At 41.0% G+C, this 288,358-nt stretch overlaps 17 protein-coding genes and 1 long non-coding RNA gene across 24 annotated transcripts in view; 4 read left to right on the top strand and 14 right to left on the bottom strand.

Moving 5' to 3' along the window:
• The window catches only part of LOC306738226 (adhesion G protein-coupled receptor L1-like), a gene marked incomplete at both ends in the record, with an annotated part of 16,080 nt that extends 7,676 nt beyond the window's left edge, over positions 1-8,404 (top strand). The window contains 17 exons of the mRNA XM_079220055.1: positions 276-379; positions 531-716; positions 831-869; positions 947-1,127; positions 1,223-1,345; positions 1,553-1,770; positions 1,889-2,062; positions 2,725-2,937; positions 3,030-3,250; positions 3,531-3,597; positions 3,728-3,816; positions 4,602-4,770; positions 4,852-5,001; positions 5,101-5,197; positions 5,279-5,389; positions 6,088-6,105; positions 6,414-8,404. Coding sequence (XP_079076181.1) covers positions 276-379; positions 531-716; positions 831-869; positions 947-1,127; positions 1,223-1,345; positions 1,553-1,770; positions 1,889-2,062; positions 2,725-2,937; positions 3,030-3,250; positions 3,531-3,597; positions 3,728-3,816; positions 4,602-4,770; positions 4,852-5,001; positions 5,101-5,197; positions 5,279-5,389; positions 6,088-6,105; positions 6,414-8,404 — 4,151 coding nt within the window. The remainder of the gene's footprint in view (positions 1-275; positions 380-530; positions 717-830; positions 870-946; positions 1,128-1,222; positions 1,346-1,552; positions 1,771-1,888; positions 2,063-2,724; positions 2,938-3,029; positions 3,251-3,530; positions 3,598-3,727; positions 3,817-4,601; positions 4,771-4,851; positions 5,002-5,100; positions 5,198-5,278; positions 5,390-6,087; positions 6,106-6,413) is intronic.
• A 2,548-nt stretch (positions 8,405-10,952) lies between these two features.
• On the bottom strand, positions 10,953-17,291 carry LOC306737634 (phospholipid phosphatase 3-like; the record flags this gene model as incomplete). The annotated part of the gene is made up of 6 exons (XM_079219383.1): positions 10,953-11,808; positions 11,904-12,080; positions 14,040-14,097; positions 14,188-14,474; positions 14,590-14,747; positions 17,084-17,291. 6 exons carry the CDS (start codon positions 17,289-17,291, stop codon positions 11,710-11,712), a joined length of 987 nt encoding a protein of 328 aa, XP_079075509.1. The 3' UTR covers positions 10,953-11,709.
• A 9,235-nt stretch (positions 17,292-26,526) lies between these two features.
• Positions 26,527-28,996, bottom strand: LOC306737468 (tumor necrosis factor ligand superfamily member 14-like; the record flags this gene model as incomplete). The annotated part of the gene is made up of 6 exons (XM_079219202.1): positions 26,527-26,719; positions 26,907-27,144; positions 27,273-27,344; positions 27,518-27,551; positions 27,639-27,707; positions 28,799-28,996. The coding sequence occupies 6 exons, from the start codon at positions 28,994-28,996 to the stop codon at positions 26,527-26,529; spliced, it is 804 nt and encodes a 267-aa protein (XP_079075328.1).
• A 4,505-nt stretch (positions 28,997-33,501) lies between these two features.
• Positions 33,502-38,261, top strand: LOC306738457 (transmembrane emp24 domain-containing protein 1-like; the record flags this gene model as incomplete). The annotated part of the gene is made up of 5 exons (XM_079220307.1): positions 33,502-33,753; positions 35,528-35,625; positions 35,721-35,910; positions 37,004-37,171; positions 37,269-38,261. 5 exons carry the CDS (start codon positions 33,502-33,504, stop codon positions 37,317-37,319), a joined length of 759 nt encoding a protein of 252 aa, XP_079076433.1. The 3' UTR covers positions 37,320-38,261.
• A 1,685-nt stretch (positions 38,262-39,946) lies between these two features.
• LOC306737958 (dynamin-2-like) lies at positions 39,947-56,084 on the bottom strand (the record flags this gene model as incomplete). 4 transcript variants are annotated; one of them, XM_079219772.1, is made up of 21 exons in its annotated part: positions 39,947-40,899; positions 41,217-41,462; positions 42,047-42,273; positions 42,415-42,582; positions 43,244-43,355; positions 43,443-43,552; positions 43,813-43,923; positions 45,602-45,613; positions 45,859-45,913; positions 46,598-46,668; positions 46,754-46,840; positions 48,829-48,967; positions 50,182-50,249; positions 50,667-50,802; positions 50,895-51,037; positions 51,280-51,440; positions 51,569-51,667; positions 52,784-52,987; positions 53,174-53,323; positions 53,526-53,599; positions 55,924-56,084. In XM_079219772.1, 21 exons carry the CDS (start codon positions 56,082-56,084, stop codon positions 40,830-40,832), a joined length of 2,604 nt encoding a protein of 867 aa, XP_079075898.1. In that variant the 3' UTR covers positions 39,947-40,829. The 4 variants fall into 4 exon arrangements, with proteins under 4 accessions (XP_079075898.1, XP_079075899.1, XP_079075900.1 ...); XM_079219773.1 differs by lacking the exon at positions 45,602-45,613; XM_079219774.1 differs by lacking the exon at positions 45,602-45,613 and having other exon boundaries at positions 39,947-40,896.
• Positions 56,085-94,985: 38,901 nt separating this feature from the next.
• Positions 94,986-97,769, bottom strand: LOC306738496 (dnaJ homolog subfamily B member 1-like). The gene is made up of 3 exons (XM_079220354.1): positions 97,502-97,769; positions 95,745-96,361; positions 94,986-95,554 (listed from the first exon to the last, which is right to left on the bottom strand). Exons 1-3 carry the CDS (start codon positions 97,719-97,721, stop codon positions 95,321-95,323), a joined length of 1,071 nt encoding a protein of 356 aa, XP_079076480.1. The 5' UTR covers positions 97,722-97,769; the 3' UTR covers positions 94,986-95,320.
• A 1,563-nt stretch (positions 97,770-99,332) lies between these two features.
• tecrb (trans-2,3-enoyl-CoA reductase b) lies at positions 99,333-111,717 on the top strand. Of its 2 annotated transcripts, XM_079219093.1 has the most exons (12): positions 99,333-99,843; positions 102,852-102,902; positions 107,111-107,162; positions 107,266-107,310; positions 107,563-107,666; positions 107,976-108,091; positions 109,095-109,200; positions 109,377-109,449; positions 109,536-109,579; positions 109,757-109,814; positions 109,900-109,988; positions 110,703-111,716. In XM_079219093.1, exons 1-12 carry the CDS (start codon positions 99,829-99,831, stop codon positions 110,874-110,876), a joined length of 927 nt encoding a protein of 308 aa, XP_079075219.1. In that variant the 5' UTR covers positions 99,333-99,828; the 3' UTR covers positions 110,877-111,716. The 2 variants fall into 2 exon arrangements, with proteins under 2 accessions (XP_079075219.1, XP_079075218.1); XM_079219092.1 differs by lacking the exon at positions 99,333-99,843 and having other exon boundaries at positions 102,679-102,902; positions 110,703-111,717.
• Positions 111,718-115,922: 4,205 nt separating this feature from the next.
• Positions 115,923-120,247, bottom strand: ndufb7 (NADH:ubiquinone oxidoreductase subunit B7). 2 transcript variants are annotated; one of them, XM_079219073.1, is made up of 4 exons: positions 120,214-120,247; positions 119,990-120,122; positions 117,397-117,565; positions 115,923-116,082 (listed from the first exon to the last, which is right to left on the bottom strand). In XM_079219073.1, exons 2-4 carry the CDS (start codon positions 120,099-120,101, stop codon positions 115,995-115,997), a joined length of 369 nt encoding a protein of 122 aa, XP_079075199.1. In that variant the 5' UTR covers positions 120,102-120,122; positions 120,214-120,247; the 3' UTR covers positions 115,923-115,994. The 2 variants fall into 2 exon arrangements, with proteins under 2 accessions (XP_079075199.1, XP_079075200.1); XM_079219074.1 differs by having other exon boundaries at positions 119,990-120,125; positions 120,214-120,237.
• A 529-nt stretch (positions 120,248-120,776) lies between these two features.
• Positions 120,777-130,513, bottom strand: LOC306737909 (transitional endoplasmic reticulum ATPase-like). Its single transcript, XM_079219717.1, has 18 exons — positions 130,252-130,513; positions 129,731-129,842; positions 129,244-129,416; positions 129,010-129,152; positions 128,522-128,652; positions 125,338-125,469; positions 125,124-125,226; positions 124,853-124,986; positions 124,486-124,621; positions 124,149-124,261; positions 123,167-123,331; positions 122,856-122,978; positions 122,547-122,759; positions 122,279-122,457; positions 122,044-122,173; positions 121,626-121,784; positions 121,177-121,328; positions 120,777-121,093 (listed from the first exon to the last, which is right to left on the bottom strand). The coding sequence occupies exons 1-18, from the start codon at positions 130,272-130,274 to the stop codon at positions 121,009-121,011; spliced, it is 2,406 nt and encodes an 801-aa protein (XP_079075843.1). The 5' UTR covers positions 130,275-130,513; the 3' UTR covers positions 120,777-121,008.
• A 2,452-nt stretch (positions 130,514-132,965) lies between these two features.
• On the bottom strand, positions 132,966-139,725 carry samd1b (sterile alpha motif domain containing 1b; the record flags this gene model as incomplete). The annotated part of the gene is made up of 7 exons (XM_079220388.1): positions 132,966-133,109; positions 133,233-133,347; positions 134,447-134,555; positions 134,655-134,703; positions 136,795-136,943; positions 137,399-137,648; positions 138,577-139,725. The coding sequence occupies 7 exons, from the start codon at positions 139,723-139,725 to the stop codon at positions 132,966-132,968; spliced, it is 1,965 nt and encodes a 654-aa protein (XP_079076514.1).
• Positions 139,726-143,731: 4,006 nt separating this feature from the next.
• Positions 143,732-153,623, bottom strand: LOC306738332 (cAMP-dependent protein kinase catalytic subunit alpha; the record flags this gene model as incomplete). Its single annotated transcript, XM_079220171.1, has 11 exons — positions 143,732-143,857; positions 143,948-144,052; positions 144,143-144,202; positions 144,954-145,076; positions 146,949-147,044; positions 147,444-147,570; positions 147,801-147,883; positions 149,283-149,381; positions 150,641-150,769; positions 151,888-151,949; positions 153,578-153,623. The coding sequence occupies 11 exons, from the start codon at positions 153,621-153,623 to the stop codon at positions 143,732-143,734; spliced, it is 1,056 nt and encodes a 351-aa protein (XP_079076297.1).
• Positions 153,624-155,794: 2,171 nt separating this feature from the next.
• Positions 155,795-161,115, bottom strand: asf1bb (anti-silencing function 1Bb histone chaperone; the record flags this gene model as incomplete). The annotated part of the gene is made up of 4 exons (XM_079219317.1): positions 155,795-156,916; positions 158,205-158,381; positions 158,594-158,709; positions 161,007-161,115. 4 exons carry the CDS (start codon positions 161,113-161,115, stop codon positions 156,719-156,721), a joined length of 600 nt encoding a protein of 199 aa, XP_079075443.1. The 3' UTR covers positions 155,795-156,718.
• A 2,371-nt stretch (positions 161,116-163,486) lies between these two features.
• On the bottom strand, positions 163,487-183,972 carry LOC306737467 (complement C3-like; the record flags this gene model as incomplete). Its single annotated transcript, XM_079219201.1, has 42 exons — positions 163,487-163,491; positions 165,073-165,156; positions 165,274-165,366; positions 166,598-166,687; positions 166,826-166,928; positions 167,015-167,104; positions 167,196-167,286; positions 167,431-167,479; positions 167,598-167,679; positions 167,853-167,915; positions 168,041-168,196; positions 168,294-168,371; positions 168,722-168,807; positions 169,552-169,702; positions 170,982-171,077; positions 171,198-171,357; positions 171,489-171,564; positions 171,865-172,071; positions 172,241-172,330; positions 172,430-172,493; positions 172,977-173,189; positions 173,475-173,614; positions 173,732-173,820; positions 173,933-174,047; positions 174,141-174,341; positions 174,755-174,823; positions 175,164-175,293; positions 175,627-175,782; positions 175,935-176,126; positions 176,239-176,333; positions 176,467-176,563; positions 176,796-176,951; positions 177,835-177,950; positions 178,208-178,328; positions 178,529-178,631; positions 178,815-178,902; positions 179,011-179,093; positions 179,965-180,053; positions 180,368-180,456; positions 181,585-181,747; positions 181,915-182,110; positions 183,896-183,972. 42 exons carry the CDS (start codon positions 183,970-183,972, stop codon positions 163,487-163,489), a joined length of 4,692 nt encoding a protein of 1,563 aa, XP_079075327.1.
• A 3,620-nt stretch (positions 183,973-187,592) lies between these two features.
• On the bottom strand, positions 187,593-210,271 carry LOC306738482 (complement C3-like; the record flags this gene model as incomplete). Its single annotated transcript, XM_079220337.1, has 43 exons — positions 187,593-187,794; positions 188,003-188,147; positions 188,944-189,027; positions 189,145-189,237; positions 190,247-190,336; positions 190,475-190,577; positions 190,664-190,753; positions 190,845-190,935; positions 191,086-191,134; positions 191,246-191,327; positions 194,123-194,185; positions 194,311-194,466; positions 194,562-194,639; positions 195,360-195,445; positions 196,031-196,181; positions 197,349-197,444; positions 197,565-197,724; positions 197,856-197,931; positions 198,165-198,371; positions 198,546-198,635; positions 198,735-198,798; positions 199,000-199,212; positions 199,497-199,636; positions 199,754-199,842; positions 199,955-200,075; positions 200,174-200,374; positions 200,788-200,856; positions 202,285-202,414; positions 202,760-202,915; positions 203,069-203,260; positions 203,373-203,467; positions 203,601-203,697; positions 203,931-204,077; positions 205,194-205,309; positions 205,568-205,688; positions 206,108-206,210; positions 206,394-206,481; positions 206,590-206,672; positions 207,292-207,380; positions 207,659-207,753; positions 207,900-208,062; positions 208,230-208,425; positions 210,195-210,271. 43 exons carry the CDS (start codon positions 210,269-210,271, stop codon positions 187,653-187,655), a joined length of 4,977 nt encoding a protein of 1,658 aa, XP_079076463.1. The 3' UTR covers positions 187,593-187,652.
• Positions 210,272-213,369: 3,098 nt separating this feature from the next.
• LOC306738174 lies at positions 213,370-217,441 on the top strand. Its single transcript, XR_013771008.1, has 3 exons — positions 213,370-213,497; positions 215,023-215,122; positions 217,423-217,441. It is a non-coding gene; the product is annotated as an uncharacterized lncRNA (long non-coding RNA).
• A 984-nt stretch (positions 217,442-218,425) lies between these two features.
• dennd1c (DENN domain containing 1C) lies at positions 218,426-229,347 on the bottom strand (the record flags this gene model as incomplete). Its single annotated transcript, XM_079220187.1, has 23 exons — positions 218,426-219,861; positions 220,463-220,673; positions 220,775-220,857; positions 221,035-221,142; positions 221,312-221,359; positions 221,444-221,494; positions 221,585-221,625; positions 221,732-221,822; positions 223,354-223,455; positions 223,644-223,769; positions 224,038-224,139; positions 224,260-224,305; positions 224,394-224,494; positions 224,749-224,859; positions 224,970-225,023; positions 225,947-226,012; positions 226,101-226,181; positions 226,275-226,344; positions 226,448-226,567; positions 226,648-226,697; positions 227,824-227,867; positions 228,390-228,454; positions 229,331-229,347. 23 exons carry the CDS (start codon positions 229,345-229,347, stop codon positions 218,878-218,880), a joined length of 2,772 nt encoding a protein of 923 aa, XP_079076313.1. The 3' UTR covers positions 218,426-218,877.
• Positions 229,348-230,467: 1,120 nt separating this feature from the next.
• Positions 230,468-233,591, bottom strand: LOC306737875 (tubulin beta-4B chain-like). 2 transcript variants are annotated; one of them, XM_079219679.1, is made up of 5 exons: positions 233,428-233,591; positions 232,377-232,485; positions 232,177-232,287; positions 231,747-231,991; positions 230,468-231,647 (listed from the first exon to the last, which is right to left on the bottom strand). In XM_079219679.1, exons 1-5 carry the CDS (start codon positions 233,482-233,484, stop codon positions 230,835-230,837), a joined length of 1,335 nt encoding a protein of 444 aa, XP_079075805.1. In that variant the 5' UTR covers positions 233,485-233,591; the 3' UTR covers positions 230,468-230,834. The 2 variants fall into 2 exon arrangements, with proteins under 2 accessions (XP_079075805.1, XP_079075806.1); XM_079219680.1 differs by lacking the exon at positions 233,428-233,591 and adding an exon at positions 233,123-233,256.
• Positions 233,592-267,894: 34,303 nt separating this feature from the next.
• On the bottom strand, positions 267,895-279,977 carry gcgrb (glucagon receptor b; the record flags this gene model as incomplete). The annotated part of the gene is made up of 13 exons (XM_079220183.1): positions 267,895-268,317; positions 268,640-268,681; positions 269,303-269,447; positions 269,537-269,625; positions 271,511-271,580; positions 271,849-271,909; positions 272,937-273,096; positions 273,725-273,881; positions 277,533-277,639; positions 277,955-278,043; positions 279,463-279,570; positions 279,686-279,782; positions 279,924-279,977. 13 exons carry the CDS (start codon positions 279,975-279,977, stop codon positions 267,895-267,897), a joined length of 1,602 nt encoding a protein of 533 aa, XP_079076309.1.
• Positions 279,978-288,358: the final 8,381 nt, after the last annotated feature.

Here is a 288,358-nt window from a genome sequence, read left to right as displayed (position 1 = left end):
TGATTTATTGTTTATTTCATGAATATATACTCAGGTTTGAATGACTTTCTTGTCTTTCATTAAGCAGACAACAATTAAGTGACAACTGTTTTTATTATTTTTGCTGCACTACATTATCTGCTTCTAGAAAAATGAAAAAATGAAAACAAATGCTGCATGTAAGGGTAAAAGATGCATGGGAAAAGATTTGCAAGTGTCGAACTACCTCAGGTCTGTATAACACTAGTGGTCCTTTCTCTTTCTGACAGTCTGTGTCGCCCCGTCTGTCTCTGCAGGTATCGCTTCCTATCAGTGCATCCAGTCTCCGGTGGGCTGGAGCTCCAGAGGGCCTGACCTTTCCAACTGCACCTCTCCCTGGGTCAGCCAAATTGCACAGAAGGTTAGTCACACACCCACACACACACACACACACACACACACACACACACACACACACACACGCTGTGCAAATCCCCTAAAGCCAGTCAACAAGCAGCTCTCTCTTAAATGTCAAAATATTTGACATTACAAACACTCCCGCCTCTCTCCAGATTAAGAGCGGAGAGAACGCAGCCAACATCGCTGGGGAGTTGGTCAACTTGACCCGGGGACGAATCTATGCTGGTGATGTCAGCATGTCCGTCAAGTTAATTGAACAGCTTTTGGACATCCTGGACTCCCAGCTCCAGGCCTTGAGACCGGCCAATAAAGAGTCAGCAGCGCGCAATTACAACAAGGTAAATTGTTCCTGTTGTCAGTGCAGAGGTGTACTCAACCTTTCCTGGAAATGAGAGCAGAAATGTCAGTGATGATGATTCTAACATTAGATTTTTTTATTCTGTTTTTTTTAGCTGCAGAAGAGGGAACGCACATGCAGAGCGTATGTTCAGGTAAGAAAGACAGACAAGCAGACAGATAGATAATAAAAAGAGAAAGAATAAAACACTTATTTCTCTTTCTCTGTCAGGCGGTCGTTCAGACAGTCGACAACCTGTTGGGTCCTGAGGCTCTGGTGTCCTGGGCGGACATGAGCGGTGTCGATCAGTCCCGCTCAGCATCGCTGCTATTAGACGCAGTGGAGAAAGGAGCATTTTTATTGGCAAACAATCTTTACGAAGGCCGCTTCAGTGACAGGGCACCAAATGTTGGTATGTGGTCCCTCTCTTTTCTTTCTTTTGCTTTACATGTGTGGAAATTACCAGTTTGTTTAAGCTTTTGTGTATGTCTGTTCCTGTGTGCACAGATCTGGAGGTGTATGTACTAAATACAGAGGCAGACATACAGGATCTGACGTTCCCTCACTCCTACGACAGCGACAGCATCTTGCAGATATCAGCACTGGCTCTGCAACAGTACAGCAACAATGGTTTGTGACACACACCAACACTAATCAATATGTTATACAGCTGGGTATTATAAAGTATAATGCCTGGGTTGGTAAACCATAGGTGGGACAAGTATCGGGTTGTGGAAGTAATACTAGTTTTTGTCCACAGATCAAAATCCAAACATTATAAAATGTAAGGCGGAAGTCTCAAATTTTCTCTTCACTATGTCCCCCTGTCCTCTGCAGGCCAGGTTAAGCTGGTCCTCTCGCTCTATAAGAACCTGGGGTCCTTCCTGACTACCCAGAATTCCACACTGCGACTCGGATTGGGGCTGGGCCAGGGATCGGAGGCCAGGCGCAGGAGCCTGGTGGTCAACTCCCATGTCATCTCCGCCTCTGTGCACAGAGGATCCAACAGAGTGTATCTCTCTGAGCCGGTGATCTTCACTCTCAGACACCTACAGGTTTGTTTGGAAATATGTTGACCTCTAATGTTAGAATGAGCAAATTCCCTCATGGCCACTAAGTATCATTTATGCCGTATGCACTTAAATATGTTTTGGTGTGCGTTCGACTCCACAGCTGGAGAACCACTTTGGCCCCAACTGTTCTTTCTGGAACGGAACAGGGGTTTCTGGGAGCGGCCGGTGGTCCACACAGGGCTGCCGTCTGTTACACACTAACAACACACACACTACCTGCGCCTGCAACCACCTGTCCAGCTATGCTGTCCTCATGACATATCAGCAACCTGCTGTAAGTAACAAGCAGCACAAAAACGCTGCATTGTTTGAGTGTGTGTGTGTTTCTTCTGAACGTGCATTTCTCACACAGAACAGAAGCACAACGACAGTGCCGCAAAATGTAGCATTTAGCATTTGTGCAGATGTATGAATGGACCGTGTTACACGATAATACTGCCACTACTGCCTCATTTAAGTTGGACGGGTGCCAAACCGTAACTTCATAAATCCAGCTCCATCCTCGACCGACAAAGGCTTCCCGACTCCACCTTTGTGCACCCATTCGCTGAAGCACAGTTGGACTTCACCCCCACACTGCTGTTCAAAATGTTGTTTTAAAATCAAGCACAGAGGGGGATGATAATTGTGGGTTGTAGCTGTAAAAGAGGAAGAGAGAGAGAGTGATAAATGCTGCAGGCTATTTTGTCCTGCCATGAAATTGAATTAAGTGCTTCTCTGCAAGATGTCCTCTTTGTTGGGTGTGATTTTATTCATTTGAATAGATGTTATGTAACACACTGGGACACACAACCAGAGGCACACGAGGACGCAACGCCACTAAATACATCCGTATTCGCTCCCAATCCTGCATCTGCACCTGTTCCTGCACTCTTACAGGTACTCTTTAAGATCAGATCTTGAATCTCTCTGCGCTTTCTTCCCTGTCTGCTTCAGTTTGGGGTCGGTGTAGAAGAGCTTCTTGTCTACGTGGTTTCCTGGGTTGGCATCTCTGTAGCGCTGGTGTGTTTGGCCACCTGCCTTACTACCCTGTGCTGCCAGGGGGCGCCCTGGCACACGGACCACAGCACCATCCACTGCAACCTGTGGGCCAACCTGCTCATCACTGAGCTGCTCTTCCTTGTTGGTGCCAACAAGACGCAATATACGGTGAGTGCTCATTCGTGACTGATGTATTTTAAAGCATGTGGTTTCGCGTCGCATTTTGTGAAATATTCCATCTTCTCTTTCTGAATTTGCAGGTTGTGTGCTCCATCATTGCTGGCCTGCTGCACTTCTCGCTGCTCTCAGTGTTTTGCTGGTTGTGTCTGGAGGGGGTGGAGCTGTACTTGCTGCAGCGGGAGGTATTCGAGGGCCGTAACTCCAGGAGGAAGTACTTCTACCTGTGTGGCTACTCCATTCCTGGGCTGGTGGTGGCTGTCTCTGCAGCCATAGACTTCAGAGGCTACGGCTCAAAAACAGCGTACGTTCACAAGTGTGTGTGTGTGTGTGTGTGTGTGTGTGTGTGTGTGTGTGTGTGTGTGTGTGTGTGTGTGTGTGTGTACATTTTTAGGGGGATTAAGACTTTTTCTACATCTGTATATTCTTGTATCAGCTCCTAGACTGACTTTGCTATTTAGGAGATTATTATTGACTGTGATATGTGTGTCTGTGTGTGTGTGTGTGTGTGTGTGTGTGTGTGTGTGTGTGTGTGTGTGTGTGTGTGTGTGTGTGTGTGTGTGTGTGTGTGTGTGTGTGTGTAGATGTTGGCTGCGAACAGACAATTACTTCATCTGGAGTTTCCTCGGACCGGTTGGTGTCGTCATTACGGTGAGAACGGATAATTCATACAGACACAAACATTTTTATATATTTGTAATCATCACCGTGTAAGAACATCATGTTGAGTCATCAATAATAAATACATATTAAATAGTCTTTGTTCTTTTTTCGGCCTCAGTTGAACCTGGTTGTACTGGTGATGACTTTACATAAGATGCACAGCACTGCTGCTTTGAAGCCAGACTCCAGTCGCCATGACAACCTGAGGTAAGTACAGTGTCTCATGCTGATCTGTTGTGTTATGTGAAGATATTAGTTATGCTTCAGAGGCTCCAATCACATTAAAAAAATAAGTAAAGTGAATCATAATAACAATAATAAGAAATAACAATAAATAGTAATAGTAAAGTTGAATTTACAGTTTTTCTATCCTGTTGCATGTTTATTTGTAATATTATTGTTTATATAGTTAGTATAATATTAATTATTTAACCTGTTTAAACTAGAAGTACAAAAATTAAGAAAAACTTTGGAAATTAATGTTTCTTGAGCTGGAGCCAGTCTGTTAGTCAGTCAAACATTCACAGCTTTTACAAGATCAGAAACAGATGCACTACAGTGGTCCTGACAGCAGTATGGAAAAGTATAATTTGATTTAAGTAATTTGCTGTTCTGGATAAGTATGTAAAAAAGAGAGAATATTTGTGTTTCCAGACTATTGCCTCTCATACTTCCTCACTGCCTGGTTTGACAGTTTGAACGCAGTGATCGACTGCTGCGTAGAGACTCCTCGGCTCTGATTGATTGTTTTTCTTCGGGCGAGGTGCGAATGCCATTAGAGGCACTACGAGGAGGAACCAGATTTTTCCCACAGATTATCTGTATTACTGCAGGATAAAGTGACAGTTTGAGTAAATATGACAGAAAGTAATTTTTGTTAAAGTTTCCAACTGTAGCTTTTAAACTCGTGAACCGGAAAAATCAAATTACTAACAGATTTAGGTGAGCGAAGTCTTGTTCTTGTCAGAATGAAAATAAAATGTGATTTCCAGGGCGTGGGCGGTGGGCTCCCTGACGCTGCTCTTCCTGCAGAGCGTCACCTGGTCCTCAGGCCTGATGTTCCTGTGCGCTCCGTCTCTCCTCCTGGCGTACCTCTTCTCCTCCCTCAACACCGCCCAGGGCCTCCTCATCACCATACTGCACTGCACCCTCGCCAGGAAGGTCTGTCTCTGTGGCCATCTGTCTTCATGGAACTGTAAGACCTCATCATTTCTGACTAACGAGTTTAACTATTGCGTGTAGGGTCAGAAGGACTACGGACGATGCCTGCGCCTCTCGCAGTGTTGCGTAACTTCCTCTTCCAGCTCTCCGGACTCGGTGAAGGGTGCCGCCCTGAGGTCCAACAGCCGCTACACCAGCAGCCAGAGTCGGAGAGCCACTGCTAACAGACAGGTACATTACAATACAATGCACCTCTAAATCTCTGGCTCTTTGTCTCTCTCTCACTGTGTCTGAGTCAGTTTGACCTTGTGTGAAATATTTATATTCCAGAGTCGTATCAGGAGGATGTGGAATGACACCGTTCGCAGACAGACCGAATCGTCTTTCATCGCTGCAGACGTTAACAACACGCCTACTCTTAACCGAGGTAAAGATTTTTACTCTATTAAATGTCAGTGCTGCCTCTTCTGTTGTTCAGTTTTATTTATGTATCTCCATCTCTCCTCAGCTGCTTTGGGGAATCACTTCCTGACTAATCCGGTGTTGCAGACTCATGCTGGAGCCTCTCCTTACGACACGATGCTGGCCCAGGGGTACAACCAGCCCTTCTCCTCTACAGGTACAATTCATCACAACGTTCTGGGAGTTTATGTTTTCTACTCAGATTACTCTCTCTCTTTATGTTGGAATCCTTTACTGTCCTTTTACTTATGTGTGCTCCCAGTACCTTGCAACACTCTTATGCCAGTATTGCCCATGTAAGGCCACTCCCTCAAGTTTCTTAATTAAAAGTTGCACAGCATCAACTCTCAAATTGAATGTGTTCAATTCGGACATACCTTTTGGCAATTTTGACAATTTTGGGCGACTTATTTTTTGTGTTTTATGTGTACATAACATATTTTATGATCTATTCAATTCATGGTATTTAAGAAATAATAATAATAACTTGCAAGTGATTCCTCATAAACAAACATTGATGATGACACTATTTCTAAATTAGCGTAAACATTATGTAGCACATTCCTGTACCAGAATTATTTGTTAGCATACATTTATATCTGTGATAATATTGGCAATAATATTAGGCGACTGATTTATTGCTTTGGTTCTACTTCCTGAATTTCCCTGAGTGGTCTAAGACTTTTGCCCTCTTCAGTTTATAATTCTTCTGTTCCTGTACATTCTAAATGTTTTGAATGAAAAAAAAATTGGTTTATACCCGTGTGGTGTTCTGTTTCTAGTTTTTGACCTTGAGTTGTTTGTCTTTTAAATGTTTTTTTCCCCTCTCTGTCTCTCTGTCTAAACGTGGACCAGTAGGAACCTTCAGAAAGAGTATGAGCTCTCCTTCATTGTGCTCACTCGAATCATTGAGCGCCACTTCCTTGTTCAATTCATAGACCACCTGTGCAGCATTTGCATAGTAATTATTGACCATAAGGACATAACATACATCTCTCTCATGTGGCTGCATAACTGAACATTTCATCAAAGAATGTTTTCAATAATAACATTTTCCTGGGAAAGCCACTTCCTCACTAGGCACATGAATCCTAAACTCTCTCATCCATCCATTTACTTAAGTGTGAATCTTTTATGCTTTCCCTGTTCGCTAATTTTCATCTTCCTGTTTCTTCCAACAGAAGGGGGCGTGTCCCAGAGCCAGGAGTCCTGTGGGTTGGACAGTGTGTGTCTCAATGGAGGCTACACCCCCAACACCTTCACCCTGCACGGTCTGGGAACCACACCCGGGTCCCGAGCTGGAGTGGTGGGCAGCGCTGACCTTCTGCGGGAGGGAGGAGTTGGTATAGGAGGTGACGACATCTCCCCAGCCCTCCTCACCCCCCACGGGGCCACAGATCTGGGCAGCTGTGCTGGAATGCGTCGTAACCTGTCCGATGCAGCGGCGCTGGAGAAGATGATCATCTCCGAGTTGGTGCAGAGCAACCTGAGGCCCTCAGTCGCCATGCCAGTTCCTCCTGAGCGCTACGGAAGCCTGGCGCGGCCTCAGCACCACGACAGGGCCGCCCTCACACACACGGCCACTTTGACTCGACACGCACAGCCACCCCAAGAGGGCTGGGCTGCCACAATGCAGCCAAACGCACGCCACACTGCACAAGAGGCCTGGGCGCACACGCGGCACCACACACAAGACGCTGAGACACATTCCACGACACGTGGACAAGATCACGCCACGGCGCCGCGCCTACAAGATGGCTGGTCACACTCACGGGTTTCTGGAGACTCTGAGTCCCGTGAGCTGCTAAAAGACGGGGACAGGTCGTTGCAAGGCACTCTGAGTCGCCGCGGGCTCCAGGACCGGCAGCAGGCGCGCCCCCCTGATGTTCAGGCACGGCCCTACTCCACCCTCAGCCGCACACCCGGCACCCTGTCGCGCCACCGCGGCACAGTCGAGCCGAGCCTAGGGAGCGACAGAGACCGAGAGAGGGACAGGGATAGAGACAGGGAGCGTTACCGGGACAGGCCCCTCCCGCCTCCTCCTCCCCCTCCCCCACAGGAGCCTGACTCCCTGTACAAGGCCCTGGAGGAGCCCCTGCTGATGAAACAGAGGGAGGCAGGTGTAGAGGCATGGAGAAGTGGCCAAGACAGAGAGAAGGACGAGACATTTCTCTTAAAAAGAGATGAAATGATGGACGAATGGAGGGGAGGAAACGAGAGAGGCAGGGACGAGTCCTTTACCTCTCAGACAAGAGAAGAAGAGATGGACGAATGGAGAGCTGGAATGGAGAGAGGGAGGGAGGAATCTCATCTGCTGGAGAAGAGAGGTGGAAGGATGGAGGTGTGGCGGGGGGAGACAGACCAGGAAGAGACTTTTATAACACAGAAGAAAGATTTTGAGATTGACGGATGGAGAGGTGGGATGGACAGAGAGAAAGATGAATCCTTGTTTTTAAAGGACAGAGATGGATGGAGAGCAGGGATTGAGCGAGAAAATGAGAAACAGAAGGATAGAGCGCTGGATGTGTGGCGAGGAGGGATGGATATAGACAGGGACGAATCTTTCCTGTTCGAGAGCAAAGATGGCGGCCTCGACGGGAGGAAAAGAGGGAAAGATAGAGGGTCTCTTCGGTATCACGGCGAACGAGAGGATTCTGACAGCTTCGCTCTGCCTTTGACCCCTGATCTTGACCTTGACCCTGACTCCTCACCTATCTACGCCCGGGATTTAAACCCCTCCCCGCTCTATCCCGGAGACCGACGCTCGCCTCCGCTCGGCATCTTCCCCCGAAGCTCTCCCCCGACGAACATCTTCGCTCCTCGAGAAACTAACTCGCCTCCAAACAATCTCTACTCGCGCCACTCGCCCCAGGTGTACAGCCGAAGCAGCTCCCCTCCTCGATTCTACACCCGCACCTCCCCTCCGACCCTCTCTTACCCGGACAGCAGCCCCGAAGGTCCAGAAGAGGTCAGCAGCCCCATGGGCCAGACCCAGCGGCCCGCCCTGGAGCTGCCATACAGCCTGGGGCGACCCCCGCTCGGCCCGCGGCCCAATCATCTGCAGACCTTCTACCAGCCGCCGCCGCTGGCGTCCAACGGAGAGGCAGTGTACACAGCAGAGCCCACCTCGGAGGGAGAGGACGGACAGATGCAGCGGGTGACGAGCCTGTGACTAGGGCGGTGGTGATCGGGGCATAGAAACCAGGGACGAGGAGGAAGACGGTGGTTGTAACAAATAACGAAGATCACTCTGATGGAAAAGATGATGATTATGATGGCAAAGAGGATATTGATGATGGATAATGAAGGTAATGATGATGACAGTGATGGCTCCTCCCTGCTTCTATCTCCCGATCACCACGAGACTTCCCCCTTTTCATGTTTTGTTACTTTTCTATGACTGTGATCCATTTATAATTATTCCTCCTTCACTTCCTCTCTTTGCTCTCTCTTTCCTGAAACCCTTATGTATCTTCCCGCCTCATTGGTGCTTGTCCTTATTGGCCCATCGTCTTAAGTTTCTATTGGTTTGTCGGCTGGGTGTTGCCCTTCCCTGTAGCAAGCAAACAGTGTGTCAAAGAAGCACTTGTGTGTTGCCAAAAAATCCTTTCAAAGAACATGTGCATGACTTTATAGTGGCTTTACCAGGCTACATACTGTAGGAGGAAAGTGCTGAAGCGTGTGTGTGTGTGTGTGTGTGTGTGTGTGTGTGTGTGTGTGTGTGTGTGTGTGTGTGTGTGTGTGTGTGTGTGTGTGTGAGCGTGTGTGTGTGTATGAATAGCTTGATGAGCATGCATGTGTGTAAGGATGATTGCGAGTGTGAGTGTGTGTATATAGACATCACTCTTGTATAATTAATGTATCACAGTGAAGCATTTTATCAATATCAACTGGGGGGCCTCTTACACACATCCCCTCCTACTGGTTTTGAACTCTTGACCAATCCCATTTCACATCAAGACCCTCCCTCCACCTGCCACAAACTGTTGGTGATGGAACTCGTTGCCACGGAGCCTGTCATAGCAACAGAACTATTGACTCCAGAGCCAGAGATCATATGAAACCTCAGAACTTTTCTGCAACCCCCTGAGATCTTTGTAAATATCAACCTCCAGTGTTCTGATTGTCTTGTATTGCTATTGAAGTTCAAGTAAACATGTGAAATAAATGTTACCGTCTTTCTCATTGTGTGGATGTACAGAGAGAAAGGTGTTTCACTCAGAGGAGAAATGCAGATCTGCAGTGGAAAAGGAGGGCGAGAGATTGTTGATGGATATAATGAAGAGACAGTCTGAGTTAGACGGATGAGAATAACTGCTTTTACAAGCTGTGGTTTATGTAACTAAGTACTACTAGTACTTGTACGTTACTTCCATTATATATTCTACTCAACACACTATCTGACACAGTTAGTTACTTTGTAGATAGAGATTCTATATACAAAAAATATGATGATTTTAATATGAAGCATTGTTACAGATTAAAACAACCCATCAGTATATAAAGTGTCTTAAATTGTCTCTTACTCATCCGGCTACAATTGAAATGCTTTTTATGCCTCAGTACTAATAAACCAATAATACTGTCTATAATAATGGAACTCTGATGAGGGTCTGCTCAATTAGTACTTTTACTTTCGATACTCGTGCTTACATATTTAAGTACAATTTTGAATGCATAATATATTTAAATGGTGGTGTTGCTTGATCTGAGTACTTCTTCTACCAATGCTGACGGAGAAAAAGGGTATTTCATTTGAGATGAAGCTACTGTATAACAAAGTTATCCGCCTTAACTCAGTAGAGCATGAATCCCAATACAGACATTTACTACATTATATGGAGTGGATTTGCAGTTACTTTTGTTCACCGCACACATGTTGGATGGTGGAGACCAAAGCATAAGAGCATAAAGAGAATCAAATTAATATTAGGACTTATATTTGTCAGATGGCCAGAAACACTCAGAATAAATGCTGTGTGTACTCATTCACAAATAGGCCAACATCTTTGCTATATTCATTTAATATGTTACTGTTGTTTTAAAAGTGTCTTGCTTTGCCTAAAAATTGCTCAATTACTCAACTAAATTGACTTTAGGGTGGAGTAATCATCTTTTAAAAGATTATGCAATGATTCGTCTCGCGTAGTCAGAACTGAACAAAAGCCTTGCTCCTACACCAGTATGATAATGCTAACGCTTTGGCTTTAGTAAAATATATTTAAACCATTCACTATTGTTATTATTGTGTTAGAGCCCAGGATGCAGCGACGGCACCACGGCAAAATAGATATTGCATGATAGCGATAATAGAAAGAGAGGAGATGAAATATGCAGTCATTGGCAGTCTTACACCCACAGTCTACATCCGGGTGTCAGAGGAGGACAGCTAAGCGCCTAGCAACAGAGTCTCCTCCTCCGCCCAGGAGCAGAGCATCGCCTTGCTGCTCCGCCGGTCCTGGGAGCCAACACGTCGCACTGCTGGAGACCTGTAATCCTGGTCCTGCTGAAGGGATGGGAGGCACAGGAGAACGAGAGCCAGGACTGAGCGGGAAAGACTGCTGCAGTAAAATTACTAAATGGAAAATTTCTAAATGGACTCTGGTGCTCAAAAACATTTTGTCCAACATCAACACAAACATATGACTTCCTTGTAGTAGATTTAAAGAGACAATGATTACAAAAAAAAATCTGATTTTTATTGAATGATATGTGTGCTCTTGGAGTGGTAAGTAGTCTTGCAACATAGTCTAGCATTATAGAAAAGTCTGAGAGCTAGCTAAACATGATTATATCTATTGTGTAGACATCCTCCTAGTCATTCCTCTCATTATTGAACAATACAACACACTGAATGCAAACAGAAGGACACATCCTATACAACACATTATGAAAATGAGTTGCTTTCCTGCTATTTGTGCTTTCATCATTACATTCACTGGGTTTATGTAAAAAAAAACAAAAAAAAACAGCTATATTACAACTTATATTACATGTTTGTATAAAATATATTATATCCTACGTATTACAAAGTGTTAATTAATAATGCTAACAACCAAAAGTGCTTTTACAGTATCATTTGAAATGTACAAATCTGTATAAATATTTACAGGTAACGTATAGAGTGGTAGTGGCTGCTGCCGTCTCATCTCACCGGTAAGTATCGCAAGTGAAGCTAAGGTCGGTCACATGAACAACAGGATAGGCTCCAGCCGAGCGGCCAGTATCGTTTTCAGCACCCTCCCCTCTTCCTTTCTCCCAGTTCACACGGTTTGTCTTTTGAGCCACATACAGTATGTCACTCTCTCTACTCTCTCTCCCGCTCTCTCTCACACACACACACACACTATCCATATGAGGTATGTGGTTTGACTTCACAGGAAATGGTCTCACATTCTTCAAATCTCTTGTCTATCCAAGGTAGGCTGCAGGCAGCAGGTGGATGTTGGAACACAAAGGCGTTGGTGGAGGTGAGGTTTAGCAGACAGTGTGGTGCGGCGACAAGGGGCTGTCCAGGGTCTCGGTCGGAGACAGATCTGAACTCGAGCTTTTAAACATGGACGAGATGTGAAAGGCCTGGGGAACACACAAACGCACAAGCCACACCTTAAGTTTGAACAGACGGTGACATGTGGACATGCATAAACTCAAGCTGGCAAGGTTATACTGACCACCCAGTAAGCAGTCAGGGCTCCCTGTATGTAGCCGGTTAGCACGTCGGACGAGTGGTGCCTGTGGTCTGAGATGCGGGTCAGACCCGTGTAGACCGCCAACAGAACCAGGAAGAACTGCAGAGCCGGCCTCAGCAGCCGAGCCCCACGCCATGTCAACCGCGCCTGAAGGTAAAACTACGTGGCGAAAATCAATGTTAGTGTACAGAACAATAAGGTCAACATCTGTTAATGTAAACAATGACCAAGGATCTGCAGTTTACGTAATTCATGAGTGAGTTATTCAACATTTATGGAAACAGCTGAAATCCTAATTAGAAGGGTATCTGAATGTCATACTCTATTACCCTACAGGTATTTACTTGAAAGACTCTCATATTAAAGATTGGCCTTTACTGTATTCCTAATTATTCCCATTGTAAGTATAAATATGTATATTTTACCACAATTGACCTGTTGTGTACTTTTTTTAATTATATTTTGAGTTTCCTGTGCTGCTCAGCATGTCTACCCTTGTTTAGTGTCTAGCCTCATCAGCTCTGCCTTTGTGTTGCCAGTCCTCGTTATCTTGTTACCCGATCATCGTGTTTCCCTCCTTATTCCTGTTCCCTGCCCACTCCAGCTAGTTTTCCAGTGTTTCTACTTTGTTTCCTTGTTGGAAAATAAACATTTTATTGTTTAGTTTGTGTGTCCTGCACTTGGGTCCATCTGCCTGCTTCAAATGTGTCAGTAGATGCGCTTTGTGCCAATATTAACTCAACATGTTGACCTTGTTTGGATTTTTTTTTGGTGCCATACTCACCACTCTGTACTCTTTGAATGTGTTCATTAGTAAGTATAGGATGTATGGATGCAATTTGTGGTAACTTGATTGAATACAAAGCCTAATAACTTAATTTTAGGTTAGAGCCCCTCTCCAAGAACGAGCCTAAGACAGAATCGGGTAATGTGGCCATGATCAGATGGGGCACGTTTAAGCAGCCTGAGGCGGCTATTTAAAAATTCCTGACTCAATGCCTCACGTTTTTGCAGGAGCGCCCTTAACGCCTCGAGTTGAAGCTTTTTTCTGTCATTGTGGTGACTTTTGCTGGAGCTATGGAGGCCTGGAGGCAAATTAGTGCGATAGTTGAGATTTCGGTAAGTTGTCATCATTCATTTAAACTGGACTATTAATGCTCAGGTAGCATAAAGTTAAGAAAATGTTAGCACTCATTTGGTCCTGAAAGCCTTTATTATTTATTTATTTTAGTCGAGCATATACTATTACCAAACAAATGTGCACTTATTTAAACTGCCACCAACTTCCTTGCCACACAGAGAACATGAGGCCTGAGAGTCCAGGTTGGTGATACAGCCTTGTCATTGAGTCTCTCTCTTTATAAGATAAATACTGTCAAACACTCATTTATTGTAGTTGGTCCGGTCCTTATTTAAATACTGGCTATTATCTATAAATGGATGAGAGGCTTAATGTATTAAAATCTACAAATAGAGACAAATTCCCTCCAGATTCATGAGACGCAATGTGTCGAATACTGAACACAATTCATTGCTTCCAAGATTTAAAGTTATGGTGATCATGGTCTTGGATATGCCTTGTTTTCCATCTTCCTTCAAACCTTTTTAACAAGCAAGCCAAGACTGCCCACACACACACACACACACACACACACACAAACGCACGCACACGCACACAAGACATTATTATGCTGAATGCACACATGTACATCAGGCACATGCTCAGGGACACACTACCATAAACACATATAAATAAAGGAGACTGCGCGCGCGCGCACACACACACACACACACACACACACACACACACACACACACACACACACACACAATAGAGGAGAGCAGTGAGGCGGTGAGGCAAGGTCACACTCCTCCCACAGCAGAACAAAGCTGTCTCTGTTTGTCCCATTTCTCCTTTTAGTCCCTCGCTTTCTCGCTCTCCTCTTTCATTCCCTCGCTTTCAGCTGCTAACTGGGCGGATGATGGCTCCCTGTTTTATTCATTCTCTTTCTCCATTTTATAGCGAGATGGTAATTGGAAACTGAAGACAGTGATTTTTGTTTGCCAGTGTGTGTAGGAGAAAATGTGTGATAGATCAATAGAGAAAATAATACTCACTGCTAAATAGAGCAAAGTGTACATCGCAAAGGAAGCGTGACCAGAGAAGAAGGACTTCCTAAAAAAATGTAGAAGTATTTAGAATAACACAGAACAAATGCATACTTCACAACACTTTGTACATTAACACACACACACACTCACACACCTGGCCTCCTCTTCCAACCGGTGGTCGGGCTGGCGGCAGGTCACTGTTGTGACGTAGGTCCCAGGTGTGCAGTTAAGCGATGCATAGGTGACACCGCACACAGACAGGAAGTGCGGTCGCAGCCGCCCGACACTCAGCTTGGCCATGTTGGTCAGTGATTGGCCAACACAACAGCCGAACAGGAAGCAGCCCAGCTCCTTGTACAGAGAGGACACATACAGGTTCCTCACGAAGGCCTTGGAGCTGATGCCTCTGAAATGAACTCGGTAACACTCCCCGAGAGCGATCTGGAGGTGGAAGCATAGTCAGAACTATCATATTACATTCTCATCCTCACATTGTGTAAAATTAATAACGGACTGGACTGGCAAGACAGGGGTGATCCTTATGATGAGTACTCACAGTGAGGCCGGTGATGATGATGCCACCGGCGATGAGTAATTCATCCGGTATGGCCTCTCGATGCAGATAAGGATAGGTGATGCTGGGGTCCCCGCACATGAGGCCCCTCCTGTACGGACTCACTGCCTTCAGCTCACATGCAAAGAAAGGGATGGAAGCTGCACAGGAAGAGAAGGGAGATGATGTGATAGCCCAAGGATCACCAGTGGGAGTGTAGACATTCCTCTTTGTGATGGGAAAGTGGAGATGATGCGTGGGAGGAGAAAAGAGGAGCAAAACTAGAGGATGAAAAAATGCAATTTAATTAAGAAGAACCAAACATGATTGTCTTTCCAGCTCTTAGTCATGTGAAATTCGGTGTTATCTGAACATGCGCGCAGATGAGGTCTGGGTGTCGTTTTAAATTGATTCTAGAGGTTTGTGGTTCCGTACCAACATTTTAATTTGCCCCAAACTTTGGTGAGAGAGCCTTTAAAACTAATGCCATGCCAATCAACCTCAACTTTATGTTGTATGCTATCTACGAAATGTTAGCATGCTAACACGCTAAACTGAGATGCGACAATGGACAACTAGCATGCTAATTAACGCTGTCATTATTAGCATTGGTAGCATTTAGCTCAAAGCAGTGCTATGCCAAAGTACAGCCTCACGTAGCTGATAACATGGCTGTAGACTCTTAACAAAAGAAGTCAAACTTCTTCAAATTGCAATGTCAATTATATCAAAATCAGCAAGGCAAGAACTTTGCGGAAGTAAAATATAGCCTCAAACCAACAAAAAACATTTAAATAATCAGATTAAATTATGAAAATAATGTTTTTGAGACGACAAAGGCAGTGAAGTCGGATACCAAGCACATATGACGCCCTCAAAAGAAGGAGGTACCAGAAATGCATGGCTATAATAAAACTGGGAATATGAGATGAGGAGAGGGAAGGTCCAAAGAGGAATATAGTTTTACAGGAAAATAAGGGTGGGAACCCTGACTTATTTTCTTGAAACAATGCTTTGAATTGTGTGTGTGTGTATGTGTGTGTGTGTGTGTGTGTGTGTGTGTGTGTGTGTGTGTGTGTGTGTGTGTGTGTGTGTATTTCTGTTGATGAGAAGAGAAAGGGGGGTTGTTTGTGATAGTTCTCTTCCCTACAAAACAAAGAGCAAATGCCGCAGCAGACCAGAGCCAGAACCCGCCTCACACTGTCTCTGTTTGTCTCTTGAGTGTTTACCCCTCGATCTCTCTCTCTCTCTCTCTCTCTCTCTCTCTCTCTCTCTCTCTCTCTCTCTGTCTCTCTCTCTCTGTGTGTCTCTGTCCTGCATGCCTGCACATACAGTAGAGAAAGAGAGAGACAGACAGAAAGAGAGAGCGTCCCTCCCTTCTTTATATGTCAAATCTGTTGTTAATACAGATATCTCTCCGTCCAGCTTTTTCCAATTAGCCAACATTATATAACCTCCTCTAGTCATATATAGGGACCATGGGAGGGAGCAACACACACACACACACACACACACACACACACACACACACACACACACACACACGCACGCACAGTGGATCGTGCATGCATTTATTTATACCAAACACAATTCCCCCTGGCCCGGCTCTACCCTGAGAAGTGGAGGTTGTCATGGAAACTGCAGAATTCCCTGGGCAATGCACAAAGCAGCTGGCACGGAGAGCTCGAGAGCGCATGAGTGGAAAAAAGAGAGCAGGGATACATGCAGATGGAGACAGAACTTGAAAAACGTTCTTTCCTTGTGTTTCTCCGTATAAACTTGGTGTTAACTTGCTGCTCGCACTGCGAAGGCCCAAACGCCTGATCGTCACACCTGACTGTGGTCACTGTCTTTGTTGACTAAATAAAAAGTGACGGAAACAAAGCGGAACAGAACTCAACATGCAAAAGTTCACCCTCACCACAGATACTCTATAGGAATGAATACAAATGTTCACCAGTAGTTTCAACGTTAAAATTAAATGGTTATTATATGAACCAATATGCAGCCAATGATTACTTTAATTGTTGAATCATAACATGTATGCAAATGGTGAAAACGTCCATGAGGATCAGATTAGATGCTTGTTTTTGTCTGAGCAACACAACACAAGACTAAAGATATTCACAGTTATCACACAAGACAATGGAGAAGCAAATCCTTGCAATTGAGAGGCTGGAGCAATGAATACTCTGTAGTTTTGCTTAATACATTCCCTAAAAAGGTCCATTTACTATGCATATGGGTAAAAGAGACTTAACCACTATAAGCTGTTAACTTATACTCAGTTTATGCATGAGTGGACAAAATAACAGAAACACACTGCAATTGAATGCAAACACCAAACTCCACAGAGTCATATCACACCAAACAACTATTAACGTATGTGATGAAATTGTACAGGTGCTTTGGTCACATTGTGTTCCCTCCTGGTCCACTTCAACAAAGTAGGTTACAAGTGAAATAACAGTATGCTGATGAACATTGTGATATTTACCCAGGCAGAGGCAGAGGAGGTCTAAGCCGACCAGAAGTTTTCTTTTGGATAAAGCCGGACCCGTTATCTCAATGAGTTTCTTCCCCGTGTCGTTCTCCATCCCCATCCCAGCTGCGGCCAGGCTGCTCTTGTTGTCCGTCAGTTTGAGCTGGAGCTCCGCGCTGGAGACGGACACGCCGGCGCTCTGCATCGCAAATGTATCCAACATGACGAGTGGCTGCGGGTGGAAGCTCGGAGTAAAGAACTTGTTGGCATCAGAAACTTGGGAGCGCCCTTGAACTACTCATGTGCAGAGCTGCGGAGAGACTGGAAGTAAGTATAAGTCCACAAGTTGACACAGTATCTATGGAGCCCCCCACGCCACGTGCCGCCTCGATGTCAAAGTAAAGTGTCTTTTTTACGCATTTTGAATGTCATCACAGAGTCTGCAGGGCTCGCCCTGACTCGTTGCAGGGCACCCGTCACCTTGAAGATATGTCCCACGGTGGAGCGGAAAAAACTCCAAACTGGTTGTGCAACAGACAGACGCACTCTCTCCGTCTCTCACTCACTCTCTCTCTCTTCCGCTTTCTGTGCCCATAAGGTAGTTAATTAAGGGTGAGGAAATCCTTTCCATTACCTTAGATGAGAGGAAGTGCATTAAACGCATCAGTCACGGTGACGAAGGTTGACCCACATGCTGTAATATGGGATATATATGTCTTCATACCTTTCACCTGAACAACTAAAGTAAAACTAAACAATTGAACCGTAACTCAAGGATTAGAGAGTAGCCAGGTTAATATTTATATAGCCCACTGTTTTGATTATTTTTCCTCATATCTGTACATCTTAGTGACCATTTTAATTTCCATCCGTGTAAGCATCATGGCACATATCCAACAATGAATTCCTGTTTTCGATTTGATCATCACAGTTAAAAAATATGTGGGCAATCCATTGATAAATGCTTAATAAAAAGCAGAGGACATGAAACAGCAGATTTTCTGTTTCATTGTGTTGTTGCCATCTGACCTATAAGATGAACTTTGGCTGAGGGTCAACATGTTGTCCTACACGGGACGAAGAGAATTAACTAAGAAATATACCCAAACTCACTTTGTACTATGACCCTGTCCCAAAAATATGTATTTTCTTTTGTGAGTAACAGATCAATAAAAGGTTTTTCTTTTTTTTTTAGGCCTACAAGTTTGTGAGAAACGAAACATAATAGTTTTAAAATTGCATCACATAACTGCTAGTTCCTTTATTTACCGGAGGAGTGTAAAACATAAAGGAGTGAATGGGAATCTTTTAAATTTTAACTATCTGCTGTATGGGGCAGCAAAAACAATGCCATGGGAGATTTCAGAGAGAGAGAGAGAGAGAGAGAGAGAGAGAGAGAGAGAGAGAGAGAGAGAGAGAGAGAGAGGGAGTGTGAGAGAGTACTTGTACTTTTCTAATTGTGAAGAAGTGAAAACAGTGACAGTGACTTCCTTTTGAAAAAAAGTCCAGCAGATCACGATGGTGTTTTTTTTGTTTTAACCGAAAGGTTTTAACGTAATCCTGACCTCAGATTATCAACTATCGGTATGAAAACTGTGTATTCATGCATGTGTGTGCACAAATATATTGATTTATAATTATAGCAATTGGTTGCTTATAGGTTATGAATTCATGGTCTAATTTCTTGATATCATTTCTAATATCTTGTTGATGTTCATTTAGTAAATTATCATCCCATTTGGAGTAAAATAGACGAGAAAGCAGGGTATGCTAGGGCGGGTTTGTGATTGACAGGTTGATATCACTACCAGAGCCATATACTCAGTCTCTCCGCCACTCCTCCGCAGTCCTAATATGGTCACTTTCTTTCGCTGGTTGCGAAAAAACAAGATGGCGACGCCCAAAATGCCGAACTTCAGGCTTCAAAACCGCAGTCCATAAACGTAATTTTGGTTATTTTTAGTTTTGCAAGGGAAACAAACCGGCCTCCTGAACAAAATTCCTGCTTTATTTGACGCAGCTACCTCTTCTGCTGCCCGACCTGTGTGGTTATCTTGCTCTTTAATCTAGTTCAGTCACTCAACCCGTAATGCCGCGTGTGGTTACGTTTCATACACACGCACTGAACAAGCTTGTTACAATGACACTTTGGGTGTCGGAACAGGTTGGATCACTTCCTCTTATGACAGCTGGAAAAGCAGAGAGGACTCCATATTTCTTCATCAGCAGATGTATTACCCAACAAGACGGGTGAAATACTTCCACAAACACACAGATTTCCCCCAGCACTATATTTAGTAATATAACATGAAAGTGTGTCATGACAAACAATTGCTGCTGGTTTCGTGCGAGATTTAGCTTTGTTAAGCAAATCTGGAAACATGTGAGGACTTCATCTGTGTGTGTGTGGTTGTGCCTGGTGGTGTGCTCATGTTTGACCATGTGTGGTTAGGTTTTTAGGGAACAGAAGACATGGGTTTTTGCCCTGCAGGAGCATCTGACCTTCTGCTCACGTTACGTCATATTTGTTATGCTTAACATACCTTTCTTATTTTGTCTGTTTCAGGCTGACTTCTCCATATCATTCTGTCACTCCTCCACAGAAACATATACCCCACATGTTTTCCCACGATCTTTTGTCACTTGTCAGTCCTCACGGGGTTGTCATTACTGGAGCAGTGTGCACATCATAAGGTTATAGATCATGTTTTATGGGAAACCTAAGTGTGATGGAGGAAGTCAAATGTATGTGTATAGCATTATAACGAACAACGTCTCAGTGGGCCGACCTTCAACGTCAAAGCTTCCAGACCCAATCCAAGCTCTCTAAGAAGATGACAGGAAACTCACCAAAATAAAATGGAGGGGAAAGCATAGGCCGTAACGCGGAAGAGGAAATTTAAAGGGTGATTCTCTCCTTCTCAACTGTGGGAAAGTTAGATAACATGAATAGAAAGTTCAAGCAGAGGATGAACATGGAATCTGTAATAGTTGGAGGAGTTTTACGGAGAGTCAGGGCAGCAGAGTTGGATCAGGCTAATGTAAAATATTCTTTTAATATTATACAATATCAGCTGCAGTATACTCAAAGTACTGAATGAAATAAGTACATCTACTCAGTTACTTTCCATCTCTTTAAATTGATTGACAGAATAAATATAATAATGAACTTGTTTGCTGTTGATGTTGTATACCTGCAAGAACACAAATAATATATTCATAAAATATATTACACAACAAAATAATACTGTATATATAAATGTATGATATTATTATTATTATGAATATTGTGGTAGGGATTGTTTGACAATAAAGTCAGTATATTTCTTTGTTTACTTTTTGTAATGTCATTGTTATTCAGGCAAATTGATTTTATAGGTTAATCTTTTACTCTCTTTACTTTACTTATTTAACAATATGTTTATTCTTTTACGGATGGTTGTGATCATTGCAATAATTCCTTGAAACGATTAAAAAAATAACGCATTGACGTTGACTTTAGAAGTAATATGAAACATGTATGTACAGATAAAACTATAAAATATCATATTGACTTAATAACAGGAACAATATTTTGTAATATGTTCTGAGTATGGATACATTTCCTGTTGCACAACTGAGAACCTTACAACAGAATACAAATATTTTTTGCATTAAAACGTTTGATTTTAAAACATTGTGTGTCCACATAATCAGTGACGCACAATTATGTGAACACACATATTTGGAGCAGCTGCACACTTCAAACTTGACAACATCACAAGTTTGAGGTTTATGCTGCAATTCTTTGTACTCGTAAAAAAAACACTGACACAGTAAAGTGCAATAAAACATTGAAGTCATTAAAGTAGACTTGAGTTTGCCAACATAAACATGCCGGAATCACAACAACGTTGCTTTTGCTTTAACATCGTTGAAGCTGCCATTTTAAGTTCCATTCAGTTTACTTGTGCTTCTTTGCGAGCATGCAGTATAAGCTGTCTCCTCCTACGTTCTCACGGATTCTTATAGGAGTCCATAATTTCCCAAGCAAATGCACTGGAATGCATGTAGGTTGGAAGTCAGGAATACAGACTTGGAAGTATCAACTTCCGACTTGCAATTGATTGCAGCACTATTTCTCTGCTTTCCGGCTTTGAAAGAGAGGAGCTCATGTTCCCAGATATTGATTAAACTTCCTAGGCCACAGAAATAACATGTTGGAATTCTTCATATAGGTGGCGTTCCCCTTTTAAAAACAGACAATAACACATTGAGTTGACCTTTGGAATTTCAAGAGCCTTCGATTAAACCACAGCCGTGAATAATGCAATCTCAGCATGTTTCTCAATGAGTTCCCGCTTTACAGCATCTTTGCAGGACTGGTTCCTGAAAAATATAAATACAATTACTGTGACATCTCTTTTTATTTCTCAACCTTAAGTTACAATGCATTTTCTTCACATTTAAATGCAGTCCACATACACATAAAATGTACATTACATCATATGCTGTTTTCTGAATGTTCATATAAACCTATAACCTATAGTATACACTGATTAGTGTCTGCTTTGGCATGTTAATCTTTTATCAGCAGCACAGTGATCTCAAACATATATGTCTCTCTTGAAATAATCGTGCACTTCTCTTTTGTAACAGCCACAAACATTCCCTTCGCATTTCTCTCTTTGTAAAGTGTGCGGATCTGATCAGCTGACTGTTGTTTTGATCAGCATGGAGCATGTGATTACCATAAATCCCAGAGTAAACTCTCCTGTAGGCGGCGGGGGCTGAATGGATCCCCACCTTACGACAGAGGGAAAGCCCTCACCAGTGTAGTTACTGGTGAGGGCTAAATGACAGGTGTAAAATAGTGTCCATTGTGTGATCTCTCTCTCTCTCTCTCTCTCTCTCTCTCTCTCTCTCTCTCTCTCTCTCTCTCTCTCTCTCTCTCGATCACACACACACACACACACGCGCGCCCACACACACAGCTTTCTTTGGCCTGATGATGAAATACCTATTGAAAAATGCCCGACCCTATTCCATGTCGCAAACGCGAGCACACACATGTGCGCGCGCAGCCAACTGTTTCTTCTCTACATTGAGTTGACAGAAAGAAAGAAAAAGCTGCTATAGTATTTCCATAATAATATAATAATAATGCAACCAAGTGCAAATAAGGTTTTCATTATCTCCATTGTGCTACTTTTGCCAGCCGAGTGAGGTTCCAAGTGGAGTGAGAACTGTGTCGGAATGTAGCCTATAGTGATGCTGGAGGATGTGCTGTTTCTCTCCCTTTCGTTTTCCACCGCGCGCGCTGCCTTTGGGGCGCAATTGCGCAAGCTGAGGGAGAGCCGTGGAAAGTCTGTGCGTCTCGTTTTCGATGGAGGGGGCGTGTGTGAGACTGCGAGAGGGAAATCCATGACTTCCGCGTTTTTCCTCCGTGTCTGAAACTACAGTACAGTGGACTATAAAAAGCCATCATGGTGCTCACCGACATGACATTCACATTAGGACTTGGACTTGGCTGTGTGGTAACAAGAGGACTATCTTTGAGGAGGTTATCACCTGGAGTTGTGCAACTTAAAACCAAAGCCTTGTATTCGCTTAAGGAAAAATCCTGACTGCTTGCACAGTTTCCCTAAAAGCTCAGGCATCCTACTGCCAATCGATGGGGCACCAAGATAAAGACGTGGACGTGGAGTCTCTCCGAAAGAGCGGCCGCCGCCGTGGAAGTTGCCTGGACGTTTTTCTCGTCGTGTCAGTGATTTTTCTGTTCGTGGCGGTGACAGCTGGCGCAGCCGGAGGAGTGATGGTTGTGATGGAGCTGCGGTCCAAACTGGAGCGTCCGTCGTTTGTGTTGGAGGCGTCAAAGCTTTCAGGAGATAGACTCGACCACACATACAAGGTAAACACATGGCTCATATTATTACAATTACTACTATCACCTGTTTATTCCCCGCTTTAAAAAGACCGAGCCATGTCTTCTGCACATACATTTAATCCACTTCATCTATTCTGCTTTTTTTTCTCTCCAACAGATGCAGAACTTTGTCTATCTGGAAGCCATCTCAAGTAAGTTTATCTGAAATTTCACAATGTTTTTCGCTATGCCGAATCATTTCAGACTTATATAACTGGAACAATACTTAAATATAACTATCAAGCCTGGTCTTGAACTTTGTAAACATCATGTAAATGAGATGCATTTGTCTCCTCCTGCAGGCGAGTTGAAATCCTCCACCATGCAATGGGCTCCGGTCAAGTCTGATGCTATGAGTTCTGTGGGAAGCAACTACTTGTTTGACGCAGAGCAGCATTCGCTGAAGGCCGAGCGGGCGGGGATCTACTTCATGTACATCGGTCTGAACCTCACATGCACCTACAACTGCAGCGCGGGCCTCCTCACCGTGCGCGTGGCCGATAAACTCACCTGCGAGGTGCAACTTCCGGAAATGGCGGCTTCAACACCTGTGAGCAGAAAGTGCTGGACAGTGAGCAAGCTGGAGGGACAGAAACTGCTGACTCAGATGACTGTACCGAAGGAGGGGCTGGAGAACTGGAGACTGGAGCTGAGTAGCTCAGGATTTGGGATGTTCCTCGTAGACTGATGTGCACGCATGCAGCTGTCACGAAGATACAGATGTGCTGTCACGAAGATACAGATGCGCCTGTTGACCTTCAGGTCGTAACTTAAGAACAACACCGGTTTGTGTTTCCTTAAAGTCCAAGTAGGTGAAAATGGACAGGGGCCGATGCCGTATTCAAAGCTATGACCACATTTCATGCAAACTACGACGATGAAGCTTGGCAGGATTTTCAGGTGAAATCTGAAGAGAAATTGCATTTATGATAATGCAAACAGCATGTGGAAAAGACTAGACACTCACCTTGTTCTGTATAAATGTGCATACAGTATGTTACTCTGTATATATTTATTTGATAATATAGAACTATTTATGTACAGTATATTTATTTATGTATATATATTTATGGGCATTTATTTTGATGTAGATATCACTACATTAATGTTGATGTGCAATACACTGCAAGTTTATTCAGCCTACATTTAGTCAAATGTGATTGTATAGCTCTTTCTTTCATTTTATAAATGGCTGGGGGCATAAAGTAGAGGCTTACAAACATGTGTGATTATGATTCTGCTCCAAAACCTCAACAAGCTCCTCGGGGGCCTCATTTAGATCTTGTAGTTAAAGTCATTTAAACGCTGTATCAATGATGAGTAACGCCCTGCACTTAAAATAACTTTCACAGAAACAAGGTCCCATTAAAATGATCCTTCTGTAATCGTTACAAAGATATGTTTATGTTTTATGTGGACACAAAAACAAAGTTTTGTATTTGAAAGATATGTAAGTCCTATGGACAAACTACACATTGTTGAATGCATTTTGTCGTAATCCATATTAAACGCTGAGTTCATTTTGGTGTGAACAGTAGAAAATGACGAGTGTGAAAGTGATTGTAAAAAGGTTTCAAGTGGAATATATGAAAAGTGTATATGTAAGGGAAAGTTCCCTGCTGTTACAGCGCATAGCGGGAACTGCACGGACGTCACTTCCTGTTTATTTACCAAACAGTGTGGGTTAGGAAAAAACTCTTATGTGGGCCAGCAAACAAACATGATAACACATCGTGTGTGACATAAACCCAAGAGAAAACCCAAGTTACCTGCTGTTTCAGGATACGAGTTTCCGCTTTTATTTAGTCAGAGCACACAAGGAAGGCAGGCTCAAATATCTAAGAAGAAATGCTGGATGCGATTTAAAGAATTATGAAAATGTCTGCTCATTCCCCTCTATTTATATTATTTATGGCAAATCACTGATCATCGTTTTTTCCCAAACTCAGAAACTAAGTATAATTCATTGATTATGAAAGCTACACATCAGTGGCTCAAGGTGTTAGACCTGTGTTTTACCTGTGAAGTGGGTCTCTGTTTTGTTTATATATTACCAACAAGTAAACATGGATGTTAACAATCTTTGAAAATACCAAAAAAATCGACTTTGCAAATGCTTTATGAGGAAGCGAATGCATTCAACCCATGTGTTTGACCTCAACAATGTGTTTTAGTGAGTAATGATGAATTTAAACCGAATATTGTAACAAATCTCCACTAAAGAGGCATTTACAAGGTACAGGTGCATACAACATTTGCAAAGCCTGTCTTTTTTTAAACGTATTTTAAGTCCTGCACTGCTTTCATCTATATGTTAACTTCTGGCTTTATTCTTCTTCTCTGTCTTTGTTGGAATATTTTTGCGTTTCTTGGTGAACTACCAGCACCTGTTGATCAGTGGAGCGGAGTGTGAAACCTTTGGAGGTTAGTTATATACTCTTTAGTAGTTTATGCATCATATTTTACAAGCTGAATATGTAATGAATGCAAAATCAAGTAAATCACAAAAAAAATTGTAAAACAGTTACAGCACTTGAGCAAATACACTTGAAATCTTCCAAAGCTGCAAGAAAGAAACGCAGCAAGATGAGGTGTATGTTTCTGCAGAGCTTTCATGCTCAAGCTGCAAGAGAATCATCTTGTTGTGTGTTTGTTTCCCACAGATGTTTATCTGCATTTCAGAGCAGGAAATGACCCAAATAGTTTAGCAGCTTCTGAGGTCAGCCTCTCCACTCACATACATGGCTACCTGTCTGTCTACCTGTTTATATGGTTTCCTGTGTCTTCACGCTATTCTCATGTGTTTGTTACGCTTCACTTTCTGCGCTCCCTTTTCAAACCAATTCCCTTGTTGGTTACCGAACTCTCCTTTACTTAGCTTCTCGGTACCTACATGTGTTTTTCCTTTACATTTGACACCATGCTGCAGTGTATGCAACACTTTCCCCTGTACCGTGAGAAGAGCTGAGTCAGCCACACCAACTCTAGCGCCTCAGCAACTCTTCCCCTCCATCCTCTCCTCAGTGCATCCTTACTCAACCACATCCTGCTCTTCTCAAACCCACACAAACACAGTGAGAGAGGTGTTGGAGTATGTTACATATCTATAAATCTGCAACTGTGTTATGTGGCTAGCCTCGGTGTGCTTGATCTAAGCGCCTTCAAAACAGTCCTTTATTTATTTTGCACTGTTTATCACGTGGGACGCAAAGAAATCTGTTCCTATAATCCACAGAATATCTCTTTGATTCTTGTTACCTGTCCAAACAATGGCTTTACCAGGAGCTCAAGCCTCCTCACTCGTGTTTGATAAGAAACCGTATTTTATTCACATAACAAAATATGCAACATTGTAGGATTATATCATCTGAATATCAGATACTTTTTTTATAATATGCTTTTCCATAAGGGAGTCAAATACATTAATTTAGGACAGTATAATTTAGATTATATATCATGTATATATTAGATATACAAAATTCATCACAACAAATGGTGTAAATTACATAACACAGAGAAGTATACAATCCGATCTCAATGTGGGACAGAGGTGTTATTGCAGAATTTTGCCTGAATATATCATGAAAGCCCCCATGAGATTGTCAGTAGGTCCTGGACGCATGTTGTCTATACTCTCCAAGGTGACAAACACTTTATCTCCACTCTGCAGGTGGAAGATCCCAGCCAGAAAACTGCTCCACAGATCCCCCTTGTCTGAAGCCTTTGCACTGGTCTGGCAGCGGGAACTGGAGGTAAAATGCCCGAGATGTCAGAAAGCAAACTCACCGCAACACAATGAAGACAGCATTGATATCAGTTTGCCTTTAAAAACACAGATGACAAAAGCTACATACTGGTTGCACCCAAGTAAGCAGTTGTAAGCAAATGTGCTCCGACAGAGGAAGGAAGTAAGGAGCGGTGACACTGACTAACCTTTTTGATCTCATAAGTTCTATAGAACTGTCGTAGGCACGGGTGTCTTTCATGACCTTGTGCTGGGTAAGCAAACACGGCTTTTCAGCATTTAACGTCACTTTGGAGTAGAGGTAGTAGTAACCTTCCTTCTCCACCAACAACTGGCCGTTGTTGTAGCCCATGTTGTGGGTGACGGTTTCGCCGTCTATATTTTCCCACAGCACCACGTTGTTCTCCCCCACAGGAGTGTTGGAGCCTGAGATTACGATGAGATAGAAGAGAGAAAAGAGTTGTTGTGAGCAAAGAGAATTAGGAATAACAGTTTGGATGAATCATTGGGGTCATATTCAGTATTCTGGTTTGAGCGGTAAGAAGGTTTCAAACCTATCAGTTGAGCAAACGGCCTCTGTTGGACCTGATCCAGATGTGGTGGCACTGTGGGGATGGCATTTGATTCTGTGCAAGAAAGCAGGGTCAGACCAACCAATCAATCAATGTCAAAACTTCACATGAATTCACATGACATATTTTCCAAGTTTGCAAAAAAATATACTTTTTTGCTGATTAATTCAGACATATGTCTGTGGCTCATCATAATCAATCATGAAAAAAAGAGAGTAACTCAATACCTTTATGTCCCACTTGACTCAATATGGTGCCACCCTGAAACGGAAAATAAGAAGTGTTGAATCCGAACACGCCCAGCACACATCTGGCAGTGTAACACCTGACTCGAACGCCCACACTTACCTGCTGGCCAGATGTTTGGGGATGGGACAGGTTATGGCAGAGAGGATGATATTTACAGAGGGACAATTCCTGGAGGGAGAGGAAGTTAAAAGATAGTGTGAGACTTGCATAATGAACACACGGGTGAGTAATGCACTCGGTGTGTGTTTGAGAGCAATGAGTCAAAAGTTCAACACGTAATAACAGGAAGTGTCCAGCCTCGGGGAAAGCAATAGAAAAGTACACCAAAAGAATGACATATCGTCATTTGACACAAACAAATATTGATGGCCCTGTTAAAACAAAACAACAGAAGATACATTTTAAATTAGTTTTTTTAATAAAAGTTATTTGTTGGTTTCATTGACCACAGTTGTTTGCCTTCATGTGAGATAATGTAATAATGTATAATAATAATAATAATAATAATAATAATAATAATAATAATAATACATTTTCATTTTCATAGCACTTTAAACGGTACTTAAAGCACTAAACATGGTAAAGACAAACATTAGAAGCAACAATAAGAAAAAGAAAGATGACAATAGTGAGAAAAAGTCAAAAACTAGTATTACAGGTTAAAAGCAGATTTAAATAAATGGGTTTTACGTGCTGTTTTGAAAGTGGCGAGTGATGGAGATGAAGTGCCAACGTTCTGTCTCGGATAAGAGCCACTGAGAAATTCAGTGGTAAAGCGATGAGAGGATATTGATCAGATTTTTGTATTAAATGCTAAGTGTACACATGCAAAGTGCAACATAATAGAGACAGGTGTATAAGAAACATTATGAAACTATCTTAGAAAAGTGAAGTTATGCTGTGGGTTTTCACTTGAGAGAAAAGAAAGGGAAGTAGAACTAGAGAAAGAGTCCATTTGACACATTTGTCATTATAGACCTTTAACTAAAAGAGCAAATCCCCACCCACGCGCTCAGTTGTCCGCAGTAGTGTGTTTGTCCGGTTATGACGTAGGGAAAAGTAGGGACATTTTCGGTAATAGGAATTTCCATGTGCTCCAAACACAGGCACTTCTCCTGTCACTCAGATTATCACACAAGCACATACACATACACACACACACACACACACACACACACACACACACACACACACACACACACACACACACACACACACACACACATACACACACACAAACATGCAGGCGTCAGCCTCACCTCTGTTTTTTTGTATAGTCTGTAGATGAAACATCCCTCGACAGCAAGTCCCAACAGGGTGAGTCCCACCAGCAGCAGAAGACACTTGTGGCCTACTCTCGCCCATCTCGATCCCTTCCCACTGGATACGGAGATGTAGCTCGCTTGTGTGTCCACCACGAACACCTGGGGGCATGCACCTGCACCGCCCTCTGCCATCCCACCAGATTACACCCCAGCTAGGATGTTAGGGATAAAGGTCAAAGGGCCTGATGGGGTGAGAAAGGGAAAAAGACAGGGTTAGAGTTAGGTAAAGCAAAGGAACAGGGGACAAAAAGGCAGAGAGACGATAACAAACAAAAGAATAAAGACAAGGCATCAAGCGACTGATGCGATGCAACCTGCAACCAGCCTCTGGGAAACAAAGTGATGTCTTCATACCCTCACTACTGCAAGAAGAGACAGCTATTTGACGTGTGTCAAATAGATCCAAAAGACATTTCCTATTTTTACACTTTTTTTTTTTTTTTACAGTTCAGGAAGAGATTACCTTGGATTTAAATGTGCACTAGTTGTTCCTACACAGCTCAGTCAACCATCCAGCAGCACAGGGCGGTTGTCACACACACTTCTGAAACTCCTTAGGGACATAAAATGCCAAAAACTGTTTTTAAAATACATATTGAAATTAAAATAACATTACAAACATTCTGTTATATATCACTGTGTATCATTGCTTTATTTTAGATGTCTCACCTTCTGAGAAGAAGAAAATCCTCTGTCTGCACTGCCAGTACTGATCTCCCTCACCTCTTGTGTTTGCTCGCCTGCTGCCAACTATCACTAATAATGCTTTTGAGGCAAGCTAATGTAAGACGTGTCAGGAAGAAAGAGGAAATGAACATGACAGAGAGAGAGAGAGAAAGAAAGAGAGTGTGTGAGTGAGTGAGTGAGTGAGTGAGTGAGTGTGCGCGGGACACTCCCCACAAATATAGTTAGTTATAGTTGCCACTTCCTTTTCTCACTTTTCGTTTTTTCAGCATGTCATGTTCTCTTGAACACTTTTGGTTTGTTTGTCTGTCGCCATTTTCTGTTCGTCAGCTGTGTGATGTCTTTGAAATAGTCGAGTTGGATGTGGAGGAGGAGTTGAGTGGGGTCAAGTGGTTAAATTCACACCAGTATACTTTTGACTGCTATACCACAGCTGCACTATGTCACCCACACTGTCCTCTTCATCTGTACGTTAATGCAGCAGAGCCTCTTCCCACACTGTCAGTGTTCTCACATATCATAATATATATTCATAAGACATGTGTTATTCTTTGGTGTAAGTCGTGGGTCTCTCATTCCTGCTGAGCAACCTGCAGTGATTGAAGATGACTAATGTGTTGCAGAGGTTTAAGAACTGTGAAGCAGACAGTCCTCATGTGCAAGACCTCATGTGGCAACACTTTTTTTCTCATATTTACGGTCATTGTTTTGTTCAAAAGTTGCTTCACTTTTTATTCTTCCCTTTTCCCCTCATATCTTTTATCATGGGTGATTTATCGTTACTTGTTTTCTGTTTTGAGGTACAGCATGCTTTTGCCTGCTTTGTCCATATGTGACATCACATCAATGTAATTCCTCCTGTTGCATGCATGTGGACAGCTGAGCAGAAGTGCAGAAATGTCTGGAATCCATGTTGGTTATCGAATATTTTTCTTTCTCTTTTGTTCTTCCTCTTATTCCTTTCTTTACAATAGAACCAAGTGTTCTGATAAATACTTTCCTATCTCTCTCTTTAATGCTGTATGCGGTTAGTATTGCATGTTTTCTTCTGTTTCTCTGCTGTGCATTGAAGAGTCAATAAAGTATTTCACTTACGAAAGGAGATGATTCAGGCTTTTCTTCTTTGCTGTAGGAGGGGGCAGTTTGACATGACAGACTCCACATGTCGAAACTACGCAACATACTCTCTGACTCACTTTCTACCCACACATTATAACACATAAACACATAAACACACAAACACGGCACACACATGCACGCACACACACACACACACATGCACACTGTGTTCAGTGGAGATAAAGACTCTAGGAAGACAGACAGAAGTCTACAGACGTGGTTGGCCGCTGTGGTTGTGCAGTTACACAAAGTTGAAGAAACTTTGTGTAACTGATTACATCAATTATAAATTAAATTATAAACAAATTGGAGATTTATCGGAAAATAAAAAAACAAAACCTTTCTAATTACTTTTAGGCTACTTTTAATTTTGTCATCTCCTCACTTTTCTAGCACATGTTGCATAATGATCCATTTCCTATTTCTGCCAAACAGCATTTCCCATATGGCTCTCACCGTGCCTGGTCTGAATCTGCAGCGATGAGGCAGCTTGAGCACCTTTGGGAGGATGACGTGCTCCTCAGGAACAGCACAGGAGTAACTCACACAAATAATGATAAATTACATATAAGGGTCCCAGAAAGCCTTTAAAGTCATCACCTACATTATATGAAGCTATTACTAATGTCACACCTGTCTGGAAGTCCATTTCCAAATGTGCTACCTAAACACTCTGCTTGCTTGGTGCACTGTGTTTACCCTCTCATAGTGTTTTATAGGGGCCTCAAATATTCCAAGAATCAAACAGAAAGTGGTTACGTCACAATCAATAGATTCCAAAATTACTGTGTGACCGGCCAATGATGACACATAATAATACTACTAATATTAATGCTACAGTAAATTCATAGTGGTAAATAAAATAAATAATCATGGCTGAATTCCATTTACTTTCTACAGTCAGAAGTCAGACGGTCTTTTGAGAAAAAGGCCTAGTGAGTGTCTTTATTGAGGTTATCGCAAATGACTGAACAATGGAGAGATTTCAGACACAGCTCGGGGGAAAAATGATTGTCCAAAATGGGAACCTAAGTAATAAGAGTCTCTTTGATTTCTTTTTTTCCGCTAATTCTACAACTGACCACAACAACTGTCATAGCTGCATTGTTACTGTCACACTCCAATTAGTAAAAATTGAGATAATGCACGAGTCTACTGATTACATAAACATAAGTCAATGATCATCACGTCCATAAAAAAATCCTCAACGGACCTTTTTTACAGCAGCAGCTATGAATTAGTAATGGCTTGGATTGATTTTAAATGTGCTAATTATCAAGCATCTGCAATATTTACTGTTACTGTCAATGCTTGCCAGCTGACAAACCAAGACATCGTTAAGTTTATTACTTGCAGCTGTGTCTGCCCTGCTGTGATATGTGGAAATGATCTAATGGATCTGTAATAGATAGAGTGTGACAGTGGCTACAGCATGTGTCCGACACAGGAAACAACAATTAAAGGTATTAAATGAATGAATGTTTGCACCCATAGTGTGTGTCTAGGAAGTACATCAAGAAGCTATCAAGCTTAACAAGTATGGAAGGGAAAGGAAAGCCTGGTCACCTTGTTCCTCCCCTCAATCTCAACCTTATCTGAGATTCTAATAAACAGGACCCCTGCTTAAGGCTTGAGAGAGGTTTAGTAAACACCTATAAGGCTCTGGAGCCGACATAAAGCTGAATCACTATCACTATCGTAGACACGGCAACAGGGAGTAATTAGGGGTTAAGTGTCTTGCTCAAGGACACGACGACATAGACTGGCGGGGCCAGGGCACGAATCACCAACCCTCTGATTGAAAGACCGGCATGCTAACCACTTAGCCACAGTCGCACTTTATTCAGCCCCAGGGGGAAATATGTTTGTAGCAGCAGCAAAAGTAAACATAAAAATATGAAGTATGAAAATACTCAAATATATACAATACAATTAAATAGCAGAGCAGAACATTTTACATTTAAGAAAATTAAGTGCAAAATTAAGTGCAAAAATGCAAAGTATATACACTGTATATAAAGTGGTGCTAGGGTTATTGATGATTCAATTGAAGGAGGATCTGGCCAGAGGTGATTTATTATAAAGTCTTATAGCAGGAATGTTTTCCTGTATCTGTCCTTGGGACAGTAGGTGGTGGAGAGGGTGGTCCGGGTTATCCAATATGGACAATCATTTATTCAGTGTGCTCTTCTCCACCACCTGTTCCGGACAGTCCTATTTGCAGCTAATGATGGGGCCGGCCTTCTTCAGAGGCTGTGGAGCCGTTTGGATGGTGTTAAATGCACTGGAGAAGTCAAAGAAAGTGACTCTCACAGAGCCACCGGTTCCATCCAGGTGCGACTGAGCTCATTGCAGCAGGTAGATGACGGCGTCGTCTGCTCCCACATGAGGCTGGTAAGCAAATTGCAGAGGGTCCAGATTAAAGCTTATTTAGTATGTTTGTATTGTTTCTGAACCGCTGCTCCATAACCACAAAGGATCTGACTGCACAGTGAAATCTCCAGTCGGTTTGCCACACCAGCAAGAGAGAATGTTCCCACCCAGTCACCAAAAAGTGGTTAGTATTATCAAGACTTATATCACAAATATATACAAAATGACAAATGGATTTTTTTTAATAAACCCATTAGTTATAACCTATACATGTTTTATAAAGTGATGCCATGTTGTTTAGAGGTACAACAGGAGCAGGTCATGCAGGAGCATCAGACCTCAGCCCTGCTGTGATTGGAGGAGCTTTGCTACTCTTCCTCCTCTGATTGGTCCGCAGCATCGCCCTCGTTCTGGGGCCACCAGCCAATCACAGCGTCGAAAAGTTGTGCTGCGGAAGAGGGATGAGAAGGAGATGGCTGAGCTTAGATAGCCCTGTGTTTGGAAATATCTTCACCATGGCCTTTCTCCGGAGGAAAGAGGGGTGCGGAGGACGGTTGCTGGTCCTCGCGCTGCTGGTCGCGTGGTGTTTCGGGGCCGCGCGCTGCTTCGGACAGAACCTCGACAGCGAGTTCACGTTTCTGGTGCCAGCCGGAAGAACTGAGTGTTTCTTCCAAACAGCGATGAGGAATGGTACAATGGAGGTCGAATATCAGGTAACTGTGTGTGTGCCCAGCAGACATAACCCGTCAGCACGTCCACGTGTACGAGCCAGCTGCTACAGGCGTGCACGAGCGACCCAGGAGCACGATGTTGATGGCTACCAGCTGACGTGACTCCTTTAGCTAGCTCATTATACGCTGTGCATGTGTTTATGGAGCTGTTGGCTAATAGCAGTTCCTGTTTCCCCATTATCTTCATCACATCGTGGGAGGTAATGTCACCAATCTAACAACATGAATCACGTTCTCCAGAAACTAGGGGGGAACACATCCCCAACGTCAAATCAAACTATTCATCGCACCTTTTGTGCAAGATTGCAAGAAGAAACTGGAGACGTGCACATGTGCTTCACTGAGGAAGATCCGTGATAACAAAACACTGTTCAGGAAATGATACAATACACACATCGCTCAGAGTAAGATTGAGTCACTGTGTAAATGATAGGATGTACGAGTGTGTCTGAAAGGTTCACATCCTTGTAGCTTCCTGCATCCAGCAGGTTGTTGTTGAAGGGAGGTCCTGGTCTCTGGAACAGCTACCAGACCAGTGTTGCGTGAGAAGTGGGGCCAATGAATAATTATAAGCACCATTGCACTGTTGTCTAACCATTTACAAAGTTAATTGTGTTGTTTGTATCTAGAGATAATATCTCTATCTAAAATATATATATATATATATATATATATATATATATATATATATATATATATATATATATATATATATATATATATATACATACATACATACATACATACATACATACATACATACATACCTACCTTGTTGGCTCTGGTTTGAGCTATATTTTATTTGAGCTTTGTATTTCTGTGCATGTATGTTGAGAGCAGAAGTCAAAATGAATTGTATGTGTTCACACTTACTTGAATCTTAGAGCTGATAGAAAGAACAAGTCCCCTTATCTTTGTTCTGATGTTTAATCAGGCATTAGTTTTAGTTATTCAAATCTTAAAGTTAGTTCATAGTATTGATTTTCAGGATGCCTATTTATTTGTAAGCGTTAATTTAAGACTTTGAGTGGTTTTGAGCAGCTGGCCCCTTTGTGTGCATCGTGATATCATTAGTCTACTGGTTTAACTATACATTATTTCCTTTATTCATTAATCTGATGAGTATTGTCTTCTTTTATCATGTAAAATGTTAGAAAATATTGAATTTTTGTTATCATAGAGCCGAGGGCAATGACTTCAGATTGCTGGTATTCCAAAACCCCAAATGTAATCAGTTTACTATCATAGAAGTAAGGAAATGAGCAAATATTCACATTAGAGATGCTAGAATTAGTGAATTTCTGGCATTTTTTTATTGATTGACTAACTGTTTCAGGCCTACTTAAATCATTTAAAAGCAACACGTCGTCTAATGTAAAGTTATATTGTGAACCAGTGTGTTTGTTTAATGGGTGAGTCCTAATCTAAGAGACGACAATACACCCTCTCTTAAAAGGCACTCGTAATCTCACTTGGAAATGTTTATTTTTGGGGGGGGGGGGGGGGCGTCCGGGTGGCCGAGAGGTTAAGAGGACACAGACAATGTTACTGCGCTGTGCCTGGTACCATCCCAGCTGGGCACCTTTGCCTGCATGTCATACTCCTGTCTCTCTTCACATACAGTACTTTATGTCTGTGTGTGTGTGTGTATATATATATATATATATATACTGTCTTCAAGAAAACATTTTTGGACTTCCAAAAATCCTTATCTAGTTGCTGAGCGTGTGTTTTGTATTTGTGTGTGCACATCCAGGTGATAGCAGGTGCTGGTATGGATGTAGACTTCACCATCATCTCTCCAGAAGGCGTCCATCTCATCATAGAGTCTCGACGCTCTGACGGAGTCCACGTGTTAGTGCTACCTCACATTGGCCTGAATTTTTGTCATATTTCATATGTGTTGGATCTGTCGCTTTATATTTGACATAATCTCCTTGTTATTTCAGGGTGGAGGCTACGGTGGAGGGAGACTATCAAATCTGCTTTGACAACAGCTTCAGTCGCTTCTCAGAGAAGATGGTGTTCTTTGAGATCATCATTGAGGGTCACGGAGGAGATGTGGGTGGAGATGAGGAGTGGCCGGGGCTGGTGGAGCCTGATGGAAGCCTTCTGGAGTACAAGCTGGATGACATTCGGGTGAGATGCTTGTTTGAGTTTCTGCTTAAAGGAGATAAGTTCACTACGCAGCTAACCTCTAAATACACCCCTGTTGTTGGCATATATACTCAACTAATGACTGCACAACACCCAGGGAGTACAAGGAGAGATGGTTGTCACAGGTTTGTTGTGTAGGTGCAATCCAGATCAGATTGCAAACGTGTTTAAATTATGCATAAATAGTATGAATACAGCTTTTTTCAGGTTTAGATATGTCCCCTTCCTCCTGTCGTTCTAGCCTCTGGGCCAAATACTGTTAAATATAGCTTGGCTGTTCAAAGAATAAGGCTCACATTATTCTGTATGATTCCTATTGTCAGCAAATCCCATGAAAAGGCCAAAACCAACAATCAACTGATCCGACTAGCACATATTGTCTGTTTGGCCAACAGCCTGATTCATCTCATTCCTCTGTGCCATAAAGCTCCACTGTTGTCCAAAACCTATTAAAGGCACATCAGTGAGCCACATTGTTCCTACATGATGACGAACACACGTACTGTCGTTTATTTTGAGTCAATCCTACATCCTGTTGCTGTGAATACTCCCAAGAGTATATTCATCCACGCCCGAAAATAGTCCCCAACAAATGTCCTATTTAATCAATCAACTAAATTAACTTATTTAGCCTCAATTCTTCGTGAAACTAATACTTCAGTAGAAACAAATGGATTTTGAGGCTGAGTGCCACAGGCAGACTGGGGAAGTGGGAAAGTATTGAAAGACGCAGTTGTGGTTTTGGTCTCCTCGTGAGATCTGCTGACTATATGGAAAATGTAGAATAACGTCAGCCGTAACCTCGAACTGATACATGTGTACTAGAAGACTCCTGATCGCTAACACCAGCTGGAAACATGGGGAGGGGGTCGGACTAGCCAGACCAAACCACCGTGAGGGTTCGGCCCACGAACCAAAATGAGGATTTAACACACAATCGAAACCAGCTCAGAAAATGTCTGCTAAAGAGATTTAAAATCCTTTTGAGTTCTTGTCTCTCACTTCCACTTCTCTCTCATTACAGCCACTGCTTTTTCACCTAAAATCCCTAAAACCTTCCTCACATTTTCCTCAGGAGTCCATGGACTCTCTGCACAAACGCTTGGAGCGCAGCCGGCACATGCAGACGGCGTTGCGGGCGTTCGAGGCCCGGGACCGAAACCTTCTGGAAGACAACCTGTGGAGGGTTTCCTTCTGGTCCTGTGCCAGTGTGCTGGTGATGCTGTGCGTGGCCTTCACGCAGGTAGACGGAGCACCGGCACGACACACGCGGCACTTCTACTTTGAATCAGCCGCGCTCCAACCTCATGCTGTCTTTGTGTGTATTTCTCCGTTTCCAGGTCTACACGGTCCGTAAGCTGTTCGACGATAAGCGGAGGGTCTGCACATAGTGGGACTATTTTGCAGTGGAAATGGAGAACAATCAAGTACAAGATGTTCAGCTGGTTACCCATTCGGACTATTATTTTTAATTCAGTCGACATGTACACCAGCATTCAACATCAGTTTTAATGGATCTTATGTCGCAAATCTTGTTTTAGATCAGCTTGTGAGCAATAATTATATATTATTAGATCATGAAGGGTAACCAGATGAGGAAGTTGAAGTAGGCTATTTCATTTAATTTAGTGCCTTTTTTAATGTCAAATCTTACCACAAACCATTGAGGAAATGCATTTCAAAAAGGCACTGCTGCCTACAAAGACAGAACAGTAAATATTTTTAGCATGTTTGTGAAACTGGTGAGAGAGTTTTGGAATATTTTGTGAAAGGGGAAATTATGCTCATTAAAGGTTAAAGGTCGGTTTACAAGTAATAACAATGTGCAATAGTGTGGTTATAGCGTATTTGTTCTTCCTGAAAGTTAAAGATCTCTCCATCATATTAGTGAGGTGTCCATCTGACCGGGCGTTTCCTTGGTTACAGCCGTGTTGACGATAAGGTCTTTTGAGATGTTGCTGATTTCATTTCTCAAATCCACGCCGACCTGTTGACCAGTATGTAGAACAAGAAAGTGTGTGTGTGTTTGTGTGAGACTCAGTGTGAACATACTGATTGTTCGATGTGTGTTTTTTGTCCCTGACTTCTGTTTGGTCTTCTCGCTGATCAAATTTTCATTTTTTTTCAGATGTATGTTTGTTTCAACAGAATGGGTCTTTTTTGATTCAGCTCATTGAGTGTTTTTAAAATAAATAACAGGCTTTAATTATATATTCAGTAGAATAAGTACAAAATCAGGTTTACATGAGAATCATTGATATTAATAAATGCTTTTTTTACACAGGAAATACTTTGGTTTGATGTCTTCGACGAATAAAACATGGTGCCACAGATTCATCTTTTAAAGTGTGTTCTGTTATGACACGCATATTGTGCATGTACATCATGAAACCTTAGTGCTGTTAACACTGATTTGTTTCATGATCTAACGACAGCATTAGATCGAGAGAAACAATATGTATTTGGTATATTTTGTATCTTTTATACATGATTGTTTTATACATTATATTTTCCCCAGAGCCACTTAGAGGAAGCAATCAGGAGTGTGAGACTAAACGAGTTTAGACTTTATTCTGCTGGAGGAGCTCCCCCTAACGTCTGACCTTGAAAACCTATAAAACACGTTCAGAAACAGCTTTGACACCATCTGACATTAAGTATGGAGGTTAAATACCAGGTATATTTGATTAGATACTTAAAGAATCAGCATGAATTAACTGTACTTGTTGATGAATAGTAATATCTGAAAAAAAAAATTGATTTGATGAAGTTACTACATTGAGGCATTTCTGCTTTATATTGAAGTGTAAAGTCTGGCTGCGAGAAAGGAGCTCATGAATTAAATATAAAGGTATATTTCATAGTAATTAACAGATTTTACAGTATATAGCAATATAAAAAAAAGTGTAGGCATGTTAATTACATTATTGTAATGTACAACAATAACGAGGCTAAAGAAAAAACATTTGATACGGTTTCTTGATGTTTTAATTTGACACACATGGCTTCCACCGTTTTTTTGTTGACTCGTCCACCCTCAGATTTGGCAGAGAGGAATTATGAGACAAAGTATTTCAGTAGTACTAAAAAGAGAAAAAACAGATTATTACTGATTTACATTAAATACTAGTTGCAGTGTGAGCTTAATAACACACCTGTATGTACAGAGGCTATCAGTTACACGCCTAACACGTAGAAGGTGATTCAGCCACATGTATTGTCATAATCCTGCCCTTCCTTAAATGTCTAATTAAAAACAAAGCATCAATAGTTTCAGAACGAGGACACGGGAACAGCTCTGGACAACATAAACACTTCGATACACCTGAACTTCTGAAGCCAGACTCTTTCAGCTCGTGATGACTGAGTCCAAGTCGGAGTGCTCGACATCTGAGTTTCCTTCACCAGTTGTTGGGACGAGATGGGACGTGTGGAGGTCGCCTGTGTGAGAAAACCATGCAAAGACGTCTCTGCTCAGTTTCTGTTCTTAAGTGGACGAGCAGCAGCTGACAGACGGCACGGAGAAGGAAAAGGCCTCTCGAGCACAGGGGTGAGATTGCATCCCTTCAGTCAATCCAGCTCGGCTCTATGAACAGCCACACTGTCTTTACTGTGTGTTGCCATTGGCAACCGTGGTTACCAAGGTAACCCACAGCTCCATCATACAGGGAGGAAGGAAGGAGGGGGAGGTCATGCCAGACTGCACAGGAAAGTGAAACGTTCTCGTTCTGCTCGGCTGTCTCCATTTGGCTATCATGCAAGTCAAAAGGTCCTGGCCTGGACTCTGTTGTGTAATACTCACTAAAGTGTACGCTGACAGTCACATACAGCGACAGCAGGTCCATGTACTACGTGTACTACGTGTACTCCATGTTTACTGTTGTGTGCATGGACACAAAACAAACAAAGAAAAGCTTGGTGGTCCATGAGGATTTGAGAAAAGAAATGAAGCCAAGAATGTCAAACAGCAAGAACAAGCGGCAGCCACCACACCTTCTTTTTCTATTCCTTTATTGAGTCCATCACTTTATACACCTTCGGATGGCCCTTTTCCGAGCATGAGCCTGTTTTTTTCATGATGGCTTTTTTTAAGGTGATGAGTAATTACAAAATATGTTTTGCTCAAGGCACTTGGATACATATTTCTTTAAGAAAGAGCAGGTCGGAGGTCACTGTCGAGACTTTTACCTGAACTACTGCATAATTATCAGTCATACACTAAAAGACACCTGTGCTGTTTTCCCACACCTTTCCTCTCCCTCCGTCTCATTTTAATTGGTCCACAAGAGAAACACTAAAACCAATAACTGAAAGATCTTCTAATAAAGCAATTAGCCAAAAATATTAAAGCATACAAAATCCATTGGTCAGTCTGAATTTAATAAGCTCATTTGAAAGCTTTGAAAAATCTACCAACATGAAGAAAGAAAAGACTTTATCGAAAAGTGCTGTTTACTGAATGAGGTGCTTAGTGTGTAAGATTACTGACAAAACATTAGCAAGTATACAACTGACAAAAATATTACTAGTAAAGTAGTTTTCTTACCATTATATAAAAGTTGTGAATCGTTTTAAGACACATTTCATTTAAAATGAAACGGCAAAAGATGACGTGCTGGTTCATAATCTTAAAGTCAATAACATCATCAAATAAATCCCTTTTCATGATACTGAATGCAGAAAATCATATCCTTTGTTAAAAAAGCTAACTACACATGAAGTCAAAAGTACATGTATAATGTTTCTGATATGCAGACTGAAACAGCATCAGATTACCAGTTACAGTATGACAAAATTTGTAGTTCTAGGAATATTCATGAAAAATGTCAGGAGAAATATAAACGTGTAAACAAAGAGAAAGTTTTTTTTTATTTTTTATATGTATATATATTTGTGTGCTTCTAGTCAAGCAGGGAGGGCTCTGAAGGACGTATGACAGTGGGTCGGTTGGGAGCAGCCGGAGGTCTTCTGCTGCAAGAAGAGAGGAGGAGAGGGGGAGGAGAAGGGGAGGGGGAGAAGAAACATGCAAGGAATAATATCATCAGATAGTCATGCACCAAAGATTCCCAAAACACCAAAAGCCAGAGCTTCCAGGGCAACCTTCACCAGCAGTCCCAATAACTTCCATCAATACCAAAGACATGAAAGCCATCAGTTTGTGTGCGCGCGCGTGTGTGTGTGTGTGTGTGTGTGTGTGTGTGTGTGTGTGTGTGTGTGTGTGTGTGTGTGTGTGTGTGTGTGTGTGTGTGTGTGTGTGTGTGTGTGTGTGTGTGTGTGTGTGTGTGTACCTGGGAATCCCTGGCGGCAGTGCAGGTGGCACGCGGGCCGGCCTGGAAGGGACAAGAGGCACAATACCAGAGTTAGGATCGCCCGCGTAGGCCGTTTGGCCCGGTGGTCGCGAAGGCACGGGCGGTCCTCCGAATGCTGGCGAGGGGTTGAGAGGAGGTGGAGGGCCCGGGGTGGGCCCCCTCACCCCTGGGGGTCGGCTGGGAGGGGCCGCTGTTGCTGTGGCGGGGCGGGACGCCGGTGGGGGACTGACACAGAGAGACAGAACGCTTTTGAGTGAAAAGTCACATTTTATATTGTCTGTTGATACGCTACACATCATAGTTTTATGCATACATTTGATTGGCGGCTAATGCAAAGATGATGATTATAGTGATAGGTGATTATTAAATACAAGCAAATATCATTTGAGAGTAATTTGAGAACATTAACTGGAGGCTATTTTAATGTGCGCATGTCAATATGTAGAGAAATAACGTGATGCTGATTAATAGATATAAGTCTGCAAGCTGCTGACTGAATGCAACACAATTTTTGTGCATCGCCACAACACCTCGACTGATTCTTGATTTTTTTTAAGCCGATGGTGATTTTGTTTTTACATAAACACATAACAGCAATTTATTTTATTTTTTACCAAGATATGCAACAATCAGGACATTGGACAGTAGGAAAATCAGCAGCGGCCTCTTGTGGCCAAAGTATATAATGGTGACTCTGTTCCCACAATATCTCAAACTTAGTCTGCACTCTGGCCTGTTGACACAGATACCGATATATCTGCAGTGAGCCATTATCAGCCGATGCATTTGTGTTGAATCATGTTTGTCACCTTGGGTCCTTGGGAATCCAGTGGTCGTCTACTGGTGGAGGCACTGGGGTAGAAATAGTGGTGGTGGTGATGTCTCCTATGAGGACCAGCGCCTCTTTCAAAGCATGATACATCCTCAGCATTTCATCTCTCCTCTGAGCCTGCTCTGGCGACTCCTCCATCAAACTGCCCTGGTCCCCGGCCGAGTACAGGTAGGCCAGCAGCTCAGAGTGGATGAAGTCCTTTGCCTGCAGATGGCAGACAACAAGGGAAGTTAATACAGTGAGACAGCAAGGCACCCATGTTATTGATCAATTACCTTCCATCTCATACCTCTCTAGATATAGAGTGAGATTGGTGGTAAAAAACAACAAACACAGAACACGTACACTGTTGATCATGAGGTGCATGATGGTCTTGGGCATGAGGTCTCTGATGGACTTGTTGACGATGCCGATGTACGAGTCCACCAGGTTGCGGATGGTCTCCACCTGCCGCTCCAGCTGCGGGTCCATGGACACGGTGTCGCTGGGATTCATCGCATCTTCGTTCTCAGGCTGCAGGAGATCAAGACAAGAGAAGGAGATGTGAGGGGATGCAGACGCAGAGATGTTTGGTTGGCGGGATCCCTTCAAATGTATTTTCACCCTCAGATTGCTTTATATGATGGATTCCTCTATGAACACACTGTTGTCTGCACATGTTAGACACTATTTCGTTTTTTTCCCATGTGAGAAATCAGTTTGTCTGTGCAATTCATTCTGGTTTGAAATTAAAATCAATGCACAGTGCTGATTAAGCAGATTAGTGGAGTTAAATACTTAAGCTTTGAAGCGGTGGTCGTGGGCACAGCCCTAAGTTCTTGTCCACAGTAATGCAAACACAGTTTAAGCCACATTATGTATTTTCTTGATTTCAGCCTTTCATTCACACCACCAGTATTTTTGATTATGAACAACAACTGGTTGTGGGACAGTGTATTAGCAAAACAAATTGTGCTCCAGCAAACCTACTCCTAAGAATTGAGTTTAAAACCTTGTTCAATAACTCATTTTACCCGAGTATATGCAAACAGTTGATGGATCTCTCTGGTAAACATTAGTCACAATGCGCTGTGTATCTTTCCTTACAGCACACTTAAATAAATACTGGAATCCTTTGTAAATACAAACTGTGAACCAACCTCAGTATTTAAACTGTGAATACACTCTTGTGTACCTGGTCTTTCTCTGGGTAAACACCAGCTCTGAGGAACGAAGCCTTCCAGCTGTCAACATCCTCCTGAGTGTCACATGCCAGCTCAATCTGACGCAGGTCTTTATACACATTTCTGTAAAACACACACGCACATTAACCAAATATCAGCACAGACAAACACCTTAAACACAATTGTTTTAGACGGTCATGGCATCCACACCTCTGTTCAGTATTGAAGATGGCAAAGCCATGTTTGCTGGACATGAAGCCCTTCTCCACATCTCTCAGCTTCAGGTTGTCGAGAGGCAGCATGTACTTCTTCTCTTTCTCCTGATAAAACAAAGTGATGCAATGCCGAATATAAAAGAAGGCAGACGAGAACAAATAAACCGTCAACTCACCAGAGCAGCCTCAAGTGAGTACGACAAGATCCTGTGACACACAGACTTACTTGTAGCGTTATAGTAATAACTCTTTACTTTACTCAGAACTTTTGTCTCTGAAAACAAGCCCCCTTCTTCTCTTTCACATAAAATAAGGAGAGTGAACAATACATTTCCCTGCATTCACTGTCCCGTAAGCAGCCTTACCTCCTCGTCTTTGTACCAGGAGAGAGACTCAGCAGTCAGGACGAACCAGTAGTCCTTGGATCCCCCCTTCATGATGCTGATGTTGATCGTGAGCCAGCCTCTGCGGATCACCTGCATGTGAGAGCCCAACAGTTGAAGAGATGACACGCCCCACCAGAGGGGTAAAACATATCTACAGAAAGAAAACAGACTACCAGAAACACATGAAAGGCAGAGTATAGTGTATGTACATCAGTATACAGCACAAAAGCCATGCAGGTGCTCCAGTATTCTTCATGAAAAGAAAGAGCACAGTGCAGTCAGATCAACCCATAAATACACCACAAACATAGAGACTGGAAATACAAGATGACAGGTTTCATGAAAATCACCTTCTCTGCATCCCTCTCTGTGTCAGACTGACGGACAAGAAGACAAAGCGAACAGACACACAGGGATAATCAGAGGTGGAAGTAATTCACTTGTTTGTTTGTTTTGTTTCTGTAACTTAATATTCTTTGTGTGTGTACCTGTAGTCCTCTTTTTTTGAGTATTTAAAACATTTGGTAATTTGACTTCAATACTTTTGATCATCGCTACATTCCGAGTTGCATCAGTTTACAGTACAAACAAAAGTCCTGTTAAACTGAAAGTAGGTAAATCATCAGCTGCAGCACATAAAAAGCTGCAGGTGTGTCTGCGGCCACAAGAGGGCGGAGCTCCACGTCGTGAAAGGTGACGCTCGGGACATGATGATCCCGTCTTTAGTTCACGATCCGAGGCCACTTCAGGCACAATCAGATCAAGGATAACACATATGTGTGGTTATAATAGCATTATAAGTAGCATTGTTGTACCTTTGCATGGTTAATAAATAATGTTAAGTCTATCTGAATGAATGAACCAGCTGGTGCACACGTTAAGTGACACCCTTGATGATCATGACCTGAACAGTGAGGGCACGCGGGGTCTCGCCAACATGTCGACTCAACATGCCAACATGTCGACTCAACATGCCAACATGTCGACTCAACATGCCAACATGTCGACTCAACATGCCAACATGTCGACTCAACATGCCAACATGCTGGTGACGTCTGTGTTCAAACTTCTACCTTCAGTGAGGCATTTAAGGACTTTCTGCTGTCAGAGACTGTTAAATCCTGATGTGACGGTGGAGCCTCATTCAGTCCAAAACATTAAAACATTTGAGGAGCGCAGTGGACTGGCTATACTGGGACACAGAGAAGACCAGTGGATTAGTTATACTGGGAGAAGATGAGTGGACTGGTTATATTATGATTTGAGAATGAACGGATGGAGGAGTTGAGCCAGGCCCCACTTATGTCTATGCACATGTATTTGATAGTTAAATAAACTCAATCGTCGCACATCAATATACACCTGAGAGTCTGCAGGCTGACTCTTTGGGAATAGTTTAATGAGGTCAGTCATATCATGAATTCAAGCCCGTGGCTGTGGCTTACTTTGTGACCCACGCAAGTTATTTGTTCACATCACCTTGTAAGCATCAGAGACATAACAAGACAGGCTACAACAGTATGAAAAAAAAACATCTTTTGGCCTGTTTGCTGGGTGAGAAACTTTCAAAACTGGAAGGAATGGCTGCCATCTTGGGACATGGTCTCCAGTTCTCATGATACATCCTTGAGTGAAACATTTTCGCTTCCCCCTTCTTCATCAAGGAGTCCAAATCTTGTTTTTTCCCGACATTGCCTGAATGACCGTTGAGTCCCCACCCACCCAAAGATGAAGTGTCAAGTGGAGGTGCAGGAGGTACGGTACTTACAAGAATCTCTCCCTGGGCCAAACAAAAAAGCAGGAACAGAGGAGGAGAAAGAGGAAAGGGAAATGAAGAGAAAAGACAACAGGGGCACAGACAAGAATGTGAAAAACGTGAAGCAACAAAAGGGCAACGATGACAGGAGAGACAGGTTGAGACATCGACAGAGAGAACAAGAAACAAGAGAACAGCAGGAGAAAGCAGCTGCCATGACACTGCAGTGTGAGCGCTTCATGGTGCGTGTGTGGAAACAGGCGAGGTACCTGATTGGGCATGACTCTCTTCTTGGTGGCGTTAGCAGTCGTCCTTTGCTGAGCACTGCAAGAGAAAGATTCAATACCTTAAACTCTGGTGTAACATCCGAGGACGAAGGGGTAGCCGAACAAAAGCACATATTATTATTTGGATATTTCTGATAGCACTGTTACCGAGGGCAACAACTAATGATTATTGTTCATTAATTATTCATTTTAGTTAGTTTGGTCTATATCAGCGGTTCTCAACTTTTTTTCAGTGATGTACCGCCCAACCAGCACAAAGCATTTTTGGTTGAAAAAAAGATATAATACACACCGCTGTGCCATCAGTGTCTGATGAATATATACAATTCAGTTTATTAATTAATTAATTAAATAACTATTTTAAAATGTTTAATGGATGCTCATTTTAAATATATTTTAAAAGAATCTCACGTACCCCCATTTGAGAACCACTGGTCTATATGATGCTTATTTCAGACAGCAGTGGAAAATGTAAAGATTTTGTGTCATAAATGGCAAAGAAAATAATCAAAATCTCACATTTCAGGAGATGAAACCAACAAATCTTTACATGAAAAATAATAAATAACAGAAAATCAAAAGTTGCAGATTAATTTTCTGTCAATTGCCTACCTAATGAATCACCTACTTCTGTTTCAGCTCTAGATAATTGGAAGAGAAAAACCCATCTCTGATCCTAATGAAACTATTTAATAATAAGTATCTTGAGTAAATCTCTTACTTGGCAAATCCAATGAAGTCCTCATGATTAGTGTTGATGTAGGAGAGCTCAATGTCAATCAACAGCAGCACCTGAGACACAGATCATTAAACATGTTATGAACACAAAGGAGGTGAAATTTTACAAACGTGGGCTGCATCTTTCTCACACACACACCTGGTCTTTGGTCTTGCTGTCTCTCTCTCTGACATAGGTGGTGACGATCCTCTCTGTCTCTTCTCTCAGTCGAGGGTAGGATCCCAGCTGTAGACCCACACACAGACAACACACACACAGACAACACGCACACACACACACACACACACACACACACACACACACACACACACTGCTGCAGGTACCGTGATTACAGGACACACATCTGTATAGATTTACGCAACACCGCAAACACTAAGTATCCTAATAAGCAGCTATACCCAACCACTGACAGCAAAGATGCAGTATAAACACACCATGAGGCAGGACATTTTGACACATCAGGACTGTAGAGGCATGCACTAGTGAGCTCCATATCAGCTTGAGATTCCAATATGGATGTTGTGATCGCAATAAGGCGGTAAAAAATTAAAGAAAACAGTGAGCATGAGCACAGTATCATCTCAAGCTGATACCGAGTCTCAACAAATCAGAGAGGAAATGGGGAAAAAAGATCAGATTGAAGTCCAGAAAGAGATGAGGGTTGTGTAGGATCAGCTGGAGTTGGGCTTCAGGGGGTGGTGGGGTTACATTGTTGTGTCAGTGGGGCAGAAACAGGTGTATCGGAGGATAAATGCATTCAATTCTCCTTTGACAGGGTGGGAAACAGCCAAAGTTGTGCCATTTTAAGCAGCCAAACGTCTTACTGTGAGAGCAGGGATCTGATTTAATAAGTGAGGCAGGGTGAGGGGTTGTTACATAAATCACCAATTACAGTGCTGATTGGGTAAGTGGGCTAGTAGGGATCCAGGATCAGAATGGATTCGTCATTAGGGAGGGAGCCACAGGGTAAGGTGGGCGGGACGTGTGCCGAGTAAAGCCGTCGAGCAGCGGTGAGGGGGAACGATTAACAATAGGAGACAGTGACAAGTTAATTGATTAAGTTTTTGTGAGTCCCCTTTTCTTTCTTTGACTGCTCTCCATCACTCACATTTCTTTTTTTTCCCCTTCACACTCTCTCTCTCTCTCTCTCTCTCTCTCTCTCTCTCTTTCTCTGTATTCATCTGTCGCTCTGCTGTTCCCGTTTACCTTTTCAGTGCACTTCCTGATCAAGGTGACAAGCTCGGTGACGACGAGGTCAACACATTTCAGACAGGGGTCTTTCAGCTTAATGATCTGCTTTTTCACTATAGCCTCAAACGCCAAGTCTGGGGTGAACAGGCCTGTCCTGTGGTGAGGCATCATGGGAGTTGGAGGTTTAATGTCAGGTGAAGGAAGAGGTGGTGTAGCATGGGCCATGATGAGGGAAAGGGAACGGTGGAAGAAATAGTAGTTTGGGGAAAAAAGAAAGAGTCTCAAAAAGGAAAAGAATGATGATAGAGATTGAGGAACATGAAAAAAAAACAGGTGTTTAGTTAGTTCTACTTCATGTACAGAACAGAAACAAGCTGCAGGTGTTTATTACATTTCCATGTCAGCCTACAGCTTATGAACCATGCCAGTATCAGGATTCAATGGAACTCAATGGAACTATTGGATGGATTGCCATATCATCTTTACAGCGCCACCATCTGGTCCAAATTTGGACCCACACAATTTGATTTAACATAAGATGGGGAACATCGTGAACGTCATACCTGCTAACCATCGTCATGTCAGCGTGCTGATCTCTGCATTTAGCTCAAAGCACTGTGTCACTGTGAGTACTGTGGCACTAGTTTTGTTTGAGCTGTAGCCTAAAACTAAGCCTGCAGCTTGTTTTGTATTGAACCTGTACAGGAACATGTAACAGCCCGTCTGTTTCTAACCACACATCCTCTCAGAGGCACAACTCCAGCCAGGATATTCAAGTGCATCCACTGATGTTCATGCAAGTGAACGTCAAAGCAGGACTATAAAAACTCAACCTTTCCTTTTGAATTCATCCCCTTTTTTTCATTCCCAGATGCCAAAATGATGTCCAAAAGCACTTGGCTGTAAAGCTAGAACGGCTGCTTTCTACAACCGCTGCCTCTGGCCACTCTAAAGTTGGCTGGTCTCTGTGGTGTGTATGGAGTACGGGTGTGGCAGCCAGGCAGGAGACCATGCAGTGATACCTTTTTAGTGCACTGTCTGAATGTGTTGATGAGCTCCTGGATGACCAGGTCGATGCATTTCAGACAGGGCTCTTTCAGCTTAATGATCTGCTTTTTCACTATGGCCTCAAACGCCAAATCTGGGGTGAACAGGCCTGTCCTGAAGGACATAGAGACAAGACAGACATGGAGACGTGGAGCAGGAGACGTGAGTAGAGAGACACACGGGAAGAGAAAGAGACAGGCACACACTGACGAGGACCAAATGAGCAGTAGTGAAAGAAAAACTGGAACAAATAGAGTGGAGGACCGCTATAAGGCTAACAAGCAGCCAGGGAGACGAATGAAACAAATTAAACGGATGAAAGAGAACAAAGACAGACGGAAGAGACAACACACTTAAAGGGTAGCTTTGGTTTGTTTCAACCTAGGCCCTGTTTCCCATGTTTTTGTCTGAATGACTAATGGGGACAACCAATTATTTTATTTGATCCTGTATTGAGCGACAGCGCTGCAGACGGGAGCCGCTGAATGGGCTGCAATGCATCGCCCGGGGCAATTTCTCACCGTCATTGTACATCCACTAAGAGTGCTTGTTTTTGCCACTGAAAGGCTCCGATTGTTATTTTAAGTGTCGGACTGTTTGATATGGTGTTTTACTTTTTCTTGGCAATTGGTGTGCCATATCAACATTAAGGATAAAACTAGGTTTAATTATGACACCACATCAAAATTGGAATCTACAACAGATCTGTAATTTTATTCCACAAAGAAACATTAAAAAATACAAATTATTTGAGACCACTATACAAACAGGCTGCCAACCGTATAAAGGATAGGGCGGGTCTTCATGGAATGTGGGTGGGGGAAAACAAAATAAATGTTGGAGGACAGAACTTGTAGCGTGGTACTATCTAAAAATTTTTAATGTCATGTCAATATTTGGCTTTGATGCAACAGGAGATTTCCGAGAGAGACTTCTACAAGCGAGACACACAATAACAAACAGGCCGGATAAAGCTAAAGGTGAAGAAAAACGTTTTCCGTTTCGTGAACAGTTGCTCTGAGTTACGTTGAAGCCTGTCGAGCACCTGCTTTCTGTCGCTCAATGCCCCACCAATTTAGAAAGATCGTTGTTCCCATTAGTCACTTGAACAAAAAAACACGAGGAAATAGGGTCCAGGTTGAAATGTACTAAAGTGACCCTTTAAGGGGGGACATGAAAAACCAAGCATACACTAACACCTGAAGACAGAGAAGACTGTGCGTCTTTATAAAGCTGAATAGACACAAATAAACAGGGAAGAAGCTGGCAGACTTAAAGACAGCGAAGACAAATGTGTGCAACATGTGATGCAATGTTCTCCAGCTTGCCTGACTCCGTGAATGTTCTTGATGGCGTAACTGATCTCTCTCCTCAGCTCCTTCTCATCAAACTCCATCTAAAACACAGGGCAAAAAAAAAATGTTATTGACGAGCATACACTGACACACAGGCAAACATGAGGCCAGACAGTAGGGATGGATAGTCTGTGGTTTGTGTGGATTTATGAGCGCTTAAGCAACATAGTTACAGTATAACACCAGTGATTGTAAATATTGCCACACCAGTACTGTGAATACAAAACAGCACATTATTGTGAAAACACAACAAACAATCCTTTGACACTGTTGTTTTTTCTGTTCACAAGAAAATAAAACAAAGCAATTCCTCGCCAAATGAAAAGACAAATGTAAAAATGATGTGACCTAAAGTCAAAACCTGCCAAAATTCCTAACTATAATACACTGAAATTAAAAGCACTACCAGACTACTTAATCTATAAAAGATAATTTATAAAAAGATAGAAAAAGGTCACCTTCACAAGCTCGAAGGGAAAGCGCTCATGGAAGATGCGGTTGATCTTTGCTCCACCTGACAGGTTGGAGGTGTCCACCTGATCCCCAGATCCCTCGATGCACTTCTCAAAGTCCACGCCGAACTGCTGCACCATCCTAAACATTGCAAGAAGTAGACAAAAAATTTCATAACTTCTTTAAATAATGTATTTGCGTGCCTGTGTGTGTCAGTCCGTGCGTGCACTGACTGGAGCAAGGCCTTGGTCTTGCGTGTGGGGTCGTCGGGGCGGAAGTTCTTGTACTCCTCCACCTCCTTCTCCAGCGATAACACCTGGCTTTGCAGCTTACTGCGTAACCCTGGCAACGTGTCACGAATGTGGTTGGTAAGTTGCTGGAAAGAAAGACACAAAAGTTATACAATAAGTTAGTCTGCTTTTTTTTTTTACTATGACTTAAGGAAACATTTTAATGCAGTGTTTTTATTTTTTAATCATGGGTGCTTTTTAGGAAAGTTTTCAGGGGAAAAAATTTGACAAACAAATAAAAAATCCATCCAAGTTAAAACACGAATACTTTCGTACTCAATGGATTAGTGTATTTTCAGTTCAGTGCAGCACCGATACCCAATCCTACCTGATTGAGGGTCTTCTGCAGGTGTGGTGTGCCCATGCGTTCGGCAATGTGTCGATATGCAGGGTGGGACAGGAAGAACTTCCTCTCCGCAGCCAAAGCAGCGCGAATGTCTTTCTTTCCATCGATGTCCTTTTGACTGCGGTTCACCACCCCGATGTAGCCTCAAGAAAAATACACACACCGTTAGCTCTGTCAGAACTGTTGTTAGCACTGCTAGCAGCGTTAGCTTCTAGCTAACTGACTGTTGAGAATTTAAAGTAAGAGTGTAAGTGTGTGTGTGTTTTCTCACCTCTGCGGAGCGGCAGTAGTTTGTTCTCCAGGATGTCCCGTGCGTCCGTCCCCTCGTCCATCAGGTCCAGCTTGGTGATCACACCAATAGTCCGTAGACCTAAAGACGATATTGAATCATTGATGAGACTGACGTTCTTACATTCAAACGTCAAACAGGGATTTTAGGATTTACAGATAAATTGATGATATTATTTAGGTAGTTCAATTCTTATTAAGTATTTTGCAGTGTTTTTCCATATGCGTTTGATAGACAAGAAAACCCGCTAAAAATAGTTGATAGACTCTTTTCTCATTGCCAGTAGACGAGTATGCCTTTCTGTCTTGGTTTTCTGTTTTTTTAATGTTTGATGTCGCTGTTTCGGTGGTTACTTTGAAAGAAATCTGCTCCTGATTATTTAGTCTCTCGAACTGTAAACCAGAGTCAGTGAATGTTGGAACAGTAGAAAGCCTGAGTTATATTTTGTTGTTTGGATGAAGTGTGTTTCACGACAATCAGCAAGGTAAAATTACTGTTGTCTGACTAGAGTCGGGTGGCTTTGAGGGAGCATATACATTTTTTGTTTTGTTCGTTAATAAATTATAATTATTGTCTAAATCCCTTTTGAGTTCATGTAATTCACCTAAAATTACTTCAATGCTTGCACGCGAATCATCATGTTTGTTCACCACCTAATTTCTTTAAAATGCTCACATTAGCAATAAACACAATGCACAGCTGGTTGAGAAAAAGCATGTATTTGGTCAAAGTATTAAACAAATTGTTATTCTTCTATCTGATGATGGCATTAGATGTGAAGTTAAGGGAAAACTGCGACGCTGTAGTTATGATATATTCTACAATTACACACCTGTACTTTTAATAACATCTTCAGGATTGAATGAAAGAAGGCCAAAGGTGATTACATTTAAATACATCTCTACTAATCTTTTTCAATACATCTATGCTGCCATGAAGTCTTTTAATAATGTAACTGTTAATTATTCTGACAAGCCGGCCTCTGCACTGAGGCAAATATTAATAGAAAGAAGAGTGATAATGGCTGCAAGATACAGAGATAGATATATATATATATGGCTCTAATGTGGTACAAAACTAATTACTTTTGGCTGTATATATATATGGCTCTAATGTGGTACAAAACTAAACTCCAGAGAAAAGGTATCAAAAGACATATAGATGAACTAGAGGCCTCAAAGTCTCACGAGGTCCCACCTTGAGGGTCCACCTCCTTGGAAATCTTGAGGGCATCGGAGTTGGCCAGGTCCATGTTGGCCGGGGTGACGGCCAGGATCAGACAGCTCTCCTTGGTGATGAACTGCATCAGCATCTCCCTGATCTGGTGCTCGATGTCCACAGGCTGGTCCCCCACAGCCACTTTGGTCATCCCCGGAAGGTCGATCAGGGTCAAGTTCAGCACTGAGAGGTGTTGATGGGGTAGGCCAGAGAGGAATCAATTAGAGGTGGAAAAACTTGCATCTAGAAGAGGTGTGTGTGTGTGTGTGTGTGTGTGTGTGTGTGTGTGTGTGTGTGTGTGTGTGTGTGTGTGTGTGTGTGTGTGTGTGTGTGTCTCTCTGTGTGTGTGTGTGTGTGTCTCTGTGTTACCATTAGGAGAGTAGACACGGAGGTTGATGGGGATGGAGGAGATGCCCTTGTTGGATCCGGTGATCCGGTCCGTCTCCGCTTCAATCTCCAGGCGGACCTCATCAAAGTCCACAAATTTACGCCCCTTACAGTGCAGGAACTCTGCATACTCTACATGGAAAAATTATAGTTTAAGACAGGAGTGAGGGTGAATATAGAAACAGATACGTTACATTTGGGGACAGATCAAGATGGCACAAAGACCCGATCAGGAACTTTGTGGGAGTGAAATGACATCATTCATTTCATAAAGCATGTTGTAGTAATCTAACTGTTGGAGTGCAAACACTTTCCCAACAGTTTGACAACTTGCCTGCTTTACAGTTAACCAGCTGGAGGATGAGAGGACGACGGGTGACGATGCCAGATCCTCTGGGCAGGAAGTCCCTGAGAGAGAACATCAGAGGAAAGGTTTACTACAAACAGACTGCTTTGGGACAAGTATATCATCACAATAGGTCACATCAAATGTTAAAATAAGAACAAGAGAAATCAAGTGCACTCACACTGATCCCTGATTCATTATTCAGTAACGTAAAACTCTTTTTCAGCAAATAAATATGAAGCACTTTGTCATACTTCATGTCAAAGTTCTGAATGTGTATCAGCTTCTACCAAAATAAGAGCACAAGCCCTTACAATTGATTCCTCAGGTGCATTATTAATGCAAATAAAAGATCGACTTACGACCCTGTTCATTATAAATGGCGCAAGGAGAAAGAAACATGTCTCAGTTTCCCCTTCGTAACCACATACATGTTCATCAGAATGGAAACTCGTGTTCAACAGAGTTGTGATCATTTCCAGGTCACTGATGACACATCTCTCCAGGCTATGATGAGAATATGTCTGTCTGTCCTTCTGTCTCTGCCGGGTCAGCAGCAACGACTGAGTTGAGTTTCAGTATAAGTTAAGCAGGCCACACACACACACACACACACACACACACACACACACACACACACACACACACACACACACACACACACACACACACACACACACACACACACACACACACACACACACACACACACACACACACACACACACACACTGCTGACAGAGCAGTCAGGATGTTACACAACAGTGATACCCATCCCCTTTCCTCATCTCTTCCTGTCACTTATGAAAGCACAACATGAATAATACCCTGACCAACAAGAAGGTTAATCAATGAAATCATTGTGTCATTTAAACATCCCAACCAAACAGTCCCTGGTTACATCTCCTTAAATGTGTGTATGTGGGTTCTTTTTTTTCACGCTTTATAGTCTAAATCGTTGGTTTCCATCTAGAGCTGAAACAACTAGTTGATGAATTGATTAGAATCCAGATTCATCTACAGCAGTTTTGAGTATTGATTAATTGCTTTAGTCAAAAATGCCAAATATTTCTGGTTTCATCTTATTTTTGTAATTTTTTTAATCTCATTAATCGTCTTCTGATCCATCGGAGGAGTCCCTTCCCACGGGTTGAGAACCAAAAATATCAGCTAGTTGCAACACTGACTGACTTACTAAAACCCACTCAAGTAAAAATAAAAGAAGAAACTAGTCTCACGAGCCGCCGTCACTCGGCTAATTAACAAACACGTAGACAGCCAAGTAGCCTTCTGTGGGTATCTGGTACCCAGTGTGTCATATACACATGACAGTGCAGCTGGTGACATCACTGATGACCCCAGCACAAACGCATCAATGCCCCTACTGTCTCCTCCAGCCACTGCTTGGGACTCGCAGACAAAAGGCAACAGGAAAAAAAGGAGACATGGCGGGCTAATCAACATTCCCTATCTCTTGGACAACAAGTGAAATCATGTAGACGAGTGACAAGTGTTCCCTTTTCTGGCCACCTTCACAAGGAGATAAAAACACAAAGCTGCTCCGAATATCTTCAGTAGATTAGGCCTGTATGGCGGCGTCTTCCCCTTCCCTTTCCTACCAGATAGATGTTCCTCAAGGCTTGTTTTAACTGCCAGACAAACTGGCTCAGTGATTATGTTCTCTATTTGTATAAGCTACGCAGAGTGATCCTAACATATGGATCACTCTGCAGTTGGTTTGCCTCTATTTCTCATCACATGTGGTCCACGCAACTCATTCAAATTCCTTTATACTCATTCATCAACCTCAAGAAGAAATTCAGCAGTGCAGGCATGCAGGGAGTGCAGACTCCTGTCTATTTAATGTGTGCTGCCTCCTTCCATACTTTATCTATTTCACAGTGACCTCGTGAAACCTGCTAACAATCTTTGTGCAGCCTACCTCGCCCTTGAAAGTAAAACATTGATCTCACCTTTGTAATTTGAGGTCTATAAAGATGTATTTATAACCACCGTCTCAAGGAAACAACCGTTATCAATGTTTGACAGAATAGGCCAGATATGAATCACCCACTGAACGGATCAGTGTTAATATAAAGTTATATTTTTTATAAATCTAGGAATTAAATATAAATGTGTAATTGTGGACAGTGAATAGCTCGGCTCCGAAATGGAAAGAATCCGTAAAAAAAGAAAAAAAGAGAAAACGTGAGGAACTGGGAGGCACCGACAAACAGAGCGCGTAACCAAGTGCTTAGTTGGCGACTTTTACGCAAAAACTCGGCGGAGCTTGTCTTAAAAGAACAACAAGGGCCACAAACTACAGCCACAGAAGGGAAACAAATCACATGCACATCGACAGATGAATCCATATTAACGGTACAACCTCCCGACGAAATTCTCCAACACGGAGCTCTTCCCTGCGCTCTGGCCGCCGACGACCGCTATCTGCGGAAGGTCCAAGTTGCAACTCTGGCCGATGGAGCTGAAGGCGTCCTGGAGTTTGTTGATGAGGGGAATTAGGTCTTCCATCCCCCGGTTTCCCATCGCGGCACCTCGGTCTGCCCAGCGGGCTCTATCCTGCTCTGCTCCCCGGTCAAATAAGAGCCAAGGGGTCGCTCTTCAAACCAGACGTTACCAGATGTCACCGCAGTCTGCCGCAGCCTCGGTGGGTTTATTTCATCAAAATACGAGGAAGTTCAGAGTCAACCGTCCCGACAGCGTTCAGAGCACCAGCGAGCGTATTATGTGAGCGAGTGTATAATAAAAGTAGCAACAAATAAACCGAAAACTTCTGTCATCATCCGGTCAGGCGACACCCAGCCTCCGCCAGAGATTGTGGCTCCGCCTCCAGCGTCACTTCCCTCTCTCATTGGTCAGCTGGGACGTCAATATACATGTCATCAGTTTTACGATACAGTTTTTGGACTTGCAATACAAAGAAATTACAAAACACCTGAAGGGGTTCATTTATTTTACTATATTTTGTTATAGCCGTTTTTGAAAATGAACTCCTTACTTAAGTTTGCTTTATCAAAAATAACACATTAACATTGAAAGCGTTTTTTTTCTTGTTAGAATAATTCGTCCTGTAGATAAAGGTCCTCAAAAGGTGTCATGACTTCCATATCGTATAACCATTTTTATAATGCGTTATGAATATATCTGCATAAATAAAATGATACGCACTCACACATATTCATAATGCTTCTTAACATGGAAAACCGAAGAACGATCTGGTAAGGTTTGTCTGGGAGGCAGGAGTCTATACAGGGGCTTGATTAATGATCAGAGGCAGGTGGGTGAACAGGTGAAAGGAGTTAGACTGATGAGGAGGGAGTGACTGACAAGTGAGGAGAGTGTGGAGCTGAACTGTGACAATAATACCAATAATCATAACACATTAAAAAGCGTTATATAATAACTTATACGGTCAAGTACTTAATATACTTAATAATTGTCACTTTAGTATCATAGGTATATTATAATTGCCATACTGGTAATCATTATAATCTTTTATAATGCATTTGTATCACTGTTATAACACATTATAATTCCATAAATGAGCCTCAAAAACACCAACTAGGTGTGAATATAAAAGACAATCACTGCTTTTTCTGTCACAGGTGGAGGTCATTGTAGATATTGATCATATTTGTGACAGCTGAGGCTGGAGAGTCGTCTCACCAGCCAACCACTGGCTGATCCCCTGCTCCACCAGAGGAGGGTGCTGCAAAGCCACATAAGGTAAAGAGGACACGTGTCCTCATGCACGAGATGTACTGTATTTAATACAAATATGCTGTACACTGGCTGTTCATCACCCATGAGCTTTAATGGACCATGGTTAACTGAAAGAGATGACACTGAATGTGTTTTGTCACATAATTATGTTTGTTTACAGAAAAAGTAGAAAACAGTAGCAACCACAAGAATTGGTTTTAAAATACAAGAATTTAATTTGACAAATAATAAAGTTTTTTAATAAAGTTTAACTCTCATTGACTGACTCAAACAAAATATATATCCTCATATTCAGAGCATGTTTAAATTAATAAGTCATATTATTAGCTACACAGCAAATAATTAATGCACATATAATCATTTTCAAACTAGTAAACTCTACATTTATTCCAAATTATAGGGTTCAACACTCAAAAATGTAGCACTACATTTCTTCATTCTTGGTGTGTGTCGATCAAATAGGAAAAATACAAATCCCTCACAGCAGGTTTGCCTGTAACTACTCAGTTGACATCAACAGGTGAAAGTCGGTCTATCTCGTGACCCCCTGTGACTGTAGAATAGAGAGCCTGCTCTGCTGCTGGAGGATGGGTGACACCCTGAGACCCACTGATAGAGGAGTAGTCACAGGTCGCCGAGCGGTTTTTATCTGTGTCAGGAGATGCACTCCCCTCTGTCGAGACGGTGGCAGAGTCCTTCTGGAAACTGATGCTGGCGTACTGGAGCTGGTCCGCGGGAGCGTTGACAGTTGCATAAACAGACGTCAGTGCGTCTCCTGAACTCGCCTGCTGGTTCAGCATCTGTATCTCGTCATAGTGGTGATCTCCATGATTTTCCTGCAGAGGAAGAAGGAGAGCGGTGTGATAGATGCAATTGTTGTGCGCATATACACACTTATAAACACACACACACACACACACCTCTGTGGCGTGTCCATCGTGAATCCTCTGCTCTGATGATCCCCATGCGGCACAACACACTGGGAACAAGAACATTTGAGTAGATCGTCAAAATCATGTTCAAGTTAAGCTTTCCATGTATGTTTGCCTCTTTAATTCAGTTATTCAGTATCATTTCTTTTGGCCCTTATTTCCAACCCTCACCTTGAGTCCTGGGGAGTCTGTGTTTGCACAGTATTAATACGAGCACAAGTATCAGTAACAACGCCAGACACACGACCACAATGGTAGTCAGATCTGCAACCAAGAGACAACAGTTCAAGCTGTGAAAGAATACATGCTGTCAGCAGAGTTTCATCCTCAAGATTAATGCGTAAAGGCAGAGGTTGTGTTGGTGTTTGTTTGTTCTGAAGTGTGATGCGTATTCAGGGAGGTGTGAACAGCAGCTGTTTGTTAGTTGTTTGTTAGAGCAAGAGTTGTTGCAAGTGGCCACCGGAGGTCACAAGATCACCTGAATGGAGGACTTTACGGGTTGGAGATGATTCTGTTGTCTGCTGAACTGGAGGGTCTGATCTTCTGATTGTGACGTGTCTATCAGCTGTGTGAGGGTAAAAAGCCAGAAGGTTAGAGATGTGACAGAAGGAACGAGACACACACAGTTTTTAATGCTGGAAGCTTGTCTCAATCCATCCATTCAGTGTTTTCACCATCTCTTTGTTCCCACTGTATTATTGTACTTTCTCTCATTATGTTCATTCATAAATACTCAGTGGTGAACAAACCCTGCATTCAAACCCATTGAAAGTGTTGGAAGCAAAATATACCTAATATATCAGAAGGAAAAAATTAATTCTTATTAGTGACGAAGAATGGCCAATGTCAGTGTTATTCTATTATATAAATGATTTACATGATTTTAGCTTTATTACTGATGTGGTAACATGTAAGCAGCATTTTAAAGTTATGACCTTTATGATTTTCACAAAATACATTTTAATTGTTGATAATATTAGCTGGTAAAAGATATACCAGCTGTACTTCTATTGTATACTCTGGTAAGTAGCTGCTTAACTTTCATGTTGCAGCTGGTCAAAATTAAGCTAATTTTAACCACTACAAGTATTTATCATCTATGAAAATATGTAAAAGTGTTTCAACTGATCATTTGTTTTGGATGTTGAATCTTAGTATCTATTGACTGTAGCTCAGTAGTCAGTAGATGTTGTGAAATTAAAGTACACTAGTATACTAACTAGCAGAAACTTAATATACCCAAGTACAGTATTTACTTATTGCTAGTACTTGCTAGTGTTGTTGTACTAAGTTTCAGCTCAGTTTTTCAGCTGTGTGAGACAAAAACAATATGAACAGACCTCTTTTAACACCCTGTGTATTCTGTGTGTGTCTTCCCAGTGTTTCCCTGATTGTTTATTCCCTTCACCTGTTCTCGTTCCAGACTCCTCCCCTGTGTGATTGTAAAGCCTCGCCCTCATTGTTTCCACCTGTGCCTTGTTGCCTGTCTTCCTCTGTGTATTTAGTCTGTGTCTTTCCCTTGTCAGTTGCAGGATTATTTTCTTTGTCTCACATGTATGTACTTTGCAGTCGAGCTGTAGCTTTCTAGTGTGTTCTCGTACCAGTCTTTATCTTTGTTTGTGACTTTGTTAAGTAAAATACCTTTTTGATTTTGCCCTCCACCTGGCCTCCTGTCTGTTTTCTCTGCTCCTGAGTCTCTGCCTCTCACACCCGGTCGTGACACCTCTGAAATAGTTACTACAAAGTTACTACACAAAAATTTCAACAGCACCACAGATGTGTTTTGAGAAAATAATTGCACTGCATTTGGTTCATAGATACAAAGTGAATAAAATATTCTTGTTTGTTAAAGTATCACACAAAGGTTGTCAGTGTACTCGCCTACAGTAAGGAGGATTTTGGTGTATACCGCCCGCTCCTCCGTCCTGCTGGAGCAACACCAGTAGCACCCGGAGTCGTCTGTGCTCAGATTGGTGATGGACACATAGAAGTACTTCTTCCTTCTGTTATCCCTGATATGAAGCCTGCCATTAGCCACATCTCTCTCCTGCTCTGTCGTGGTTATCAGCTGATCACAACTGAAATAATTGCTCCCCTTGCACAGGAACTTCGTATTGTTTTCATGGTGGGGTGGATAGGTACACTGAATTTGGACAGTCTGTCCAGTACTGCGGTTTCTTGTCACTGTTGTAATGTCATCCAAGTCTGAAAACATTTATGAAATGTTCTTCAATTATTTGTTTTACCACAAACGCATAAATGTCTTATTTAAAATAACCCAAACTGTGTGTTAAAAAGTACAGCATCCCTTCACTCCTCGTGGAAATAACAATAATGACTAAATAATTCAAATGAAACAATACAATTGCTTATTTATTAAACTATTATTATATAATTATGATTAATCTAACTTTAACAATGCAGCTGGATAGTCTAATCTCTAACTATGCATCATATTTTGTAAGCTGGTTATGTACAATACAGTAATTTACTGCAGAGTATATGGTGTCAGATACATGCTGTGCAGTAAAAGTAAAATTGTCTTTGCATAGTAGTCAAGAAGAAGAAGTATAAAGTAGCAGGAAATCAAGAAAAACAATCCTAAAGCAAAGTATCTCAGTGGTCTTTGAGCTGCCAGATGTATGATTTTTTTTTTTTTGCCTTTATATTATTTTGAGATCCAACCGGATGGTATACTTCTTTATTGTACTTACAGTTTATGTCGACGCGTCCTCCTTTGTTTCCTGAGACAAATAATCTCACACCAGCTGTTATAAAAATAGTTAGAAAACAAGAAGTTATATCTTCATAACACTGTCAACAGGTTTTTTTTTGTTGCCAAAATTTGTTTTTCACTCATCAAATAAAAAAACATGAATTATAATATAATTACCTGTCAAAATTAAATAAATGTTGACTTTCAGTAATAATCTCATTGTCTCAGTCCATGTTTTGCCAGTTTGCTATAGTTTAAATATCACTTCATCAAATATATAGCACATTTTCTCTGCCTTTCTTCGTTATGGCATCATAAGTTATGTCACCCGTTCGGTCTCTCTGTGCAGATGCAGGTGTGTCAGCTTCTGCTTTCTGGAACATTATTAGAAATATTTGCCTTATAAGATGAGGATACTTCTTTTTTTCCCATGAGATGGAGAGCGAGAGTGCTGACTAATATTCAGAGTAATTATTCACCTGCTGCATCTCGTGATCTCCTCATTTGTTTAGACGTAAAGCCAAATATGGTTGTGCTTCACAGAACAACGTCCAGTGTTCCTCCTATCTTTGGAAACCTACTGTGAAAACTCATTGATTTAGCCCAGTCAAACCCAGGCTTTGTTGAAATGGAGTCTTAGCCAATTAATATGCACTGTTTTAAATGTGGACTGAGTACTAGTAACTTAGTAGACTAGTCTCTAACTAACCAATGAATGTCAAGTTATGACATAAAAGCTGTGTGGTCACCGAGTGAGACATGACACTTGGAGAGCAAGGACAGACAAAACAGGAAGTGAAGAAATAAACACTTTTTACCTTTTAAATATGAATACATTCATTTTCAGAGTTCTTCATGTCTACCACCATGAAAACCAATGAGTAACATAACCAGGTGGGTCATGACAACATTAATCTGATGCTTTATAAGTTTAGAAAATTCAATAAAATATTAAAATATATTGTTAAATAAATATAAATATTAGACGATTTCAAGTTGATTCTCTGGCCAGTTCTGGACCCGATTTCTAAGTGGTTTATGGATGTTAATTTGTGATAGACATCAGAGATTAATATATATCAGAACTGAATGTATAAATGAGTGCAACATGTCAGGCATCATGTGACTTTCACTCTTTCACAGTAACTTTGTTTCGCAGTTATCCCCGAGGAGACCTCCAGATGAAGTCACTCAACCTCTGAACCCTTCTGAGTATCGTATCACTTACACACATATTTACATTCAGAGTTATTTTTAGATGGTGAGAACAACCATCAATGGGTACTTTCTAAAGTTATAAGTGAGACTTTGAAAGCAAATTTAACACATTTTCAAGTCAATGCACTCGAAGGTTCTGCCGCTATACAGCTTTACTTTGGCCGGTATGACCTTTAGCCTTTGGTGGCTAATGTTGGCAAACTTTAGACAGACATAACTGTGGAATTGACATTACTGACTCACTTTGTGGACTTTATGCCTCTTCACTGCTTGTGCTGAGCTTCATCATTTATCCTGTAAATGCCACTTGTAGCCACAGTTGTCCCTGTTCAGCACAAGATACATAGTCCTATTTGAAACTTTTCACTCAAACATCATAAATATAGCAATCATAAATATATTTACCTAATTTTTCATGCGAGGAGGATAAGAAAACTAATGTATTTGTTGTTATATTATTAGTGGAATAAAGTTGGGAGATGAATGAGACCTGACTTTTTAAATATGATGTAAAGGTTATAGGGTTTATTGGACAAATAATGTAGCACAATGCATATAACATGGTGAAATAATTTGTATTTAAAACGCTCCAAGCTTTTATATTTCATTTTGAATGCCACACATAAAAACAAGTTATGAAATAAAGTGAATGAGCAAAATAACACACTGTGACCATAATTATCAAACCCACCTTCAAACTGCATGGATGGATGATTGAGAAGCTCACAAACACAAACAAATGAGGATATAAAAGCGGGTCGAGCAGCTGATCTGTTTCCAGGGCCGGACGGCTGCCTTTGTGTTGAAGGTCTGAACCCTAACAACCTGGTTTCTGGTCCGAAAATCATTGGTTACATAATGTTGGAAAGACTAAACTTAAATTGAGATCACTGTATCGTGTCTGTGTTTCCTCAGTCTAAAGTACAGAAACACCAACACACTGAGCAGCGCAGCAGCAACCACAACCAAGTACAGCTCCTTTCCTGCCGGTGATCAAATACCTGTCAAATGCAAACCCCATTGCAGCATGCTGCACCAAGATTCTCAAGATTTAAGATAAACAGAAAACAGACAGCATATAGTTTAAGACGTGCAGGAGCTGTCAAAAATAAAGTGCAGTAACACGTATAAGAAAAATAGATAACTATTTCACCAGTATGTTTTGGCATCATTCAGAGTCAGTTTATTAATGGTCACATGCAGGTTCTTTCTTTCGGTATCATCATGAAGATACTATTTCCCTGTTTGCGTCCTCTCTTAAAACATTTTAACATTGGTTTTAATGAGAATATTCCTTTGACCCCAATAAAGAAATGTTTAGGAGATGTTTCATTCCCGGGGTCATATATTAACTAGGTCTTCCTCCTTTGTTGATATATGTATCTTTCATTGTTGGCTTCTGGCTGCTTCAAATTTAAAAAAGGCCAGTAGATTACTTTTTGTAATAATTAAAACACGTATCTTTGTAAGCCAACATGGAAGTTATCGTCACTCTGGTTTCATCAACGGGATTTGTTCATTGGATTTTGGTTTATTTGCAAAAAGTAAGCTCTGTGGCAAACAATACGTAACACGTTTTGTTTAGCAAGATAATATTCATAAATGAACACTACGTTTTTTTTAATGGCAACCAGAAGTGCAAAAATGCCAACTAACTTCCAGGTTTTATAACTTCTTCCTGCAGCACTCTATTGCAATCTTTGCAAACATTATCTCTCAGCTTTTGTTTTTCTCGCTGTAGCCTCTTCCTTTGCTCACATCACCATCTCAGTCTCTATTTAATATGCTATGTGTGTGTGTGTGTGTGTGTGTGTGTGTGTGTGTGTGTGTGTGTGTGTGTGTGTGTGTGTGTGTGTGTGTGTGTGTGTGTGTGTGTGTGTGTGTGTGTGGTGGTAGGTGTCTCACAGAAGAAAAATATATATACAGAAGAAAATCTATCTCTATTGGTTCGACAATGTTATTTCTAAAATGTTATTGGCTAAAATCCAAAATCTACTGAACATGATGATACTTTTCATATAGTTATCTATATATGTCTTATGGATATGTCCTGCATGTTAAACAATATATACATTCTTGAATTATTTGAATAATTAATTTACAACAGTTTTACAGCAATATGTGAATGGTGGGTATTTTCAGTTTAGCATCACACAGACTTGTATAGCACTTGAGACGATCAGTACTGAGTTCAGACTTTGTTATAGACTTCACATGTATCTGTTGCTTTGTGTTTAATGGAGGAGTATGTAAGCGCTGCAGTGTCAGGTGCGTCATTGCTGCAGTCTGTGTGCTTGTTGAAGCTAACTGTGGTATAGAGGAGGCCGTCTGGTTGGATCTGAGAGACGGATGAAACAGAGATGTTGGAATAAATATTGTCCGAGTGATCTCCTCTGAACTCTCGGTGTTGACCAGTCGACGGGCTTAAGCTGCGGTCAGTCCTGCCGTCTGCTTGTTGATACTCATTGGGTGTTGAAGAAGAAGTAGTGATGGGTTGGCCAACTGTTGCATAGACCGTGTCAAAGTTCTTTCCTGAGAATTGAAAAGTAGATGTTTATGACTTTCACTCCTTGAAAAAACACTGAATTAAAAGCAGCGATTCAAAACAATTTAAAAGTACAATAAATTACTGCCCATTTTTCAAACTGCCATCATGTTCTGAAACTATTATCATACGTGTCGGTTAGTTTCATACCAGAAGGTGCGTGGATGTCTCTGTTTCGATGTCTGAAGAATATTAAAAGGACCACCGCTAGAACCAGCACAACCACCCCGAGACCTGCTCCAATGTACACCGGCCTATCTGAAAGAAGGGACACCATCATGTCTCAGTGATGAAACATCACTCATGACTTTCTCTCTCTCACACACGCATCTAGACAGTTGCTTACTAGAGGAGGAAGTTGAATTTGATTGTGGCAAGTCATTGTCTGAATCCTGTTTGTTTCCTGCAAGAAAGAAGACATACATATTGTAACTCTAATCTTTGTTTCTCAGTCCCATTTTATGTGCTGTGTTTTCCCTTCCATTTTTTTCCCTTCCCCCACAATTTATTTATTGTTTGTTGCGAAAGAAGAAGGTCAGTTTGAGACAGACTGTTGTGAAATATTGGCTAATCAAAGTGAACACGAAATGGGACAAAGGTTTTCATCTTTGACGTGACGAAGAATAACAACATCATGAAAGCTATTCATATTCAGGGCTGAAACAACTCACCCTTTATGATTGTGAGGACTATTTTATTGTATGTGTCCAAACCAAATCTCTCTATGCCACACCAGTAAGTTCCTGAATCATCCTCCGTCAGATGGAAGATGGTCACGCTGAATGTGTTTCCTTCATCTGCAATACTGTATTTCTTTGAATCCTTATTTTTTCTGCTACTGATTAGGACTTCGTTGCACTCTCCCTTGAGAAAGTATTTGACGTTGTCAAATGCGTACGAGTGAGAGCATTTTATTGTGACATCCTTTCCCAACACTCCTGTTACTGACATAGCTTCAGTCTCCCATAACCCTGCACAAAACACACAGACAACAACAAAGTCAGACCTTAATTTTATAGTTACACTGTATATCACCAACCAGAAGGGCATATCCTGTTTGTCTGGCTTCTGGCCCTTTTGCTTTCTGGCCTTGGACACAATTTGCATGTGACAAGTATGAGTTATAGGCTGTTTATTCTGTTCTGGTAGTTTCATTTGAATATCCTTAGATGTCTGAAAAGGTTAAACTATGCAGTACTTTTACAAGAAAAAAAGCAGGTAATAAAGAAGTTGTATTTTTTTTAACCCGGTCAATCATTTCAGAAGCCCCAAGAAATAGTGCTCAAAAAGTGCTCAAAAATCAAGATTAGGGAGTGCCTTAATCTTGATACAGCTCTGAACCAAACGAACCAATCTAAAAATGTCCCCCAGCTTTCTCAAAATGTTTCAAAAGTCAACAAGGTTTACGGTATAGACTCAAAAACTACAGTCAGGAATTACTGGGAGCAGCTGGGCCCTAACAAAATCAGGAAAGAAAATCAAAAAAGAAAAATCCACCTGTGAAAACTTACAACCACAAAGACACTAAACATTCAGATAGAGGATGAGAGAGAGAGAGAGAGGGAGAGAGAGAGAGAGAAACAGATTAACCTTTGTCAACGTACCTCTCAGAAGAAAGACCGAAATGAGGAAGATCATCTTCACAGAAAATTTGTATGTCTGTCTCTTTCCTTTGCCTTTTCTTATCTCACCCTGATTTCACTTCTTTGTAATTTTCTCCAAACGAATGGTAACTCTCCATTTGTCACATGTTCCTCTTTGTTGTTGCACTTCCTATGTTTAGCCAGCTTCCTCATCTATTCAACAAAACCACTTGTGAGAAGCACCAACACATCACTTCCCATTTCTTGGTCGTCTCAACGTGAATGTTTCCGATCAATTAGGCCAGTAAATAATGAACACAAGGACACACTCAGATATTACCACTTGGTTTATTTTGGTGAATTATATCAGAAAGCAAAGCGAGAGACGGAGCTTAAAGCTTCCAGTATGCTCCTCTTCCTGGATTATTTCAACTTTTGACAGCCTGAGTTGAGAGTCCTGCTGAAACTGTTGTTTCTTTTCCGTCTTTTTATACCTGTTTGCACTCTCCAAAATGATTTCTTTAAGAAATAGCTGAACACAGTAATGATTAACACTATAACTACTTGACTTACTAAGGATCCTTTATCACTAACTTTCAAATCACCTTCAACTCACAATGAAGGATCATTTTTGGTTTAATACAACCTTGATGTTGCCACTTTGGTCATTCTTATCAATAATATTAACATATAGGATCTGGGAACACAGCAACAAGAAAGCAAAGGTAAACAAAGAAGTTACTGAATCTCCGTCGGTTGTAATTAACGTGGAATTATCCTTCAACAGTATCAACAGTTGATCTGCTCTTTGACTCCCAGATGTCCATCTTTAGGACCGCTGTGTCCATTAAGGCTGTGATAGACATGCTCCTCTAGCCGGCTCAGATCCAGATCTTGGTACTGGCCGACGTGCTTTGGTACATCCACTTCCTCATAGTCACCGAGGCCGAGAGTGACAGTGGACTCCCAAGTCTTTGATGTGATGTGGGAGCAGGGGTCAGGTGGTGGTGGTGGTGGTGGTAAAGCCGAAAGATCCGCGCAGTCTGGAGCCGAAGAGCTGCAGCGCAGTTCAGCTTCAGTTCTTACACCAGGCATCATCGTCTCATAGTCGGATGATGTCTGTGGGATGAACAGAAAGCTGCTCACAGTGAACTGCTTCTTGCAGGAGATATCATAGTATTCTCTGAATGCACATGGGTTAGTGTTTCTTACAGTCGGCTAACAGAGTCTACAGACATGCTAGCATTACTGTGACTAAGGCACAATGAGCCAAATGCTAACATCAGCAGGCTATACTGTGTTCACACCGAACGCGACACGAATTGTCGCGTCGCGCTTACCGCTTCAGTTTGGTCGCGCGAGTGAAACGGCCGCTACCAGCGCTACTACAGGCAGACCAGCAGCAGTTTGATTCAGCGACGGCAAAACGGCGGTGGTGACGGGCGGAGCTTCTCAACGCTGATTCTCAACGCTGATTGGCTGACGCAACTATGACTCACGTGATTTTGTCGCCGGAGTTGGGAAATTTCAACTCTTGTCGCGTCCTTCGCTCTGTTCGCCCCGCGTCAAACGTTCTGTTCGCGCCGCCTCAAACGCGTCAGTCGCGTCGCCCAGCGGAAATGTCGCGCCTTCGCAACCTGTCGCGTCTGTACATTGCCTTTGCATGTAATCTGGTCGCGCGACAAAATCGTGTCGCATTCGGTGTGAACACAGCATAACAGTGACAATGCTAATACGCTGATGTTTAGCATGCCACATGGTCACCAGTTTGAATCAAAACTAAAGCCGCAATTTAACCCAAGTTATCAATTATAAATCAAGCTCAACATTTAGCACTATACACAAGTGCAGCTGAGTCTGATGAGAATGTCTTCAGTGTTGCAGTCTTTAGTCAATAACCAAAGTATTGGCATTTTGAACAATGTTTTGGTTAATGATGATGATGGTGTTGATAAAAAGTCAGAGAATCACCCAACTTATTGCAATTCATCGTGATGGGAACATACATATATGTACCAAATAAATTGTTTACGGTGGCGGATCGACCAACATCGCTGTAGCCTTGCGGCTAGCGCGGCTACAAGTTTAGACCAACCTCTCTATTCTGGGGTGGGCCAGGTCTGCGGTGTTTAACAGCCAGCTGTAGACAAAGCGTGAACAGGCATATGAACAGCATTGCTGCCATGCACATCGCTGCAGTCACAAACAGCGACAGGTGGAGCTCTGCAGGAGAGAACAAGTTCACCTGGCTGTGGATTCACTCACACACACATAGAACTATGAATATAATGAAAACACACACACACACACACACACACATATCACTCACTGTTCAGTGGGACGTCCACCGGAAAGATGGGTGATGCAGTAACTGGAAAGCACACACACACAAAAAAGCTTGAGAGAAATATAATAAACACACAGAGCTCCCTGATGAATTGCGTAGTTACACAGATTTTACTTACAGTAATGTGGGAGATTGTCTGAAAAAAAATTAGTTTACTCAAATGTACACAGGACATAAATATACTAGCATTTTCTTACTAATTGAAAGCTTAAAAAAGAGGAACATGTTTTTGAAAACACTACTAACACTGTAACACGTCGTTTTCATTTATCGTAAAAGAGGCCGGACTTCTTAAGCAGTAAATCACCAGGTGGACAGAAACTAAAGATTCTTATTTAGCTGTAAGGCACCAACCAGGTACCAGACTTTGTGCTTCATATAAGCAGTCAACATAGTGACATGACATACTGTACCTTGGGAAACATTCAGTTGTATGAAACTGACATGATCTGGGTGAGAGTCAAAGTTCACCCCACACCGGTACGTCCCGCTGTCCTCTGAGGTGAGGTTGTCCAACCTGACGATGAAGAAGGCCCCGGTGGTGTTGTCGTACAGAGAGAATCGTCCGTCTTTATGCCACTGGTCGTGGCTTTGTGTCCGTATCAAGGGGATGAAGCACTTTTTGTCTTCATTGTCATAGCAGAAGTACTTAGTATTGTTCTGCTGGCCGTCTTCATATTTACATCTGAAGTTAAATCTCTGGCCTTCCACAACGGAAACAACTGTGGTTTTGACACTGATCAGAGCTGTCATTCAGAAAAAAAAGATGTATTAGTCGCGTAATCATTTAATCGTGTGTTTATAAATAGTTTAACTCAAGTGAAGTCTATTACGTCAGCTTCAATGCATAGCATGCGGCCCACCTTGGATTTGTAGTATAGTAATGACGACAGTTGTAGTGGTTCTCCATGAGATCCAGGGTGCTCCCATCACTCCCAGTTTACCTTCAGTTTGCAACACTTAGATTCCTCTCCCGCCACACAATGAGGCAGCAACCTGGACGAAAGACTGTGTCCGTGTGTTCAATTCAGTGTTTTCCTGTCCATGTGTTTAAACCTCTTCCTCTTTCATGAACACACCGGGCCACACATAACCTTCAACCTATGAAAGTGAAATTATTGCGGTTTAGGTGACTCAAAAAGTCGCCACTATATGTATTCACAAACTTTTTTTTATAGCAGCACATCCAGAGTTCAATGCATTCAGGTTTAATTCACTGCATCCTTCAAGGTAACCCTATAGTCCTCTGTAGTCCTCTTGAGTCATCACAAACTTTACTTTTGCTTGACTCCAGTATTGCTATCTGGTACTGTACCACTCCCTATAAGTAGGTGTGAGGAGGTTCAACACCAGTTAAATAGATTTTTTTCCAGTTTGCTCACCCAGATGTTGTTATTACTGTATGAAGGATTCATACATTAACCATGAAAATTATATCTGCACCAATCAATATATTTACTTTTATTAATAATGCATCAAATGACTTTACTTTTGCTAATTATTTGAACTGCTCTCATAAGATTTGTTTCCAGCAGCCGCAGGAAGCTGTTTCAGTTCTCTTTAATAACCCAACTGTTACCTAACTGCCGAACACTCAACATGCAAACAGACACAGTTGTTGACAATCTGGTGAACATAGTGGAGCATAAAGCAGCTAAAGAGACAGACATTTCCATCAGGAGATGGGAGAGATAAAAAAAAAGAGCTGAAGTAAATATTGGAATATTGTTGCTCGGTGTTTGTTGGATGTATAAATAAACAGCCGATACCTCCGCCACAAATTGTTCCCTCAAGTGGCCCAAAAAATAACCAAAATACTTGCATTGTACAAACCATTTATAAAATGCGCTTTGTTAAAAAGTGCCACCTGTTATTCTTTGCTGTCATCCATATGTTGACATATTAATATTAATAGCAATGATCTGTGGAACAACAACAGGCTACAATACTTGTCTTAACTTTCCACTGAAAAGGTCATGAACAATGATAATAAACTAGAATATGTTTGAAAATGAAACATGAAAGATAAGTTCAAGGCTGATGCCATGAAACATAATATGAATGTATCCATTGACAAATGTCTTACTTTCTCCCTATTGTTCTATCTGAGGAAAATTCAAGATGCAAGGCTGTCTTTTGTTACATTATTCATGCCGGTAAGCCTTAAACATCCTTTCTTTTCACTTCATTATGAATTATTCATCCATTTGATAATGCCCCACAGAGCACACAAAATAATAAGTTTAAAAGTTTCACAGTAATGTGCTGGAAATTATTGTTTGTGGGTTGTGTCAATTTTCAGGCCATAGTGTCTTTATTAATATGACCACTTGGAGTCGCCAAAGTCAGAAGCTTTAACATACTACACATAGAGGCATTCAGGTATATTTTAATGTAGACATATATTAATACTGACTTATACAATGTTAAAGCCCTCTCTCAAGACTCACACTCTCTCACTAACTGCAAACACATTCATATATGTATTTGTGTCCTGACGTAATCAGCCACAAACAGTCACACAAACACACACTTGTTTTTTTCACTAGTAAACACTATATGTGCATAAGGTCCAGTGCTCAATGTACCCTGATCATAACCTCCCCCCAACACTTAGCCAACTAACATTAAGCACACAAAAAAGTGTTAACCTTACAATGGTCATTAGTTGACCTTGTGTGGACCAGCTTGTAGTCCTCAGTTAGGACGTAAGTGAGATCCTCACACACACACACACACACACACACACACACACACACACACACACACACACACACACACACACACACACACACACACACACACAGATAGGGTGGACGCCATTAAATAAACACTATTCTATCGCGATCTGCCTGTCGATCTCGGAGACGTTCCACTCTCGCTCTTGAATGTTTTAAGTGTCTGCTGAAATGTGTTCTTACGGACTTCTAAATACCAATGTCAGAAAAGATCTCCGCCTGATTCATGAATGTTTTTTTAATGCTTTTTTTTTTTAATTACGCAGCCGAAGCGTTCTCAGCTGTGCTCCCCGATGAGGATTTCTCGTGCACCTGGATTTGCATACAGAAACGCCCCGCCAGCTCCTTATGAAGGCATGCAACTGAACAGACGTGAGCACACTTGATAGACTCCACAGGCGCCGCGAAAGCAACCCCAGACTTAAAGTCATGTCAAAGAGAACTGCAGTCTACTCAGCAGACACTCGGATCTCTAGTTAAATCAGCAGACACTGACATGTCATTGCACCTCTGTACTGACATTCACGGTAAACACATTCAAACGTCACAGACCGGGAGCGAGTGAGGGTTTTCACAAAGTTAGCGGAAAAATGAAACAACATCCGGTTTTCAAAACAAGATATCGACAAATCGTAGCATATATGGAAATGAGATTACATTAATGATATTCCCATTAACTCCCGTTGTCTTGGGGTCAAAATGACCCATCAACACACATGCATATACACTTGTACACGGGTCGTTTTGACCCCAAGACAACGGGAGGGTTAAGTAAAACATGTGACCTTCAACTAGTGAGTTAAAGAGAAAATACAACTCAATTGTGCGTGAAGTTTATTTATTATTTGATTTGGGGGTGATGGAAAGATAATTAATGTAATTATATATCTGACTGATATGTATGTGTTCAGGACATTTCTGACCACATCCAAATAAAAATATCCTAAGTTTACCAATTCAGATATTTTACAAAGTAAAAACTGAACTGATTTTGTATCTTTCAAATAGATAATTTCTAACATTTTGCTAAAATTATGCTTCAATTCAAACAGTTGACAAATACAACAGTTGATAAATACAACAGTTAATATTGGCAGTTCACCAGCATCCTGCTCATTGCAAATGTGTTTTTTCTTGTTCATATGGTGTGCGGTTAACAAATAATTTTATTTTCATGTTGCACTGAAATTAAGTCATTTAGTGTGTTCTTGACCACATCAAATTGAAAGCTGGACCAAAGTGTTTGCATTCATTCAATTACAATTAGGCCAAATAAAAAGCTTCACGTTCTAAGTACAGTCTGGACAGTCTTTTTCTCTCAACGCCTCAATAGGTAGATCTTGCCTGTCACCGAGGCAGAGGTCATGGATCTTGGGCTTAAAAAGGTTGGTGACCACTGCCCAACATGTTGCTCAGCAGGTATAGCAAGCAAGACACGGGAACTTGGCTTGGGTCTATTCACCAACAAAAAAACTCTACACACACTGCAATGCTACGTTCATAGCTATAAAGTTACTGTTAACTTCATAATCACGTCACACACGCCGTTGGGCTTAGCATTTAACTGGTGGAAACCCTGACACATCATGCCAGACAGACACACAACCCCATGGCTAAATGAATTGATGCGGTGGAGATTTACTGAAAAAAATGGCTGCAGATTCCCTCGTTAAATCACGCAACATCATGGCTGCTATCTCTCCCAGGTGGACTGGGGAGTAAATCTGCAACAGGTTATTGTTGCAGCTGTGCTGCTTGTTGGACATTCAACCACAGTACTGCTGCATGCAAGGCACTCATCCTGTCAGTGAGTCTGGTGTCGGTTAGAACAATCTAATCTAAATTAGCATATCTATGCCATACATTTATTTCATCTTGTAAAACATTGAGATCTGACTTTCTGATATATTTGTTTTACTCTATACAAATTAACTTTATTGGTCTTCTTTTTTTGTGTGTGCAAAAAATAGAAAGCCTGACTACCCTCTGGCTAATCAGGGATAGCTGGGGAGATACATTGAATTTCCCTGTTCCTTGTAATTGAAAAAAACACTAACATCTAATCATAAAGAATACAACTATAAACTTGTCCTGCTAAAAGTTAACAAGCTTAGCGTAGCAGAGTAGCAATTTCTGGTTGAGCCATTAAATCACTAATGCATTATAGTAAAGAGTTATTATTTTTCACGTAGCTTGTTAACTCAAATGAACAAGAAAGCTGAAGAAACAAGGAGCTATTTTGTTTGTACTTACTGTGTTTCCTCACACACTTTAGATTGTTTGGTATTCTCTTTTTATCTTAAGTCTGGGACTAAAGATAAACACAAAGGTTTTACCACATATATTAAAGTTATATATTAAAGTTCAGTTCAGAGCCTTTGGACTTCAATCCCCTTTTTTCTCAACATCACTGTTTCTGTAATTACTGCTCTCTGCCTTTTTGAAAGTACTCCTGTGAAGTTTATAATGATATCATTTTGCAGACACTGTCCTAGAGGTTTCTTATACAGGGAGACAAAATCCAGACAAAAACACTGTCGTGTTCCAGTTAAAATCTTATAAGACTCTCAACTCTTTCAGCAATAGCAATTTCAGCTTTTTATTAAACAATTCTAGCACTGTAGTATCAGATATCGGATCGTCAACCCACTCACCAATCCGTCCTTTCTCACTCTTGTGCACTGTAAACGAACAACTATTCAAAAGTTAAAAAAACATATTCCTTTGTTTGCTTTTTACAGTTAAAAGTCAGGTTGTCTCTCTGTTGGCACACAAATAAATACTCTAAATCAATGCAAAGACAGAACCTGTCTCCAGCCCTCAGCATATCTTTGTAAAGGATAACATTTATTTAAAGTGAATTTTAAACGTTGGTTTCACTGAAGAAGCATCATAGGTGGTACAGTTCAGTTGTACATCGATGTCCATAAAGGTCCCACCACCTCACACTGTTCCTGATATATCCAAACCAAACCAAAGTGATCTTGGCCTCACTTCTGTGGAATCACTGCATGTAGGTTTGCTTTTTGCATTTTTAGTTGCTGTAGGTTTATTTGTGTGTTTTCCAGGACGACCTTCACCAGTTCTTTTAGATATACATTTGATGTAGATCCCAGAGCTGTTTTCACGTTTGTCTTGGACCTTTGCAGCTGAGTGTCTGGGATGTTCGCAGCCTTTGGAGCGACAGAAGTTTTCATAAATGTGATGGGGTATGCTACATTCGACTGCTGTGGACGCAGCTGTCGGTGGATTCTGCTTTGGGTAGTCAGAACAAGAGAAAAGCTCAGATTTATTTTTCATCGACTGCACGTCCTCGCCGCTGTTATTGTACTCACAGGCAGCCTGTTGGAAAGTGTCAAATGAAAAACACATCAGCATTCATTAGTATGTTCTTCACTTCACTGGGCTGAATTTAAGTGTACCTCTGAAGTGAATCTACTCAGCAACACATACATATATATACCACATTAAGTTGACTTTTTAGTTAAAAATAGATAGTCTCATTCAATTGTAAATATGACGTACTGCAGACTCAAATATAAAAAAGTCCTCCAACCCCGGTTTTAAAGCTCACAAAGGTGTCATGTTTAACAGAGAGAAATGAGACCGGTATCTATCTTTTCATATAACTCTCAGCTCTCAACTCTCATTTTAGGAAGTATGCAAATAAGCATACTTCCTAAAATTACAAATATAAATGTCAACACCGATTAGCTGTGGGTTTTATAGCATAGAGAAATATGAATTGACGGCCTTTTAGAAAACCCCTCTTTGTACATTGACCTCTGAAACCAGGAAAAGAAACTTAATCGTCGTCAGCTTCATTTGATTCGCTGCCAAGACAATCGTCATGTTTCTCTGGGAAGACAGTTGCTGTGTTGTGAAGAGACATCCTGACATGTGAAGCTCCAGCTGGTTTCTCATACCTCTCTTTCATCTGCTCTGAAGAGGTCTGTGCTGTTGGAGCAAACTTCTGGTTGAGGTTTTAACTTTACTCTGCGTTTCCCGACGATTATTGCGAGCGCCAAAATAGCGAGCATGGCAACAGCCCCGACTGTAGCGTACAACGCAGTGCCTGACCAAAAACAAGAGATATGGCTCAACAATTTGACATATCCATAAGCGATTGATATTCATGCACCAAGTGCACACACCAAATTATTAGAAACTCACCTGTGCTGCTGTTCTGTTTTCCACCATTGGTGTTGTTTGAAGCTGTGAGGTTGGATAAAATATTACTTGTACATTTTACATTTATATCTGTAAGGATTCAAATTTGATTGTATTTTCTTATTACCTGTCAAAAGATTTGTAGGTATACTGGTTCCAGGTGTTAATTCTGCTGAGGTCGAAATAGTAGGATGTGTCCATGTGGTAGGTTTGGCAGTTGTGTTCTCAATTGCAACTGCTTTAAGGGGACAGTGGTGGAAGATTAGAGCTTTTATGTAAATAAAACTATGCAAAAATACTCTGTTAAATGTAAACGTCTTTTTACTACTTAAGGTTAGCATCGAACCTGACCCAAACGCCCTTGCCTCAACCAGCTATGTGCGGGTCTTGCCAAGGGGAAGCAGCAGGCTTCAGAATAACGCTTGGAGAGTGAGGAGAGTGGAGTCGTATTCAGTTGGTTGCACTCTGAAACCTCACCACTAGATGTCACTAAGTCCCACATACTGGTCTTTTAAGTAAAAGTATTATCAACTTAATGTTTTGTTCTGAAGTAAAAATGTCCCCCGTCATGGATATAATATGATATGTAATATTATTAGATTATTTTGTTTTCATACATCAATAAAGAGTATTTTGTAGCAGGTCGAGGTGGAGCTTTAAATTACTTTTTATACAGTGAGATAGTTTAGAGCAGTAGATTCAAACCAATAGGGGTCACAAGATGAATCTTAGGTTCATGAGATCATTAATGAGGATGGAGAGAAGAAAACATAGATACACACATTTTTGGACATTTATCTCACATCTTTGAGCCTTTAACAGTTATTTCAATAAAGTCTTATGAGAAGTTTCAAGAGGAAATCATTCTTTGATGTAAGTCATGGATTTGACAAAGGACACTTGACAAAGGGTCCCAACAAAACACTGCTGCTTGGGTTGCAAGCCAAAAAAAGATTGAACCACTGGTATACATCACAAAAATGTATTTTGAAAACTCACAAAATTATATAGGATTCCAGCTGTGAGATAAATGTTTTGGAGTAAAAAGTCCAATGTTTCTTGAGTAAATGTACTTAGTTGCATTCCACCACTGAGGGGGAAATGTGTATTTACGAATGCAGAGACAAAAATAAAAGCTACATCCATTTCAAGGAGTGATAAGATCACACATACCTTTCTTTACAGTAATCTGTACTTCAGTGAAGGTATCAAAACCAAGTCTTTCCACCGCACACCAGTATCTCCCCATGTCGGACAGCTGGAGGGGACTGAAGGTCACAATGAAGACTCCGTTCCCCGAGTCCACCAGATTTATCCTCCCTGACGTCGCTCGTCCCCCATTTTGTGCTTTAGCCAGTACATCTTCACATGGATCCTTGCAGAGGTATTTCTGGTTATTCCACGCATATCTGTGTGAACACTGGAACGAGAGTTCTCCCCCCTCGATTCCTTCTACTTTGATACCTGCACCCTCTGTCCCAGCCACTGCCAAAATGAAGTCACGAGACAAGAGTTACAGCACTTTGAGTTGATTAGATTGTTTGTATGTATTTAATTATTACACTTACCATAGAGAAGACAGCAGAAGACGGAAATGGTCTTCATTCTGATTAATAAAGTGCGAGCTCTGTAGTTTCTTAGTCGCCCTTCCAGACTCTTTGTTTTAAATATGTATCTTTAAAAAAACTAAAATGAAGTTAAATGTTTCAACATGCTCATGCTCTACCACTGCACAACCTTGTGCAAATGAAATAACATTGTGGTAAGCTCTCAACTATCCAGCTTCTTCTTGTGGTTTTAACTGTATGAGAGCGGAAGACGTGTAGGGTGTAAATGTTAAGCAAGAGAAGAGAAACGTGCGTGGGCAAAGGTGAGAAGAAGACCCTTGTCTCCGATGCAAGCCCACACTTAGTTTCAATTTCTGGTGTCATTATGTGTAGCCGGTTTTGCAATACAGAAAAGGAATTGAAAGCAAAGCCGCAGCTCCCCTCAGCTTTAGAGTTTTAGTTTCAGCTAGTTCAGTTCAGTTCAGTTTTGGATCACTCTCTCAAACCTTTCACAGAATCATTTCCAGCCGCAGCAGGCACCTTTCATCGGTGGAAAAGGCTCCAAAAATGTAATGTACACAACCGGCAAATAGCTGGTGAACATAGTGTAGCGTTTAGCAACTAAAGAGCCAGATATTTCCAACAAGAGTTGGAAGAGAACAAAAACAGTGTTTAAAGAGACAGAACATTCACATGGACAGAAATAGGACTCCAAACAGTGTTGCTCTGAAACATCTGGATGTGCAAATAAGTAACTGTTTAAGACAAGTTTTCCGTATTAACTTAAAAGGTGGTGATATGTCAGTGTTGTGGTTATAATTGTTTCAGCTACCTTCCAAAGAAATCAGTGACCAAAATATATATATATATATATATATATATATATATATATATATATATATATATATATATATCGGTTATTGCAGGTTTAAAGGACCAGTGTGTTGCAATTAGGGGGATCCATTAGCAACATTCATCCATTATTGTTATTTATTGAACAGACAAACCAAACACTCACTCTACCGAGAGCCTTTTGCATTTTTACGTTACCTGCCACCGTATAGTTCTCCAACACACTTTGGTAACTTGAGCCGCAAAGTGCAAAACTGTGATACGGACAGTTGTCGTCTGACTTCCTCTTCTCCTAAAATAGTATTATTATGGTAAGGATGGCCTCTGAGAGAGGCGAACCGTGTTGGCACGGTCCCGTTCTGACTGTGCGCAGTCTTGGAAAGAGAGAAGTGAGCGGAGGGATGATTAGTTGGTTGCAATCTGCAACAACTTTGCTAGACGCCACCTAATCCTACACACTATTTATTTAAGAATATATATACAATTGATGAAAGACTAAATCATATATTTTTATATATATGTATGCCATATGTATATATATATATATATATATATATATATATATATATATATATATATATATATATATATATGCCGATGTTCTAACAGTACAATGGCAAATAAACTCAGAGGTACCTCTTTTTATTTTTCTGATGAGAAGCAGGAGATGATCATGAAGGCATATGAGGAAGTCAATACCGTAATCATTCACAGCAAACGCGTTGCGAATATTCCAACGTTTTTGCAACATTGTTGCCTTGAACGCAACTTTAACAGCGCCCGCTGCGAGACATAAGCGTCACAAATATATCAGACAAGTTAAATGCGTCAGTGTTGAGAAAATGTATCGGCAAATTTGAAGTGCTTCAGTGCTTCAGATTATATTTACGAATAAATATGTACTTATGAGGATATATGTACTGTATGCACGTATGAATCATGTACTATATATGTGTATATACATGTATGTGTAGATTACTATATAACTAGGAGTTTGAATATGTGTATGGGCGGATAAGTATATATGTATTATTCATAATCAGAAATTCAATCAATTGAAGCAGTGAAAATACATTGTGTGTGATTCTCTGTATTCTCATCACGATCACCTTAATCATGTTCTACAATAATGATATGGATGGTGTACTAATAGCACTGTCATATAATTATGAGTGCTTTCAACACATCCATAAGTTTCTTAAGAGCTAAATAAACTTAAGAACAGCGGCATGCAGCGGCTGATAGTCTGTGTCTGAGACGGGCGATCAGCTGCGCCTGTGGTGATCAGTGTCCGCGGCTCGAGAAGCTCTCGTAAATAAATTATTTCTTGCCGGGAAAATCTATATCGCCGCGTACAGTAAGTCATGATAATGTAAAGGATGGATCCTGGCGATCTGGAAGAACTCTCTCCCTATAAAACAAATATAACTAATATCGCTCCTTCATCAATGAGGAAGTGAGCTGCCTTTTTTGTCCGTGGGAGTGGCCAGCTTATCCAGTGGATTTCAGTAAGCAGGTTCAGCAGGTTCAGTAAGCAGGTCCAAATTGTTGGATGTGTTGCTATGGTGATTTATCTAAGCTTGCTTCGAGAAACCGAGAAAGCCAGACCTACGTCATCTTATCCTGACAATTAGCCCGCTAACTCAGTAAGCCAGGGACGAGAAATAGGGCCCTGCTCTCGTCTGGACTCCAGGCGAGGCGCAGCTCTAACGAACGAGCCTACTAGTATATGTAGTATGGCATAAAGAAAATGGCTGATGAAAAAGTCATAGAATAGTATGTCAAAAAAAGGTTTAGCAAAAGTTGTTATCTTCATCGGTTTCACTTTTTTTTTGTGTGTCCCCCATTTCATCTCATGGAATGTATTTATATGTACGTGTTTACGGAAAGATGTACGTTTTCCTAACTAAACGGTACTGTAATACTATAAGGATGGGGGCTTATTGTGGTCTATCCAACGGTACACATAATGTATTGCATTTTATACGTCTTTAATAACCAATTAAAAGACATTGAACAAAATAAAATAAAAAAGTCACCATATGAGACCACAGAGTGTTTAGTGCAATTAAGATCGTCATTGCGAGCGAGACGAGACTCGAAAGTGACGTGACCCTCAATGCATGCAGGAAACGTCGATGGAAGAGAAACTAACTCACCTGTCCAACCACATCCTGAGCTGAGCCAACACCAGCGCCCGGTGATGCACCGTCTCCAGGTTCCTACGAGGCATCTGACCACAAACACACCGACGGCAGTCAGCATCAGGGAATCAGGGAAGGTGTGTGTGTGTGGGGGGGTATGTGTGTGTCTCTGTGTGAGTGGGTGTGTGAGTGAGTGACTGTGTGTGTGTGTGTGTGTGTGTGTGTGTGTGTGTGTGTGTGCGTGTGTGTGTGTGTGTGTGTGTGTGTGTGTGTGTGTGTGTGTGTGTGTGTGTGTGTGTGAAAACACACAGAAGATGATAATCAATACTTTGTCACCATCTTGTGGTTGAGAAAGACATCACTGGTAATCTCACCTTGTGCTGCACATTTACACAGAAAATGGACAAAGATGATATAAATATTATGAGATTACTTTACTAAATACACCAACTCTCAAAAATAACACTAACCAAGTTACTTATTATACTCATTTATACACATATATTTCCATCTAATGTTGCCCAACATGAGCTATTAGACTTGGTTTCAACCACTCCAACTATATAAATTAATATTTACTGTAATTGTTTTCGACTGAAATATTTACAATATACTGTATGTGTATACATTGTAGTATATACAGAAAATACTTCTCTCTTTACTGTAGATATCCTTATGACCTTATAACATATAACATTGATAACTACCAAACAGTGGTGATTTTCTCCAACTTGTATTAAAAAAAGGGCTCCCACCATATAATAAAAAAATTGGTTTTAGACATTTATTTACACGTGTCTACCATTTTATTAATATATTCCACTGCTTTTGTGAACCGAAGACCTTTGGTAAACCAATTTCAAGCACCAAAACAGTTCGTCTACATGAGTAAGCTATGTTTTCAGAAGAGACATGAAGAATTTCAAAAATCAAGTGTCAACTTTTCAGTTTTAGGGCCATATTATCTCTTTACACTTGTGCCTTAGGACAATGGTTCCTCATTATTTAGAGAGCTGAGATTTTCTGCAATTTTTTTTATGTAAAACACATGGGTATCTATCATATGAAAATGACCCCCGACCCCAGAGAGTTAAGATCTACGTGTAGAAATAAAGTGTAGCCTTCAGTTAATTAGAATCTATATAGTTATGTGGTTATAATCGCTGTCACACTCAAGAGAGGTGTGCATGTTCAGGTTTACCTGGTGGAAAAATTATTTGAAAAGATTATATGAAAAGTGCAAGGTCGCGTCAACCAGCGTCCAGCAAGTACCCTTGACGATCAATGGTGCTTGCAGCTTTAATTTGTATTGTACTTTATGCAAATGCGATGTTCACTGAATCAGCAGAACAAGTCTGAATTGAATAATTACTACTCTTACAGAAAAATTATGAGTGAGATGAGGAAATTAAGTTTAAACAATTTTTATTGAATACTGCCACTGAGGTGACTTGAGAGGTCAAGTCCTGCACCACAAGGAGGTCACCTCCTGCTCCACCGGTCTCCTTCCCTCTATGATGAAGGGTGGAGACCTGGATGTGAGGCAGGACTGGAGCTATCTGTTGGATTCATTTTAGACGGAAACAGAAAACTCCTCTTTTTTACCCCTGAAGATGTAAAGCACAATGCAGAGTTTTTTTTAAAGGATGGGAGCTGGATCACCCGGACAAAACCCATTCCTCTCACCCCAATAGTCAACACACAAACTGAAGCACAGGTCCAGGGAATCAAACCATTGCCTTCGAGCTGTGTGTCAACCAATGAAGTTGAGTCAGGACTCGACACAGAGCTGTGTATGGAGGAGGTCACCTCGTTATGGGGCAGGACTCGGCTTTAATGAAACTGCTTTCCAGGTAAGCTGAGACAGATAAGATATGTTTGTTCTCAACCAATAAAATAATGCCAGTCAAAAAGAAATTTAAGGTGTGTGGCTAGAAATCCAAACACACTTCTTGGAATGTTAACCCCTCTGCCATCTCTCCATCCCTACCCACCCCTCTCTCTACTTTTTAAGGTGTTTGTCGAGTTCAACAGAATCGCCAGTAAGAATCTTGAGGGAGACTTCTTTGAGGCTCTGGACCAGTACACCCCGCGTTCATCGAAATTTTCAAAACAAAAAAGGGAACTGTTGGCCGGAAACTCAGTGAGCTGATGCAGCACATGAGCTGGATGGTAAGTAGGTTCACTTTGCTTTTGATCTGTATAATAGTTTATCAATCAAGTTCTAAATGAGATGATCCAGACCAACCTGTTCTATTTTCTGTCTGACCTGTGCTTGTGCCAAATAACTCTGTTAACTGGTCTTTTCTCTCTCTGTATCATTAAACACCAGACGTGACAGTACTTCGCTCTGTTGTCCTCAAAGGCATTCCGATTTTACTTGGTGACAACTCCTGTGATTTCTTCAAGACATGCTCTGTAAGTACTTGCACATAAGTAAAAGTTTGGTGTGCATTAATATAAAACTATACCTGTGCTGACAGAAGATGTAATTCTATCTGCACAATATACAACATACATTTTGTACTCCACAGCCAATATGAGAGGTATTTAAATAGCCTGTACATAAAAATGTACATTAATTAATTTTAAATCTAAGGAGCAGAAGTCTAGGTTGAAAGGTCGGTGTCACTGTTCAATAATATATGGACCTTGTGGACCATAGCTTCAGTTTAACCATACCAATTTTTTTTGTTTGACAATCCATGTGAACACATATTTAAAACCATATTATCTAGCAAATGCTTTCAACACTAAAAATTAATGTTTTAGAAAAGCATACATTGGTCGCTATACTGAAGAATGTGTGTGTTTGTGTGTGTGTGTGTGTGTGTGTGTGTGTGTGTGTGTGTGTGTGTGTGTGTGTGTGTGTGTGTGTGTGTGTGTGTGTGTGTAGGATAGAGCAAGAGACGAGGCCCTAGAATGCATCACTGTTGGTGTGCTCAAGTGCCCAAGTTCAGTGGACCTCCAGCCCATCTCCACTGCCATCATTCTGGAGGGAGGTATCGTCATGGATCGTATTAAAAACTTGCCTCAGGCAGTTTGTCTGTTGTTTGGGCTTACATATGCTTTGCATTTTGGATTACTCAAAATGCATGGCAAATACACTCAAATTCCTTCAGACTGTGATGCTTGGACTGGGAAAGAAAAACCTCCCACCAAAACTGTTAACTTTGAAGAACAGTCTCCTGGATTAGACTAGTAAAGAGCCATCAGCTGTCAACAATTTGAAAGTTATAATAATGTTCTCATGTTCTCAGATAAAGTTTGATGCTTTCATGCAACTGAGCTGGCTTGTTTACGATCTCAATATAAAAAAAATAATCCATTCAAGTCTGTACCATGTTATGCTGGTATGCTAATGGTGGAAATAGTGCCACGTTGTGTTACAAAGAATTGTTGTAGCAAGGTGGACCTGTTTATATTTGTGTTTTGGGAGAACTTTAATGTAGTACAAATACAAACCCCAAGGAGTGATTTTTTCTTTAACTTTGTTTAAACCTTGGACTGATGCTCGCTTTGGGACACAAAAGCATTTGTTGTACTTTCAGTTTTGATCAGAAATGCAATAATTTTCATGCACTGAAGTCCTGTAGTTATCAGGTGTTTACCTGTTTAATATTGTAAGACTGTTACATGCATAGAATTAGTTCACAAAAATGTGGGTTTATTTTTGACTCGTCCTTGTCATGGTACACAGTCCAATCAAACCACACGTTTGTTGTTTAGCTGCTGTTTTGTATTTGAATGTACAAGAAAGTGATACTTGGTAACAGAACACTTGAGGCTGAATAATAGATTTAATGCACATTGTTATTACAATAGCCTAACATAGATCACACTATGAGCAATTTTACAATTAGATTTAAAAATAAATTTAATATAACAAGAGGATGGACAACAGTAATTGTATTGATTATTGTAAGGTTATTACATGAGTAATACAACTTTTATATTGGGAAAATTGGAATTAAAAGTAATAACAATATCAAATGTTTATTGTTCAGCCTAGATCTGTCAATGATACAATTATTTATTTATTTGAATAAATGTTGTAATGCAGGTGAACCACCCAATGAGTGTTCTTTTAAAGTATATCTTTGTGGTGTTTTTGCCTTTATTAGGTAACAACAGCTAGAGAGAGAGAGAGATAGAGAGAGAGAGACACTTAACACTAAGCATGGTTATTAAGTTACATGAACTTAATTTTATTTATTTAGTATTACTACTTAATTTAGTACTGCACACTTAAAATAATCAAGCTTTTCTAACTCACTAATCTTAAGGTTGCTTAATGTTTTTGAGGCAACGAGTTTGCATACTTTTTTTAAGTAAGGACAACTAATTATATTTTACAGTGCAGGGGGGTCCACCTCCATCAACAGCCGGAGGACAGATGAGAGAACCGGGAAGTGACCTTCTTCTGCTCTCTCTGCACAAACACACCTTTTATTTCTGTGTTTATTTATATTGACAGCAAGTCTGGTTTCTGGTCAAATCTTTACTCATACAAACCTTTAACCAAGATGGTTTTGGTTGCATTTTGTGTGCAGACATTCATGCTGCAACAGCCAACTATACTGACAAAACTTGCATCGGTCATAATAGGTTTATAATATGGTAAACATTGATTTTTTTAAAGCTTCAAACTGCAGGATCTCTTAATACTCACATCAGTTACTGTAATGTAACGTTTAACTCAGCCTTCCGTACATTGAAAGGCCTTAAATTGCTTAAATTTGCTTAATTAAGACTCTAGTTTCTAAAATAAATCAACCATTGATATGCTAAAAACCCAGTTTTTTTTCACCGCAGTCCAACAGCATGAAACCAACACCATAAAACCTGACTGAAAATATCCATTTATGTGTGTTTTTTCTCTCCTTGCAGGCATGAATGATTTCAGCTACCTGCACACCAACTGCTTTCATGTGACGGTGGAGTTGTCCCGTGATAAATTCTTTCACGTCAGCGAGGGAAAAAAAGCATAATATAGTATGTCAGAATAATTGTTATAAAAAAAGTCATAGTATGGTATTGGAGTGTTTTTTAAGCTTAGTTTGTCACATTTGGACATGCACATCTATGTAAAATAAATTGTTTATTTTTAAATTACAATGCATGAAATATGATAATTAATAAGTGATATTATTATGAAAGATTTGTAATTGTATGCATATTAAGTTTATTTTTATTACTGATTAATGTGTGAATGGAGTTTAAAACGACGTTTGCATAGTGCATGTGGATGCCAGGGTACTGTTTTATTAGAAGGAAGTGTAGTTCTCTTGTTCGCCGGAGGTGGCGGCGCTGAACATTGACTTTTGAGATGATAGAATCTACCCTTTTCTAGAGAAGAAGAAGAATAGCGCCGCCCCTGAAGCTGCAGGCGAATGAATGAGTAAAAAGGCACGAAAATGTGTGAAATAATAGAACTAACCAATGGATGGACCTTATGTAGCTATGTGAACGTCTGGGATAAACTAACACGAGAGACTGGAAGGGGCTTCTCCTGAAGGACAGAGGCGGCAGCTAACTGGGGAACAGACTGTGAATCTGTGAGCAAGAGAGGGCCTCAAGCGAGAATGCATACGCTGTTTTTGTGATGAACCTTTTATTAAATACTTTTTAATTATACCTCATCGCATTCCGGACTATTACTTCCCATGATCAACCGGGATTTAAAGAATATTTTTCAGTATGTAATGAAAAGGTATCGGGAAAGGTCAAGGTATATTATGTCGTAAAAACACCCTAGTATATGTAGCATGGCATAAAGAAAATGGCTGATGAAAAAGTCCTAGTATGTCAAAAAAAGTAATAGCATATTATGTCATTAGTGCCATAAAAAAGGCATAGTATAGGTTGTAATATGTTTTATATAATGGCAGAGTAAAGTTAGACAGTTATAGTAAAGTATGTCATAAAAATTTAGTGACAAAGTCATAACAACGTAATATTATAGTACATCAATAAAAACAGTAATTGAAATCATAGTTTTTAATGAAAAAGTGTCATAAAAAAACGTCATTACTATATTTTGTAAAATCATAGTCATAGTACAAGTCAGAACAGATATTATAGGATGCCATGAAGAAGTCGTAGAAGTGTTGAAGATAATATGAGAATCACAATGAAGTTCCCTTTGGGCTCAGAACCCATCTTCACTGGATTCAGGTCACTTTTTCTTTGTTTATTGATTTTATCAAAGAACAAACAGCTGGATCGTGCTCCTCTTCTCATGCACCCACATTTATATTACAGCGTAAAAAAATTAAAAAATGAAGGACTAAAAACGTTCACGTTTTATAGACGGCAGCAAAATGAAGCGTTATTCTCTGCATCGATTTAGAGAATCTCAACCTCGTCAGAACTCCAGAGAATGAACACGTTCGGAGAGGAAACATGAACTGACACTTATTATTTATTACATAATTAACATTTGACTTTACCGTGTAGGTGTCTTCCCCTCGTCTCCTGGTCCCATTGCTGCTGCCATACTCTGACGATATTTTTCTTGGTGATGCTCTTCCCCCCTTTGGATAGCTTAATATCTACTTGTACTTGGTTTGCCTTTAATGCTTGCTTAGCTAGTTTGTCCACTTTCTCATTTCCTCTGATACCGACATGAGCCGGTACCCATATAAATACAATTTCAGTGCCTCGTTCTACCACTTTTGAGTGCAAAGACATTATTTTATAGATCAAATCTGGCCGAGTAATGGACCTACTCGCCTTCATACTATCGAGTCCAGACATGGAGTCACTACAGATAAGAACTTTGCCTGGCTCGCACTGTTCCACCCACTCTAACGCCAAAACAATTGCATACAACTCAACTGTGTACACAGCCAGACAATTCGATGTGCGTTTAAATACTTCAACATTTTGACTAGGGACTGCAACAGCCGCTCCTGTACGGTCTGTATCTGGGTTTTTTGATCCATCTGTAAAAACATGCACATGTTCTGCGTATTTTTCATATGCGTATTCATAGAACTCGTTCTCTAGGTCAGCGTTCTTTCGTTTTACTTTAACTTGTAGCAACTCCATGTCCACCTCTAGTTCTTTATGTAACCATACAGGAGTTATTGGCCAAACGACAGTAGTGATAAACTCTATGTCAGAGACTCCCAAGCATCTTGCTGCTGCTTCTCCTATCCAGCCAAAACTAGTCTTTGGTACCGTTTGCCTTTCCCAACAAGCTTCTAGTACTTTTTTTGTTGGATGATTGTCTTCATGACCTCTCAGATTTACCCAATAATTTACTAACAGTTGTTTCCTGCGAAGACATAATGGCATTTCTCCTGTTTCTACTTGGATGGTGCACATGTTCCCCCATAATTCCACTTGTTTTATCCCTTCTTGTAGTTTCCGTACAATATGTTCCAAGTTTCTACCTTTTTTCCATAAGGCCCCATCATCTGCAAATAGCGACCTTCCCATATCTGGTGAGACTGCACCAAAGATGTATTTTATTTCTATGGAAAATAATATAGGACTAACCACATTCCCTTGTGGTGTCCCATTTTCCACCTCATATCTCCTTGACCTTTCAGTTCCGACTTTTACCTGGATAGTTCTTTTATTTAAAAAGTCCCTTACCCAATTAAACAGTTTCCCCTAATTCCCATTGAATGCATTTTTATCAAGAGACCTTCCCTCCATAGAATGTCTTAAGCCTTTTCTACATCAAAAAACACTGCTGCCACAGTTTCCTTATTAAACAGTGGCTTTCTTATCTCATCTTCTAGACATAAAATTGAATCTACGGTTCCCCTACCTTTCCTAAATCCACTCTGGCACCCTACAAGTAACTGTTGTTTCTCTACAAAATACATTAAGCAGGTATACATACAGGCATCTATATAAATGTTTATTCTTTTAATCAAACTATTGTCTCATTCATTTGTGTCATTTAAGGTTTACTGTATGCTTTGTATTCTCATTGATAGTTTAAATACTACATTTACTCACTTTTTACTGTTTACACCCAGATTTCACTAAATGTTTGCTCATGGAAATTTGGTTTAAAGTCATGGAAAAGTCATGGAAACCCATTGGTCAACATGTGTATGAACCCTGATGATGGAAAGCACATTTCTTTCCTGCACATGAGCTCAACCCCCCGTTCTGTGACTGCAGCTGACAAATACAAGAAGACGGAGACCCTGACCATAAAGGACAAGACAACACCCACAGCATCGCCAAGAAGACGGCGAGGCTCAGCCAGCACATCAAACACGGGACTGGAATCGTGCCGAAGGTACGAGGAAGTTAAATGAAGTCATAACTGACACTTAATTGATAAAGGATTTAATATAAAATCTTAATAAAATAGGCTTCTTTGAACATTAAATTCCCAAGCAGCCACACTGACCCAAAAGTATTATAAATAAAGACGATAAAGGCCAGATCTTCCAGGTGATGGGGACGGTGGTGGCGGGCCGGGATCTGGACCTGAATCTGTCCTGAAGCGAGCTGGTGGCCATCATCAGCGAGGCGGACACCCGCGGAGACAAGCGGAGATGGCTGGTCGACGCAGGAGGTAAGAACCAGTTAAAACATTATTTATTCATGTTTCTGTTCTACATCAATCTTTGTTGCTCATGTCAAGTTCTCACTTGGTGTTAATTAGAGTTTAAAGTAGCAAAAAAACAAGTAATGACCGATGGTGCAGATCAAATATTCCAATTCAGGAGCAGAGTTTCTTAAATGCAACTATTTGGCGCCTTCTTGTGGATGTTGAGTGTTACTGCAACTAACCAGATATCCACAGGTACAGTTAGGCCCAATCTCAATGTTGTTTACTAATGTTTACTTGTGTTAATAAGTGACTACATTCACAATATATTTTTTTTCAAGGTGACAATATGTCAGTGTTAAGCTGTTTTTAACAAGTCCATGCTTTTCTGTGCAGTGTGCATCATTTTGTTGGATTTCTGTTCTTGTAACTGTTGGGGGGAAACTGATTTCCTCTTGATATATATATGATGTTGTTATATGATGATGTTTTATGGCCTGTGACTCCTGGGTGAACTTTACCCGAATTATGACTCCAGTGTGAACTTTCCCTTACACAAAGCAAGTTCAGTTTAGGAGTCGTGTGATCTGCTATCACTATATATATGTATGTTTAATACATACATATATGTATATCATATCAATACATATATATGTATGTGTATATCATGTACATATCAATACATATATGTTTGTTACGGACTGAAGACAATAAACATCATTGTTGTTCTTATGGCTTAAAACATATCTATGGGATGACTTAAGTGCACTCTTGCACTTAAGGTTCACGATAAGTGCAAGACATCATGAGGGCTTATGTGACTGTATTTTATGTATATAAGGGAGACTGTCCGCTTGTTCGGGGATCAGACGTGGATATACAATTAGTAAAGTAACACGTTGTATCTCTGGCTCTCAACCTTCTTTGTAAAGAATAAATGGCCTGATTAATGATTTTACGACCGGTGTCAAGTAACAACTTTTCTAACAGTAACATTACAATAGACATTATTATAAGCGTTTCCTTTTTATTTTATTTTCCAAAAGATAATGGTCCCTCACATCTTTAAGCTGCCCTGTGCTGGTCAACACTGAAATGCATCACACCTCTGCAATTCGTTCAGCGTAGAAAACATTTATATGGACATAATTTACGTGTGCTTTTCATCCAATTATGATACATTAAATGCATATATTCTATTTCACTCCATTTATTTTTCTAATTTGTTTTAATATATGTATTCTAAATCTTCTATACCTGCATCCAGCATCAGCCTCGTCCTGCAAATCTACTGGCCCCAACAACACCTTACTTTCATCAGGCAGCACCAGATGTGTCTAACTGAGGTGTATTCAATATGTTAAACTTGTACTGACCTTATTCCTATTCAGGAAGATGACATCACTGATGATTATCATCGCAAGAAACTGAGAATGCACATTACAGACATCCAAAGAAATAATGTGCACAGATATATACATATTTGTCTTTTATTTGATTCATAATACAGAGAAGAAAGTGAGTTAGCTGTTAGCTCAGAGACAGAATGAACAATGTTCAGTCGAGAGTTTGGGGATTAAGTGCTTGGTAGACTCCAGCGTACTGGGAGGAATTGTGAATACTGGACTCTGGCTCAGCATCTAAAGACTGCAGCCTCACTGCAGCCTGAGTAGAGGCAATATCTGCATTTTCCTCACAGTATTCAGGCTGTAAATAAATAAGAATTGTCGTTAAGAATGGTTTTATCTGAGCAGTAAACTCATTGCATGAAACGTAAGAGATGAACATTTAAATCCAAATTAAAGCTAGTTAACGAGAAAATGGTCACTCACCTCCCCCTTGTTCTGACCTTCTGAAACAAACAAGCAACAGGATTCATTAAAACACATGTGAAAGCTCTTTTTTGGTTTCAGATCACACAATGAATGAAAGCCGTTTGTGTGTGCATGTGTGCGTGTCACCTCACCTGCGTTACTCCACAAGTGTCTGTATAGTATAAGAGGTATGATGGCACACACTAGAAGAGCCAGGCTCACCGAGACTATGATGACCACTGTGGTGTCTGCAAAAGTCAGACATATGTTTGTGACGATACAGTTTACTCTACAACAACAGGTCATCCAAATAAAATGACAAAATAGTCCTTGATATTTATATTCTAAACAGTTTTGATTCATTTTCAGTAGTTTTTTTGAAAAATAAATCAAAGTTCTTCAATTGAACGTGCAATGGATTTGTTTCCAGTTGTGGATTTTTTTTTTAAATTGCCCCTTACTCAGAACTAAACATATATAGTCACTTTTCACTAAACTGCAATGATAACTCTGCCTCTTCTACAAATAGAAATGTGATTCATTTCCACGCCACACATTTGCTTCCCGGCAGTATATCTCAAAATCATCAACACTCAAATTTAAGATTGCACCATCAGGTAATACATTTAAAACAGCCCTCTATTGTCACTCACAGTGAAGGTCAATCATTTTTTTAATTTAATTTTTATTTTGCAGGGACAATGCACACTAATCAACAGTACAACTGTAAGTGAGCCAGAGTTAGCCAGAGAGGTTAATTTTCATCTGATGTCCCTGACCAGATTTGTTCCATGGCAGCCTGAAATTACAAAGTTTCAATAACATAATGCAACTAAGATTCGTCGATAGACAGACAGTAACGTATAGACAAAACCAATTCACATCAAAGCAAAAAGTGTACCTTTTATGCACATATAAAACACTGGAGGCACATAACATACATCAACACTAAACAAGACAAATGCACATGTACACAGAATAAGCAGGCAGAACAGACAGTACATTAATGATTGCACACCTGATTGGCAATAAGCCATTCCTTAAGGCTATGTTTGAATGTTTTGTACATATCTTGTGTGCATATGTGCGATGGAAGAGCCACGAGTTGCAGATTTGCTGAAAGACCTCTTGAAGCAAATCTAGTAAACATCCAAGTAAAGTAACAATAAGTAAAACACATTTGGTGGTGGGGATCGGGCCTTTAAGTTATTTTCCAAACTGAGCCATTATTCATTACAACTAATAATTATTATGTGTTGCTGTTTTGAAGCTTGCTAGAAGAGAACAACTGCTGACTTTGGCTCTAAATACCTTTGAGGTAGGTTGTTGCCGTCTGGTTGGTCTTGTCCTCTGCAGCAGGCAGGTTTGATGCTGCTGGTGAGGGTCCAGTGCCAGATGCCAAGCTGCCTCGGGGCAGAGATTCTGCTCCAGTCTGAATGGGGGTGGTGGCGGGAGCAGATCCGAGAGGAACAGTGGACGCTTTGGAATAAAAGGAACAACTTGAGTGGCCATTCATTTTTGTGCTCATGTGACATTACTGAATCACAAGATACGCTATTTTCATGATCCGATTTGAGGTCCTGGGACAGGGATGTTGAATGTGTACAGATTGTAAAACCCTCCGAGTCAAATTTGTAATTTTTTATTTTGGGCTATACAAAATAAGCTGAATTGAACTATGTTTTTGGACTTTTCACACAAAGCCAGACCAGGCTGCCAGCTTCATGCATTGTGGCTGGTTTTATCCTGAAGACAGACCTTTGGTTTCAAAATCCTGACAACATGACTCAATAATCTTGAATTAACCTGCAGTCAACACTTTGAGATTAGTTTAAATAATTAAGTTTAAATCCTAAATAGAAGATATTATATTCTTATATGATATTTTTATCCCAAAACGTCCCATTTCCTGCAGGAACTTGAATGCATCGAGCCATAAACTCACCATCTATAACAATGAGAGTGACCTCCTGGTGCCACACATGAAGAGTTCCCTCCACTCCGCACTGATACGTCCCTGCATCTGTCCTCTTCAGCCTCTTTATGGTCACGCTGAAGGCTCCGTCTCCTCCATTGACCTCCATGCTGTATCTCCCTTGCCGTGTGACGTCCATCCTCTCGCTCGCAGCTTGAATGAGAATGTTTTCTTTGGAGCAGACGCTTCTGCAGAAGTACATGTTGTGACGCTCGGAGCTGTTGTTTGCAGTCCAGCTTCCAGAACAGTGGATGGAGACCTCTGCTCCAACATGGCCGCTCACCTCCAGTACTGCCGAAGCCTCTGCACACACAACTGCAGCATAAAGCAAGTGCATGGTTACACCTGTTGACCACAGCATATACTGAAATTAATGTTGAAATGTGGATGAATTGGTTGACAGGGAAGAACATTCAAATGAATTCACACATTACTACTGTACCTCTGCTTGCAAATTAATTATGTGTTTCTGTGAAGTGATGCTCACAGTACAAATCGTATTTCCTGTGTGCACACTGTTTATTCTTTTTGATTGATTTTAATTGTGGCGTTCCACTTTTGGAATCACCTAATATTCTTGACTCAATTTTACCTAATTTATGTGCAATGAGAAGTTTATACGAGAGATCAATCCCACAATTATGTGCCTTTGTTTGTTTTTCAAATTGTCTCAATGTGTTTTTTTTTTAATTGTTTTTTGGCATTTTGTCTTGATTAAGGAGTAGAGATACAGACAGGAAATGCAGGGAGAGAAGAGGATGACATGAAACAAGCTCCAGCCGGAGTCGACCAAGAACGTTTCAATGTTTTAGTTGGGCGACAACTCTCCGTGAAGGCTCATACAAATACTACAAAGATGACAGCCACTAACATACTACGCAAAGAAAAGGCTTTAAGTCAATACATTCTGAAACAACATCATAGCCTACTTCTATAGTTCAATAGACAATATATGTATAATGTCAATAAAACAGTTGCTGGTGACAAACACCACAATTAAAAAGACACATTTTAATATTCAGTGCAGCTCATCAAGAAAAATTACACTTACACAAAGTTATTTAGCTAACTACCTATTTAGAGGTCTAAGATTTCCTCTCCTTCACATCTAACTTAATAATAGATTCATAATGTAAATTTGACAAATAAAGCCTGTCTATGAATGTTAATAAAAAAAGATACACCTAAACTTACCAGAGAAGCAGCAAAACATGACGACGAGAAGAATCCTCATTCTTTATCCAGGTTAAAAACTAAGTAATTGAAAAGTTTAGTCCAGCGGTGTTGGGAGAAATGCAGCAGTCTGCTTAAAATTGATCATCTAGTACAATGCCATGCAACTTGAGTGCCTTGAAGATCCAGGAAAGATACAAAGCTGTGATTGTGCAGCTGAGTTGCACCTCTCTAGTAGTCTTTTCTTATATATATATTTCTTCTTTTATATAAGTGTATTGTTCTCTTGCAGCTGCTCCGTGTGCCTCAGCGCATCCACAGCACATGAAGCTGGAAGGCACCAAACTCAACAAGCTCCACATCTATTGACTGTGTCATGGGGCTCAGAGCCGGAGGGCAATTTCAGAAAATCAGGCTTATTTTCCGAAAATGTTGTTATACACAGCATGATCGAGTTTGCTCTCAGCTGCCATGGAAACATATCACTCCTGCGGGGCTAGAATTTAGCTTGACCTCATATACCAGACACCGTTTTGTCCTCAGGGACTGTTCAATAATCATTCGCATGAGGAGGGGGACTGGATTTCATATTCTGTTTTAATCAAAAAGCAAGGTTCCCCCTCTGCATTATTAACACTTAATTATATTCTTACAATACTGTATTACACAAACTCTGTGAACAAACGTAAAGGCCATGTGTGTGGGTATTTTTTTGGGGTAAGTGGGCTTTGATTCATTATTTTTCTTTATTTTCTATTTTTCTTTATTTTTATTACTTGTATTTCCTCTTATTTTGAACTTTGCGTTGTCTGTTTGCTTTACTTTCCTGTTATTTTCTTCCTTACTATTGTAAACAGATCAACACATACACAAACAAAATGAAAATACTTGTTCTCTGACCCCTGTACATCATATTGTGCATACATAAAGTATATTTAATAAGTTTAGGGGAAGGTTTCTCTGTGCTCACCTTCAAGCCAGTTGACAGCGCGAGCGCCACACTTTCTCTTTCTGGCAGAGATTCAGACGATAAAGCGATACCATTCTCACAGACTGTTGCTTCGCATTAAGACTGAAAGCAGCTAGCAGGGCTCTGTTCAAAGATTTAAATAACCGGCCTTTGAGGAGCCTTAAAGCTCACCCAATTAACACGATATCTTGTTTCTTTAGTTTGGATATGAGAGAGGCCTTTATCTTGTGTTGTTTGATGTTTTGAGACATCGCAAATAGTCTGGAAGTCAATCACGGCCTATTAGGCACAAGTTTAATGTGTTGTTATGGTTAATCTTTCCAGCACCAGATTAATTTCTTCTTTCATAAAGATGCTTGAAAATTCAGTCCAACAATAAGTACTGCCTGTTGTTGCAACATCTGTTACCAAACACATTTTATTTCAATGTAAATGTCAAAGAAATCTTCTCCATCATAAGTTTATAAACAATTTAATCTTTACGTTGCAACTTTACACAACTTTCTCCCTTTTTTTTTTAGAGGTATTCTTTAATACCAACAAAACAGAATATATGCACATACATTTTTTACAATATAATACAGTAGAATGTGTACTTATTTCCATCAAAATATAATCTTATTCAGTATCAAACAGCAAACAACATTGGTCATATTTACATTTTTCATCTGTTTCACAAGTCTGTCCTTTATGGTCTCGTGTGATTTATAAGGCCCCATGAATGTCAATGCGATGACATTTGTTGGCAGCTTAGTGTCAATTCTTCAGTCCTGGATGTCCGTTGGTCTTGTTTAAGATCGCGGGAGGACCTGAGCGATGGTGTCCCGGGCACTCTGGCTGAGCCGTTCTGGGAACTTGACCTCATACTCCACTAATAGGTCACCTCGACGATCAGGGCGTTTTGGATAAGGCAGCCCCTCGCCGTTGATGCGCCTCTTCATCCCCGGCTGCACGATGTCCGTTGTGGTCACGGTCACCGTTCTGCCGTCCAGTGTGGGTGCGTTGATCGTACAGCCACACAAGGCCTGTTGAGACAGAAAGGAAAACAACAGAGAGAGAAAAAGAGCATGAATTAAGATCATGGATAGGAACTTTAATCTACTCATAATTTTCAGCTGATTACAATTGTTTGATTTGTCTTCAGGCACTTTTACAAAGTGTTTTAAGAACAATACTCGACTAAATCGTTCTTAGTTATATGGAATCTTAACTTACATCTCTGAGCGAAATGGTTGCAGTGTAAACGATGTTCGAGCCGTCGCGTTTGAATTTCTGATGCGTCTTGTCCTTCAAGACAAAGACCACGTCCGCTGGGATGTTTGTGGGCGTCTGGTCCCCCTCTTTGGGAAACGTGATCTTTGTGCCCTCTTTCCAACCTTTCTTTATCTGCACCTCCAGGATCTTATCCTCCGTCTTTAACGTTCGCCCATCGGGGTTCACCCTTTTACGAGAGATCTTCATTTTCTTTAAGCAACCCGACAGAACTTCCTCCAAGGTCACATGGAGATCGTAAACCACGGGGGGGTCTTGGTGCTTCTTCACAACACTACTGTGAGGGCCCATTCCTCCCATACCAGAGCTGAAGGAGCGAGGGAACCCTCCCATCCCCCCTCCTCCCATCCCCGCTCCCCCCATCCCGAAGTGAGCAAAAGGGTCGTTGGTGTCCATCTCCTCATCCATGCCTCCATTGCGGCCACCAAAGAACTGTTCGAAGGGGTTACGTCCACCGAAGAACTCTGAGAAAATGACATGAGGGTCGCCCTGGAAACTGTAGCTGAAGTTACCAGGACAACCACCACCACCACCACCTGTGGGGCCTCCGCCTTTCAGACCTGAGTGAGAAAAACAAAAAAAGAGTGAGATCACAACCAAAATAATGCAACACTCATTATTACATTACATTTAGCTGACACTTATCCAAAGCGACTTACAATAAATGCATTCAACCATGAGTACAAACAGAATCAAGAAAGTACAATTTCTTTAAGAAGGCCAAACTACAACGTGCTATAAGTAAGTGCTACTTTCTTTATTCAAGGTATGACATGTTTTAAGTTATAAACTACAATATCTCACTGACATTAAGGGAGTTTTGTTTTTTGTTTGCAGAAATTGCTCATTAGATAGTCATAATTATTTCTCTGTTTTTATCGGCAAACATGCCACAAACTGAAAGACTGACAACACCGGCAGCAGAGTTTACTGTGAGGTGCGCTGCAAATTCATCTACATCAATTAGATCTTTCCCCCATTAGCCGGAGAGTCAACCACTTATCATTCCAGACAAAACACTGGATATTTACAGGTATTTGTGTGCGTGAATACCGATTGTTGCCCAATATAAGAACAAGTGGGTGCACACACACAGACATTAAACGTACACAAAAACCAACGGACCCAGAACCTTTATAATGACCTTATTATCTCTATTCTTAAATTATGATCTCAAGATCAATACTCTAACGCAGTTTGTGGGACTTTGCCAAATCCGGGTTTCTTACATTCATCTACGAGCCCACGTCATTCCTAAAGTTACCATGGTTACTAAACAGGTAAAAACAATAAAGATAAAGTATTTCTGTCACACTGACCCACCTCTCTAGTTTCCATGCACCAGAATCAACACTGACAACACCATTCAAGCATCCATACAGGCGCACTGTGCGCGTGCTAAACCCCGCCCCCTCCTGACGTCATACAGCAACCTCCTTCAGGCTCTGCTCCTGAACTCACGCTTACATATCTTCAGCTACACTTCGTCAGTTCTTGTGGAAACATGAAATGTGGATCTCCTGCGGGCAGAGCGACGCCTTTCTTCCTTGGCTCAGAAACAAGGCTTTACTGAGGGACAGGGCGCCATTACACGATGAAACAGAGGATAACTGCGTGGTGACACTGTCACCATGTTGACATCCGCTTCGTGCAAATAACTGCGTTGTCAAATGAATCGTGAAATTCGAATGAATTCTTACCTTCTTCTCCAAAACGATCGTAAATGTCCTTTTTCTTCTCGTCGCTCAAAACGTCGTAAGCCTCGGCGATTTCTTTGAATTTGTCCTCTGCTCCCGGGGACTTGTTTTTGTCGGGATGAAAGCGCAGCGCCTGTTTACGATACGCTTTCTTTATGTCGTCCTCGGACGCTCCTCTCTTGATTCCCAAAATGTCGTAGTAGTCTTTCCCCATTTTGACCATCTAGTGGCTTGTTCAGTAAACGTGACAGCTGTGTATGAACTCCGGCAGCACGTCCTCAGTCCTCTGGATCTACTCAGGCAGCTGCGCCTCGAGTATTTTCTTTATAAACCGCGTGGAAACTTCCAGAGTTTTCCATAAACAGCTCGAACAAGCTCAGCTGTGACAGTTAAGCCAGGACACGCCCACCAGGACGGCACGTCACGCTGCCTTCAGGGGCTGTCGGAAATTATCATGCGCAGTAACATACCACGCCTTATCAGTCTCCCAAAACTCGCTTGCCTATTTAGGGCTCGATGACTATGAACATTGGTGGAATAAGTTTCCAGATCTTTACTTCCGTAAAAGTACCAATTCTACAGTGTGAAAATATTCCAATACAAGTAAACGTCCTTCAGTCAAAATTCTACCTGAGTAAACGCACTTATTATCAACCAACATGTAGCTACTTGTTTTGGCCCTCTGCCTGATAAATAATTTGAATAAGACATTAATAGATTGTTGATACTGTTGTAGTTGGTGGAGTTTGAGCTAGTTGTGACTGGTTTATACCGCTCATAGTTTCACTATGTGCAACGTTTAGAGTGAAAATCACTTTTGGGACTGCCCCGCCCTTCATAAAGAGTTACAAGATCAAAGTTCAATATTCAATATTGGTGGCACTTTACCTTATCTTACCTGCTCACAACGTCATATCTGATGGAATTACAAACAGCAGTGTACGTATGACATTACAGTGCTCTGTCGGCCTATATACAGCCTTTGAGTCCCTGTTTGTGCATTTCTAGATATTTCAACAGTTGTGAGAAGTTGGATACTTGTATTGCATGCGCTGATCTAATTAATGCAACCCGTCAGACATAATATCACCAAGTTAAGACTCAGGAGATAACACTTCAACCGCTCAGAATGTGTAATGAGTTCAGATGCGTTAAAACCGGTTTTATTGGACAAAATTCCCATTGATTTGCTTCATTTCCTGAAAACAAAAAGTTACAACAGTACGAGTAGCACTTGAAGGCAGCATTTCAGATTAAAGTATAACGCACGTAGACTACATGCATCAGCTCTTACACACAGATGTCACTTTTAGATGTGTTGGGGCAGGTGAAAATGTGCTGTCATTATCAGTGTTCACATAAAAAAAATAGTGCAGCTCAGTCTCTGTGTGACGAGTGAAGCAAAACAGGCTTTTCAGGCAGGAGAGAGGCGTTGCCAGTTGCCAATTTTCTTTGCCACCATTAAAACTTCTAGAGTCCCACAGAAACTACAGTAGCTTTTTAAAGGTGTAGCTCACACAATATTCTTTTGGAAAAGACATACTTCCTAATTATGCTCTTTGCTTTTGTATATGTTAGGGTATCAATGCAACATATTAACTGATGCATGTCCCTGTATGCAGGTGTATTGGACACCAAGACTTGAGACAATTATGACACAAGAATATGATTTTGGGTCAGTGTGTCTGACTAATACAAGCATGCCATAGCTTGACAGTTTAAAATAACTGTTGCCTTTGGTTTGAGATTACAAGTAACAACATGGCAAACTGTATTTGTGTAAGGACATTTATTACAGAAGGAAAACACAATCTACATATACATGCATGCACACAAGAGAAAGCAAATAAATATATTATATATTATGCAGTGGTGGGGGGATATTAAATAATTTATGAGCATAACATTGAATAAGACTGCAAAAATAGATTGGAAAAATAATAGCATTTAGTGTGCAAATTAAATTGGGAAAAGTCAGCAGATTGAGGACATGTTTTCTCTACAGTTTAAGAGGCATGTGTCTTGCTCTGTCGTTGCTGATTGGATCGGTAAGCCTTTATAAAAACGCACAGAGCTGCTACTCAGAGAGCAGCTAAATCCAATTATGTTAGCATCATAGCCCGTCCATGAGGAGGTTGCCACAGCCGCGACCGCTCCATCTGCTCAACTCTCATTGGCTACGTCGCTGATAGTGTCGCCAGTTTTGATTGGCTGCGGGACGGACGTTGGGCCCGCCTCCGGTGGCCTCAGCAGTCGCACATCTCTCCGCTGATTGGAGGCGGCTCTGTCACTCATCCGGGGTATTAAGGAAGAGGGTGCTAACTGCCAAGATGAAGCACTACGAGGTAAGTAGTGTGCGTGGAACTCTAAACCATCAATGAAGCGATTCATGGGTCCGAAGTTTCATTAATCAGACCAACTGGGAATAGTTCTGTGGTTTCTGTCAGGATGAAGTCACACGTTTGAGCTTTAAACATGAGCAGCGAGGAGCGCATACTGTAGCGACGCCGCCTGTCATGCGCCGGTTGCTCTGGCCGGGGATTTGCGGCCTCTCGTGCACGAGCATTAGCGTTTTTTATCGATTGATATCGCACATGAAGGTCAAGCTTGCCGCCACGTGTACGATGAAGTAGACGTGCGCTGCGCATTTGTTTAGTTGTTGATGTACGCTGAACACAGAGTCTTCTGTTCAGGATAATGCTCGACATCACCGCCATCTGTGGCGGGAATGACGCATGGCGCTTCTTATCTTATTACCCAATAATGCAGGTGAACAGCCGAGCGTGCAATAATTGTTGAACTTACTTAGAAAGGAAATTCAGAAACAATGTTTTTGCTAACCTCAGAAACACCCATACTCTTAACACAGGTATGTTTCAGTCTTTCGTCATCACGTGACAGGTGCCCAATGCCACTGAAAGCTTCAGGAGCACCAAAACCCACCAGACAGGATTTGAAGTCGTCCTGACAGAAACTGACCCAACCAGTGGCTGCGCCGGCTCTCCTTCCTCCTGTTGATCACAGATGAGGCTGTTGCAACCTGTGAGGGGTGGAAAGCATTTGACTCATGAGAGATTTTATTTTAATGAGAATTCTGGGGGCCATGTTCTCATTCAGTGGTTGCATAGGTGTAATCATTTATTTTCCCTGGCCAATGTGGCAGTAACTCTGACAGGCATCTAAATTATCAGCCATCCCCTTGGCTGCATTTGAATGCCACTAGCTTGCACATTTTGGAAGTAGAGATGCTCTTTAAATATTTTTTTTTTTAATATGTATATATATATATACATATATATATATATATATATATATATATATATATATATATATATATATATATATATATTCCTTTAATGTGATTCTTAACATTTTAAAGTTAACGTTTGTGGATTCAATCACAGTGGATTTGTATTATTTACTTATTTATACTTCATAGGGCCCCACATATCAATCTAAAGCTAAACAGAAATACTTTAACAAACTAAAAGAGCTGATTGTTAAATGTGTTTCGTTACAATGTGCCCACAGTATCCTGGGACATGAATCAAACTGTAAATGTTTTTTATTTGTGTCATTAAATAGATGGCCATTAGTCACCAGGTAGCACCAGAGAGCTGCATCACGTTCACAATGATCTTTTTACTTACAAACTGACTGTCCTTCAGTATCTGGAATTGTGTACAAAAACATGTATGGAGCAAGGAAAAATTTCCAGATTGTCTGTGAATCTGCCGAAAAAGACAATCTTTCCCAATTTCAGAAATGGTCTCTTACCTTGCGAAAGGAGGTGCAGGCCAAACCAGCAAATAACTGCAGAAGTCCTCTGGCATGATTTGAGCGTATTTCTCCCGGCTTCGCCCTCACCCCAGAGTGGCCTACCAGGACAGAAAGTCACTGCCAGACAGAAGCTTTATATAGATGTGATGGGGGAGGTACAGTGGCAGAGCCTGCTAGAGGGTCAAGTGTCCTGCTTCATTTAAACATACATTAATGTTTTGTTTGTACAGTAACAAGGCAGCTCAACTCATTCATTTGAAAAGCACTGATTAAAGTTTTAGTTTTTTATGTCTGAAAGACGCAAATTAAGAAATATGCTGAATCTGTTGGCATCTGAGGCCCCAAAACCAAATCCCTGCAGAGCTCCTTTTTTATTTTTAGTCTCAGATTTTTGAGTCTAAAAAATATCCCAAACTATCCTAAACTTCCTTGTTGCCACTTGTGACTATATGTCTTTCACTCATTATGGAAACTGCTTTCTGACTATCATCATTAGAGAGTGGAAGGGTGTGGGTGGGCTCCACCAAGGGGAATGCCCCGACTAAGCCCTCTGAATCTGGAGTATTATCACCCCTTGGTGCCAGGAAAAGGTGACTCCCCATGTGAGTGACTGAGAGATCTGCCGGCTCAGTTTGGTTTAAAGGTCCCGACTCTGTAGAACGTAGGGTTTCTTTTCTGTGCGTGAGACCCTGAACCGGTTCATTTAGGGGTCTGATTAAAGGTTGGTGATGTACATTGGGGCTGGACAGATGGACAGTACTGCAAAGTGTCTTTAAAAAGTGAGTACATGACATCACCACATCGGCGTAGACGGGTGGGGTCTGGGAGAGGGTTGGCCATGCAGACTTAGCAGTAGACATTTATATTTAGCTGTGGAGAGGAAGACAGGGGGACACACGATGAAAGGGGGGTTTCTGTTTTCATAATGCCTCCCCTCCATCTTACCACTTAGCCAGGGGTTGAGAGGTGTCAGGGGCCATCAGGTGTCCTTTTTTAGGAAGGAGTTATGTTTCATTTGCAGCACTGAAATATAGCTCTCTGCTCTAGACGTTTCCTTCATGAGATATAGCACAGATGGTCTACTGCACACAGTTTCCCAAGGGGATGCTGGGCATTCCTGTGTATGCAACTGTGCACACACATGTGGGATATGTCCACGCTCCAGGGGTTGGTTAGCAGTTAAATAAAGCAACGCACCAGAAGTGAAGGAATGAGAGAGGGGCAAAGAGGGAGGGAGAATGGGATACAGGAGGGAGGGGTGGAGGAGCAGGGGAGAGACAGATTTATTTCCACAGCTGAGTGCTGCCCCTCTCCTCTCTATGGTTTGGTGTGGATCTTGGCTAGACAGCTGGGAGGTGAAGAGTGACAAGAGAACCGAGAGGAAGAGTGAGGTGGGGGAAAAAAACAAGGATAAACCAAGTGCAGGAGGAGGACTGTGGACATGGATGCCCTAGCTCTAGAGGCCACCAGCACTAAAAAGCCGGCAAACGGGGCGGTTGCCCTGGTGCTGCCTCAAGCCCCGGTCAAACGCAAACCTGCTAAAAAAGCTAAAAAGGCTGTTGTTTTCTTTGAGGTGGAGATACTGGATGCCAAGACCAAGGACAAGCTCTGCTTCCTGGACAAGGTGAGAACACATTTTTCTTTACATGTATTTTGATCAATTTCCATCTTAGTTTCAGTTTAAATTGACTTTTTTCAAACATCATCTCTGCAAAAGATATTTTTAATTACTGTACGAGTACATGCAATTGTCCTTGTGCAACAGGTGCACTGTGTTCGGTCGTATTTTACAGTAAAAAAAAGCCTGTGTGTATTTGAGTCTTCCAGAACATTGTCGAGCTGCTGTATTACTTGCCGTCAGTCAGCGGGTGTGTAAGTGAGACGCACACACAGGAGCCCAGCAACACGACGCTGCTGTTTTTTTTAAGCGCGCACATAGACAATATCATCAACATTAGAATAATAAAGTTCACCTTACATACGGCATTACAACACCACCACCACAACCTCTGGCCTCCAAACTGCGGGCGTGTTTGAAGATAAAAAGTCCTTCATAATGTTCCTGGTACATCACTTTACACTCGGGCAATATGTTGCCCAGCCCTGTTTTATCCCCATTTTGGGACCTGTTACTTTTTTCGTAGCCTTGTTGGATGACACTAGACGAGCTCGCTGGTTTGTCTTAGATGGTTGAACGAGGCGCGGAGCAGAATAGGTATGATGCATCATACATACTTGCATAGTTCTGCAACGGATTGTTTCTAGCATGTAGTTTATTTTTTATTTGAACGCAAGGTATTTTAAAATCCCTTGTCCGGCGTTCTTTGATTTTTTGGATTGCCGTGATTCAATAGTTCTGAATATGTTTGAGTGTGATAATGAGGAAGAGCTCAATTAAGAAGGTTGTTGTAGAAACAGATGTGAGGTACTTGTCCGGAAAACCCATCTCTGAAGTTCAATCATACTTCTGCAGTGTAGTTTAATTATTCAGGCGTCTCCGCTCTCTGTGAGTTTTGCGTACCGTCTATGCGGAAGCTGCACAAGGTTTTCCGCAGAGGTATAAATTGGACATTAACCAGAAGCCAGCACCACAGCTAGAAAACAGCTCGGTTGTGAAGGTCCCCATCCGTAAGGAAGGGATTTGTTTCAAAGGGAAACAAAGGCTGTTTGTTGGTATTCTTTGGGTCAAGAGGCTTTTACCATGAGCAGATTTGGTATTTGTTGCAAAGCATCAACCTCTTTTGGTTGCAGGTGACGGACAAAAGTAGCACACGATATATTTTCAACTGTAAAAATGTTCAGCGTACACTGAATGCAACATAAAGCCTATATATTTTTGTAGAAGTCCTTCATAGCATTACTCAAGATAATCTTTCTTTGTTATGTAAACAATATTGAATTCTCTGTTTTGAAAGTAACAGTTGAGACTTTTCCTTTTTTCCATTTTCCTTAATGGTTTGCAGGATATTTAGTATTCTCATCTCGGTTGAACAATTTGTTTGTAATGTGAAGTGTAAATGTTGTGTTTTTAAAGATGTGATACGACAACAAGTTTTGCATGACAGAAAAGGCCAGCGTGATACTGACTAATGGACTTTAGTTGTGCTGTCAGTTGGGATTTAAGAGTATCTCTGTTGTATTTTGATGGGACGTTTAAGCTCATTGTTTCATCAGGTATGTATACAGTAATTTGTACTTGGCCTGTACTTTGTTGTTATTGTGTTAGATGGCTTTCATTAGCTACTGACTGGCCTGTAAGTCCGTGCTGTTGCATTAGGAGGGTTTAGTGCGTTGTTGGTGTGCGCATTAGCCAAGTTTACGTGGTGTTAGTCCGTTAGCCCGGCCAGACTCATCTTATCAAAGGCTGCTCCTCAAGATCACAGTGTAACGTGCTATCCTTGTTGGATTATACCCTGTTGTCGGCTTAGCAGAGTTTCCATGGCGATAGCATGCAGAATCTTAACACCTTTTTGCAGTGGAAGTTTCACAGATATAGATATGGATCTGGACAGAGGCCCCTTTGGGGGACTGGTTTATAAAGTAAGCAGACTGAGCTAAACTAACGGACTGAGTTGGATTTAAAACTAAAGTCCTGCATCATGTTCGAGTTTATAGGACAGACTCGTGATCTCCATATGGAATAAAGCCGTGGAAAGAGGGGGCAGCGGGGGTCACACAGAGAGGGGGTTGTTTCTCAGTGATGTCATCCTGCTGAAAATGGCCTGTGAATAGAAGCCAAGTCTATTACAGCAGCAGCAGTTGACCTCTTCAGTCTGCCTCAGATGGGTCACATGATGTCTGAGCAACTTTTCCTCACAGAAAGAAATAAAGTTGCTCAAATAATGTAGCACTACCACAGATTAATCAGATGCATCTCTTGGCTTTAGTTTATTACAGACAAACTCAGAGCTCACCACCAAACGTGAAACTAAAAAAATGTGCTCTGTGTGTCTTCGCGGCTCAAGTTCCTATATGCAGTTCAAAGGTTTAAGCACTTGATCCTGATTTGCAATTGCATGTTTGTGACACGAACTTGCTGAAGGTCAAAGGTCTGTATTATTTAGTTCAGCGCTCTCTCGGCTTTCACACGGCTCGCATGAAGAAGAATGCTTTCATACTTTCTTGCGTTTGTCACTCACCTCCTATGTCACACCTTTGCTTGGACGGTGTGACTGCACACAGGTGTACATTTCCCAAAATCATCTCAGCTCTCACATTCCAGGCCAACAGGGAAATATAGGCTTACTGCTAAAATGTTTGGGGAAGCCTGTCACCAACTTCATAAATGTCAGAGAGAAACTTGATGTGGATGTCTGAGATGTTTTGACTAGGGTTGGGTACCGAGTTCCAACACGTCCGGTACCTACCGGACCGAAAAGCAACGCAGATTTCGGTGCTTCCTTCCGGTGCCTGAGCCGATTTAAATACTTTTTTTTTTACACTACTCTGTAAGGTTGCACGGTATATAGATACTAAAAAGGTAGCGCGGTACCCGCACGCTAAAAACGATTATTAAAATAGCGCGGATCAGAGCACACTCGATGCTCTGCTCTCTGTCCGCCTGCATGCAGAGCGGGTCTCGAGGGGGCGGGGCTTCCAGCGCTCACACACACACACAGTGCACGCACACAGAGATCGCTGGAGACATGAGCACGAGCTTTTGAACGTCCGTCCTTGGCTTGATGGAACAAATCTCTCCAGTTGATATTAATGATGATGTGTAGTCCAGTAAAGCAGCAGTTTTAGGACCCAACAGTGTCTGAGTTCTGTTGCACACGGTCCCATCAGGCCACCTGATGCTTGTGTCTGTTCTTTTTTTAAATATATATTTTTATAGTTTGAAGTTAAAAGGTTTGAAGCTGTAGTTTGAAGTGTGTTTTGTATGTACTTATTTATTTATATCTATAATATACTTTAAACAGTTAATAATATTGTTCAATTTGAAGAAAAAAAATTGCCATGGCAATAAAAAAGTATCGGTTCAGGCACCGGTATCGTTTTAAAAGTATCGGTTTAGCACCAGTATCGGGAAGAAAAAAAAAACGATACCCATCCCTAGTTATAACCATGTTGTGCAGATGGTATTGCTGAGTTTGTTTTCCTACTGAAAGTGACTTTTCAGTTTCTATTAATTTCAGGTTATTAACTTGCATTGACTTGAAACGTGTATAAGACGGACAGCCACTTACAAAATAATGAAGGATGGGATAATAGTCACCTCTTTCAAGATTAATTTATTGCAGTTACTAAACACCCAACGCTTAAGACAAGTCTATGAGTCGATCCTTATTTTTTTGGCACATTTTATACAAAAATAATTTATTGTCCTTATGCAACACAAGGATGCACAACACATTTCTGTTGTAGCTCATTTGTAACACATGATGAGCAAAACTAAACTAAAACAATAGTTTTTTCCCAGGGAAGTCCAACATACCTTAAACTAGGGCTGGGCGGTATGGCCCAAAATTCCTATCACGGTATTTTGTAAGATTCTGGCGGTTTCACGGTATATCATGGTATTTTAAACACATTCATTCATTGACGCTCCATCCTCCACCTGTCACAACCTCTGTGTGCGCTTCATGTTTCTGTTTGGTTGTGTTTTTATATCTGGACTCGTTGTTTGGGACCATTGCTGGCAGTGTGCGTGCGTCCACGCTTAGGCTCCTTAAAACCCTCGTACCAGCTGTTAATAAACCTTGTCCATGGGGTGTGTGAGCTAAATTTACCACTAATCACCATCATGAATGGAAAACAGGGTTTATCTGTCCGCGTGTGTTTGTCCGTGTGTGTCCCTCCACTTATTTATTGTGGTGTCATTTATTGTAGGTCGAGCCAAATGCCACCATTGGAGAGATCAAGTCCATGTTCCACAAGAGCCGTGAGTGCCATCTCTGCATCTGATTTAACATCAAGCAAATATTCAAGCTGCACATTCAAATACTCACTTTATGTCCCGTCTGTGACGCTTTTATCCGTTTCAGATCCTCAGTGGTACCCAGCCAGACAGTCCATTCGCCTCGACCCCAGTAAGTCAGCCAAAGTGTGACGGTCTATCAGTATACATAAAGTGAATGTAGTACTACTCATAATGTCCTGTAAATCTCATTTTTTTACTATCTTTATTGGGGGAGTTTTTCCTGATCCGATGTGAGGTCCCGGGACAGGGATGTCATGTGTACAGATTGTAAAGCCCTCCGAGGCAAACTTGTATTTGTGATGTTGGGCTATATAAAATAAACTGAATTGAATTGAATTAAGTAAACGCATGTGTGTTTCAGAGGGGAAGTCTTTGAAGGATGAGGATGTTCTGCAGTATCTCCCTGTGGGAACCACGGCAACCTTCTACTTCAGAGACCTTGGAGCCCAGATCAGCTGGGTCACGGTGAGTCCAACCGGTGCCGCCCAGAGACGGGACCACAACGTGCTGTCAGTCTAACAGTCCTGACGAGCCCACATGCACCGGATTACAAGTGGGATCAAGAGCAGCTATATTGAGATTTCCCGCTGGGTAAAAGTGTGTGTGTGGGTGCGGCAGGTATGGGAGAGACGGAACAAAGACAGGGAAGATTTATTTATATATATATATATATCAATCACAGCAACAAACCAATGTATCAGTAATATGACAACGTGGCTCTGGTGTAACTGTCGAGGCTTTAATTTATTTACCCTGTCCTACTTCATTTTTCAGGTCTTTCTGACGGAGTATATGGGTCCACTGGTCCTCTATCTGATGTTCTACTTCAGAGTTCCCTTCATCTACGCACCCAAATATGACTTTACCACCAGTAAACACTGGGTCGTACAGTGAGTGTCTCCAACACGCCTTCACACACTTTATACTAGTTAAAGCCTTCTTGAGACGGCCAACGTGCCCTCTGGAAGTCAAACATGTCTCGACTTTAAGGAACGGTGTGACACTTTGTGACATGTGCTCATTGGCTTTCTTGCCCTGAGTGAGATGATAGAAGATCGATACCACTCTCGTGTCTGTAGATAGAAAATGAGGGTTCAGCTTCCGGCCACATGGCAAACGACAGAGCTCCTGGACTGGAAGTCGTCCCTGCTGAGTTCTTTAAGCAACTCTGGTCAATCCGCTGTTCACTCTCACTGCCAAACTCCTTTTTTTAAACCCACCATCAACAAACATTAGCAAGGCTCTCGCTACTATACATCCAGACCAGACCATTTTATTAAAGGAAGGCATTCGTTCACACAAAAAGCCTTTGCTAGAGTTAACTTGTGTGATTTCTACTCGCAGCCCTTTAGAAACACATATTGAATGGGTTAAAGCTTGATACGCATCCTCTATGGCCGCTTCTAATGGTACAAAATGTCACCTTACACATGGGGACTGGGGAAAGGAAGGTGTGTATTTAGCCTGTAACAACAGGGGATGAGGCAAGTTGCTGCACTAGATTTTTTTAATTTTATTTTGGAAAATGAATAAAATTACTTGATAAGAAGTAGTTTAAAAAAAAAAAAAAAGTCTGAATATACAAAGTAATGAGTAACTATCATTTTCCAATAAATGTAGTAGTAGAACTATAAAGTAGCATAAAACAAACGTTTCCAGTCTAAATCTGAGCAAAGCAAATCGGCTGCTTGCTCCAGCTTCATGTTTACCGCACAGACACAAAAGTAGTGAAGTTCTACTCGTCTAACTCTCAGCCTAACTATTCCTTTAAACTCGTTCTATATCAATGTGGACTTACCCTGAAGTAAGAAGAGCCTTTGGAGATGATGAACTGTAGTGCTTTGTACCTGCGTCCTATAGAAAAGCTGACACAAGCGTTTTTGCTCTCTCCAGTCTCGCCTGTATGTGTCACTCTTTCCACTTCGTGAAGAGGCTGCTGGAGACGCTGTTTGTCCATCGCTTCTCTCACGGTACAATGCCGTTACGTAACATCTTCAAGGTGAGATGCACTCTACCGCTCATGCTCTGCCCTATTCTTCCTTACATTAACACAGGCAGAGGTGGCATGTCTGTGTTTCATGGAGTGAAAGATGAATTATTGACTGTTCAGTTTGTGATTTTAAAAAGAAAGTGTGTCTCAAAGTGACAATGTTCCTGTCTGATTTCCCGTTCCAGAACTGTACCTACTACTGGGGCTTTGCAGCATGGATGGCCTATTACGTCAACCACCCGCTGTACACACCACCCAGTGAGTATGCATGCACCAAACTCTCATTCAGAGTGTCATTGGAACTCTTTCTCATCATCGCTTGTGTCGCTTGTTTCTTGTTGCAGTTTACGGCGAGCAACAAATCAGACTCGCCCTCATCATATTCCTGGTAAGAATATTTCTAACTTGACACTTATTTCTGTAATTTATCGTGCATGGTTTGATTTGATTAATAAATAATGAAAAAAAACATGTCATTTTCATCATTTTAATTATATATTTATATATACACAATAAGATGTTTTTATACTTTGTTGAGTCAAATCAATTGTGTTTTCGTCCCCAGTTCTGTCAGATCGGAAACTTTTCCATCCACATTGCTCTTCGAAACCTCCGTCCACCAGGTACACACACACACACACACACACAGATGGTTTAGAATATAATACGTTTCTTTGACATGCCCTTTCTCTTGCTTCCTTCCTCCAGGGTCGAAGACCAGAAAGATTCCCTATCCAACCAAGAACCCCTTCACCTGGATCTTCCTGCTGGTCTCCTGTCCCAACTACACCTATGAGGTGACTGGTTTTATTATGCCTCTGCTCCGGCGCCCTGTAACTCAAGAATTCATATGCTAATTATGACACTTTTTTGCACAGATGTCTAATATATTAGATTTTAACGTATTTATTAAATTTATGAAGTGATGACACTTTGGACAGAAATGGAAATAAACTGACCGCAAGGCGGTAATTGTAGTTTATGACGTACTAAAATACGACTTTATTAGTGTTCCAACATAACTATTCATGAGGACACACCATAACAACTATGGGAATTTTTTATGACTATTTTAAGACATACTATAATAGGATTTTTATGACATATTGGGACTTTTTGATGACATACATATTTTTCTAAAGGATGGAATGTTTTGTTTTATAACTATTGCATTTAATATATATATATATATATAGCAATGTTGTGTTACACCAAATTCATTGATATTCATCTAATTCTGAATATCTCCTTGTGAATTGGGGACATTTTATTCATCCACCACATAAGACACCTTTTCTTATTACAAAATGTGCTTGAAACCGAAAAAAAACACAGAATTCAGAAAAATGTAAAAGCTTTAACATGGAATTTGGGAAGAAACAAAACAGATTTCATCAGTCTCTTAAACAATGTGTTGTTGTGTCATTGCGCTGCACTTTTTGAGAGTTAAATTCCCAGCTGCTGCCCTCTTGTGGTCTGAATCTGTAACGCCCCTCTTCTTCCTCCTCCAGCTGGGCGCCTGGTTCGGCTTCACACTGATGACGCAGTGCCTGCCGGTGGCCTTCTTCACCCTGGTGGGTTTCATCCAGATGACGGTGTGGGCGAAGGGGAAACACCGCAGCTACCTGAAGGAGTTCCGCGACTACCCTCCTCTTCGCTCACCCATCCTGCCCTTCATCCTTTAGAGGACTCAACTGCTCCCTCGCCCATTCAGCTCTCCCCGCTTGTAGGTGTCAACTACATCCCTAAATGAGAAGGTGCTCTCCTGTTTTCAACCCTCCAAACTCTACACAGAATCTGGTTGGCTGAATCTAACCATGTCCCATTTTCCATTTTCCCTCCGCAACCAAATCTTCTTTCCCCTCCTGTGTGCGATTCCTGTAATATTGATAATATTGAGTGCAAATTCTTTTTTTAATCTCCCAGAAACCCAGAGTGATAGATTAATTGACTTAAGTGTGTTTGAGCTGCTAGAGCAGTTAGTCCCTTCAAACTACCGAATGACAAACTGTACATAAATGTTAAGATGCCCAACCACTCTGCCATCGAATACTGTTGTTTGGAGGCTGAATCTGCATCTGGTGATGTTCAGTAAAAATTTCAATGGTTTAGTTTTTATATCCATTCGTCTAAATTTGAAATCATGACAGCATGTCATTTTGTTGATGTCTGAAGTAATTTATTAAAAAAAGGTAAACCAAACTTGCTTTGTTATCTATTACAGATTATTAGTGTTTGAATTGTCCGACTTTGCAGCCAATACATATTTGATCTTTCTACAAGACCATTAGGAAATCCAGGGTTGAAATTAGCTTATTGGTTTCAACTACACACGTAAAAAGGAGCAGGAAAGGAATCTTTGGTGAAACAGAAAAAATGGTAAAGATCAGCTATTTTGGTGAAGTTATCTAAAGCAGGGATTCCCAAAGTGTGGGGGTGCGCGAGCTGCCTCTAGGGGGTGCGCGAGAGGAAAAATGTAATGGTGGTCTAATGGTGTAATAATTAATATTAAACATAATTGAAAAAAATATAAGTAGGATTTTTTAATTATAAAAATTCCCTTTGTAAGATTTACAATTAATTACAATTAAAAACTTACAATTTAATAAATAGATGCACTTCCGGTCCGGCCGCCAGACTGTCTTTTACATACACACTAGCTAGCCTAGCTTGTGCACCTAACGTCATTTCATTCATTCAGCAACATCCATGAAAATATGTTAAACTGGCTGAAATCGGGGAAGCTGTCAGGTGGGACATCTGAAGCTATCAGTAATAAAAGAGGAGAGGGACAGAGAGAGAGTGAGGAACCGGAGGCGAGAGAAATGGAGAGGTGCGTTGAGGAGAGACCGGGAGAAGAAATCGACTGGGAGTCGGAGAAAGAGGAGACGGAGCGGGAGCACAGAGACCCATCGCGGAGTCAAGGTGAAAAAAGAGGAAACGAGAGTGAGCATCAGACTGGGAAAAAAAAGAGGAAACATGATGACAATTATCTGGGTCTGGGCTTCACTTGGATTGGCAGTGCAGATTGCCCGAAGCCACAGTGCGTGTTGTGCAGTGAGGTTCTGGCTAACAGCTGTCTGAAGCCTCTTATTTGCGCCGCCACCTGAACACCAAGCATGCCAGTGCAAGTCAGAAGCCCCTTACATTTTTTTAGATCAAAATTGGAAGAGTTACAAAACAGCCAAAAACAATTGCAGTCTCATTCATGTGTTGGGTCTACACCAGGGATTCCCAAAGTGTGGCGCGCGCACCCCTAGAGCCTCCTTTTTTTTTATTTATATCTGTTTCTGAGCCTATGCATGTACCACTCTTTGTTCTTTACGTGGCTTACTGTGTTTAAGTAAATAAATGTGAAACGCAATCTGCCTCTGAGCCTGTGCGTGTGTCCTCACCATCCTTATTGCTCTTTAAAAGTGACGCCTTGTGTAACTGAAATTTATACAGCGGACTAAATCTTGTAACAAACGCCACGCGCGAGCAAACAGTTCTCGCATTGGTCTGATTTTATGCGTCTATAAATAGGCTCTGTCGCGTTTTTTTTTAAGGTGTGAGGGATTGGGGGTCCGTGAACCCGGTCGGGATGTAGAAGGGGGTGCGTGGCCTAAAAAGTTTGGGAACCGCTGACCATCTCTGAATGAGGGATACTAATGATTATGGTCATCGAGGAACCAGCTTTATGGTTGCTTGAGTCCTACAGAGTGGACAAATACTCCGTCGGTTATGCATGTCCTGTCCAGGGTAGAGGTTCTGTATGTTGTTCATAATACATACTGATTAGATTTACACCTATGACATGAAATGTTTTTCGTGTCACACTGCCATGTGATCGGCTTTACTAACCAAGGCAAATACCTTTCCACCATGCACCATACTTAATATTACAAGTGACATTATTGAACTGACACCAACTTCCTGAAGTATTTTGTTTGAGAAATCAGTTTTATTTCACACCTTACAGTCATGAATCCTGTGCAACGCCCAACAACATCACCACGGGTTCTGTGAGCAAACCGTGAAAGGCGTCATGAAGTCCAGCCAACTGCTCCATTGGACTCCATGTTAAATCTGACCACAATTTTCTCTCATGAAGCAAAACCCCACAAACATTGAAGTACACGGAAACGTTCACAACAGACGTGTTCCTCTCCTGATTACGATATTTTTGCAATCGGACTCACGGTTTTCTGTCAAATTCAGTAATTTGACAGGGTTTGTTCATTAAATGCCCAGTCCAGTCTCCCTCTAATAATCAGTTTGTCACTCAGTGACACAGGTGCTTCAAATGAGCTAATCAGGGAAGTCTCACACACACATTCGTATTATAGATTCATAGAGAGACACACACACACACACACTTATTATAGATACATAGAGACACACACATACACACATACGTATTATAGAGACATACACACACACACACACACACACACACACACACACACACACATACTTATTATAGATACATAGACATACACATACTTATTATAGATACATAGAGAGACATACACATACACACATACTTGTTATAGATACATAGACATACACATACTTATTATAGATACATAGACACACACACACACACACACACACACACACACACACACACACACACACACACACACACACACACAGATACTTATTATAGATACATAGAGAGACATACACATACTTGTTATAGATACATAGAGAGACATACACATACTTATTATAGATACACAGAGAGACATACACATACTTGTTATAGATACATAGAGAGACATACACATACTTATTATAGATACACAGAGAGACATACACATACTTGTTATAGATACATAGAGAGACATACACATACTTGTTATAGATACATAGAGAGACATACACATACTTGTTATAGATACATAGAGAGACATACAAGATCTCTGCCCTTCACCCTGGTGCCTCAATCACCATGGTAACCAGTGACCTGTGTCTATGAAGCAATGGCTGCTCTCAAGTCCATCACGAATACAGAAATGACACCTCAATAACCTCAATGACACATCTCCCTACCGGTAATATATATTGCGACGTCTTACGTCAGTAGTCGCCACACCATCAAAATTGCTTGCGAAATGTTCTAGTTCATTGTATATGATTTCGCTTTACTTTTCAGACCCTTACCTTCATTAAATTAGCCACATGAAAATTCACTGGAAATGTTTTAGAAAATACAATACGACTTTTCAATGACTTTTGTGTTTTTTTTATGGCATACTATACTGTGGCTCTTTTGACATACTAACTATAACAATGACTTATCTCGACATGTTTAACTGTTACTTTTTGGCTCCTCCCACTGTCTCGGAGGCTACCCTGGCCGACATAAGCAGCGGTTAGCTGACGAGAGTCGTGAGCTTGATTCCACTCACCTGAGCCTTCCAGGCTATACAAGCTGGTGCACTAGCTCGTTGTCTCCTCCCTACAGCTGACATCCACCCTGCAGCATCTTCTCTGGGCTTTGGACCTCCAACAGCATGACATCCACCGCTGATCTGCACACGTTGTTTGTCTTTACTGTAGTTCATTACATCGTGTTGGTTTTAAGTATTGCCTTGGACTCACTCCTTGTCACATTCTCTGAGACACTCTGTTAAGGTTAAATCTGGCCTTATTGTGACAAAGGACCCTTGATTATTGTCATGTTTGACCAATCTGGTTGTGGTTCGTTGCCACTAAATTGAGATGAAACACTTGTCAGTAAAGATGAAAGAGCCTTAGGTATTCACCATTGTGACTTTTGGGAGTATCATGCAAAGTCTGTTCTGAGTTTGAGCTTTGGATACTTTAGTGCAGTGTGTGTCTTGGTGGATGTTGGAAGGAAGTGGCATTTGTCCCCTTTCTTTAGTTGGCAAACCCATTAGCTTGAGCTTTATCAAGCATGGGTTTTTGTTGAGTACCTGCTCTAGTTTTTTAGGAGCCATGCATAATCTTTTGTTGGCTGCAGTGGTTGATCTCCACAGGAAAATGACCGTGTGTTGCACTTAAGTGTGGCAGAGAATGTGGGTGAAGACAATGACTCGAGCATTTAGAATGAATACATAAGTACCCACCACCACTATATGTCTGAAGACTAGTTTAGACTAGTTAGCTATTAAGTGTGAATAATTGGATAAATGTCTCTCTTCGATCCAAGGTTGCTGGGTGAGCAATACTTTGACTTTTCTACAACTTCTTTTGTCATACTATAATAACTTTTTTACCACTTTTTCCGGCATGCTGTGACGGAAAGCCATTTTGTTAATGACTGAAGTAATTTATTAATAAAAAGTCAACCAAACTGACGTTGCCTTGCTCCGTTATCTATTACAGATTATGTCTGTGTGTACCGTCAAACTTCACGCCCACCTCCCCAGCCCAGAAATATTGGAGCTTTGTACGAGGATATAATGTGTGAAGTTTTAACTGTCATGACATCAAATATTCAGCCTCAAAGGTTGAAATTGTTTGCAACTACACATGTAAAGAATATCGGGCAGTTTGTCAGACAGGTCCCACCTGCAAGAATTTGGCAAACATAAAAAAACAACCCAAAAAACTTCTCAGACTCATCCAAATACTTAATTAAAAAATTAATGGTGATGGACATATTTTGTAGCAGGGAGGACATCTTTGGCCAAACATTCACACAAGATCACACAAAGGTTTGGTGAAGTTATCCACAGTATTTCTGTTTGTGTGGATATTAATACGACTGAGGGTTGTAGAGCTTAAACAATATTGTTTATTGTGAACAGCAGCACATATATACAGAGAAGAAGTATCAGAGGATACACTGATCATGCAGCTTCAGCCTGATTCTCAATTCTCTTTTTCCTCAGCTGGAGCCTCCTCTCTCTCTCGTACTCCTTCATACGCATCACATAGCTGGAGGCAGAAAGACAGGTGGATATATATTATCACAGGATTAAAGTTAATTAGTCAAATATGAAATTGAGGATCTTCAATAAATGCATGTGCCATTACAAGTTAACAGTGATTACATTTTGAGATTAGATACATCAAGGTTTCTTTGAGTTTTTGTAGAGTTTTGTTTTTAATATTCAAAAATAACATCTAGCTACTCAGTTTATTCACTCTTAGAATATCTTAACCCCACATAGATGGGTCCTTTTGAAATGCCCATGACAACTCTATCTGCTGAGTAAGGTTGTGATACAATTAAAAGCTAGAGAACTACTGACTGGACCGTGTGAGAATATTGACGACACACTGTAACCTACGACACAACTGGGTAATAAACCAGCCAGTTTAACTAGCATGAGCTTTTCTTTTGGCCACTAGATTTAATTGTAGCTTTACCTTCCGTAGTTATAGTGACAAATAGACCTGAACCAATTACAGTGCATGGGTTGGATCTGCATACATGTCAGTGCTGCAGGTCTTCCAATATCAGTGGTTTTAATGGTAAACCAGTCATGAATTGGCAACTGCAAACTGCAGGAGTCTCACAGTTTTCCTTCGACACATAACCTTACATACATTTAAACCAATGAAGTGGGTCTGCTGAACGCATCACAATCTTGGACATGGGTTCTAAATTTTTAGTACCACTGTTCCTACTAAATGAGAAAAAAATTAACTGGGCTGTAAAGATGCTTAATGCCACCGTCAGCTCTAATGACCCATATACATCCTGACTCCAAAATTAATGTATTCAGTGTCATATTTCCTACAAAGGAGTGTTGCAATAACTGCAATACCGTGCTATTGACAAAGTCAACTGCCACGACCTCCATGTTCACTTTTGGGATTTATTTGCAATTGGAGCGCCGTATATTTACACTATGCTACAAACGCTAGCAGCATGAGGAGATGCTGAGTGTCTATTCGGCGCTGAGCCTTTGGTTTCTAGTCGCACAAGGTAGAAAAGTGTTTAACTTTAGGCAAAATGCTCATCGCTTTCACTCGTTACCCAGACGTCTTATCGCATTCGAGAAGGGGTCGAACAAAGACCAACCGACATCTTTGCAATATCAAACGTAAATTCATTTAAATGAGGCATTTCAAATATACAATATTTTATTGATTAAGCACATGTAGATATAAAAGGTAAGTAGCTTGTGTTTTTTTATTTGATCTAAGTAAATGGCGCTCTGAGGCACACCAGTTGGCCATGGTGGGAATAGCTGGTCGAGGAGAGTCCACCCTACATAAGACCTTTCCAATGTAAATACTCACTCCTGGTGTTCGCAGTAGTCCCAGTCGTGTCTCTCATGCTTGCAGGCCAGGAAGTTGGGCCAGTTGTCCCTCTTGCACTTCATGAGTTTCAGGAGGTGCTGGGCACAGTAGTCCCTCTGCTCCACAGGCAGCTGGGCCAAGTTCATCTGCTCCTGGCTTGCTACCATCTCTGAAAAGAGAATACAAAATGTTTTTCATTACAAGGACCTCATGCGGGATGCATCGATACCGATATCTGGCCGATACTGACTCAAATAGCTGGATTGGGTATCGTAAAAATGGAGCCTATCGATTCAATATTGAACATTTCCATTTTATTAAAATGTCTTAAGTCACTATTGCAGAAGGAGGTAACACCGTTGAGGCAATGGCCCACTGATTTCTATATTTGCAGTATTATTAACTGGGTGTCTGTGGCGACAATCCTGGGAAGACATTATGTACGACAACTTTTCTTCATTGTAAACACAAAAGTGGTATTGGATCATACTCGGTAACAGCCGATACCAAGAGCCCAGGTATCTGGACTGAAAAAGTCAATTTAAAAAAAAGTCAATGGTTGATTGAGTCTGTTATGCAAATCCTGTACAGGGTAGAGGTTCTGTATATACATCATAATAGTTACTAAACAAATGCATTTCCAGATGTTAAAACTCTTTTATACACATTAGGCAATGGGTGCATCCCAAGTCTCTAAATTGCTGTTTCCTCGCGCCTCGATTGAACCGGAAGTGGTTCTGCGTCGCCATCTTGACGGCCGTCCCAAAGCTCTTATTCTGCTCTGAGGAGCGAGCCCCGAGCGCAGGCTTCCAGGAAGTCTTTTAACGCTGGACACGCCCCCTCACTGTTCATCTGTTATTTGATTGGACGCTGCAGCTGAGCAGGCTGATCGCTGGAGTTTCATACCAGAGACGATCACAGATTAAACTCAAGCTATATATTAGATTTTTTTTCCGATCCACCATCTGGTAAAAACACTTTTTACAACATGTATCGTCCTTTCATTCAGTCACGTAAGGCTGATCGTTCCCGACTGTCAGTTTGATAGGTTATTTAATTTAAAGGTAACCTGAAACATTGAGCCTAAAATAATATTCCAGTGTTGAATAGAAACCATAATCATATTGTGGTATTATTTAATAATGATGTTACAATGAGAATTTCAAAACATACAGACATAAATAATGAATAAGACGCATTCCGCCGGTAGAAATCGATCCTGCGTGTATAAGCAGGACACAGAACACAGTATAAATACCACACACTGTGCATAAATACTCAATGCAGTTTAACAGGTAACAGACTACAGAGAAAACATCTCCACTCTGACAGTGATGTTAACTGTCTTTATTATTAGTAGTTTACACCATTAAATCAACTGCAAACATTATGATAATTTTTAATCAATATTTTAAGTGGATTTTTATTACAATGTTCGCTAAAACTGTCCGGAGCAGAAAAAAACTCTGTTCCGATGATCATGTGTGGGGACACAAACTCCATCCACTGTTAAAGCAACTGACAGCTGATCAGATGTTATCAGATGTGATCAGCTGTCAGTCGGCCGCAGTCATCAGAAACTGATGTCGCTTCACGTGGTGCTTCATAGGAAAGGACGTCTCATGCCTGTTAAAACATATTTCCTCGCGTCTTCTCTTCTCGCATGGTTCCCTTGCGTCTCTCGATGCATCCCTGGTGGGGTGCACCCAATGACTGACTTCCATCTGCTTTACTAACTGAGGCAAAGGCCTTTCCATGCAAGCACTGTATTTAATAAATTAAATACATTTTAAGTGGGGTCCACCAACACCAACTTCCTGGGGTATTTTGCTTGATTTTACAACACGTGCAAATCCCCACGGGTTCTCTAAGTGTATACGGAGTTGCGCCATCATTAGGTGCATATTATTTCTGTAAACTGTTCAGACTTGATTAAATTTGCCAATATGTCTCCAGCAGATATATAATGAATGTGAATAATAGTGTTCAGGTGGAGTTCAACTTTAACCTTGACATGTATTCTGCACAATGCCTCAATATACTACAGAAGTTCACCTTACAATATGACGCTCCGTCTGTAGAAACAACTAGGCAGTAATGTTATATCTACATATAGTGTTTATTACTCATTTGTATAAACACAAATGGTTGTTTGTCTGCAAAATGTGCGACAAATCAGGCTGGTTTTCTTTGAAATAATTGAGACTGTCAGGAGGCAGATTGTACAGATCTGTAAAGTCTCGAGAGGACACACAGTTACAGAAAAGACACCAACAACTCTTTTGTTATAATTTCTCTATATTAACGACATTGCATTACAACGATTTTTGATATACAAAAAAAAATTGGAGCTCATGGTTTAAAATAAGCTCCAAAAGGTTAAAAAAAAAAAAAAAAAAAACACAGCGCAAGTCGGCCGCAAACTACAAGCCGTTGACACTGAAGCTAGCCGGTGAGCTAGCAGGTGTATTGAAGCTGCCATGAAAGACGTTTGACAGACTAAACATAGCTTGGCTGAAAGGGAAACGTGTTTCCCTCGAGGTGATAACAAACACATTGTGGTTTGATGTTGGACGTGTATCTGGGGACAAACCTCGCTCGTTCCTCTCTGGAAAGCCTAACTGAGGGTCGAACTCGTATTTCCTCGCGGGGTCCGGCTCGGTCTCCGTCTCGGTGACGTACCGTCGGACCAGGTGAGCTCCCATGGCAGCGACGCTGATTAGACACTGCTACGGAGAAATAAATATGTTTAGTCTGCTGCTGTACGGCGCTATTCTGATATTTCCAGAAGGAATCTGCTGCCTGCCATTCGGTCACCTCCACAAGCCCCTTGATGCCACTTCCGCCTTTCACCGGAAATAAACAGCCTGGCGCTGACGGTGCTACAGGGAAACCCCTCCCGACTGGCCAAGTAACAATGGTTCCGCTGGCAGAAGGCTGGTGTTGTTTCCGATAACTTAGTGTTTACTAAACCTACTTATTCATTTGTAAATATTGAATAATTTTAGCCAAAAATATTCAACCGGGCAACTGCACCAGAGCCCAAACCACCAGTGGCCATGAAGGGCTCAGATTTACTGTGTGTCAAGCTAAATCACTAAGAGAACAAAATGCATTGCTTTCACACTACTAAAACATAATATTAGTGATGCTTTAGAACCCTTTATGTATATGTATTATGTTGGAGTGTATTAGTACCTCAAACCTTTAGCAGGTCAAACTGAGACTATGTAAAGTTGCAGTTTTGTTATTTTCTGATTTCTGAACATTACCAATGGTTATATTCGAGTGTCCCAGTAAGCCATGACAGTGTGACAGTGAGCTAGTGAGCCAGTGTGCACCATACCTGTACAAAACAACTGCAGTCAGTATAAGAGTGATGGCATATACATGTGTTTATTCATCACATTTTAAACTCCCACATACACACAATTTACACAACTTTTATATTGCAAACAGATTACAGTGTGAGAACCCAAAGCTTTGGTGGTTGACACATTTATAATTTCATCACTGGCTTACATGTTTATTGGTTTTTACATTTAATATTATAGCATCATAACAAAACAGACATTTTCTTGCAGCTGTTCAACTACATGATGAGTTTTGTTGTTACTGATAGAGATCATCATTGCCTTCCTCTCTGTCCAGATTTGGCCCCTGACCTTCAGACCGGGTACCAGTAGCAGAGGGGAACCTAGGTGGGGAAAAAAAGGATTGATTCTTGAAGAATCCAAGACTACATTTTCTGTGAAACAGTTGTTCTTTCATAATATGTACCTGAAGTTTCCAAAACCTCGGCTCTGCTGCAGAGTTTGAGCAAACATTTCATATTTGCGGATGTCATTGTCACTGACAGAGCGACGAGCAAATTGCATCGCATCTTCAAAGTGGTCCTTCCTAATCTCTGGGACTGGATCAAAGTCTTCATCCTGCAGGCAGAGAAACACATTATGAGGACCTCATGTGGAAACAGTAGACAATGTTTGTGTGTGTGTGTTCCCAGTCCAAAGGTTGAGAATTACAAAACTCACAGCCGCCCATTGGGGAACCTTTTGTGTGTGTGTGTGTGTGTGTGTGTGTGTGTGTGTGTGTGTGTGTGTGTGTGTGTGTGTGTGTGTGTGTGTTAGAAAAAGTCAGAGAGACCCAATTATCAGTCTCCTGTTTAATACATTATAGCACGGCGTTAATAATTAATATGCAGCGCTGTAACAGCCTGGCAGTCTGACCATGGGGATGTCTGGTCTGTTCTGCCTCTGACGCTCAGCCTTGATCTCGGCCTCGATGGCCTCACGAATAGCCAGTTTACAGGCGCGCTGGCAGATCTCTGTCAGGTCAGCTCCGGAGAAACCCTCCGTGATGCCAGACAGGTAGTCAAGGTTCACATTCTACAGGAAGAAGAGAAAGGAGGAGCAAAAGCAAAGAGAAAGAGGAACATTCCTCACAACAAATACTTAAATATATTTTACCACCATGACCATTGTATAAAGGGACAGACCAACGTTTCATTTTGTGTTCTCTCTCTTGTGTATATGAGAAAGATATGTTACAGAGAAATTCATCTCCATGTGTGTGTGTGTGTGTGTGTGTGTGTGTGTGTGTGTGTGTGTGTGTGTGTGTGTGTGTGTGTGTGTGTGTATCACTAACTCGTGCAATAGGGGACTTCCGCAGGTTGGCGTTCAGGATTGCTGAGCGAGATAGTTTGTCCGGGAGCGGGATGTAGATGAGCTGGTCTAAGCGGCCCGGCCGCAGGATGGCAGAGTCGATGATGTCTGGTCTGGTGTGACAAGTAAGAAGTAAAGGAGGTGAGATGAGAATCATTACTTCCAGTGTGCTGCCCTCTTAAACCACAGTAACTAAATACAAATTCCCACATGTGCACCTGTTTGTGGCACCAATAATGAAAACATTTTTTTTGTCCGACATGCCGTCCATCTCTGTGAGTATCTGATTGATGACTCTGTCAGCTGCACCACTTCCATCCCCACCTCCGCCTCCTCTGGATTTGGCAATGGAGTCTAACTCGTCGAAAAACAAGATGCAAGGGGCTGCCTGTCTGGCCTGTAGACAGAGAAGGCCAGCAAGGTTACAGGGAGAAAGAAACGATCCTGCCGCAATCATCCATTGTTCTTTCCTTTCTCTGCTCTCACCTTATCAAACACGTCTCTGACATTTGCCTCTGATTCTCCAAACCACATGGTGAGCATCTCGGGTCCTTTGATGGAGATAAAGTTTGCTTGGCACTCGTTGGCGATAGCCTTCGCCAGCAGGGTTTTCCCACAGCCCGGAGGGCCGTAGAACAATACTCCACGAGATGGAGTCATGCCAAACTTCAGGAACTTGTCCGGATACTCAACAGGGTACTGAGGAGAGTAAAGATAGATGGGGTTGTTGAAGGGGCTTGTGTTTGTAGGTATGTGCAGAGTGTGGTGGTGTGAGTGTGGGAGGGTTTCTTCCACCTGAACGAGCTCTTGCAGTTCTCTCTTGACCTCCTCCAGTCCGCCGACGTCCGCCCAGTTCACATGAGGCACCTCTACGACGGTTTCTCTCAGAGCTGAAGGGTTGCTCTGACTCAGAGCCCACTGAGGGAGGACATGATGATGAGTAATGGCAATAAATGGTTCTGATTCTGATTCTGATTACTGTGTGGTTACAAATGAGATGCACAGTTGAGTTATTTAAAGGATTAATACACTCACATACGGTCTGGGAGAACATAAGTCAGTCAATGTGTGTATTTGCATGTATTTGTATGCATGTGTGTGTGTACCTGGAAGTCATCCATGCTGACATTCAGTGAGTTGAGCAGGTCAGCATCGATGGATTCGTCCTCCAGGTCTATGAGGATCATCTTCTTGCGGATTGCTTGCAGAGCAGCTTCTGAGCACAAAGCAGCCATGTCGGCGCCTACATGGCCGTGGGTCTCTTTGGCAATCTGAGATATGTTAAATAGCTCAGGGACATTCATATTAAGTCAATAAACAGCACACATGCATATCAAGATTAGGATGGATGCCATCAGAAGGTAGTGTGATTGCTGAAGGTTTTGTTTTGTGTAGCTCCTTCTTTTAACACTAAAACCAGACAAGTTTTAAGGCAATAATGTTAATGGCACCGTGCTGTTACACGGCAACGCCACCAACATGAGAGTTAATTTAATCAAACTCAATTGAATCAATTTGCACTTGAAGGTGCATAATTGCATTATTATATTAAGAATAAGTCACAATTCCTGTCTTACTTTTTCACAAAGTACTTTTTTTTAAATGTATTATATGATTTAGGTTATACTATTTACATAAATAAAGTGGATTTCATGTAAATGCAATGCTAATTTAAAACTCACTCCCACTTTTATCTCAGTGAAGAAAGTAGTACAGTTACTATAAAAACATTTAATAATCTTCTTATTTGATTTTATGTGGAAAATGTTATAATATATTACAAAAATAATATTCTCGTCCAATAAGAGTATTTGGCCAAAAGGTAATCCTGTTTCATGAGGATATCTCACTGAAATGGAAATTGATTAATGAGGTGTGCTGAGATAATCTCAGCACACCTCATTAATCAATTTCAATGAGAGTTGCAAATAACAATTATTTTCCTATTTTCCATTATTTATCCGCCAATTACTTTCTCAACGGTAACAATGTTTTTGCTTAAAGAATACAAATTGTTACAGCTTCAATTATTAGAATGAAAACAAGTTCTTTGTGTTGCTTTTGGCCCAGGCTGCTACACTTCCTCACCCTCTCCAGGTCGATGTTGTCGGCCAATTTCATGTTTTTGGTGTGAATCTGCAGAATCTCCAGTCTGCCAGTCGCATCAGGGATCCCAATGTCAATCTCCCGGTCAAACCTGCCTGGAGAGAGACATCACCATTGGTGTGTGTGTGTGTGTGTGTGTGTGTGTGTGTGTGTGTGTGTGTGTGTGTGTGTGTGTGTGTGTGTGTGTGTGTGTGTGTGTGTGTGTGTGTGTGTGTGTGTGTGTGTGTGTGTGTGTGTGTGTGTGTGTGTGTGTGTGTGTGTGTGTGTGTGTGTGTGTGTGTGTGTGTGTGTGTGTGTGTGTGTGTGTGTGTGTCCTGACCAAAGCGTCTCAGGGCAGGATCAATGTTATTTGGTCGGTTTGTAGCTGCCATCACAACTACATGGGCTCTTTGCTTCAGGCCATCCATCAGGGTCAGGAGCTGGGAGACTATACGTCTCTCCACTTCACCATGGGTCTACACACACACACACACACACACACACACACACACACACACACACACACACACACACACACACACACACACACAAAGATACAGGCAAATGTTTTTTTTTACATTTTTCCTTGTATTTACTTGCATTCAGAGAAAATAAACAAACTCTTGATTGTACAGTTGTTCCAGAGAGTTTCTGCACATACAGAGCTGTATGGTAAATGCATTTTGTACCCATACTCCAATGTTTACCTTCTCTCTCTTGGGAGCAATAGAGTCCAGCTCATCAATAAAGATGATCGCTGGAGCACTTTTCTCCGCCTCCTCAAACGCCTTTCTTAAGTTGCTCTCTGACTCTCCCGCCAGCTTACTCATGATCTCCGGACCTTGTCACAGAATATTGCACAGCATGCAAAACACATTGTATCCCACACAAATCAATAAGAACACCAATGAGTGACTCTGTAAACCTTATTTTCAAAGTTTCTCACAGTGCAAGAGCAGGATCAGCTAAAAGCCTTACCGTTGATGAGGAAGAAGAAGGCACCAGTTTCATTGGCTACAGCCCGGGCCACCAGTGTCTTCCCTGTGCCTGCAGGGCCGTACAGCAGGATGCCTCTGGGGGGCTGAAAGAGGGGGGGAACAACACGCAAGTCATAAAAAGAGAATGTTGGAGTCAAATAAATCAGAAATAAGAGTGGATGGGGTCAAGGTTTCTGTGTGTGTGTGTATGACACCTTGACTCCTATGGCTTTGAAAAGGCCGGGGTGTCTCAGAGGAAGCTCCACCATTTCTTTGATCTGGGCGAGCTGCTTCCGACAGCCTCCGATGTCGTCGTAGCCGATTTCATTAAGGCTATCCTCCTCGTCCTGTCACAAGGCAATATGCAAGATTCAGACCTGGATTCAGTCACGAATGTGGTGTACACTCAGCAGTTCCTGATGCCAATAAGGTTACATAGAATCACAAGATAACAAGCTTTAGTTTATTTCATTAGCCTGCAGATGCGATGGAGCAGACAGCTTTGCAGCATGAATGTGCTGCTGAAAAATCTACATCACAGATCCAATATACAGACATATTCTTACCCAGTTTCCAATATGAAGATCGTTCCCAATAGAAAAATGACATGAATTAAGTACCATGTAAAAGACCAACAAACAGATGGAAATTCCCATATTTTTGAGTGTGGTGTTCATGGAGGTTCTACAATGCAATGAACTGTGGAGTGACTGCTAGCTGGGTAAATTAGTGACAAGATATTGTAGATGATCATGCAGTGAACTTAATAAGAGTTTAGACAATTAACAATGAACTAACCAGAGGTGTCAAAAGTATTCACATTCATTACAATCATTTTTATAAAGGCCATGATGACTATAATGTTTTAAAATGTTATGTTGAAAAATGTGGGATGCACTAGGCCAGCGGTTCCCAAACTTTTTAGGCCACACACCCCCTTCTACATTCCGACCGGGTCCACGCACCCCCAATCCCCCACACCTTAAAAAAAACGCAACAGAGCCTATTTATAGCCGCATAAAATCGGACCAATGCGAGAACTGTGAGTGAGAGACTCACATGAATGAGACTGCAATTGTTTTTGGCTGTTTTTTAACTCTTCCAATTTGGATCTAAAAAATGTAAGGGGCTTCTGACTTACACTGGCATGCTTGGTGTTCAGGTGGCGGCGCAAATAAGAGGCTTCAGGCAGCTGTTAGCCAGAACCTCACTGCACAACACGCACTGTGGCTTCGGGCAATCTGCATTGCCAATCCAAGTGAAGCCCAGACCCAGATAATTGTCATCATATTTCCTCTTTTTTTTCCCAGTCTGATGCTCACTCTCGTTTCCTCTTTTTTCACGTTGACTCCGCGATGGGTCTCTGTGCTCCCGCTCCGTCTCCTAACTCCCGGTCGATTTCTTCTCCCGGTCTCTCCCCAACGCACCTCTCCATTTCTCTCGCCTCCGGTTCCTCCCTCTCTCTCTGTCCCTCTCCTCTTTTATTACTGATAGCTTCAGATGTCCCACCTGACAGCTTCCCCGATTTCAGCCAGTTTAACATATTTTCATGGATGTTGCTGAATGAATGAAATGACGTTAGGTGCACAAGCTAGGCTAGCTAGTGTGTATGTAAAAGACAGTCTGGCGGCCGGACCGGAAGTGCATCTATTTATTAAATTGTACGTTTTTAATTTTAAATTTAAATCTTACAAAGGGACATTTTATAATTAAAAAATCCTACTTTTTTTTAATTTTTATTATGTTTAATATTAATAATTACACCATTAGACCACCATTACATTTTTCCTCTCGCGCACCCCCTAGAGGCAGCTCGCGCACCCCTGGGGGTGCGCGCACCACACTTTGGGAATCCCTGCACTAGGCTACCCATTTCAGCTGCATATATGCCCATTTAAAATGATCACATTTTATTACAATGCAAATACATTAAAGTAACATATGTGTACTACTGAGCATTAACATGCGTTTCATGGAGCGGAAGACATGATAACTAGTTGCCTATAAGTATTGCAATAGTGCAAAATAGGCGGCGGCGGCGACTCCGACACAAACACTAAAAGCTGTGGTTGTCAAACTTTTTCTGTAAATAACATAATTGTGTGACTCATCTGTGCTTTTATAAATAACAGAATAAAGAAAATTGCAATCACTTTCAAGTAAATCAGATTGCCCCATCAGACAATGTTTTGTGTAAGTTCTATCTGTGCAAAAGATTACTCATATTTAGTTACTACTAAATAGCTCATTGTGGAAAACAATAAGCTTTTATTTTTTTTTTGCCAAACAAAACAGAATGAGTGCAGATATGTGAGCCATCAGGTTGTATCAGTATTAGTGGCTGCAGTGAGCTGCTTTCCTCGACACATATGTTATAAACGGGGTTGTAGATTTGATACGGCCTCTCTCAATTCATGCTCAATAATGAGCTTAGATCTGTTTTTTTATTTTGAGAAACGCAACAGCAGGAAAAGACGAGCTCACGGAGCTCATGTCGTCGCGTCAAATCGCGCATGCGCAAGCGTAACCTATTAACGGCGTACCGTAACCATTTACCCGAAAGTACAGGCATTTGTCCATGTATTTATTAATGACTTAGTTTTATATCCGTGTACTTTGTACTTTTGTAATATGTGAAGCCAGCAGCTCATTGTTGGTAGAAAATACATACGTGTGCTCGTGTATGCGCATACACGAGCACTTTGTCTCGTTTCACCTGGAGCAGGAGAGCTGCTCCGGGTTCAGAGAGCTGCTCCGGTGCGAGGAGAACTCCGGTTGCTCCTCACAGGAGAGCTGCTGTTGCATCTTCACCCTGGGAGCGTTTAAAACGCAGATATAGCGGTCTACTTTTCACGCGACATATTTTTCGACGCTCTCTGTCTGCTGGTGTGTGTGCTCAGCGCTCACCTGTGTGCGCGCACGTATCTGTGGGCAACGGGGCGGAGAGGTTTTTTGTGTGTGTGTTTTTGAACGATGACAAGCCGGAGTGAAAACAAACCAAAATGAAATAGTAACGAGGCTATTTTTGAAATGTAGGGAGTAGAAAGTACAGATATTTGCGTGAAAATGTAAGGAGTAGAAGTAAAAAGTCGTCTGAAAAATAAATACTCCAGTAAAGTATAGATACCCAAAATTTCTATTTAAGTAAGGTAACGAAGTATTTGTACTTCGTTACTTGACACCTCTGGAACTAACTAATACTAAATACTTTTTTAAATTTGAAATAAATGTCTGTAGGTACATGCCTCGGATCATTTCCTGTTACATGTATGTAACAAACATAACGTACATGTCTGACACTTTAACTACCAGAATAAGGCATTTAGTATTATTTTTTTTCCATTAAATTAGTGTTGTAGTATAAAACTGGCTGGCACCCAATCTTAATCTCTCACAGACCTCTCTTTTGATTGGCTCCCCCTCACAGTAGATGACAGTGTCTGGGGCAACGATGCAGTGAGGGTCGGGGTCAGCGTCCACCACCTTGAACTCCACCGCCCGCATGCTCCCCCTCACCAAGAAGATGTCACCTGGCAACATAGATTAGAAGAAAGTCACCACATTGAAGGGACATTACATGACATTTCATTTAGCTGACGCTTGTATCCAAAGCGACTTACAATAATTGCATTCAACCATGAGTACAAACTCAGAACAACAAGAATCAAGAAAGTACAATTTCTTCTACAACTACAAAGTGCTATCCATAAGTGTTATTTAAGTGCTACTAAAGTGCTACTACGTCGATACCTTCCTTATTCAAGGTGTAGTCGAAAAAGATGTGTTTTTAGTTTGCAACATCTCAGAGTGCTCGGGATGATAGTGAGGGCGATAACACCATCATATGAACAGAGCTGTTTTACTGTGATATGAAGGAGTTGCAGTACCTTTATGTATGGGCCGGTAAGACTCCAGAAAATATGGTTTGAGGAAAACGTCGAAGAGGTTTCCTGTCAGGCCCTCGATGGTGTCATCTATAGGGAGGACGTGGATCTTTTTCCCGTACTTGATGTCAGGGCAGGCATGAATGCTGTGGAAGCGCACACATCCTGGTCATTTTATATTGTCAAACCTCACATGTAACTCCATTTCACAAACGCAGGCACAAGAGTGAAATCTACCTGATGACATCACCGAGCCGGACACGTAGGTTGCTGCGCGTCACACGATTCATGCGTATTCTCTCGCGCCCACTGGTGTCATCGTTCAAGACAATGCACACCGTCTGGCGCCGCTTCTTCCCTCTCAACACCACCGTGTCTCCCCGGAAGAGCTGCAGCTCCTCCATCTTATTCTAGTGCAAACACAGAATTCTCAGAAGAAATACAAACATAGTAAGAGATATATATATATATATATATATATATATATATATATATATATATATATATGCACTATATATACATATATATACGAAAACAAGAGACATACATATATATGTGTATATATATATATATATATACGTATATATACGTATATATATATATATATATATATATATATATATATATATATATATATATATATATATATATATATATACGTATATATATATATATATATATATATATTTATATATATGTTTGTTTTTTAATCCCCTACACAGACCTGGGACAGGCTGACAATGCTGCTGTCTTCATTGAGTGCTTCGTCCACAACGAGCCTGTTAGGTCTGTGTTTCTGCTTTAGGATGGCAGTGGAGAAATCTTCTCCCTTTGAGCTTCAAAAACAAGAGACACAATATGACGCTCTGACTTGTAGCTCTTATTTCCTCATGTGACACAGAGCTGTATTTAGACTCTCTTTGGCTCAGTGCGTAGCAACTACATGGGCCTGTACACAAAGAAATGAAAAAACAATCTTGTGAACTTATCAGCAATAGTTTTGAGGTCATGTAAACCATATTTTGTAGCTTTAAAAACTTGATCAACTGCACATGCAATTTGCACAATGAAGCAAATTGTAAAAAGATGAAATAAATATGATTACATAACAGTGCTAAATATTGTACAGTGTGTTCAAATACACACACACACACACACACACACACACACACACACACACACACACACACACACACACACACACACACACACACACACACACACACAAAACAACTGAACACTCACTCTGCTCCTCCTGAGCCTGGCATGACTGCTCTCCTTTGTCTGGTCAGATACTCTCACACCAAGATCTGCTCCCTCACTGTCCTCCGCAGTTGTTTACTGTGTTGTATCCAGGAGCCGATCTTGTGTGGTCTGATTCCGGCGGTGGTCGGTGCCAACGGTTTCAGGTTCTGCCGGATCTGAACTGCGTTGTTGTGGTTTTGATCTTTTCCAGAAGCCCTGACGTTCCCAACAGTCTCAGTCTTTTCTTTTTCCTCTGTTGTCTAGAACCACCATGTTTGTGGGAGCTGCAGTCTATCTGTTTATCAGTGAGGTATAAATATATGTTATTTGTAACCCCATCACATGCACACTCAAACACTTTCATACACTCACACACATATGCCGAGCACTTACCTTGGAGAGTGTCCCAGGACAGATATAGCGTGATATTTCCTCCTCCCCCTGCTTACCAGCAAATGCACATGGAAAACACTTTCCGACTTACTGTGAAATATGTATTGTCAAAATAAATGGTGTATAGAGCTTATTTTCCAAAGAACAGATTTATAATCTGTCTCATCTGGATAGTCTTTTCTTTTCTAAAACGCAGTATGGTCTTTCCTCCTTCGACTCCTTGTCGCTGTGACTGAGGGGAACCCGGCTGCTGTGTGGTGGGTTCCCTCACACATATTATGCACATGTGTGTCTGGTACACACAGACACACACACAGTCGCCAAATGAACACAATCATACACAAACACTGTTTGTACAGTGCATGCAACATTTGTTCGCACACACTCAGAATGGACACATTGTGGTGTTTTGATTCAAACTTTTATTACTAAAATTGTCCTTTCACATGTAACTTCAGACACGCAACAAGGGCGTAGACGCACTGTACATTCCCCGTTGTGAGAATCAGGACTCAAACACAGCTGTCCCCTCCTACAGATTTAACTAATGTCAATGAAATTATCTGAATGCTGACAGGGGCAGCGAACACCGAAACATGCACCGTAGACTAAGTAACAACCTGAAAATATGTTCATGGAGGTTGCAAAGAAAATGGGAAAAACAAGAGAAGAGAGGTAGAAAAGGTTTGAATGCACAAAGAAACGTTGATGTGAGCGTCAGTATGTGGAGAGTGGATGGAAAACAATCACAAAATGAAACCAATATGCTGGATACAGAAATATAAACATACAAATATGAGAAAGAAAAAAAGTCTTTTGATAAGGCATGCATAAAAGAGATGCCAGACCTGGAATGTATGCTGTTAGAGATGTATGAATGAGATGTGTGGTCATTTGACAGCATTTGTTTTTTTTAAGTTTGACTGGTAAAAACTGTTCAAAGCTGCTGGTGGGATGAGATTAGTTGATTGATTGACTCAGCTTTACCCTGCGAAAACATCTTTCAGTTAGATCATTGTTTTCATTCTTTTACAGATGGATGCTGATGTATTAAATTTACTTATTTTCAATATATTTACACTTTCAACCCGAGTTGATTGTTTTGCTGATTTCAGACCAGTTAGCTGGCGTGTTTGATGAAAATGTCTGCAACAGACTCTGTAGCCAGTTTCACAAAGATATTCTGGACTGTAGAGTAAAACTTTACTTTAAATCTTAGCAACATTAACCCCAGGCCAACTATGAACTGAAAGGTCATTTTTCCATGGTAACAATCCGTGACAGCTGCTGACCAGTTGCACCAAACGACAGAAAAAAAGAGAAAAACATGGCGTAATTTACCCACAATTTATTGCAAATGTGTCCCTACTTAAGCTTTGTGAATTTGGATGTCCTTCTGAAGTCTGACTGGTTTGATCAAAGCCACAGTCAAAGTCTGTCTTTGTGAAGCCGGCCCCTGATGTGGTGATGCGTAGGCCAGAACACATTATGGCTAGCTTTGCTTAGAAACAATTTTACCGATTTTCATCTGAAACTCTAAGATGCACAAAAACAACATGTTGATCTGAGAGCTCACAAGATCCAACAACCTCTCAAACGTCTTGGAGGAGCTATCAACTTATTGCTTTGACCAACAACCGTTTGCACAAGGTCGTGAACCCTGCACCGGATTTCCACCCAATATATACAGGACGACTGTGATGGGTCCATCCAGCTTCTGCGAATGTATTTAATCTGGTCAATTTCTAATATGTTTCTGCTCAAACCTAACATCCTCCGTGACGCCTTTACACACATACAGTTTGTGTACAATGATGAACACGCACCCACGAGTGAGAAACCCTTGAAATAAAGCCTCAAAATTGGAAATGTACTTTAACACAGAATAACCACGGCCTCTTTCAAAATTTGCATCAAGGTCCAAACAACAGTTAAAAAAACAAAACATTTTGCACAGTATAGTCAAGAAATGGCAAAGTGCTTGATCAGTGTAAAGAAAAAAAGAAAAATTGCATTACTTATTTTTTAACCTCTGCATCTCAAAATTGTATGATCTGCTTTCTACCTCTAACATTTGTGCTCTGTTTGGTAGAAAATCCTTGTTGTCCATTCAGTCTCATTTTGTTGAGTCTTTTCTGGACCAGAACAGTTTAGAGGGCCAGAGGAAAAGAAACGGAGGTGTGTGTGTGTGTGTGTGTGTGTGTGTGTGTGTGTGTGTGTGTGTTTGCTGTTCCACATGAGATGAAAAGTGAAGCGTATATATCATGCATGCATTTTTATAGGATTACTTGAGCTATATGTAGATACAGACATAACAGTCATTAACAGTCGTCATCCTCAAAGTGTGTTTTCTGCAGAACCTTTACATGACGCTCATAGATCTTGAGGGCGGGCCCGAGTTTGATTGACAGGCCAGTCAAAACATCGTTGCGCTGCATGAGGAGAAGAGACTTGCCATCGATTTCCTAATAAAGAGAGCAAAGCAAAGTGGGAGGTAGATGAAGGTTACAACTGTTAAAGGTTCAAGTTCAACCATTGACGCTGTCTCTGGAGGCCTCTAGTGTCCGTTAAAGGGATTACAGGCTCACCTGGGTCCTGAAGGCAGCAGCCTGTTCAGGGAAACCTGCTGCCGTGAAATAACTGACCACGTCACACACTGTCCAGTCCACTGGGCCCCCGCTGGCCTCCTCAGACTTCATAAACCTAGGGAGATGAGGAAGAGGGCGGTTTGCTCATTACAAAACCTGCAGGGGATGTTGAAATCGTAAATTTAACTCGTAACGTTATATCGGAGCTGACAGTTTAATTAAGAAATGTAGCTTGGTTTTTACGTAGGGTTTAATGGCTGTGCATTCCCCTTTTATGGTATTCAAGTCTGTCCTATTAGAATGGGACAATGTGATTTCCATGTTTTCACTGATGGATAAATCAAACCATGAACCTTGAGTTTACACATCATTGTTCATCATTGTTAGGGAAAACAGGAGAATCAGATATTAAGTAATCAAAATGTTCACATTAACAATATATTAGTGTGACGATGGGAAATGGGTCGCTCATAGAAATTCACTTACAGAATTTGCAGCTCCCCTCAGCTTTACAGAGCGTTATAGAGGGTTTCAGCTCACTGTTTTGCTTCAACTTTAATATTTTGGTTCACACTCACCACTTCATAGCGTAAAGAAATCTGTTAAAACCTACTGTCCTCGACCTGATAAGCGCCAAACTGCAGACAGACACAGAGAGAGACTAGGTGCTGAACATTTAACAGCTAAAGAGACATATAAGAGATATTTCCCTCAGGAGTTGAATCAGAGTTAATTTGTGCTTAGATTCATCAGGTGGACACACACACACACACACACACACACACACACACACACACACACACACACACACACACACCTCCAAATAAATGATGATGTTGCTTTGTAACTGCAGGGTGAGAAAATAAGCAACTGTTTGTTAACAACTTTGCCGTATCAATTTTAAAGGTGATGAGACGTCCATGATCTGTTCCCAACTTGTTTACGCTGCCCCCAAGTGGTGCTTTAAATCTGTTTCTGCTGGTAGCAGGTTATACAGTCAGGGAAAGAGTTATCTTGGATTTCACATTGCAGGAAAAACATGAAATACCTGATGGTGATTTATTGGATGTTAAGATGGAAATGAACCTCACAGAGCCAGACTACAGTGAAGTGAGAACCTCTCTTTACTAAAACAGACTTTGTAACAGATCCAAAAGCAAGCCAACCCAATGAATCTGTGTCTTCAGTGTCTTCAGCATCTCCGCTGTACTCACCCTCCTCCTCCGTTTATCCCTCGTTCCTCTGACATGCCGGAGTCTCTAGGAGACGCAGTGGGTGTGAGCAGGCAGGACGACACGCCGACTTCCGTTTTAGACTCCACGTCTACGGTGGGGACAACAAAGTAGTCTGATTACCTGTCAGCACCGCGAGCCACCAAACACAAATACACACAGACATTTTGAGATGATCTGTTACACTCACTGTTAAAGTCTGAGGAGGTGTGGTTGATTCTGTCCTCCTGCATCTGGCTCTTGATGTGGAGAGAAGAGCGAGGGTCAAACAAAGAAGCAAATAATGGAGCATGACAAAAAAAACAAAGATGATACCTGCCCCTGAACAAGTCAAAGTCACTAGAGACAATGCCAGAGGAACAATCCTGTTGAAAGCATCAGAGTGATACAGCCTCCACTGAAAGTCAAGGATTACAGGAGTCAAGATGCATGAAGACAAAAGTGCAACTGCAACATCACCCACAGGCTCAGACTGATAAGTGTCTGACTACATTATGGAAAGCACCCAAAAGAGGAATACATGTTCTTCTTTAGCTTTCACTTGATCGGGTCTGTTTGTTGTTGTGTCATGTGACTTGATGCCAGAAGACGACGGTGGAAATGTGAATGAGAGAGTGAGAGAGAAGTGCTGGTGTTGTCAGAGTTTGTTGTGTTGGAGTGCAGAAAGTCTAGCTTGGTATTACCTAGAATATTTTGAATCTCACGTCTGAATTTTTAGCGTTGATGTGGATGCAACACGAGAAAACATGGGAAAGTAAAAGGTCCAGGTTGAAAAATACAGAAGATACACTTTAAGGGGAGACGGACAAATCATCATTTTTAGATTTTGTTCTATTTTGCTTTCATAACAGACTAATGGAAAAAAAACATTCAAAATACACATTTAGGGGTTTATTTGATTACTTTGTCTATTTGCGTCTGTAGATTTCCCAAAAATTAAATTAGATAATGCCTCAATTGCATTATTATAACAGTGTTTTCTCATTTATAGAATGATAAAAAAATCATCAAATTCCCTCAGTAAAAAACTTTACACTCCAGCATATCAACAAAATGAAACCCGGCTTTATCCAATGCTCATATTTATATTCTGGAAATGTATGTGAATTAACACATATGAGAAGATAATGTATGATTTGAAGATTAAAATTTGAAGATTGAGATTATTCTGAGATTCATTTTTGTATTCACCTGTGGTGTCTCTCGTTAAGTTGACACAAATGTACTCGCTGTCATGAGCCGGGGATGAAAACATTATATATTATTACACAGAATAGTGCATTTTCACTTAAAGATACCCCGAAAAAAAGTAAACAACTAGTAGCGCTGTCCCTGTTTTGTTTGTATTGTGCACACGTGGGTGACATTGTTCACAGTTTTGGTTTCACATGATTGATCAACAGTTGGTGACAGTAATTTGCCAAGAACTGTAGCAAAGCGCCAAAAAAAGCAGGGCGAAAAATTACTTCTAGCAAGTAAACTTGGATGCAAACAAAAACAACAACAGCTTGACAGTTTCTTTATGAGTAAGGAAATGCATTACGGGTTCTCCTTCAATTTATTCCAAACAGCAACTTTTAAAGAGAAGTTTGTGTCGGATGAATCACGGCTATGTGTTAACGTTTCACAATATGGAGGTAAAAATCAACATTTGAGAGTGAAACTGTCACGGATTACCGGCATTAAGAAGCATTTTGACCTTTGTCATTACCTAATTGAAATGCATTTCTAACATTCCTCTGACCCTGGTTATAGCTAAGGCAAGTGTGCAGAAAATCATAATTGAAAAAGTAATGATGTATTGAAAAGAGCCCTTGGAAAATATTCTACACAGAATACATCTTCCTAGGCTAACTTTTCCAACAGCTGTGGAAGATAACTAAATATATTCACTAAAATCTTGTACTTCAGCAATTTATTTGAGTATTTCTATACATTTCATGCTACTATATATTTCTACTTTCCTACAATTCAGGAGAAAATATTATACAAATAGTATAACAGTAAAATAAAAATATTTGGCACTGTCTTGACCAGCTACAATGTCATACACGTTAATGCATCATTAATACTAATTAAATAATATAGTATGTATAATATAATAATATCATACTAAAAGGGCTATTCTTCATAATTAGATGATAGATGGTTTAGTATATATTTGGGGGGAGTTTTCAGCCTTTATTAAAGACATAAGTATTGAGGAGAAAAGCAACAATGGCCAGTCAGACGCTGACGGTGCATTTCATGATTGGAGTAAGTTTGACCGGTTTTGATGACATCATCCAACAATAAAATCCAACAGGACAGATGCACATTCTCGCACTTACTTGTGCCTCCATATTTTGCTGATCAGAGACGACGGCTCTGTCCTCCAAGTGTGCACTGTTACATTGTGACAGGGAAGCTCCCTGAACAGGTAGATGTGGCGCCTTGGTGAGGGAATCAAGGCACGGCTCTGTGAGACCAGCGGCCAAACCTAGATGGAAAGGAGAAAAGATTAGAGACTACTTCTAACTTGTATTAGTGTCATTATCGTTCCTATCATTTGTATTATCATCATTATTATTGTTAGTATTATTATTGTTGTTGTTGGTAGCAGTAGTAGTAGTACTCATTTCTATTGTACTAGGAAGAAATTATTTAAAGAACAATAGGGATTTAAAAACAAAACGTTTGTAACAATAGTAATCTCATTATTTATATAAAAATGTAATATATATATATATATATATTAGTTCACGTTATGAATAATGTTCTTACAAAAGCTAGAATTCCATTTAAAAGGCAAAAAATAAAACAAAAATAGGCGCTCATATGTGCAGCAGCAGTAGCCTCTAACGGGCATGATTACCAGCGGAAGGTTACTCGTGATCATTTGGACCTTTAATCAGCCGTTCCCGGCCGCGCGTACATGCACGCGCGCACACACACCTTCGCCCTGCTGCGGTGTAGCGCTCTGGACCTCAACGTCTTCTGTGGGTTTCTCAATGAGCTCGGGTTCCGTTGTCATAGCTACCGGGGATAGTCCTCCCGCCTCCTCATCAGAACTCCGGGGATTCTCCTCCTCTTCCTCCTCCTCCTCCTCCTCTCCTCGTTGCTCTTCCTCCTTCTGTCCTCGTTGCTCTTCCTCACTGGCTGTTTCCATCGGCTCATTCTCCCGGAGAAGAGAGGCGGACGGCGGCTGCAACGACAGATAAAGTTGTGTGAAGGCAAAGCAGCAATGTGGGCAACACCCGTTGACTTTCTCTCTCTCTCTCTCCCTCTCTCCCTCTCTCTCAAAAAGAGGAGGCTAGATGACAAACACCGCCCACTTGGGGAAACAGAAATCTGAAATAAAAAAGCCGCCTACCGCAGCCTACTCAAGTACTGCACCCACAGTGAGGGAGGAGAGCGCGCTGTTTCCGAAAAGATACAAAGGATTTAATGAGACTCGAAACGAGAGCTGCGGAGATCAGAAACAAAAGGACTCGTGTCTCACAAATGTATATATATGCAGCCTGAATGTGCACATGCAGCCTATAGGCGGGATGCTACACGCGCACACAGCTGTGCTCAGCTGTTAGGGGATGAGTCCTCCGCCGGCCCGCGCGAGCGACAGAGCAGCGCGCGCATGAGAGCGGCACGTCTCTCAAGTTGAGACGGACACCGCCTCCCGCGCGCTCTAAAGTTCCTGCGAGCGACATGAAATGTTATGAACAACCAAAAAGAGTGAGGTGGCCATCATGACAACACAATCGGCTCGCGCCATGCAGAGAGCGCTCTTTATGGCGTGTGAGTGTGTGTGCGCGCGCGCTCATCCTGGGTGCCCTGTGTCACCCGCACCTTTTGTGCAGCAAGTAGAGCCACACACATAAACACACACGCGCGCGCACACGCACACACTTACAGAAACAACAATGAATCTTCCTGAACGTGATGTTCTCAAACACTGCGTGTAAAAGATCTACACGCATCGCGGTTGACCAAGAAACCAGCATATATGTTGGCAAAGGAGCGCGTGCCGGTGTGATGTTAACCGCTCCTCGCGCCTCGGCGAGCCGTCAAGCCAGCGCCGTTCCCCGCTCTGTATTACCGGGACGTGTTGGAAATATTAAGTTAGCAGTGCCCACCTTTTCCCCGGTGTGCTTGTCCTGCAGTGCGCTCTTCGTAAGTCTGTCGGCGGACGCGTTCTTCGGCTGCTCCGCCGCCACCACCCCCCTCAGCGGGAGAGTAATGTTCCCGCAGCGGGTCCTGCGCAGTCTGCCTCTCGCCACCTCTCTCTCCATGACCACTTTGACTTTGCCTCGGGTCAGCTTCTCCTCCGACAGCCGGTCCTGGCTGCTCAGATAGCCCAGAATCTCCTTCAGCCCGAGCGGCTTCATGTGGCCTCTCGTCGCGGCGGCGGCGGCGGCGGCGGAGCCCCCGCGGATGCTCCTCTCGGACAGGCTGCGGACAGACGCCACCAGCCTGTCGCCCAGGTCGGAGTTGGCGTGCTCCCCTCCTCCGACTCGAAGTTTGGGCTTGAGGGGCACAGTCTGCTTCTGCTGCGGGAGGCTGCTGACGCTCCCAGAGGAAGTTTTGTTCTGCATGTCATCTCTTGACAAACACGACTCTCTTCCTCCTAGAGCCGCGGCGGCGTTGCTCGGCGGTGTCTCGCTCGCATCTCCGCCGCCGTCGTGTGCGTTTGTTGCGTGGCCGAGACCGGGCGGCGGGCAGTCCCCCGCTCCCTGCTGCCCTAATCCCTCGTCTCTCGGCGCACTTGCTTTCTCCTCTTTACAGCCGCTCCCGACAGCGCAGCCCGTTGTTGCGCCACAGACGAGGCACCCGTTTCCGCTACTCGGGCTGGAGGCAGGCTTGAGCTTCGTGTCGGCGGTGCTGGCTGCTGTCTGCGCGCGGGGACCTGGGCTGGGCTCCGAGTCCTCCTCCTGGTCGGTGAAGCTGTGCGCACTGTCGCCGTTGTTGTTCAAATGCTCGTGTTTGGTCCGCTCCCTCGCTGCCTCCGCGCCGCCGCCGCCAGCGGCCGTGAACTCACTCTTCTTTCTGCTTTTCCTCTGCACCTTCGCCGCATTCCGGTACGATATGGACCCCTTGTAGCTAACTTTGAGCACCGTCTGCTCTTGAATCAGTTTTTCCAGTTCTGTCCTGGTTCGGTCCGGGTCTGACCCGTGTCGTCTCCGGACCATTCGACAAATCCTCTCCAGATCCGGACGGGCTTTCCTCGAGCGGAGAGAGTCGATTGTTTCCAGGATCCACTCTCTGTACTTATTGGGCTCGGACATCTTCTCCTGCTGGTGGGGTTTGGCCCGAGTGCGTCTTTTCTCTCCCCCCCCACCCACCCCCCTCCCTCCCCCCCTCTGCTGTTTCACAAGTGACGCTGTGTCAAAGCTGGGAAGCCAGAGTGCGATCCCCGGCTAGAGAGTGAGGACGGAAGCCTGGCTGGTACGTTTTCGTTCGTTGGCCACATTGTGCGCTTAAGGTGGACCGAAGATGGCGCCTAGGTTCTCCACCACAGACGCAATTGACATTTAAGGTGGAATCGGCTGGCTTTTTAGTCCATCGGAACTGTGCTCTTTGTTCGCAGTCTCGATCGGATCAGCCCGCAGATGACAACATCTGATTTTATCACAAAGAAACACCGACACGCAGTCCACACAGGAGACTACTGAGTTATTGAGTGTCGTGTTTTTAGGCGTTTTTTGGCGAATCAGATTGAGCCGGGCGGTCAACAGATGGGTTGGTGACGGCTCCATTCCGCACCAGGCGGCAGTGATGGATGTTTGACCTCCAGGCAACACACACACGCACGCACGCGTGCGCGCTCCCTACATTTAGAAATATGTTATCATCTACAATCCCCTCTTTACCAAACGTGCAGCCGCTGAACAGTCAAATAAACACACATCCGGGAGGCACACACAAGTTCAGTCGAATTTTACAAGTAAAACTTTATTGGAATGATACTCATGTTGCAAAATATTACACTTCGTGTTTTTATGTCACTGTTCCCGTGACTTTAGACGCTTCCCCTTGCAGTGTGTCTGTGTGTATGTGTGTGTGGCGGGGGTTAACATGGTTTACATCGGGGTCTCGTTTCCCTAAAAAGTGCGACAGTATGTACCAGCATTGTGCCTGCATCAAGAGGAAGTTGTATCACTGCAAAAAACATTGAGGAGACAGGGAATAATATTGTATCATAACTTCAATTTTGTCCATGATGATATAGTCAACATTAGCGACATGGAGGAAATACAGCGAATGTGAAGTCTCAACAAGTGGTTTACAACAATGTCAGAATAATAATAAAATTAATAATAAAAGGTCGGAAAAATAGTCCATCATATCCAAAAAGCCAGTTTATAACTACAAGTGGTACCTTGTAGCTCTTGCCACCATCTATCTGCCGATATGACTTTGACTTCAGATTGATCAATGAAATGTTTTTCCGCCTCTCTCAATGAGAAAGAAGAATATGAAGAGCAGGGGTATACAGGAGAGGGAAGAACCCTTTTGGTCACGAGTTGGTTGCCTTGTGTGTGTGACTCTTTGATAGAAAACCAATCAAAAGCCTTTTTACTGGACATTGCTGAGGCCGGATTACCAACCGGGCAAAGAGGCCAACTGCCTGGGGCCCCTGACCCCAAAGCCCCAGGTTCAGTTAGTTTGTGGTAATTTGATTAATTTGAACTTTGTTTGGGATTATAAGCACAATATCAACGGACACCATGAAGGGACTTGAGATAGATTTAGTTCAACTTGAGTCTCCGTCTGAGAGGTGTCCTGGACCCAATCGATTGTACATGCCAAAGCCTGTTTAGTACTCGTGTGGACTACTCCTCAGCCTGTGAAGTTATCAAACCATCCATCTCATATGACGTGAACATGGCATAATCGTTATGATATCTAGACCTCTTGCAGGTTTTATGGAAGTGCTATACTGAATCACTGGCCCTTCAAGGCTTCCATTAAGTCGGCTAATGCTGTGTTTACATGGTGCATATTCCTCAATTAATTTGTTTAAATCAAATTAGCATTGTAAACCTGGGGCCATGTAATATTCCAGCATAGTGATATTGTACATAATGTACAGACAGAGGGAGGAATGGTGGGGCCCCTAGCTGGTTAATCCTGCTGCGGATGTTGGGCTACGTAGATCTAAAAATGATCTGAAAACAGGTAATTTAGCCCGCCTTGAATATTCCTCTTGATGATTGGTCATTTTCAATTTGATGAGACTATAAATGTATTTGTGTGTGTATCATTTGATTTGTACACACGCACACACACAGTTGCACAATACAAATGTGTAATTTTGAGAAAAACTTGTTACATTTCCCCATATCTGAACTTTTTGTGGACAGGGAGGACTCGTTCAAATAAAACATATCTGGATTTTATAGCAATCAGAGAAAAACCAGAGCGCCTGTTTGAACCAAGAGAGATTATCTTCATTATGGTGGCACATTAATACACTGCTATGAAGAAGGCATTTGAATGTTTGAAATAGACACTATTTATAAATTCTGAATGACCAAATCCTACAATGACCACCATTTTGGGCATTGCTTAAGTACTTTGCCATCATAGCTCAGGTGCTAATTAGGCGTTGAACACCTGGAGTGCTATGTGTCGTGCACTTTAAAACAGGCAGCTTGTATACTGTGCACTGAGATCATTCTTATCTCCTCTCAGTACAACCTCTATTCAACTCTTCTAACTTTTCCTAACTTCTTCAATAGAGTAGCAGTCATCTTTACATCATCACCACATGGAAAACTAAATTAAACAAAAACTGTGCATGTAAACACAGAGATGGGAAAAGAGCTACTGCCACATGTATGTAACCTGTCACAAACATGCTGTGGAGATGAACACAGGTGTCTATAAAAGACCATGAAGCACACTATCCTACAATGACTGCTCAAAATGCTCCAGTGGCCACCAGCCAGAAGCGGTTTGAGGTAGTCTGCCTCGGACGGTCTCTTCGAACTGGAGTAGGCAAGGGCCGAATGGTTGATTCAAAATGCTGCATCAGCTTGACTAGTAAATGAGCTCTGAGCAGAGACAGTGAGTGCTTTTAAGACCAAACAGAGTTGTCGAGTTAGCAAAACCAAATCCTCTGGAAGGGAAAATTGTGGAATACCCTTACTAAAAGTCTTAATATTCCCTTTGTTCCTCCTAGTGCTAACCAGAACTTTAAATTCCCAAATCTATATCATAAGCAAGTGTCTCACACATCTTCTTGACCTGCTAACTCTAATGCTTAATGTTGATAAAATGTCTTATTAAGTGATATGTTCAAACCTGAGATACCATTATGTTATGGTGTTCCTTCACAACACTATTGAAACTGAGATATTTACGTTCCCTTATCCAAATTTTCTTGTTTGTCTGCGTGACATGAAATAATTGGAGCGACTAGTATCTAGTAACATTTAAAAATGGAGTGCACAAAGCTTGGCTACGCTAATAATTATAAAAAGTATAGATGGAGTTACACAGTAAACTTAACTGACTTCCTTCCCATCTGTCTCTGACACTAACTTCTTTGAGTAGACAATGCCTCATCTTTATGTTTTTCTTTTGGCCAATCATGCTGGTGACTCGAGGTATGATGTCTACGATATGAAACGGCAAAGGTTTAAATACTCAAAGAATAAATGACCAAATGTGTAATATGAAAAAAAGTGCATATGAGTGTGATTCATTCAAATGTTCACGTAAATGCTCCTCCTGCTCACCAGAGAGAGAGAGAGAGAGAGAGAGCAAGCTAGCCGGTTATCAGTTTAAATTTAAGAAACTTTTGTGCAGACTGAGACCTCAACTTGATCGACTCTTTAGGCTTCATGTGATGAACAACCGACCGCAGGAGACTAGAACAGACGGACTGATTTCTCTGTGATGTGGCCTAAAAGTGATTAAATGATGAATTAAACAATAAAAGAGCAGGGAAGATCTTGGTTGAAAATGTGTCGAGGCAACTCTAAATAAGTGGGGTTCCCTTCACCCTTGAATCAGAAGCACGCCTTCATTATAAAAGGATCCATAAATAAGACAGAATCGTAAATAAAATACAACAGAAACGCAACAGAAAAGGCAACACTGCTGGTTATCAGTCTCCTTGCTCTTTTTCCCTTCTCTATCCCATCCCCCCCTCTTGTTGTAGCTGGTGCTTGTGATTGGACAGGAGACAGTACCCTCTCCTTACGTCTCCCACTTGACCAGCCTACCTTTGACTCTCCCTACTTCCTTCTTTCTTCCTCTCTCTCTCTCTCTCTCTCTCTAACTCTAGAACTCCGCAAACTCCTTGGCACATTTCTCATTGAAGGAGACGCGGATCTCCTCCTCCTCGTAGTCGTCAAAGTTGCTGGTGTCGCCTGGTCCTTTGAACTTGGGAACGAAGGGAGCTTCCACCTGAAGACAATTAAAACACCAGTTGAGAAGGAACCTTTACAGAAGGGAAGTCAGAGCATGGACACAATACGCACTCACAGACACACATACCTTTTTCTGGTAGATGGCAATCCAGTCAGTGGTTGCAAACCATTTGTGTCCCTTGATGTCGTTGACCCCGTTCTTGAGGTTCCCGTAACGTTTTGTTAGATCCACCTGAGGATAATACCAACACATTTTCCTCACTTGTTCAGAACACACAGCAGAGTAAAGGTAGCCTAAACTTCACAATGAATTTGCGTTCACCTGTAACAGGTTCCTCAAGAGGTCCTTCAGGTCTGAGCTGAAGTGAGATGGGAAACGCACCTGAGACAGAAGACAAGAAGAGGTTACAAACGAGTCCAAGTCTGCTTCTCTAACCTTCATGTGGTGGCTTAAAGAGGTGATGCAACAGGAGGTCATATATTGTATGACAGTATCCAACATGGCTGAAAAATAAACTCAAACTTTACCACAGGAAATTCTATGAAAGCAAACATCACAGCATTGAAAGTAAAACAAACAAAAACACAACAGCAATCACTGCCTCTCACCATGTTGTTGCCATGTACATTTAAAAAAAATAGTGAGCTACAACAAAAAGTTGTTTCTAAAGCTTGTAAATCTCACATTGGAAATGGGACAATACACCTTATGAAAACTGTGACATGGAGGGGGTCTTGCTTGGAACAGAAAAAAGAGACAATTGTCTGGAGCGTGTTACTGATACGCCACAGAATATTTACAAAGTGTCTCTGAAATAAAAGCATATGATAATGATAGAAAAGAGATTGGGGGTGTTTATCATATAGTGCAAAATACCTTCAAAATGTACATATGTACGCTTGGCCCAAAATTGAAAAAGAGAAAAAAGAAAAAAAAGGCCCTTGGGAGTAATTCGAACATTTTTGTTTATTCCAAAAATGTAGCTATACTGTAATAATAACTATCACCATTCGAAAATAAAACCATCTGAACGAAGCCAGGGAGGTGGATGAGGGGCGGGTACTTATATTATATTATATTACAAACAGATACTGAATGTAGCACAAAGTGGGAATCAGAGAGTCCGACTCACCTTCCCTGATACGATCTTTTCATAGATCTGAATGGGCTGGTCAGCAAAGAAAGGCGGGTACCCTGCTGCCATCTCATAGACCAGTACGCCCAGCGCCCACCAGTCTACGGCCTTGTTATACCCCTGGTGGATAGAGCAAGGACGGAGGAAAGTGGAGACAAAAAGAGAGCATTATAGACGGTTACTCAAGAACACATTTAAAATAGAGTTAAAAAATATATTTTAAACTTTCATTCATCATTCATTCATCCTTCCCTGCGGTATGCATTATTTAGATGCTCAGAAGGAAGAGATAGGATTGTTTTATACAGCGTGTCGCGGACGGTAATGAAGTAGTAGATATTATACTGAAGATGAAAACCATTCAAGGACATCTTACAAAGTGCTCTATCAATAACGATCTCATGATGTTGGTTGTCACGCGTTGCATTTAAATAGTAAGGCAGAATATATACAATATATGTATTGTAGTTGTATTGTTAGATTGCTGCTAAACCACCCCGTTAATACAGGTGCGTGCCTCTCGTTGTTTTGACAAAAATTAAAATGTTGTTTTTTAAAAGGCTAAACCATCAAATATTGAATGAAGCAGAATATTTTGTGAGTGAGAACATGTTGTGAATTTAGAAATAATTTTCAATACATTTTGACACTGGGACTTTGCATCTCTCTGAATTATTGGGAATGTCTGAATCACAGTATCTGAAACAATTCTACAGAAATACTCTGTAAACAGAATAGAAAAAAAGCTGTGCAGCATTTGAATGTTGATTAATACTTTGAACGTCAGCATAATGAATAAAGCTTCAAACATTACAGTACGGTACTCGTACATAGCATCACACAAAAACACATTTGGCTCATTTAATATCTGATCAAAAAGGAGTGCAGGATTTTGCTTTGATTGCTGCAGTGAACGCAGGCTAGCTAGTTGTGCCCGGTGAAATGCTTGCACAGCTTTGTTCACCATCACCTGATAGCCTGTCAAGCGCAGTAGTTAAAAACAGCATGTGACTGGTTTCAGGCCACATCAAACTGTTTACATCTTGTTAAGAGGAACATTTGAGTTGTGTGTGCTCTAAAGCTGCTCCTTAAACCCACAAGCCTAGCATGGCTTAAACCAGCGGTCCCCAACCACCGGGCCGCAGCCCGGTACCAGTCCGTGGGTCCATTGTTACCGGGCTGCACAGAAAGAATTCATGAAACAAATGTTGATTGATTTTTAAGGTCAGAAAGATGTTTTATCTTGAAAAATGACCGGATACATCCGTCTGTGCGTCTGAGCCTCTTTGACACATGTCACGTATCAACGTTACCCCAAAAATAAAACTTAAAAGTACGCTTCAACTCTGCCGGTGTTTTGCATTAAAATCAAGGCAGAATATCCAGCAAAAAGCTGTGAAAACCCTGCTTCTATTTCCAACATCCTGTCTTTGTGAAGCGGGGTTTTCTGCAGTGACAGCGACCAAAACTAAGTAACGGAGTAGACTGGACGTAAACAACACACGTCGGGGGTCGTTGTCTCCCATCACCCCGAGATGGGATCAGCTCGTTGCAGAGAAACAAGCTCAGGGCTCCCACTAATTTGGCGTAATGGTGAGTTGTATTTTTATGCACTTTATATGTGTTTTCATGCCGGTCGTATCATTTTATTATGTCATACTTATTGCCCACAGTGGAGGCCGGTCTGTGAAAATGTCTTACACAAAACCGGTCCGTGGCGCAAAAAAACCGCTGGCTTAAACAACCCAGGTGACCAAACCAACACCCCGAGATGCATGTCCTCTGGCTGGTAGGAGCATAAACACCAGCAACCATGTGTTATAACTCTGCCAGTTCAAATGAACAACTATCCTGTAAAGAAAGTGTTGTAATGTGTTTCTAACTCGATGCAACAAGTTGGTATCATCGTTTGTTCAAATACAGCATTTCTTGTTTTGAAAGGAAACACAGCTGACAGTTCACAAGACAAAACGAGGAACAATGGTGGCTCACCTTGCTGAGAATAATCTCTGGGGCCAGATATTCTGGGGTGCCACACAGTGTCCAGGTCCGGCCCTTTACGCGTTTGGCAAAGCCAAAATCTGTCACCTGAGAGAATAAAAGAACGTCGACAAACAATGAGAACAGTGCCCTGCTGAGATTTAGCACATGGAAGGCAGAAGGAGGGAGAGCCAGGTGATAGACAGAGGCAAAGAGATGGAGCAAGGCAAGGATCTTGGGGCAGCAAAGGGATTTTGAATCAGTCTTAATTTGACTGTTCACCACTAGAGGGCGGCAGCATCTGTGGACTGACTTGGCATGTTTAGAAAGCCAGAAATCTCAACATCCACTGAGACACAAGAGGGTCCAACTTTGTTTAGCATCAGTTGTGAAGTCCCACTGACCTTTAATGATTAATATAGGAGGACAAATCATATGAATACATGCAGAAATTCATAAGTCTGTTATGATCAGCTTGTGTATATCACTGCATCAGGTGTTAGTTACCTGTATGTATCCCTGTTGGTCTATGAGCAGGTTTTCAGGTTTGAGGTCTCTGTAGATCAGGTCCAAAGCGTGAAGATACTCAAAGGTGAGAACGATCTGAGCAGCGTAGAACCGAGCGTGAGGCTCACTGTACACAAACACAAACACAGGGCCGTTTAGAGGAGTGTTCAGAACAGAACAGAACAGCGGGGAACGTAGCTAAATAAAACAAAGTAGAGCTAAGAAAAACCTGACGAGAACAGAGCTGTAAAGACTGGAATAAAATAGACTACAAGTGGATACAATAGAGGAGAACAGCAAGGAATTGAAAGCACAGAACGTCACAATTGACCTCTGTGTGTGCCTATAAACACTAACCTAAATCTGCCAATTCTCCGTAGATGGGAGAACATCTCTCCACCGGGTACATACTCCATCACCATGTAGAGGTTAGTGTTGTCCTGGAGAAGAAAAGACAGGGGAGCTGTTAGTGACACTCTCATACCGACACATACTAACGTACACAAACACACACACAGGATGGACAACTGGGCGGCATGGAGACAATCATTTTGCGGGAGAATAGAAATGAATGAACTGCCGTTTATTTCAGGTATTACCATAAAAACAGCGCCTGTAACTGTGTATATCATGCATTTATTTAAGCTGTTTTACACCCTTTAACAGAGATAAGTACTGTAACGCTAGCTTTACATTATCAAGGACGGTTCCATTCTTCACCCGCTTCTCGGTTGACGGCTGCAAATACAACTTCCTGTCAAACAGCCCTAACTAAGCTGAGTTAATATGCGCTTGTTGTTGACTCCTCCGTGAGTGTGAAGGACGAGACACGTGGACAGGAAAATTCTGTTAATAGGTTTATTCAAAGCTTAACCTGAATAAGGCTTTAATTGGAATATGGCCATCAGCCGGGTTAGTCTGTACGAGCACAACCAGCCCCCGACAAAGCTGGGGTATGAAAATGTTGAAGAATGTGTGGCTCAATTCACTCCACATTTGCAGATGGCAAACACCTGATGAGATGAATTGTCAATGGAAGTGATGATGTGGATGAGATTGTAAATCAACAGATCATTGCATCAGGACGTACAAGTTAACGCCACTTAAGAGAGCATTTTATTTTTTCTAAAAACTAACACCAGGTATACGTAGTTTTCTGATCACACAGATCATTAGACATACTTGGATGTGGTCTTTAACCAGAATAATTTGAGATAAATTCATACAATGTTGATTGAAAATGAAATGATTCATTAAAATTGCATCGTGTGCCTGCTATATGCATTATACAGAACTACTGTAAACTGGAACGAAGTGAGAAGGTTATTTAAATGTTTTGATGTTATAAATATGACAAAATCATAATACGGAAACATATTTACTCACATTTTGATATTATTTTCTCAGTTATGGTTATTCTTTTACAAATTAGAAAAGAAAAAAGTATTTGATATGTAACAAATAAATAAAGCTTAAACTTCAAATGCAATGCTTTGGCCATTAGTTTAAATAGTTAGTAATATACAACATTACCTAAAAATAAACGCAAATAGTAACATTTACATAGAAATACACAAATAGAGTCATCAGCAGTCCGTTTTTGAATAACAGCCAATCAGTGCGTGTTTCTGCACCCTCACGATAAACAAACTGTTCACTTTACATCAACTGGGTGAGCTGGGATATCATTTATTTTGTTTATGGACAAATAGCAACTTAAAAGCTGGAATGAGGAATTGGGGCAAAGCAGATGAGTGGAAAGAAGGACAATATATTCAGTCACTCATCATCAGCACACAGCCACACAAACACACACACACCATCTAAAATTGTCCCTACCTTGAACGAGTACTCTAACCGCACCAGAAAAGGAAAGCTGACAGCCTGAAGAATCCTCTTCTCATTCAGAGTGTGCTCTATTTGCTTGAGCTTCACCACCTGCAAGGCAAAACAAAGAGGGAGAAGGAGAGTTTATATTGAGTGTGTTTACGTAGCTACCTAGGCACCCCATTCATTTTTTTCCTGATGAAAAAATAAATAAATAATACAATTAATTTATATGATATTTGTCTTATTTTAAGATATGATTACTTTTTTGGTCATTTTGTAAAAGGTACCTGCTAATGATGGTTTTTCACCTTAGTTTTCTTTCAATTTTATGACAGCAGCAGCTCTGAAACAGTCTGCCTCCTTCAGACTCGACCAATATCTGCAAGCATCTACATTAAAAGTGCATCTATCTAGTTTGTTTGTTTTTGTTCTGCTTATGATCACCTGGGAGTACTTATTCAACACACAACTGCTTCTGAGGTATCTTCATATACCTATACTGACAGGAACAATATTTTTGTACAATGTTTAAAGATGTATTCTTGTGAAATAGACAAAAATAAAGTACCAACACAAGCCAACAATGTTGGAAACAAGTCAAGATGGATGTTGCAAACAATTCTTTTCCACTTTTGGGAATACGGCACGCAAAGCGGCACGAACTGGAAACCGGGCCTGAATAGATGAATATATTATGAGTAGGAGGTTTATTGTCTAAGCAGATGTCATAAAATTGGCAAATCACCATAGATGCTTTTATCCTACAGACAATAGGGGCACAGTCTCTCCTTTCATATATTCGGTCAGGTAGTTCGCCAGGTTGCCAGCACATAGTGGATACACAGACAACATTAACAAATTCTGAATTTCGCATTTAAAATGTATTGACCGTTTGTTCTAACCTGTATGTATTTGGACTGCATCAATGTGATAAATAACCTTGATTTTTCAGGTGTTAAATCCACTGGATCAGCCAGTGAAATATGAAAATATGTTTCTATAAATATTAGTCAGAAGAGATGATCAGAGCGAGCAGAAACGCAGGCATGAATTCATTCTAAATTGGTAACCAAAATGACTTCTTGATGTGCATTAAGAACCCCTCAGCTCTGCCACTCTGGCCGATTTCTGCTTCAGCACAAGCTTGTTCAAAAAGGCTCAATGGGAAAAGGCCTGCGCCTGTATTTGAGTCTCTGCATCATTGCACCAGCACATAAAGGGGAAGCATTTTGTAATATCCACGAATGTTTGGAGCCTTGCAAGTAAATGTTTTCGCATCAATAACATTTACATTTATTTTCAATGACCACCGTGCAGGTGTTCTAAATGAGAGTTACGTTCAAACAACCTCAATCCCACCGACTGACCTTCTGCTTGTTGAGGATCTTCATGGCATAGTGCTGTCCTGTTTCGTTGTGCTTCACAAGCATCACACGGCCAAATGAGCCCGTGCCCAGGGTTTTCAACCTCTCAAACTGCTCCAGGCCAGAGGTGTTCTGAACAGACAAAACGAAAAGGGGAAGTTGATTTTTGGGAAAATGGGATGGTGAGTTTTTCTAATGTGGCATATGGTCACCTTTACTATCTGTTCGATATTATGTATGTTTTTGTGCAGGCAAGCAAATGCCCGAGTTATGTTCTTACGACAATCCCAGAGTATATAATGTATATCAAACATGGTATATATGGTTTATGATATTATGCGGTAATAGATATATAAATATAGTGGATATATTGCACATACACTGCATAAGAATATTTATATAGATCCCAGTCATATTTAAACCTATTATGTGAACCTGTAAAATCTATCCTCAATGAGATCATTGAAGTTTATAAAAAAGAAAAAAAATCAGTCATATCAAGTGTATTTTTTGTAACTACCTGCATCAGAGAGAAAGGTAAGTATACTGTACAATGTAAAGAACATTTCTGAGGAACTTATGTGTATCTAATATTATAATCTGTGTATGTAAAATATGTCTAAAAGCTTTGTTTCAACGCAGCACAGACCTTTTTGAAAAATCGTATTTCAAGGGCTGGATAATACGGTTCAAATAAATATCCTAATGCAAATAAGAATAATATATTATTTTAAAGGTCTATACATAAAAGGTATATAAGAAAATCAATATAATGTTCAATGCAAAATGCTTCACACCCGTAAAAAGAAACATCATAATAACTTGGACAACAGGAACTTAAGAAAAGACAATATGATTTTAAAGTAAAAACAATAAATGATCAAACAGAATCATCATGCTACATATTTCACTGTCCAAATATAAATGTACAGTGGTAGCTGGCAGAACAAAAAGAAAAGAAAAAACATACCAATTTGGAGTGCATAAATGAATATGGAAAACAAGTAAATTTCAGGACGAATAGTCGAGAAACACCACACACATATTTGATACGTTTGGTCACGCAGCATAGGAATGCATGTACACATGTTTGTATGCATCCAAGCGCATGCAGAACATAATCACATTCCTGTTGTGTTAGATGAACGTCACACACACACACACACACACACACACACACACACACACACACACACACACACACACACACACACACACACACACACACACACACACATCCAAACACTAACCTGTGCAGGGGTCTCCCACTTCTTTAGAAAGTCCTCTTTGGCTTTAGCAAGGAACTCCTTGACTGTGGAAGACAAGATCACAACAAAAGCTTTAGTGGTGTGTGAGATTAAACTGGCATTGGAAGAACGGGAAGACCTGTTGGAGGAAATATGTAATGCACTGCCTCAATGTTAACCAACGCTTTAATTCTTCTGTGAAGTTGGGGGACTCACAAGAGACAGATTTTATGGGATCAAAGACAGATATTTAGTTCCGATGAGTGAAGTTTAAAATATAATTCCTTCCTGTTAATAAATGCCTTGATCTTTCAAACTCCACAGTCCCAGTTTGTAGTGTGGGGTTTCTATCAAGATATTAAGTGTTAAGCTAAACCTGCAGACTTCAGAAAGCTCCAGAAGCGTTTCACTTAGCCTAGCACTGACAAAAAAAACAACAACACAAAAATTGTGTCTATTCTCAGTGCAGAGCCCCTTATTATTCTGGGTTCAGTTTGTAAAGCATCAGCACAGTATATAAGGTATTTAAGCTCATTTTCCTGCCTTCATAAGTCTACAGTGGACTTAGAAGTTGACGAATTTAACCGCACAACAAAGTTGAATCTCACACAGAGCTGAGTTTGTCATAGTGAGCGAAGGTGCATGCTTGGCCGGTGTGGGCATGTCCTCCCATGTTCCCTCTCTACTCCCCCTCCGTCTATGTACTTTTAACTGGGTTATAATAACCTGTGGGGCAAATGTGGTTGAGTTAGCATAAGTGAACTAGTAACACTTCAACTACTCGCCCTTGAGCAAGGCACCAAGGCTCTTCACTCACTGACCATGAGTGCATGTGTGATACATACACTCAGAGCTTCTTAAAATGTCATAAACTCTTTTGCCATCCCTGTGAGCATTTTGAAGGTGTTAGTTGAAAAGTATATCTGGTTGATAGAAAACGGTTTGAATACCAATGCATAATACAAAAAAAAATGTCATGGTAGATAGAAAAGCCCCAGGAAATAATCACTCCGATAAATACACTGGTCCAGTGGCCTCTGACGTTAGCGTACTCTCATCCTTGTGCATAACAGCAACTTTACATCAGCTCAGCCAATGGGTTCACGTTAATTAGATTCAGCTCACCCACACACAGTTTAAGCAGCATCTCTTTCCAAAGGAGTGGAGCAACAGGCCTAGAGTGTTTGGGAAATATCTGACACTTAGTGTGTGTTGGGATATTGGCAATATTTCAGGACAGTGGATATTACAACATACTCGCAGTTTACAATCGCTGTTGGACGTTGAGCAGCTCATGCAGAGATGTGGCTGTGAAAACCCGCTCTACACCCTGCTTCATTCCACCTGAGCATCCACTCAAATCAAAGCAAAGAGTCCACAACTGAACCCGTCTGAGGAGAGATCCCCCTTTTTCATCTCCATGTACACACAATGCTCCTGAATTTAAATGTATGACATTCATGATCTTGGGAGCTTGCATTCGTTTGTACCGAGGACTTGTCATGGACGTGCTCGTGGATCTTAATGAATGGGGATGCAAGAATAGGCCTCTAATTAACAGTGTGCGGCTTGTTATGTGAAGGCTATCACAGCCTGTTGTATCACATCGTCTCTGATCATTTCAAGAGGCTGCGACCGAGCAGGTGTTGCTGCTGAAAGAGTGATGTGTAACATTACTGGCGATGGTACCCACCGCTTTCCATCTCGTTGCCCTTCCTGGCCGTGGGCGCGTTGCCCATGATGACAACTTGTCAACGGGCGATCCGTGGCTTTGTGGCCGCCCTGCAGCCTTGTCAAGCCGGTAACTCGATTAAGTCCGAGCGGTGTTTCCTAAATCCAGATGTAGCCGTTACCAAGCGGGGTCCTTGGTCGTTAATAGACTGACAGCTGCTGGCGGAGCGGGCTCACTCACTCCACCGGCGGACGGTGCCGAGATTAAATCCACGGGGAGCTGTCGTTGTGATGTCTCGGTCGCTGGGGCTTCACTGGACTGCCAGGCCGACCTCGGCGCAGTTGGCCTGAACACGGAGGATCCAGTCTTCTCCTGTCCCTCCTTGCAGCCCCCTCCGAGCGAGGCCCCCCTGGCTCCCCAGCCCCCACCCCCCACACCCCCCCAAAAAACCAGCTATACCGACGGCGGGGATGCAAAATTAGCAATCAAAAGACTGCCGCTTTTCGCCACCGAACCCAGATTTAAAAAATGAATCCTCGCCGGGGTCCGACAACAACGCGAATTTGCCCAAATCAACATTGGCCCCCTGTAGCCTCGGAGACGGGCGAGATGACGGAACTACAGCCGAGCGAACGTCCCGCCCACTCGCCAGAACATGCTTGATTGACAGCTGGAGCTCGGCTACGGATTGGCCACCAATCCACGATGCCGTCCCACAGAGCGTTCTGATTGGGCCTTCAATCCATCAACAACGACAATGTACCGCCACCCTACAAATAGCCAGCGACGGGAACGTCAACGATTATTTTCCTCTCGACGACGTCCGCGCCCACTTCTCCGGTCGCTGTTCTCCATTGGCTTGTCGCGGCCGAACCGTGGGAATCTTGGTGAATGCGAGGATATCTATTGGCCGTAAGGAATGGCCGCCTCCCTCCCCGCGCTCTATCACCCCCCGCCGCTAAGCGACTGATACACGTTTGGCTAAGTGACGTCAACCGCGAGCTATTTTTAGAAATGTTGGTCAGAATTTAACGCACGCGCGGCGCGGTCTGGTTGGCAGGACTTCTAAACAGATCGCAGACGGCCGTGCATGGAGAGAAGAGTATCTAGTGAGAAATGAATCACGAGAAATACAAAAAATATATATAAATATGTGTATTACTATCGGTGTCGAATGAAAACACGCAGAGCCTCATAGTATCTTTACAGTCAGCATCTCTGTCACCCCACACCTGGTGTACCTACAGGGCGAGTGGAGCAGATGTCTAAGGGCCCTTATTATCAGGATCCTCAAAAGGAACAATTTCACATAGATTTGCATTTGAATATCTTATTTCAGTAATAATTTGAGCTTGTGGTGAACAAATCAGAACGTGAAAAGGACTCCAGGCCCACAAACAAACACCCAAGGTATAAATGGGAGCTCCCTGCAAGGTCTGATACCATTAGGCCTCTAACCATTCACTTCATTATTTTAATGGTGCGCAACATGTTTAGGCCTATATTTGTGACTTTGAAGGGCTTTCTGATGATTAGCATAAAGGCTTTGACTAATTATCAGTGCTTGCTTGAGATTATATATATAAATAAAAAGGTATCTGGGGTCTGTCAGGTTAATAGAGTAATTCATCTGGCACATCTGGTTTTCAAAACTAGTCTCCGGCTGCCAACTGGTTTTTATTGTCAATTCATTTCACAAGTAAAAAGTATGTAATATATAAGAAAATTGTACACAAGAGGTAAAGGACAGAGGTAAAGGACACTTGCATCAAATTCACATATTTAAAGTACCAAAAGTGAAGGTATATATTGTGTACAACGGCCCATCCCAGGAAAAACAACATTGGATTATGATTATTGATGAGCTTGAATGTGCAAATCACTTAAACGTTGCAGCTGGTAAAAGTGCAGTGTAGACGTGCACAAAGCAGACAGAGGTAACAGACGGAAGGACGGAGGAGTCGGTCCCTTCAATGAAGAGATAAAATGGGTGAGAGCAGACAGTCCCCCCCTCCCTTTTGTGCTGCAGTTGCCAAGCAACATGAGGCTAGAGTGAAAATGGTGGTGTGAGGCTGCTGCATTTTATGAATGAAATTGGAAAAAAGAAAGAAGCCAGGGAAGGGGAAAGAGTGGGCCATTACACTCACAGTCTCGCTAGTGTGCTTCCTTCCTCACTGGTCAAAGAGGAAAGCAGCGGTGTAATTATGATGTGGCGATTACCAAAAAGTAGCACTTAGGTCCACAAAACAAACTTTATTAAGCCCATCACAACCTCCATTGATACAAATACTGAGGCAGATAATATATAGTAAGTACAAAAAGAAAATGTGCCTTCTCATCTCGAAGACAACATAAGCGCTGAGAAAACATTATTTACAGAGAGAGCCTGAACCATCTTAACTTGACTGCAATCCAGAAACCATGTGTTTTCCTACATGTTTTGTGCATCATTAAAGACAGACATTTTATGTCATATGTTAAACCATAACTGAACTGGGGCCTGTTTGAAGAGTTATCTGAATAACTCAAGGTTAAAACTTGTAAACTCAAGGTTGTATAAGCTATCTAGCCAACAGTAAATACAGCTAGTTCTTGCCACAGGCCCTTAAACATGACCCACATTTCAAACCCAAGATTTCTGTCCACAGGTACTGCTACTCCAGATGCTACACATTAACATGAGACAAACTTTCACAACAATTAAATGCTTTACTATAAACAATGAGTGCTAAATACAGAGCACTACCGATATCTTTGATCCGTGACCAAGAGGACACAATGAACAGTACAGTATGGGTCCCAAACAGGTGAACATCAGTGGATGTGTATGTCTTGCAAATCTCAGGGCTGTGAGGATATGGCCATCTTAAAATCACCCCACCCTGATGACTCAAAACTTTCTCTGGCTCAGCTTTGACATTGTCTAAGACAGAGATATAGTAAAATAAGGCAAAGCTGGTTGTGCAGGCCTGTATGTGGTGAAAGAGAGCACAAGAGACAAAATCAGTTTGTAACAATGCCAGCTTCATCCCATTTGCGTATGCTGTATAAAAATAATGTCCTTGAAACATCCATGGCCTTCTTGTCCAAATGTGTGTTTGCAATGTGGATGAGTGTACAGATAAGAATAACCTCTTGTCCATTATCCTAATCTGATGAGTTTTACATGCAGTCCATGGAGTTGTCCGGCATCAGTCCAAGAGGTGGCATTTTTCCTGGTATACAGGACGGAGGGAGCATGCCGCTGATGTTGGGGGACGGGTCGACATTCTCGCAGTCCTCCAACTTGTCTGCCGAGCCCTCCCAGTTGATATGGAAGCGGGTGACACGGGGGTTGGAGGCCAAAATATTCCTCAGGAGCTAAGAGAATAAAAGTAACATTGGTGAAATGTAAAAATTCCTGTTTGTGGTGGAGATGTCCTGACTTTTAGTTTTACCAAACCTTTCCTGAATGGAACTAAACAGCATCTTTTGATTAGGCGGTGTTATGCTTGGGCGTTTGAACAAATGGCGGTTAGGTTTATATTTGAGCAGATTGTTGGCATTCTATTTTGCTAATTCAATGATCTGCTTCTGATGAATAAGTGAGATGTGTTGCTCAGCAAGCAGAGAGAGACTAAACCAGAGTTGGTGATTACTAACAAGATGGTTTGGGTGAGTTCTATTTTGTGTTGAGTTTGAATAAAATGTGTTTTACGATGAGTTAACAACACAATTAGGCCAGTTAGTCCAGCGAGAGAGAGAGAAACTCCGGAAGGCAACAGACACAATGTATGTGTCTGTTAATGGAGGAAAAATAGGCATAAGATTAATTAATATTTCCAGTCTTGACAATCTTACAAGTTTATTTAGTTAATTAAACAAACTAGTCACTCAAATTCATCTAACAGCTTAAACTAAAAAGGTGTTGGGGCACAGACAAACCTGCTCAAATGTTGCTAATACATTTGAGCAGGTGTTGTTGGGCTGGCTGTGCCTTTTGGCAAATGTTAACATGGAGTCGTCTTCAAATTGGTATTTTGTAGGGATGCACTGATTAATCGGTCGAGCGTTGGTATCAGCTATCTGTCAAACTGTTATTTTAAACATTGCTATTGACACAGAATTTCTCAACCGGTGGATCCTTCTTATTTTGTTTGACAAACAGTAAAAAGATATTCAAGAAAATAAATAAATAAATAAATAAATATGACGGCAGTAGAAAACAGTGCATGTTTCAACAGACTTGTCGTTTCACAAGCAGGGCTCATGAACTGTACCATATCTTCACAAATAGATGTAGCTAAAGCTTTGCGTTAATTTCGGAAAAAAATAATATATCGGTTACGATTCAAAAGGAAAATAAACTCAAGGCACTATTTTAGGGCTGCTAGTTGATTAGTCAACTAATTAATTCATTAGTTTTTTTTGCACACTGAATGACTTATTTTCAACTTCAAACACACCTCTGGTAAACACAATAATTAAAGTGGTGATTTTGTGTGATTCTTTCCAGATCTGTCAATAAAATAAACGTATTGATTAGTTGTCAGCCCTATACTATCCATGAAATGAAAAGAAAAAGCACTACACAAATAAAATGTATTATTATTATTATGGTACTACGCATGACAGAAATCAATGACGGTCTTCTCCGAGTGTGTCTTACCTGAGAGTAGTCTGGTTTGAGGGGTGGGTTTTCCCGTAGTTCAGGGTCTGTGTATTCATTGTTGACATAGTAACCAATGCGGATGAACTCCTGTCCACGGTAGGTGCAGGTTATAAGGACTACAGTCACTCCTACAGCATCACTCTCTGGAATCAGGCCTGTGTTAGGAGCATCAGCCTGAGGGGGCAGACGGGAACCCAACGAGGAAGAAATCAGTTCAAAGTAAACCACAGTAATCATGTTACTACTGAAGCATCGGAAAAAACTAAGGACCAAACTAGGGATATCAAATACAATTACCCCGGTTTCTTTTTCAGTCCAAGTATTCAATGGCTTCTGTGGTCTAGCTGTATGAGATGAGAGGTAACATGTGACCACAGCTTACTGACCTGAAACACAAACATGTGTCTGCCAGCCGGTACCGGGCCAACTAGAACAGAGTCCAGAACCTGGTCGTATTCCTCGCTCTCAGCTGAACCCACATAGATGATCTTCCACTCCAGATCTGATATCACACACACAGACACACACAATAGAGAGACTTACCATGTATTTCTGTTTGTAAGGAATATGAGTTATACACATAATGTTGATGTTGATTACTGTGCACTAGCTCCATTTCTAGATACTGCGCTTGGACGTCTCCAAATAAGCCAGCAGCTTTTTATGCATACGTGAAAAGCAGAAAAAGGAGACATTTTGAATCACTCAGATTTGTTTAAAAAGAAAATAATCTACCACAGAACATTGTCAGCTGATATTGGTATTTTCTATTTCCCTATGTCTACTGGCTGATGTGAATGTCTATGAAATAATGTATTCTTGCAAGAAGAGGCACAGTTATACAGAGTCGCAAGGAGTCTGTAGAAGTGACAAAAGGAATGATAGATCAGTGGGGTCACAAGACATACAGATTTATACATCCTGCCCTTAACATATGGAACCTGTCCCCATAAGTACTTTATTATTTAACAGGTGGTACGTTATTACTTAACAAAAGAAGATGTGAATGCGACATGACCCCAAAGTCACCTGATGTAGGCAGTAATAGTATGCACAATAACAGCTTGTATACCAGTTCACTTTGATAAGAATATACAATTACTTATAATATAAAATTGCCATTATTTTGTCTACAAATCAAATATAATTGTTTTTTATTTGTTCAAATGCAAGAACAAAACAGCTTCCTCTACCTGTCTTACTCAAATTATAGAATTTGAAGCACATGCCATCTTGTAATTTCATGGCATATCAATTGACATGACCTCAAATAATTGATCATAGAAACTCCAATATCACTGATGGCCAAATATAAACAGTACAAAAATAATAATGGACTTATTTTGATAAATGAGTCGATACTGATGTCATCAGTGCATCCATACACAATGTGATTTTATTTAGTCTTAAAACCCTAATAACCACAAGAATAAGTAGTGTTCCCTTCAACAATGCCCTAAAATGTATTTACATAGGGCATCATTACATATTAATTGAGTTACCTATGACACCATTACATGTTATTAATGTAGTTACATAGGGAACCATTGCATATCTTATTAATGTAGTTACATAGTGCACCATTGCATATCATATTAATGTAGTTACATAGGGCACCATTGCATATCTTATTAATGTAGTTACATAGTGCACCATTGCATATCATATTAATGTAGTTACATAGGGCACCATTGCATATCTTATTAATGTAGTCACATAGGGCACCATTGCATATCATATTAATGTAGTTACATAGGGCACCATTGCATATCATATTAATGTAGTTACATAGTGCACCATTGCATATCTTATTAATGCAGTTACATAGGGCACCATTGCATATCATATTAATGTAGTTACATAGTGCACCATTGCATATCATATTAATGTAGTTACATAGTGCACCATTGCATATCTTATTAATGTAGTTACATAGTGCACCATTGCATATCATATTAATGTAGTTACATAGGGCACCATTGCATATCTTATTAATGTAGTTACATAGGGCACCATTGCATATCATATTAATGTAGTTACATAGTGCACCATTGCATATCTTATTAATGTAGTTACATAGGGCATCATTGCATATCTTATTAATGTAGTTACATAGGGCACCATTGCATATCATATTAATGTAGTTACATAGGGCACCATTGCATATCATATTAATGTAGTTACATAGGGCACCATTGCATATCATATTAATGTAGTTACATAGGGCAACATTGCATATATTATTAATGTAGTTACATAGGGCACCATTGCATATCTTATTAATGTAGTTACATAGGGCACCATTGAATCTCTTATTGGTATACAGTTCCACAGTTAATGACACCAAAGGCTAAGTTATAAGCATTCCCAGTAGCCGATACATGCTACTGCTTTTCTGTTGTCTCTGCCCGCGGTTCGCGGCAACTCGTTAAGGTTGTCCGTTGCTACAGTAACATAACGTGATCAACCAATTAGCTTCACGCAAAAAAACTCCACAGAACGTCCACGAACCAATCAGTGCAGGCAGTAGGCGGGGCGCTGGCTATAAACGCGCCAGCGCCAATTTTCAACAACTTGTCAAATGAAAAATCATTATCCAGCATCAAAGACGGCTATGTATATCGTCGAGCAACACAGCATGCTTGTCATTTACTGACGATGCACCCAATATACCCTCCTCAAAGTATAAGTTACAACTGAGGCAGAATGAAGAGAGGTAGCTAGTACCCATAGCTAACATACAACAAAGAATAACGTGACTGGCATTACACATTAACGTTAGCTAAAAACTATACCCACCTTCCGGCAAATCCTCCATGCATTCAAACGTTATTTCAAACTGAAAGGGATTTCCAAACGGGCTCGGGTTGTCCAGCACAGCAACATTTAACACTTGTACCTTGGCCATAGCGGAATCTTCGGAGGCACCTCGACCTGGAAAATTGATTTGCTCTTCTCTTACTTGAACACAATTTAACGAGTCACTCGCTGCTTTAATATCGCCGGCTTGGCTGATCTCCAACGCTTTGACGTTGCCTGTCCTCAAGACTGTCAGTTAAAACGTCTGAATCTTTTCTTCTCCGAGAACACCAACATGACCTGGTGGGCGGCTGCGCTACCGGAAGTACGTCACTCTCTTCTTCTTCGCCGTCTTTATTTCCGACATTTGGCTACGCGCTGCTACCCCCCAATGTTCATTTGTTAAACAACAGATCAAAATCAATAGTTCGGATGCGTCTGAAGGTGCATTTGTAAGTATGGATTAGTGTATAATGTTATATTTCCTTTCAGTTACTGAGGTTAGAAAATACAAATAAACTGGACAGGTGGAGACATTTTAATTAATGTTTTAATTTAATTTTTGCCAGTGGCCTGAAACGCCGTTCATTGCTACTGCAGTCATCCTAGTCCTAGTTGAAAGTCCTTGATCAACTGTATTATACAGTAAACAGACAGTGATGACAATTAGACACAGGCAATGAGAATATTTAGTTTTAATCAACACTGACTTACTTGATTACTGTGTCTCATAGCTATAAGGAGGACACAACTAAAAAACATTTAATCTTTTGAATTAAATTATTTCTATTAATGTTCTGATTTTGATTTGACTTGTGGGAGGAAACTGGAGTGCAGATGGTAAATCCAAGAAAACTCCAAACAGCTATGGATCCAGCCTGAAGATCCTCGACTGTGTTGATCCACTGTGTGGTCCCCCTCACAGTTTTGACTGGTCAAACACTAATTAACTAGGTATTAATTCATAAACAATGCTTTTTAATAAACCGTGGCACCGGAACATCAAAACGTAACACAACAACCCCTATGAAAGTGTGAGAAAGGTGGTTAGGACCTCATACACTCAGGAACAGCACCTAGTACAACACCTGAAGCAGTACTGAACCGTTTTGATAGCACTTTACAGCTCGTGAATGGCACTCGCTCACGCAGTTTTCTGAGATTGCACTCTCCCCGAATCACATAACTCAACACACATTGTTTTTATTTGGTTCGGTTTTAATGTATATAATGAAAAATATTTCAAAATTGCCATCTCTCTTAGTGTTTATTTCCCCATCAGACTGACTGGGTTGTCCTATTTCATGTATGCTAGGTTGATCGGCACTTCAGATACCCGATCTATGTGATGATTTTTTGTATCATATGTCTCCCTTGATTATTTCACATACATTTATTTGCTGTTTTTTGTCACTGACAAATATATTTTTTTGTATCATATGTCTCCCTTGATTATTTCACATACATTTATTTGCTTGTAAAATATTTGGACAAATCAAGCAATTTGAAGATGTTCCTTTGTTCCTGCAATTGCAATGCATATAAAAATATTTTGAAAAAGTTAGCCTGGCTCTTTTCAAAGTAAAAAAGTAGGCTCAACAGCAAGTCTAAAGCTCACAATAAACAAATTGTACCGCATGTGTTTTATCCAAGATTTGTTTAACCGGCAAGTTACAGTTATGATGTTGCGAACAATACAATTAAATACAATTAAATTGTGCCAAGCAGCTGGTTATCAAGTCTAAGTAACAGTATGTAAATCGCTGTAAAACCCAATTTTGTTCTTTTCGTGCATGGATTAAATAGACAAGATTTATTTTGTTTTGTTAATAACCAAGCTTTCAATTTGCTTTAAGCCTCTATAGTGAGCTGAGAGCCATCTGGCTCTAGCTTCATACTTAGCATGTGAGACTAGTATCAATCTAACTGTATGTATAAAAGCATTAAGTATATTTTCCACAATATTTTTGGTCACTAGAAAATCATCACCACTAAATAAAAAAACAGGACTATGACTAAATTGGCAAATGCAAGTAGATAATGAAATGATGCACCACAAGATGAAAGGGAAGGTTTTCTTCTTGGGAAATTGAACAGTTGGATAATTTTTGTTTATCTGTCGGAATACGTCTGTTCATTGATTATTATCGTCATATCCAGTTTTTGTCAACAATACTGTTGGACTGGGATACATTGATGAATTTGTAATGAAAATGCTAGCTTTATTACTGATGCAGTTCTTAATAATTAATCTATATGAGCTGTTATATGTGGATATATATATATATATATATATATATATATATATATATATATATATATATATATATACATATATATATATATATATGTCATTCTTCCTTGTTTAACTTTCTATGCATCACCACACTAACCTCGCTTAACATAATCAAACTTTATTAAACTTCTACTTAAAGTTGAACTTATCAATATTTACCATAACCAACATAACAGTAATCACTTTAATCTGTAAAGAAGACACAAGATAATTATTGACACCATTCGGTTTTAATCAATACAGTGCAATTTGTGTAGGCCCTTATATTCCATAACAAGGGAAGTTTTAGATAATAAAAACAATGGTATTTTATTTAGTTTCACTACTGCTCACATCCCCAGGTTTGGAAATGTTCGACCATCTCCATAATGCCTAAATAGGGATTTCTGTATTCTTTCGTTTGAGCCTCTGCATCTGTGGGCCAATACTCAATCCAGGTACTCTCTCCAAGTATATACTGATACCTGAGGAAAGCAGAGGGAAAATGCATTGGTTCTTCAAATGAACGGCTATGTGTAATACGCTGAAGCAACATCTGTCTTTACGTTAAATTACTCTGTCAATAGCAACAGAAACACAGCCACAAGAAAGGCTCACATTTAAATACATAAACCACACACATTCAAACAAAGAACACACTTACGATTGTTCTTGATTATCTTTGAGTAATTCTCTAGATGCGCCCATGATAAGGTATTCTTTGCCTTTTATCAGATTTGGTGACTCTCTGCAGTGCCGAGAACGGAGGAATGTGCGCAGTTTATTCAGAGGACCCACATCACTGCTTCCTGTAATTAAAATATAAGAGAACATAGAAAAGGTAAGGATTTAATGCATAGCTAAAGGTACAATACAACACATTAGTGATGAATTCACACAAATTCCCAATGCCACAGTGGACATACGCTTATTTTAGTTCTTGTAAAGACTTAGATTGATACCGCTATTGATGCCACTCTCATGACTGTACAGCAAATGTGCAGACCACAGCCAGCTAACTTAGCTTAGCATAAAGACTGGAAACAGTTAGCCTGGGTCTGTACAAAGGTGCCAAAATCCACCCACTAGCACCTTGAATATACTCTGTTTAATCAATAAACAAAAAAAAAGGAATTGTTGTTAAAATCATAATCCCAGTGTGAAGCAATGAATGAATTGGTAGAAATGTAATACAATATTATTGGGTTGTTTTCTTCAGAGTATAATCACCTAAAACTAAGAATGGTGTTTTTGTTACCTTTGAATTAATCGTTTGCAGTATATTTACAAAGAGAGCGGGTCCTCTTCATTGAGATATCTATGCTGCACCGCCATGTTTCTACATAGACCAGAACGGACAAACCAGATCCAGATGGAGCAATTTGTGTCTGCCACCGTAGTTCTCCTACACACTTGACCAGCTGCGAGCCATGCATTTTTCGACCTATGCCTTCAGTGCCGTCTGATATTGTTTACATAAATACGCGCATGACGGGATGCTGTGTCATTAACGGACAATGCAGGATGTTGTTCACATCAACAAGAACCAGTCACATTTAGTTATGTGGCCAAGGGTTTATCTTGCGCATATGCTTCACTTTATTAATAAAACTCACACGGGAAAATCTTCGGTTGGTTGCAATCTGCAACTTTACTGCTAGATGCAGCCAGACTGTACTGGAATATCTCTTGGCTCGGACCACCCAGTAACTTCCTGGATTGTCCGCTTGTTACCTTGCAATGCAAGACGAAAAGCAAATATGCACATGTCCCAAAATGATGAATACCCACCTTCTTTGATGACTTGCACTACCCGCACTATGTAAACATCAGTGGACACCTCGTTTTGAAACTCTTCCAGGATCACTTTGTACGCTTAGGACAGACAAGTTGCAGACTGTTAGCGGAGTTGCTTACTTACTAATCTCTCACTCACACCAACATAAATGTGTTGTATAAAAGTGCTATGTGAATGCAGTCACGCTCACTTACCATAATCTATTTTATTGTTCACTTCAGTCTCGCAGATCTTAGTTGTGCGCTGATGATTGCTGACTTTGTCCTTATTCTGCATACTGCAATCCTCTGGAAAAACACAATGCACAAATTAAAAACACGACTGATGACCCTATAAAATAAACATATTTGGACGTGAGAGGAAGAGTTAATGGGTGAGTGAAGCTGGACCTAAATCACAATTTTAGTAATTCTTCAGCTAGACTGCTGCTCTGATCCTACAGGTGCTTCTTGCCTCTGACAAAAAGTTCTGATCATTAAGTTACAATCTGTTGATTTACTGTAAACCAGCGTTCATTTTGGAAGCTATTTTATATTTAGTCTTATTTAGCATTCACATGGAAGCAGGCGCATATGGACGCCTTCTGGCACTGGAAAAACAAACCAACAGACAGACGAAATATGTTGTTGCGGTTATATATATATATATATATATATATATATATATATATATATATATATATATATATATGAATATAATATATTAAATAAAAGTATTTCATGTAATTATTCTCCTAATGCATGTACTTATATAATGCAGCTTTCTTTTAATATTCTATATATGTATATGTACATATATATATATTGCTGAAAAAATCAAGAGAACATTTTTACTTTTTTTATACATATACATACATACATGTATATATATATATATATATATATATATATATATATATATATATATATATATATATATATATATATATATATATATATATATATATATATATATATATTGTAACGGACTGAGGGAAATGTTATGTAATAAATGTTATGTTCAGGATGTAAGTGAACGTCTCATGAGCTGGTAGCTGTGAAGCGTGTCTGTGATTGGAGAGCGAGTGACGTTGTTGTGTTGTATGGTGCTGTGTTACGACCCGTTCGGAGCAGAGTCTATGACCCGGAGCAGACGTGAAGCTGGTTGAGAGGCTTTCACTGGGTTTTGCTGTTGTTTTGACGTAGGCTACGGCCAACAGTAGCCTGTTCTATGTTCCCTGAATAAACACCCTATAAGCCATCTACGTCTCGTAGCTTTCCTGACCCAGGGTCGCTACAATATTATTTAATTTTAGTAAAATGTATTCCATAAAAGATTGTATTTCAGCATTATCCTATGAAAAACACAGATTAAGGTGATTAAGAATGCAGCTCAAGGCAGCCGCACCCACTGGGCCCTGTGTGTGTGTGTGTGTGTGTGTGTGTGTGTGTGTGTGTGTGTGTGTGTGTGTGTGTGTGTGTGTGTGTGTGTGTGTGTGTGTGTGTGTGTGTGTGCGTAGTTTGGCATCATCCTGTTTACCTTCAGCACATGTGCATTCATCATTTCTACAGAGCTGCATTAGCTCTCCATTTTCCCTCTCTGGATAATAGAATTTTACACAATGTGTTTCTGCAATGAAGAAGAAAGATATTTGAAAAGGAGTTTGTGGTAGCTACAGTACATCAGAACATTTACATTAAATACTTTGAAAATGTAATATTGACTGCTTAGTCTACTCTGACATCTATTGGTGACTCTGAGACTCACGGTCATAGTATTCATAGACAGACACAGTAGCTGGTTGAAGGACGCCCACTTTCAGATCCTGTTTGATCCTAAAAGTGATCTCCTCGGGTCGTGTGTGAGAAACCTGTGGACAAATGTAAGATGGGGATAAACACACAAAGAACAAAGCAGAGAGAAAAAAGATCAAGGCCGTAAACAGTGATGTCTTACCTTGTCCAGGTAGATGATGAGTGAGCCTTTTTCTGACAGAGCTGTGTTCATCTCATATTTCGCTATGATGGGAGCACGTCCTTTGGACAACTACAACACACACACACAGACACCTACTATTTTCTGCTAATAAACAGCTTGTGAATTGTATGTGGGTATACATGTATCTGCCTGTTCTTACTTGTTGTAGGTCACTGTTCACAACAGAAAAGCCAGTTAGCAAGCCAATATCCAAGATTGACATGGATGCATCGCTGTCCTTGTCCTTATACCTGCACAAAGAATACAAGATAATTAGGTAATTATTATATTTAATAATAACAGCATAAAGGAGATAGATAATTATGTTTTTAAAAGTTCTGTATAAAGCCATGTTACTGTAACATTGGTCAGTATGACATCTTTATTGTACTCACAAAACTTCTATTCTCAGTTTGTATGTCTTCTCATCCTCATCCATTTTATCTGCAGGATCAAAAGTATTTTAGTATTTCATTTATTAGTTTCTCATAAGGTCAAGTACAGAAAAAGACTGATACAATGACAGCAAATGAACAGGACGAGAGGGAGTGCACCACATTACCTGGGATGAGCTCCACAGACATGTTAAACTTCGGACAGTCACTCTTCTTTTCTTTAGGCAGTGCGTAATACAGCGACACCATCTGTTACATAGATAAAAGTGCAGTGTAAAATGTGATAAATTAATAGAAATGGGTCTTAAAAATAAAGTCCACACAAGGTTAAATATGTATTTGGTCTCATCTGAGATTCTAAAAGGACAAATCAACAATCAACAGATGATAAAACTCAGAATTTGAAAACATATTGTAATTACTGTCAATGTTGCTTCTCCTGAGCCGGTGGCAGTCACTTTCACATTCTGATTTATATCATTGATCTGTGGGAATTTAAATATGCACACAAACACACAGACAGTCAGGGATCAGCAGAATAAACCTGCAGGAAACAACAGGAGTGGTGATATCAATGAGCCACAGAGAGTTTGTTTGTGTGTCTTCTCACTTTAGATGTTCTGGTGGTGTATTGGTTGTCCTTGTTGAAGTTATACTTCTCAGGCCTCGACCTGCCCGGCAACATGATGTCCACATTCAGATCATACTCTGGTTCTTTAGCACTGCTCCAGTACTCTGCTATTGCCTGGTACACTAATATGGTAGCCTCGAGAGAAAACAAGTGAGAAAAGAAGACTTAGAAAAAAACAAGTTCCAAGTAAACAGGATGGAGGTAAAAAGATGCAGAGAGAGGTCATTGTTACCTGAGTTGATCCATAGCCTCCGCCCACATTCCGCTGCTCGTTAAACCATCTCACAACAGGTCTGGCTTCTTCATAGGCCTTTATTAACAGAAGGAAAATAAATGGTTGACATTTCTTGTGGTCTGCGGTTGCATATAGACTTTAAAAAAAAGATGTATTAAAAATAGAGAGATTACAGTTATATTGTAGATTGTAACCTGTCAGTTTGCCAGTCTGTCATAGAGCTTCTAAATCAGTGTTTATTGTTAGAGCACAACCAAATAGCAGCTACTTGAAACTTGAAAGCAACATTTCAATGCATTGGCATTACTGAGACACACATTTCATAGGTTTTTGTTTCCAACCCCTGCAACCTTTTAGTGAGGCAACATGGATGATAACTGAGTGGTGTATTTGTTTGTAGTATGTAGCAAGTGGGACATGCTCACCTTGGCCTTGACCAGAGCAAGAAGAGCATAAGCTGTGGCCTCCAGAGTGTAAACACGTCCCTTAGGTGTCGGCCAGTGGGATAACTCTGAGGAAGACGCACACAAATAACGCTTTATTACAATGCTATACCTAGAACAAGCTTAATGCACACAGAAAGATTCACAAATGCGCACAGAAGGGTTTACAAATACATTCCAATGATTTATATAAATAAAAAAATGAAAAATAAAAAAAATATTTCTGCCTGGAATCGCAAATGCATCCAATATGTGACATAGGTCCATATTGAAAAAAAATGCATTTGCGAAACCAAACACGGCAGGCGAGTCTCAAAAAAGCCACTCGTAAATGTGAAGCTTTTCACAAACAAATGCAGAAATATATTTGTGATTTTTTTTTAAACATTTACATAAATCATTGGAATGTATTGTAAACCCTTCTGTGTGCATTTGTAAATCGAATATATTTGTGAATTGTTCTGTGCATATTTATGAATCTTTCTGTGTGCATTTGTCATTATTGAGACTGAACTAAAGATCCCTTAAATTTGTAGTCCAAAATGTTTTCCCAAGCAGGACACTATATGGCTGAAAAATAGCGTTGTTAAATCTGGATGACACACTCTGTAAATGAGACAGTTTCAAAACTTAACACATATCTTCGAAATGTTTGCACTGTAATAGTTATCCAATAATATCGGCCAACATAGCATTGGTCAGGCCCTAATAAACCTATTATGGTAATTATTAGTAGATGTGTAATAATTAAACCCTACAACATAGAATCTGTTGCTGGGTATTAGTTTAAGAATATTGCTGTGTGACGACACCTGGGGAAGCAAACTGGTAGAGGATCTGCTGGTTCAGTTTGCCCTCATTGGCCAGGGCATATGATGTCATTGCAACAGCATACGAGTTGGTGAGGCTGGGGAGACGACTTTCCAGATAGGCCACTGCTTTGTTTATACTGCTGGGGAGACTCTGGACGACAAGAAAAGAAAGGAGAAAGAAGAAATGAGGAGAGAACAGTCAGACAGTAATCAGTTCAGTTTAAATATCCTATTCTGTTCAGGATTGTTGTCACATTTGATCCTGGGACATTAGCAGAGAGTGTCCCGCCTCTCACCCTCTCCTGTGTCTTATTAACTCGACTCAGTCAGTTACTATTTGAGTGTGGATCTAATGCTCCATGGAAATGCCAAACCAAGGGTTGGCAACAAATGTATCCATTTTGAATGTGTTACACGTTTAAAAAAAAAAATTGACCACAATTGTCCATTTGATAAACCCCTTCCCTTGAACTGCAATTGCTATTTTGGTTGAGCAACTGTAACTAGACTCGACAGGTCTGTCCACCCGCTGAAGCAATATTCTAAAACTAAAAACACAAGAGCAAAGATAAAAGGAATGGATTAGATTATTTTGTATGTATCGTAAAATCCGAGTTATAAGGCACACCCGTTTATAAGCCGCATCTACAAAATTTTAAGAAAAAGTTGTATTTATTCATAAACAAGCCACCACCACCACCTCCACCTCCCCAGCTCTCGGCCCGCAGCTCTAACCCGCAGCCCCGACAACCACCGAAGGGAGCTAGCAGCCCCGGCTCGTGCTGCTGCTGAGAAGACCCTGTTTTACAGCGAGATCACTCGTGAAGGGGATTTGGGAATATTTCTCGTGAATTTTGTGTGTCTCTGCAACTGCTGCTAAATTTAGAATCAGAAAATTCGACAAAATAGCCGCACCGATATTTAAGCCGCACGGGTCAAAGTTGAGAAAAAGTAGCGGCTTATAACCCAAATTTTACGGGTATGTGTATTCCAACGAAACAAGTCTGATTGAACATTTTTCCTTTCCATACTTATAATGTAAGGACTAACTAGCTCTACATTGCAATACAATATCGTCTTCAACCAACTCACAGAGCTAATGTTAGCTAAAATGGGTATTTAATTACAGTTGACCAAATCTGCCAGAGGCTAGAAATGCAAACGTCAACCTTCGTCAACCTCTGTGACAAATGAAGAGCCCAACTATTTTTAATAGTAAACTTGCCCCTGTCATTATTGTAAACTGCATGTGCTGTGCAAGAAAGGAAAGCTTGATCGGAGTTGCGACAGTAACTAAGAGAGGCGTGACTTTGCAAATGGCGTGTTGCTTCATCAGAAAGCGTTGTTTCGTTCATCACTAGTGTAGAATCTGAAATTGGAGAAATAAACTCAGTGAAAGGAAAAACATCGTATAGCGATGAGATACTCACATTAACAGTGGCAGCACATAGTGTGCGTGACTCCTGCATGGCAATGAGGCAATAGGCCGTCATGGAGGCATCTGAATCAGCGCCGCGAACATCACCCTACACATGTATGGACACAAACGTGTTGAAGGGACCAGCCAGTGACATGGAGTTGTTTCCATCATGTTGTTTTACAGCACTTTGATGAAGAATTGATGATAAATAAATCAGTTCACGCACACCCATCTGTCTGTGGTACGGCTTTCCAACTTCTATAAAAACGCCGTCAGGTTGCTGCGTTTTGAGAATCAGATACTTAACAGCGTCACAGATGTCTTTGCTTTGTACATCTACCAGATTGTTGGCCATGGCCAACACCTTGGTAACATACGCTGTCAGCCTTAGAGAGGAGAGGAGAGAGAGGTTTCCTTCATTTGCACATGAAATACGCCCTCGTCACATAATCAGAATTTAGGAGGAGGATGTGGAAACATTTGTATGTATGAGTTTTGGGATATTTGAACGCCTCACCAGGTGCTACTTTTGTGTTTGGTCCACACAGTAAAAGACCCATCTATTTTTCGGTAATGAAGCTCATTCTGGTAGCCTGGACACAAACAAGAACACTCAATCTGTTTGAGGACCTCTGTGACATTTTTCTCCTGTTACAATCTTTGAAATGATTCTCCTGGCATACTCTTTTATTTGTATTTCAACTTATATGGTCTATGTTTTACATTCAGACCATTACTCCTCAGTGTCTCTTGGGTCTGTGTGGCAGTGGAAACATGCATTGCCGTCTGCCATCCTTTTTTTCTTTTTAATACCACTTCTGCAATGTCGGAAACGTAAAAATCCCACACAGAGGCGCATCAACAAGATTCCTGATAGCTGTGCCAACACCTACCGGTCTGTATGTGTTGGAGGGCTTCAGCACGTTTCTGAAAGCCCACAGTTTCCCACTGGTTGGTCTTGTCCAAATACGTTGCTGCAATGACAGGTAGAGCCATGTGGAACAGGTTCTGCTCTCCACAGCCTGAGGGTTGGTAGATCAGACTACCCATGGAGTTTCCACTCACGGCGTTCTCCACCAGTGCAGAAACTTGTTCTCTCCCTGCATTCACACACACAACAGAAAACGTTACAAATCAACACGAAGAAACATCTAAAGAAACATGCAAAGGTCCCCCACAACCAGTGAGGAGGTCATTTCTCCTAAAGAACAATGCCAATTTACCGGCACTATATCACATAACATGCCCAAATATGACATTACATCTCACCTGTCACAGAGATCTGTGTGCTAGTAGGTACGTTTGGAACCAAATCTTTCTTAGGAATTTGACTGTTGAGAGTTTTTACTTGTGTACCATCTGAAGAGATAAACAATGGGAAAGTTGAGGGATCAATTTGCAAGTGATGAAAACCCAATATTACCAAATTACTATGTAGAAATTGATGGGTAAACTCACCAACACCGTTACTGGAGGGGTTTAGAGTTATAATCTGAGGAGATTTAACCAGTACACCTTCAGGCTGGAAAAACAACAGTTAGGACAAACGTTACAACTCACAACTAAATTTGAGTAGTCTGCTGGTGTGGAACAAAACACATTACAGGGCGACTGTGGCTCAATGGTGAGCAGGGTCGTCCTTCAATCAGAGAATTGGTGGTTCGAGCCCCGGCTCCGCTAGCCTATGTCGATGTGTCCTTTAGCAAGACACTTAACCCTAAATTGCTCCCGTAGCTGCGCCTATGGTGTATGAATGGTTGACAATCTGATGTGGCACCTTGCATGGTAGCTTCTCTCATGAATGGGTGAATGATGTCATGTAGTGTTAAAGTGCTTTGAGTGGTCGGAAGACTAGAAAGGCGCTGTATGGGTCCATTTACCATTATGGCTTGCTTGTTCAAATCTTCTCTTCATTTTGAAAAGGCCGGTACACATATGCATCAAGGTTGTGCCCCGAATGATGTGTGTTTCCCTATGCTAACAGGGAGATCGCTGTTTCTCTTACCACCACCCGCAGCATCTTCATGATTCCATCATTGAGCCATGAACCTTTAACAGCTGCTTGGACCTCAATGCGGTATTGCCCTTGTTTCATGGGAATAACAACAAATGGCACAGATAGTGTACTTTGGCTCCCAACTTCGACCTCCTGACGATACTTTCCACGTTTAGAGGCTGCACTGCACACATTCTCCTCCTCAATCAGATCCACACGCACCTTGAAAAGAGGAGAAAGATGGAGAAAGAGAATGAAGTATGTGTGGCTGATCAAAGATGAAGAACCCATTGTGTGGATAATAGGGATCATAGTCATCAATGCTTTATATTGTTTCCTTTGGGATGAAATTTAACTTGAGAATGGAAAGGCACACTGTCCCAGTTCTTGGACCAACCACCATTCATCAAAGACTAGAGCAAGGAGTTCATTGGATCTCTTTTTGTTTGCCACTTGTTGTATGTCAGTCCAATATTCACTGTTGTTTTTGTTGGAACAGAGACTTACGATGACCGGATCGAGGTTGTAGTTGTGAAGGATTGCTTTAACTTCCAGCTGCTCTCCACGGACAGCAGAGTACGGCACCCGAAGATCAATGAAGAATTTCTTTAGGACAATTACCTCTAACGGATCGCTAACACAGATTCCTTTAAAATGAGAGGGACGAAAACAAAAAAACAAGTGATGAATGAGAAAAAAGGGAGAGGGAGAGAAAGGTGTAAGGGATGGGAGAGGTTTATAGATTTTGGTCACTGAATCCTCACCATGAGTTCTTGACAGACTAATGCCAGTGAACTGCCAGGTTGTGATTGAGTCTTTCAGAGGATACTTTCTCGTCAATGATGTGGTGTCACTGAAACAAAGAAAAGGTTTTACACTTCGAGAGGTAAAGAGTAGATTTAATCCTAGTGGTGTCAGTGTGAAGTTATCAGTATATTAGTGAGGGCATATTTCAGTTGACTCACCAGTTAGGTGTTTGACAAGCAGGCAGTTTGATGTCTACCCACAGCCAACTTTCATCAAACTTGGTGCGAGAAACAATCTCATCGCTGTCACCGTAACCGCCTTCATCCACCTCACCTAAATAATCATTGAAAAGGTTACTAATTTCATTCAGTATGACCATGAATAGAAACTCAGAGCTTCACAACATCCCCTGTCCCCGTCTCTTACTGCGAGCCAGTTGGAGGTTTTCCTCCTTCTTGTCAGCTCGGTGGGTTTCCATCTCCTTGCAGCAGCGCAGGAAGGCCGTGACACAAGCTTCACCATCACTGATGTACTCGCTGCGCCTCTCACATGTGTATTTGAGGAGGGTTTCCCTCATGCCATCTAAACAACAGTCACGCTGCAGCTCGTTGTTTTTATATTGACTCACTGGGAACAAAGAGGATTGTGGAGGAAATACACAGGTGAGAAGATACAGATCACCAAGTTAACTGGAAAGGCAAATTAGAAATATAAATTATGCTTCTTTAATGTACATGCCCTCCTACATTAGACCCTTGCTTTGAATGAGGTAACTCAAACAAAAAACTAAATGGCACAGGGACTTGGAAAACGAAAAAGAAAGGACGGCTTCAGTATGGAAAGTAGGAGCATGAAGAAATAGATGACTGAAAGTAAAAACAGTTTCAGCTCACTTTTATCTGTCTAATACAAAGAATGGCAAAGACGAGAACTGTGAAAGTCAACAGGACAAGCTGTCCAAAAGTAAACATTTTGAGAAATGAGTGACTGAAGATGACTGATGATGTGTTTATTGGGTAGTTTAGAGCTGTGGTTCTTACGTAAGCTGGTTGTGGTTTCCATGATAGTAGTGGCTCGTTTCCTCCTGCTGGGGGCCGGACATTTCAATTCTGGAAACACAGACACGATTTTAACTTTAAAAGGTTGGACCTTTAGACTTGATTCGTGCTTGTTATAATGTATGTGAAACTCTATAAATCAAAGTGAGGTCATTAATCTGGTTGGAGACGTGAACAGGCTGTCAAAATACTGAAAAAGGGGAGCAAGAAATATAATACAATTTGGTTTAAGATCTTGTTCTTCTACTGTCCACTAGATGCTTACTCTTAAAAAAACACTTGACTCATAGCGATGAATAAAGGTCTATGTGCCCATTTCTCCTAATCAAAGATATTTCATAGATGCAATTTTAAAACCTAAAGAGGGAAAGGGAGAGTAAACTAGTGTCACCTTGTCTGTAGGATGTCCCAGCAGCTGTGTTGGACTCAAATATCAGCCCAGCATCGTAAAACACACTCATACTGTCCTTCCCTCCACCTGGTGTGCAGCCGGTGTCGTGCTTCTCTACAATGTCCCACACCTGAGCAGGTCGGAAGTCATTAACACACACACACACACACACACACACACACACACACACACACACACACACACACACACACACACACACACACACACACAAATAGGTTACAATATCAAATATCAAACAAACATAATCTATAAACTCACATGACAGTTCTGATATGTACTCATGCAATGTATTTTTTTGCAGGACAAATTTACACCAGATTTTATTTGAAGCCAAACGCTATCAAAGTGAAACTTAACGTGTGTAATTTTCTTTTATACATCGTTTTTTAAATAAAACCCTTTTCAAATAATTTCAGAGACAAATATGAAATGAAGAAATTGCCTTTTTCTGGGTGAGACGGTGCTTGTTGTTCAGTACGTAGACGCCTTTGTCAACTGCCACCAGTCCCACCGTGGCCTCTGGATCTCCTGTGACCTTCAGACCAAACGTCTTGCCGGGCTCATAGGATGCATCTTCACTTGAAAGTTCAAGCTTCAGCTGAATGTGAAAGAGAGGTCAGTAAATGAGACATTTTCCAAAGCAGTTTCATACAGAAAAAATATGTCTGAGAAATTTACAAATAACTTCATTGTGTGTGGGTGTTTTGTTTGCCCACTTAAACTCTACTACATCAGTGTTGCGTGTCTCACCGAGCCCATGCAGGAGTCCTTGACATCCACCCAAATAGAGTCTGATACCACTTCATTGCTTTTTGTATGGAAGTAGGCTATGATGCGAAACGATGGCAGCATTTCTTTGTTAATAGGAACTATCAGGCCAATGAGAATTTGATCTACGGCCCTGTAACGGTAACTTCTCACCAGCTGACCTCTGCTCAAGATCTAGGGACACAGATTTAAACAACACTTATCAGACATGAGTTACACACAAAGTGGGACACAATCAAAAAAGTAATATACGTGCACACATTCACAGGTGTAGAACTTTTTTCACCAGGTATGTGATGTCAGTGTCATGTTTTTCCTGTCGGCTGAGGTAGAGGTTGATTTTCATGTTGTCTCCTAATTTCAGCTCAGCTGTATTCACACCTGCAAATGTGACATGTTGTGATAAAACACCCAACAGATGTAATGCATGGTGTGCACTACTAAGTGTGCATGGTGCACACTTTTCCACTGCTATCTCCTTTTCCATCTGATGTTATTTCAGGATGACTCTCACCTACGTGGATGTAGTTATTGCTCTTTGTAGTATATGGGAGAGCTTCCATTGTGGCTGAAGCTTCACTTTCAGGGCCAATACCGGCATTGGTCTTTGCCTGCAATTGAAGACACACACAGGTAAGCATACACACCACGCATGCACGCACACACGCACAAACACACACACACACCCAAGTCCTATCTCAACTTATTGTGGCTGCTAAATAGAATGGCAACCAGATATTACACTGACAAGATGAATTTCACCCACTGTACAGCAAATGTGTGAACAGAAAAAAAAAATGTCAACGAAAACTGAATTTCGTGAATCTGATTTCAGAGACTTACAGTGATTATCAGTTGTTGCCGATGGATCGTTGCCAATGGATTGATGGTAAGCTTTGCTATGCCATTGTCATCGGTGAAGCCCTCCACCTGGCCTGGATCCACCACCACTCTCAAGCCGGACTTTGCTGGACTTTCGTCAGGATTCAAAACTTCAATCTGCCATCAGAAACACAAACAACTGCACAATCAGAAATCTGACTTCTATTTGACTTTTAAGGTCAAACTCATGTTATTAGATTCATTTTTTGTGAGTATCATGAGTATCAAGTATCATGACATAATTGCTGATGACCCAAACTGTTGATGGACAAATTGCTTCTTTCTGTTTATCAAAATCTGCCTCAACATTCCGATGAAAGTTTATGACAACATATTAATCTAATCAATAACAGTAATGAAGACAGCACTAAGCAGCATGTGACTTGCACATTTACGATGTACTGCTATCTGTGTGTTCTGAGTCACTATATTTCATGATGTTTAATGTTTTCTGTAATGTTTTTTTATTTAAGTAGAAATATAGTAATTTGATAAAAATGGATTCATTCCGAACATGTAACAAATAATAATAAAACAATTCAATAAAATAACAATAATTGTATATAGTTCATTATAAATAGACAAATATTACATGTCTTAAAAGGAGAAGGCAGAAGTAGAACTTAAATAAATAACTTAATATTTAACACATATACACATAAGTAATCATCTTCATGTAAACAACAACAACGAGTGTCAAAGAGACAAGGCCCCTTCCTCGCCCCTGTACCTTTTTAAAAACTATTTTTTCATACATCTTCTTGAACTCATTTATATCGGTACTTTGCTTAATTTCTTCCAACCATTCCACACATTCAGCCCACGCATTAAGATACACATGTTCTCCTAGTAGAACAAAAACAAAGTTTTTTTTAGATTAAATCTTGCTCTTATAATCCCTCTCTCTGTCTGAGAACATTGTCTGTATGTTGCCCGGAAGTGCAAAGCCATAAACCATACATATGCTGTCAATTCATGTAAATATAAATAAGTACTTTACCGCGACATCAAAGGACATTCCTGGTTTAAAATATTTGGGTGTTTTCTTGAAGTGGATGGTGTAAGGTGACGTGACAATTGGGATGTTCCTCAACTCGGCCTCCACCATTTCACTACCTGTGGGTTGATACACAAACACAAACACTTTACACAAAAACTGATTATTATTAAGAGTATTTTCTTTCATCTATTTATTCATCCCCTGATTTTCATGTTAAATAACTGATACAGAAATTCAATCTTGACATCTTTTTTTCTGTTCTCCTCTTGTTCCTGTTTGGGGATTTTCAGACACTAATAATGATGTTGTTGGTAGTTGCTTTGATCAAACACACTGAAAAGGCACAAACAAACAAACAGTCTCTCTTTCTTACCGCTCGCTGTCAGCACACTGACGGCCACGTATATGGAAGACCCAACCAGGTCAAGGATTTTTGGGAAAGTATTTATGATGTGCTCTTTCCTCAATGTGACCTTTCCCTCACCTTCCTGGATCTAATGTGACATAATATAGAAATGCATCTTCAAATACAGTATAGTGAACAGCCTGGTTGCATTCTGAACATCCTAAATAAATAAAATATGTCAATAGAAATGTAACAATTTAGACAAAATTCCTGCAGACGTATGAATAACAGGAAATGACGTCCTGCAAAACGTAAACAATTACAGCAAGAGTGTAAGAACGTGCTCACCTGGACACTCTGAAGAGAACTTGGGAAGCTATGTTTTCCACCGTCATGCAGAACTCCAAATACCACAATGGCCTTCCCATTCACCTCTTTACCGAACAGATACCTAAAGCCACAAGACAGGGACATCTTAGCCCAAAATGAAGCAAAACAGAAAATTCTAAAACATACAAACACAAATCAGACCAAATAAAAAAGCAAAAGCGCCAACACAACCTCTGAACCACACCCTTTATTTTTCTTCCTACCAATCAAACCTGCTCTCTCAAGCCACAAAACCTTCACATACACAGCTTTGATGTTGATGGTGAGCTCTTGACTGTCCACGTAGAAGAAGGGAGTCGTAGATGTCAGTTTAACCTCATAACTGGGCAGCACTGCAAAATGGAAAACATTTTATTGTGTGTCCAATCAGGTAAAACAATTAGTGAATGTTGTTGGTTCATATAGGTTTTAAATAGAAATGCAGGTAATGATGGACTCACCGTATTCTTTGACCTCGAACTCTGCAGAATAGCTCTGCTGTGGGTTGCTGTGGAACTTTGTCACCACCTTCCACAGTCCAAAACTACACACACACACACACACACACACACACACACACACACACACACACACACACACACACACACACACACACACACACACACACACACAAGAAAAGGTTTTAAGATTTCAGGTTGCCTTTGCAGTAGAAAGAAAGGGTGTAGCACTTATATGTTATGCCTTTATAGGCTTATTAGTTTTAGTTTATAGGGATTTAATGTATTTCCATCCATTAACAATTCATATTTAGATCCTAAAAGATAAAATGATCTGCAGTTTAAAGGAATAGTTTAACATTTTTGTTAGAGAGATACAGTAAATACGATAATCACTCTTGTGTCTAACAGTGGTAAACATCTTCTCATAAATAACCCTCTTCCAAAAAGCACATGAGCTTTTTCACAAAATGTTTATCTCTTGCTTTATAACATTGAAATATGTAATTTAAAGGCGGCTTTACTATACCCTGATTTCTAGAGTAACACTACATTTTCGACTCAAAAGCAAAGATGGCAGCAGCTGCTCAACCAGATAAGTTTAGCTAGCAGGTCTAGTTCATCTTAGCTGTTTCAATGTTGTCTCATCTAATTACGTTATGTAATACATTTGATACACCGAAATGTTGGTTTATAAAAATGTATATTTTTCAATGATACATCACAGATACAGGATTGGTCAAAAGTATCTAGATCTTGCTTTAGTGAAGACGAGCTGTGAAAATCTTCCCAACAACCTTTAAAGAGATAAAGTGCAGTAACGACTAAAACGCAACATAAACATGTTATCATGTTGTCATCTATCATGTGTATCCAAAGTGTAAATACACAACTCAACAATAAACTGTATAAAAATACATTGTGACAAATGTAATTTAAATAAAATAAACTACTAACCTGACAATTGGAGCAAGTGGGAAACTTCCAGAGTAGATCCCTGATATCAAAGAGACTGTATCACTTTTCATAATGATGCCTTCAGGTGTCTAAAAATGAAAAATGTTCCATAACCATTAACAGAGAGTGGTAAATTAGCAATTAATTTACTAGATCCGTGCCATATTTTATGCATGTATTTTGACTACAATCCACTGTCCTGGTCAACATCTATTGACCACAGACTGTATGATATTGACACTTTTTTCAGCTATTTCTAAAATGTGTTGGCCTCTAACTGAAGGGAAGTCTTTAATGTGTAGATCCACCACTAGAGGGAGACATGCATTTATTTGTAATCCCAGTTACAGCTGATTATATAATATCACATTCAATTCTGTGCTTATTATGGATAGCACAATACCATAATATCGATGGAAATAGAAGCATTAGTTTGGGTTTCCTTCTCGACTGGCTTCATACCAGGCGTCACTGCAAACATCCTGTAATGAACTGACAGAGAGAGAAAGAGGTTCATTTTGCCGTAGAGCAGGGGTGTCAAACTCATTTTCCCCCTGTGCCATATCAGCATCATGGCCGCGCTCAAAGGGCCGGTTTTAACTGTAACACTGTATAAGTTTAACCAATACCGGACATATTGTTAAATAACTGTCTCTGTATTTGATTATTGTTTATTCAAATGTAAAAATATTGTACATGCCTTCATATAAATGTAAAAATATATGTAAGCACATTTTTCTGTTACTATGACATAAATCCATTTAATTTAGGATTCACATTACTCTATCAAAGATCACATTTAAACTTAAAACAGAAGAAAATAGCAAAGACAAAGATCAAACACACGTTATCATATTAACTTTGTTCAAAGCTTTTTGTTCCAGTTGAGAAGGACATAACTCTGGCCCAACAAATAATTGTGAGCAAATAAGAACATGCATGTGGTCTGGGGCAGTGGTTCTCAACTGGCCTGGCTGCTGACCCACCATCACCCCTGAATGACCCACCGAGATCAAATGCGAGGAACATTTTCAACTTCTCAAATTGATTGAATGAAAAGATGGTGCAGTTTGAACTTGAGAAAGTACAGACTTTGTTATAGTATGCCAACACAAAAAAAAAGCTAGTTAGAAATATTCCCTTTTACACTCAATTAAAAACCAGTGCATCTTAAGGACACAAGGTAATACAACACACATAATAATTTTATAACTTTATTACTCAGCAGTGCTTTGATGCACAAACATAAGTCGTGAATGAAGCAAACTATCACAAATAGTCTGCGTGTAAATTCACGCAAGTAAAGCGAATTGTGAACGCAGCATTGAGGAGTGTGAATAGACGTCACTCTGCTGCATTACAAATTCCCTTCAAAATAAAAGCACAGAATTATTTTTTTGCCCATGCGAAGGCAGCCCATGCAAATAACGCGATGGTGATCATGCCTTTCAAGCCGTTGCAGGCCACATAAAGTGACCTTGAGTTTGACACCAGTGCCGTAGAGGGTTGAAGGATGGTGATTCTATTTTGGGTCATGTGACTGTTTCACAATTTTTTGGAAAAGAAGGTTCTTTCACGTCACTGTAAATTACAGTCAAATTAATCAATTTGGAATAATACCTGTGCTTTCTGGGGTGTAGAGGGTCTTATCAGTCTGTATGAAGATGTACCCGGACTGAAAGGAGACCAAGACAACTTTCTCCAGCAGTTGGTCAGGAAACCGAGCTTGCAGGTACACATACTGCTTCATGCTCGGATCCTTACTGAAGTCTCCAGCAGGGATCTGAAACCAGTATGAAGAGACACCAGTAGTGCATCAATAGCAGGGTGGGGTGGTCTAAATCATATGCATTTCTGGATTCATTTATAGATCATTTGCGGCCAAGTTATTGAATGAATCAAAGTAACAGTAACAGATAATTACATATTCAGTGACAGTGTTTAATATACCGTTATCTGTCCAAGCTGCTGGAAGTTATTTGTAGTGTTAAGTGTCACAGATGTGGTTGACAGCATGTCCTTCTTGGTTGGATGGTTCATCACAGTGATTTGGACGTTGATGTCTTCTCCAGTGCAGTCTTGACACTCCACAAAGATTTTTTCTGCTGTACCGACACGCAACAAGTTGGGGGCAGACATCACCTTCCTGCAGAGTAGCGGTGAGAGAGGAAGAAATGGAGTAGTAATATTATTATGTAGTCATTGTGTAGAAAACATTGTATTTGTATGCATTTCAGGCATCATCAAACACACACATGAACTAGAAAAGTGACTCCGGTGTGTCTCCCTCTGCCAAATAAAGAATAGTTCAATCTCATTCAATTGTCCTTCTAGGTTCCTGATAGAGCCAGGATGGTGTCAAAGATTAAAAAGGGGACTTATTAATATTGTATAGTGCCTAACTTTATTGGAGCATAACGTATAACGTGTGGTATGGAAGCCACGACAAAAGCAGAAATGTGACCTGCAAAAGTGAGGCCTGTTTTTGGCCTGGCTGATTTCTGGAAATGCTGTTTGCTCATGGATCAATCGCAGTAATAATGAAAGGTTATCACCGTTTCAAAAAAAATACAGGTTTGCACATTTGTCTAGAGTTTCAGGAGTGGATCTCTCAGACAAGTGGTTCCAAACCTTTCTCGTATACGACCCCTCATCACAGGTATCGGCCTTACTGAGGGCATGAGTGTCCTTTTGTATGAGTTTGTTGTGTGCTTGATGAGGAGAATATTTGTATTATTTCTCCAAAAAAAAGTCAGAAAAAATAAACATGGTTTTGTTTAAAATAAATGTGTTTCATCTTCTGACACCTCAGGTTTATCTTGGTACCAATCCTCAGGTTGAGAACCACTGTCTTAAAGGCTGTGAGCTAAAGTTTCAATTCACCCAGATAAACCAACATATTTACCCAGATGAGGATCATGACTGCATGGACTTCACCCACAATGAGTAATCGATTATCTGGATGAAGAGCCAGCACTGAAACAACAGAACATTTCATCATGGCAGACTCTTGCTCTGTCTGGCACGAGGCATCGTTGCGCAAACTCTGAACCAAATTTTCTTCCTGGGCTCCACCATAACCCAGGACCTCAAATGGGAGCTGAACATCAGCTCCATCACCAAGGAGGCTCAGCAGAAGATGTTCTTCCTGATGCAGCTGAAGAAGTTCAACCTGCCAAAGACAATGATGGTGTACTTCTACACTGCTATCAGTAAATCCATCCTCTGCTCCTCCATCAGTGTCTGGTACGCTGCAGTCACTGCGTATCATTCGCTCGGCTGAGAGGGTGATTGGCTGCAATCTCCCTTCCCTCCAAGACTTGTTCACCTCCAGGACCCAGACGCGGGCCAGAAAGATTATAGTCGACCGCTCTCACCCTGGACACAAACTGTTGGAGTCCCTTCCGTCTGGCAGGAGGCTGCGGTCCATCAGGATCAAGATCTCACCACAAGAACAGTTCCTTTCCCTCCGCAGTTGGACTCATCAACAAAGCCCGAGACCCCCACTGACTCTGATTCTCACAGTCCCAGGACTACAAAGACCAGGAACCCCACTGATTGACATATTTTCTTCTCTTATGCTGCGTTCACACCAAACACGTTGCGAATTTGATGCGCAAATAGATTACATGCATAGTCAATGCACAGACACAATATGTTGTGAAAAAACAAATTTTCTGCCGGGCGATGCAAATGACGTGTTTGTTATTTACCACATTTATCTATTATTGCACTATGTTTATTGTTTTTATTGTTTTATTACGTCTATGTTTATTGTTATGCACCTTTCACCGAGTCAAATTCCCCGTATGCTCAACGTACCTGGCAATAAACACTTGTGATTCTGATTCTTATGAACAAACGAACAAACTACATATTTTAGCTCTTTTTTGGATGAATTAGTGTGTAAAGGAAAGGCAGGTCTACTTACATTGGATCTCCATCCGCCAGAGAAGTCAGTGAGGCCAAAGCCACAGAGGCCACCAGCCACAGCAGAGTCCTACTCATCCTGGATGATCCTGATCTGCAGTCAATGGAGACTCACTGCACTGAACCCTGCTTTTATTCTTCATCCACCCTCCTCCTGCACCAAGGGTTTCTTCACCCATGTATAACAGAAACACATTATCATTCTTTCCCAGCAGCGGTTGAGAAACTGTTGGCTTTGGATCAACTGTATCTCTGCTCTGAAGAAAAAGATAAACAGTAGAAAATCAATAATGGTGTATGTGTTCTATGCATGCAGTTGAAGGTCACTGAAACACTGTGACACTATGACACTGTAGGAGCTATTCATTGAATATTATAAGTTATTTTTATTGTTTAATTGTAGTTGTTTGTTTATTTAGGTTAGATTTTTCTTCAATGCATTTAGGGGTGTGGTCCTGGTCAAGACAATCTCCTGAACTCCAAACTGAATGTCAGAATGGGAAAGAAAGGTGATTTAAGCAATTTTGAGCTTGGCATGGTTGTTGGTGCCAGACGGGCCAGTCTGAGTATTTCACAATCTGCTCAGTTACTGGGATTTTCACGCACAACCATTTCTAGGGTTTACAAAGAATGGTGTGAAAAGGGAAAAACATCCAGTATGCGGCAGTCCTGTGGGCGAAAATGCCTTGTTGATGCTAGAGGTCAGAGGAGAATGGGCCGACTGATTCAAGCTGACAGAAGAGCAACTTTGACTGAAATAACCACTCGTTACAACCGAGGTATGCAGCAAAACATTTGTGAAGCCACAACACGCACAACCTTAAGGCGGATGGGCTACAACAGCAGAAGAACAGCAGCTGGTCCTCCGGCCATGCCCCCGGACTGTCGTGCCCAGGACTCTTTCTTGTCCGATAATGGGCACCGCGGGGCTTAAAAGGTTCATTGGGTAATGCTATGGGCACCTGAGGTTTACTTAAAGGGGTAGGTGGGTACAGGACCGGGATGCACTTGGGTAGGCTTATGATTTTTTTTACCAGCTCAGCACGGGAGAGGCAGCATTGAGAGTTTGTTTGCTCTTTTGTTTGTTTGCTTGTTTGAGGATGTGTTTGCTGGGAGAGGATGTGGACATGTTGGAGGAGTACAGGTACCTGGGTGTCTCCATCGACTGAACTGGAAGGCCAACATCAACGCTGTGTACAAGGATGGGATGAGTCGTCTTTTTCCTGAGGAAGCTTCGATCCTTCAATGTGTGCAGCAAGATGCTGGAGATGTTCTACCAGTCGGTTGTGGCCAGCGCCCTGTACTTCGCCATTGTCTCCTGGGGGAGCAGCATTGGAGCCAGAGACACCAACAGACTTAACAAGCTAGTTAAGAAGGCCGACTCCATCATCGGCTGCAAGCAGGAGTATCTGGAACAGGTGGTGGAGAGGAAGACGCTGAAGAAACTTTTGTCCATATTGGACAACCTGGACCACCCTCTCCACCACCTGCTGCAGGGTCAGCGGAGCACTTTCCATTCATCACACTCCGCTGCAACAAGGATCGTTACAGGAGAACATTCCTGCCTACGGCAATACGACTTTACAACAAGTCACTGCTTGCTAGATCCTCTGTGGATTAATTATCACTGTACATACTTTGCATTTTGCACTATACTATATATTGTCTACATTTAATTTGCTTAATTAATGAATACACTCTGCAGCTGTACATATATTTCACTCCAGTTATTTGGATTCTATTTTAGTGTGTGTATATATATATACATTTTACTTTATTTGTTTTATTTATATTATTCTATTTTATTTTGTATATATATTTCATCCCTGTTGCTTCTTTATATATTTTATCTTGTGTGTTTATTTGTATCTTAAGTTGTAAGGCGCTACTTCGACAACAAATTTCCCCTTGGGGATTAATAAAGTATCTATCTATCTATCTATCTATCTATCTATCTATCTATCTATCTATCTAAAGTTACAATAAATATCAGAAAAAACAGAAGAAAAAAACAGCATTGCTTATGTAATACATTTATACAAAAAGTTGCCTCGATTTTATTAAGTAGATCAAGCAGGATATTCTTTATCAGTGTAGTTATGCTGCTATAGGCCTAGACTGCTGGAGGACATCTTAGGATACACTGAGCTCCTCTTCTCCTCTTCTCTCTCTCTCCTTCTTGTCTCTTCAATGCACATTACTAACTCTACTTCTTTCCGGGAGCCTCTATGCTTCCTCGACTCAAGTTTCCATGGATCATGGCTGTGTCTGGAGCTGGTCCTGCCTCCTGCCATGGATTGTGGCTATGTCTGGATCGTGGTCCATGCCTACTGCTCATTATATGAATAATTTATGTCATATTTATTGAATGTGCTGTAACTGTGTTGCGTTGTTCATTCTGTACACATGACATCTATTGCTTCAGTCCATCCGGGGAGAGGGATCCTCCTCTGTTGCTCTCCCGAAGGTTTCTTCCCTTTTTTCCCTGTGAAAGGGTTGTTACTATCTTTATTTGGGGGAGTTTTTCCTGTTCCGATGTGAGGTCCCGGGACAGGGATGTTGTATGTGTACAGATTGTAAAACCCTCCGAGGCAAATTTGTATTTGTGAATTTGGGCTATACAAAATGAACGGAATTGAATTGAATTAAAACTCCCTTACCTCCAGGGATACTATTGGGCTGCCTAACTACGAGCAGCCTCATATTGGTTTGAACATGAGTCAATGCTGCACTGGAGTGTTTGAAAAATTGTTACTCGACACTGGTAGTAAAATCATTAATCAGGCCATTTATTCTTTGCAAAAAGGAGCAGAGCCAGAGATACAATATAATACTTAACAAATTGCATATCCAAGTCTGCTCTCCGAACTTATATGCATAAAACACAGTCACAGAAGCCCTCAAGGCGTCTTGCACTTATTGTGAACCTTCCTCCTGTCATCCCATAGATATGTTTTAAGCCATAAAAACAACAATGATGTGTATTGTTTTCAGTCCGGAACATACAGATATAGCAGATCATTTGACTCCAAAACTGAGCTTGCTTTGTGCAAGGGAAAGTTCACACCAGAGTCATAATTAGGATAAAGTTCACCCAGGAGTCACAGGCCATAAAACAATATGTATTCAGAGGAAATCAGTTTTTCTCCAACAATAAGGATGGAGGATTCTTTAGAAAAGATAGCTTTAAACCATTGTGGATCAGCTGGACTTTTATCAGACTATCATAGCTGCAGCAAAAGAATCCTCAGATGACAAAAGGCTAGCGTGGTGTTCAGACCTAGATGAAGAAATCACTGAAGAAGAGTGGCAGGACATATGCCGACAGTGTCAAGTCCAAACAATAAACTCGTCTGTTCATCGATTATTATCGTCAGATGCAGTTTTTGTCAACAATACTGTTGGACAGGGATACATTGATGAATTTGTGATGAAAATGCCAGCTTTATTACTGATGCAGTTCTTAATAATTAATCTACAAGAGCTGTTATATATATGTCATTCTTTATTGTTTAACTTTATATGCATCACCAGTGACCTCACTTAACATAATCAAACTGTATTAAACTTCTACTTAAAGTTGAACTTATCAATATTTACCATGACCAACATAACAGTAATCACTTTAATCTGTAAAGAAGACACAAGATAATTATTGACACCATTCGGTTTAATCAATGTGCAATACTGTAGGCCCTTATATCCCATAACAGGGGAAGTTTTAGACATTAAAAACAATTTCATTTTGTTTAGTTCTACTACTGCTGACATCCAAAGGTTTCGTACTGTTCTTCCATCTTCATAATGCCAAAATAGGGATTTCTGTATTCTTCCGTTTGACCCTCTGCATCTGTGGGCCAATACTCAATCCAGGTTCTCTCTCCAAGTATATACTGATACCTGAGGAGAGCAGAGGGACAAATGCACTGGTTCTTCAAGTGAACAGCTATGTGTAATACACTGGAACACAATCTGTCTTTACATTAAATTACTCTGTCAATAGCAACAGAAACACAGAAACTCACAGGCTCACTTGATTTAGTAATAGAAAGCAGTAAAAACATTTAAATACATAAACCACACACATTCAAACAAAGAACAAACTTACGATTGTGCTTGATCATCTCTGTGAATATCTGTGGATGCGCCCATGATAAGGTATTCTTTGCCTTTTATCAGATCTAGCGACTCCCTGCAGTGCGGATAACTGAGGAATGTGCGCAGTTTATTCAGAGGACCCACATCACTGCTTCCTGTAATTAAAATATAAGAGAACATAGAAAAGGTAAGGATTTAATGCAAAGCTAAAGGTACCATACAACACATTAGTGATGTATGCTCACATATTCCCAGTGCCACAGTGGAATCATGCTTCACAAAATAGTTGGACATACGCTTATTTGATTTCTTGTAAAGATTGATCCCTCTATTGATACCACTCTCATGACTATACAGCAAATGTGCAGACCACAGCCAGCTAACTTAGCTTAGCATAAAGACTGGAAACAGTTAGCCTGGCTCTGTACAAAGGTGCCAAAATCCACCTAACTAGCACCTTGAATATACTCTGTTTAATCAATAAAAAAATTTGAATTGTTAAAATTATAATTCCAATACAATATTATTGGGTTGTTTTCTTCAGAGTATAATCACCTAAAACTAAGAATGGTGTTTTTGTTACCTTTCAATTAATCGTTAGAGTATATTTACAAAGAGAGCGGGTCCTCTTCATTGAGATATCTATGCTGCACCGCCATGTTTCTACATAGACCAGAACGGACAAACCAGATCCAGATGGAGCAATTTGTGTCTGCCACCGTAGTTCTCCTACACACTTGACACACGGGAACATTTTCGGTTGGCTGCATCTTTACTGCTAGATGCAGCCAGACTGTACTGGAATATCTCTTGGCTCGGACCAACCAGTAACTTCCTGGAGTGTCAGCTTGTTACCTTGCAATGCAAGCTAATTTGGGTGGTACCAGTCTTTTCATCCAACTCTCTGACGAAAAGCAAATATGCACATGTCCCAAAATAATGAATACCCACCTTCTTTCAAGACTTTCTTTACCCGCACTATGTAAACATCAGTGGACACCTCGTTTTGAAACTCTTCCAGGATCACTTTGTACGCTTAGGACAGACAAGTTGCAGACTGTTAGCAGAGTTGCTTACTTACTAATCTCTCACTCACATCAACATAAATGTGTTGTATAAAAGTGCTATGTGAATGCAGTCACGCTAACTTACCAAAATCTATTTTATTGTTCACTTCAGTCTCGCAGATCTTAGTTGTGCGCTGATCATTGCTGACTTTGTCTTTCTTCTGCATACTGCAATTCTCTGGGAAAACACAATGCACAAATTAAAAACACGACTGATGACCCATGAAATGAACATAGTTGGACGTGAGAGGAAGAGTTAATGGGTGAGTGAAGCTGGACCTAAATCACAATTTTAGTAATTCTTCGGCTAGACTGCTGCTCTGATCCTACAGGTGCTTCTTGCCTCTGACAAAAAGTTCTGATCATTAAGTTACAATCTGGTGATTTACTGTAAACCAGCATTCATTTTGGGAGCTATTTTATATTTAGTCTTATTCAGCGTTCACATGGAATCAGGCAGACCGTAGACGCATAGGACGCCTTCCAGACGGCACTGGGAAAACAAACCAACACTTAGACAAAATATGTTGTTACGGTGATGGAATATAAAATATAAATAAAAGTATTTCATGTAATTATTCTAGTAATGCAGCTTTCTCTTAATATTCTATTGGAAACTTTAACAACTATGTCCTATGTCCATGAGGAAACTACACAACGTCTGATGGTAAATTTAATCGCAAAACCATTGGTATCATTTTGGGGGAACCTGTATAGGGGTTCTCTGCCATTTTTGTTCTTTCAGTTTTCTCCGGTTTTGTGGCTAGACAGGGAGGTCAGTGTTGTTTTTCCTTTTTCTACGATAGGCCAGTTTGACCTTGTGTTCTAGCTAGTGTGAGGTTTTTTTGTTTATTGTTTTGGCCTTAGAGACCCTGAAGCCTTTTGCTTTTGTTTTAGTTGTTTTACTTGTTTAACTATAAGCTGTCATTATATATTTCACCCGCCTTGTTGTTTCCCTTTCTTGTTCCACCTTTGCCATGGCTATTTTTCCTATACATGTGTGTTATGCCTGTGTACCCCTCGGCACCCTAGACAGGCCGTAACAGTGTGTGTGTGTGTGTGTGTGTGTGTGTGTGTGTGTGTGTGTGTGTGTGTGTGTGTGTGTGTGTGTGTGTGTGTGTGTGTGTGTGTGTGTGTGTGTGTGTGTGTGTGTGTGTGTGTGCGTAGTTTGGCATCATCTTGTTTACCTTCAGCACATGTGCATTCATCATTTCTACAGAGCCGCATTAGCTCTCCATTTTTCCTCTCTGGATGGTAGAATTTCACACAATGTGTTTCTGCAATGAAGAAGAAAGATATTTGAAAAGGAGTTTGTGGTAGCTACAGTACATCAGAACATTTACATTAAATACTTTGAAAATGTAATATTGACTGCTTAGTCTACTCTGACATCTATTGGTGACTCTGAGACTCACGGTCATAGTATTCATAGACAGACACAGTAGCTGGTTGAAGGACACCCACTTTCAGATCCTGTTTGATCCTAAAAGTGATCTCCTCGGGTCGTGTGTGAGAAACCTGTGGACAAATGTAAGATGGGGATAAACACACAAAGAACAAAGCAGAGAGAAAAAAGATCAAGGCCGTAAACAGTGATGTCTTACCTTGTCCAGGTAGATGATGAGTGAGCCTTTTTCTGACAGAGCTGTGTTAATCTCATATTTCGCTATGATGGGAGCACGTCCTTTGGACAACTACAACACACACACACAGACACCTACTATTTTCTGCTAATAAACAGCTTGTGAATTGTTTGTGGGTATACATGTATCTGCCTGTTCTTACTTGTTGTAGGTCACTGTTCACAACAGAAAAGCCAGTTAGCAAGCCAATATCCAAGATTGACATGGATGCATCGCTGTCCTTGTCCTTATACCTGCACAAAGAATACAAGATAATTAGGTAAGTATTATATTTAATAATAACGGCATAAAAGAGATGGAGACAAATAATAATGTATTTAAAAGTTCCCTATATAGCCATGTTGCTGTAACATTGGTCAGTATGACATCTTTATTGTACTCACAAAACTTCTATTCTCAGTTTGTATATCTTCTCATCCCCATCCATTTTATCTGCAGGAGAGAAAGTATTTGCATATATTGTTCCTCATAAGGTAAGGTACAGAAAAAAGACTGATACAATGACAGCAAATAAACAGGACGAGAGGGAGTGCACCACATTACCTGGGATGAGCTCCACAGACATGTTAAACTTCTGACAGTCACTCTTCTTTTCTTTAGGCAGTGCGTAATACAGCGACACCATCTGTCACATGGATACAAATGCAGTGTAAAATGTGATAAACTAATAGAAATGGGTCTTAAAAATAAAGTGAACAAACGATTAAAAATATATTTGGTCTCATCTGAGATTCTAAAAGGACATTTGAATACCAGTCCTTGTACTCTTCATCGAATGGAATTTGGCTTCAGAGACAATTATTCTACTGAAACAGCCACCTGTTTCTTTACAGAAAAAAAATCTAATTTCTATTGGACAAAGGTGGTGTTGTTGGAGTTGTATTTCTTGATCTCAAGAAGGCATTTGATACTGTTAATCATATTGTTCTTTTGTCCAAGTTGCCCAGCTACAATTTCTCCTCAGGTATGCTTAAATGGATTGAATCGTATTTTCTAAATAGATCAAAGTCTGTCCAAATACAGAACTATCAATCTATTGCCCTCCATTTGTCCACAAGCGTCCCACAAGGATCTGTCCTTGGCCCATTGCTATTTTCTTTATAAATCAATGATCTGCCATCAGCATGTCCTCATACCAATATCCAGATAAATGCAGATGACACTGTAATTTGCTTGCATGGTAGCAAAAAGGGACAATGTAAATTAACTCACTAACTCAATGGTTCATGTAACTGCATGGTGAAAGCAATGTTGTTTCCAACTTAACTTTTGCAAAACAGTATGTATGTTTTTTGTACCAAAACAAACTTTGGTAGTGTAGGGCCAGATGTTTTTGTATCTGGGGAGACAGGCACAAGCCCGGAGGGTTACAGAGATGTGTTTGTTAGTGAAATCAGACTTTGTAAGGGGTACTTATTAAGGATTTAGTAAAGCCTTACGGTCCGCCGTCGAAGTTGATGGAGATTACTTAAGTACATAAACTTCACGGTTACTTTAATTATTTTTTACACTACATGTCTCTTCTCACAAGGGTTGCGGTATTGTAGAAATTTAAATAAAGTTAAACAACGATTATTTATTTTTGTCCGATAATAGGCGCGGGGGGATTTTCGCGCACGGTTTCTAAAAGGTTTTAACAGAGGCAGCTAAGACATTCATGCTTTCTATGGTTGTTTCCCATATCACTTACTGTTTAACAAGCTGGTCACAGGCTAGCACCACTACTCTGAAACCACATTGGGTCAGCAACCTTTCCTATCCAAAGAGACATTTCGCCCCCAAAAAAATGTGTCTGGAGCAGCAAAAGCTATTTGATATCACAGCTTATAAAGTGTTACATATAGTCATATTATATGTACAAAAAACTATAGTTTGTTGTATTTATGACATTATAGAACAAGAATAAAGACAATTGTTGACATTGTATTGCTATTTTACCTGTTTATAACTATCAAACTCTTATGAAGAGGAGAACAAAAATAGTCATGTGTCGGCTACATTAAGGTCCATTAAAAAGACAATTATGCAGACCTTGAGTCCTATCTATATATGTGGCTAATGTGTGAGTGTTTGTCCTGTAATCAAGGTAGCAGGTTTGATACCTGTCCTCTTCATGTGAGGTTTCCTTTTTAAAACGCATATCTTTTGCTACGTTTACACTGAGCGTCCTCACTACGGCGGACTTTTAGAGCACCGCAAACGGAGAAGGACGGATCCGTTTTCACTAGCGGATGCTTCACTGTCTCATGAGCTACCACAGAACCAGCAGCAGCACTGGAGTTTGGAGACGTGATCCACTTCCTGAAAGTATATTTACTTTGCTCAGTTTGCTGTAGCAGTTGAGAAATCGCTCTTCTGCAGCTTGATACTTTTCAGCAGATGCTGTGTGCTTGTTCTGGAAGAGTCTTTCAACATTAAATGTTTTGTTGTTTGCTAACTTCTTGCCACAAATCAAGCAGCCAGGTCAGCCAGCATCATGCTCTGGAGCCGCGGGTTGCCGACCCCTGGTATAAATGTACACTCAAAATCCTTGATAAAAAAACTGTCGCTCTCATCATTGCCCTACACAAAAAAATATAACTCTTTTAGTTTGGAGAACATGATTAAATATGTCCATGTCTGTCCCATGTACAAGATTATACATGACTTGACCTCTCCTCCGTTCAAACAATTTGCGATTACACAAACTACTGAATACCGGCTCAGAAGAGGTGCAGCAAGAGGGGATTGAATTATTCCACTCAGGGAAAGTGTTTTCAGTCAGTCTGCATTTTCTGTACAAGCTGCACTAGACTGGAACTCCATCCCAGGGACCATTAGAAAAGTTAATTTAAAGGTCAATTAAAGAAATGGTTAGTTAGTACCTAGCTCTGTCAGCTCTATAACGTAACTGGTCCTTACTGGCCTCAGTCTGTCCGTGGTGAACTTTCCTCTGTCTGTCTGTTGTCAGCTTGACTTTGCCGGTCGACCATCATCTACTTGCATGCATGTCTTTTATTGTTGTTTAGCTGTGTCTGACTGATTTATATATTTCACATACTCTGCATACCTTTATGTTCTGTTCCTCTAACATGGATGTTTTTTAGTCTCTAACTATGCAGCATAATCTTGTCTTTAGTCCATTATAGCTTAACTCATGTTATTTGCTTTGTGTGTGTTGAATTTGTGAGCCTCTGTGTTGCATGTCTTGTTAGAACTTGACAATGTCTAAGAGTCTCCTGAATGATGATACTATGTATTTTTAATATTCTCACTCTATTCATTGTTTGTGCATGTATTGTAAAGCGCCAATATTGTATCACTTTGTATATTTAATCTTATTTATGTTTTTAGGTTTGTTTTGTAACATCTGCTTCTCGGGACTACAGAGGAAAAATAGCCTCTTGGCTAACTCAGAATTTGAAAACATATTGTGCTTACTGTCAATGTTGCTTCTCCTGAGCCGGTGGCAGTCACTTTCACATTCTGATTTATATCATTGATCTGTGGGAATTTAAATATGCACACAAACACACAGACAGTCAGGGATCAGCAGAATAAACCTGCAGGAAACAACAGGAGTGGTGATATCAATGAGCCACAGAGAGTTTGTTTGTGTGTCTTCTCACTTTAGATGTTCTGGTGGTGTATTGGTTGTCCTTGTTGAAGTTATACTTGTCAGGCCTCGACCTGCCCGGCAACATGATGTCCACATTCAGATCATACTCTGGTTCTTTAGCACTGGCCCAGTACTCTGCTATTGCCTGGTAGACTATTATGGTAGCCTCGAGAGAAAAAGAGTGAGAAAACAAGACTTAGAATAAAACGTTCCAAGTAAACAGGATGGAGGTAAAAAGATGCAGAGAGAGGTCATTGTTACCTGAGTTGATCCATAGCCTCCGCCCACCTTCCGCTGCTTGTTAAACCATCTCACAACAGGTCTGGCTTCTTCATAGGCCTGAGGCGTTAAAGGTCCAGGAAGAAAGTTAGGGCACTTAGCAGATCTAACACCATGGCTCACAAAATGTGCACTAAATGAATTACAAAAAATATTTAACTTCACTTAATCAAAGTCAAACTTTGCAGAGATACTGTTATAACATAGTGTTATTTTATAGTAGAAAAGGCGATGATATGCATCATTTGAAAGAGGACATTCATCCTAAAGTTTTTTTTTCTTTTGAAATATATATATTTATTTCTTTCCTGTGTTCTACCATCAGCCAATAAACCAGTAACACATATACTGCTATATGAACCTCTTAACTAGTCTCACAAGTGTTTTCTTTATATTATACCTTTTGATATGATTTAAATAGCCGTTGTGGTTGAGGAGATATTCTGTATTTAGTATGGGTATGCAAACCATTCACAATTTTTGAGGAAAGTAAGTGGTTGACATTTCCTGTGGTCTGCGGTTGATTACAGTTATATTGTAGATTGTAACCTGCCAGTTTCCAAGTCTTTCATAGAGCTTCTAAATCAGTGTTTATTGTTAGGGCACAACCAAATAGCAGCTACTTGCAACTTGAAAACAGCATTTCAATGCATTGGCATTACTGAGACACACATTTCATAGATTTTTGTTTCCAACCCCTGCAACCTTTTAGTGAGGCAACATGAATGATAACTGAGTGGTGTGTTTGTTTGTAGTATGTCGCAAGTGGGACATGCTCACCTTGGCCTTGACCAGAGCAAGAAGAGCATAAGCTGTGGCCTCCAGAGTGTAAACACGTCCCTTAGGTGTCGGCCAGTGGGATAACTCTGAGGAAGACGCACACAAATAACGTTTTATTACAATGCTGTACCTGGAACAAGCTTAATTCACTGATAATACCCCAATCCCTCGTTTTAGAATATTTATAGAAAAAATAATAAGAAGAAGAAGAACGTAAAATGTCCTCAATTTAAAAAATCTATCTTTCTACATAAGAGTCTATCTTTCTACATAAGAATTTTTAAGAACAATACAGATTATTGATATTAAGAGAGATGAAAAAATCTGATATTTGGTTTTAACAAGTAACACAAACAAGCATTTCTGATCCCTTAAATTTGTAGTCCAAAATTTTTTCCCAAGCAGGACACTATATGGCTGAAAAATAGCATTGTTAAATCTGGATGACACGCTCTGTAAATGAGACACTGTTTCAAAATAACCTGAAACATATCTTTGACATTTTTGCATTTAGCAAAAGTTATCCAATAATATCGCCCAACAAACCATTGTGTTGGTCGGGCTCTAATACACTTATTATGGTAATTATTAGTAGATGTGTAATAATTAAACCCTACAACATAGAATCTGTTGCTGGGTATTAGTTTAAGAATATTGCTGTGTGACGACACCTGGGGAAGCAAACTGGTAGAGGATCTGCTGGTTCAGTTTGCCCTCATTGGCCAGGGCATATGATGTCATTGCAACAGCATACGAGTTGGTGAGGCTGGGGAGACGACTTTCCAGATAGGCCACTGCTTTGTTTATACTGCTGGGGAGACTCTGGACGACAAGAAAAGAAAGGAGAAAGAAGAAATGAGGAGAGAACAGTCAGACAGTAATCAGTTCAGTTTAAATATCCTATTCTGTTCAGGATTGTTGTCACATTTGATCCTGGGACATTAGCAGAGAGTGTCCCGCCTCTCACCCTCTCCTGTGTCTTATTAACTCGACTCAGTCCGTTACTATTTCAGTGTGGATCTAATGCTCCATGGAAATGCCAAACCAAATGTATCCATTTTGAATGTGTTACATGCTTCGAAAAACGTATCTGACCACAATTGACCATTCGGTAAACCCCTCCCCTCGAACTGCAATTGCTATTTTGGTAGCAGTATTCAAACAGTTATTTTTAGTATCTAAGACTAAAAACACAGGAGCAAAGATATAAGGAATGGATTAGACTATTCTGTGTGTATGAGTATTCGAACAAAACAAGTCTGATTGAACATTTTTCCTTTCCATACTTATAATGCAAGGACTAACTAGCTCTACATATCTGGTAGCTCTTTCTAACAAGTACACACTATTTAGCATTAGTAAAGCATGCATACACACTGAATTTATCATGTATAAAGCATTATTCCAACATGAACACTCATTAGTAACTAATTAGTATGCCATTCATAAACACAGTTGTAAATGTTTGATTCTTGATGAACAAGTTTGGGTTTTCATACTTTATAAATAATGGATTACCCATTTGTAAATGAAGTATTAATGACTTATAGATGATTAATAAGATCATTTGTAAAATGTTAGTAAATTATTAAAAAAATGCTGCAATTCATGATTAATTCAGGTAGTTACTCCTTGTTAGTTAAGTATTAGTTAAGTATGTTCTGTGACCTAATCTAAAGTGAAGACTATCTATGCCTTACAAAGCATTACAACAATTAATTCAGTATTATGGGCTAGTTATGGGCTAGGTAGCGAGCTAGAAGGCTTGTGAGCTAGCAAGCTAGCCATAGCATTAGCTAGCTATGGCTCAAAGCTATTACTATAGCTTTGAGCCACTGCTTCTAAATGCTTTGTTAAGCATTGATAGTCTTCACTTTAGATTAGGTCAAGGAACATACTTCATTAATACTTAACTAACAAGTAGTAATCTGAAATTGAAGAAAAAAATGCAGTGAAAGGAAAAACACTGTATAGCGATGAGGTACTCACATTAACAGTGGCAGCACATAGTGTGCGTGACTCCTGCATGGCAATGAGGCAGAAGGCCGTCATGGAGGCATCTGAATCGGCGCCGCGAACATCACCCTACACATGTACGGACACAAACGTGTTGAAGGGACCAGCTAGTGACATGGAATTGTTTCCATCATGTTGTTTTACAGCACTTTGATGAAGAATTGATGATAAATAAATCAGTTCACATACAATCATCTCTCCGTGGTACACCTTTCCAACTTCTATAAAAACGCCGTCAGGTTGCTGCGTGCTGAGAATCAGATACTTAACAGCGTCACAGATGTCTTTGCTTTGTACTGCTACCAGATTGTTGGCCATGGCCAACACCTTGGTAACATACGCTGTCAGCCTTAGAGAGGAGAGGAGAGAGAGGTTTCCTTCATTTGCACATGAAATATGCCCTCGTCACATAGTCAGAATTTGGGAGGAGGGTGTGGAAACATCTATATGTATGAGTTTTGGGATATTTGAAAGCCTCACCAGGTGCTACTTTTGTGTTTGGGCCACACAGCAAAAGACCCATCTATTTTACGGTAACTAAGCTCCTTCTGGTAGCCTGGACACAAACAAGAACACACAATCTGTTTGATTGACCTCTGTGACATTTTATACATTCTATGTTTTACATTCAGACCATTACTACTCAGTGTCTCTTGGGTCTGTGGGGCAGTGGAAACATGCATTGCCGTCTGTCATCCTTTTTTTCTTTTTACCACCTCTGCAATGTCAGAAAAAAATCCCACACAGAGGCGCATCAACAAGATTCCTGATAGCTGTGCCAACACCTACCGGTCTTGATGTGTTGGAGGGCTTCAGCACGTTTCTGAAAGCCCACAGTTTCCCACTGGTTGGTCTTGTCCAAATAAGTTGCTGCAATGACAGGTAGAGTCATGTGGATCATGTTCTGCTCTCCACAGCCTGAGGGTTGGTAGATCAGACTACCCATGGAGTTTCCACTCACGGCGTTCTCCACCAGTCCAGAAACTTGTTCTCTCCCTGCATTCACACGCACAACAGATTTTTTTGGGATACAAATCAACACGAAGAAACATCTAAAGAAACATGCAAAGGTCCCCCACAACCAGTGAGGAGGTCATTTCTCCTAAAGAACAATGCCAATTTACCGGCACTATATCACATAACATGCCCAAATATGACATTACATCTCACCTGTCACAGAGATCTGTGTGCTAGTAGGTACGTTTGGAACCAAATCTTTCTTAGGAATTTGACTGTTGAGAGTTTCTACTTGTGTACCATCTGAAGAGATAAACAATGGGAAAGTTGAGGGATCAATTTGCAAGTGATAAAAACCCAATATTACCAAATTACTGATTAGCTATTTATGGGTAAACTCACCAACACCGTTACTGGAGGGGTTTAGAGTTATAATCTGAGGAGATTTAACCAGTACACCTTCAGGCTGGAAAAACAACAGTTAGGACAAACGTTACAACTCACAACTAAATTTGAGTAGTCTGCTGGTGTGGAACAAAACACATTATGGCTTGCTTGTTAAAATCTTCTCTTCATTTTGAAAAGGCCGGTACACATATGCATCAAGGTTGTGCCCCGAATGATGTGTGTTTCCCTATGCTAACAGTGAGATCGCTGTTTCTCTTACCACCACTCGCAGCATCTTCATAATTCCATCATTGAGCGACGAATCTCTAACAGCTGCTTTGACCTCAATGCGGTATTGCCCTTCTTTCATGGGAATAACAACAAATGGCACAGATCGTGTACTTTGGCTCCCAACTTCGACCTCCTGACGATACTTTCCACGTTTAGAGGCTGCACTGCACACATTCTCCTCCTCAATCAGATCCACACGCACCTTGAAAACAGGAGAAAGATGGAGAAAGAGAATGAAGTATGTGTGGCTGATCAAAGATGAAGAACCCATTGTGTGGATAATAGGGATCATAGTCATCGATGCTTTATATTGTTTCCTTTGGGATGAATTTTAACTTGAGAATGGAAAGGCACACTGTCCCAGTTCTTGGACCAACCACCATTCATCAAAGACTAGAGCAAGGAGTTCATTGGATCTCTTTTTTTTGCCACTTGTTGTATGTCAGTCCAATATTCACTGTTGTTTTTGTTGGAACAGAGACTTACGATGACCGGATCATCGCTGTAGTTGTGAAGGATTGCTTTAACTTCCAGCTGCTCTCCACGGACAGCAGAGTACGGCACCCGAAGATCAATGAAGAATTGCTTCCGGACAATTACCTCTAACGGATCGCCAACACAGATTCCTTTAAAATGAGAGGGACGAAAACAAAAAAACAAGTGATGAATGAGAAAAAAGGGAGAGAGAGAGAAAGGTGTAAGGGATGGGAGAGGTTTATAGATTTTGGTCACTGAATCCTCACCATGAGTTCTTGACAGACTAATGCCAGTGAACTGCCAGGTTGTGATTGAGTCTTGCAGAGGAACATTTCTCGTCAATGATGTGGTGTCACTGAAACAAAGAAAAGGTTTTACACTTCGAGAGGTAAAGAGTAGATTTAATCCTAGTGGTGTCAGTGTGAAGTTATCAGTATATTAGTGAGGGCATATTTCAGTTGACTCACCAGTTAGGTGTTTGTCTCGGACAAGCAGGCAGTTTGATGTCTACCCACAGCCAACTTTCAGGGAACTTGGTGCGAGTAACAATGTCATTGCTGTCACTGTAACTGCTTTCATCCACCTCACCTAAATAATCATTGAAAAGGTTACTAATTTCATTCAGTATGACCATGAATAGACTCAGAACTCAGAGCTTCACAACATCCCCTGTCCCCGTCTCTTACTCCGAGCCAGTTGGAGGTTTTCCTCCTTCTTGTCAGCTCGGTGGGTTTCCATCTCCTTGCAGCAGCGCAGGAAGGCCGTGACACAAGCTTCACCATCACTGATGTACTCGCTGCGCCTCTCACATGTGTATTTGAGGAGGGTTTTCCTCATGCCATCTAAACAACAGTCACGCTGCAGCTCGTTGTTTTTATATTGACTCACTGGGAACAAAGAGGATTGTGGAGGAAATACACAGGTGAGAAGATACAGATCACCAAGTTAACTGGAAAGGCAAATTAGAAATATAAATTATGCTTCTTTAATGTACATGCCCTCCTACATTAGACCCTTGCTTTGAATGAGGTAACTCAAACAAAAAACTAAATGGCACAGGGACTTGGAAAACGAAAAAGAAAGGACGGCTTCAGTATGGAAAGTAGGAGCATGAAGAAATAGATGACTGAAAGTAAAAACAGTTTCAGCTCACTTTTATCTGTCTAATACAAAGAATGGCAAAGACGAGAACTGTGAAAGTCAACAGGACAAGCTGTCCAAAAGTAAACATTTTGAGAAATGAGTGACTGAAGATGACTGATGATGTGTTTATTGGGTAGTTTAGAGCTGTGGTTCTTACGTAAGCTGGTTGTGGTTTCCATGATAGTAGTGGCTCGTTTCCTCCTGCTGGGGGCCGGACATTTCAATTCTGGAAACACAGACACGATTTTAACTTTAAAAGGTTGGACCTTTAGACTTGATTCGTGCTTGTTATAATGTATGTGAAACTCTATAAATCAAAGTGAGGTCATTAATCTGGTTGGAGACGTGAACAGGCTGTCAAAATACTGAAAAAGGGGAGCAAGAAATATAATACAATTTGGTTTAAGATCCTGTTCTTCTACTGTCCACTAGATGCTTACCGTAAAATGCGGGTTATACGGCACACCCTTTTATGAGCCGCATCGACTAAATTTAAAGAAAAGGTCGTATTTATTCTAGGGCTGGGGCGTTAACGCAGCAAACTATTAACGGTGTTAATTATTTGATCATGCGTTAACTCGTTTTTTGTTTTTTTTGCATTGGGAGGGGCTTCATGCTGCCGACGTCGTAGTTCAGACCTGGGCCCGCGTGAGGTCAATCAAAAAAGAAAAATAAATAAATAAGATGCACGCCATAAATGCAATACAGCGGCACTGCTTTTACTTTGAAGGCGATCTACGTATGCGTGCGCTTCCGCAGCCTCACCGACCGGCTTGTTGCCAACAGACTGACAGCAAAGCACGTAAACCATACAGAGCGCTCCAGATTGAACATTAATTAAATTAAGAAAAACAATTTGTATGAAGTTAATCAATTGCTGGTCTTTAACATACATCTTTAAGGTAAGCAACAAACTGAACAGACTGTTAATGTTGTTCCCTGATAAAAGACAAATGTTTCTTCTTTCGCAAGATATTAAGCTGTTTTACATTAGAATAAAATAGTCTATAACATCTGAAAATAAATACAAAATTTAATTCAGTCATATTTAATTCAGTCATATAGAAGCATTAAAAAAATAAAATACATAATGTTTTTCTTCCCTAGCATATATTTTTGATTTATATACGGTTGTTAACTTGCTGTTGCTCCAGAGTGCCTGTTATATTGTTCTGATAACATTACTTTAAAATAAGAGCGCGCAACACACTAGTTTTTACTTCATTATTGAATTTGGTGCATAATGCGATAAATCACAATAAATCGCGATTAATCACAGAAGTTTCATGCGATTAATCAGTAAAAAAAATGTTAACTTTGCCCAGCCCTAATTTAATCATAAACGAGCAGCTACAGTTAAGTCGCTGTTGCTGCTGCTACCGCTCGCAAGCAGCCAAACTTCCTACTAAAAAACACTTGACTTCAAACCCCTTGAACTGTACATTATTGTAGATACAGTACTGCCTCAAGTACCTTATTGCTTTTATAATACGGCTACCTGCAACATTATAAATAGTAAGCACAAAATAGTTGTAGCCACCAAATGTTGTGTAACTTAAATAAAGATCCATGTGCCCATTTCTCCTAATCAAAGATATTTCATAGATAAAATTTTAAAACCTAAAGAGGGAAGGGGAGAGTAAACTAGTGTCACCTTGTCTGTAGGATGTCCCAGCAGCTGTGTTGGACTCAAATATCAGCCCAGCATCGTAAAACACACTCATACTGTCCTTCCCTCCACCTGGTGTGCAGCCGGTGTCGTGCTTCTCTACAATGTCCCAAACCTGAGCAGGTCGGAAGTCATTAACACACACACACACACACACACACACACACACACACACACACACACACACACACACACACACACACACACACACACACACACACACACACACACAAGACATAAAGTTACAATATCAAACAAACATAATCTATAATCTCACATATGTACACATGAACTCATGCAATGCATTTTTTTGTAGGACAAATTTACACCAGATATTATTTGGAGCCAAACGCTATCAAACTTGAAACTTAACATGTGTGTAATTTTCTTTTATACATCGTTTTTTAAATAAAACCCTTTTCAAATAATTTCAGAGACAAATATGAAATGAAGAAATTGCCTTTTTCTGGGTGAGACGGTGCTTGTTGTTCAGTACGTAGACGCCTTTGTCAACTGCCACCAGTCCCACCGTGGCCTCTGGATCTCCTGTGACCTTCAGACCAAACATCCGGCGAGGCTCATAGGATGGATTGGGTCTTGAAGATTCAAGCGTGAGCTGAATGTGAAGGAGAGGTCAGTAAATGAGACATTTTCCAAAGCAGTTTCATACAGAAAAAATATGTCTGAGAAATTTACAAATTCATTTATCAGTGTGTGGGTGTTTTGTTTGCCCACTTAAACTCTACTACATCAGTGTTGCGTGTCTCACCGAGCCCATGCAGGAGTCCTTGACATCCACCCAAATAGAGTCTGATACTACTTCATTGCTTTTTGTATGGAAGTAGGCTATGATGCGAAACGATGGCAGCATTTCTTTGTTAATAGGAACTATCAGGCCAATGAGAATTTGATCTATGGCCCTGTAACGGTAACTTCTCACCAGCTGACCTCTGCTCAAGATCTAGGGACACAGATTTAAACAACACTTATCAGACATGAGTTACACACAACGTGGGACACAATCAAAAAAGTAATATACGTGCACACATTCACAGGTGTAGAACTTTTTTCACCAGGTATGTGATGTCAGTGTCATGTTTTTCCTGTCGGCTGAGGTAGAGGTTGATTTTCATGTTGTCTCCTAATTTCAGCTCAGCTGTATTCACACCTGCAAATGTGACATGTTGTGATAAAACACCCAACAGATGTAATGCATGGTGTGCACTACTAAGTGTGCATGGTGCACACTTTTCCACTGCTATCTCCTTTTCCATCTGATGTTATTTCAGGATGACTCTCACCTATGTGGATGTAGTTATTGCTCTTTGTAGTATATGGGAGAGCTTCCATTGTGGCTGAAGCTTCTCGTTCAGGGCCAATACCGGCATTGGTCTTTGCCTGCAATTGAAGACACACACAGGTAAGCATACACACACACACACACACACACACACATCAGAGACCCAAGTCCTATCTCAACTTATCGTGGCTGCTAAATAGAATGGCAAACAGACATTACACTGACAAGATGAATTTCACCATTCACACACTGTAAAATAAATGTGTGAACAGAAAAATGTTTGCCAACGAAAGCTGAAATTCAAAAAGGGTAAAAGATTTCAGAGACTTACAGTGATTATCAGTCTTGGGATCTTTCCCACTGCATTGATGGTAAGCCTTGCTATGCCATTGGCTGCGGTGAAGCCCTGCACCTGGCCTGGATCCACCACCACTCTCAAGCCTTGTGCTGGACTTTCGTCAGGATTCAAAACTTCAACCTGCCATCAGAAACACAAACAACTGCACAATCAGAAATCTGACTTATATTTTCATATTATTGTATAACTCATATTATTAGATTCATTTGTAGTTCTAGGTATCATGACTTAATTGCTGGTGACCCAAACTGTTGATGGACAAATTGCTTCTTTCTGTTTGTCAAAATCTGCCTAAACATTCCGATGAAAGTTTATGACAACATATTAATCTAATCAATAACAGTAATGAAGACAGCACTAAGCAGCATGTGACTTGCACATTTACGATGTACTGCTATCTGTGTGTTCTGAGCAGTGGTGGGCCGTCAGGGCCAGCTAAGCCTTCTCTGCTGGCCCTTCCCGATAAGCTTATTGCACAGCTCCTGTTTTCCTCTGTTGCTCTGCTTCCATCCTGCAGCGCTGCTTCGAGTGCATTAACATGCCCTGTGATTGGTCAGTGGGCGTGGCAGCAACGCAACACCAAAGAACGGCAGCACACTTGCAAGCTACGGTGCTCTTGAAAACGTTGAGAGACCCGAGTGGATTTTACGATTAACAATCAAGTTAGCAGGGAAACGGAGCTCCACAGTGAAAAGTTAAGAATATAGATTGTGTCGAACGTGAGCTCTCATTCAGGGGACCCGCAGGTAGAAAATGCACGGCCCGCCTCTGGTTCTGAGTCACTATATTTCATATTATATGTATTTAAAGGAGCAGGCAGAAGTAGACAGACTTTAATGGTCCTACCCCTTTCTATAACTTAAATAATGAATTAATATTTAACACATATACAGATAAGTAATCATCTTAATGTAAACAACAACAACGAGTGTCAAAGAGACAAGGCCCCTTCCTCGCCCCTGTACCTTTTTAAAAACTATTTTTTCATACATCTTCTTGAACTCATTTATATCGGTACTTTGCTTAATTTCTTCCAACCATTCCACACATTCAGCCCACGTATTAAGATACACATGTTCTCCTAGTAGAACAAAAACAAAGTTTTTTTTTAGATTAAATCTTGCTCTTATAATCCCTCTCTCTGTCTGAGAACATTGTCTGTATGTTGCCCGGAAGTGCAAAGCCATAAACCATACATATGCTGTCAATTCATGTAAATATAAATAAGTACTTTACCGCGACATCAAAGGACATTCCTGGTTTAAAATATTTGGGTGTTTTCTTGAAGTGGATGGTGTAAGGTGACGTGACAATCTGGATGTTCCTCAACTCGGCCTCCACCATTTCACTACCTGTGGGTTGATACACAAACACAAACACTTTACACAAAAACTGATTATTATTAAGAGTATTTTCTTTCATCTATTTATTCATCCCCTGATTTTCATGTTAAATAACTGATACAGAAATTCTATCTTGACATCTTTATTTTCTGTTCTCCTCTTGTTCCTGTTTGGGGATTTTCAGACACTAATAATGATGTTGTTGGTAGTTGCTTTGATCAAACACACTGAAAAGGCACAAACAAACAAACAGTCTCCCTTTCTTACCGCTCGCTGTCAGCACACTGACGGCCACGTATATGGAAGACCCAACCAGGTCAAGGATTTTTGGGAAAGTATTTATGATGTGCTCTCTCCTCAATGTGACCTCTCCCTCACCTTCCTGGATCTAATGTGACATAATATAGAAATGCATCTTCAAATACAGTATAGTGAACAGCCTGGTTTAACCTTCCTCTTGTGTTAGGGTCGGCACCGACCCGTTTTAGGTTATACATGCATAAAATAACCACATAAAATGTGTCTATTGCATCAAGGCTTTTTGACTTTGTCAGGTACCTCTATTTCAACAAAATAAAACAATTTTACAGCTGATTTAAGACATGGGTCAAAACCGACCCGTTAATACAAGAGATGGTAATAGGAAGCTAACACAAGTGGAAGGTTAATTCTGAACATCCTATATAAATAAAATATGTCGATAGAAATGCAACAATTTAGACAAAATTCCTGCAGACGTATGAATAACAGGAAATGACGTCCTGCAAAACTTAAAACAATACAACAAAAGTGTAAGAACGTGCTCACCTGGACACTCTGAAGAGAACTTGGGAAGCTATGTTTTCCACCGTCATGCAGAACTCCAAATACCACAATGGCCTTCCCATTCACCTCTTTACCGAACAGATACCTAAAGCCACAAGACAGGGACATCTTAGCCCAAAATGAAGCAAAACAGAAAATTCTAAAACATACAAACACAAATCAGACCAAATAAAAAAGCAAAAGCGCCAACACAACCTCTGAACCACACCCTTTATTTTTCTTCCTACCAATCAAACCTGCTCTCTCAAGCCACAAAACCTTCACATACACAGCTTTGATGTTGATGGTGAGCTCTTGACTGTCCACGTAGAAGAAGGGAGTCGTAGATGTCAGTTTAACCTCATAACTGGGCAGCACTGCAAAATGGAAAACATTTTACTGTGTGTCCAATCAGGTAAAACAATTAGTGAATGTTGTTGGTTCATATAGGTTTTAAATAGAAATGCAGGTAATGATGGACTCACCGTATTCTTTGACCTCGAACTCTGCAGAATAGCTCTGCTGTGGGTTGCTGTGGAACTTTGTCACAACCTTCCACAGTCCAAAACTACACACACACACACACACACACACACACACACACACACACACACACACACACACACACACACACACACACACACACACACACCATTTAGAGACTGAATGTAACACAGGAACCGATTTTGGATTGTGTGAAGTTACATGTTTATATCTTACACAACAGAGCTGCTGCACCTAACTTGACTATTATCTACGTTGTCGTTATGTAATACATTTATACACCGAAATGTTGGTTTGTAAAAAATAATAGTTTTCAATTATATATCACAGATACAGGATGGGTCAAAAATATTTAAATCTTGCTTTCGTGAAGACGAGCTGTGAACATCTTCCCAACAACCTTTAAAGAGATCAAGTGCAGTAACAACTCAGGGGTATCATAAATGACTTACCAACCAAGTTGAAGCTATATTACTATCACAGCCAGGCTATGACTGACATAATGCTGTTTAGTTGCTGTCCAAACACTAAATTAGCAACATGGAAAGTAATTGTAAAAAAACATAACATAAACATAATTCCATGTTATCTTCTATCATGTGTATCCAAAGTGTAAATACACAACTCAACAACAAGTTGTATAAAAATATAACGTAAAATATTTAATTTAAATAACTACAAACCTGACAATTTCAGCAAGTTGGAAATCTCCAGAGTGGATCCCTGATTTCAAAGAGACTGTATCAAGTGGTAAAATGATGCCATCAGGTGTCTAGAAAGGAACAATTTTCCATAACCATTAACAGAGAGTGGTAAGTTACCAAGTTACCAATTAAATTAGTAAATCCATGCCATTTTTCTTGCATGTATTTTACTACAATCAACTTTTTTTTAGCTATTTCTAAAATGTTTTGGTTTCCCACTGTAGGGAAGTCTTTAATGTGTAGATTCACCACTAGAGGGAGACATGCATTTATTTTTACTCCCAGCTACAGCTGATTATATAATATCACATCAAATTCTGTGCTTATTATGGATAAATCACAAAACCTTAATCTCAATGGAAATAGAAGCGTCAGTTTGGGTTTCATCATCCCTCTCGACTGGCTTCATACCAGGCGTCACTGCAAACATCCTGTAATGAACTGACAGAGAGAGAAAGAGGTTCCGTAGAGGGTTGAAGGATGCTGATTCTATTTTGGGTCATGTGACTGTTTCACAATTCTTTTGAAAAGAAGGTTCTTTCACGTCACTGTAAATTACAGTCAAATCAATCAATTTGGAATAATACCTTTAGTGTTGGGGGTGTAGAGGGTCTTATCAGTCTGTATGAAGATGTACCCGGACTGAAAGGAGACCAAGACAACTTTCTCCAGCAGTCGGTCAGGAAACCGAGCTTGCAGGTACACATACTGCTTCAAGCTCGGATCCTTACTGAAGTCTCCAGCAGGGATCTGAAACCAGTATGAAGAGACACCAGTAGTGCATCAATAGCAGGGTGGGGTGGTCTAAATCATATGCATTTCTGGATTCATTTATAGATCATTTGCGGCCAAGTTATTGAAAGAAGCCAAGTAACAGTAACAGATAATTACATATTCAGTGACAGTGTTTAACGTACCGTTATCTGTCCAAGCTGCTGGAAGTTATTTGTAGTGTTCAGTGTCACAGATGTGGTTGACAGCCTTTTGTTCTTGGTTGGATGGTTCATCACAGTGATTTGGACGTTGATGTCTGCTCCAGTGCAGTCTTGACACTCCACAAAGATTTTTTCTGCTGTACCGACACGCAACAAGTTGGGGGCAGACATCACCTTCCTGCAGAGTAGCGGTGAGAGAGGAAGAAATGGAGTAGTAATATTATTATGTAGTCACTGTGTAGAAAACATTGTATTTGTATGCATTTTATGCATTTCAGGCTCTCATTCAATTGTCCTTCTAGGTTCCCGTTAGAGTCAGGATGGTGTCAAAGATTTTAAAAATTTCAGGAAATGCTTCTGAAGCAGTCATGGATCAGTCGCAGCCCCCAGTGGAAAAAAAGAGGAGATAATTGTCAATGGCGGTAAAAAAAGTAAATAAATGTTATTTTCAATAATTGTGAATCACTGTAACCCTGAGACGTCCTAAGCATACAGTAATACATGAGCACAAAACATGAGGCTGATAGGTCCAGTGTGTGCAAGATTTTCTGAACAGCCAAACAGATACAAGCACGCATGCACACAAGACCGGACGCATGATCTCCCACATGCTTACGTCTGGTGGAGCTAATAATGAAAGGTTATCACCGTTAATTACAGGTTTGCACATTTGTCTAGAGTTTCAGGAGTGGATCTCTCAGACAAGTGGTTCCAAACCTTTCTCGTATACGACCCCTCATCACAGGTATCGGCCTTACTGAGGGCATGAGTGTCCTTTTGTATGAGTTTGTTGTGTGCTTGATGAGGAGAATATTTGTATTATTTCTCCAAAAAAAAGTCAGAAAAAATAAACATGGTTTTGTTTAAAATAAATGTGTTTCATCTTCTGACACCTCAGGTTTATCTTGGTACCAATCCTCAGGTTGAGAACCACTGTCTTAAAGGCTGTGAGCTAAAGTTTCAATTCACCCAGATAAACCAACATATTTACCCAGATGAGGATCATGACTGCATGGACTTCACCCACAATGAGTAATCTATTGATTATCTGGATGAAGAGCCAGCACTGAAACAACAGAACATTTCATCATGGCAGACTCTTGCTCTGTCTGGCACGAGGCATCGTTGCGCAAACTCTGAACCAAATTTTCTTCCTGGGCTCCACCATAACCCAGGACCTCAAATGGGAGCCGAACATCAGCTCCATCACCAAGGAAGCTCAGCAGAAGATGTTCTTCCTGATGCAGCTGTAGAAGTTCAACCTGCCAAAGACAATGATGGTGTACTTCTACACTGCTATCAGTAAATCCATCCTCTGCTCCTCCATCAGTGTCTGGTACGCTGCAGTCACTGCGTATCATTCGCTCGGCTGAGAGGGTGATTGGCTGCAATCTCCCTTCCCTCCAAGACTTGTTCACCTCCAGGACCCTGACGCGGGCCAGAAAGACTATAGTCGACCACTTTCACCCTGAGTCCCTTCCGTCTGGCAGGAGGCTGCGGTCCATCAGGATCAAGACCTCACGCCACAAGAACAGTTCCTTTCTTTCCCTCTGCAGTTGGGCTCATCAACAGAGCCCGGGACCCCCACTGACTCTGGCCAAAACATCCCCAGGACTATAAAGACCAGGACCTCCACTGACTGACATATTTTCTTCTCTTTCTTAAATACACTTGCCATTGATTTAAAGTACTGTTATCTGTCTGTTATTTACCATATTGATATATTATTGCGTTATGTTTATTGTTTTTATTGTTTTATTACGTCTATGTTTATTGTTATGCACTTTTCACTGAGTCAAATTCCTCGTATGCTCAACGTACCTGGCAATAAACACTTGTGACTCTGATTCTTATGAACAAACGAACAAACTACATGTTTTAGTTAATTTTTGGGTGAATCAATTCAAGCCATGGAGAAGTGTGTAAAGGAAAGGCAGGTCTACTTACATTGGCTCTCCATCAGCCAGAGAAGTCAGGGAGGCCAAAGCCACAGAGGCCACCAGCCACAGCAGAGTCCTACTCATCCTGGATGATCCGGATCTGCAGTCAATGGAGACTCACTGCACTGAACCCTGCTTTTATTCTTCATCCACCCTCCTCCTGCACCAAGGGTTTCTTCACCCATGTATAACAGAAACACATTATCATTCTTTCCCAGCAGCGGTTGAGAAACTGTTGGCTTTGGATCAACTGTATCTCTGCTCTGAAGAAAAAGATAAACAGTAGAAAATCAATGAGGGTGTATGTGTTTTAGGCATGTAGTTGAAGGTCACTGCAACATTACAGCAAAACAGCTTTAGATGTTTTCTCAAGTGACACCTTTGTTTTATTTTTCATTTTTCTTCTTAGTGACATTTTGAGTTCCTTCTAACTTTTGTTCTGGACCTGATAAATCATCATACTTCTACAAAAACAAACAAACATAATAAACATGCACACAGACAACTACTCTGGTGAGAGTCGTATTGAGTAATTTCCGGGCAAAATGTCTGGCAGGGTATTTTGGAGTTTCAACAGAATGGAAACTCCAGTGACAATCTGATCAAAAATAATTGCAGGCTATGATTTAAATATCTTTATTATATTTATTGAAGTAATTATAAAAATATAATTGATCAAAATAATTGCACGCTATGATTTAAATATTTTTATTATATTTATTGAAGTAATTATAAAAATATAATAAATGATATTTTTGGATATCAGCAGAATGACTGGATTTACTAAAAGGTGGATCCCATTGTTTTCACATTGTTTAGTTTTATTTCTTGGGCCGTGTGCTAAAGAAAGAGGAAAATAAAATGCAGGTTTTGATCACCCAGGTATATCAGGTTGCCCCAATTATTCTGAAATAGTATTTGATCATTTGTGAATATAGGTTATTTACATTATTTGCCTTCCCTGGCAAAATATGTGAAAATTAAAACATTTTGCAAATGTTTGTTCTTTTGTTTTTTAATGTTACGAATACAGTGAACCCAAAAAAATATAGCTGTTTATTCTATTGATTCAAATTTACTACTCTTTGAGTTTTTAAGGTGGTATTGCTTAAAATAAAATAAAATGTGAATTTAAACTGTATTTTGTATTGTATACTGAATGTAGACTTAGAAGATGTGGTGATGCAGTTATTGACCCTTTGTGAGGCAATGGGATAAATATTTTAGCTGAAAAGCTTTATGAAAATACTGGAATGTATTATAATTTTAGTTTAGTGTATGTAATTAGCTGAAGTAGCCAAAAATATGTTTAGACTTTTAGATATATACAGAGCCAGACGAGCTGTTTCTAGTCTTTACTAAGATGAACTAGATGTAGCTTCATATTTAACAGACAGAAAGATAGTATCAATCTTCTCATCTAATTCTCAAAAAGAAAGCATATCACAGTAAGCCTGTATCCCAAAATTATTTCTAACTAATAACTATTTTCTCAAACAAATATACTCATATACTCTTATTGCAAGTGTTTTTAAGTTTGTAGGCCTAATAATGCTTTTACTTCACTTTCTAGTTGTGTATGGCAGCATGTTAGATCAAATTCATTGCATCATACACATGTTGTGGACTATCAATTATGAACAGAAAATGGATTGTTGACACTGACCACTGAACATTCAGTTGGCAAAATTTAGGGTTTACATTTTGTTGTTGCACGTTCAAAGGTTATTTCTCACTTTTGATTGAAGGATTAATCTCAGATCTCTTACAACAACAGCAACTCTGTGAACATTATGTCTTACCTTTTTTTCTGGATGACTCATTTGTATTTCATTTTCACTCCTGATAAGGCAAGGTAAGTTTATTTGTATAGCACATTTCAACAACAAGGCGATTCAAAGTGCTTCACATTAAACCATTAAAAGCATTTGAAACATAATTCAGAAGAAAACAAGGTTTAAAAAACAATTAAAAACATTCATTAAAACAGTAAAAACTTCCAAGAAGCAAAACATAGAATAAAAGTTGCAGTGCAGTTTTAGAAATACAATGCAGTAGTGAGATACAGAAATTGATTAATATCCTTGAATTGGTTAAATTAAAAGGCAACAACAAAAGTCTTCAATCTGGACTTAAAGGAGCTGATGGTCTCAGCAGACCTGCAGCGTTCGGGGACCTCGTTTCAGATATTAGATAGTAGAAAAGCTGAACGCTGCTTCTCCATGTTTAGTTCTGACTCTTGGAACAGAAAGTAGATTCGTCCCAGACGACATGAGTGGCCGGGATGGTTCATAAGGTAGCAGCAGATCACAAACATACTTAGGCCCTAAACCATTCAGTGCTTTATAAACCAGCAGCAGGATTTTAATTTCAATTATTTGTTGGACAGTGGGCCAGTGCAAAGATCTCAGAACTGGAGTGATGTGATCCACTTTCCTGGTCTTAGTGAGGACTCGAGCTGCAGCGTTCTGAATCAGCTGCAGCTTTCTGATTGACTTTTTACAGAGGCCTATGAACACACCGTTACAGTAGTCAAGTCTACTGAAGATAAATGCATGGACAAGTTTCTTCAACTTCTGTTTAGACACAAGTCCTCTAACCCTTGATATATTCTTCAGGTGATAGGCTGATTTTGTAATTGTCTTTATATGGCTGTTCAGATAAGCCCCAATCCTGCCACGAGCAGCCTGTGTCTTTGTTCTGTACATCAGGGGTTCTACTATTTGGACATGACCAACGTTTGTTTGAATAGTAATAATGAAAGTAGGACACTCCAGAAAGCAGATTGTCCTCAGCTGACAAACAACAGCCTCCTATACTCGCCCAAGGCCCTTTCTCTCTAATAATTAAACCTTATTGATATCAAGAGTGATTGATGATACAGCAAACAGTCAGTCCAGATAGGTCAGCTCTCTGTAGCCAAATGAATGATGTGGTCTGTGTAAAACAAAAGAATGCAAAATTAGACAAAAACTAATTTAATTGTATGTATTTTTTTAATAGTAAAAAAGAAAGAACAGAGAGAGAGAGAGAGAGAGAGAGAGAAAGAGAGAGAGAGAGAGAGAGAGAGAGAGAGAGAGAGAGAGAGAGAGAGAGAGAGAGCGCTCTCTACGGATCCGTTTCTGATTGGCGCAGATGGGACACGTGGCCGGGCTCATTTACATATGGACAGGTAAGGGTGAGAAAATTGTTTCAGCTATGCCGCGAACACACCGACCACTGACTGGATTAAGAGTTTTGTCGCTTTGAACCAAAAGTCACGTCAGGGCACGTCGTCGGCCATCTCACCTGGACGCTCCGTAACAGACAGGTAACCCGCGCTGATTTGATCAAATACAGATATCCTTTCAAAAGAAGATAACACGTAGCCTACGGGCTGAGCTTGACCCGAAACCTTTTCCATGAGTCAGAGAGTTTAAGGAGCTCCTTCGTGTGTTTACCTATCAGCGGTTTCACCTGTCATTTCACAGCAGCAGCCTCACTTGAGCCGCACCGGTTGAACAGGTGGAGCAGGACCTGCTGCATTCCGCCGTGTGCGCGCGTGCATCCGCCTGTGGCAGTTTTAAAAGCGATTGTCGGTGTGATCGGTTAACTGGGATTAAGGAGGAAATGGGCTTTTTCTGAGTCCGATTGAAGTAAACAGCATTAATTTAACACGTGAACAAATGTACCTGCGTTTACGTCGAGGGGCATTTACGTTGAGTTTAGTCCTCTTTTCTTCCCCTTTCTTCTTCTGCAATGTTCTTCTGTATCGTTATGATGACGAGTTACTCATGTCCACTCATTCCAGTCACACATGTTGAAATATGTGAAGGATAGCGATGCAGGCACAGTACAAAGGTAATTTATTTGATTCATTCTGTACATTTAACTGTAACGCTCTTTCGACAACCAACATTTATTCCCCATCATCTATTCAACTTAATTAATTGTGCGGCCCATAAAATGCCAACCGCAACTGCCCAGAGCCCAAGATGACACATTGTACATCTGGAAATGTACTCAAATTAAAATGTACTCAAAATAGCAAATAATCACATTTGAGATGCTGGAACAATTAAAATGTTGTTCAAAAAGTGAGCCAAATGATAAATCAATATTCCAATTAATTTCCTGTTGATAATTTAATCCACGACTGGTTTTAGCTGCAATGTGTTTCATTCACTTGTATTTTATAAATCAACATTCCTTCTCTTTCTACCTCCTCTGCCCTTGGGTCCTTACTTTTAGTCCAGCGCCCCCGAAGAATGTAATACAATAGAACAGCCCGCCTGTGACTACCTGTGTGAAACAAACCTAGCAGAAACTTGTGTGTTAGAGAAATGTTAATAAACCTTTGTGGCTTAGAGTTCATTCTTCCACGAGTTGTTATATTGGACTAAGTTATACTGAAGGATGTGTCTAAGGTTTTATATGCACGAGGCCACACAAATAATGTAAGAATTGTGGAGTAGATAGTCTTCAACAAATCCGCAAAATGCTGCAGGTCTTGACTGAGTCGTGGCAGTGACCTAATTGCTTCTCCTAAACATTTTAACTGGCCTCCAGTCAGTGTTTAGAGTTGATGCGATCTCTCTTCTGGTATTCAAAGCTCTCAGTGGAGTAGCATATTTCCTTGACAGTTAAGTTGCTTTCAAGTCACTAAGGTCCTCCAGTTGTAAGGTTTTTAGTCACTCATTAACTCGCTGAATCAAACACAAATACACTGTGCATACCTGAGCTGCTAATGCTCTCTCAGTTTTTTCTCACTAACCTAAATGATCTTAATTGCACCTCTTGGACAGTGATGAGACCCATTTTACAGACCCTTGATTTGTCTGTTTTGTTTTTTTCAGATGTTTTTTTCGCTGTTGTATCAGTCTAGCCGATGCTGGGATGATCCAGATGTAAGAACAAAGGCTTCACAGACTTGATCACTCTCTAATCCTCAGGGAGGTGAGTTCACACGGTCGCATCATCTCATCCCTGTGTTCTGTATGTGTTATTAAAGAGAGACTTATTTATTGTATGGGTCGTTATTCCCTTGGATGCTTCCTAAGAAGTATTATATTTTAGTACTTATTATAGGGACAATATAAATGCTCCCACAAGAAAAACTCAGTTTAAAGAATATATACTTGCCTGGAGACAAATTATACGGACCTGACAATAAACAGGGTTTTTGTGTTTGAGATCAATGTGTGGACTCCCCTTTTGTTGCCAGCCGTGAGCCAGGTGGTAACAAATGGGGGCTCGTCCAGGATCATGTTAAAAGGTGTTTTCCGCACAGATCTGTTGGTTTGAGTGTGTTTCTGACCTGCTGTAGTGGTACAGGCTTGTGAGTCATTTGGAACCCTTTTCCTGATGGGCATAATCAATGGGGGGCACCAGCTGACTCTCATTGACCCTTTATTTTGTTTGTTTGTTATTTGTGTGCAGTAAGTGGTTAGAGCAGTTGCTCGGGGGCACTTCCATGATGTCTAGGTGATTTCCAGCTTGCTGAAGGTTAACCGGGTTATTGGGTTGTGTGCTTAATTCATCCTGCCATTAGCCTGCAAAGTTCCCAAAATGGCTCCTATTTTGACCGGACTTGGAGTTGGTTTGACGTTCGAGCAACAACGACAACTTATGCAAGAGGAACATAAGAAAGCTGAGGAGTTGGAAAAATTAAAACAAGAGGCACATCTTCGGGAGGCTGAATTAGCCAATGTTCAGGTAAAACAACAGTTAGAGTTGGAGCGATATAAGCTGGAGCTTATAAGTGAAGGGAAACGTAAGGCTGATCCACACAAGGGAGAGCCAGTGTTATCATTTGATGTTTCTGTTAACTTAAGGTTAGTTCCAACGTTTAATGAAGGGGACCCTGACAACTTCTTTGTTTTGTTCAAACGCTTAACCGATGCTCGGAAGTGGTCAGACGCTGAGCGTACTCTCTTGCTGCAGTGTGTGCTCACTGGAAAGGCCCAGGAGGCTTTTTCAGCCTTGAGTGTTGCTGATGGTGGTAGCTACCAGTTACCAGTTGGTTAAGGCTGCTGTACTTAGGATGTATGAGTTGGTACCAGAAGTTTATCGGCAGTCTCACGTAGAGTTTGCTGTTGATTTAACAACTCATTTTAATTGCTGGTGTGCTGCTTCAAAGGTAGATACTAGGGAGGGCCTTGAGGAATTGATCTTGCTTGAACAATTACAAAAATGCTCTGCCTGACCGTGTGGTTACCTACATTCAGGAAAAGGAAGTAAGCAAGGTTACACATATGGCTAGGTTGGCAGATGAGTTTGACTTAACACATAAAGGATTTTTTGGTAAGAGCCGTGGTCGTGGAGTGATTGATTTTCCAAGCTCAGGGGCCAAATTCGTTTTCAGCTAAAGCAGACCGGGGGTTTCGGGGAAGAATGGACCCGAATCATGTCTGTAATTATTGTTTTGGCAAGGGTCAATGGCGAAATGAATGTCCAGTGTTTAAAAAAAAAAAAAAAGGTTAGAGCCTGGGTTTTTACCAGCAAAACCGTGTGGGGCTGTTGTGTCCTTGCGTGGGGAAGAAAGAGATTGTGCCATTGTTGTCGTGCGGGCACACACAAAGCCTTCTTCGATAGTCAGTGATGGAGGATCAAGGGGTGGAGCAAGAGCTGACCGGTTCCTCAACTCATCAGGAGATTGATATGCTGTGTTTGTGTCTGATGGTTGTGTTTCACTGGTAGGAAGTGAGACAAAAGTACCAGTTAAGATTTTAAAGAGATTCAGGGCCTCTGGAGTCATTTATTTTGGAGTCTGTGACACTGGTTCCAGTGCTGCGTCCCGAGGGATGGACTTGACAGTCTTTTCTGCGCCACAGCATCATTTGACGTTGGTCTCAAATCTGGTGCAAGGTGATGTGGTCATGGGAGTGATACCTTCACTGCCTATGGGGGGAGTACAGGTCATCTTAGGGAATGAACTGGCTAGCAGTCGGGAGTGGCCTGACGTGTCGGTGAATACTCTACCCTCCCAGGTAGAGTCAGAGTACTCCGTGACGCCTTCGGCAGTGCATCCTTCTTGTACTGTGACTCATGCGAAGAGTCGGACCAGGGGTGAGCCAGTTCTATGACAACCAACCAACCAACCAACCAAAAACAATCTCTCCAAGACATTGATTTGGATGTTGCGTATACCAAATCATTACCTAGACTTTAATTGACATGCTGCATGTCATCAATCAATAGTTTTTTATCTGGAGTTGTACATTTATTCTGCCTGACGTGTGTGACTCCCTCTCCAGCTCCCAGTCACCATGGTGACACAGGTGTTACTCCCACCTACAGTGTCGGTGTTTATGTCCACCGTGCTGTCCCTTCTCAGCCTGGCTCTGTTGCTGCTGCTGTGTGTCATCAGGAAGAAAAGAAGGCTGGAGGGAACATACAGGCCCAGTGCAGAGGAGAGGAAACAGGTGGGATCGGCGGGATCTGAAAAACCTGGCCTGACTCTCCCGTTGCCCAAAGAAGAACGCCTCATATGACGAGCGTACTGAAGTGGACTCGCCTGCAGATGGATACCTCCGGTTGTCTGACGCTGCTGTCCTCTGGGATGATCCGTGGACCGCAAAGTCTTGAGACGCGCTCAACACTTTGTGCCGTACCTTTTCATTCTTGGTGACAACAGATACACTGATCAGTCAATTCAATCGCTGCAGGGAAAGCGGAAATGGTCCATTTGAGTTTGTGGTATTCGTTTATCAAAATAACTCACTCCTTTCATGAGCTTAAGTATATTTTGTATTTGTACAGAGGTTAGTATATTTTTACTCTACTGTGTGTATGTGTATGTATGTATGTGTATATATATATATATATATATATATATATATATATATATATATATATATATATATATATATATATATATATATATATATATATATATATATATATATATACACACAATAAATTGTTTTACACTATTTCCAGTAATGAAGAATATTGATGAAAACACTGACTGTGATGCACTTTTTTGTCAAACTCAAGAAATCTATGTATTGTCCACAAGGTTTTTCGTTAATAAATCAGTAATGTGTAATCCCTTTGTTCTGGATCATTGGACGGATGTTAGATGTTCAACATTTTTACTTCAGATTCTGTGTGACAACTTACTATAAATGCAATAATTATCTTCATTTGTCAGCTCTTGCGCACACACGCACACGCACACACACACACACACACACACCAGCAGATATGCAAAACAAGAATTGCCCTCACTGTTGTAGAACTTTATTTCAACCATGCTGCCTAATTGCTTAAAATGTAAGTGCAATTCACAAGTTATTTCATTAAGTATACAATCTTCAGACGAATAAACTAATATCAGTTTAAATACTTGCTAAATCTTGGCAATGTGCGGTATGTTTTTCTTAATGTCAGATGCCATGAAACCGCATCAGTGTGTTCAATGCTTCTTCATTATGATGAACACACGCTGAAGTGTATTTTTACTCAATTCCACCGTCCCTCCTGCTGTAAATACTCACCAGTGCATCAGTGGCTGATAAGTCCCCAACAAATGCACCTTTTACTCCAGTTTGTGTAACATTTGCTTAAAGCTGCAGTGCCAAGCTGTTCCAGGAAATTACTGCATATTTGTGACCCACTACATTATGTAAGGGACAGACTTACATATTGCTCTATTCTGGTGTTTAAGGGATTTGTTGAAAGTAAGAACAACTAAAATGTCTTATCTTCTAAGCTTCAAATCGCTTCTTCAGTTCAGACACTTTGATCGGAGGCAGGTCTTCATCCTCATGCCCCTCTGAGCGTTTTCTCTCTGTATTTGAGTCACATGGCGGCTGCGTTTGTGCGTGTTCCCTGCTCCGCAGCATGTTGTAAGGTCTCCCGGGTTCAGCCAGCTCCTTGATCCTGGACTTCACCTGAAAGCCCCGGCTCTGCGCCTGAGACTGGAAGTGTGCTACAGCAGGTTGCACTTCAGGAGGAGAGGGGGTCCGTCTCGTCTCCTGCTCCCCTTTCGTTACTGCTTCTTCGCTCCTTTTTCTCTGCGCTGCTGGGGGTTTAGGGTCATCAATGAGACTCCGAGGCCCAGCAGAAGCTGTGGGTTTCAGATTGTGCTCCTCAGGGTTGAGGGGATGGGGATTCAGTTTGACACATTTGTTTAAAGTCACCTCTTTACCTTCCTCTTCTTCTTCACTTGTTTCATTTTTCTGCATTTCACTTGTTCCTTTTTCTATCTCTCGTCCCTCAGCTACCTCCTCATTCTGATTTTGCTCGTCCTCCGTATTTTCTCTCAATAGTTCATCCTCTCGCTCCTCAGTCATTTCTTTTACAGGGTCCTCTCCTAAACTCACCCTATTTTCTTGATCCTCCTTCGTCTCTTCCTCTAACCTCACTTCCTCAAAGTTATTTCCGACGTCTATTTCTTCTTCTTGGTTCCCGTTTATTGCTACCTTCACTTCTTCCTGTTCCTCTCTGACCTCCCTTTCTCTGATTTCCTGCTCCCCCACTTCACACACTGCCAGATGACTGGGGCCAGACCCTCCTCCTCCGGTAGGAGGGTCTGGCCTCTCCTCCTCTGGTACGCTGGAGTCCAGGCACAGCCAATCAGAGTCTTCCGTCAGGTCCTCTGTGGTTTCCAGATTCCAGCTGTGGAGGCTGCCACTGCCACTGATGGATAGAGACAGGCTCTCCTGGCTGGGGTTGTCTGGAAAACGGCCCTGGAAACACAACAACAAATGTAAGACCAGAAATTGTGTGTGTGTCAGACTAACATGCACACTGTCCTCCTCAGGCAGTCAGAACTCTATAATAACATAAGTTGTTCCTGGAAGAAACAGGAATATTAATAAATATATATATATATATATATATATATATATATATATATATATATATATATATATATATATATATATATATATATATATATATATTCGATTTGACTTGGTTAACCAGAGGCTACAGTTTTCACCACCAAATTTCAGAAGTACATCAGAGTTTATTTCTGTAGGTTAATCTTAATTATTAGAACTGTAAATAATCCACAGGGCAAATTGAAGGAATGGCAGATATTTAGTTTCAGAGGCCAACAAATGAGCCTGCCTTGTTTTATGCCCAGAGACCTTTTTTCATTAGAATATTGGAGTATATATGTAATATGTATTTAATGCATTCAAGATTCAAGAAGTAGTGTGCTCAGGTTTATGATTTCCCTTTACAGATGCATGTGACTATTATTTTTTTTTTAAGGTAAGAGGGACAGTACAGAGTGTTCACAGTGTGTGAGAGAGAGTGTGTGAGAGCTCCTCATTTCCTTACCTTCGTGATATAGTCATGGCTGTCCGGTCCAAACAGATCCAGGCTGCGTGTCCCATAGAGCAGGCCTCGTTCGTGGGAGCTCCGGGAGCTGAGCGTGTCAAAGATCTCCCCCAGCAGATCCATCTCCTCCGAGTCACACAGCAGTGAATCTTCCTCTTCTTCATCCTTCTGGAGCTCAGAGTCAGGATTGACCGCAGGCTCAGACACGGCTCTAAAACACAGGAACGGCACAAACAAGAAAATAGATACTTCTTCTTGTGTTTTTGCTGGGGTCCACATTTCTCCATCTGTCAGCTTGTCTCTGACTCTCACCCTGCCCATGGGTCTCCGGTGTCCTGCATGTCTTCCTCGTCTCCGGGAGCCCTCAGTTTGTGACCAGGCCGACGGGGACGAGACTGACATGAGGCAAAATAGCATAACAAAGCAAAGGGATAGAAATGGAGGTATACAAGAAGCAGGACAGTAAAATAAGAAAATTAGGGATGAGGAAGACATGTGTGGAGGATATCTGTTCCAGTGTTAGAATATTAATAAAACATAGACATAGGATTGTTTTGTGAGAGATCTCTCACCCTCCCAAAGTGTTGTGTGATTGGCAGGCGGTTCTGCAAGCAGTCAGATTGGGCACGGCGGTGCGACACAGATCCTCCTCTCTGAAGGGCGTGTTCTTCACTGTGGGCCTTACACACACACACACACACACACACACACACACACACACACACACACACACACACACACACACACACACACACACACACACACACACACACACACACACACACACACGTTTAGTAAACCTACAGAAGAATTCGATTAAATTGTATACCATCTTGAACGCTGACCCACCTTGTGCATCAGCAGGTTTTTCAAACCAGACTTGGTGAGACCTTTGGCCTGGGAGAGATTTGAGTCAATATGAATAGAGTTGTTTGGGTAATACAGACCAACTTCCCAGCAAAAACCTTGGCTTGTACTCACCCTCATGTTTGCTTTGGACTTCATGTTAAGGATCAGCGCTCCTCCCCCTTTCTGTCAAAAGTACAAGTGTATCTGTGTTGCACTTATCAACAAGACGGGAATCAGCTTCAAACTGTTTCATTAAAGATGAAAATAACTTACCTTTAAATTACCAACTAACTGTTGATAGGATTTGCTTCTTCCTATAAAGAGACAGACACACAATAGGAAGAGGATATGTGGTCAGTGAGTAATGTGAAATCACACACACACACACACGCGCACGCACACATGCACGCACGCACGCACCTGCAGCTGTTTCACACTTAAAGATCTCCTCCTCAAAGAGATCATCTGGTTCCTTCTCTTTGTTCAGAATATCCAGGCGGCCATCAATGAACTTCCAAACAAAACAAATGTTTGGTCATTTTTAAAATATTATTTGATCAAAAATAAATCATATTTAACATGAGGATGATTTGGTTCAACTGACTTCACAACTAATGTAGCAGTAATTCTATGCATCTGCATCAACGGATGTCAGAGGCATTTATTAACAACAGTTGAAACATTTCACTTGCTTTGTTCATCAAGGCAACCCTGCCTCCTAAAAAGTACGTTCCCCCAGAACTAATACGCATTCCCAATTACGTTTGATCAGAAACGTATCTCCTCCCTGATTATGTTTGTGTTTGACGTATTACACGTTGATTATACACGTATACGTTGATTAAACACATATGTTGATTATACACGTATTTTTGTTTTATTGTTTTTATGTTTGTGTTGACGTATTACAAAAAGAAAAAAGAAAAGAGGGGCGGGGTGAGGCCAGTGACAGCCGGCCGGGCCGGGCGCCGGCCTCACCGGGAGCCCGAGAGTCGGTCGCACCGGGAGGCGAAGACCGCTTGCCCGCCGTTGCTAGGCCAGTCTTCAGACTGCTTGCACCGGGGCTCGGTCTTCAGACGCTTGCCCGCCGCCGTCAGGCCGTCGGTAACAGCCTCCTTCGCGCCGGCTCCGGTCTTCTCTGAGTCGGGTTGTTTGTGAATGCAGCCCAAAGTGTGTGATGAACTCCATCTAGTGCAGTAAACTACTGCGATCATCAGCAGACACTCGGATCTCTGTGGTCGCATCAAGTGCAGAATCTGACGTGAAAAATATTCAAACGGGCGGAAAGAGTCACGGGACCCAACGTCCGGTTTTCAAAATACTAACTGATATGAATATGTTTAGAACATTTCTGACCACATCCAAACATCTTAACTGTACTGGTCTTACAGAAATATTGTAATATGTCAAACACAACGTACTGTTACGAGTGTCTGCTGATGATCGCAGTGGTTTACTGCACTAGATGAAGTTTATCACACACTTTGGGCTGCATTCACAAACAACCCGACTCAGAGAAGACCGGAGCCGGCGCGAAGGAGGCTGTTACCGACGGCCTGACGGCGACGACAGGCGTCTGAAGACTGGCCTAACAACGGCGGGCAAACGGTCTTCGCCTCCCGGTGCGGCCGGCGCCCGGCTGTCACTGGCCTCACCCCGTCCCTCTTTTCTTTTTTCTCCGCAGAGTTTAAAAATTAAAATATGCTTAAATAAAGCAAGAAAACAATAACACAAACACACGATTATAAACGTATTTGTAATACGTCAAACACAAACATAAAAACAATAAAACAAAAATACGTGTATAATCAACATACGTGTTTAATCAACTTATACGTGTATAATCAACGTATGTGTAATACGTCAAGCACAAACATAATCAGGGAGGAGATACGTTTCTGATCAAACGTAATTGGGAATGTGTATTAGTTCTGGGGGAACGTAATTTTTAGGAGACAGGGTTGATCAGGTCCCTCTCCCGTGTTATAATTGCAATATCTGTCCAGCAGAGGGCAGTAAATAACACCAAGCACAGCATGTACCTGTTTGAAGGACTGTAAATGAATGGCACTCTGTAGGAACTGCCTCATACTGGCAGACTTGTGATCTACAAACAGCTCCTCACTGAACCACATCTCACCCTCCTGCAAAGAGAGATATGGAGATAGGGACAACAAAAGAGAAGCATGAGTCCCAAATATATACATAGGCAGGAAGAGGTACCCATAGAAATGACCAAATGCAAGAAATGCAGTGAACAAACTATTCATCATTTACTCTCCCTTAAAATGTGTCTCATAAGAAATACTAATAAGCCTTTTGAGTGATTTACCTTTTGACCCTGCAGCGCATCCCTGTAGCCTCCAAACAGCAGCGCCTGAGCTTTCAGGAAGGCCCTCGAGACTCCACAACCAGGAGACACGGCCTGACGCTTCAAACACGCCTTCAGCCCGGACATCTGGTGACATGTGTACATTTATATCTGTGATATAAACCAAGAGCAACTTCTTCTCTAGCTCAGCAACAATGATGAAGACAACACCATTAGAGGAGGAGGACATGATGGTATAGATAGAGCGACAGGAAACATGTGAAGAGGAGAGGGGGGTCTGAAATCTAGCAAAAGCCCCTGACTGTGTTCATATCACTGAAAGTGCAGCTCATAGTGTAAACACTATTTGTATTTGTATTTGTATTAATTTACATTACAACAGGCGATTTATTACCACATCTGAAGGTATCCTTTTCAGGTCGTCAAAGGGGGTTTCCAGAGTGTTTGTGTCCACATTCAGAATGACGACTTCCTCCAACCCACGACTCCTCACCCTCTGTTAGACAGACACAGAGACACACTTTGATGTGTTGGTCCGTCGGTGTGTGGGGACAAACCTGGTAGATTAGTTTGATAGTATTTGACTAAGTGTAGACTGTTTTATTCAGTAGTTTACCTCAGATAGGCTGGCGTGGACCCCTATTAGGTAAGGCATAGGTGCACTGTACAGATAGAAAAGGGTGAATCTGTTATCGACAGACAGAGATACAGACAGACAGACAGACAGACAGACAGACACACACGTCTTACCAGCAGTAGTCCAGTAGGTGGGGTGGCAGGACAGGGATGAAGATGTGTTGCCAGTACATGGGGTATAACACTGCACTGAGTGCATGCACACAGGATGTCAGCTACACGCAACACACAAATGGACGACTGCATCAGACAACGACACACAGTACACTCAAGTCTTTCTGTGTGGTCGGCCATAGGCCACATGTGGTGGCCAATTTGTGCCTTCAAGGTAGAATAATGGAGATAATTCTAGCTGCACTGCGTTTGGTTTCCAAGTAGTCACATTCAGCAGAATATGGTTATATGTTTAGGTGAGTTTCCAGAAAGTGAGCATCTTATAAAAATAGAAGGACTCAAATGTGTGTCTTACGGTGCTGAGTTTGCTGGCAAAGATGAGGATGCGTCTCTCAAACAGCATGCTGGCATAGAGCTGGAGCAGGTTCCCCACATCTACTGCCACAATCAGCTCTGTCAAGTTCCTCTGGTGAACCCACAGACACACGCAGATCGGTTTCAATGGACAAAGTGGACAAAACTCCACCTGCCGTATAAGATACAAACCCTGGGTTCAATTTAGTCCTGCATACTCACATTTTCAGGGATGGAAGGGAGACTTCTGGGGTCTGGAGCAATGAAGTATGAAACCTGGTCAAAATGAAAAAAGAAACAATCCATTAATAAAAAACTGGAGGGAATTTGAAGGACGTGTTTTTGCTTCAACATCGTACAGTGTGTGCGTTACAGGATCAGACTTAAGGTTTCATTCTAAAATTCTGTCTCCATTAAATAATGCTTTTGTTAGATGCACATTATTGTAGGCTAATGTCTTACTATGACACAACTTCACATTATAATCCTTAAGATTTACATGAAATCTAACCACGTTTTATCGTATTCATAGTGGTTATTTGTTCTGCAATAGCCATTCAATCTATTTACAATCAGGAATTACCTCTCTCTATATAGGTTTTCAATGTCAGTGGTGGAGTCCATCATCCTTGCACCAGATTTAAAAACCTTCACTCTCTTCCCACTGTATCAGAGCTGTATCAAGTTACTGATAATAAAAACATTTAAATAATTCCCAGTATTAAACCGGACTTGCTATTACCAAATCAACCAGCTCTAAAACTATATTGATAACAATTCTAATCAAAGTGATCTATTCACAATAGAAATGTGACGTGAGAAACTTGAATTAATGTTTTTTCAAGTGGAGGATTTGTTACTTTGGAATGAAACTCTTAAAATGCAAAAATCCACAAGATACAACCAGCTACAGCTTTGATTTGATTTCTTGTGAGACCAAACATTTGTTATAGGGTCAGTACAATCAAGGGTTATTTCTTATGGATGCATACATTCAACAGTCACAACAAATGGCAGACGTTAGTGCAAATCGTGTTACGTGGGACTTAAACATTTTATTAGAGGGGTGAGTGACATGGTTTTAGTCCGCACACATCCGGTTTAGCCATCAAGCACAGACAGCTAAAGTCTTCCAGTAGGAGTTAGTCTGTGTCCACTCAGCAGTTATTCCAGACCACATGAACCCCTGTGGGACTCACCCCCTCTTGTCCCTTTGGGTGTCCAACAGGATGGGACACCTCTGTGCTGACCAATAGCTGCTCTCCCTCAGAAAAAAAACACAACAGTCTAACTAACCACTGACAGAAAGCAGCCATAAAGTGAAGGGTGACTGTGGGATAATTAGAGATTTACCATCTGCAGAGTGACGGATCCAGCTGCTGGTGGTAAGGGTTGCTTGTAGAGGTTAGCCAGCAGCACTTTCATCTCATTGGTCTGTCAAGGACATGATGGTCGTGATGGGAATGATACTCAGACAAGAGTGTGTGTGGATTTGGAGAAGACAGAGTACACACACTGGAACCTCACCTGTCCTTTTGTGAGGTAATCAGCCAAGTTGTTGAGAAGTTTGTAAAACACTTCAAACCATGGAAGATAACTGTAATCACATTGATTAAAACGTGTTTTCATCGCGATGTTTAAAGGGTCAACTTAGCATGAGAATTACTCTTTCAATCCCCCCCCTCCTCACACAAATGTACCTGAGCATGCAAATGCAGGTATTTGTGTTGTTGGTGAGACGGCAAAAGCCAAACCGCTGGCATCCCTCAAGGTCGGTCAAAACAAAAGTAAAGTGCTGCACGGCCACTCCCTCCCTCGCTCTGTGAAGATGAATGAAGTGAGAGGTGGAAATATATGAAGATAGACAAAATGTAAACCGGAGTATAGAGTTTATACTGACCTTTGTATGTCATACGGGAAGCAGAATCTGGGTAATGTTTGATAAGACTCCTGGAGTGAGATAAAGTTGTGTGTAAAATGAAATGTGAAAAATCTCATAAGAATGTCTAAAAGTCAATGTTGGTATATAATTATATCTAATTAGCATTAACCAGAATATACACTTGAGGTTGATGGGAGGTTCAGTTCTTGTGCAGGTTTTTGGTCCAGATCCAAGCCTCCAGGTAAAACGCTAGGATTTGAATTACAACTTCTACGTGATGCAAATGAGAGACTTGACACTCCACAAAGACTTACATTGGGAATAAGATGTCTAGAACTCAGCCAATAATTGTTTTAGGTGAATCAACTTTCCAGTATGAATACTTAAATAGTGACTATTTAAGTCACAAAAGTTGCTAACTCCCTAATAGCGGATAATGTATTTATTTTCGAGCCATGTTGGCTTCTTGCGCCACTGAGCAGCTTTAGGAATAAACTGGAGCACGTCTTCAACGCTTTTTCAGTGTATATATCCATTTAGTCATAAACCAAGTATTGGACAAATCCAAAGATTTCCATTTGTTGCCACTATGAAGCATCAGGAGATCACCAAGGTTCTTACAATGTATCATGAATGGGTTGTGTCTGTACCAAATTTCATGGCAATTCATCCAATAGTTCTTAGTTCACAGTTCACTCAATGCTGCAAATGTAGGACATTAAGTCCAAAATCTTGGAAATAATTTTTTTTTTAAACTATACACATTAGATATTGCACACATATCTATGCAACTCACAAAGAAGCAACTTAAGATAAGAGGGATGTCTGAGCTGTATTAATATTATATTATCATTATAACCTATATTGAATGTGAAAGTACATTTTGGATCTTTTTTTTTAATATACTTGTACTTTTATTAACATTTCACATCTTGTTATTTGTACTCCAACTTTTTGCAACGGCTGAAAAACAATTTTCCTCAGGATGAATAATGTTGCATCTTATCTTGTCTTAGTTGCTGTGATATTTCAGTCTGAACCAGAGTGGAGGACTGGCCAACTCAGGGACCAGCCAACAATGGAATCCCAATAGCTACCACTAGCATGGCTAAAAAGCATCCAAAAGAGAAGGTGTTTGAATCATTTTAACTTGACAACACATCCGCACATATGAAAGCATATTAAAGTGGCTACCTCATCACTGAAGTCCTCTGGAAACTGAAACAGTACACCAGGATCTATAACAATGAGAAGAATGAATGAATGGACATCATGCTCCAAACAAACTTTATTCACAAAGTGGGTTCTGTAAGGCAACGATAACAGCTGCTCAGTTTGCCAAGGAAACCATAACATGCTCCGATCTGGTTCAAGTGTGACAAGACACGCTGTGTGGTTTTTATGATCACATGACAGGAAGTATGAGCCACTCAGCTCAGCAGAAACACCTTCATATACAGAACGACTTATCATCTTATTATTATCTAATACAAATTAATTTGTGTTGTGAAATACATTTCAGATTTTAGTTGATACTAAAATTGGTGTAGTCTGTCATGTAGGAAAATTACATTAAGGTGAATAAAGTGAGGGGAACAATTTGAGGAACAATTTTAATCAACTTCTCTGTTGCTGAGAAATTACTCTGCACATCTAAACACTCCCATAACAGACAACACACTTTCTATAGTAGTACTCCAGGCTGAAACACAAGAACCACATACATATTACATACATATTTACTACATTGGCTCACTCACCTTTGTCTCGGGCTACAGGGCAAGTGGCTTCAAAGAACCAGTAGAAGGTTTGCTCAGGGTTTTGTCTGACAGGAAAGAGACAGAGCACAGCCCTCATGTGAGATTCCACCGCCACCAAAACTGACCAAAATATGCCGACATTAATGCTGAGACATTCCAGTGAATCAGCCCAACATTTATCATATTACTCAAATTATCATTTCACAAAACCTAGGCGGATTAGGAAACAACAGGTGTGCTGTTAAAGACCAAGGTAGACTGTGGTCTATTTATTAGAGACAGGTATGTCTACAAAGAGAGCTGCATGCAGGGATGGAATGTAACTTTTATGTATTTATGCTACTTCTACTCCACTACCTCGCAGAGGTAAATATTGCTTTTCTTACTCCACGTAATATAGTTACTTTGCTGATTGAGATTAGTACAAAATATCAATCAACTAATACATTGTGATGTTTTATTTTAGATAAAACTACTCAGCTTTATAAAGTTGTTAAAATCAAGTCAAATTTTAGCAGTTTAATACAATTTTAGATTATAAGTATATTGAAATGGGCCATTCTGCATAGTGAGTAGTTTTACTTTTGGTACTTTAAGTATATATTGACGCTAATAATAATATTTTAAATGCAGGGCCTTTACTTGTAAAATAGTCTTTCTACACTGTAGCATTGCTACTTTTACATAAGTCAAATATGAGAGTATTTCTTCCACCTGGTTAAGTGAGATTACATTAAAATATTACGAACTTAGTCATATGCAACAAACAAAGATGAACATTTTCGGGGCCCCTGTGAAGCGTATGGCAACTCACAAAGGGCAACACAGTTGCTGCAGGAAACTTCCTGTGCAGTTGTGAGAGGAAGTAATAAAAACCACAAGAACAGACTGACGGGCAGAGTAATGAACGGAATTGAGCATAAATGAAAAGATTAACTCACTTCAGTCTGGAGCCCATGCTGTCTGGATGTGTCTGTGTCCATGTGTTGGTCCAGGAGGGCAGAGGTCTTCAGCAGGTGTATGAGATGAGAGGCATACCTCGGATCTGATGCAGCTGCTGTGTAAACGGGGGCAGACAACAGCGGTAGCAACAGTCTGCAAAATCAGCGCAATCGGAATGACAGAACACTTCCTGATCTCTGTCAATATGTGCACTGTGGTAGTATGTGTGTGCATGCGTATATACATATGACGTCTGATATAAGACCACATTTCCAAGCTCTCAACATTCATATTAACTTCTTCTTAGATTTCCATCATTCTCCCTCGGTTTCCTTTTTATGACTTCTTAGATCTTCTCATCTACTTAATTAAATTAGCAGCCATCAGGTCAAAAGGAAACTTTCAATTACAAAAACACAAATATTATGCATCTCAGCAGTTCCAGGAATAATTAGGTTAAGGAAATGGCATTTCTGCTCAGGGAGATTTGCATTTAAGAAAAACTCCCCTTCGTTCCTCCACCTTTAATTTCATTTTGTATTCATCTATGCACATAACTGTGATAACTCCTACTGCCTATTCAAGCATTATAGACAGAGGAACGTCCACTTACACTTACAGCCATGAGACAAATGTTCTCCACAACAGCAGATTCTAAACGTATCAAGGAAGCCTGAACTGATGAGGCTTGACTGATTGCTTTATTTAAGCGGTAGGATATGCTTTCTGTCTGTATATGTCATAGTTTATGAAAAGCTGAGGAAGTATTTCTGATGGGTCATAACAGAGCATTTGGTATTTCAAGTTTCATAGTCATAAAGGGCATCAAAGTGTCCATATCCTGCTGACAGAGGCACTAAACTCATATATATCAGTACTGCCACCTAGTGGTGTTCAAGCAATACTGCCCAATCTGTCAGTATCCATTTTGGTTTGCCTTCATTCTGCGACATCGGAGGAAAACTGAATGCTAAAATGTATCTATTTTTGTGAAAGTTGTGTCAGCAACACTTTATACACATACATAATACAGTTTAAGGCTTAACTGTTTTCTATTGTGTGCATTTCATTTTTAAATGGATTAACATTCTAAATGTATCATATAGAAGAACATAAACATACAAAAGGGATATTTTTCCAACAAATTTATTCCAATCAATGCCAAATTAGACAAGTGATCAAATCTGTGTTGAACGGTTTCATTGAATACTTGGCCCAGGTACTGTTTGACTGGTGGTGATGAATGAACATAAACAGAAAGCTACTGACAAAAGACCACAGTTGTGTTAGCTACTTCTAGATGAGCACTGCGAGTTAATAAAGTGTTGAGTCCAACTGTGGCTGGAGGAAAGGGGGCCAACAGTGGAAGAAAGAGGAGAGGCAAACAGAAACATTAGATCAGAGGAGTCAGAGAAAGAGAACAGAGCAGGAGAGAAATAAGTGGAATGGTAGTTGGATGGAGTTAAGACGAGTGCAGTTGAGAAATGATGTGCGACTTCAGCCTTAGGCCACCTCCTCTTCTCCCTCCTCCTCAAACTCTCCCTCCTCCGCTGTGGCATCCTGGTACTGCTGGTACTCGGACACCAAGTCGTTCATGTTGCTCTCCGCCTCTGTGAACTCCATCTCGTCCATGCCCTCGCCGGTGTACCAGTGGAGGAAGGCCTTGCGGCGGAACATGGCGGTGAACTGCTCAGAGATACGCTTGAACAGCTCCTGGATGGCCGTGCTGTTGCCGATGAAGGTGGCGGCCATCTTGAGGCCACGGGGCGGGATGTCGCACACGGCTGTCTTGACGTTGTTGGGGATCCATTCCACGAAGTAGCTGCTGTTCTTGTTCTGCACGTTCAGCATCTGCTCGTCCACCTCTTTCATGGACATGCGGCCGCGGAACACGGCAGCCACCGTGAGGTAACGGCCGTGGCGCGGGTCGCAGGCGGCCATCATGTTCTTTGCGTCGAACATCTGCTGTGTGAGTTCGGGCACCGAGAGGGCTCTGTACTGCTGGCTGCCTCTGCTGGTGAGAGGGGCGAAGCCCGGCATGAAGAAGTGCAGACGGGGGAAGGGCACCATGTTGACAGCCAGTTTGCGGAGGTCAGCGTTGAGCTGGCCGGGGAAACGAAGGCAAGTTGTTACGCCGCTCATGGTGGCAGAGACCAGGTGGTTGAGGTCACCGTATGTGGGTGTGGTGAGCTTTAGGGTGCGGAAGCAGATGTCATACAGGGCCTCGTTGTCGATGCAGTAAGTCTCGTCTGTGTTCTCTACCAGCTGATGGACGGACAGTGTGGCGTTGTAGGGCTCCACCACCGTGTCTGACACCTGGAGGTAGAAAACGTAAAAGGTCAGAAGGGGGGGTGGGGGGAGTCAGAAAATGAATTAAAATAAACACTTAAAAGCAGTGCCAGGTGATCAATGTACCTTAGGAGAGGGCACCACACTGAAGGTGTTCATGATACGGTCGGGGTACTCCTCACGGATCTTGCTGATGAGCAGGGTTCCCATACCTGAGCCGGTACCACCGCCCAGGGAGTGTGTGAGCTGGAATCCCTGCAGGCAGTCGCAGCTCTCAGCCTCCTTCCTCACAACGTCCATGACTGAGTCCACCAGCTCGGCTCCCTCTGTGTAGTGGCCCTTTGCCCAGTTGTTACCTGCTCCACTCTGGCCTGGATGGAAAGGGTTAATTACAATCCATCCCTTTAAATATTTAGCCCTATTTATCCTGCCAAAAGGTATTAGTTCATTGTTTTAACTGAAACCTAGTTTCTAAATGGAATACAACAACTTGCTCTAATATGCCGATTATTAAAATGATCATCATACGTGTGTGTGTGTGCGTTTGATCATATACCAAAGACAAAGTTGTCGGGTCTGAAGATCTGTCCGAAGGGGCCAGAGCGAACAGAGTCCATAGTGCCTGGCTCCAGATCCACCAAGATGGCCCTGGGCACGTACTTCCCACCTGGAACACAAATGCATGTGTCAAAACGTTTTTATTGGAAAAGAAAGGACGGACCATGAGAACACCAAGTTGTGTTTAACGGTCCTGACCTGAAGCCTCATTGTAGTAGACATTGATTCTGTCCAGCTGCAGGTCACTGTCGCCATGGTAGCTTCCTGTTGGGTCGATGCCGTGCTCATCACTGATCACCTCCCAGAACTGCAGACGGATTAGACAGAAACCCCATCATGAAAACTTGCATGACACACTGTCATTTCCATTCATTCAGTTTTTATTTGGGCACATTAAAACATTCTTGTAATTGAATCAGAGTTAGCCAAAAGGCGGTTTTCCAGACAAAGCCACCCAAATAACAGAATATACGATTAAAATGACGCAGTTGCTCTTGTGGTAACAAACCGTTTGAGTGGATTTTGATTGAAAATTAATTGACAACTAATTTGAGAAAAATAATAATTTGTGTCATTTTCACCATGATGCCCAGTTTTCACTAATTCCTGGACCAAATGATTAATCGTTTATTAAAGAAGAAACTGACAGATTCATTAATAAATAAAACCCCTTGTTAGTTGCAGCCTCATTCAGAATCATTCAAATGCCCCACCCTCCAAATCTGGTTCACAGATATCTGTAGAAGATGGGTTGAGCCACATTGAAATGAGGCATAACCCGATATTTGATGCAAAGCAGCCCATTGGGCTTTATTATCAATTAAATTATAATATGACCTAAAAAAACTGCTTGGCTGCCGGCCGGCCGCTGTGCCGGGCGTCTGAGCCACACCCATCTGTGTGTGTGTGTGTGTGTGTGTGTGTGTGTGTATGTCCAGACGCACGCAGTTAGCGGCCTCGTTCATTTAAAGGGCTGCGGCGACAGCAGCTGAGCGATGTCTCGGCGTGCCACCGCCCATCCTAAAGGATGCGATTGTACGCTGCCTTCAGCCTGGCACGACACTTTCCAATCCTCTGCGTTGACCTATTTAGTATTTCCTGTGGACAACATGGCCTCTCCGCGGCCGACACGTCGGCAATAAACACGGTTACACTTCATTTCAAATCATACAACAACAAAAAAAAGCGAAAGCAGTTAACGTGAAGATACTTAGATGAAACGTCGACCTGAGTGTGGGCGTTCTCATACCTTTGCTCCAATCTGGTTCCCGCACTGCCCGGCCTGCAGGTGCACAATTTCACGCATGTTGTCGCTTTAGTGTGTGTGGGGGATCTCGGTGGGAGAAACGGGCGAAGCTCAGCGGACGACGGGCTCTGGCTCTGCAGCGGGTCGGTGCTGGTCCTCCTGGTCGAGCTGACTGTCTGGCTGAATGGCGGAGGAGCTGTGGGCTGCGTAGTGAGCTCTCTTTTCTCGCCCTTCCCTCCCGTCCGCGGCTGCGCAGTTCATCCCGATGCTGCAGCATGACGTCATCTCCATGGTAACGGGAACCGGGTACGACCGGAATATTGGCCTGTTGTCGTGGGGGATTGAAATGGATGCGAGAAAGCACTAGACTAGAGGATGAACAACCGGGATTACCTTCTCCTTACAGCCTGATTCCCGGGGTTAAATGCATGCTGACATCAGCCTGTGCAGGCGTCAATGCACACATAGAGTATCCTAATAAAACACTCAGTAATTAATGGTACGAAAATCACATCATCACCATGCATGTAACAATGTCTTTGTATCTGCAATGACTTGTATGTGTGTCAGGGTGTGGGCAGGGTGTTTCGTCATTTCCTGGGCAGGAATAGTGTTGGCATGAACTGGATTCACTTATGTCATGCAGAGACGTGCAGTTTAGGGCCTAATGTGAGCTTGCACAAATATGTTGTAGGGGTTGGGTGGGGTCCATGTTCAACCCCACCCCCATTGCCCTCTGGGAATTGCACATGTCCAGGGTTCAGTATTAAACAAAGTGGTCCTCTGGCTCGACATCTGTTAATATCTAAAGGCAAACGTGATCATGCCTGGTGAATGTGCACCTCTCTGAGGTGCTAAAACTGCCAAATTCCCAAAGAAGGATAGAGGATAGTGTGCTCAGTGATTGTCTTGCATGTACGACCCAATTGCATGTGTCCATCATTACCGCTTATAGCAGCCGGGGCAGCTTTTTGTAACTGCTTTCAATGAGATTAAAACAACCTTTTACGTAGCTGACATACAGCCTCACGTAGTTCTGCACGATGAGCCTCGCGTTTTAGCAGCAGTGCCCTGAACGCCTCAACGTTGAAAGGATTCAACTCAGAGCAGAAAAGCTCCCGACATCATTCGCGTTTGTTCTCATTGCGGTGTCTTCTGCTGGTTCCCCGGGGCTGAATGACCTCACCGTGCAGTTAAAGCAGGAGGCACATTGGTGCGGTAGCCTGAGATTTGTGCAAGTTGTTTTTATTCATCTACATTTTATTATACGCCATTAGGTATCGTCCAGTTCATGCTTTGTGATAAAGCATAAACAGCACTTTATTGATTACGATCGCCGAGCAACAATATGAAAATATACGCAGAAAACTATCTAAAAAGCTCCGCCTTCGTCTGAATGGCCAACATTCAAACGAAGTGTGGTCTCGCAACTTCCACCTGTCAAAGGAGCTCCGTCTGATCAGGGCCATCATCTTCTTCTTCTTCCTTTTTAAGCTTTATTGTTTGGTGCATTACCGCCACCAACTGGTGTGGAGTGTGGATCAGGATGTCTAGTACTTGCATTAATAATAATAATTAAAAAAAAAAAACACACACACAAAATATATAACTTTAACAAAAAAAACAATATATATATATATATATATATATATATATATATATATATATATATATATATATATATATATATATATATATATATATATATATATATATATATATGAAGGTATGCATTCCCCAACCTCTTCTTGCAGGCGTCCAAAGAAAACAATCAAAGGGAAATAAGGTGTTGAAATCCGATCACATCCTGAAACAGTCTATACAGTTGCACTGTGGTTTCTCCTAATTCAACACAAAATGCCACTTTTAATGACTACTGCAGTCTCTCCTTCTTCTTCTTCTATAAATTTGACTGGCGGATCGCAACCAATTTGCCTAAGTGCATACCGCCACCTACTGTACCCGAGTGTGCAGATTCAGGACTAACTGTTTTAACTAACAAAGAAACAAAACAAAATAAATAAATACAAAAAATAAATAAATAAATAAGTAAATAAACCAAACCAAACCAACAAAGCAAATAGAAACAAAACAAACAAAACAACCTACTGCAGTCTCAAAATTATTCAACCCCCTTAATAGAATCACTCATAAGAGCCCACATTTTTTCAAATAAGGTGTTGTCTCAAGCACACCTGATGCAACTAATCAAGAGCCTCATTAGTTGCACCAGGTGTGCTTAAGATAGAACACACCTGGACTGGAAGTGACGCTAGAAATATAAATCAGACAAGAGAATTGTCCAAAAAAGTACAGTTTTTTTCGATTGCTAAACGACAGTGGGCACAACTGGAGTCACATGTGCAAAACTCGAACTACAGTCTGCACAGCAGCAGTTCCTGTGGACCAAACTCTAGTTCGTTTTTCATTGCTTGAACACAGTTTTCAAAACTCTACACACTTATCCCATGACTGTAATCACAACCTGCACAACACTGTGGATTTACAGCACTTTGTTCAAATGCTAACACACTGCTGTCAAAACTGTGAACCACACATTCAAAACGGAATAGATTTCAGCCTTGTGCCTTTCAAACACTGCTTATTGCAATTTCAGCTGAAAGGCTAAGCAGGTGTCTTGTTTTAGACTTGTTAGTGAACACACACACATACATACATATATATATATATATATATATATATATATATATATATATATATATATATATATATATATATATATATATGCGTGGAGGAAGACAAAGAAGACAAAGAGCTGTTATTTCAGATGAAATAAGGGCTACACTTATAGACCATGTCGTGAACCATAGTTACAAGTTACTAGTTACTTCTGAAAATTGTAACTAGATTACTTTACTAGTTACTGCATTTGAAAAGTAACTTCACTACTAGTTACTTTACTTTCCTTTTTTTAAGCAAATGTCCAAATTAACCGGAAAGATACATGGACAAACATCATGGCCCTTTTATCACTTTATTTTCAATAAAGGGCATCTCTTAGCCTTTCCACATAGTGTATTGTAAACATGTAAAACAAAATGGCATATAAAACTCAGCCATTAACTTGAACGAACATTAACCCTGTTCACACTGTCTGACCAAAGAAATATGCCTCACTTTGAAATCCAAACAACAGGATACAAGAGGCTGTGTATGGTGGGGACATTCAGGTCAAACAGCATAACACATTAAAAACAGGCTTTGGGAAACATGAGACCCCACTAAACCAAATGGGGGCCTACTCCTAAGAACAAAACCAGCTTGTTATAGGAATCATTGTAGTGGTTTAAGAAAAATTAATGGCACTTTTTCCCATAAAATAGAAACAGAAATCCACTTAACCCAAAAAATAGAAATAGAAAATGCAATTAAATAAACAGAAAATCCACTTCATCTTTGCTTAAATAAACAGAAAGTGCACTATATCCTATAAAGTTTATAATTTTTCTCTATTCTTCAAAATAGCGATTGTATCGCATGAGTAAAAGTCTCTCGAATCTTTTATCCGACAGCCTGTTCCTCCTTGGGGTCAGAACAATACTGCCCAGGCTGAAAGCCTTTCCACAGTGTTGCAACTTGTTTTATTACATGATTTACTCTTATTGTGAAGAGCATGTAAACAGGAAGTGCTTTTACTTTGAAGGCAGAAAGTACAATGATACGTGCTTGTTGACGCTAACTAATGTTGATGTTACGTGTGGAAAATATATACATGTCTGGTGCAAGAGCGCGTTCTCAATCGCTTTAACAGTTGTAATACTGCAGTTCACCAGTAAAGTGATTCCGTTCATACCAGACGTGTCTTGTCCTCATTAGAAGCTCCACTTCATTACAGACAGGTGCACTTGATGGTATTGGAGTGTTGTATTGCTTTGCAATATCCTTAATCCTAGGGAACCTGGAGAGAACCTCCCAGTTGGATCCGGGCTCTCCGTCTCATCCATTCCCCGCTTCCCTCCTTCTACGCACCAGCAGCTACGTCACTCAAATCACTCAGATCGAGTTCTGTGATAGGTTGTTCATGCAGGAAGTGTCGTGTGACTCGCTATAAGAGAACTTTTCGGACTGGTAAAAATGTCTTGAGTATCGTAGGAACGCGCGTTACTGAGGTCTAGTAAAGTAGTGTAGTTACCAATATTTTGAGTGTAATGCGTTACTTTACTTCGTTACCTATAAAAGTAATTACGTTACTGTAGTCCGTTACTTTGTAACTCGTTACCCCCAACACTGCTGATAATGATATATTTGAAAATGTTAATTCTGTCAGCACAACAACTATTGCTTGAGTCCTAAAGAAACACCAAGTTACAATGAAACAGTTATACACTGTACCGTTCGAGAGAAACAGTGAACGGGTAAAAGAGCAAAGATACCAATATGTCCAGGTAAGACGTCTGAGGTTACATACACAGCTATAAAAAATATTTACAGTAAAAAAAAACACTAGCATTTCTACAGTAAAACTGTGCACTTACTGTTTTTCAGAGAGTACTGGAGGTGGAAGCACTGGAAAGACCACATTCATTTGTATTTATCGATGAAGCTGGATTTAACCTTGCCAAAACACGGTTCCAAGCCAAAGGGGGGGAAATATCACCACGTGTGCTGCAATGGCCAATGATGGTTTGCTTCTCAACACACCACTCATTGGCCCATACAACACAGAACGGCTTATAGCTTTCCTAGAACAGCTCTATGCTCAGCTACTGCCAGCAGAACAGGGGGAGCCAGTAAGAAACCCCCAAGTTTTTGTCATAGTTTGTGATAACGTTGCTTTTCACCACTCTGCAGCTGTCACAGATTGGTTTGCAGCACATCACAGATTTATGGTTTTGTACCTGCCTGCATATTCACCCTTCCTCAACCCAATAGAGGAGTCTCTGCCTGGAGGTGGAAAGTGTTTGGTCACCACCCACATGACCAAATGTCTCTTTTGGAAGCCATGCATGCCGGATGTGAGGACACGAGTCCAGAGGACTGCCAGGGATGGATAAAGCACTCCCGAAGGTTCTTCCCCAGGTGCATGGCAAGAGAGAACATTAGATGTGATGTTGATGAAAACCTGTGGCCTGATGCTAGAGAGAGGCAGGATTAGCCCCTCAATTATTTGTTCGAATTACAGTATGTACTTTTAGTTTCTACCTTATTTTTCTCATTACTGTAATTCTGAAAATTACTACAGACTATTGAAGCAAACTGCTAATTTTCATTTACCTTAAAGAATTGTTATGTTCTAAAAATTTTAATAAATCATGTGAAAGAATGTCACTCTTTTCTTTGAAGAAAATATTACTTTGTATGAAGTCACTGAAAATGTTTAAACTGTAAAGATGAAAAGTTTGTATTTTCTGTATTGGTGTTTGATGCTAGTGTTTTTACTCTGTGTGTTCTGAGTGACAGTGTGTGTTATCTCAGTGAGGGTTGTGCATAGTGTTTGGCTGCACTGAGTGTGTTTTGAGCCATGTGTTAAGAGTTGTGTTGCTTGGAATGAGTTTTGCAGGTGATGTGAACTGTTTAGCTCAGGTGACTGTTGGTAGTGCAGACTGTAGTTAGCGTTTTGCACATGTGACTCCAGTTGTGCCCACTGTCGTTTAGCAATCGAAAATAACTGTAAGAGAAGAGATTATTGCCTTGCACAGAACAAGGAAAAGGATACAAAAATATAGCAAAGGCACTGAATGTTCCTCGAGATACCGTTGGAAGCTTAGTTTGCAAGTTTGAAGTTAAAGGGACACTTTCTACACTACTTGGATGTGGCAGAAAGCGAAAGCTAGCAACGGCTGCCAACAGATTTCTGAGGCCAAAAACCCTTGTGTTGCTGCAAAAGACCTGCAGCAAGACGTGGTGGCAGCAGGCTCTGAGGTTTCAGTTTCCACAGTAAGGAGCATACTAAACGCAGAAGGTCTCAATGCCCCGACTCCAAGACGCACACCACTGACCCAGAAGCTCAAGCTCAAGGGGATGAGTGGTTGTCCTGCAACCGCAAGGTAGCCGGTTCGATCCCCAGTCCCCCCATTGCTCACATGTCGAAGTGTCCCGGAGCAAGACACTGAACCTAATCATTACCAAAGGTCTGGACATTTCCAAGGTTGCTGTGACTGATGTTGCACTCTCTGATCATTCCTGTGTTTTATTTGAGAGTGCAATCTCTCTACACACAAATGTCCAAACCAAGGTTGTGACAAAGCGTTACATCACTGAAAACACCAGTGAACTATTTATTCAGAAGTTCTGCTCCACACCAGCCCTCTCTTGCATCTCAGTCAATGAGCTTGTGGATGGCTTCAATTCTAAAGTTAAAAATGTTATTGATGCCATTGCACCCACTAAGGTGAAGGTTGTCTCGGGTAAGAAAAGATCCCTTTGGAAAAATGCCACGCTGGTCAGAATATTGAAAAGAGAGTGTCGGAAAGCTGAACGCAGGTGGCGAAAAACTAATCTCCAGGTTCACTGTGGTATCTATAAAGAGAGACTTCACAATTATAATTTGGAACTTAGAAATGCAAGACAGGCCTTCTTCTCTGACATCATAACCAAAAACAAAAACAATACACGCGCCTTATTTGCTACCGTGGACAGGCTAACAAACCCTCCGGTGTCGGCAACGGCTACGCTCCAATCCACTTGGGTATGCAATCAATTTGCCTCCTATTTTGCTGATAAAATTCAGAGAATTAGACAAGCAGTCGGTGGCTCCACACTAACCACAGGATATGTGTTGTCCCCATCTTTAAATAGCATCCATTCAAATATCATGACACAATTTCACTCAATTAACCAAAGAAGCCTAGAAGACATTATACAACATCTGAACACATGCTCCTGCTGCTTGGATATTCTACCAACACACTTTTTCAAAAAAATTTTACACTGCATGACCGCTGATCTTTTACAAATTGTAAACACATCCCTTCTCTCAGGTGTCTTCCCACAAGCCCTAAAAACTGTAGTTATTAACCCCCTTCTAAAGAAGGCTAGTTTAGACCCCGAAATATTGAAAAACTATAGACCAATATCAAACCTACCATTCTTAAGTAAAATAATGGAAAAGGTGGTTTTTCAACAGCTGAACAACTTCTTAGCTGAAAATAACTGTTTTGATGTCTTCCAGTCCGGCTTTTGTCAGCACCACAGTACTGAAACTGCTCTTGTTAAGGTTTTCAACGACATCCACTTAAACACAGACAGTGGCAGAATCTCAGTCTTAGTATTACTGGATCTCAGTGCTGCATTCGACACGGTTGATCATGACATACTACTAGACAGACTGAAAGTCTGGGTAGGACTCTCTGGCGCAGCACTTAACTGGTTTGAATCCTACTTGAAGGTCCGACAATACTTTGTGTCGGTAGCTAATTACACATCAGAGCTGACTAGGATGACATGTGGTGTTCCCCAAGGTTCAATACTGGGGCCTCTTCTGTTCAACATCTACATGCTTCCACTGGCTCAGATTATGAAAAACAACAATGTGTGTTATCATAATTATGCAGATGACACACAACTCTACATAACTATATCACCAGGGGACTATAGTCCCATACAAGGGCTGGCTAAATGCATTGAAGAAATCAATAACTGGATGTGACAGAATTTTCTTCAATTAAATCAAGATAAAACAGAAGTAATTGTTTTTGGTCCCAAGGACGAACGATTGAAAGTCAGCGCTCAGCTTCAATCACTAATGTTAAAAACCTCAAACCAAGCCAGAAATCTAGGTGTAGTTATGGATTCAGACCTCAACCTGAACAGCCATATCAAGACAATTACAAAATCAGCCTACTATCACCTGAAGAATATATCAAGGGTTAGAGGACTTATGTCTCAACAGGATCTAGAGAAACTTGTCCATGCATTTATCTTCAGTAGACTTGACTACTGTAACGGTGCGTTCACAGGCCTCTGTAAAAAGTCAATCAGAACGCTGCAGCTGATTCAGAACGCTGCAGCTCGAGTCCTCACTAAGACCAGGAAAGTGGATCAAATCACTCCAGTTCTGAGGTCTTTGCACTGGCTCCCTGTCAAACAAAGAATTGACTTTAAAATCCTGCTGCTGGTTTATAAAGCACTGAATGGTTTAGGGCCTAAGTATGTTTGTGATCTGCTGCTACCTTATGAACCATCCCGGCCACTCAGGTCGTCTGGGACGGGTCTACTTTCTGTTCCAAGAGTCAGAACTAAACATGGAGAAGCAGCGTTCAGCATTTCTGCTCCACACATCTGGAACAAGGTCCCTGAAAGCTGCAGGTCTGCTGAGACCCTCAGCTCTTTTAAGTCCACATTGAAGACTTTTCTGTTTGCTGCTGCCTTTAACTGAACCAGATTCAATTACTGCATCTCACTACTGCATTTTATTTCTTAAACTGCACTGCAACTTTTATTCAACTTTTATTTTGCTTTTTCAACTTTTATTTTGCTTTTTGACTGTTTTAATGTTTTCTTAACTGTTTTTAAATCTGCATTATGTTTTGATGCTTTTTAATGGTTTTATGTGAAGCACTTCGAATTGCCTTGTTGTTGAAATGTGCTACAAATAAGCTTGCCTTGCCTTGCCTTGCCTTGCCTAACTGCTCCCCGGGCCCCTCATAGGGCAGCCCACTGCTCCCCAACCAGGGATGGGTCAAATGTACAGAAGAATTTCCCCAAGGGGATTACTAAAAGTGCATGTTTCTTTCTTTTTCTTTAAGAAAAGTCAGCTCCAATATGTTCAAAACCATATGAACCACAGCCACATATGTTTTGGGGATTCTGTTTTGTGGAGAGATGGGGACAAAAACTGTAACTTTTCGGGCCATAGATCAGCGATATGTCTGGAGGAGCAAGAGTGAAGGTGGCTTGGTGATGCTCTGGGGCTGCTTTGCTTCTTCTGGCACTGGAAACTTGCAGCGTTTGGAGGGAAAGATGGATTCCATCAAGTATCAGGAAATTCTAGGAGAAAACATCACACCGTCTGTGAGGAAGCTGAAGGTTCCATCAAGACAATGATCACAAGCGTACCTCAAAGTCCACCAAGGCTTGGTTTCAGAAAAAGTCCCGGAAGATTGTAGAATGGCCGTCACAGTCGGCTGACATGAACCCCATAGAAAATCTCTGGTGGGATTTGAAGAAGGCGGTGGCAGCACGCAAACCCAAGAATATTAGAGAGTTGGAGGCCACTGCCAATGAGGAACGGGCAAAGATTCCTCAAGGAACGCTGTCAGAACCTGTGTCTGGCTATATATGCATCACGTTTGCATCAGGGTGCTCTACTATGTATTAAAGATGCTTGTCATGAAGGGGTTGAATAATTTTGAGACTGCAGTAGTCAATTAAAAGTGGCATTTTGTATTGAATTTGGAGAAACCACTCGTAACATTTAAATCAGGAGAGTCAGATAAAGAAAAGATAACTGTTTACTATGAACAGATGATATGTGATGATGAAGTCTTGACAGTCTTGGACTCTACAGGGAGATTTGTAATCGAGGGCCGTCTGCCCCAAACCGCAACAAGATAAATCCCCGAATGGAAAAATAAACAACAGCCTATTTCCTCCAAAATAATGTTTACTTACCAAGTGGGAATGAAACTGGTCGCAAATTATTGGTGATGGCATACGTTGCTTAGAGATAAGGCGAAACAAGGAACATGACAGAAACTTGAGGTTAAGTGAGAAACTGCGAGTTACCATGAATGAGTAAACATGAACAAAAGCGCTGTAATATAGGTCAGCACTGACTCGAGTGTTTATGAAAGCTACTTTTTTTTATCTTAGCCAGCGATGGCTTGAAGACACTAATGCGCTGCTTAAAATGCATAGACTCTAGCCTGCAATGGCTAATGGTCAGCGGTGACCTAAAAAACAACAGTTTGAGCTGAGTCTATGGCTAGTGTACTGGAATGACAAGGAAGACTATTTATAGATTTCGCCAAGCAGTAAGTCTCCATTAATTGCTTCTTTTAATGAATCATACATTCATAAGAAAACGTTTGCTTGTGTAAAAATAACTCTGGATCACGAACAGGTGAGCAGGTTTCATGAGGAGGCGGGTTCGGGGGTGACCTGCACCCAGACCTGTAACCAATGGCACATCCACCAGAATCATCCAGAAGTCAGCTGCCTGTCTCCTCTCCCTCTCCCACTCCCAAGATCAATCATCCCAGTCCTCCAAAACCTCCACTGGCTCCCCATACAGCAAAGAATCCAGTTCAAAATTCTCCTCATCATCTACAAAGCCCTTTGCAACCTCGCCCCTCCATACCTCTCTGACCTCCTGCACCAACACGCTCCCACCCACAACCTTAGATCTGCACACGGCAACATCCTAACAACCAGCACTTAAAACCCATTTATTTAAAACTGGCTTTTAACCTGTGATGCTATAGTTTTGTATCACTATTGTCATATTTCTTGTTTATATTGTTGTTGATTCTATTGTTTGTCTTTACCATGTAAAGTGCAATTAGTGCCTTTTTTAAAGAAGGCCCAATACAAATAAAAATGTATTATTATTAATATTATCAGGTGATCTGATGCTTCAACAAACAATGTTGTGGTACTAAATTTGAAGTATGAAGTATGAAAAAAAGATGTAACATAAACCTTTTGAAAATGTTAACTATAAGAACATGTTACAATTGTTGTTTGTTTGTGGTGAATCATGTATCATCTATAGGCAATTCATTTATTAATTGTTATCAACTATTTAAAATGTGATGAAAACTAAAAGATGTTTCCATCAAAAAAAGGAGGAAGCTACCAAACTAGTCTCTAAAACGCCATTGCGAGTCACAAACCACATGAAAACAGAGCCAGAACAAAAGTAGTGGTTAACATGTAGCTTTACGCTGCCCCCTGCTGGTAAAAATAAAGTACTGCATGTTCAAGAATGTTTTGATCTCACAAGAAAAACTGGTGTTTGTTTCTGTGCTTCCACATTTTAGTGTTGGACGTATTCAGATCCTTCACTGAAGTTAAAACCAAGCATTGTATTTGTTACCTCAGTAAAAATATGCAAGTATACTGATTAATCCAGATTATTTTCTCCAACAATCGCTTGTTCAGGTTTGTAAAAGTGGTGAGAAACTAGCAAAGAAATTAGCTTTGTCCCGCCAACAGACAGACGTTAACATTAAAATGATTAAAACAGCTGAAACGATTAAATGTATCACATTTTAAAGTTAAGATCCTGGAACATTCATGAAGAGACTATGACTTCCCTGCGTCTGTAACAACTTTCAAATCGCTTTATTTCTCAATTTTCCATGTATTTAGTTTCAGTGACACAAAAAAGATGAAAACAGGAGTGAAAATCTAAGACTGAACATGTTGCCTCCATTACAAACATCCCTTTAAACCAGCAGCAAACCTCAAATTAAACAATGCAGGATACCAACTGTTAATAATTAAAAATAATTAAAATAAAGAAAGTGAAGGTTATTTATATGTAAACACGGTCTCACAGAATTTCATGAAATGAGCTAAAACTGTGAAATGCTAAAGTAATGAAATACAATACAAACAATGTAAAGATGACTTTTCCTCACGGTGAAATACTTTATTTGATATTAACACAACCCTGACATCATTTCCGCGCATTTAATTTGTGAAACTATTCTGACAGAATCCCAGCCACAGGCAGTTATTTATACTGAAAGATTTTTTCTGATGTCAAAGGCCCACTGTTTTGTTTCTGTATGACCTACAGGTTTTCTAGCACTTTCACAAAACACATTAGGGGATTTTATTTCTGGCAAAACCTCATTGATGCATATAGCCAGAATGGTTCAGAAGCAGACATTTTAATTTGGGGACGTCATTTTAGGCGTTTTTGATCCAAAATAAGGGGTTAACAAAATTACATTCCTCCAAAAAAACTAAAATGCATCCTCAATTACATTTGACTGGAAGGTCAAATGACATAACCAATGCATTTCCTCCCGGTGTGCTTTGTTTAATTTTTTCAGGGAACAATTCAACGTACAAAGATAAAACATCCCTTGCTATGTAACAAGTTTGACTTCACATCTATTTTCTCATAATTTATTTTGTCATTATTTATCTGATACCACATTAGACATTTTTTAAATATTTTAAAACTAAACAAGAACAAGGCACACCACAGTGACTAGTTTTCTCACTGATTCCATCTTTAGTGACCTGTAAACGACATCAAGTCGTTTACAGGTCACACACTCGCACTAGTATTTGCTAACAGGAAACTGTGCAAGCCTGAGGAATCAAACATAGAATCGGGAGTCGTATAATAACAATCTGACATTGCAATAATGTTCAAATCTGATGAAATACAACAAGAATTGCAGAAATATCTGGAAGCCTCCTCATGCTGTGAGCTGGACGGAGGAGGCCTTCGTCAAGCAGCTGTGTCTGCAGGAGCAGTACCTGAAGGCAGCAGTACCTGAAGGCAGCAGTACCTAAAGGCAGCATCCCACCTGCTGTCACTTAACATGCTGTACAAAGCCGTCGGCCGGCTGCGCTCTTTCTCCATCCTCTGGTTGTAAATGGACAATAAGTGAGTATTTGCTTCTATTTGAAATCTTTTGTTTCAACTTAAAGTATTTGCACTATTTGTTGTGCTGCAATACACTTAACATCAAGTGAGAAGTAGTATAATTTTCTCATACAAAATGTTCTTCTTTCTCTTATACAATCAGACTTCTTTTTGCAGTGCTAGCCAATAGAGAAAGCACATTTCTGCTGACTGGCCTGTTGTTCATTCTTCTAATATGTAACAAGAGTTGTTGTTACGATCTAGTGTGCCTAGGGTAGTATTTCTCTGTGGGGCGCGCCCCTCTAGCGTGCAGTGCTTTTACAGGTGGGGCGTAGAGGGAAATGCAGATTTTTTTATTTCAAGAACTTTATTGAGAACTTTACATATTACAAAAGTACAAAGTACACGGACATAAAACTAAGTCATAAAGCACATGCACGATGGCCAAGATTTGGCGACTCGACGATTGTGATTGCACATTTTATTTGTTTTTGTCTGATGGAGCAACCTGGTTTACTTGAAAGTGATTGCAATTTTCTTTATTCTATGATTTGAAAAAGCACAGATGGAGTAGTCACAAAAAGTTGTTATTTCAATACAAATTCAGCATGGACCATTTTATCGGGGCGGTGGGCCATGAACATTTTTCTTCCTCCAAAGTGGGGCGTGACTAAAAAAGTTTGAGAACCAGTGGTCTATAGGGTTACATAGGGCGTAACATACGGTATCTAAAAACCTTGGCAAAGGTGGAACAAAGAAGGAAACAATAAGGCGGGTGAAATACTTAAGCAGCAATAAGTAACATTTGACAGTTTATGGATTAACAAAGGTAAACCAAGTAAAACGGAAGCAAATGCGTCAGGGTCTCAAAAGCCAAAACAATAAACCAAAACCCCCACACTAGAACATAAGGTCTGGCCTACCGTATAAAGGAAAAACAATACTGACCTCACTGTGTATTCACAAAACAGGAGGAAACAGAAACGACAACACAACTAGCAGAGAACCCTACACAGCTGTCCCAAAATGATACAAATGGTAGCCTGCACTCAGGCACCATGACACAGCAGGTCTGACCGCTCTCAGCTCGGAGAAGAAAAGAGACAGGGAGATCACTGGATCTGGGAGTTTATATCCAGCCCACTGATTGAGTGATGCGCTCAGGTGTAGGTGCTCTAGGCGTGCCAGACCTGAAACAGATAGACAGCCCTTGTCAGGGGGCGTAACAGTTGATTGTGATGTTTTACTTATTTTTCTATTCCTATTATCACTTTATAAAGTGGAAATAAAAGTTGATGACACACTCAAATGTGCAAATGGAGTGGAAGTGGGTAGGGAGAGGATGTCGAGGCAGGATTGGGTCTGTGTGTGGTCGTTGGTGTGGCGATCAACAGGGCCCCTCTAGCAAGCTTCATCCAGCCATGATCGATGTAGTAACCTCTGCTGTCCATATGGGGGCAATACAGATCTTCTGGTGTTCACAAACTGCTTTCTGTCTGTGGTATCTGTACTGTCCCTCTTACCTTAAAAAAAAAAACAATAGTCACATGCCTTTGTAAAGGGAAATCCTAAACCTGAGCGCACTAGTTCTTGAATCTTGAATGCATTAAATGCATATTACATATATACTCCAATATTCTAATGAAAAAAGTCAGGCTCATTTGTTGGCCTCTGAAACTAAATATCTCAGTGCCATTCCTTCAATTTGCCCTGTGGATTATTTACAGTTCTAATAATTAAGATTAACCTACAAAAATAAACTCTGATGTACTTCTGAAATTTGGTGGTGAAAACTGTAGCCTCTGGTTAACCAAGTCAAATCGAATTTTCCATTTTTTAATATATTAATATTCCTGTTTCTTCCAGGAACAAATGATGTTATGCCTGAGGAGGACAGTGTGCATGTTTGTCTGCCACACACACACACACACACACACACACACACACACACACACACACACACACACACACACACACACACACACACACACACACACATTTCATTCTTCTGCTGAGATTGCCTTCTCGTTTTCCTTGGGAGGATATGAAGTGTCTTTCTTTCTTTAAAAACATATCCTGATGTCTTATGTATTCAAAATGCTCCATCAAACCCACAACGCCTCAAGGTCACATCCCCCTTTAGTGTCGTACTCGTCTTATTCTCTCAGCCTCACTGTTGTGACCATCATCTTTGCATCTCCTGCTCTACATCTGTCCAATGCATTTCCTCCCGGTGTGCTTTGTTTAAATGTCGCTCTTGAAACACACACACACACACACACACACACACACACACACACACACACACACACACACACACACACACACACACACACAAACATACACACTCTTCCCTGCGCTTCCTCACTGCTCATAAATGTCATGATTATTTGAATATGTTTCACTAAGGTGAACACTTGACCGCCAGTTTTTCATTTCTTGCAAGAGTTGGCAGATACATTTCCTCTCATTAATGAGAGTCATAAAACCACCCGGCCTGTCGGAAGCACCTAGATCACTGAGGAGAGGTTGCTAAGCACTTCGAAAGGACACACAAGTGAAAGTGGGAGCACACACACACACACACACACACACACACACACACACACACACACACACACACACACACACACACACCACTAGGGTTTCTTTCGATTTTTAAAGTTAAACTGGGATGAAGGAAGGACAGAACTGAAGACCGACGGAACGCAGGGAGAAGGACGACTTGATTGGCTACGTAATGAAACATATAATTCATCTTGTTAATCCACAGAATTTAAACTATCAAACCTTTATGCAACTATGTTATTAAAGTGATTCAGTGTTTATGCAGAGTGCATCTTCACACTCAGTGAATCTGCCTGCACTTGAAGGTGAGTTAAAGTTAAGTGATACATGAATTACTGGAGTAGAAGCCTGAGAAAACCTCTATTCACTTAACGAGAATGATTAGATAGGAAAGGCTGTTGACCTTTGTTGCTATTTTCTATGACAGTTCAGGCAAAGATAATAGTGTGCTAAGGAAGTTATGGCAGAGAGAATGTTAGCTTGTGGTGTGCAGTGTATTTGCATGGCATATGTATGCTTTTGGAAGACATAATCCTCTCTGTCTTTACATATCAGCATTCATGTGTGTAAGCCAAGAAAACAACAAGAAGGATAAATCAGCCTCATTGACTCCCTTCACTCGGTCATATGACGATAAAGATGGGTAACCCATCAGAAATGTGTTTTTTACCAAAGTTATTATTCATTACTAACTCAAAGTGTATGAGGCCATTGTTGTCATATGCCGTTGCCACAGAGTTGTCTTGTGTGTGTATGCGGTACCAGCTTGGTTTCTCTCTCAGTGTCTAATACCGACGCTTGAGAAACACACAACTTTTACTCAGGGGCCTGGCCTTCATGTCCCACGAGAAAATCCAAAATTGAGATGATTGAGTGATTTCTACTGACAATGTTATGTCTCTTGACGTTACGACTGGAGCTTAGGTTACATTGCAAACCATGTCTTTCGAACCGTAAGATGTTTTGTTGCCAAAACCATAGTTGTATTACATAAAAGTAAATCAAATTGACAAGCATGAGGCAGAGGAAGGTTCCAAGATACTATTAATCATGAGAAGAAAGTGATAAAAAAACATCACACACACACACACACAACACACACACACACACACACACACACACGCACACACACACACACACACACACACACACACACACACACACACACACACACACACACACACACACAGTGTCATAACCAGTGTGTCAAAACTGTCCCTGTTACCATATCAACAAAGTACTTGAGATTATGCAGATATGAATGAATGCCTGCCAGTTCAAACATACATTTTGATAAGACTAAATACCCCCGGCATAATTTACTGTGCTTGATGAGCAAAAGACTACAAACATTTACTGTGCTGGGAACAGCGGCAATCACAAACTTCACCGGGTTTTCTTTATGATTCCTTAATCCCTGTTATGTAAACAAAACAAAAAATCCCTGTGTCATTGGATTATGAAAGGAAAGTGGAGCACCCGAGAGAAACATGTAAGATCCCTCGTAGAATCAATCTCACAGCTGACAGGCCAATAAAACAAACTACTCAGACATTATTACTTTAATTGGTTTTCTTTATCTATTAACCACCTGTTGTATATTCTGGAAGCTATTTGAGCTGTGGGAAGCCACTCTTACATTTGTGGCATTATCAAGGACAAGTACCAAGAGAATTAATGCTGAAGTCGTTTTGTAATTTGCTTGGTTTAATGCCATTCAACGTTGTTTACCGATATCAGTATACACTCATTTTCTTCCTGGCTGACTGCTTCTCTGAGATATCTCAAAATGTCCACATCTCGTGAGCAAGAGTCTCTCTCTTTCAGCGTTTCACAGACAATTGACGCAATCTGCTACGTTTCTCTGTATATACGCTAATACGCTTATACGCTATACGCTTTGAGATAAAATGCTTCTCATGTCGAGAGTTACTTAAAGAAAAACGAACAAAAGTGGAATTCTCCCTTGTATGCATATTTATAACCCACAGCCAATATCACTTATAATACCCCATTATTATAATTACCGCCATGAGGAAGAAAGAAACAACTAAATTAGTATCCAAATAATAAACAAGCCCAAAGCAACTAGATGGAATTAATTCTATCATGAAATATATGTCTTAAGGGAGCTGTTTATGCATACAGATGTGGCCACTGCCTCTCTTTCAATCTGTCTCTTTCTCCAAGACTACAGGCTTTCAAATTATTCCGGGGCTAATCAATGAGAAAAACGTGTGTCTTCAGTCAACGTGAAGACGTGTGCTGTGTGCGCATGATCATGGCAGGAAAAACAGCCACACGTGCACACAAACATATTCAGATATGAAACCCATTCACACAGATATCACATTTCGGAAGACTTGAGAACAAACAGCATTTCTCAATTATTTATCCACATTTATTATTCAGGGCCTGATCAATAGCCTGCAGCCTTAAACCTGGTGACCCACAGAAACACCAAAGTCAGACCGACAACAGCCCTCAAAATAATCTGTGTATTTGGGTTGTTTTAAAAGGGTAAAGGGGTTGATTTAATACCTTGCATATCGGTTTAAATATGTAATGTTCCTTTGTATTTGTTGAACCCCTCCAGAGGAACAGACAGAGGAAATGTGATGGACAGAGAAGAAATATGAATACAGAAGAAAATGATGACCCTAAAGGGAAGATAATGTAAGCGACGTGGGTGTATCAGCAGGAATAAATCAGTCCAACACGTTCTGGGTTTTCCTCATAACTTTAGTCAACAACTCCACAATCCAACCGCACCGCCAAGTCCACGTCTTCTACCCTATGTCTTCTTCTCCCCCTCACTTTGCCCTCTCACCTCCAGACGCCCGAACAGCGCTGACTAGTGGTCATAACTAATACATGTAATTAAGTTTATATCATACAATTTCACTCCTACAATAACAACGTAAATGTGAGTATATTACAGTAAATTGACTATTCCTCTTTCAGTGTTAAATTCCCGGGATAGCAGTTGTTCTCCTGCTTTCAATCAGGGAACTTCTCACAGTAAAGCTTAAGCTAAGCACTGAAAAGGAGTTTGTCATTTGGGGGAAATACATTCTCTCTTTCTTGCTGACAGTTACATTATATTGAAATGACAGCAAGAAAGTAAATATACACTCCATTATTCAAAATGTCAAACTTTTTCTTTAAGAAATACTGTGTTCATGAGCCTTCAGTTTTGGATAATAATTAATTTTGCAACACTTAGTTACGGTTAAAACATTTTACAAATAAATGCATGCAAATAGAAACAAAAACAGCAGGTCCCTTTAAACAAAGTTGAGACTCATAATCTGTTCATATTATATTTTGTCACAACTGCGGCATTGGTAACCTTTTTCTTTCTTTTCTTTTTCCAACACATACATCTTTTCCCCCGAAGTGAGAGCAGTTAGTTTGATTTCACACACAGATTCCCGAAGGTGCTTCCTGAGTCACGTCATTGTGGGACTTCTCTTTTTTAAATTATTCACAACTAGCTTAAAATAAGATAAAAAAAAACAACAACAGAAGGCTGTACAGCAAAGAAAAGAGCCATGCTGTTTCACCTCAAATGAATATCAGCTCCAACTGCTGCCTCATGATCATCTGGTCACTTCAATCTGCCGTTGCTATGCAGGGACAATCACATACACTGCTGAAGAGAAAATAATTTGGCTTTGACACAGTGGCTGTTGTCACAAATCTAAAGAATAATAATAAGCTGCCAGAATGAACCCTAAAAGTGATATTTGTGAGCGTGGCTGCTCAGAAATATTAAACAACATGTTGAATATTGGAGCTGGGATCAGCTTTCAGCCCTGGGACACTGCTCTGATAACAAGTCAAGTTTCATGCCAAGGTGCTGCCTCTCAGTCAGTCACACTGGAGAGAAAAGCAGAGGAAATAACAAAGCACTCAAGGACAATGCTAATTAACGCACTTAAACTGAGTCGCTTTAGCCAACAGGAAGAGTAATTATTAGATATGTTTGCTGCATTTTGTGTCCTCAGACATCAAATTAGTCCGATCATATTTTCTTTTTCATCAAACAGAGGCAAGTTGGGGCTTGTTTGCCAGCCCCACTTTGTAGTTAGACCTCAAAGAGAATATAATCAGATCTTTGTTTTTATCCACCATAAGGAACACAGTAGTATCTGCTGGTAGGGATACTTGTGGCCTGATTCCAGACTTCACCAACCATTTTTTGTTTTTCAGCGATTGAAATAGGTCTGCTGCTTTTTACCCCGAAAATGATTAACAGAAAAACAGCCACATAATGTCGCCAAGTGTAGATGACATCAACACAGCTTGCAGACATAACAACTCCTTAATCATCCTTTTAGCAATGAGCCGCTTCGTTAGTCCACCACTTGACTGAAATGTCTCAACAACTACTATATGGATTGCTATGACATTTCATGTCCTCAGAGGATAAATCCCAATGACTTTGGTGATCTGACTTTTCCTCAAGCACCACAAGCATGTTTCACTTTTCCTGTCAATGGCAACACCTACTATATGGATTAATTTGGTACATATATTCATGGTGCCCAGATGATGTAACCCTCCTGACTTTGATGATCCCCTGACTTTTTCTCAAGTGTCACCATGAGATTTACTTTTTAGTACTTTATTGAAATATCAACAACTATTGGATGGATTGCCAGGATATTTGGTTTTGTACAGACATTCAATGCCATCAGGATTACTTTGATCCTTTATTTTTCTCATCTAGACGCCATTCAAATTATTATGGCTATTTTGTACAATACTTTGTTTACATACCTGTTTTAAATACCTGCAAATCTAATGACGTTCCCATCAACTTTAGTCTGTTTTTATTTATGTTAAAACATATCTTTTATTTTTACGACTGTGGCTCAGTGGTTAGCATGGCCGTCTTTCAATCAGACGGTCGGTGGATCAAGCCCGGGCTCCGCTATTCCATGTCGTTGTGTCCTTGAGCAAGACACTTAACACCTAATTGCTCCCTGTTGCTGTGTCTACGGTGTATAGACCCAGTCACGAAGGCATCGATATTTAAAACAATAAAATATATCTGATAGCTTTTTAAAATGAAATAAAGAATTAATTGATCATCCGTCTATTAAAAATAACAATCAGGAGGTTGTGTATCTTCCCTTTATTAAAGCATCTATGTGGGACGGGCCTTTAATTCCTTTTACACACAACTCTTGCTTGAATTGTTTAATGAAACCAGTGTGAATATTACTTGTATAAAAATGACAGTAAGCCATCGAATAACATAAATTACACATTTCTTATTTTATCTAGCGCAGAGACAGTTAACGTTGCTCGTTTTATGGCCCCCAACACAACTCCTCTCTTTAACCGTAAAAAAAGGGGTAAAAAAGCCAGCAAGGTTATAAAAACAAAACAAGCATACTCAAAATCACCTTGGTGTCAGTCAAGGAACGATCTTCGTTTGACGAACAAAATTAGCAGAACCATTAAATTGGTAGAATCTAAAGTAAACTAACTAGTGACACTCACAATAAGTTTACTGCGGTGAATTCCATTATTGGGATAATCATGAATATTATGATGAGTGAATTGAAAAAGCTGTTTAGCTTGCTGTCATGCAAATCAAAAAATAAACCTGATTTAAAAAACTAAAACTGACACACAATGTTTTTTTTATGTACTATGTTTTGTTCATTTAAGATAAGTTTGTTTTTCACTATGAAGGATGTTCACTAAAAAAAGATGCGTCTGTGATTGCAATAACAATGTTTGTTTGTTTGTGTGATTCCAGCATGTTTTGGTTCCATTTTAAGAAATGAAAGCATGATTTATGATGATTATGTGGATATTATCGTAAATCACAATCATTTTGGCCAGAACAATCGTGACATGAAATGTTCCTATCGCGAGAATGCATCGATCAAACCATGTGTAACATGTTGATAATAGTTACTTGGCGTCTCAACTGTGTTTATCTGTCAAAACGTGAAGCTCAGCTTGAAGTTTAATTAAAGTTGCATAATCGCGATTACACAGGATGTGAAATAAAATCTGTCCTTTATTCAAGTCCTGCTTTTTCAGATTGCAGTAGATCTCTACACTACCACTTGTAGCGCCATCTCCCAACAAACTGGTATGAGGACGTCCACACAGAGCGTACGCGTTCACACAGTGACGATGAAACTTCTTTCACGCGTACCCTCACGGATGCAGAATAGTATAACATTGGCTTTAAAGCTCATGCGTCAGCAGTTCCCCACGGACATTGAGAAAAGGAGTTAATAGAGACAGAATTTATTGGTACTGAGTAACCGAGGAGTGAGGAAGTAGAGAATGTGGAGAAAAGTACCAGAAGGAAGCAAGGGAAACAGAGAGGGGATGAAGGGATGAGGAGGGATGGCGTCAATACTGAAGCAGCTGTGGGTTATGAAGCAAATTTATGCACCACTGTTTATCTCCTTCATTAATTCATGTTGTTGCAGATTATTGGAAGTCTCAACCTTCCACAGACTCCTGTTCTCTTTGTATGAATCTTGGAACATGGTAACTGACCTTGGAGCCTCAAACAGTCAATGATTAAAAATGTCAAAGGGAATAATACAAAATACCCTCTTCCTCTTTACTTCATAAATCAGTACGATTTTACAGAGGGCTCAACTATACACAAAACAGACATAAAGAAGGTTGATGGTTATAGTATCAACCTTGGTAATGACCAGCTGACAATTTTTCTCACTGGCTGAAGGCATGAAAGGGAGCTGCTGTGCACTGGCAGCACAATGGGGAAGAGCCTTGGGGACACTGAAGATCAACGCTAAGAAGACTATTTCAGAGGTGTGCACACTGCAGTTACATGCACACTTATCAAAGTCGACAGATTACAGTGACTTTTATTAATCAGTGTTTACACATGATGATGAGCCTCATAATTATTCCTCCCACACATACAGCAGGTCTCCCACTCATACAGCATACACAATGAAGACGCGTGTTGTTCTTGATGCATAGCTACTTGAACACAGTTTTGATCTGAGATCGATTACAATTTAAAGTGATTTTTAATGAAATGTGCAATTATTACACTTGAGAATGCATTATTCATGCTTTCTCGTCCATCTCAGATTTAGTATTTTCTGCAGGTGTGCAAATGCATCTAAGTGCATGTAATCTACAGATGAAACCACTCTCGTATATGTAAATGTGAAGCAAGCAATCTTCAAACTACCTAATGTATCATGAAGACTATAAACACAGGGAAACAGCTAGTGTAGCTTTGCCCAAAGGTAAGAAAAGGCTCTTATCTGCAGATCTAACGATCACCAATCAACATGTTAGATCTCGTAATTTGTACAAAAATATTTAGTTGTAGTTGTCGAGATTTTTGTGCAAGACTGGTATCGACAAAACCCTCATGCCACATCTCAGCCTCAATGCAGTTGAAGAAGTTGAAGCCTTTGTAAAAATATATATCTGTGAGCATATAGAAACGACTACAGCCTTCGTGAAAACATACCAGCAGTGAGAGTACTTGTGTCATTGTAGGTTCAGCCAAATCCGTAATATTCACCAACACTTTTTTTAAACAAAGAATGGATTTTAAGGCATACAAATATGTATAATTAAGGACGCGGCCGCTTTTATTGACCTTTTTGACCATTTGTAGAGTTATCATGTATCGTTACTGCCACCTGCTTTGAGCCTCACGACGGCTCTTCAGAAACCTATGGGTGACATCACGGAGACTACGTCCATATATTATGCTGTCAATGGTTGTAACAGACATATCTGCATCAGCTGCGGACCCTCGACTAGCGCATGGACTCAAAGTTTAAACTGTGATGGTTGAGGGACTTTTGGGAGATGATGAAGGTCGCTCAAAACAGAAATGTTGACGAGACAACATTCAAGGATAATGTATTGTCATAATGCAACACAGGGTTGCACAATACAAGGATAATGATCAGGATAATAATCAGCATTATGAAAAATTGCTTGTTTGGGTTGGAAGTAAGCCATCCAACAGCAGTTGCCAGGCAACCAGCGGAGACTCCGGGAAGTCGTTGCTCCTGCCCGGGACATAATCCCATATAACTCATAATAAAATGACGAATTGTTATTGTTACATTTTATTGTACAATTTAGAAGTGCATTTGATTCTGTATGCAAGGCTGCTTGATTCAGCTTCAAGTTGAGTAGTTCGCCCCAGTTGTCGAACTGTTGCTTTAAGAGTAAATTTCCAGAGAAGTAGTCTCATTACTTCCATACATATACCTTTACTTTCATTTTACACATTGTCTCATTTTTTTTCTGGAAAAGGTCAAAGGTCCCGGCAGCTTTGATGCCTTCGAATGGTCCCTGTGGGAATCTCAGCTCAGCCTGCTACTCTTTGAAATTCAGATCCCATCCGTGCCAAATATTGCTTTGCATTTCAAAGTATGGAAGGCTAGTTATTCTATCCACATATGGAGGAACATGTTATGATGATAAGCACCAAACAAACACACTCCGATACATACAGACACGTATGCAGTTTACTAGACTTGTGCAGAGTTTCAGGGCCTACGTTCACTCAGCTGACCTCTGAACATTGTATGGCTTAGAACTGGCCCTACACACACACACACACACACACACACACACACACACACACACACACACACACACACACACACACACACTGTATACAGCCTAATGGGATGATTAAAGAGGTGGGTGACCGCTAACTGACCAAAAAACCGTTTGTCATTAATAAAACCTTGAACAAACAATTCAGAGTCTCTTTGGAAACATTTATCCCAAAATGTGCTACTGTTTACAGGCCGCAGCATGAGAGAGGAGATAAGCGTCGTGATTTATCATAGCAGAGGCCCTCAAGGGACCCGATGACTGCCAATACAGTACTTCTAGTTTAATTTATACGTAATCAGAGGAATGAGGTCTGTTCTCAGCTGGGAGGCTGCTGCTTTCGCAGTTTGAATCCCGTGGCCAGGCGAAGTTAGTTTTTCAAATTGATCAATGTGTTTCTCCCACATTCACAGCACCTGAACAAAGATGAGGAGTACGCACTATTTAAAAAAGTACTCCAGAGACAAACTAAAACATCTATTCAGGATCCCGACTATACCCTTTGTTTGGGTCCAAACCCCCTGGATACCACTCTTCAAATAAAGCAACACAATAGCATCTCTGATTCATACCTTCCCTAAACACCCACATCTTTAAAACTGCCAGCTGAAACTTGCAGTCTCTGAACTAAACCAAGAGTTAATTTTATCCTCTGTTTTTTTTTTCTTAGACTTGACAAAGCTCCTCCAGAGGACATTAGAAACCCGCTTTCAGAGGCAGAGTAATGCTCCGCATATAGAAAACAGATTTTGATGTGTAAAATCAATGAATTACTACTAAATAAAAACACAACTTTGACAAACACAAAAAACAACAGCAACAACAGATTACAGTAACGACAATAATTGTAGTTTGTGATTTCCACCCCTGGCTGTGAGTAGTATATTGTATACCCCACTTCTCTTCTCCCTCTACACCAGGGGTGTCAAGTATATGGCCCGCGGGCCGGATCCAGTCCAGCCTGCCGGATAACTGTTAAATTTACAGGAAAAAAATAAAATAAATAATTAAACCACCAATCCTCTGATTGAAAGACGGACAAGCTAGCCAATGAGCCACAGTCACAAGCAATGGGAGCACTGATATTAATAGACATATTGCTCAAATGGCCATATTCATTCGTGGTGTTGATGAGACTTTGGCGGTCACCAAGGAGTTCCTTGAGTTGATACCTATGACAGACACCACTACAGCCAATTACATCTTTAGCGCTCTCATTGAAGCTCTGAAGGTCGGAGTGCTCTGGACCCGTGCTGTCAGTGTGGCTACACAGACGGTGCACCATCAATGATCGGAAGAAAAACAGGCATTGTGACAAAATTCAGGGAGAAAGTACAAGCTCCAAATGGAGGATAATGTTTTGGGACATTTCACTGTATTTTTCACCGCGAGGCATTGTGTTGCAAGTCGTTAAAAATGGATCACGTCATAAAAGCGGCGTCACAAATGCGTCATAAAGTGAGGGAATCTGCAGAGGAGAGGCCAGGCAGATACACAGTGGGCTATGTTATGTATGCGTTATTATGCTATGATTTTACTGGTCCGGCCCACTTGAGATCAAAATGGGCAGCATGTGACCCCTTGACTAAAATTAGTTTGACGCCCCTGCTCTACACCAACGACTGAAGCTCAGGGAACCCGTCTGTTAAACTCCTGAAGTTCGCAAACGATACAACGGTCATCGGCCTCATCAGGAACGGTGACGAGTCAGCGTACAGACCGGAGGTTGAACAGCTGGTCCTCTGGTGTGGTGAGGACAGCCTGGAGCTGAACAAGCCCAACACTGTGGAGATGACAATGGACTTTAGGAAGAGCCCCCAACACTTTGGGTAATCAATGGTCATATCAATCAATGTCTGATATGTTATGTGGTTCTGATAGCCAATCTCTTCACTAATTGATATGCAGATGACGTGCAGCTCATCTAAAGAGACGAGGGTGTTCAAGACATAGAGTATATAATTAGTTTGCCTCAGGGTCAAGGAGAAATAATTTTACTGGCAAGAGGTGCAACAGTGGCACATTTCTGGCAGATGAGCTGACAAGTCATTAGCAGTTATGGAAGTCTGAGCCAAGTGTGGAAGAAATCACCATATACCTCTGTCTGCTTCTCTTGCTGTTACATATAAAAAGAACTTAATGAGACATCAGTCATCTGCACTCTGTATCAGCCTGCAGAACCAGCGTCATCGAAGTATGTGTGTGTGATGGCTCTTCAGGGATCTCCAAATGCAGGAAAACACAGCTGATGGAAAAAGTTCAGCCAGAACAACCAAAATGCAGTCCACGTGTTTAAAAAGACCGAAGAATTGCTATTCTGGGTCCACAGTTCAGACTACTTCATAGACATTCAGACGGCTGATGAAAGCAGATTTGTCCCTCGTCGTCTCTCAGAGGCTTTGGTCTTGGTACTGGTGCAGAAAAACTTTAGCAGCATGAATAAGGATTACAAGTAAAGGACTTAAACATTATTGGCATATAAAAAAGAAAAAAGGAGGCTATACCAATAAACCAAGTATCTTGTTTCAACAGAAGTGAGTGTGACAACCTTTGGCTGTGATTCAATACCATTTTGAGAAATGTATGTGAACTTGTTTCTTTGCGTTTGTTTCTTTAGTTGTAGCAAACAGAAAATCCATGTGTTTACTTTAGATCAAACTCATCTACAATGTAAAATCTCATAATTTATTATGACAACATTTTATTTTTACATTTGTGGGTGGATTTGGACGTTTGAGTCCCTCTCCAGATAATAAATTAATCACATTGGTGATTCTCAGACGCTTCCTCTTTTGTCATCATCAGGTAAACATTGTTGTACAAATCTCATATAGTGCCTTCACGTGCCCCCATTTGAGCACCACTGTCATATAGTATTATATATAGTAGATATATGACAGTAATATTATATTGCCAAAGTTGGCCACTGTGCCTTAATACACCAAGGCAGGGCACCCAGAACAATAATATCAGCGATATCTATTTGAAAATCGAGACCAAACATTCAAAGAAAATCATCAACAGTACCTCTTTATTAATTAATTAATTTGACGTAACCTAAAGTTAAAAATTAGTGCAGCGTTACTTTTGTTCTCTGCGGACCTTAAAAAGCAAAGCTTTGAAATGCCTTGCATTATAAAACACTTTTTAGGCATTTTTGATTTTTCCTAAATGCTCAAGTACAACAATGAATCAAATATAAATATATATATATATATATATATATATATATATATATATATATATATATATATATATATATATATATATATATATATATTTGTATTATTATTATTATTATTATTATTATATTTTCGTCAACATCAGTATTTTCACAATGCTAACGTAGGGTCCTCCGGTTTCTTCCCACATTCCAGAGATGTCTCTGGAATGTGGGAAGAAACCAGAGAAAACTCACAAAATATAGAAATAAAAAAAAGTTGTGTAAATGAATCTGACATCTGAAACAGTAAATCACTTACTATTTCAGGGACAGACTAATTCACATAACCTTTTCTTATTTATAACCTGGATCCCCAAGAGAAAAAGGATCACCCAAATCCTCCAGGCGGGAGACGGCCATCATCTTATAGGCAGCTTGCACATAAGAGCTGAAGTACATGTGGTCTTTCGGGTGACACGTTGTCACAAAATTATTTTCGGGGTGCTTGCCCAGGTGTCAATCTCATCTCTGCATCTACCCCTTCTTTTCTAACTCTATAGGGTTTGTGTGAAATTGGAGGATCACAGTTGTACTCCCCTCTGGGGCCTGTGTCCTCATATCTGACGCTGTGGATTTTTGAGAACTTATCTCCTATGATAGTGGATTCCATGTCACTTAGTAAATCCCTTAGAGCGTTGTCGTCTTCATCGGAATCATTTGGCAGGGAGACGATCATCAGCTCAAAGGCCTCTTACACATATTAGTTAGTTTCCATGTGTTGTCAGGTGACACATTGTGATGAAATCATGTCGGAGGGCTTGGGCAGGTGTGTATCTCATCTCAGCATTTAGAGAGAGCAACCATTCAAGAAGATGTGAAAACGCCATTGTGTCTTCACATTTAATATGTTCAATAAAGTCTGTTGGATTTGAGTAGGACTTTACTGCTTCTTCCAAGCTTCCGATTGTGTCAAAACACCATTCTGACATTTGCAGCCAGACACCGGTTGCATCTTTGTGCTCCCTTGGTGTCCCGGCCAAAAAACTAAAAGGCCAGGGTAAATCTCAGTCCAAACATGTCGATGGCTTCACATATGGGGAGGCCCAAGTCCACCTCTGGAGCTCTGTAGCCTAACGGTTGCCTAATCAGGCCTTTCTTGACTTCGGAGGCTGGCATAGCCAAACCAAAGTCAATTAGTTTCACCTTGAAGGGCTCATCTTCTTGATTAACCAACATGACATTGTTAGGTTTCAGGTCGGTGTGGATGATGCCAACACCCTTCAGAGCTTCAAATGCTACCAATAGCTGACGTGCTATCGGACGGATCTCACTAAGACTCGGTGGTGCCCGTCTCTGCACCACAAAATCCCACAAGCTCTTGTCCAGCATTTCAAAGGCAACACAAGGCATGTCTTGAATTATGAAACTGTCTTTGTACTCCAACAGGTTGTTCTTCTCTGGATCAAGGGTCCTGAGTTTCTGTAGCATGTTGACCTCTGTCATGCAAGGCCTTTGTGGATCTTGATGGCTGTTGTCTCAGAAGTTTTCAAATTTACACACTTGCCAACTTTGCCAAAGCATCCTTCTCCAATGAACTCCAACACAAGATGATTTCAGTGATGAACCCCCTGTTAAAAAGTTTTTCAGCCAAGTGCCCCCTAACCAGCACAAAGCTGATGTATTAGCGCTGTGCCACCAGTGTCTGATTATATATACAATATATAAAATTCAGTTTATGAACTTACACTTATATTTGATTGAATATTTATGAAATAACTATTTTTAAGTTTTTTAATGGGTGTTAATTTTAAACATATTTTTTTCAAATATCACGTACCCCCAGGAGTGCCTTCGTGTACCACCACTTGAGAACCACTGGTCTAGATGTTCAGTGTTGTGAAAGATGAGTTGACTTATTAAATAATACAATAATGCAGTATACTTCCCAGCATGCATTGTAGTTGGGTTGAAATTTTACAGAATGTTAGTTCATTTAAGTTAGAGCATCCTGGTGTTGGTGTTTTGAAGAAACACAGGGGAACATCTAATCTCTGAAAATGTTGTTTATCTGTACCTCTATGCATGAAGGGAAGGGCCGCTATAGCTGAAGTGTTGCAGTGGGAAACGAACATTTGATTCGTATCGCAGACAGAATTGCATTGTGCTCATGATCTGATTTTAATGCAGTATCAAAACTGCAGCCACACAAACACAGACGCTCACATACTATTCACACAGATGTGAACAATGTTTTTTCCTCTTACTTCACTTTTGTTGGTCTGGTAAACCTCACCCAGTCTTTGCCTGTTGTTGGACTGAAGTACTTTCCACAATAGACCTGCCACGGCTGACTGATGTCTACATCGTGCTGCTCCTTTGTCATTGTTATGTCATTGTTTTTATCCTGATCCCAAAATAACATCTCCTGGCTTCGGGTGGCCCGTGTATACGACTTCCTATCCAGTTATAATTCACAGGAAGTCCTGATTTACAGCGACAGAAAGAGATAAGACAGTTTACACTGACACTGACATTGCAATACACACACACACACACACACACACACACACACACACACACACACACACACACACACACACACACACACACACACACACACACACACACACACAGGTGTTGATAAAGCTGGAGATTTCACACCAAATCCAAGTCACCAAAGGTCACAGACATTTTTTATTGAGTCTTTAAATATTTATTCATTCAATAATAAATAATATATTAAATCATTCATCCAGTTATTATGATGGCCTTTACTTTAAAGACGGCACTCAGTAGTGTGGATTTGCACTACTTTCAATCACAACCACTGTTCACACCTTGGAGATTGGAGATTTTTTTAATGGATATTTCTCGACAAGTCTCAGAACTGAAACCTCATCCTTTAGTTTATTGGACTGTAAATAACTCAAATAGACCAGGATTTAGAAAAAGCGGAATACACTCATTCAGTAGCTTATCTTTTGTGGTCGAGATTAAATTAACATCTGTCTGGCTGTGGGCCTGTGCTGAAATACACATCACGATATTGCTGTAATATGTTTTCCCAATTAGCTGAATCTACTCCTCAGATGGTTAGCAGAGTGATCCTTAGGGAGAGTTTTACGGAGGATGTGTGGAAGATTTTTGACCACTGTAATATGTTTTCAGTGACCCTTAGATTACATAATGAGTTTTCCACAACCCTCCCTGTAGACTTGGAGCATTGCGACCAATCCGGAGCCTTTGCTGGTCCCAGTAGTTATAATAATATGACAGTCCTTAAAATAGATGTTTCCTGCATGGGCAGAGTGAACGCAAAATCTACTATAACGATCTGTTTGTGGAATATTTCGGCTTGGGTTTTGTACCGTTGAGTCCTTTTTTGTTAGGAAATGAGTCTCTGTTTGCTCATTAGTAATCAGTAAGCAATATATTTTAGCTTTTTGGAGAGCTTCTTGGTGAGGTTGTAAAAATGAAAACAAGGTTTTAGCAAAAACAGACTTGATTTTGTTTACGAGCCTGCTCTGACAGAAGGTTGACCATGGTTTTACTGCTTAAGAATTAATACGATGTAGTTTATGATGCAGTGAAATGTGCATTCACTGTCATCACAGGCCTTTAGCTGCACACATAAGAACATTAAAGGACAAAGCAGTGATGGCCATGCACGCCAGTGAGGACAGTCAAGCCTCCCGTTGGCAGTCGATATTAGGGTTGTCACCGCCAAACATGCCCGTAACTCTCCGTGAGAAAGGCGTCATCAGTAAAACCACCAGCAAGTCCGTTTCTCCTCCTCCTTCCGCCATTGAGTGTTAAAAAAAACTACACGAAGCAAAACACTAACAATGTCTTAACGTCTCTTATGTTTCAGCCTGAACTGTTCTTGCTACTACTAAGTTCTGCTAGCAGCTAGGTAGCTTTCTGTTGATAGAAGTCACGCTGGCCCACTGACCAATCATACGTCCAGCAAAGGCCATCTTGCGGGCACTGGCACGTCAAAGAATACGCCCAGCTTGTCAAACTAAAGATCTGATTAGTTGAAGACTATGACAATCACGCCAACGTCCCTGTGTACTTTAATCTGCAAAGGCCAGCTAGAAGGCCTCGGGCCTCTCTTTTTAGAGACATAGGAGGTGAACTCTGATTGGATGAAAGCTCTCCTTAAAAAAAGCTTCCTGCAGGCTGGAAGCAGAGCAGCAGAGGAAGACAGGAGCTGTGCAATGAGAAAAAAAAGCTTAATAGGGAAAAATAATTATAATACATGTAGTGTATTTGTGAAAAACAATATAATTATAATTATTAGCTGGCTCTGACGGGGCCACCGCTGCTGTATCCACCATGCTAGCATTTTGTTCACTCAGTTAAGTAATCAAACTGAAATATTAAATAGGTTTTCACTCCAGATGATTCATTTGTGTCATTTAACTTAACTTATTCTTTCGGTAAGAATCAACTTCTGTGCCATTAAAAAGTCCAGGGCAGCTGAAAGTAAAGACAAACTTTAAATTTAATTTTCTAAACAATATTAATAATTATTTAGAAATAATAATAAAATGAACGAGATGTGTAACGAGATTGTAAGAGCCACATGGCTCTTACAATGCTGACGTCTGAGGAGCTGTATACAGGAAAGGAAACTTTTGTTTTTGTTTTCATGGATTCAAGGAAAAACACAAAATCACTTACATCCTATGTATACAAAATTAGCATCCATTCAAAACATCTTTTAAAAATAGTTATTTAATACATTCAATAAAATGTAAGTGTAAATTCATGAAGATTATTTATTACCAGCCAGCTGGTATTGTTTTCACCTTGTGCGTGTGTGTGAGTCATCATGGTATAATGAGATCCTGGAGACACGAGCAGGTTTTGAGATCTTTGACAGGTGTTAATAATGTCACTGTGATAGCATCACAAGTTGTAGTTGTGAGATGAAAATTAAGGCTGAATTTGGAACTGGGTGATGTCTGAGCAAAGGAAAACTGAATGCAGTCAAACAATGAACTCCATAATTAAATACCACCACGTAATCTCAGCATTATGAATCATCCGTCATGCATCTTGAATGCATGTATTCATATCAAACACATCTTCATTCCTAAATGGCAATGGTTATTCTAGGAATAAAAATGTGCAATACATCCACATAAGTCAAGAGTGGGGAAAGACCTGTCCAAACCCTTTAATTAAAATTCTTCCAATGCGTATACACTTGTTCTGTCGTCTTTACATATAGATAAGTCCGGCGATTCCCCTGAGAGGGATTGTGAGCCGTCCTTAACTAATATTTTCTGCTGGCTTTATCCTGCCACCATTGGTTTATGTGCTCTCTTATATTTAAATACGAGCATGAGAGGGAGAGGAGAGGTGGGAGGTGTTTTCAGAGAGATTTCTAAATCAATCACACACAATAACACACATTATCGGGGACATGTGTGTGTGCAAGCAATACATAATTCATGAGCTAAAAACTTATTATCCTCTCTGCGCAACAACACACAGAGGAGTCATTATAATTTCACGTTGCTGTCGTTTCAACGGAAACATGTGTGTTGATTAATAGTAAGCTCACTGATGGGCTTTGCATTCAAAAACGCTGTGAGATAACTGCACTGCACACACACATATGAATGTTATTCATTTATTGGTCTCATTCTTCAGCCAATGTTGAAGCACATTTTTACAGTCAGGAACATTTCTGCTGTGACAGCCGCCACAAAACGTCACTTAAACATTTTGACTTACTTTGCTTACTTTACTCACAAATTGCTCAAAAGCCTGTCAGCTCACAATCTGTAAACTGTGGAGGAATGACACCAATGTCGGTCCCTCATATGTTGAATTGACACAAACTGACACTTTCTGTGGTAAAATTCAGTTTAAATGAGACATATGAGACACAAACATTTGGCTTTTATATAAAACGTTTTGACATTGTTTGTTCTGCGCCCATTCTTAAAATTGCAACATTTTAAATAAAAGGACAAGCACAATCATGTTTGGTGTCTTTTCTCAAGAGAATTAGTCATGTTTATTCTAATTTTGAGTCACCTGGACTGCAAGCAAAAACACAGAACAACAACATATCCCTCCACCCTCCGTCTTTATAATACCATCATTCACTTTTATCAATATTTACACACTACAGTGCTTTCTCCTACACATCAAACTGAATATTTGTTTACAATCTTTGATCAAGAAGTTCATCAGAAATATCTTTGTGAAAATCCTTGTTTGCTCTCCGGCGACTGAAATCAGTCATATGTGTAAAACTACCAACAAATGAATCCAGCCCATTTCTGAACTGAATCATGTTTGAAAACACCAATCCTTGTTTTAATTTGCCAATGTTCTTATTCCTTGATTAGAAAAGTAGTTCTGTGTGGCACATTTTGCTTTCAGAGTCATGAAAGAGTCATGAGCTCTTATCCGATCCGCAGAAGAAAAACTAAAACTAAAATAAATAACCAGGTGGCTCCTCTGTTGTTAATGTGGTGCTCTTTTCAACAGATCATATTCACTCATGAAACTAAAAACCTTACAGACACATAAAAAGACTTATTCTTGTTCTGGGTTTGCCTCCAGAATACTGCATGACTGAAACAATGTGAGGCTGTACGGACATGATGGAAGCCGGTTGGAGCAGGACGAGGATTGGAGGAACTTTACTTTACGTGAAACACCAAAAATCCCAGTTGTCAAATTGTTTTTTATCCAATTGACTAAATGTCTGTCAAGTCGGAAGACAAATCAAGAATGAAATTAAAGGCTCCTTGCTGGATAAATGCAGGTGCTGTTGGCATATTTCTAATTACATATATACACTTAAATATTGTTTCAACAATAATTCTCCATTGTTCACATACATTCAGTCAGGTTGAAAGAAGCCAAAGGGAATTATAGATAAAAAGGAAGGGAAGGAATGTGCAGGAAATAGTGGATTTTATGTAAATTTCAAACCAGAATAACACATTACAGACTCTATGAAGAGGATAGCATCGTCTACCTCGGCATGAACTCTGTGAGTCAGTGGTCTCAGTTCTGCCTTCATCCTGATGAACAAGACATCATGAGTCATGCATGCTCAAATCCACATTCAGTTTCATGTATGCAAAAAATAAAATAAAATAGAGTTGACACTTTTGAGAAGTTTTTTTGAGGAGTGCACCAAAGCATCCATTGCTGCAAACAGACGAGAGACTCACAACGACTACAGCAGATGGAAAGGTGTGAACAGGGTTGGTGTCGGAATAGCAGTCCCACACACACACACACACACGCACACACACACACACACACATACACACACACACACACACACACACACACACACACACACACACACACACACACACGACACCACTAGAGTTTCTTTTGATTATTATTTTTTTCATCGTTCCTCATGTCTCAAGTCAATAATTGTCTTTTCCATTCAACATCCCGAAATCAATAAATAATATTTTGCAGCTGGGCAGGTTTGAACATCCTGACATGTGTGGGTTACTTCCTGGTTCTCTTCCCATTCGGGCTGTCTTGTTTGGCGCATGATAAACACTGATCTGAAACACCGATAAGCACAATCAGTGAGAGTTTTTGGCCTCAGAGCACGTTGTCCTCAGACATTAGTCTCCTCTCCTTCCAGAGGGTATGTGCTGCACTGCACCCTCTCCTCCAGGCACACATCCTCTGTGGCAGTGCTCACATGAGTGCCGGCGCCTCGGTGTGGCAGGAAAGAGAACTGCAGGGTGTGTCTGCTTTTGGCGGGCCCGCCTTTCCCCGTCCCGTTGCTGTAGCAGACGACTAGTCGGCGGTTCTCGTCAGGTGCGGTGGAGCACGAGGCGTCTCCGTCCGCTCTGTCCAGGCGAGGCGAGTCACCACCAGGGTCGCTGGCATTGTTGTCATGGAGATCGGGTAGATTGCCAGTGCCGATGCTGCCGCTTTTGATGTGCGGCGTGTGGCTGTGGGTGTGGCGGTACTCTTCATCGATGTCCTTACCCAGCTTCCACCTCTTCCAGTTTTTCAGCATCTCTGACTGCACCTGAGGGATGATGGGACCGCAGAGAGAGATTTGTGATGAAGATGAAATAGGACACAGAGCACTTCATTAGATGGACTTGCTCTCTTGCCAATCAAGGGGACGATGTTGTGTCGGTCCCACTTCGTAGACAAAAGAATAAAGTGGAGCTTGAACAAAGGTGGAGCTTTCAGAGATATAAGGGGGAAGATAAAGGCTGGAAACAGAAACACTGATGATGAATAATGTCTAATGTATCGTTTCTACAAAAGGGAAAGGAAGGAACTGCATCATGAGCAGAGATTAAATTAAGGTTGTGTTTGACGTGAAAGCACATCTGTCTCACCTCTTTGTTGACGAAGCAGTACAGAATGGCAACCAGCAGGCCCTGAAACAGAAGGAGGAGCCATAACATTTCCGTCATGTCATATGTTTTAACCGGGCACAGCTCTAAATGTTTAATCTTTAACTATTATCAACAAATACCCTGATATCACTAAAAACACATGAAATAACCACATCATATCGCTTCCCACTGAAGATAAATGTATAGTTTAGGTCTTCACGGGATCTACTGGGGCAGTAATGCAGCAATGGGCCAACACAGGCAGGGAAGAAGAGCTCTGCTCACAAATAACCAAGAATGTTTACAATGCAGGTTTCTAATAATCCAAAATAATCAGAATCCATTTGTTTATATGCCTTTATGAGCAAATACATTTTCATGGGCTATTCATTTATATATATATATATAATGCAAATTGTAGCTGTTTCCTTAATGGTAATACAATAAAATGAATGTGCAATTTAAGAAAGTAATTACAACAATTCTGAGGAAAACAAGAGTTTATCAGAGGCCTGAAGGTCTGGGATTTTGGGAATATTTTGTTTGGTTACTTAAACATTTTTAGTTTACTCTAGCTGGTTTCTCCAAAGTTGCCTCCCCCAGCGTTAACATTAATGATGTGTTATAGATTAATCTATTTTTTATGTGAAGTTGAGTTCTGACCTGAAAAGAGTTGAACAGCAGGTCATAGAAGAGGCGAATGAGGCGCAGCATGGAGCCTTTAGGGACGGACTCATCGATGACGAAGGTGAAGAGGATGGCGTGAATCCCGAGCAAAGGAATTAGAGTCAGAGTGGACTTTGCTAATCTGTATTAAGAGAAACCAGAGAGGTTAGCCATGGCTCATTTACCACCTACATCAAGTCAGTCAAGAGGAAACATTCATGTAACACTCGCCTGAACTTGTAGTCAGTGTATCTCATCTGATGAGCTCTGAGTTTAGACATCAGGATTTTGATAATTCTTATGAATATGAAGAAGTTAATCTGAAATAAGAAGACAGGGGAGTGAAATGATACCAACAAATATGCAAAATATGTTCTCTAGATGTTGAGATGACAAAACGTGAAAGAAAGAGACTGAGACGCCTGTACATGTCCCCAGTCTTTCTGTGCTCTGAAGGATTTGAACTGTCCACACACACTCACACACACACACACACACACACACACACACACACGCACGCTGTGATCTAGTGCAGACCCTCTCCAATGACAGAGAGCATTAATTATTACGGCACTCAAGTTATAAGCGCTCCAAATTTGGTAACGTGTGTATGTTGTTCTGACAGATGTGTTTGTGTGAATGTGTGTGTGTTTGAGTGTGTGTGTGTGTGTGTGTGTGTGTGTGTGTGTGTGTGTGTGTGTGTGTGTGTGTGTGTGTGTGTGTGTGTGTGTGTGTGAACCGCAGGGTTGCGTTTGGGATTGCTGGAGGATGACACATATCGTTACACAACCATACAGCAACTATTTTAGAGATTTCGATAAAGAAATGTTTTCCACAGAACACAAACTGTGTGACTTACACAGTCCAGGAAACACACGGCTTTCAGAATATTTCAGCATGTGTGTGTGAGCACACGTACGCTTCCGCATGAGGTCACAAAGGTTGCTACTGTTACTGCACACTTGTGCTCATAAGTGTGTCCACCCATAATCTTGTTTGTCTCTATGGGAACAAGAGGCAGGAAACACACAAGAGGGATTCCACAACTTATTTCTGTGTGTGAGGGTGTGCGTGTGTAAACACAAAAGTGGCTATAGGCTATAATACAATAGTCTACATGTGTTCATCTTCCAATGAGTTTCAATGTGATTTTTAGTTTCTGAGGTCAAATTAGATTTTCACTAGAAAGAAGCCGTTACCAGTTTTATCATTGATCAGTGTTTCTATTTCCCTAGACCCCGACACGAGGTCACAGTATACATTGGCGAGTTTGTGAGATGCTTAACAATATAGGACAACAGAAAAAACAGATTAGCGTTGTTGTTTTTTTACTTTAATCTTGTGTTCTCCGCAGGCCTCTAACTGTTAAATAAAACAAAACAAAAAATGCGTCAAACGTGTGCAAAAGACTTCAGGCACAGTTATCAAGTCAAATAAAACACATACTGTAGAGTCTTTAAATACATATTTCACAAAAAAGTAGTGTTTACTCCAAATCACTTTTTCCTGCTTTATTCGTAAATGAATCAGTGAATTTAATAAAAAAAACACTTAGGTTAACTGTCAGTGGCAATTTTAATACTGTAGTGGACTCAAATTACGAGTAAGTTATTGTTATAGTATTGCATAGTGCTCTGCAGTAAGAGCCTGACAAAGAGCCATGCCATGACTATCACTATTATTAAGTTATTAGCTACACTTAACTTCAGAGTGACCTTCTGTTGAAAAAATCTAAAGTACTCAGTGAGGAGAGATTATTATGTTACAGATGTACAGGAACAGACGCCGGGAAACAAAGTGTAACTCTGAAGTGAAGCAATGTTTTACTCCAAACCTCTTTCCAACTACTGCATGATCTGTATTCTATCAAAGAAGCACACATACACACAAACACAAGCATAGTGTAAAGTAAATTTAAAAAAAAGTAAAGTAAAGTGTCAGTAAATGTCAGCTGCTGTGTGTGTGTATGTGTGTGTGTGTGTGTGTGTGTGTGTGTGTGTGTGTGTGTGTGTGTGTGTGTGTGTGTGTGTGTGCGTGTGCGCGCATCAGTAGCTCGATCACATGCCAGCACACTCTTGACTTGACTTGACTTTCCTTTACCATATTGTTCAACTGCCAGACAGAGAATATGAGAATATGAGGATATGAGAATATGAGGATATGAGGATATGAGAATATGAGACAAACAGATTCAGACAGTTTTACCAGATAAGCAAACACTATAGGAGAACGGATGATCCACCAGTATCCCATGTTGATATTCCTCTCCCAGCACCTACAAACACACACACACACACACACACACACACACACACACACACACACACACACACACACACACACACACACACACACACACACACACACACACACACACACATTTAAAATGGTAACTTATTGTTGTTATCACTGTATTTCTGATCTTTTCACTGCCACCAAAGAGTCATCACCTACATTATAACATAAACTCTCACAACTCACAGTTCTTTCATCTGATGTTGCTCCATTGTTATGAAATATTATTATTATGAAAAGCAACTTACTCCTCGTTCTCGTACAGATATTTCACCGTGATCCACGGCAACACGAATATGAGCGGTGCGCCTGAGAATGACAAAATGTGAAAGTCAACAGAGGAAAACTTTGTGAGACATAAAGGCGCTGAGCCTGTCCTCATTTTACCAGAGAAGTGTCATCATGCTCGCGGTCGATCGTTCACTCCAAAGATTAACAACAACTAATGTGTATAACAAATGATAGTTTGCTCTTTATTCATTCTGTAAACCAGTTATCAGGCTGACAGGGTTTTACCGTATTATTTAACATTATTTATGATGATGAGTTTAATATCTTGTTATCTCGAGACAAATATTTATATTCTTCTCGGACATGATGAACACTTGAAAGGTCTCTAAATATTAAAATGTCTGCCTGTGTGAAGCAAAATCTAATCTGTTCAGGAGCCCGGTCACTTCCTCGACATTATCAGTTCTGTCGGGCTGCAAAGACTCACTCAGAACAATTGAACAATCCAGTTAATAATGTAACAAGACAGTTATTTGTTATCTCCGCTCTGGAAGGACTTTCGTAAGCACGGAAAACAATGTTTGAATTCTCAAGATAACGATATAATTGAATTATCATCTTAGAATAGCAAGCTGAAAACTTAATATGAACATCATAAAGTCTTTATTTATTTAGAGATAATAAGATGATTGAGTTTCAAAGAAAACAAATGATAAGCCAAAGGTATACGGATGCCTTTTTTATTTTGTGTTCTGAGGATTTTTTAAATAATATATTATTGAAATCAGTAGGAAGTAGAATAACAACTACTTACATTTTGAGATGTACTTGTTCACATCCAGTCTGTTATGACAATTGATTAGATATATGGGGCTCTGCTCTTTTATTTGTCTATTTACATACCTGCTAACCTTTCTGCTACATGACTGACTTCCTGTTGCTGAGGACTGTTTGAGGGAGTCGGTTTGCTACAACTGATCAATTTGAAATCCTGTTTACTCTTCTTGCTAAGTTGACCAATATTTGATGTAAAAAGAACATAAGCACAGCTTCTGTAACAACCAGAGCAGCACCATCAGTCCCTGTGTACGAGTTATGACCTCACCCCAGCCAATGGTCAGATAAATGTAGAAGTACTTCCTCTCACTGAACACGGTGATGACTAGCAGGCTGTGCAGGTAGATGCCCTCCACCAACAGCCAATAGTTGTTGGCCATCACGCTGTACTGCATCATCACCACGGCACCACGGCACCACGTGACAGCCTGACACACGACACAGGACGGGGGTGGTGTTGGTACAAACATTAAGCCAATGTGACATCTTCTCTATGGTACAAAGGCAGCACAGCTCAACTCTTGCCTTACGACTGCAGGTCTGCCGTCTTTCACATGAACTGTTCTGCTCACACAAAAGCAGCAAATCATATTTACACATCATTTCTAGTTGCCTTTTGCTTATACTTTATGCAGACACAATTTCATTTGTAACGTTTTATATGAGATATAGTGGAAATGACTTTGGCGTAAATGTAGCAAGAAAGGAGCGAGTGGAACTGGATGAAATTAGTATGCATGGGCATTTCTTGATTTTTCTCTTCCTCACTGGCATCAAATATTTCAGTTTCAGATGTTTGGATGTCTTCTTAATGAACCGATACAAGATTTATTATTAGGAAATTACATTTGTCCCAGAAGATGAATTATTGGTAGAGGGGCTGAACAAATATGATGAGAAGAATAGCTCACGATAAGAAGTTACACTATTTTGCATTTACAATGTATGTTCCATGAACAGTGCAGGAAGTAGTGTGATGTATTGGTCTCATGCTAAACAGCTGCACACAAGCACAGTTCCCAGCAGATGAGGCTGATGTGGTGTGTTTGCTCTCACCGGTACATTGACCCACGCCTGTGTCCGGCTGCCATTGCTGCTCCTGGGGTCCAGCGTGAGGGACAGCAGGGCGTCTTTGACCAGGATGGACACGGCTTTCAGGATGAAGGAGGCAAACAGGTTCATGTGGATGTTGTTCCTCATACAGTGGAGCTTCCTGGGGCACAAGAGTGACAGTGTGTGTGACGGCTTTTGACTGATAGTTCTGTTTTTAGGACTAGATTTTACAATCCCTGGTTGATTTGCACTCCTGAGATGTAAAGTGGGTTGACGCAGACCTGCAATGTGTTTCCGGGTAAGAGTCGTGGTACTGTCTGTGGGACAAAAGGGTTAAGGCCTCATTGGAGTCATCAGGTGGGCACCCTACTTCTCCGGTGTTTCGATGATAAGCCCACAACATCTCCAGAGGGCTCATCGGCTACACCTGCGTCCCAGATGTGCCCCCTTCTGCTTCAACCCTTCTGCGCCACAGATGCTATTTTGGGGCCCAGGTGGCGTCTCTCCTCTTCACCCACAGCCACCGGCTTGCCCATTCAGTAGCGCTTGAGAGGGCTTTGATGGCTTGGCGTTGGGCTTGGCCTTGAATTCCCAAATCCTTAAGTAGCCTAGTAGTTGTTTTACCAACGAAGCCTCTGCAGCCGACTTCCACTGGGCAAACTTTGGCTTTCCAGCCACGTTGCTCAGCATCAGCTGCCAGCTCAGCATACTTAAGGCTCTTTCGTTCGTAGGCCTCCTCTACAGCGTCCTCCCAGGGCACAGTCAGCTCCACGATGTACACCTTCTTGGTTGAGGAGGACCAAAGCACGAGGTCTGGTCTGAGGTTTGTAGTGGCGATCTCTGGTGGAAAGTAGAGCCTTGGACTCAGATCCACCACGAGCCTCCAGTCTCGCGCTCCTCCGAGCTGAAGTCTGATGTTGTACTGGCCTTGGTCTTGGATGGCTTTGCCCCTTCACAGACGAAGCCTCGCGCAGATGTAGGACGGGATGATGGAGGTAGGGCATTGATGGTCGTTCGTCTGGTCTCCAGCGTAGCTGCAAGGCACTTCAGCACCAAGATGGTCTGCTCTCTCCGAGGCCAAAGCCTCCTCTCCCCTGTTGCACAAGGCCAACGATGTCACGATGCCTTAGATCTGCCTTTGCCTGCCGCGTAGCTGCGCTTGCATTCCATTTCCTCCCGGTCGCCAGAGTAGGAGCTGTTTGGGCTACACATGGGTCACGGGATTCTGTTAGTGTCATTTCCAGCCTTACTTTGGAGCACTTGGATTCCTCTGTAAGACTGGACACAGGCAGCTCCAGAATGCCTCTTCCATACAGCCCTATGTTGCTGAAACACCTGGGAAGACCCAGCCACTTTCTGGCAAACGAGCTGATCAACCTCTCCAGTTTTTCAACCTTTGAGATAGGGACCTCATAGATGGTAAGAGGCCACATCAGCCGGGGTAGGAGACCGAATTGAAGGCACCAGAGCTTTAACCTGCCAGGAAGTAGGGACTTGTCGATACTCTCTAGGCCGCAGATTGTGTCCTGCCTAAGTTGGTCCACTTGATCTTTGTCCTTGAGGTTAGCATCGTACCAGCGCCCCAAACTCTTCACTGGCTTCTCTGACACTGTTGGAATGGGTTCTTCGGCGATGAAAAAGCGCTGCTCTGACAGCTTGCCCTTGATAACTGATATGCTCCTGGACTTGCTTGGCTTTATCTTCATCCGGGCCCACTTGATGTTCTCCTGCAGCTTTTTCAACAGTCGTCTTGTGCATGGCATGGTTATTGTTAGTGGGGTCATGTCATCCATGTACGCTCTGATGGGAGGGAGACGAAGACCAGCTTTGAGCTGCTGACCTCCTACTACCCATCGGGAGGCTCGGATGATGACCTCCATTGCCATGGTGAAAGCCAGAGGAGAGATGGTGCATCCTGCCATGATCCCTATATCCAAACGCTGCCATGCTGTGGTGTACTCCTCAGTTGTGAGGCATAGCTGGACGTCCTGGAAATAGGATTTGACAAGAGTGGTGATAGCCTGTGGGATGCTGAACAGGTCAAACGCAGTCCACAAGAGACTATGAGGAACAGAACCAAAGGCGTTTGCGAGGTCCAAGAACACGACATGGAGATCTCTTCCCTCCTTTTTGGCAGCCTGGATTTGATGCCATATCATGTTTGTATGCTCCAAGCAACCAGAAAAGCCTGGAATCCCTGCTTTCTGCACTGTTGTGTCGATGTATTTGTTTCTGTCTAGGTACACAGCCAGCCTGTGAGCTACTACGCTGAAGAAGATCTTGCCTTCAACGTTTAAGAGACTGATGTGGCGAAACTGGCTGATGTCAGTAGCGTCCTTCTCCTTAGGGATTAGGACGCCACCGGCCCTTCGCCAAACGTTGGTATTGTTTGTTTCTGCCACACCACCTTCATTAGCCTCCAGAGAAAACGTAACACATCTGGTGCGTTTTTATAAAGCCAGTAAGGGACTCCGTTGGGCCCAGGAGAGGATGCAGCTCTTGCTCATCGAACAGTTCTTTCCACTTCACTCCACTTTGGAGGACATACATCTAGCTGGTGTTCTGGGGGATGTATTGGTGTCATATCCGGTGAAAGGGTGATCTGTTCACACCGGTGGCTATCAGTGTGGATTCTTTTCAGATGAGCTTCAAGATCTTTCCTTGTTGTTATGAGTTTGCCGCTCTTCTCTTTCTCTGGGGCTTTCCTCCACCGCTTCTTCAGCTGTCTTTTCTCCTTGACCAGTCGCTCAATCTCCTGCTGTCTCCTGGACTTTGTTGGGATGGTTGATGTTTTTTTTCCCTTTCTCTGTGATTCCAAAACGCTCAGTACCATAGCTATAGATCAGCTCTCCCATCTTCTCCAGCTTTTTAATTGCAGTTCCCCTCATTTGTTCAAAGAGTTTGCTGATGTCTGTGTTGATTGCTTCCCACACATTATTATTTTTTTTTTTAGGTCACTTGATAAGTGGCTATCTTTGTTTCAGTTCCGAGCTGAGGTAGGCTGGGCTCAAGGGGCCCTGCTGTGCTTGGCTCCTCTTCCTATGGACCCGGGGGATTGATGTCCTGCAGACTTTGGTTTTTGTTCTGCTGCTGAACTTCACTTGACTGACTCGACTTGCTTCGTAAGAAGTAGTGGTCGATGCGAGGTCTTCCTTCAAGCACCTTTTTCGACCTTGATGTATTCTAAGGCCTGCATAGGATGTCACTTTGGCCCAGCCACAGCTGCACCTCTGAAGCTTGATTCCTGGAGTAGATGTTGCAGTCTCAGGATATGTTGTATTCACAGGAACATGACTCTAATTACCCAGTCCTTTACTACTCGCTCTTATCTTTTGTTCTTTACATTTGTTCAGGCTTGATTCTCTCCTTCCTTCCTTGTTTTTTCCTCCCCTTCTTCCATCCTTACTTTGTATCCTTCCTTGGTTCCATCCTTCACTTTTCCCACATTTTCTCCCACCTTTTATTCATTGCATCTTTTTCTCCTCCTTTGTTCTAAATTCTCTCTCACCACCTTGTTTCTTTTCTTCTTCATTTGTTATTCCCTGCCTTTTTTTCTCCATCATTCTTCCCCCTCCATTTCCGTCTAAACATTTCTTAACCTTTTTCTTCTCCTTACCTCCCATCTTCCTTACTCGTATTTACTTTTCTTCATTTCATTCAGCACTTTGTTCTCTAGCATTCAGTCCCTCTGTCATCCTCTTTATTCCCATCTTTCTTGTTTCCCTTTCTTCCTGCCCTCCTCTCTACTTTTCTTGGTTCTCTTTCCCTTTTCCTATTGTCCTTTACCGCCTTTATTGATTAATAATTGTACCTGAAGGTGATGAGGATTCCCAGGGCCAGTAGCAGAGCTCCCAGGGAGAGTGAGTAGCCCACTGTGTACATGACCCGTAACTGACTGAGGATGCGACCATACTGCTGCTGCAGAGCCAAGAGGAGAGACAGAGTCATATATATGCTTCCATGCATTGCACTCATACACACCCACCAATCCATCCACTGCCACACACACACATACACTGCAGATAAGTTTTGTCACAAAATATGAAAAAAGGGTGTTTGCGAATTTGAACAGATGGAAGGTTTTTCACACGCTGATTTCAGATCAGCTTCACATATGATAGCAGTTGCCTCAAAAGGCAGGCTTGACACACACACGCACGCACACGCGCACACACGCACACACACGCACACACACGCACACACACGCACACACAGTGTACTGCGTACACACACCTCACCAGGGTCGTCCTCACATTCGCTGGTATTCTTTTGCGCCCAGTGGCCCTCTTCATTGCAGACTCTGTAGACCAGACCCTGCTGAACTGTTCACACAGAGACTCACATTATGAGATTTTACATTAGGATGACATGTGTCCAATATTTTGTGTGTAGGACCATAACTACTTAGTGACATTGTCTTGATAATCATTAAGGTTCATTATTTGCCTTCGAAGTTTCTTTTATTAAGGCTAGCTAAGAAGATAGGAAGCATACCTTAAATGACTGAAATATGCTCATTCACTTTCTTGCAAAGAGGTTAATTAATAGATTGATACCACTCTCACATCTATGGAAAATGTCAAGCTACAGCGTGCAGCCTTTAGCTGAGCTGAGCACAAGGACTAGAAACAAAGGGAAACAGCTGGCATCGCTCTGCCTAAAGGTAAAATAAAAAGGCGACTAGCAGCTCTAAAGGTCAAACACACATAATGTCTCCATTATTTAACCCATAGGCATACAACATCCTGGACTTGCCACTGGTTGCCTGGCAACTGCTTTTGGACATGGAATAGCCTAACACCCTGTCAAACTACAACTTGACGTTTATACACCTTATAATAACTGCACTTTGGAGGTCCTCCTACTTTATTAGCTTTGAAAAGAGCACAATTCCAGTCTTTGTGCTAAGCAAAGCTAACCTGTTGTGGTTTGATGATACAAAACTGAAAAAAAGAAGAACAACGAGGAGCCCCTGCCGGGCTGCTAGTTTACAAGAGATAGTAGAGAGACTAGCTCATTTTCACACACCTGCCTCCAAACCACCTGCAGGAAACCTGCACATTAAGAAATAACTGATGATATCACATGGGAAGAGCTGCTATGAGTAAACGCTGTTCTCTATCTGAAATGAAAGCCTGCCCAGCAAGTTAAACTCAGAAAGCTCCCAAGGATGTTCAGTGCCCCTGGAGACACAGTGGGAAGTCTTGACACCACTTTGAAGTAGATAGTAGAGTGATATCTGACTATACATGTGGCCTCCACACACAACTAATGCTTCATTCACTCTCTGAAACTATTGAACACTCTATTCAACAATGTTTTCATCCAATGACATACAGTACAATGGGATGTGTTGTCATTACAAAGCACTTTTCAATTCACTCCTCCGAATTACTTTAATTAAAGAGCACTTTGAATAGCTCTTTCTCTGAAGTTATACTCTCACATTATGTACCTGGATGGGCGCTGTATTCTTGCATTTCTCGGATGTGACGTCAGGACTTTAATTCAACGAGAGGGACGAGGACTATACTATTGGTTAAAAAAGCTCTCACATCCAGTTGTTCTCATGAAGAGGAGCTCTAGTTTGAAAAGGGGAGTTTCTTCACACAGCCCGTAAAACTACTGATTTTACTTTAATGCACTCCATGTATTTGCACTATTTACAACTTTGTACTGCAACTCCTGCACAACAATTTCCCTTGAGAATAATCAAGTTGATCTTATCTGAGCACTGATACCTTTACGGTACCATGGCAGGAACCATGGGCAGGATACATTGACAGTGGTTCCCGGGAGTCCATCAGGCCAGCAGGCGTACAGGTCAAAGGTCCTATTACACACCAGCCCTGCAGTGGAGAGCAGATCTGTGAAATGTACTCTTGGCTTACAGTAGGCAAAGCTTCATGCTCCTGAATGCATCTCTGTAAGACACAAGCTCCAGCTGGGGGGAGAGGGGCTCACCTGTCGTGGGGGGCGTGGCGTTGTGGTAGTTCAGGCACTGGTTTTTGTAACTGCTCCACTGCTCCTTCACGAGCTCCAGGGAGTTAGTAGAGGAGACCTACAGGAGGAAGCGTCATGTTGACGTTCAGTAACAGCTGCCAATCAAAGACAGCTCATTCTGCGTGAGGCTGTGTGCGAGAGAGAGAGACAGAGAGAGAGAGAGAGAGAGAGAGAGAGAGAGAGAGACCGTTAGACGTACCTTTGTGCAGCTGCAGAGCATAAGCAAGGCCAAGAGGAGACACACCTGGGACATCCCACTGACGCTGGGAGGGTGGGGGTCGGTGGGGACCAGAACACAGAGGAGGCCCGACACATGAGGCGGCCCCGACTCTTTCTCACCGCGTTGCCTACACACGATTGGAAAAAGCTTGTTAGTGTGAATAGTGTGTGTCTGTGTGTTGGGGTTCGTTCAGCCAATTGGTTGAATTAACAGAGACGCTTGAGTTATTTTCCATCCAACTGCCTCGACTCAGCTGTCGAACATCAAATCCTAACAAATAGCTCCAACTGTTTGCATTTGTGTGCTGATTTTGATGGCCGGTGCATTTCCTGTGGTACCGGTTGGCCGTCTTCACCAACGAAGTTGGAGAACAAAACGAAATCTGAAACGTTTCTGCAAAAAACACCTTAACACTGGAAACATTTTTGGCTAAAACGTTTCAAATTCCACTCTGTTCCAGTCTCCATGCTTCTGTTGAAGTGCATCTGATGATGATGAATCAGGACGCGCGTGTTTCTGTGTGTATGTTTCTGTCCTTGGTATCAAATTGCTGTACCTGAAAGAGATCTATAGTCAAACATTGATAGCCTATTGTGCTATCACAGCACAAAGAATAGCAACCTCATTTTGAGAGGACAACAGAGCAAACAACAACACATGAGCTGCTGCTGCTTTTCCTTCCTGCAACAGACCTAGTGTTGTTACAGTAATAACCTTCCTCTATACGATCACATGCAGCTCTTATCGACTGAGCAGCAAAGCCCAAAGCAGGTGTGTGCGTGTGTGTGTGTGTGTGTGTGTGTGTGTGTGTGTGTGTGTGTGTGTGTGTGTGTGTGTGTGTGTGTGTGTGTGTGTGAACATCTGTGTGCCACAACACTGAGAAAAAGACAGCGGATAATCACAGGACTGTCTTGGCCTGATAAGCCTTATCGACCTCTTAGGCAGGTTTTACATTACACACTCACACTCACACACACACACACACACACACACACACACACGCACACACACACACACACACACACACACACACACACACACGCTCCAGCATGCTGTGGAATGAGGATGTCCTAATAGTTTTTCCAGCCAGTGTGAGTCTCTGTTTCCAGGGTAGTAGCACCTCAGGTAATTCAATCCTCTTCCATATGTTTGGCAGTAGCTGCTTGTTGTTGCTTTTTGGTGACATGTATCACTATGGTTGGTTGTCTTTGTATCTGATTTTTTTCTGTGAGTGAAAAAAAGATAGAACTTGCTTGATTAAGGTGCATTTTTTGCTTTCCAGAGGGGTTTGCAGTAGATTTTTTTTATACAGCTCAAAAGGCTGTGAAAGTTTCTCAAAACACAAAACATTTTTGGGTGAAAGTAAAAACATAACAATTATCTAAATAGTTGATGTGTTTTACCCAACCTGGATTTTTAGTCTGAATGCTTTTTAGGCTTTTAGTCTGAATAATGAATTACTTTTATATTCATTCGCTCAGATAAACCCTTAATTGAACTTTGGTCATCACTAAGCTCACTGATGATTATCATATGAGGAATACAGAGCTCTGAGTTTGTTTGTGTGTGTTATGAAGGAGAAAGAAAAAGCCAGAGATAGAAAGTGCGAAAATATCTACACAACAATGCTCACTAATTTGTATGAGCACAATCACCCTGCGTGAGTCACAGCTTTTTCCTTTGGAGTATTCCTAAATTATAAATCAGAATACATGACTGGCGGACATAAAAGCTTCTCTCCCTTTCTGTGTGTATGTGTGCGGTCATCATAACAGCTACATTTGCTGAAGAGTTTATGACATTGTTTGCATTATTCATTGTTTGTCTCACACATACATGCACATACATCTTGAGGGTGTACCTCATTCATTTTTTTCCTCAGTCCATATCCGTGTGCCAGAAGGAAGAGCGTGCCTCTCTCCTCCTACACATTTCCATTTAAGTGCACATTATGTGAGTTTGTCCTGGGGAAAAACCCAGAGACAGAGCAAGAAGAAAAAGGCAGAAGTAAGTTGAAGTGGAAATGTGTCACAGCAAATTATTGGAAAATCGAAGAAATAACTACTTATCACACATCAAGGATCTCAAAATGATCAAATTGCCAATAATGAAGTCTGTCAGGAAAACAGACCGTTGCACATTATCATTAAGGTTATGCTTTCCATGTGATGAGGCGCGGGTAATTAGACAGAGTATGAGTATAGACGGGAACAGAAGCAAGCGTTAGTGGCTGTGATGGAGCTAAACCGAGCGCTAATTATGTTCGTCTTCCTCGGTGAGCCGCTCTGAAGCTCCAGTACCCTTCTTTATTTCAAAATACATGTTATTTGGACATAATTCAAATTCTAAAGGGTTGGCTCACAAAAATGACAAAAATAGACATTTTCTCACTTACCACTTGGGGTGTTTTGTGTAAATTACCTTAGATTGATCTGTTATACAGTGGAAACCACTTATAGTGATTACAGTTAGTGCTCAGCTGCTTATTTGAATCAAATTGCTTTAAACAGATTCGTTCCTATACAAATGTTGTTTAATAAATTTGCTTACAGTAATAATGTAGTCCACTTATAGTGTTAATTTTGGATCTTTTCATACATGATAACATATTGAAAAAATCTTACATGTTATAAACTCCAATAGTTCTATTTATTTTACTTAACTTTATACTTTGCCTCACGGTGACCTGTCTGCTTCCAGCTGGCATCCTGAGGAGCACATTTTCTCTGAAGAAAAACTTAGTCACCTCCAAGCTTTTGACAAACTGACAAAAACGAGCCAACCAGATAAAGGTTGATTTTGAGTCCTTGATTTTAAAACAGTCAATAAAATGTAATATAAATAGCAAAGCTGTCCGTTTCATTTTGTATATTATTGCATGGGAAATATAGCATTACAAAAATGGTTTGAATAATCATCACAACATATAGTGAACAATTTGATTCACTATAAGCAGTTTGCACTACACTATGACATTGGTGCTTTTCATGTTTAGTCATTTCATCTCCTAAGGCTTTGTCATGATTTGGTACTTGAAGGTTGGAGGTTGTATTATTAATGTTGGAGCTCTTATTTTGAAGGTGGAATGTTGTTGTGGCTTTTAAACAAACAATAAATTGTTTTTCGTTTTTGTTTAGCGCCTATTAAAAGTATTGTGTTTAATATTGAGTGAACTGATACACAAATGTGATGTATGTTCTTTAAAGACCCTGAGACAGCTCTGTTCAGGTTTCTGTCCTCTTTAGTGATGGTTTAGACAGATCAGGTGTACTTGGCTTGTGAGATTCTCAAGAGTATGTGTGCGGGAGTGTTTGCGTGTTTGTGCATGCAGTGTGTGAAGCTGTGTTATGAATAACTGAGGTAGGTGATGGGGGTGACTCAGAATCTGCTCATTCAGCAGATGTCATGCTTCACAAACAGAGCAAGAGCGGTCTATTTTTTCTTTTCTTTTTTCCTCTCTCTCTGTCTCTCTTCCTCTCATCATAGCTTCTTCTTGTCCTTCCCCCACTCTTCTACTTTATAACTCTCCAACCATTCAGAAGCAAACAGGCTTGTCTGAAGTGAGAAAAAAGCAGAGATCCTCATTAGTTCTTTGGCCTGCTCGAGGGAGAGTTGTGTGACATCCTCTCTCATATGGGAGGTCAGTGCACTGGGAAACACATGGGAGACAAGCTTCAGTCCTTCCCATACGTCCCTTTACTCTGCAAACACTTGTGGTACTTTAGTACCACGCTAAAGGACTTAGTGACATGCAATTGTTTGTAAACGCAGGGAGTCCACAAAGGAAGGAGTGAGGGAGATGGAGAGCACATGGGAAGAAGGAGGGTTGGCCAGTACATACCATTCTCAGTGTCCCGCGGAGAATGCCAAGAGACAGACCCTAAATCCTCAGCCATGTGCTCCCTGGACTCCTCCATAAAAATGCTTCACTGATACCACAGATATCTTGTTGGCTATATATTGTCCTTCAGCAGCACATTGCTCCCACACACACCCTCTCTCCTATGGAAACAAATGACACATTGCCCTGCCAGCGCACAAGTAAACGCTACTTAAACAACCAAGTGAGTTAATAAGTAGAACATATGTTACCTTGTGTAACATGATGCATAGGTTCATGCAGCTGGAAAATAATACTGAAAGCCGAGGCCCCCTTTAACCAGCCAGTGTCAGTGCCAGTGAGGGAAACATCACTCAGTTATGGGACAAGTTTGACATTTTAGGAAATACACTTGTACGGTTTCTTCAGAGTTAGATTGAGAAGATTGATATGACTCTCAGGTGGGGCGGTTGTGGCTCAGGGGGAAGAGAGTGTGTCCTACTGATCGCAGCGCCATAGTTCAAACCCGATGTTCTCTTGTCCACGTGTCAAAGTTTCCTCTGGCAAGACACTAAACACTAAATTGCTGGTGTCTGTGTGGTAGCTCCCTACCATCAGTGTGTGTGAATGAGCTGCAAAAACTTTGTGCAGCACTTTTCCTGGTTTCAAAGCCTGCATTACAGTAACGTGTTGCAATTTTCTGAACAAACCAGCCTGTTTAGCTGTTCTACAACAAACCAGACTGTTCTAGCTAATCTACAACCTACCAAATGTTGTTCTTTTAGTATTCTGTTCTATTTAGTTGTACCTACTTAATCATTATATCAATATTAACAATGACTATTCTCAAAAATCTCATTGTGTACATATTTTGTAAAAGCACCAATAGTCAACCCAACAATATCTTAAAAAATTGACATTGAGGTTTTGGTCAAAAATATTAGAATATTGGATGTTTTTCCATATCTCCCAGACCCAGCTATGTGCTGTTTCATGTATGTTGGGCTGGCTGCTTCACATTTACTGTACAATTGTCTCATCTAACTCTCAGCAAGAAAGCCAATAATGGAATTTTCCAAAATATGAACAATTCATCAGCATTTGATATTTTGTACTTTGACAATGTTGGTCGAGTTACTTGAAAAATGTAATCTATTACTCATTATTTATTGAAAGATAATGATAACTAAGTACAAACACAAAAAGTTATTTGTCGCCTGGTTTTCTCAGCCCAGCTCTTTGAAAAGCGCCTTCCAACTACTCTCGAGCCTCCACGGCCCCGTGGAACATTGTCTCTATTACATACACGGCAAAATAGGAAACAATTGGCCACAATTTAATTACACTGTCTTTACAGACAGTCAACAGCTATCTTAGTCCCAGTTACTGCACACAGCTATTCTGACGCCCAGTGAAGCTGTGGGCTTCACACACCGTCCAACTAACAGCAGGAGACACTCACTGGAGGCCATGGTGCTCTTCTTTTGGCCTCTAGGCCCTAAAAAACAAGCGAACACATCCTGACCAGCGTCTGTAAAGTACACTGAGACCAAACTGATTAACGCTCCCACCAAACTACTATTCATCTCTTATACTACTTGTTACTAAATAAAAGTCATCACATTAAAGTAACGTGTCACTAAGTAATGGGTTACCGGTCAACACTGGTAGTTGATATATCACATCAGCAGAGGATGTAAATCAAAAATAAAAGGACAGAGGAACCAGCGCTGATCTATAGCGTCTCCCACAACTCTTTCTGTGTGTAGTGAAATGTCACAACAAGTGAGTGTGTTGGTGTGTTTCATATCCAAACTAACCACCCAACATGCCTGTCATGCATTTGCTAGAGGCGCAACATGTCCCAACACACACTGTCTCGCCTGTGACAACCGTAAACATGAGGGACACAAACTGGTTTATGGCAGCCTGATGCACAACAGACACCAACAATGGCGAAAACACACACAAATGGTTCACAAAGCCACACATCGGCGGCTGTTTTTATAGCCTTGATAATGTACAAAAGATAATGCAAAAAGAAAAGAGACCAACAGAAAGAAGCTAACAATCCAGTAGCACTGTTCCAGTTACACAGCTGCTCTGACTCCATAACTTAACTGTGCATGTGTGTGCCCGCATATACCTGCACACATGCATGCATGTGTGCCATTTAAGGGAATGGGTGAATACAATCATGGCACCAACATTGTGACATGGAAACACATACAAGACGAAGGCTGTCTGGTACATTGACCAACAGACAGAAACTGAAAAATGCTGTGTAAACATCTGTGAAGTTGATTATAATAACATACAGTATATATATATATATATATATATATATATATATATATATATATATATATATATATATATATATATATATATATACGGTATATGTACTGTATATATATATATACTGTATATACTGTATACTGTATATGTACTGTATATATATATATATATATATATATATATATATATATATATATACTGTGTATATATATAGCAATACATTCTGTTAACACGTTCGAGAAGAGCTACCAATCTTGTATCTCACACCAGTTCCAGCCCTGACCTGCTAGAGCATAATGAGCACAAACCTTTTTACATTTTGATTGAGCTGCTGAGCAGATCAACAACTTAAATGATACAATAACGTTTTAAATAAACAGAAACATTTGACTGAAATAAACTATTAAGTTGACACAAAACCACTGTGAATGTTGGGGCACACCGGTATATATATATACAGAGATATTCTTATTCTTATTATATATATGCATATATTATGTTATACATTATAGCATTATGTTCATAATCCCTTATTTATATGTGTATGTAACCTTCAACTTAGACTTTTGAAAATTGAGGTGGAAAGATGAGACTTGAGAACCAACAAGTTAAAAAAACTAGTTGAAAGTCAGAACGCATCAGTCGTGCAGCGCTGCATGCTACTTGTTTCCTTCCATTCACCCACAGAAACACACCTACAACAGCTGATGCTAGAGATTCACTAAATGCCCTGACTGAGCCAGAGAAAATGTCATACAGAAGATGATTTCAAGGAAAAACAGTTGAAAAATGTCCTTCAGAGCTCCACATCCAACTTTGCCTTTGCAACCACGACTTTTGTTGATTTTAGCTAAATGCATTAAAAATACAGGAAACGTGACGGAAAAAGGAAGAAAAAAACGTCTTTGAAATATAATTGTGTTATTCAAGGTTAACGTGGGTACCTTCACCATGGTTACCATGGCAGCAGTGAATGAGATCCCCTCACACATCTGACGTTTCTTAATGGGATTAAAAACCTTTGTGGTTGACTTTGTACGCATGAAGCCATTTGAGATCTGCCGACTCATTTTATGTTTGGATCTACTTTAAACAGTATTGTATTTTTTCTAGTGTTATACTATTATATATATTTTTCTTTTCCTTGTACTAAACAATATATTTGTTGTATTACTATTATTATTATAAAAAATATTATTATTACAATAAACAAGCTAATATTCCATGTTTAAGCATCTGAATAGAAAAGACCCTTTCACGGGGGAAAAGGAAGAGACCTTCAGGAGAGCAACAGAGGAGGATCCCTCTCCCCGGATACTATGGTACTGAAACATTGAATCCCAATGTTTTTTTATAAGAAAAGAGGTTAAGGTTAGGGGACCTTTGTTGTCATGGTTACAACAGTAATCAAGTGGTTAGGGAACAGCCTTGGTAAAGACATTGATGTTGGCTGTCAGAGGGAAACAGAGAATGAAAGTTTTGTTTGGATTTTGTAAAAGAAATCCTCCTCTCCTTCTGACACATGCGGCTGTCAGAAGGCTTTGTCACGGCAAAGTAAACATGTGTTGTTTTGGGGGATATCTGCTGAGACAGTTGAGGATGACGTGTTTCTTAGTCGGACTGTCTCAGAATAACGCTGTATAATATGCTGATTACTGGAGCACAATAGATAAACCAACATCATCCTGCGTCACCACCTCCTTCAAAATAAAATAGCATTCAATCGTCCTGCATCTTGGTAAACACATTTCTCAACCCATTTCTGTCCGATGAGATCTTTTTGTAATGGAGAATTTGTGCAAGTATAACATGTGAGCAAAGTAAATAGAGGAGAGAATATGTGGGTACATTCTTTGCTGTCAGATGAGATGAATTTCAGATTTAGTGAACAAACCACATTGGATAATTTAAAGCTAAATAGACCCATATGTGCTAGAGGCCTCTTGACACACAGAGCTTGATCTTTCTCTCTGTTTGTGAAAAAGAGAGAGAGACACACAGAGTGTGTGATGCATGAATCTGTATCCTGCTCATAACTCGACTGTGTGTTTGGCTGCAGATTTACTTATTTAAATCATAATACAGATAATTATATTTATAATGTTGTCTTCAAATGTACGCAATGCAATTTCAAGAAGCTTAAAAAGGTGTATTATGTTAAAAGCAAAACATAATGCAAAAGACAAGAGCTTGATCTATTTTGTATGCAGTCAAGAATTCCAGTGAAGACAAATAAGCCGCCTTCCCAGTTTACCCGGCTCGTGGAATCCTGCAGGGAGTCCTCAGTAGTGTTTAC

Source organism: Taurulus bubalis (assembly GCF_910589615.1).
Source record: "Taurulus bubalis genome assembly, chromosome: 6".
Taxonomy (NCBI): domain Eukaryota; kingdom Metazoa; phylum Chordata; class Actinopteri; order Perciformes; family Cottidae; genus Taurulus; species Taurulus bubalis.
The sequence above is the reverse complement of the archived record's forward strand: the minus strand, read 5'-3'. Positions and strand labels throughout refer to the sequence as shown.

What these genes read in the sequence shown, in the direction of transcription:
- tecrb (XM_079219092.1), top strand. Translation starts at nt 102,720, where the DNA reads ATGGATGCCCTAGCTCTAGAGGCCACCAGCACTAAAAAGCCGGCAAAC. An exon ending in CCCAGATCAGCTGGGTCACG is followed by an intron (nt 107,667 to 107,975) that starts GTGAGTCCAACC and finishes TTCATTTTTCAG; the next exon opens with GTCTTTCTGACGGAGTATAT. An exon ending in GTCCCAACTACACCTATGAG is followed by an intron (nt 109,989 to 110,702) that starts GTGACTGGTTTT and finishes TTCCTCCTCCAG; the next exon opens with CTGGGCGCCTGGTTCGGCTT.
- ndufb7 (XM_079219073.1), bottom strand. Translation starts at nt 120,101, where the DNA reads ATGGGAGCTCACCTGGTCCGACGGTACGTCACCGAGACGGAGACCGAG. An exon ending in TCCAGAGAGGAACGAGCGAG is followed by an intron (nt 117,566 to 119,989) that starts GTTTGTCCCCAG and finishes TTCTCTTTTCAG; the next exon opens with AGATGGTAGCAAGCCAGGAG. An exon ending in GACTACTGCGAACACCAGGA is followed by an intron (nt 116,083 to 117,396) that starts GTGAGTATTTAC and finishes TTCTGCCTCCAG; the next exon opens with CTATGTGATGCGTATGAAGG.
- LOC306738496 (XM_079220354.1), bottom strand. Translation starts at nt 97,721, where the DNA reads ATGGTCAAAATGGGGAAAGACTACTACGACATTTTGGGAATCAAGAGA. An exon ending in CGATCGTTTTGGAGAAGAAG is followed by an intron (nt 96,362 to 97,501) that starts GTAAGAATTCAT and finishes TTTCTCACTCAG; the next exon opens with GTCTGAAAGGCGGAGGCCCC. An exon ending in CAACCATTTCGCTCAGAGAT is followed by an intron (nt 95,555 to 95,744) that starts GTAAGTTAAGAT and finishes CTGTCTCAACAG; the next exon opens with GCCTTGTGTGGCTGTACGAT.
- LOC306737909 (XM_079219717.1), bottom strand. Translation starts at nt 130,274, where the DNA reads ATGCCAGGCTCAGGAGGAGCAGA. An exon ending in CCAGGCTCAGGAGGAGCAGA is followed by an intron (nt 129,843 to 130,251) that starts GTGAGTGTTCAG and finishes TTGTTTTTGAAG; the next exon opens with CTCAAAGGGAGAAGATTTCT. An exon ending in GGAAGTCCCCTATTGCACGA is followed by an intron (nt 121,785 to 122,043) that starts GTTAGTGATACA and finishes TTCTTCCTGTAG; the next exon opens with AATGTGAACCTTGACTACCT.
- LOC306737875 (XM_079219679.1), bottom strand. Translation starts at nt 233,484, where the DNA reads ATGCGTGAAATTGTGCACCTGCAGGCCGGGCAGTGCGGGAACCAGATT. An exon ending in CTACTACAATGAGGCTTCAG is followed by an intron (nt 232,288 to 232,376) that starts GTCAGGACCGTT and finishes TTTGTGTTCCAG; the next exon opens with GTGGGAAGTACGTGCCCAGG. An exon ending in ACCCGACAACTTTGTCTTTG is followed by an intron (nt 231,992 to 232,176) that starts GTATATGATCAA and finishes CTTTCCATCCAG; the next exon opens with GCCAGAGTGGAGCAGGTAAC.